This window comes from Cervus canadensis, chromosome 5 (genome assembly GCF_019320065.1).
Source record: "Cervus canadensis isolate Bull #8, Minnesota chromosome 5, ASM1932006v1, whole genome shotgun sequence".
NCBI classification, from domain to species: domain Eukaryota; kingdom Metazoa; phylum Chordata; class Mammalia; order Artiodactyla; family Cervidae; genus Cervus; species Cervus canadensis.
The window spans coordinates 37,248,627-37,536,984 of NC_057390.1; the positions used below are offsets into that span (position 1 = coordinate 37,248,627).

Here is a 288,358-nt window from a genome sequence, read left to right on the forward strand (position 1 = left end):
AGAGGCATTCCAAACCAGGGGGATAAAAAATTCTGAACAAAAGCTTCTAGGAAGCTTGTTCTCTCCTTGTTTCCCTCCTTTATTAAGTGCTGACTTTAAGTAGGAAGCAGGCCTTGTTGACAGAGTTTAGGGCTGATAGAGGGAAAAGACATCAAAGTAAATGGGAGACAAAACATACAGGGTCAATGACTAAAGAAAAGACCTCTCTTTCCCTTTTGTTCCTTTTTTTAAAAATTTAAAAATTTTTTAAAAATTACAGATGTATGTATCTGACAATGTACAAATATACATACAGAACAAGGTAAAAATAAATTTGGAAATTTGGAGGAGGGAATTTGAAAGTAAAAAAAAATGACAGAAGTCAGAGTTAGTCAACAGACTATATTCCTTAAGTCTTGTTGAAGTAGCTGAATGTGGGCCACAAATTTGGATCTGACTTCCCAGCAGCCAATGCAGCGAAGAATGCTTACCAGCTGCATAATTCAGTCTCCATAAGATTAAAACTAATGAGTTGCCAAGAAGTCTCATGGAGGAGGATGCAGCGTCATGACAATGCATTGTGGAATATACTCAGCAATGTCCTCAATAGCAAGCATCTCCCGTGGTCCTGAGGGGCTCTGTAGGGGATGATGGGAGTCTGTGGGGTTTGGAGACAATACGAAAGATAGAATATTAAACTCTGGCTGGAGCTAAACTTTCTACTAGGACCGAGCTGGGTTAGTCTGAGTCTCTACCTATACTATTCTGTAGTTGATACTCTGTTTCAAGTGCTGAGCTATGGTCCGCACTGGAGGTTAGATGGGATACTCACTCCTGCTTCCACTGAAGAGTGTGGGCTGATGCCAGGGACCTGGAGAAGCTGGTGCCATGGGAAAAATCAATGTGAGTTGTTCAGGGGAAAAGGCAGGAGACGCATTGAGAGAAGAGCATCAGTGGGGCACAGAGGTATGGAGAGCGCCCATAGGGAGTGATGGGCAGTTTGGCACTGGATAAGTATGAAATACGAGGCAAGGTAGGCAAAGGCCAGACTGTGCCAGCCCTCTGTGCTCTGCTAAGGAATGTGGCTTTGCCCTGTGGGAAGAGAATGAGGTGCCACTGAAGGGATTTCAGCAAGAGAGTTGTATCTCCTATCGCATTCATGCTGCACAATAAAGATACCCCAAACTCCGTGGCTTACTAACAATCACACATTCTTGCACACAGATCTGAGTCTACAAGGGGAGGGTGGCCTGGCTGCAGGGTGACTGTGTGGGGCCCAGACTGAAGCAACAGCAGCCACCCAAGGTTAGCTCTTTCCACCTAAACTGTGAAAGTACAGGCGGGTGAGTTCTCACCAGAGAAGCGATACACTCTCAGGGGCACCCCCTTTCTATTAGGAAAGCAAGTCCTGTGGCCAAGCACAAAATCATCAAGAGAGAGGAGAAGCTCTGCTGCCTTGGTGGGAGTTATTGCAAAGTCGCTGGGCAGAGATGGTATGAATTATACCTGGAGGTTGAGATGAGCAGTGATTCACCCTTCCTGAGGAGTGAAACAGCTTGACTTGACTGTTTTAGATAGTTTATTTGGGCAGTTGTGTGAACTCTAGAGAAGTGATGCTGGAGTCAGAAGAACCAGTGCAGACACTCAGGTGAGACCTAATGAGACTCTGGGTTGGGCAATAGTGAGCTATTATGGAATAGTTAATTCAAAAGGACAAATGAAGTAAAACCATCGGGACCTGATGACGCAGAGTCACTTAATGGCTGGTTTTAGATACCTCCATTTACTGTATACAGAGTCCCCTGCTAAGGTTTGCATATGAAACTGTTAGTTGGCTTTATAATATCAGTTTCCTTATTTCTTATTAACACAATTTTGATTTTACTTGTGACATTATTGTGCTTAACTTAGAAAAACATTATTGTGCTTACCTAGCTTCCCGTGAAGCTGGGAGGTGGTCAGATGGTAAGCCCTGACTATTAAGATATAAATGAGATTCACTGGGTCATGTTACCAAGAGAACTTTTGCCATCTACTTCTACCTCCTTCCTGCTTCAAATGTAGATGGATGGCCAGAGCTCTAGGTATAAACAGAACCCCACAGTTCAAACTCTTGTTGTTCAAGGGTCAACGGTACTAGAGGAGTCTGGGTGTTGGGGGATGTTAGCTGACATGAAGAGCCATCTGTGTTTGCTAACTGGCACTCATTGAAGTTAGGCTTCTACCTCCCAGAGAGCTAGGTCATGGTCTTCCTTGATTATCACATTTCAAAGGGATGGCTCTCAGGTCCCTGAGAAAGAATTTCTGGGTGGTAATACTAGTGATAAGCTGGGAGGTGATCTACAGTTCAAGAGAGCAGAGAAAGAATTTATGATGAAAAATCTTCTAAAGTAAGTGTTCTATGGAAAGGGAAGTCATGGACCTTCAGGATGGTCAGGAAGAAACCTGTCTGAAGTGTAGTTAAGTGGAGGGGAACTTAAAGGGCATCAAGGTCAAAGGGAGACACCACCATTCAGGCTGTCCAGGAAGTCAGGTCTCAGAAGTCACTGAGTGATCATCTCTTAACAGGTAGCAGCTTTATCAGGGGACATACACTGAGCAGTTGGTCAGGGGGTGGTCCTCTGATTTAGATCCTCATCCTACTGGACAGAGAGATTGCCTCTGCACCCTGGTTTTCTGAAGTCCCTTGGGGGCAACTCTCTGTGGTTTTCTGACCCTGTCTCCATCCTATGCCCCATGACATGCCCCACTCTTGGTCCTGGGCATGTCACTTCAGCCAGTATACACTGAAGTGACATGTCCAGGACCAAATGCATCCACTTCTTCAGGCAAAAACAAATGTTTTCCTCTCAGATGATTCCATGTGAATCATATGTGAGAGCAGAACTGAGGATAGGGGAAGAGACTCTTGTAGCCCAAAGACAGTACACAGGGACACAGGGTACCCCTTCCAGAAATTACCACTGTGAGGCTGCCAGGGTTAACACCATGACGGGCGGCCTGGACCTAAGTTTTAGCTTCCCCCGAAATGGTAAGATTCCCTACCCCCATCAGGTAACCTGGAGCCAGCCAATCAATATGCGCCCAGTAAGAACAAAGGGAGAGCTGAAAAGCCCGCGAAAGTCTGTACCGATAGAATTACTTTGCAAACATGTAACCAATCCGCTTAAGCCAGCTACTAACCGCTTTTGCATATCTTATAAACCTGTGTAACAAGCTTGAGCTCGGCGCTTTCTGACCCTGCACCACTGTGATGTTTGTGGCAGAAGGCCCTGGCTCGAGACAGTAATAAACTTCCCTTTTTGCGAGTTGCATTGTCTTGGAAGCCTTCTCTCTCTTCCCGCTCGGGGATTCGGACATCGGGCATAACAACCACCATAAAAGGCCGAGCAGTAATACAGGGCAGCCTTGACTGGCATTACAGCTTGGTTAAGGGGTCGTACTTAGAGAGGAGGTGACTGCTGACCTTAAAATCCAGGCCTCCCTGAGCAGTTCAGTTCAGTTCAGTCACTCAGTCGTGTCCGACTCTTTGTGACCCCATGGACTGCAGCACGCTAGGCCTCCCTGTCCATCACCAATTCCGGGAGTTTACCCAAACTCATGTTCATTAAGTTGGTGATGCTATCCACCCATCTCACCCTCTGTCATCCCCTTTTCCTCCCGCCTTCAATCTTTCCCAGCATCAGGGTCTTTTCCAATGAGTCAGTTCTTTGCATCAGGTGACCAAATATTGGAGTTTCAGCTTCAATATCAGTCCTTCCAATGAATACTCAGGACTGATTTCCTTTAGGATGGACTAGTTAGATCTCCTTGCAATCCAAGGGACTCTCAAGAGTCTTCTCCAACACCACATTTCAAAAGCATCAATTCTTTGGCGCTCAGCTTTCTTTATAGTCCAACTCTCACATCCATACATGACCACTGGAAAAATCATAGCTTTGACTGAATGGATGTTTGTTGGCAAAGCAATGTCTCTGCTTTTTAATATGCCATCTAGGTTGGTCATAAATTTTCTTCCAAGGAGTAAGCGTCTTTTAATTTTATGGCTGCAGCCATCATCTGCAGTGATTTTGGAGCCCCCCAAAATAAAGTCAGCCACTGTTTCCATTGCTTCCCCATCTATTTCCCATGAGGTGATGGGACCGGATGCCATGATCTTAGTTTTCTGAATGTTGAGCTTTAAGCCAACTTGTTCACTCTCCTCTTTCACTTTCATCAAGAGGCTCTTTAGTTCTTCTTCACTTTCTGCCATAAGGGTGATGTTATCTGCATATCTGAGGTTACTGATATTTCTCCCAGCAATCTTGATTCCAGCTTGTGCTTCCTCCAGCCCAGTGTTTCTCATGGTGTACTCTGCATGTAAGTTAAACAAGCAGGGTGACAATATACAGCCTGGATGTACTCCTTTTCCTATTTGGAACCAGTCTGTTGTTCCATGTCCAGTTCTAACTGTTGCTTCCTGACCTGCATACAGGTTTCTCAAGAGGCAGGTCAGGTGGCCTGGTATTCCCATCTCTTTCAGAATTTTCCACAGTTTATTGTGATCCACACAGTCAAAGGCTTTGGCATAATCAATAAAGCAGAAATAGATGTTTTTCTGGAACTCTATTGCTTTTTCAATGATCCAGCAGGTGTTGGCAATTTGATCTCTGGTTCCTTTTCCTTTTCTGAAACCAGCTTGAACATCTGGAAGTTCACGGTTCACATATTGTTGAAGCCTGGCTTGGAGAATTTTGAGCATTACTTTACTAGTGTGTGAGATGAGTGCAATTGTGTGGTAGTTTGAGCATTCTTTGACACTGCCTTTCTTTGGGATTGGAATGAAAATGACCCTTTCCAGTCCTGTGGCAACTGCTGAGTTTTCCAAATTTGCTGACATATTGAGTGCAGCACTTTCACAGCCTCATCTTTTAGGATTTGAAATAGCTCAACTGGAATTCCATCACTTCCACTAGCTTTGTTCATAGTGTTGCTTCCTAAGACCCAATTGACTTCACATTCCAAGATGTCTGGCTCTAGTTGAGTGATCACACCATCTGGGTGATCATCTGGGTCATGAAGATCTTTTTTGTACAGTTATTCTGTGTATGCTTGCCACCTCTTCTTAATATCTTCTGCTTCTGTTAGATCCATACCATTTCTGTCCTTTTTTGAGCCCATCTTTGCATGAAATGTTCCCTTGGTATCTTTAATTTTCTTGAAGAGATCTCTAATCTTTCCCGTTCTATTGTTTTCCTTTATTTCTTTGCACTGATCATTGAGGAAGGCTTTCTTATCTCTCCTTGCTATTCTTTGGAACTCAGCATTCAAATGGGTATATCTTTCCTTTTCTCCTTTGCTTTTGGCTTCTCTTGTTTTCACAGCTATTTTTAAGCCCTCCTCAGAGAGCCATTTTGCTTTTTTGTGTTCTTTTTTCTTGGGGATCATCTTGACCCCTGTCTCCTGTACAGTGTCACGAACCTCCATCCATAGTTCATCAGGCACTCTGTCTATCAGATCTAGTCCCTTAATATATTTCCCACTTCCACTGTATTACTGGAATCAAGTAAGAGATTTGATTATGAGAAGACTCTACACATGGACATCACCAGATGTTCAACTCCGAAATCAGATTGATTATATTCTTTGCGGTCAAAGATGGAAAAGCTCTATACAGTCAGTAAAAACAAGACCGGGAGCTGACTGTGGTTCAGATCATGAACTCCTTATTGTCAAATTCAGACTTAAATTGAAGAAAGTAGGGAAAACTAGTAGACCATTCAGCTATGACCTAAATCAAATCCCTCCCTAAGCAGGAGTTTTTATTTTTCCCTTAAGGCTTTGATGTTTTTCAAACAAAAATATAAAAGATCCAGAACCTCCCCTTAAGCTTCTTCACTAAGTAGTGGGTTTTTAGACAAGACAGAGGCCTGCTGTGGTGAGTGTGAGGGTGTGTGGTCCCTAAAGAGTACTGCCCAGAAGCCTCTTTTTCCCCTTCTTAGGGGGTTTTCTTACACGTTCCTTCCCCACAGCCCTCTGATGTCTTTGCCACCGACCTCTTCTTCCGTCCTCCAAATTATACTCAGACGGTTACCCTCATGTCGTCCTACCCATCTTTTCCTGAACCCCAATTTCTTCAAGTAGCTCTCATTTTGCTCACAGCTGTTTCCCCTCCCCGGTAACGAGCCTGGCAGGCAAGGGGCGGAGGGAGCAGTAACTTCGGTCACACGGTGGCGCCCGCGAGCCTCCCAAAGCCCGAGCGTCACGTCTGTCACACTTCTCCTCTCGCCCCGCCCGCGCCGGGGCGCAGGACGAGCCGCACCCCCGGCCTTCCCCGGCGGGACAGCGGAGAGCGTGCCTCGGCATCCCAGCAGGCAAGCGAACGGCTGCAGCTGCGTCCGGCCCGCGCGGGAGGTGCGGCCGGCTGCGGGCGGCCCTGGTTCCAGGCTCCTCCTCCTGCCGATCCAGCCTTTTCCCACCCAGCCTCCACCCCTCCTCGGCTCGGCGCTGCAAATCCTAGGCTTCCCTGGGAGCGGCGGCGGGAGCAGCGAAGGCTGTCGGAGGAGCGCAGCCGGCCGTCCGCACGGATCACCCGGGTAGCAGCGGCGACAGCGCTAGCTTAGCTCCGGAGGTGCCGCGGGGCCCAGCGCGCCCCTGCGAGGCTAGGAGGCGGGGGCTGCAGCTGAGCAAGGGGGAAGAAAGTGAGCGTGTGTGCGTTGTGTGCGTGCGAGAGTGTAGGGGGCGACAGGCTCGAATTAGGGCAGCAGAGAGGGCAGGGGAACCGGGGTGCGGCTCCCCAGTGTCTCCCCCAGCGGCACCCGCTTCCCGGCGCCCCTCACCATGGACCTGCGCGGAGTCGGGATGTGCCTTGGCCGCAGCGCGCGGGTGGCTGCCCGGCCCTGGGGGTGCGCCGGCGCGCGCGCGGAGATGGCGAGGTAGGATGGCCGTCCAGCGCGACCCCTGCCGCCCCAACCCAGCGGCCCCTGGGCGGTGCAGCTGACTCGCTGGAGCGCACAGGGGTGTGGGCGGAGGCGGCCCCGCAGCGCCCGCGTCTTCGGGAGTCGCTTTGCCTTTTCCACCCACTCGCACCTGCCACCGCGCGGATACCATGTCGAAAGCGGCTGGAGGCGCATCGGCGGCGGAAAGTTGTCCTCCAACCTCTGCCGGCCAGTCTGCGGCCGCCGCCGTGGAGGACCTGTCCAAAGTGTCGGACGAGGAGCTGCTGCAGTGGAGCAAGGAGGAGCTGATCCGCTGCCTGCGGCGCGCTGAGGCCGAGAAGGTGAGCGCGATGCTGGACCACAGCAACCTCATCCGGGAGGTCAACCGCCGCCTGCAGCTGCACCTCGGCGAGATTCGCGGGCTCAAGGTGAGCGCTGCGCTCGGCAGGGCGGGGAGCTGGGCACCCGGGGAGGTGGGGCCAGACCACTTTCCCTCCTCCCGTCAACAGGTAATGCTCCCCATTCTCCCTGTCTGCATCACCCGCTCCTCTTTCCGAGCCCTTTGGAAACTTTTCCAAACTTCGGAGACATTTGGTTCCCTCCTCTTCCCCATATGGGGCGCGCTAGCGTCGAGCTCGGTGGTCCTTCGTGGCCCCAGGAGCATGCTCCAGGGATGTCGGAAGGCTGGGAGGTCAGCGATAGGCAAGCGGAATTTTTAATTTCCCGGGAAACCTGGAAAATCGGTGCTTTGGGGAGCCGGGTTACAGCCAGGCAGGAAACAAAAACGAGCGAAGGGTTGAGTCCAGGGCGCCTTCGCTCTTGGGGATCAGGGGTACGATACGGTTGCTCTGGCGCCACGACTTCCCCATGGGGCATGAGGCGAAGAAAGGGACAGCGCTAGGGAGAGGGACTGACGGAGCGCCCAGGGTGAAGCCCGGCGCCATCCCTGGAGCTGGGCTATGTCTCATCTTGCAGAGATTTACCTCTGACTTCCCGTTCTGTTTTCTACCTGTTCCGATGCTTTCCTTCTCCTCGAGTTAGACTGGCATCATCTGGGGTTGCCCGACCGTACCATTTGCTCCCGATTTGATTATAAGTTCATCTAGCCTGGGGTGAAGGGCAGAGGGACTCAGTGCGAGAAGCACAGGGTTTTGAAATGGTACCTCAAGTGTCAGCCAATGATGCTTTTCCTTTCTTTGCTATTGGGGAAAGAAAAGAACAAAAGAAAAGCAAAACAGTAAAGCCCCCAATCCCCACTAAGTTTCTTTTCGCCTGGAAGCCTCTGAGTGTGCCTGCAGTGTGCCCGCCCCAGTGGCTGCCGCAGATGAGTGGTGGGGAACCGCCCTGCCCGTGTGTACCACAAACTTCCTTTCCTCACTGCTTGCGCTGGTGCCTCCTGGTATTCCTTCCTCTCATTGTTCTTCTTTTGTTTATAGGAAGCCAGACACAAACGAAATCTCTGAAGGAACCTGGGGAGCAAATCCCCGCAGGCACATGCTGTTCTTGTCCCCTTTCCACTCCCACCCCACTTCTCAGGCCCTAGATGCTAACCGAATTTCCTCAGCGGTCCAGTTCTAGGATTCTGGGGCAAAGGGGAGTGGGAAGGGCAGAAGGCAAGATGCTCACCTGGGTGCTGGGCCCACTCCGGGTGGAGTTGGCCCTGCCCTGAGGCTCCAGCTGACTGTCATATAGTGCCTAGAGTGGGTGCAGTTGGGGGAATCTCAGTTAGAAAAACCCTAAGGCTTAATCTCTCTTTTGGTTTGATTCATTCCTAATGGACTATTCATTAAGTACTAGACTCTTGGGGGATTAGAGGCAGGCCAGGGTAGTGGGGAGATCATCTCAGAGGTGGGTTTGCATCTACAGTAGAATCCTTATTTGGCCAGGTGGATGAGCTTGGGTAATTAATTTCACAGAGCTTCATTTTACTCATTAATAAAATGCAAATCATAGTAACCATTGCCTTGGGGGTTGTGACAATAAATTATAATGTAGGCAAAGGTTTAATTCTGGACTTGTCTACAAAAATGGTGGTTATTGTCATCAGGTGACGATGCATAAGTATGTATAGCCATGCATCTTCTGGATCAGTCCCAGTTTCCTAGGCAAAGCTGGACCCAAGTATAGTTCATCGTCCTCCAATTTAATCTTCTTCTATGGCTTGAACTATAATAGGACTTGAAAGAGTTTGTAATTAATTTCCTAGAGGTTTTGATAGTGTGGAGCATTGACATAAGTGCTTAGAAATACTTGAAAGTTCTTTTCGTTTGTGTGGACTGTGTGTAAGTCTATGTGTAAGTGGTGTGGGGAATGGGGGACCTGGTCTTGATTCCAGTAACCTCATTTAGAGGAATACCTATACGGCCAATTAAGAGCAGCTATTACACCCCAAGTAGTCTCCCTTGTGGCTGGAATTCGAGACCAGTCCACCAAGTTCAGAAATGACGGGAGCAGGTTACTATCTGACACAGCCTCTACTCCTCATCCCCATCATTCCTCCCCCCAGGGCTGTGGTAAAGCCCTGTCAAGGGGTCAGCCATCTTCCTTCCTTTCCTCATCTCAGCTCAGAGCTTCCATAGACACCATCCTGATCCATACATGTCATTGACTGAATAAGTAATAGTACATTTATTTTCATTTAATTGGAAGGAAGGGAATTTATTTTTTGCCCTCTGTTGGTTTGGGACTCTCAGCTGAAGACTATAAGTTTGGAGTAATTAAGGCCATAACACTTTGCTTCCTTTTTTTTAATGTCTCTTTCTGTGAGCTGCCTTTGAAATTGCATTTCAATATTTTGAAGGCTACTAGGTGGTACTGTGGCTGTGGACATGGGGAGATGGAAACATCATTCTCATCCTTTGAGGGGCCTATGACTCAGTCCAAGCACTCGCTTGGTGGTGCGGGGTGGAGCAGTAGAAAGTGAAAGGTTTTGGGCCCTGATGATTTGGGTAGCATAGGCAAATAGCTCACCTCTTTGAGCTTTTGTTTTTTTATCTGCTAAATGGGTATATTATTTCTGCATGAAGTTTGATGAAGATTAAATGATACACAGATGAAGAAACCCAGTGAGGTTCAATAGCTTTCTTAAGGTCACACAGATATGAAATGATCCAAGTAAGCTGATTTTTTTTCTTTTGACTGGTTGACATTCTCTGATGGGGATGCGTCTTCCTAAAAGGGGTTCGAGAAAGGAGATTCTGGTTAGGGTGCTGATGTTGAAAGGGATGAATTCCTGAGAACCACATTCCTGCTCTCTGAACATGTGCCAGCACTCACAGAGCTCTCTGGCCTAGAGTTTTGCCAGGGGAGGTTGGGGGCAACTGAATCTCTATGGATTTATCTGCAGCACATTAATTTTCCTCCTCGCTCTCCAACACACTAATTCCCCATCCTGCAATGATGGAAAAATAACGAAATAATTCTTTAACCTCAATTATAGTACTTGAGGTGTTTCCCTGATGGTGCAGTGGTAAAGAATCTACCTGCCAATGTAGAAGATGCAGGTTCAGTCGCTGAGTTGGGAAGATACCCTGGCAACCCACTCCAGTGTTCTTGCCTGGAAAATACCATGGACAGAGGAGTCTGGCGGGCTGCAGTTCATGGGGTCATAAGAAAGTCAGACAGGACCCAATGACTGAGCGCGCTCACACACACACGTAGTACTTGACAGTCCTATGTACGAAATTTGGGATGATGTGAATTTCAAGTGATTATACATTTAGTCTTTTTAAAAGCCTACTTTAGACAAATGGGTAACATCTAGTGGCCTGTTGCAATGTTAAAAAAACACTGTTTTGAAAAAGACAACCCAAGTCTTAAAGTGACAGATTTGGAAAAACTAGCTCACAAGGTTATTATCAAGCCCGTTGCTTAGCAATTCATTAGAAGGCAAAGGAAATAGCTAAAAATTGGAGAGTACATAATATTTGCAAGAGCCCAGGTGGTGCTAGTGGTAAAGAACCCACATGCCAATGCAGGAGACATAAGAGATGCAGGTTTGATACCTGGGTTGGGCAGATCCCCTGGAGGAGGGTATAGCAACCCACTCCAGTACTCTTGCCTGGAAAATCCCATGGACAGAGGAGCCTGGTAGGCTACAGTTCATGGGGTTGCAAAGAGTCGGGCATGACTGAAGCGACTTAGCATGCATGCAATGAAAAAAAGGAATAGTGAATAAATGAAAAAACGGGGATACTGATAAAACTGAATGAGGCAATACCAGTCCCTTCAACCTCAACTAGAATTCTGACACTTGAGCAACACAGGTTTGAATGGTTCAGGTCCATTTTTACAGGGATATTTTCACTAGTAAATACTGCAGGGGCTATGATGTGCCATTGGTTGAATCCATGATTGCGGATCTGGTGTGTATAGGGCCGACTATAGGTTGAATGGCTTTCAACTTGGCCAGATGTCAGCACCCCTAGCCCCCAGCTTGTTCAGGAGTCACATGTATATATTTCACACCATTTGGGAAGCAACCCATGGTGGCACAAGTCCTATTTACTTCCCAGTTCTGGAGGAAACAGGAATAGTTGTAGGATAGTCAAAAGGTAATATTTTCACATGGAGATTCAGATGAAGAAGAAGGTGACTCGAACTTTCTGTGAAATACCAGAATTAAGCTAAATGTGGAAGAATTTTTGAAGCTGAGAAAAGATTGATTTTGTTTAGCATTATTTTCTCAGAATATCCACAGCTTCTGATTTTCCATAAAGCACCCGTCTCAAGGGATAATTTATTCTCTTATTACTATAGGCTCCAACACAGCAGGAGCTAGCAGAAAACAATGAGAAGCCTTTTGTCAGTAGCTAGAGCTGTGTCTTGTTTGGATCACTTGCCTAGGGCTTTAAAGGGTTGGGCGCTCCATCAACACCTATTAAGCATTCACTGTGTGTAGTGCACCAAGTCAGATGAATCAAATATGCAAAGAAAGACATTGAAATGGATTCTTGCCCTCCAGAAGCCATCTACAATAGAAAAGAAAAAAAAATGATGCCCAATGAGTGCTCTAGGGAGTGTTTCTCACAGGCATTAAGCAGTGAGTAGAAATTTATCATTCATTCTTTCAGACCTGGTGCGCCTGCTTACCTGGTGCTCTTCTAGGGCTGGTGGAGTCTTAGAGCAAGCTCTCCTCTTAGGCGAATTCACAGACAGGACAAGGTCGTTTTTTCTAGTTGGAAAGGTAGGCCTAATCAGGGTTCCTAGTTAGCTGGTTCATAATTAGAGGGAGCTAAAGGACCCTTGTAGCCCAGTCGGTAAAGAATCTGCCTGCAGTGCAGGAATCCTGGGTTTGATCCCGGGTCGGGAAGATCCTCTGGAGAAGGAAATGGCAACCCACTCCAGTATTCTTGCCTGGGAAATCTCATGGACAGAAGAGCCTGGTGGGCTGCAGTCAATGGGGTTGCAAAGAGTCGGGCACGACTGGGCGACGAACACTTACTTACTTACTTACTTAAAGGTAGAAACGCAGGAGAAAGCCTCTCAGGCCTGGTCCAAGGGTTTCTTCATTTTCCCTGGCAAAGGGGAGGTGATGGAGGCAGGAGAGATGTCACCTGCAGGGAAAGTGTTTGAAGATCAGTTTGGCCAGGGAGAGCTTGAATTGGAATGAATGAGGGAAGCTAGGGGCTGGGGCAGATCAAGGCTGGGAGGCCTGGGGATGCTTTTGGAGACAGCAGGCCTGAGGTCAGAGGTGGCGCTGAGAAGCAGAAGAACTGGATGGGCATTAGAGAGAAGGAAACAGAGCCGTTGGTAAGGCCAGGAGTTAGAATCAAGTTGAAAACTAAGCTGCACTGATCCTCTTTCTCCACAGGCCTTGAGACTCACTCCTGCCTTAGGCCTTATGACTGCCGGGGGGTGCCAGGCATGGTTGGCAGATGTTTTATGGTTTACTTTCTAGTCAGTATCAAGGAAAGTGTTGGAATCAGTCTGAGTTTGAGAGAATCAGGTCCCCTCTCCGAGTGCCTCTAGTTCTGGGTTGTCTGACAGTCACAAGACCAGAGGTTTTCAGGCTTTGTGAAGCAAGGGAAATCTTAGGCAGCTGCCTAAGAGATGGTGCTGCAAGAAACAGCTACCCCTTTAACTATGTGTGAATGGAGACTAAATGGGGATTTCACAATTAATTCTGAATGCCTTGATTTCAGGTATCCACAGTGGGGGTGCTGTGTGTGGGATACACAGAGGTGAAAGGAATAGATGGGTCTCCATTCTCATGACTTTGGTCCTGTGAAGGAGACCTGACCAATAGTTACACTCAACCATATGTGATTAGAAGTTGTAAAAAGCCCAACAGAGGGAATGCTGAAGGGGTCCAGCACAGAAGAGGACTTCCTTTAGATTAGTGGTCCGGGATGGCTTCTATGGGGAAGTGTCATAAAGGCTGTGTAGAGGCTGGGAAGCATCTGAATGAAAGGGGGATGGGCTCGTCCCTTGGGCCTGAGACCAACCAGCATGGGTGGGGCTCAGCGCATGATGGGGAGGAATGGTCTCACTTTGTCCACTGCCTCCGTGGGTAGTAGCTGCCAGCATCTCCCTCTGCCTGGACTTACCATGTAGCCTGCTAGCTGGTCTTCCAGCTTTCACCTTATCCTGTCTCCCTCACTTCAAGTCACTCCCTCCTTCTACCCCCCAGCAAACTCTTTTCTGCACACAACACTGGTGATTCTTTATAGAACGAATCACATCATGTCAGTCCTCTAGCCTCAGCTCTTCAACAGTTCAGAATTTTCCTGTGGCTGCTGTGGCCCACATTCCCTAGCCCTGGCACCCACCCACTTGGACCTCGCCTCCCAGACCGCCTTCCTCACTCTGCCCCTCTTGCTCATTCCGCTTTAGGTCTGCTGACCTTGCTGCAGCTTGAGCCACACTTGTCTCAGGGCTTTTACACTGGACTTTCTCTCTTTCAACAAATGTTTGCTCCTTGATTTCACCCAGGTCTTTGCTCAGATGTTTTCCTTCTCTGCAGAGGTGCCTTCTCTTTATAGATAGTATTTTTTCACCTGCTTTAGTCTTTTTCCCAGCACTTTTTACTATATGACGTTACGTTCTGTAATTTTTGCTAGTCTTTCCCACCAAAATGAAAGCCATAGGAAGGTCGAGGTCCTTCAAGGTCAAGGTCCACAGTCAATGTCCTTGCTGTGCCCACTGATCTCTCCCTAGCACCTGGACTAAGACCTTGCACATAATAGATGTTTACTAAATATTCATGAAGGAATCACCATTCATGCTGGAGAAGTAGGGCAGTTAAGAGGACTGGGAGCCTTTTGAGACTTACAGGATTTTGCACTTTATCCTAAGGGTAGTGAGACCCTTTTAAGGGTTTGAAGCATGGAGGTGACAAGGTAAATTTCAGAGGTAGAGTTCAGGAGATGTGTTTGGCTTGCAAATGGGAGGTGAGGGAGAAGGAGGTGCCAGGCACAACTACAGATTTTTATGAAGAGAAACAGGATGGGTGGAGGTGGCGTGTGCTGAGAGGTGTGATTTGGGGTGGGGAGTCTGAATATAACACAAGAGCTTGAATTTCCATGAGATGTGTGGGAGACCTTTCAGGGCTGGGGGTGGCAATAAGGGGCTGGATGTGCAGGACTGAAGCACCACCAGAGGGCAATTATGCTGCTCCCTAGAGAGGGATGGGGCAGCGCATCCCATGTCACGGGCTGAACACCAAGGCTGTGTTTCTTATTTGCAGTGGTGAAAAGTCTGTTGCTTCAGAGCTTTTAAGTCTTTCACAGGTCACAAGCAGCCATCTTTCTTCCTTGAAGGTGAGGCAGGGACCCTTGTCTTTTTTCTTTTTTTTTTTGCCGATTTCCTGTTAATGAACTGGCTGCTCCCTGAAGACTGACTGGATGACCTTGGACAGGTGAAGCTTTTCGAGGTCCAGTTTCCCATTCTGTAAAAGACCCATGATAACCATTATCCCCTGAGGGTTTGGTGAGAAGTAGATGAGATAATGCAAGTAAAGCAGGGGGCAGGGAGCATAATCAATATCCATTATTTTTATTTTTACGGATAGCTAGGCATCTTTAGCTTCTGCTCACCTTCTCTCTTCCTCCCCTAACATCACAGAGAATTCACCCATTCCTGACTCCCAGCTCCCAGGAAGTGTGAGCCCGGTGCCCCGGCCCATACAAGATCATACCTCCCTTGAATGGCTGTGTGTCTCTTTTCAGGATATTAACCAGAAACTCCAGGAGGACAACCAGGAACTGAGGGACCTCTGCTGTTTCCTGGATGATGACCGGCAGAAGGGCAAGAGGGTGTCCCGGGAGTGGCAGAGACTGGGCCGGTACACGGCGGGGGTGATGCACAAGGAGGTGGCCTTATACCTGCAGAAGCTGAAGGAGCTGGAGGTGAAGCAGGAGGAGGTGGTGAAAGAGAACATGGAGCTCAAGGAGTTGTGTGTGCTGCTGGACGAGGAGAAGGGCACGGGCTGCGCGGGCAGCCGCTGCTCCATCGACAGCCAGGCCAGCCTGTGCCAGCTCTCCGCCGCCACGGCACCCTACGTGCGGGACGTGGGCGACGGCAGCAGCACTTCCAGCACGGGCAGCACTGACAGCCCGGACCACAAGCACCACGCGGGCGGCGGCAGCCCCGAGCACCTGCAGAAAGCCAGGCCGGAGGGCAGCCCGGAGCACGCCAAGCACGGGAGCGCCAGCCCGGAGCATCTGCAGAAAGCCAGGGCCTCCGGGACCCCAGATCACCCCAAAGCGCTCAAAGGCCCCAGCCCCGAGCACCACAAACCCTTGTGCAAGGGCAGTCCAGAACAGCAGAGGCACCCACACGCAGGGAACAGCCCGGAAACGCTGCCCAAGCACGTGCTGAGCGGGAGCCCCGAACACTTCCAGAAGCACAGGCCCGGGGGCAGCCCCGAGCACCCCAGGCACAGCGGAGGAAGCCCCGAGCATCTGCAGAAACACGCCCTTGGTGGGAGCCTGGAGCACCTCCCCAGGGTCAGGGGCACCAGCCCCGAGCACCTCAAACAGCATTTCGGGGGGAGCCCTGATCACAAACACGTGGGTGGAGGCGGCGGCAGCGGCAGCAGCAGCAGGGAGGGCACCCTCCGAAGGCAGGCCCAAGAGGATGTGTCAGCCCATCACCGGAATGTCTACAGTGGCATGAACGGTGGGTCAGTACGTGCTGCGGAACTGGGGCAACTCTGTAGACAGTTAAGGTGATGAAGGGCTTGCCAGCCACGTAAGAAAGTGTGGGTGCCAGCAGGCGCTGGCCTGGAGGTGGGTGGGGAAGGGCAGCATACTTTTGCCCCCAAATTATGATGCGTGTTACTCCCCCTCCATTTGTCCTAGTTTTATGCATTTATCAGGTAGCCTGGAGAATATTGGGGAGGAGGGGGCAGGGGAAGGAGAGGAATAATAATTCTGTGGGACCCTGAATAGTCAGGGTGAGATTTTGGTCACTGAAGATAAAAATAGAACCAATCTAAGATTGCTCTATCTTGAACATTTTCCTAGTTGTGTGTAGTTTCCTACAGGGCTCTGCTGAAACAGGTGACCAAAGGTTTCTGAATCCAGTTAACAGCTTATGTGCAGGAAGAAATAAGTATTTATTATGAGAAACAATAACACTAAAAAAGAACTAGGGCATCCTTAAATGGCTTGAAACTGGGTTGCCACTGCCTGTAAACATGCCTTACTTTACCTTGAGGATGTTTTGCATTGTGTTGGGGACTTCAACAGGAATCTGTGACTTTTCTTTCCATCTGGAGTGCATCAAATGATTTCCTTCCCAGTTCAGTCAAAACCCACCCAATCCTCTCATAAAAGTCCCTCAAAGGTATTCTGAGTAGCATACTCTTTTACATTGCGAGTCATCTTTCTGGTTGTTTAAATGTTCCCTTTAAAATGTACAGATGTGTTTGAACATTCCTTTGCTTTCCAAAGCATTAACAGCCACTACATTTGCTGAAGCAGCCCTAAACCTGACTCCAAACCTTTTGGAAGAGGTTTAATTTTCTGCATCTTGGTTCTGAAACCACTTTGAACGTGAGAGAAAATAGTTTTCTGTTTTTTTAAAAAAAAATTCTCACAGTTCTTTTATGTAACATGTGGCCGAGTTAGAACTAAAATGACTGGCTTTATGAAGTGGAGTTTTTGCATCCAAAAATTTTCAGTATCTGAGGTTTTTCACTTTATCTGAAAGCTGCCCCAGAGTCTGTGTGAAGTCAATTCTGAGCAGTGGTCGAGGCCACCAATTTTAGCAGTGACACAAAGAGGTAAAATTTCAATATTATACTTGGGGATTTACCTGTTGGATTTCATTTCATCCTAATCTTATAGTGCTGAAAATTGACTCCTGAAGCTTGGCTTCTAATACATCCAATATTTTAAGCACAGATTTGGAACTGGAAAGAGCAGGAAAGGGCAGATGCTGTTGCTTTCTCAGTTGTGTGTGCTGGGAGGTGGAAGCCAGAAGAAGCTAATTCACTGTTGTGTTGAGGCCACCGCCTGGCTGGTGGGGGCTTTTACTTTGCTGATTGCACCCTCGCTTTCGCTTGCTCTTGCTCGGGAGGTGGAGGAGCAGCCTGATGGCAGGGCAGCCTCAGCTCTGCAGTTCTCACAAGAGATGAAAGTCTCTTAAAAAGATATTTTAGTTGTGTTGCTATCAGAGGATGTATGTATCATCAGCTATGAAACTTGACTTCGGGGGTAATGGATTAACGGGAAGATAAAGTTGATGACTTTTCTATTTCTTGATTATTTTTTAACTAGCATGAATAGTAAATGTACACACTATTTTGAGGAAATTTTGTGTCTTGAACCAAAATAAAGATTACTTAAGGGCAGGTGGTTCACTTGCAAAACAATTATTCTTGCAAAAGGACTTATTTAAATAAAGAACATCTCTAAGTAATGTACGATTTAACTTACCAGAAGGGATTTTAGGTGCAATTTTTAAGCAATTTGTGCTAAGTAAGGTCTGTCTCTAGATTGAGAGGACATTACATCATGGAATCTTATTGCCTGAGTTCAGACTAATTTCACAGGAAAATTTTTTTTTTTAAATTTTTTAATTTAAAGATTTGATGTAACATAGATGTATTCTTTAGAATGAAACCATAGTTTCTTGTTTACTTCAAGTTTTCCCTTTCAAAAGTGACAAATCTTCTGCAGTTGATATCCTCACCAAAGTGTATTTGTAGTCTATTTGCATTGCATTTTTATTTCAGTAATTAATTGGAAAATGAAGAGGCACGATGAGATGTTTATGGATCATCAGCCTGGAAACTTGGGCACTGGTAGCTTGTGTTTAGCCTGCTGTTACAAATTAATTTTTTATATGGATGGTAAGACATGACTTTTCAAATTTTTAAATCCCCACACACTTTGGTTGAATTACTGGCTTATAAACAGATAGGAATCAGCAGCGAGGTAAATCCCAAATTGCAAATTTGCTGAGTCATTTACAGAGTCCTTCCGTGTGGGGTTGGAGTGATGGGTGTTTTGGATGAGCACTTAAATGTTTTTGCTTGAACACAAAGCAGGTGAAAATTGTGAGGGAATCATTTTGTGTGATTTGGGAGGTGTAGCAGCATTCCCGACTTACTGGTCTACTGGTAAGCCACCCCCAGTGGTGATGATTGTATCTCCAGACGACGGTCAGAGGTTCCTGGGGTAGCGAGACAGCAAGATTGCCCCTGGTTCAAAATCACTGCTTTCGAGCAGCGCTTTTTAGTTTGGCTGCAGGTTAAAATCACTGGACTGACTTTGTAAAAACACTGGTGCATGGACCCCACATTCTGATGAACATTGATTTTTTTCTGGCACTGTGCTGTGGGCACATTGTAAAAAAGAACCCTTCAGGTGATTCTAATAAGCAGACCAGGTGGAAGCCCCTAGTCAAGGTGCGTGGTTGTTGGATAAAATAGGTTGGTGTGAGTGAAGCTCTTAAACACCTAGGCAGCCTGGGAAGAAGGAAGTTCTTTCCTTTGCTGACCTCCAGAACTGAGAGGACTGATCGCAGCAGGTACTGAAAAATTGCACCCCTCACAACCCCAGCCCAAGGCTATCTTTGGGGGTGTGGGTTGAAAATTTGAGTTTTTGGTGGGTGGGATTATTAGGTTAATTTGGGGAAACTGACATATGAATCATTTAAGGCTACTTTTTAAAGCCTTCACGTCGAGATAAAGAAGCATGGGGGTTTCTAACTTATTTCCAGTGCATGTAGATCACATGGCATCTGCCATCCTAATGGCTTTTTCCCACAAGAGAACCCCACATTTCAGATCTCTCAGTTTATAGGTTTTACCTTGAGTTTTAAGATTGCTTCTAATTCTCTGTTGAGGTTACTAATGAGTAGATGAAAGATGCTGATAACACAAAAATGGCCTTGTCTGTTAGGAGTGAGATAACCTGTGTGTGGGAGAGCCCAGCACTGAGTCCAATAGTGGTACATTACAGCATGAGTGATCGCTCTCATCAATCTTTTATTTTTGCTTAGAAAAAGTCAGACCATCACTTATGAATGCATTTGGACAACAGAAATTGACTGTCTCTTGGGAGAAAAATGTCAGCAGTTACAGAAATACTACAGAACTGATTTTTAACTGAGGTTCTCTGAGTATATTTTCTATTGTGTGAGCTGACACAGAGACGGTTAAAGGCCTTGATAATAGTTTTTGATCTTCAAGCTTCAGTATGGTAATTTGGTAGCCTTATATACACTTTGATAGAACATCAATTTTAAGACTTTTTGAAAAATATAATCGATTATACTCTACCTGTTTATTCAAAGCCTGTTGCATTTATCATAAGAATAAATTTGATTTAATGACATAGAATGCTTAATATTGGAAATATAGTTTAAGATATTGCAAACTATCTGAGGGGCAAACTATTATTAGAAAACCTAAATGGCTTACAGAGGTAATTTCTGGTAGAATGTAAGGTTTTCAGCTGCACTGGCAATAATAGCACAAAGCTATAAACATTCTTGAAATCTTGGGGACCATTTTAATCTTCTAAGGAGATTATCTGTATCATCTATATGCTCTGTGTGTTTGTGTTTATATATATATATATTTCAGTAACTTTAATATTATGTTTAAATAATGCCAGCCATTCAGCTGATTGATTCTGCTTAGCAAACATCTTTAAATGCATTGGGGTTCAGTCACATAAGCTGTGAAGCTGAAGATGAATTACTTTCAGCTGATCATGGTTGTGCTCTTTAGACCTAGTTGAAATCAATTAAACATTTGTAGTTTGGGGTCCATTGCAACTTTTCAGAAGATACGCACAGTAGGAAAATACCCTTGAGTTAGTAATGCTTTCATCTTTTTAACTGAAATGATTCAGAAAAAGCCTAACTTACAACAAAATTACGGTGACTATTCCATTTCATCCGAGAAGTCATTTTCACAAGTGTCAAATGAATAAGACAGAGTGATTGCTATAAGGCTCTACATTTACTCATAGTAATGATAGATTATTCTGGAGACGTCAGTGTGGGGATCATATTAGTTAAGCTCCACTGCTCAAAAGTAAGAATGTGAAGCCAAACCTTGCAAAAACTGAAAGAAAAGTTTTGCTTGTGTAGCACCATTGGGCTAGTGTGTGATGAAGTCTCCTGGAGGAGGGCACGGGGACCCACTCCAGTATTCTTGCCTGGAGAATCTCATGGACTGAGGAGCCTGTGTGTCTCCAGAGGTGGCCACAGTCCACAGGGTCAAAGAGGCATGACTGAAGTGACTTAGCATGTACACATGTGCTGAAGTCTATGCCCCTAGACTCTGAAATGTCTCATTTTAGCCACTTCTGATATTTAGAAACTCTGAAGCTAGATAGAGCTGTGAGTCCCTATGTTAGATGGTTCTTCTTTATTTTTTTTTTTCCAATATCGACTTTTAATAGATTTTCAGTCACTCTAGTACCAGCATGGTGTCAGCAGTATTCCTTGCTGCCCTTACCTGGCCTGATTTTAACTCATTTCCTCACTGTTTCTAAATTCTTCTCTGCTCTAATGGTTGTCATACCTTGGGAAAATGGATAACCACACTGATTAGAAAGAACTGTGTTGATCTGGTCACTTACAAGAGTAAGTGACCTTGAAGTATCCTTTTGTGAGTAAAGTGCATGGACTTTAGTGAATGATCCATGTGTCATGCATTTATCAGTTATTTGGGCTGAAAAAGTTTGTTTTTGCTTGTTTTCTGGGTCTTGACTGTGTTTCAGATAATTGAAGTGTTTCTGTAATACAGGGGTCCCCCTACCTTTCAAAAATTTGCTCTACTGAAGACCTACCTTAGTACCTGTTTTTGCTAACCTAAAGAAATCTAAAGAGGATATTCAATTTTATGGAAAAGTGAAAAGCAAAAATAGCTTTCAGGGTTGGTTTGGCAGTGAGCCTCTGGAGAGGCAGTGGGTACCCCAAGTGGTGAGGGTGGCAGCGCCAAGCTCCTTCCCCGGGAAGCATACTCAGCATCAGGCCACCGTAGCTTTTCACTGTGTCTGTGAGCATCTGTGCTTTATCTCCATTTGCTTTGTGCATCTGTTAGCAAGATGTGTCTGAGGTAATTGCTGCTTCACTTTACGCTATTTCAGCTTACACACAGTTTCATAGGAGCACTCATTTTTCCTGATAGCAGGAGAACCTGTTAGCAACTCAGCAATTTTTGCTCCTTGGGTACTACAGAACAACCAGGTTGCTCTTAATACTACTTTAATGCATAGTGTTTATGACAAGCTTTGTGAACATTTGAAGAAAAACACTTATTTTGAACTCAATCCTGGGAAATATTAAAAGTTTCATTTTATGAAATGGGCTGATTCTTCAAGAGTTCTAAGAAATTTGTGATTCAACATCAAGAGTAGACCATGGGACACTTGAGAAATCAGATGTGTGAAATCTCAGCTCTAATTTCTGTCTCTAATCTGCAAAAGAGTGAGGTTCAAGTTACTGCTGCTCCTGACATAAATTGCCTTCTCTTTAAGAGTGCCATTTGAGAGTTTCCAATAGAAAGAGTGGCTGCTCTTTCAGAGAGGGGAGATCCTTGAGCAGCAGAGTGGCAGAAGAGGTGTTTAGAGAAAAGAGCAGAAGAATAGCAGCTTGATTCATTGTCCTTATAAAGGCAATACTGGTTTGTCTTCCTTAAGAAAAGACAGTGGCTAAGTCATTCACACCATTGAGTTGTTTACAGTTTTCATGTCGCAGAGAGTTAAATGTATTATAGTGCTAACATACTTGAATCATTATGGAAGTGTGCACAAAGTCTTGGGAGTTCATCTTGGCCCTGGTTTGAAATTAGGCACACATTCAATTATAAATAGATGAAAGTATGGGGAGTGATATTTTTTAGTTTTTTCCTTCTTCAGATCCTAGTTTTTTAGGCCTCCCGTGGGCTTTTCTATGAGACAGGATATGTAAAGGAGAAAGGCTGGGTTTGATGATTGCTCTAAGTTTATGTTTCAGTTATTTGCTTTTCTCTCTCATGTGCACAGTCTTGAGTGTTCTTCTATGCATTTTTCATCAAATATTAAATGTTTTGAATTTGAAAATACTGAATGACTCCTTCCATTTTCAGCTACATAAAAGAAAGTGACTACTTACATTTAAAAATCTCACAGACAAGATAATTATATCACCATTTTTGCTTGCTCTCATGGTTGAGGGATAGAATGTTTTGGTTACCTTTTGATGACCAACATTTTGAAGATGGTCTCTGATTCCTGAGTTGGTTTCTCTAGTCAGACATGTTCATTGCTATGTTAAACTCAGAATTTTGTCTTCTAGTCTTGATTATAAAGGAAACTGAAAGGCCCTCTCATCTTTTTTCCAATTATTGAGGGGGGCATCTTTTGGCTTTTAGGGGTGACCTTGATTTGGCTGATGTGCAGCTGCAGCTTCCTGAGTGTCCATAACTGCCTCTTATCTTAGAAATGTAAGTGTGAATTGCATTTGGGAGCATAAATACACGTGTTTGTACGTGTTTATTTGGTTAATCGAGAATGTCTATTTCACCGCTAAACAATTAGGACACTCTCTGATAACATTTGGAGCTGTAAGTTCAGTTCAGTTGCTCAGTCATGTCTGATTCTTTGCAGCCCCATGGACTGCAGCACACTACCAGGCTTCCCTGTCCATCACCAACTCCTGGAGCTTGCTCAAACTCATGTCCATCGAGTCCATTGAGCTCCGACTTGATGGAGATGTAAGGTCCTCTCCATTTCACGCACTTCTGATTGAGAAAATTGACTTTCAGAGATGTTCAGTGAGTTGTCCAAGGCCAATTGCCAGTTAGTAGAGAACTAGAATCCTGTGTACTCCAGGGCAAAGCATCACTTTTATAAAGATATTTAATCTTCCAGACTTTGAAGATGCTTGGTATAGGGGTAGTGTTAACAAAGATGCTAAATGGAATAGGAGACCAGTCTTCCTGTATTCCTGTTGGAAATTCCAGAAAACCAGAGAATTGCAATGATGAGTGAGACGGGGGGATGTCAGTAGACTTGGGCCTAGAGAAGTTACAGAGGAGACCTGGAGATGCAGGAGGGAAGCTGGGATCGGTTGCCCCTGATTCAGTTAGATGGGGTGAACTGTTCCCAGCTGGGTGAACAAGTCTTGAAATGCATCCCTAGTAGAAGGAATATTCCTGCTCTTTGCTTGAGAGACCAACAGCCTTCTTACTCTTCTTCCTCACACATGGACTCATCCCACCCCAGGACCACGTTCCTCCAGATCAGTAGTCTTGTGAAGATGGGCTGACGTTAGTCCTGTCCTCACACATCTGATTGTCTTCACAGCCAAAGGGCTTTGGAGAAGTGTCAGCTTCTGGACCACAAGAAACAGAAGGAAAGACCAGGAGCAAGGGGTTGCACCAGATGGCAACACCAACTGCTCTCAAGGAATTGTGTTTCTAATAACTCTGCTTACTGCAAACAAAACTAATTAAGCCCGTTTTTCTGATTTATGCTACTGTCGGCAGAAGTAAAGTACACTTTCATTACACTTTTGATGTCATTTAAAAGGTCAGAATATCTGAGTTGCAAATTTCTGTTCCAAGCAGCCGGGTCTGTTGAACTACTCTTGAGAATTCAAATTAACTATGCTTGTTAATTCAGCATCTCTTCAATTTTCCTAAACAGCAAGTGCCAGTTCACCTATTCACCTAAACAGTGTAATATAACCCTGAAAAACAAGTCACTTAGTCGTATCTGTAGGTGATGGATTCCAAGTGACTCAAAGGAAAGTGATGTAAGAGTCAACTTACAGGAAAGAAGGGGAGAGAGTGAAATTACTGGACAAAGGCTGAGTGAGCGGGGTGCCTTGAGGAATGTCAAAAGATCTACCTATTTGTGGTGCCCCTTGTTGCTAATAGGCAGCAGTCTTATGTGATTGGCCAGGTCAGCTGCCTCATTGTTATAGGACCCAACCAGAATTGACCTGGTTATGGAGCTATATGGCAGGGCAGGGGGACTGGCTGAATTTAGCCATTTATTGTGTATACAAGGCACTTTGGAACAGAATACATTTATGATTATGATCAATTAGAGGTCTAGAAATAAACATTATTCAGGTGGTTTGTCCTAAATAGCTTTCTCAGTGTAGTGATTTTCATGAGAAACTGTTAGGAATCAAGGAACAGGCTTGAAAATTGCTTGATTTTGTAGTGTCCCTTTAGCCCTTAAATGGAGAGCAATACTTAGTCCTTCTTACTCTTACACTATATGCCATATGGTTTTCACCCTAAACTACTTTTGACTTTTTCCTGTTGTAATCTCAGAATTGTCCACTTTGGGTTTTATTGGCCTAGAACATAAATCTGTGATGGAAACATTGTTCTTGCTAGAGTCTGAATAGCCATGTATACAGTAGGCATTTATTTAAAAAAGAGAGCTAGGTTACTACTATTATACCTATTGACAAAACATAACTAGTTATTTTTACATTTGTAGGTATAGGTGGAATTTCACATTTTAAAGGAATATGTAGATGAGTTCAATTGCACAGTCGTGTCTGACTCTTTGCAACCTCATGGACTGCAGCATGCCAGGCCTCTCTGTCCATCACCAATTCCCAGAGTTTACCCAAACTCATGTCCACTGAGTCGGTGATGCCATCCAACCATCTCATCCTCTGTTGTCCTCTTCTCCTCCCGCCTTCAATTTTTCCCAGCATCAGGGTCTTTTCAAATGAGTCAGTTCTTCAAATCAGGTAGCCAAAGTATTGGAGTTTCAGCTTCAACATCAGTCCTTCCAATGAATATTCAGGGCTGGATTTCCTTTAGGATGGACTGGTTGGATCTCTTTGCTGTCCAAGGGACTCTCAAGAGTCTTTTCCAATACCACAGTTCAAAACTGTCAATTCTTCAGCGCTCAGCTTTTTTTATAGTCCAACTCTCATATCCATACATGACTACTGGAAAAACCATATCTTTGACTAGATTGACCTTTTTTGGCAAAATAATGTCTCTGCTTTTTAATATGCTGTCTAGGTCGGTCATAACTCTTCTTCCAAGGAGCAAGCGTCTTTTAATTTCATGGCTGCAGTTAACATCTGCAGTGATTTTTGGAGCCTCCCAAAATAAAGTCTGTCACTGTTTCCACTGTTTCCCCATCTATTTGCCATGAGGTGATGGGACCAGATGACATGATCTTAGTTTTCTGAATGTTGAGCTTTACGCCAACTTTTTCACTCTCCTCTTTCACTTTCATCAAGAGGCTCTTTAGTTCTTCACTTTCTGCCAGAAGGGTGGTGTCATCTGCATATCTGAGGTTATTGCTATTTCTCCTGGCAATCTTGATTCCAGTTTGTGCTTTATCCAGTCCAGCATTTCTCATGATATACTCTGCATATAAGTTAAATAAGGGTGACGATATATAGCCTTGACGTACACCTTTCCCAATTTGGAACCAGTCTGTTGTTCCATGTCCAGTTCTAACTTGCTTCTTGGCCAGCATACAGATTTCTCAGGAGGCAGGTCAGGTGATCTGGTATTCCCATCTCTTTCAGAATTTTCTACAGTTTATTATGATCCACACAGTCAAAGGCTTTGGCATAATCAGTAAAGCAGAAACAGATTTTTTCTGGAACTCCCTTGCTTTTTCGATGATCCAGCAGATGTTGGCAATTTGATCTCTGGTTCCTCTTCCTTTTTAAAACCAGCTTGAACATCTGGAAGTTCATAGTTCATGTATTGCTGAAGCCTGGCTTGGAGAATTTTGAGCATTGCTTTACCAGCGTGTGAGATGAGTGCAATTGTGTGGTAGTTTGAGCATTCTTTGGGATTGGAATGAAAACTGACCTTTTCCAATCCTGTGGCCACTGCTGAGTTTTCCAAATTTGCTGGCATATTGAGTGCAGCACTTTCACAGCCTCATCTTTTAGAATTTGAAATAGCTCAACTGGAATTCCATTACTTCCACTAGCTTTGTTCATAGTGATGCTTCCTAAGGCCTACTTGACTTCACATTCCAGGATGTCTGGCTCTAGTTGAGTGATCACACCATCTGGGTGATCATCTGGGTCATGAAGATCTTTTTTGTACAGTTATTCTGTGTATGCTTGCCACCCCTTCTTAATATCTTCTGCTTCTGTTTGGCCCATACCATTTCTGTCCTTTATTGTGCCCATCTTTGCATGAAAGGTTCCCTTGGTATCTCTAAGTTTCTTGAAGAGATCCATACTCTATTAGCCTTTGCCCTGCTTTATTCTGTATACCTAGGCCAAATTTGCCTGTCACTCTGCATATCTCTTGACTTCCTACTTTTGCATTCCAGTCCTTTATAATGAAAAGGACATCTTTTTTGGGTGTTAGTTCTAGAAGGTCTTGTAGGTCTTCATAGAACGTTTCAACTTAAGCTTCTTCAGCATTACTGGTTGGATCATAGACTTGGATTACCATGATATTGAATGGTTTGCCTTAGAAATGAACAGAGATCATTCTGTTTTTTAGATTGCATCCAAGTACTGCATTTTGGACTCTTTCGTTGACTTTGATGGCTACTCCATTTCTTCTAAGGGATTTTTGCCCACAGTAGTAGATATAATGGTCATCTGAGTTAAATTCACCCATTCCAGCCCATTTTAGTTAGCTGATTCCTAAAATGTCAATGTTCAGTCTTGCCGTCTCCTGTTTGACCACTTCCAATTTGCCTTGATTCATGGACCTAACATTCCAGGTTCCTGTGCAACATTGCTCTTTAGAGCATTGGGCTTTACTTCCATTACCAGTCACATCCACAACTGGGTGTTGTTTTTGCTTTGGTTCCATGTCTTCATTCTTTCTGGAGTTATTTCTCCACTGATCTCCAGTAGCATATTGTGCACAACTGACCTGAGGAGTTCACCTTTCATTGTCCTATCTTTTTGCCTTTTCATACTGTTCATGAGGTTCTCAAGGCAAGAATACTGAAATGATTTGCCATTCCCTTCTCCAGTGGACCACGTTTTGTCAGAACTCTCCACTATGACCCGTCCATCTTGGATGGCCCTACATGGCATGGCATGTGGTTTCACTGAGTTAGACAAGGCTGTGGTCCATGTAATCAGATTGGTTAGTTTTCTGTGATTGTGGTTTTCAGTTTGTCTGCCCTCTGATGGAGAAGGATAAGAGGCTTATGGAAGCTTTCTGATGGGAGAGACTGACTGAGGGGGAAAGTGGGTCTTGTTCTGATGGGCAGGGCCACGTGCAGTATATCTTTAATGCAAATTTCTGTTATTTGATCTGAGGCCAAACTCTGGTGGAGGTAATGAAAATAATGGTGGGTTCAAAAGTTCCCATGCACACACTGGTACCCTCAGTGTCCCCAGCCCTGCAGCAGGCCACTGCCAGCCCACACTGCCACTGGAGACTCATGAGCACGTCTGGGTCAGTCTCCTGAAGGGTCGCTGCTCCTTTCTCCTGGGTCCTGGTGCACATAAGGTTCTGTTTGTGCCCTCCCAGAGTCTGTTTCCCCAGCCCTGTGTAAATTCTGAAGGGGTTCTATGATTCTATGGTGGGGTTAATGGTCACCTCCTCCAAGAGGGCTTATGCCATACCGAGATTTGCTTCACTCAGAGCCCCTGCCCCTGCAGCAGTCCTCTGCTGACCCGTGCCTCTCAGGAGACACTCAAACACAGTTCTGTCTCGGTCTCTGTGGGGTCTCTGGGTCTTGGTGTGCATAATGTTTGAGACCTGATTGTCTCTGGCAGGTATAGGGTTTGATTCTAAACGTGATTTTGCCCCTCCTGCTGTCTTGCTGTGGCTTCTCCTTGCCCTTGGACGTGGGGTATCTCCTCAAAGTCGCTCCAGCGCCAAGCAGCGGAAGACAAGCGCCAAGCTCCTGTGCCTACCATCTTGCTGGGGCTTCTCTACCCTTGGGTGTGGGGTATCTCCTCACAGTTGTTCCAGCACCACGTGGCTCCAGCCATCCTTAAATTGGCATATGGCACACTAGCTTTATAACTTAAGAATAATGAAGCAGTCTTATAAACTTCCTTTAAGTGGTATTTATTTAAAACGTATTTCAAAACAGTTAAAAATTATTACATTTTTTCATGGAGTTAAAGTGTGATACCCTAACTTCATAAAAGGAGACTTGGGTATACAACTGGCTTTGCCACTTTCAACGTTGCACTTTGCTGTATGACCTTTAGGACACCACCCACTTCAGTGGGCACAATAATTTATCTCTCAGACAAGGGGCTTGGAATACATTTTTTCTAAGTCAGTAGTCTCAGAATTTGGATGTTATAGATGTATAAAACCTGAGAAAAAACCAAGAATTGCCAACTTTCTATGTTTGTTAGGTAAGGGCTACCGTAAAACAATCATCTATTAACACCATCTGTCACACAGAAGATCATTTGAACATTTAGAAACAAAAGATACTATTTGCTAAAGTGTAGTTTTTTCCCCTCACATTGTACTGATACATCTCTACTAAACTTTTTTTGGAAATAGTAACAACATATAGCCTGGCTTTCAGATTCCAGGATGCAATGTGAAGTGCATGTCTAGTGCCCAGCATGTTTGTGGACTTTATTTTTATCTTAGTCATCATAGAAAATCTAGTTTCAACAGCTTGACATGTTGATAAACACAGAACCCACAATGTTGATTTCACTTAGGCAGAGTCTAGGTGAACTGATGGAAGCCAGAAACTACAGCCCATGTACCACTTCCAGCTTCTTGCTCCTCCTCTTATAAGGACGGGAAGACATCAACTTGAGGGCCTGACCAGCTTGGACTGGGGGCTCCTCTCTCTGCGTGTGAGCCCACCTGCCTTCTTCCAGAGTTTGTGTTGCTGGCTCTGGGCTCCTCACAGAGCAGTGAGGATGTTACCCTTGAGGGCTTCTGTGCTCAGGTGGAAGGTTCACTGTGTCTGGCACCGCCTGAAAACTGTGGCACTAAGTCCTGCCCTGCATCTCTGCGCCTTGTCAGGAACTTGTGGGGTTTGCAGCATTCACCCAGCAATGTCCAAACAGACCCAGTCCCCTTTGGCATGGCGACAGTAATGATTGAATACCTCATGGGTGAACAGGGAGCTCTAGAGGCTATAGAGGAGATGTCTTGGGGTTTGTAGCATCCCAAGATGTAAGATTTCTTCTCTTCGGGTGGCCTCAGATGGTAGGCTGCAAATGGGTTGGCCATGGGTGAAAAATGCATTCTGGGTCAAGATTCTTATTTCCCTGTTGCTTAGTGGGACAGTGCTCTGGAAAATCAGAGTGGAGGAATTTACTTTCTGCTCCTTTGTAGACCAGATTTTCTCAAATCTCTTTGCCACCTTTGTACCAAATGGGAGAGGATGGTTTAATCAACTCAAGATCGGAAGAGAATAAGCCAGTGGTGACGCAGTGTCACCATACTGTTCATGTTTTTGTTATGTCCCATCCAGCCAGATGTTGGTTACCTTTTCCTGGAACCTTCGGGTGAAAGAGGAGGCATTCTTTCCATTATTTAGCACTTTAACCGTATAACTTCACAGCTGGAGCTTGAACTACCTTGGAGGGAGACTCTTTGATGAAACTGAGTGGGTACCATGAACCGAAGGGAAAGGCAAAGTTCCATTGTAAAGCTTTCCTTGGCTTATCAGCCAGGCACATGTTCTAAGCAGTATCAGGGGTAACAGATTTATTACAACAAATTAAAGGCTAATCACAGCATGTCCTGAGATAAACAACATAGCCAAACAAACATAAATGACAGTTGGGAGAAGCACGAGCTGGTAAAAGACTCAAGGGTGTGGGTGGTAGCAGAAAACCAAAGTCTGCTCATGTTTCACTTGCTTTTAAGTATCTCCACTGTCTCATGTGTAGATGGGAGATGATTGAAAATGACACATTTGTGAAAGTGAAAGGTGAAGTTGCTCCCTAGTGTTGGACTCTTTGTAACCCCATGTGCTGTAGCCTGCCAGGTTCCTCCATCCTTGGGATTTTCCAGGCAAGAATACTGGCGAGGTTTCTGTTTCCTTCTCCATGGGATCTTCTCTACTTAGGGATCGAACCTGGGTCTCCCACACTATAGGCAGACTCCTTACTGTCTGAGGACATGGGTATAAACACATCTATTCAACAAGTGTTTGTATGCTCCGTGTGGGTGCAGCCTGGTGATACATCCTCTATGGGGCGGAGCAGAAGAGTGAGCCACAGGCCCTTCATACTAGGAATTAGCTTCCCACCTTGTCCGTGGGAGGAGGTGTGTGATTATGAGCCAGGTGGACAGAGGGAACTCTCTGTGCTGTGGGCTTCTGTGAGCCTGAGCGAGGGTTCACATTCTGTCACATCAGTGCTGGCCGCTCAGGGAGCCCTGTTGTCGGGCTGGGTCTTGGGAGGAGTCGAATTTGGATTCACTGGTTGAGGATGTCTGGAAGAGACAATGTGAACCAGAAATGCGCAAATAGTATTAAGGACCCACGAGGGTGGGAGCAGGTCTATGCTGGATGTCTTCGTTAGGTTGTGGCAGGTGATGCTGCAAAGTGGGTAGAGGCTAGATTACAAGAGGGTATTGCTTTCCAATATTGTTTCCTAGTAGACATTAACTTCTCATACTAGGAGGAAGGTAAAATATTTTCCATTGTTGGGACCTTTTGATTAAATGAAATGGACCAGAAAAGCTAGTTCATTAGCATTAAAAAAAAATCCCTTGTTAGGATTTTATAACTCAGCTTAATTTCTTTGTTTCTTTTCTTTAGGATTCCTGAAGGAAAAAAATTTTACAGTGATCAGTGCTTGAGGGCTTTATGTACCCAAATTTATGCTACCATTTAATCCTGTTCCATTAGTTTTTCTAGCAAAGGCTATGCTGAGTTACAGTTCTTTTTTAGTGTGCAAGTTTTACAATGAGGGTCATCAGCTAAGAAAACCCATCTTCTGACTAGTATCTTTTCAGTCAGTAATAATGATGTGATAAGGTTTTGGGGAAAATATAGCCTCATTCTCCAGAAGGCAGACATACACTGCTAGGTGCAAATCAATAAATTAATTCTGTTAAAACAATAAAGTGAGAAAAATATTCTTGGAACTTGTTGACCTTTGGGTTGATGTAATGTAAAATTAACCTAATTTAGCCTTTATGTTTCATTCATTCTGATGTCGCTCAGATATGGGCCAAATTTACTGTTTTGACCTCAGTTTAGCCCTTGTTGCTGCATATTCAGTCTCGGATGGTTTTTAAAGTGTTCCACCGAGCCCTGGCAGGGGTGGGAGGAGCCAGACTCTGCCACCGGCTGCAGGTGACCACAGGCGCCCTTCACCTGGAGCAGCCCTGCATTAACTGGCTTGTTCACACTTCTGCTTAAGCTTCTGTGGAACAAAGGTGACTTTTACAAAGTTTGAAAACCCATGATCTAACCCAGAGAGGCCAAAAGAAGCAACATTTGGATGCACGAGCTGGGTTTCTGGACCAGAGAATAGATGGTCCCAGATAACACCATTTCTTGATTCTTCTTGTCACTGAGGGTGTGAACTTGGTCTCAGCTGTGATGATAGGCATGTTATGAAAACACACATTCAGGTTAATTTATAGGCCTGGGGACTGTCTTTTTCAGAGGTAGATGTTTAAATTAGTGCATCTTCAAAAACCTTCACCTTCAGGGTCTCCTCTTTTAGTCTCTACCATCTGTTCTTTATTTTGTGATGCCCTCTGGGGCTGGAGAAGAAACAAAATGTAAATTCTTTGAAGGAAACCAAGCTTTTGTTAACCTCTACCTGGAGCTGCTGAGGTGTGTGCTGGTCATTTTGAGTGATTACCATAGTAGTGACAAACTTTTCTAGAGAAATTTAACTTAATGTTTATCCTTGAATCAACCAACAAATAACTTTATTCTGTTGGAGCCTCCCCTCTTTCTCTCTGTTCTGTGGAACTACTTGGGCAGAATTCATGTTTTCTTAGCTTAATTAGATAAATGTGATCTTTATTGTTACATCAGTGGGTTGCCATTTGAAAAGGTCGTGTTTGAGTTTTAGGGTCATTAAATGACCCATTGACTCAATTCTGAGTTCTGATCAGAAGATTTATTTATTTAAAAGCCAGCTTTTATTCAGGATACTAAATTATATTAGCTCAGAAAGAAAAGATAAATTGGTAATTTTATCTATAAAATGAGGCTTTGTTCTAGATCTCTGCCCTTTCTCTTGTACACACATACTCTCTCTCACAAACATATGCCTAATCTTATACCACTACCAAGGTATTAAAACTCACTAAGGATACAGTTCATTGGAGCAGACCATTTTGAAGCAGTGGTGTTTTTTTTTTTTAATAGCAACACAGGAGCCTCTCCTTTCCTGTAGTCAGGGCCTCTGGAATCCTGGGTTCATATAAATCAAAAAGAGACTGGATTAATGAATGGAAGCTTAGAATTTATTGGGCCTATGGTGAACCACTTTCCATGGGGTCTAGAAGTGTCTTGAACCCAGCTTGAGCCAGAGAAACTTTCACAGTGACTTGACAGACTTCAGTATAATTTCCAGTTTCTACCTCATTCTCCTCTTCCAGGCTCACCCAGTACATGGGATTAAAGGGAGGCACGGGAGGAGAGAGCATTATCAGGAGAGCTGGCAGTGAGGATGTTCCTCCTGTCTCCTTGTAAACTCTTGGCATGTTCTGGTCTCCAGAATCCTTTCATAAATACCAAAGAAACCAGAACTTCCTTCTGTACCCCATATGGAATCTCAGACATCCCTCGGTTTTAATGCTCTGCTGCAATGAACTGTATCCTTAGTGATAGATAGGAGGCAGTAGGCATTCTTCACCATCACAAGAACTTCCTGTGCGTGTGTGCCTGGGGTCTAAATCAGGCAGAAAGGAAAGGAAGGAAGGAATCCTTTGGCCATGGTGTCAGTGTCTGGCCATTCTGAGCCATATTTCTCTGAGCAGATGGAAGAATGGTGGCAGATTTGAGTTTGCTGTCAGAGTTCATATTCAAGTTGTCTTTCGTATTTGGTCTTGATGTGATAATTTCTATCGTAGCTTCCTTCTACAGATGGCTGTGGTACAGTGACTTCAGAGAAAGTAAACAGAATGCTAATTTGTTGAATGCAACCTATTTGAAAGTAAACATTCTTGTGGATTCTCATGTGCCTTCTTTTCTCTGCTTCTTATAAAGAAAATTAAGCAAAATCCTAGTCACAAAAAGATTAATTTAGGCCTGGGTGATATTTGGTAAAACTTAGAGATACAAATGGGCTTCCCTGGTGGCTCAGCTGGTAAAGAATCTGCCTGCATTGTGGGAGACCTGGGTACGAATAGAGTGTTTTTTTTTCCCCCCAGAAGTCAATGTTGACTCGTATACAAAATTTCCTATTTCATAGTTTAAATGAAAGTGGCCTTTTTTTTTTTGGTTGTCTATTTAATACTTTCATTTTTGGCAAAGGTTTTATTCTGTATTGGGCTGTAATGAACTAGCTGTACTGCTAGGTCACCATCAGAGATGGAAACTTGGGAGAATTTGTCATTTCTGTTTTGGAGACTTAATAATTCACATCAGTTTAAGACCTAAGTGAATTTAGACTGGGTCGTGGTTTTGTCTTTGTGGCGATGCCAAAATACACTTTAAAGGAAGATGGGACACATCACCTATTGAAATGGTTATTTATTCCTCTATTTACGGGTGCTTTCGCTCACGGAGTCATGTCCAACTCTTTGTGACCCCATGGACTGTAGCTGCCAGGCTCTGCTCTCCATGGGATTTCCTAGACAAGAAGACTGGAGAGGGTTGCCATTTCCTTCTCCAGGGGATCTTCTTTTATGTTTTACTGAGCTTACTACTAGGTACTTGGCTTCCCTGGTAAGTCAACTGGTAAAGAATCCTCCTGCAATGCAGGAGACTCCGGTTCAACACCTAGGTTGGGAAGATCTCCTGGAGAAAGGGATAGGCTCCCCACTCCAGTATTCTTGGGCTTCCCTGGTGGCTCAGCTGGTAATGAATCTGCCTGCAATGTGGGAGACCTGGGTTCTATCCCTGGGTTGGGAAGGTCCCCTGGAGGAGGCTATGGCAACCCATTCCAGTATTCTTGCCTGGAGAATCCTCGTGGACAGAGGAGCCTGGAGGGCTGCAGTCCATGGCGTTACAAAGAGTTGGGCATGACTGAGAGACTAAGCACAATACACAACCCAGCCCTAGGTACTAGGCTCAGTGCTCCCTTTTATTCTCCAGCTGAACTTTTATTTCTCCATCTCTGCTTTATAGACTGTGGATCTCAGGTTGGCTGCTTGAACTCACATTTGTGACTTCCAAACTTAGTGGTCCTTGAATTTTAACATCAACCCCATGGCTTTGGGTGTTAGAATGTGGACCTTAAAATCATTTGGAGATTTAAAACTAAAGCACATCCTAGAGTGCTTTTTAGGAATATTTGGGGGAGTGTCTCAGACTTATCTAGAGCTGTTTCTTTCTTAGTGTTGTCTAATGAGAAACAGCTGTGAAAGCTGGTGTGGTGCAGAGTGGAGATGGCAGGGTGGTCTGACCCACTCACTGACCATGTGCTTGTTGAAAGAGGCCTGTGCCACTGTAGCTTCTACATTCTACACGAGGAGTTGCAAACTAATGATCTAAGGACCAGATCCAGTCACAGTCATGTTTCATTTGGCCCACACAGTTTTCTAGCAGTTGGAAAAGTTGCGTACAAATCTAAATTTCTGTCTTCTCTTGATAAGTGGGAGGGTCTTCTGTCACTGGTCAGGCACCCCCACATGGTCAGCAGATGCAGTAGTGGCTGCCTCTTTAATGCAGGTGTTCTAGTTTTCCATTGCTGGGTAACAGACCATTCAGCACCTAGAATTCTAAAACAGCAACCCTTTCATCACACTCATGGATCCCGTGGGTCAGAAATTTGTACAATTTGGAGTGGAGATGGTTTGTTTTTCTTCTACAGTGTCTGAGTCCTCAGCTCCGGGGACTTAAATTTTGGAGGCTGAAATCATCTGGAGGTATTGTTGCTCACATGTCACTCTTGGGTTGGGATATCTTGGGGTTGCATGGGCACCCTCCAAATCTGCGTGCGGCTCCCAGTCTTTCCATGTGGTCTTTGTCTGTGTCTTCTGTGACTTGGCAACCTCAGGATAGTCAGGCTTGCTACCTGGCAGCTCAGCGAGCCAAGAGCAAGAGTTCCAGCAGAACCAGGCAAAAGACACCTGGCCTTTATGGGTCTATCCTCTGAGGTCATACTGTGTCACTTTCCTTGCCCTCTATTATGGATTGAGTCTCCAGCCCACCAAGTTGTAAAGAGAGATCATACCCCTCCTCTCATTGGGCTAAGTGTTGAGGAATTTGCAACTTTGTTTTAAAACTGCCCAAGGAGGCAAAACACATCTCCCTATTACCAATACATGCAATACATATTGATACTTTACTCTTTTCTACCATCTGACTGCCCCAGAGGGCCTCCGGTAAGGAATTACTGCTCTTCCTTTGTACTTCCAAATGTAGATGAACCCTAAATTCTGGTTAGTTTCTTTTGTCAACGGTCATAATGATAAATCTGAGTGTGTCATTTGGGGAAAGGAGTGGAATGCAAAGTGGACTCACATGGTAAAGTCCTTTTGAGAAGCTTTGTGTGATTTTTAACTGGGAAGATAATCCACTGAGGTGTAATCTGTGCTTGTATTGGCCATGTCCTATATCTGCACTTGCAGAAATGTGTTGTCTTACCCATGTATTCATTTCCATATTTCTTGTTCTTGGCCGTGTGCATTTCCTTCTTTTGGGGAAGATGGGCCAAGCCATTTGTTTATTATTTTTAAAATATCCTGTGGGTGTTACCACTGTTGTTGTAAATAATGAAGTTCTTGTTTGTTGGTGCTGCACTAGTAGGAATATTAGAAATAAAGCAACCACAGGTTTAAAAAATTAAGAAAAAACTATCTAAAACTAGTGCTGTTGTCTCGTTTTTCATTTTTAACAACTTCTCTTCTTCCAGTGAAGGTATCATCATTGTCCTGGTTGGAATACTGGATATTATCCAGTCCTTTCCTTGCCCATCACCCTAGGCTGTCAAATTTATTTAACCTTCTCTATATTCCTTCTCTCGATCCCCTGTACTTACTGTTGCTCCCTTGGCTCAGCCTCTCATCACTGGTACTTCTGGTAATTGGCCACCTCCCTGTATGTTCTCATCTCTAATATCTCCCATTCCAAACTGTCCTGTTTTACAGTGATCTTCCTAAATTATCAGATCACTTTAATTCTCTGCTACTAATAGTAGCATCTCTATGCCTCTGGATAAAACTCAGCCTTCTTTCAAAATGGCACAGAATATCTTAAGAGAATGAACTGCGTATGGCTCTTAGACCTCAATCCAGACTGCTCTTACCCCCTCCAGGACATTCACACCATAAGTTACTCTGGTCATAACTGGCCACTTGCTCCCAAGTACTTCCCGGGTACACCTGGCCATATTCTAAACTGGAAGCCTTTGCTGGTGTTCTGTCATTTCCATTCTGTCCCAACTCAATTTTTGGTTTCTGTGACATTCCAGAGTATTTTTCCAGTATAATAATGTGTTTACCACCTGCTTTCACATTCCAGTTTACATTTCTTGAAGTCAGAAACTATCTTTTGTCTCTGTATATCAATCCCTGGCATATGTAGGGCTGTTGGTAAATGTTGATGGAATGGTTGACTGGTTGAAGCCCGCCAGTGATTCCATTCCAAAATTACTCTTGTGGAAGGGCAAACTTATGATGGGGGAGAGAATCCTGTTCCAAGTTATTCTTTGGGAGGGGGAAGGTATCCTTCTCTGTGCTCTTCACACTGAAAGGGAATGTATACAAATGTATATTTGGGAGGGGAAGGGGGCAAGATCTTTTTCTGAAAACTATATATTCTGATAATGTGCATGTGTACAGTCATGTCTGTGACCCTGTGGACTGTAGCCCACCCAGCTCCTCTGTCCATGGGATTCTCCAGGCAAGAAATAAGGAAATGAATACATGGGTAAGATAATACATTTATACAAGTGCAGATACAGGACACAGCCAATACAAGCACAGATTACACCTCAGTGGATTATCTTCCCAGTTAAAAGATGGGAAGCATAGAGATGCTACTGTCCCAGCATAGAGATACTACTGTCAGTAGCAGAGAATTAACATGATCTGATAGTTTAGGAAGATCACTATAAAACAGAGGACAGTTTGGAATGGGAGATATTAGAAATGAAAAGGACATATACAGGTAGGTGGCCGATTACCAAGAGTGTATTGCTATGCCCTCCTCCAGGGATCTTCCTGATCTAGGGATCAAACCCTCATCTCTCATGTCTTCTGCTTTGGCAGGCAGATTCTTTACCCCTAATGGCACTTGGGAAGCCTGTATTGTGATAATATATTTGTGTATATTACAAAAGAAAGTGTTAAATCTAGTCTTTCCTGATAAATGTCAAGAACAACCTTCCTTTGTGTGTACCTGCATTTGTGACTCATTTCTTAGTCCCCTCAGTGAGCAACTCAGATTTTCACAATAATTCTCTTGGAAGCACCGAGGTACAGTGGGTAGGATGTGAACTTAGAGCCTGGCACTCTGCAAATTCTGGTTTTAGTCTTTCCTGAACTACACGTCCTAGAGGACAGCTTTCCTCATAGAGCCTCACCATATTTATAAAATGTAAGTAGCAGGTAAGAGTGGAAGTTGACAAATGTTAGGTCCCTTCTTTCCTTTCTCCAGAAGGGAAATAATTGCACACCTAAATATTTTGTTTGATAATCGGAGAGCCATTTCCTTCACGTCTTAGCTCCTTATTTTGTCACTTTAATTGCAGCAACTTAGAAGCAAGTAAACCTCAGATTGCAAGTTAATTGTCACTAATGATGTGTATAGAGGATATACCATCACAGGATCAAGGGAACGAAAGGTGAAGAGCTCTCAACTGACCATTCAGTCCTGGGCAGGGTTCTGTACTGTTATGTCAGCTGACAGCTTTACAAAGATTCTCTGTGGTCACTCTTGTTTTATAAAAGAAGAAAGAAGCACTTGACATGCTCTGAGTGTCTAGAATTTCAGTTTCAAGCTAACTGCTTAGACCTGGTCCTTTGTTGACTGTTTCTATGGTCTTAGGTCAGTATTTCATGTGGAGCTGTATTTCATTCCCACTTCTTGTAGACAGAAACTCAGAAGGGCTTCGATGGCAAGGCAGTGCAGGAGCAGCTGAGATTCACAGTCTTGTCTTATGAAGAGTTTAGATCTGGCTGTAATTTGCAGCTGGCTCTTTGTGTTGCCAAGAGCCGAGGCTAAAATTACCCAGGTTTCAACCAAAAGCAGTTCTTCTAGGAACTGCTTTTTTTTCTAGGCGGTTGAAGGAGAGGGGAGATTGATGACTTGTGACTGAATACCCAGACTCTAGGATCTAGGCCAAACAGGGATTGAGCTTCCTCTTAAAATTTTTATTATTATGTACTCTAGGAACCCCTTGGAAGGAGACTAATGCACTTTTAATGACTGGATATTAGGTGTATTTATTTCAAGTGTAAAAAAGTTGCTGTTGAAGTGATTTTCTTTATCCCTTGCCTCAACTCAGGCATAGAAAGAACAAAGTCTAATAACTGAAAATAGAACCACCCCAAATAGTCTCTTCTTATAAATGTGAGCCAATCACATTTACGTGGCCCAGTTTGGGTAGAGGAAGCCTTACTAGTGCATAGGAATTTGGGGGAGAGGGTGCACAATCAGCAGCAGGGTGTGGTACCAGATGTGTCCAGTAAAGTTGGACAGGCATTGGGGACTCAGCTTGACTGATAGTAGGTGGTGATTTGAACGTTCTCCAGAGACAAGTCTACACAGGTAAACACAGTTTCCTAGGGACGAAATTGATGTTACTGTATATAGAATATATTATACATGTCTGGACTTTTGAGGCCGGATGGGATTTTATTTCTTAGCTTCTCCACTTGCTACTTGTATGACCTTTGGTAAGTGATGTAACCTTTTTGAACCTAGTTTTCTCATTCACAGGAAGAAGGTGGTAAAACTACCCTACAGGGATGTTGTGAATAGTAAGAAAATCAACATATTTAAAGCATTTAGATTGAACCTTCACATACTAAGTACTGCATAAATGTCTAAGATGGGTTAGGATTTTCCACTGATGGCCCTATTGGCTTGGAGACTAAGTGAAAGTTAGTGGTATCAGAGGTGGAAACTTTACCTGGAGGCTAATTCCCCAGGGGGTGAATTTTCTTTCATCTCGCTTGCCAAATTCCTAGTATCTAAGATGAGCTAAAGATTGTACAAGTAAAGAAAAATGGGAATGAAGAGTATGTGTAAATCATGGTTAACAATGGATTTTGCTTCCTGGCAGACCTGAATTCAAACTCGGGCATTTGAATCTGGAGTCTGGACTTTTAACCTCAAAGTAAAATATGATATACCTCCTCCCCATCCTCAATAATAATGACTTCATTGTTTTTGTAAAAATTTCATATAATGAAAAAATTTAAGCAACCCAGAAAAATTATAAAAAAGGGAAAAAAAGCCAAAGTTGTATCATCCAGCTAAAAACATCCTTCAAATTTGTGAACCTTCTACACAGCTCCCCATGCATATTATAGATGATAGGTAGACAGAAATTGTTTTATAAACTGAGATAAATCTATCCCCCCACCTTGTTTTGACGATTACTGTAGAGAAATATAAGGCCAACTTGACTTTCCTTTTCATGAATGTGACTTTTTCTGCCTAGGTTTTTCAGTAAACTTCCCCTGAGCATGTCTTGATGATGCTTCAGAATTGTTTTTCCTGGGGTGGAGGATACCCTATTGATGCTTTTAAATTTTAATTATTATTCTATTATATCATTGAAATATTAAACTTTTTTATTGTAACATAATGTAGAGAAAATGGAATGAAACTAAATTGTACAGTTGTAAGAATTGTTTATAAGCCAAATTTTCAGGGAACCACCACCTGGGTGAAGACCCAAATCTTCACTGCCTCCGCAAAACTGCTATTATCCCTTCCCAATCATGACCCCTTCTTTCCCTTGGGGGGACCCTAACCTGACTTTGAGAGTCATTGTTTCCTTGCTTTTCTTGTAGTCTTACCCTCAGCATTCATTTCCTGAAATGGTCTAGTTTAGTTTACTTGCACTGCCTGGATTTATTAATTACAAATGATGTTAAATATCACTGAGTGTTTTTTGTTTTGCCACTTGTATATTTTCTCTGGTGAACATCTGTTTAGATATTTTACTCATTTTAAAATGGATCATTTGTTTTACTGAACTTTTAAGTTCTTTTTTTTTTTTTTGGATACAAGTCCTTTATCAAATATGTGTTTTACAATTATTTTCTTCCAGTCTGTGGAGTGTCTTTTGTAGAGCAGAATGTTTTAGTTTTAATGACATCTACCAATTTTTTTTCTTAATGGATCATGTTTTGGTGGTATATGTAAAAAATCATAGTCAAATCCAAGGTCACCTAGATTTTTCTTTGTTATTTTTTGAGTGTTTTATGTTTTACATTTAGGTCTGTGATCCACTTTGACTTTTTGTGAAAGATGTAAGGTCTGTCAATTTTTGTGTGTGTATGGACAGCACCAGTTTTATTGGATTACCTTTGTTTCTGTGTCAAAGATCAATTGATTGTATTTATGTGGGTCTGTTTCTGAGCTCTTTTCTGTTTCATTGATGTGTATCCTTTTGCTAATTCTGCACTGTTGATTTCTATAGCTTTGTGATTATAGAAATTGGGTTGTGCATGTCCTCAAAATTTGTTCTCCAGCACTGTGGTGATTATTTGGGGACTTTTATTTCAGGGACTCTAACTTTAGAATCAGTTTGTTGATATTCACAAAATATTTTCTGGGATTTTGATTGGGATTCCATTGAATCTATAGATCAGATTGGGAAAACTGATGTCTTGCCAACAGTAAGTTTTCCAGTCTGTGAACATAGCTGTCCGTTTGTTATAAATGGTATTGTTTTTTAAGTTTCACATTTCAGTTATCCATTTATGATATACAGGAAGGCAGTAGACTTTTATGTATTAACCTTCTATCCTGTAACCTTACCATACTGGCTTATTAGTTAGATCCAGGAGGTATTCCCCTCCATCACCTCCCCACCTCTTGGCATTTTCTGCATAGAAAATCATGTCATCTGTGAGCAAAGATAATGTTATTTCTTCCTTCCCAATTTGTATATTATTTCCTTATTGTACTCGCTGGACTTTCAGTGTGATGTTGAATAGGAATGGTGAGGTAGGTCTTTCTTGCCTTGTCCTAGATCTTAGGGGCAAAGGATCCAGTATGAACTTGGCTGTTGGCTTTTTGTAGATGTTTGAGATCAAACTAGGGACGTTTTCGTCTATTCCTGGTTTAAGAGTGTTGGGTTTTTGTTAAATGCTGTTTCTATATTGATATAATCATAATTTTCCTCTTTAGCATATATTCTTTTTGAACTTTTTTAAATTGAAAAAAATTTTAATGATCTCACTTATATGTGGAATTTGCTCACTTTTTAAAAAACTCCATCTTATGTTTGCAGATTCATGAGTCTTCTGCAGTTGGCTGTGCTTTGTGTATTTTTGTTGCTGTACTCTGACCTGCAGGCTAGGCAGCTGCCTGTTTTTATAACTTGCGAGCTGAGATGGTGTCAAAATTTCTAAATGATATTTTAAAAGGTCTAAAGAAAAATAATATCTTGTGGTGTGACAGTTATGACATACAGATTTTATTGTCCATAAATAAAGTTTGATTGAAACATGGCAGTTGATTTGTGTGTGTAGTGTCTTTGGCTGCCTTTGTGTTTCCATGGCAGAGTTGAGTAATTGCAACAGAGATCACAGGTTCTCAAAGTAGAAAGTGTTTACTATCTAGCACTTTACAGAAATCTTTGCTGATCCCTGTTGGGTAGTAGTCTACTGCATGAATATTCCACAAAATGTGAATCTTTTCTCCTGCTGATGGGCTTACAGATGTTGCTGGATTCTGACAATTATGAAAAAAGTCATCTCTTTTGAACAGCTCTATACATGTATACTGGTTCATGTAAACATGTGTACCATGGCTAGGATTATACTTAGCCATGAGTGAGTCATGGAGTGTGTCTGTCTTCAGCTTTCCTAGATGATACCACTTGTTCCAGAGTGGACATTTCTAGTTAGATTCTCACCGACAGTGGATGAAATGCTCACCAATAATGGCTATTTGTATGACTTAAATTTTATCAGTCTGATAGGTGAAACTAGAATACAAGTGTTCATTTGTTCCTTCCCGATCACCAATGATGCCCATTATACTTGGGGGGGGGGTATTTTTCTGCATTTAATTCTTTTCTGTTCTTTCAAAACACCAATTATATGTGTTGTGTTTTCCCCCACCTTCCTTTTAAGATGACTTACTCCATCCTGTCCATCTTGTTTTTAATTGTAGTTTTAGTTGTATTCATTCCATCTGTTTTTCTTTGTAATGTTTTTTGTCTCAGCAATATTTCCATTTCTCTCTTTCCTTTTTAAATCTGGACTTTGTCATCTTATTTCTTTGAAACTTGTTTCTTTTTTTAATTGAGCTTTTTACTTTATTGAAATGTTTTTATTTTTGGCTGCACATTTGTTGGATTATCGAAAAAGCAAGAGAGTTCCAGAAAAATATCTACTTTTGCTTTATTGACTATGCCAAAGCCTTTGATTGTGTGGATCACAATAAACTATGGAAAATTCTTCGAGACGGGAATACCAGACCACCTGACCTGCCTCTTGAGAAATCAGGTCAGGAAGCAACAGTGAGAACTGGACATGGAACAACAGACTGGTTCCAAATTGGTAAAGGAGTACTTCAAGGCTGTATGTTCTCACCCTGCTTATTAAACTTATATGCTGAGTGCATCATGAGAAATGCTGGGCTGGATGAAGCACAAGCCGGAATCATGATTGCCAGGAGAAATAATAGTAACCTCATATATGCAGATGACACCACCCTTATGGAAGAAAGTGAAGAAAATCTAAAGAGCCTCTTGATGAAAGTGAAAGAGGAGAGTGAAAAGTTGGCTTAAAGCTCAACATTCAGAAAACTAAGATCATGGCATCTGGTCCCATCGCTTTGTTGCAGGAAGGGGCCGAAAGTGGGCTCTTGTCTAACACTTGGAAATGAATTGTCCAAGGAGATGCATGTGCTGACAAAGCAAGAGATTTTATTGGGCAAGGGCACCTAGGTGGAGAGCACTAGGGTAGGGGAACCCAGGAGAACAGCTCTGTCATATGGCTTGCAGTCTCGGGTTTTATGGTGATGGGATTAGTTTCCGGGTTGTCTTTAGCCAATCATTCGGACTCAGAGTCCTTCCTGGTGGTGCACGCTTTGTTCAGACAAGATGGATGCCAGAGAGAAGGATTCTGGGAGGTGGTCAGACATATGGTGTCTCCTTTTGACCTTTCCCGAACTCTTCTGGTTGGTTGTGGCTTATTCCGCGTCCCTTAGCAGGACCTCCTGTTGTAAAACAACTCATGCAAATGGTTACTATGGTGCCTGGCCAGGGTGGGCGGTTTCAGTCAGTGTGCTTCCCCAAACACCTTCATGGTAAATAGATGGGGAAACAGTGACAGACTTTATTTTTGGGGGCTCCAAAATTGCTGCAGATGGTGACTGCAGCCATGAAATTAAAGGATGCTTGCTCCTTGGAAGAAAAGTTATGACCAACCTAGACAGCATATTAAAAAGCAGAGACACTACTTTGCTAGCAAAAGTCCATCTAGTCAAGGCTATGGTTTTTCCAGTGGTCATGTATGGATGTGAGAGTTGGACTATAAAGAAAGCTATGTGCCAAAGAATTGATGGTTTTGAAATGTGGTGTTGGAGAAGACTCTTGAGAGTCCCTTGGACAGCAAGGAGATCCAACCAGTCCATCCTAAAGGAAATCAGTCCTAAATATTAATTGGAAGGACTGATGTTGAAGCTGAAATTCCAATACTTTGGCCACCTGATGTGAAGCACTGACTCATTAGAAAAGACCCTGATGCTGGGAAAGATTGAAAGCGGGAGGAGAAGGGGACAACAGAGGATGAGATGGTTGGATGGCATCACTGACTCAATGGACATGAGTTTGAGTAAACTCTGGCATTTGATGATGGACAGGGAGGCCTGGCGTGCTGCAGTCTGTGGGGTCACAAAGCGTTGGACACGGCTGGGCGACTGAACTGAACTGCACTGGGTCTTCACTGTGGCACATAGCTCTTTCCTGAGGAAAGTGGAGGCTTCTCTAGTGTGACACATGGGCTTAGTTGCCCTAAGTCATGTGAGATCTTAGTTCCCCGACCAGGGATTGAATCCCCATCCTCTGCATTGGAAGGCAGATTCTTAACCACTGGACCACCAGAAAAGTCCCTTAAATGAGCCTTTTTATCTAAAATTTCCCCGCAGACATTGGAAACTATTAGCTTGAAATTTTTATCTGTTTCATTGTTTTTCTTTTTATGTTCTTCATCTTTGCTCATGGGGTAAGGGGAATGTGAACTGGGACAATCTTTGGTTGTAGTTTTGGTTTTTGCTTCAGAAGTCCTCTCATTAAATAGGCTATTTTTTTTCCCTTTGGGGTAGTCTTCCCTTAGAGTTGAGCTTTTAACAGGTGATGTGACTCATGGCAATACCAGCGAAGTAAGAGACTCTGTGATCTCCTGACCTGACTGCTTTTCCTCTGAAAATCTCCCTCCTCTAAGGTTAGGTCAGAGGTAACATATTTAAAAACCGCAACAACAAAAAAACAGGTTTCTCTTTTAGCTGTATCTCCTATTATACTCTTGCTTGTTCTATGTCTTTACTGCCCTTACTTTCCTATAACCATCCCAAGTTCCCAACTCCCCCCGCCCCTTTCCCCAGATTTAAAACTCTGCATCTGGTTGCCTTAGTCATTGGATAGGCCTCCTCTGCCTTTAGGCCTCATCTGACTTGAACTTTTAGGAAAACCTACTTCCACTGATGTATGAGGAAGTATGGGTGGTAACATTACCTCTGTGGTTGAGATGTGCTCCATAGTTCCCATTGTGGAGTTGTCACTTCTTGTTCCAAAGAGGTTTCTTCTTTATTTAATTTTTTGGTTGGTTTTGGAGGAGGAGAATCCTTTTACTTAGCCTTTTTTTTTTTTTTTTTTTTTTTTACTGGCAGTTATATCTTTTTGGTGCTTTAAAATACATGAATGTTTGGTATTAAACAAAGTAAGTGGATAATGAATTTTCACTTTTGTATCCTCATATGTTGATGCTATGTCAAGAGAGCCAGCATTTGTAAGGTATTGGTGTTTTCTTCCCAAAGGCATAAACATCTAGCATGGACGGGAAAAAGAACTATGTGGAATAAAAGCAAAATGCTCAAAATAATGATTTTTTTCTGAAAACTTAATGTAAATTAATTATCCAAGGATTATGTTTATTGAACATGAAACTCATGGCAAATATCTGAATATACATCTCTAAATGTGATTTGCCAACCTTTTTGGTTAGTTATAATTATCTTTCTTAATTAGGTTTGCCTGATTATTGGTTTCTCAAAATATGTGCATATTTTAAGGATCATAGGGAAGTCAATTTATGAAAAAGCATCATTAAATCCGTTTTACAGACTCTGAGTTGTTCCTGCTGAGCTTTGAGGACATATGGCATCTTGTCTGATACAACATCTTGTGTGAAAAATCTTGCTTAGGAACCAAAACAAAAGCAGCAAAAAAGAAGAATAAACCTCAATGTAAAATTTTTCTCAGTCAAAATGCTCCTTAAGTAATTTCAGGAAATACATTGTACATTGTAACTTTGGGTACAGTGCTAAATATCTTTGTGAGGAAGAAGAATTTGAAAACAAAAATGGAAACTATAGTCTTAATATAGTGATCTAAACTATTTTAAAGCAAAACTATGCTTGCTAAAGAAGCTAGGTTACCTAACTGCTTTTTTAAAATTAAAAACAACTTTTATTATAAAAGCAAAGATGTACATTGTAGAAAATAGAAAATATAAGAAAGTAAACACCATCTTCCTACCACCAGAGATTACCATAAATTTCTATAAATTTTTTTATATCCATTTCCACACACATGCTTTTTTAAGCAAAATGATCATACTCTACATGCTATTTTATAATCTGCTTTTATTCCAGCTAGTGCTCACTAGTGTTTCATGTCAGTAAATTTGCATTTTATGTATTACCTGGTCCATATTCAAAATTGAATGATCATCCCCAAAATATCTTTTAGAACTTGTTAGTCTAGCCTAGATTCTATTCCAAGTCACTCTTTGCATCTAGTTGTTTTGTCCCTTTATGGTGCTTTCATCTAGTGCTGCTGCTGCTGCTAAGTCACTTCAGTTGTGTCCGACTGTGTGACCCCATAGACGGCAGCCCACCAGACTCCGCTGTCCCTGGGATTCTCCAGGCAAGAACACTGGAGTGGGTTGCCATTTCCTTCTCCAGTGCATGAAAGTGAAAAGTAGAAGTGAAGTTGCTCAGTTGTGTCCGACTCTTAGCGACCCCATGGACTGCAGCCCACCAGGCTCCTCCGTCCATGGGATTTTCCAGGCAAGAGTACTGGAGTGGGTTGCCATTGCCTCCTCCGTCCATCTAGCAGAGTCCTCACCTTCTTCCTGTGTTGTGACTTGCTGAAGAGACTGGGTCAGAAGGAACTGGGCAAGCTGTCTTGTTCTCATAGATTTTTAATATTAGAATTTTTGGAGATAGCATTTAACTTCTTGAATTATTAGAAATTTACTCCTTAGAAGGTGTTGGGAGGACCAGAGGTAGGAGTGGAGGGAACGTGTAAATATATTACTGAGCTCAGAAAACACTTTTATCTGTAAGGGTGTGCTAATTACTTATTATCTACATACTTAGTTTATGAGATGCCTCCCAAACTGTGAGGCCCTGACTTTTCCATTTTTTAGTATATTAAGTAAGATAGTACTTTGCCAACAAAGGTCTGTCTAGTCAAGGCTATGGTTTTTCCAGTAGTCACGTATGGATGTGAGAGTTGAACTATAAAGAAAGCTGAGTGCTGAAGAATTGATGCTTTTGAACTGTGGTGTTAGAGAAGACTTTTGAGAGTCCCTTGGACTGCAAGGAGATCAAACCAGTCAATCCTAAAGGAAATGAATCCTGAATATTCATTGGAAGGACTGATGTTGAAGCTGAAGCTCCAATACTTTGGCCACCTGATACGAAGAGCTGACTCATTGGAAAAGACCCTGATGCTGGGAAAGATTGAGGGCAGGAGGAGAAGGGGATAACAGAGGATGAGATGGTTGGATGGCATCACCAACGCAATGGACATGAGTTTGGGTAGACTCTGGCAGTTGGTGATGGACAGGGAGGCCTGTCGTGCTGTGGTTCATGGAGTCGTAAAGAGTCAGACACGACTGAGCGACTGAACTGAAGTAGGATAGTCATGAGCACCAATGTACTAAGGAGGTTGGTAGTGATGCAGGGGTACCATTGTTGAATTTTGTTTAGACTGTAATATGCCTTCACACTGACTTTATTTTATGTGTGTGCGTCTATACACACACACATACATTTTCTTCTGGGCCCTTAGGTCCCGTGCCAGAAGCAGTAGTATAGTGTACCTACAGTGTGCCATGCCTTGTGTTAGACCTTAAGGAGGTGAAGATGAGTAAGGTTAAGATAAACAACACAGTCTTTTCCCTCAGGGATCTCTGTAGAATAATTGTGGAGAAAAAAGATGTACCAGTATATGGAGAAATAACTAAATGCAGTGTTAGAGGGTGTGTCAACAACAAACAAGATGGCATTAAAAATACTCCATGACCCCTATACCCCTGAACCTAACAGGATACTATGAATCAACTATAGTTAAAATACTCTGTGATCTTGTATTTAAAATCCTCTCTTGAGGCATCATTTGCATATAATAAAATGTATCCATTTAAAATAGCTTCTTTTTCCTGACCACTCCCTCCTTCATCCTGCTGCAAAAACAGCTTAGTCTTCTGCCTTCTCATCTTCCTCTTGCCCTTCCAGCTATTTGGTATTTTTGTGCCTTTGCTTCGTTCCTTTGTCTGGAATGCCCCCATCCCCGGCTTGCTTTGCAAGTTTTACTCCACTTTAGCCTCACACCTGGCTGTTCATCCCACTTTGTGCTCTCAGAGATCCGTATGTATAACACCATTTACTAAAGAAAGTGTAAGCTTAGTTTTCTTCCATTCCACTTGAACAATATCGTTGTTTTGCCACCTACAAGCAGACATTTTCCTTTTTTCTGTTTCATCCATTCTGTAAATATTTTTCTAATGTTCATTATGTGTCAGAATTAATCCTAGACTGTGAGATAGATACAAACGAGAATAGGAATTTGTCCCTTTCTTTATGAGACTGAAATATAGTAGGAGTTAGTATCAGAAACAATAGACTATAATAACTGTAATAGACATGAGTGTGGTGGTTTATGGGAGCAAGGTGTAGGGAGCCATTGACTATGTGGGAAAGAGGTAGAGCTTCACTGAAGTTTCTAAAGATGTAAAGATTCTGACATTTGCTAAGGAAGGCCAGTGGAATATAGGAAAGAGTTAAGTATAAAAGCATGGCATACTTGGGGAAGCCTGAGATGTCAGTGTTCTGGGAAGATCTTTGCTTGTCACTTTAAGCACAAATATTCTAATTCCTTTTTGATTTTGTTTTCTATTTAATCTAAAATTCCATTGCTCCACTATTATATTTTTTTCCCTTAAAAGACTGCTAAATCAGATACCTTCCACATGCTGAATAAATATTTTAGGGATTTTGTTTTTTATGAAACCAAACTTGTAGAATATAAAGACAAAACACTAAACTATTGACATATCAGAGAATAAGATGTGATTATTTATAGCAAGCCAGGAATCTATCACTAAGCTTCTGAAAACAGCTTACCTTTTATAATAATGACTCTAAAGAAAGACAAATGTACTTTCAAAGAATAAACTAGACACAAAGAACGACACAGAGGGGGTAGTACTTTGTTTTCCAGAAACTCACTCACTTATTGCAGACAGTTTAGCAGGTCAGACATTTCTGAGAAGGCGGCTTGTACTTTGTCATTTCTTCTCGGTAGCTAAGTGGCATTCCAGAAGATCCCTCTTCAGCAACGTCAGTGCACTTAGTGATAGGACCAACCACAAATGGATTGTCTAAAAGCTAAGTATGACTGGTTCACCTAACAAAATAGCAATAAAGGTTGGTCTCCATCAATAACCTCTTCTGTCTCCTGGCTACCAAAAATAACATATAATAAATTTCCCCATGGATCTAGAAGGAAAGAGATACTCAGGTGGCCAAGGATGTAGGGTCTCTTGACTGAGTCTAGTATGGTTTCTCCATTCCCACCAAAGCCTTCGTCACCCCTGTCTTCACCACCCTCCCACCCCTGGTCCACTGGATCAGAGTACGTCTCTGTCGCTTTTCAAAACAGATTCCTGTTTTATGAAAACATGCAAGTTTAAGATCCCAATTCTTTTTTCTGTGGTTCTTTGCTTTTCTGACTCCATTTCCTGGTACACAAATAACAAGTGCTCACTTATGAATAAGAGATGAACCACAAGTCATTTCTTTAAAATGTCTTGGATAGATTTGGGCTCATAGACGGCTACTCAGATAGAATCAGCCTGTGTGCAAGGCTTTTTAAACTATCAACCTCATGAAGTTGTATACCACCTATGCACATACAGTGTAGTAGATGTGCACTTAACTTTCACTTTTCCTACTTAACACAATGAGTATTTTCATTTTTGCAATAAAGCATACTGACCAGTGCCATTCCAGCTAGAAGAATACTCACTCTGGTACACTCATCAGTTTCTCCCACTAGTTGAACTGTTTGCTTACCAGGAGTTAGTTGTATGTATTCCCAAACCTGTTTATTGTCCATTACATTTGCTGTGATCCTAAAATTTGGTTAAAATACTGTGTAGATAGATGAACTGTAACAGTAAACTGAGAGTTATTTTTCTATGAAAAGTAAATCAAGTGCTATGGAAAGATTCAGTAAAGGTAAGTTGTTTAATGAAAATTGCTGTCAAATTTGAATTGGGCAAGAAAGTGGTAAAATATTTGAAAAACAGAATCATAAAAATTGAGCAAGTTTTTGCTAGATAACATATTTCTCACTCTACTTTTAAATGTTTAAGTGTGAATTTCTCACTGCACTTGAAAGAAGAGAGCAAAACTAGAACATCTAGGTGATGCATTTTGCATTGGCTTTTGTGAGCAGGACAGTACAGTCTGAGAAAAGGTCTTTGCATATATTTATCCTTGTTAAAATGACTCCCAACTTTTGAAATTAATGAAATAACCCCCATCAGGCCATATCTTAGGCAAAAGACTTGGGAATTATTTGAAATGCAAGCCCCCCCCATACACCTTTTTATGTGCAGTCATGCATAGAGGGGTATTCTCTGTTAGAGCCACTGGGCTGGAACTCTTCTCTATTACAGGGGAATGAATTTCTGGACCTAGGCAGGGAAGAAGATGTGCAGCCTATCAGAAAGCCCATCAAGGATAATTGAACCATGGAGAGTTAATGTCTTTGTAAATCTGTTTTCTTGGCACATAATATTCAGGGGCATATCAGACATATTTGCCCACCCGTTGATAATAAATGTATCCAAAGTCCCCAGTAGGAGATGTGACTGGGAGGTAAAGAGAGAATGTAGCCAATATATTTGACTTTATACATCCAAATGAGCTTTCTTCTTCAAAATAATGACAGTAGGAGGGCCAACAATTATTCAAAAGATGCTGTCTCTACTCAAGTCATTTTTGGAACTCATTTGAAATTGCTGTTGAAGACAGTTTGCAGGCTTCATGGGAATACCAGCTGAATTATTTCAAGTCATGCTGTGCCGTGCTGTCACTTCAGTCCCGTCTGACTCTTTGAATGCCTATGGACTATAGCCCTCCAGGCTCCTCTGTCCATGGAATTCTCCAGGCAAGAATACTGGAGTGGATTATTTAAAGTCATACCTGATTTTAAACCAGTGATAAGTTTACCCGTCTTCATTTATCATCTTGGATCCAAATAGCTACTTACCTTGGTTTTCCATTGCTAGGATATGCATTTCAGATCTTAAAAGACAACCCAGAAGGAGAATTTCAGAAAAGCATAGAGCGATGGTGGCATCACTGAAATAAATATAAACTATTGAAGAAGGTGAATGCTTTGAAAAGGAGACTGTTAATTTGGGTATATAAATTATTTGTTAAAAATCAAATTGGTTGTATTTCTCTAGAGTGGGAATTGGCAAACTTTTTCTGTAAAGAGTAAGAGTAAATAGTTTAGACATTGCAGGTCATGAATCTCTGTCACAGATATTCAACTCTGTGCAGAAGTAGTCATGCACAACATGTAAATGAATGGGCATGGTTCTGTTCCCCTAAAACTTTGTTTACAAACACAGGTAGGAGGTTCTGGCCCGCTGAGCCATGGTTTGTCAACCATTGCTCTCACAGTGTCCTGAAAAGTGGATGAACCTCAATAGTTCTATCTTGGTATCATCCCCTGAAAATAGGAATTGATATCATTGCTCCCATCTTTGATATAATAATTATCATTTTAAAGGACAGTTCATTACATCAAAGGTGAAAAAAATTACTATAAATTAAAATCTGATATTCTTAGCAAGTAGCCTTGGCAGAAGTCTAAAGGGCTGAAGGGGAGTTTACTTCTGTACCTCATCCACTGTATTCTTCTGACTGTCAGTGTTGCTGCCCCAAAGTCTGACCATACAGTCATCTGGAATGGCTTCATCAGAGATTTGTTGGAGCCGTGATGAGATGGATCTTTCCATAGCCCTAAAGAATCCTCTAGAATCTGCCTCAACAGTCTAATGGTGTTTTTTGTTTTCCTCTCCTTCCCTCCTACCCAGCTTCTTTCCTCTCCCCTACTACTTACCTTACCTTTTCACCTCCTTTTATATCTTTAAGATAATATAACCTATATCATAAAATTCCCCCATTCAAAGTGTACACTTCCATGACGTCTAGTATATTCAGTTGTACAGCCATGACTGAGACTTGGGAACATTTTAGTTTTCCCCAAGAGAATCTGTATTTACCCCAAGGCTTTCCAGGTAATGCCAGTGATTAAGAATCCACCCACCAGTGCAGGAGACACAGGAGATGTGGGTTCGATCCTTGGGTCTGGAAGATTCCCCTGGAGGAGGGCATGGAAATCCACTCCAGTGTTCTTGCCTGGAGAACCCTGTGGACAGAGGAGCATAGCAGGCTCTGGTCCATGCGGTCAGACACGACTGAGTGATTGAGCACGCACGCACACACCATGTGCGTTAGTAGTCCATTTCTCCCCTCCCCCCCAACCCCAAAGAAATCACTGATATATTTTGCTTCTATAGATTGGCCTATAATGGATTTTATGGAATCATATAATTATTTTGTGACTGCGTTCCCTGGACATAATGTTTTCACAGTTTGTCTTTTAGCATCTATCTGTATATTGTTGCTTTTTAGTGTCAGATAATATGCATTATTGTATGCATAGTCCACATGTTTTGATCCCTCCATCTGATGATGGACATTTAGGTTTTCTTATCTTGGCTGTTTTAAAGCTACTGTGGATGATTGTATGAAAGTTTTTTTTTGTGGACATATATCTTCCTATTCCTTGAATAAATACCTAGGAGTGGGATTCTGGGTTACATGGCAACCATATGATGTATGCTTAGCATTTTGAGGAACTTCCAGCTGTTTTTCAAAGGGGTTGAACCATTCTGTATTCCCACTAACAATATATGAGAGTTCCAATTCTCTCCATCCTTACCAACGCTGGTGGTTGTCTTTATTATTATTATTATCCTAGTTGATATGAAGTAGCGTCACGGTTTTTTGAGCATCTTTCCATGTGCTTGACCATTTGTATGTCATCTTTGGGGAAATGTCTGTTCAACTCTTTTGCCCATTTTAAAGCTGTTTTTCTTTTTCTTTTCTTTTTTTTTTAAGTTGTAAATCTTCTTTATATGTTCTAGATACAGGTCCTTTATCAAGTATACATATCAGATTTACAAATATTTTTCCCCATTCTATAGGTCATTTTGTCCTCAGTATTGTCCTCTGAAGCGTGTGTGTGTGTGTGTTAGTTGCTTAGTCGTGTCCGACTCTTTGCAACCCCATGGACTGTAGCCCACCAGGCTCCTTTGTCCATGGAATTCTCCAGGCAAGAATACTGGAGTGGGTTGCCATTTCCTTCTCCACCTTTGAAGCATAAAAGCTGTTAATTTTGCTGAAGTCCAATTTATTTTGTTGCTTGTACTTCTAGGGTCATGTCTAAGAAACCACTGCTTAGCGCAAGCTCATGAAAGTTTTACACCCATATTTTTCCTAGGGGTCTTATAGTTTTAGCTCTTATATTTGGGTCTAAGACCATTTTGTGTTTTTCTTTGTGCATGGGGTGAGGTAGGAAGTACGGATTCATTGCTTTGCGTGTGGATGTTCCGTTACTCTAGCATCAGTTTTGAAAAGACTATTCCCCATTGAATGGACTTGGGACCTCTGTCAAAAATAAACCCTTATATTTATGAAAGTTCTCTTCATTTGGTCTATAGGTCTATCCTTATGCCAGTACCATACTGTCTTGATTACAGCAGCTGTGTAGTAAGTTTGAAATCAGGAAATGTGAATCATCCAACTTTTTTTTTTTCATGATTATTTTGGATATTCTGAGTCCTTTGAATTTCTCTATGAATTTTGATATCAGTTTCTTAATTTTTTCAAAAATAAGCAGCTCAAAAAAAAAATTAAAAAATATTTATTTGGCTGTGCCAGGTCTTAGTTCCCATATGGAGGATCTTTAGTTGCAACGTGTGAAGTCTTATTTGCAGCATGTAGAATCTAGATCCCTGACCAGGGATTGAACCCAGGCCCCCTGTACTGGGAGCTCAGATTGTTAACCACTCAAAAGTCCTGCAACTGACATTTAGATAGGGATTACAGCGAGTTAGGAAACCAACTTGGGGAATATGGTCAGCTTAACAGTATCAGGTCTTCTGATTCATTAACATTGGATGTCTTTCTGTTTATTTAGATTTTCTTTAATGTCTTTCAATCATGTTTTGGAGTTTTCAGTGTATAGGTTTTACACTTCTGTTATTAAATCTGTTTATATGTGCTTTATTCTTTTTGATGGCCTTGTCAATAGAATTGGTTTTTCTTTATTTTTGTTCGATTATTGCTATTGTATAGAGATGGAGTTGATTTCTATATCCTGCAGTCGTACTGAATTCATTTATTAGTTCTGATAGTTTAATGGATTCTTTAGAATTTTCTGTATTTAACATCATATCTGCAAATTAGACATTAAAAAAAAATATTTGACTCAGTTAACATCTTTTTTTCTTGTTCCTCTCTGTTTCAGACCTTTTAACACCATAGGTAAGTCTTCTTTCCAGCCTCTGTACCCTCTGCTCTCAGCAGAAAATCTCCTAGGATGACAAAAAGGAAGAGAGCTAAATAATACTGTATATTATATGTGGGAAATCTCAAGCAATTCTGTATTATCAGTCCTTAACTGCAAGTCAGGGACAAGCTGAAAAAAAGAAATTTCTGTCTTTCATAGGTGGTTTGTTAAAAAAAAGTTCAAGGTCAGAAAAGTAGTGAACTTTTTTTAAAAGAAATTATTACTATTTTTATTAATAGTGAGCTGATTTTGATTTTGTTTTTGGCCATAACCAGACAGGGTGCCGGAGAAGGCAATGGCAACCCACTCCAGTACTCTTGCCTGGAAAATCCCATGGACAGAGGAGCCTAGTAGGCTGCAGTCCATGGGGTCGCTAAGAGTCGGACATGACTGAGCAACTTCACTTTGACTTCTCACTTTCATGCATTGGAGAAGGCAATGGCAACCCACTCCAGTGTTCTTGCCTGGAGAATCCCAGGGACAGGGAGCTTGGTGGGCTACCATCTATGGGGTCGCACAGAGTCGGACACGACTGAAGTGACTTAGCAGCAGCAGCAGACAGGGTGCTTGCTTAGCTTATTTTCTTAGAGCAGTGGGCCAGTGAAGTCAGGATCATTAATTTGATCACTGTCTTAGCCAGTCTTGTAAATACATACCATCCTCTGTCATGAGGGGCTGGTGAAAAGGTAACTTGAGCTTACAAGGTCATGGGCACTAGTGGATATGGAACTCAACATGTTTCTTCTAACCGGAAGAGAGTTGGTTATGTTCTCTTGGTTTATGAGGGATATGCAGGGTTGGGGCATATGTCCTAGGCAAATTATGCCTTGAACAACTCCATGGAGTGCAATTCTCAGAGACTATAAAATGCACAGTGATACTCAGTGGTCCTGTGATAGGACCAATATATATTCTCTGAACTGGAAACCTTGCAGATTTGCTGGTAGAGGATTTAGAGTTTTGAATATTCATTTATATTTGCTAACTCTTCTTTGATTCCTGGTTCTTAGGTTTCCTTCAGCCCACTCCTGCTATATTTTGGCTGTTATTGTTTTGATTTTTTTCAGCAAACCTTAAAAAGAGTTGTTAAAGATAAACAGGCACCTCATTGAACCTTTTCTCCTTGATATAGTCAACATAATTAAAAAAAATTAAAAATGAGTTTTTTCTTCTACATGAGGGAATATATGCCTGGTTACCTGAATTTTATATGTATGTACATATGTGTCAAAAACTAAAGTATAAGACTTTCCTCTAGAATGACAATATATTGAAGTGGATGGATTTTTAGAAACTATTTGATCCAACCTCGAGTTCTCATACATCATCCATATCACTGTCCATGGTTTATTGGCTGTTCTCCACGTGAAGAATTTTAGTTCCTGAGACTTCATTTTTTAAGCATATTTAAAAAATCATTTATTTTTATTTTTGGCTGTGCTGAGTCTTTGTTGCTGTGCGCCGGCTTCCTCTTATTGCAGCGAGCAGGGGCTACTCCCTGGTTGCAGTGTGCGGGCTTCTCACTGGGATAGCGCCTCTTGTTGCGGAGCACAGGCTCTGGGCGTGACGGCTTCAGTAGTTGCAGCAGGTGAGCTCAATAGTTGCTGTTTGCGGCTCCAGAGCACAGGCTTGGTGGTTGTGGTGTGCAGGCTTAGTTGCCCTGCAGCATGTGGGATCCTCCCTGACCAGGGATTGAACCTGTGTCCTCTGCATTGGCAGGCGGATTCTTAATCACTGGTCTGCCAGGGAAGTGCCTTCATTTTGTTCTGAAACCACCTATAATCAATTTTGGACAAATTTTTGTGTCAAAAAAGCTCTTTTTGTTGAATTGAAATCTGCCCCTTGTTATCTTCCACCCATTATTTTATCTTTGGTTCTACTCTTGTTTCAAGGCTTTATAGAATAAGTCTCATACTTTTTCTACGTAAAAATTTTCTGTTATATAGACGTTTATCACATCGCCACCTAAATCTTCTCTGCTGGTCAGACAACCTGGAGAGTATTCCTAATATATTTTCCAGATATTCCACTCTCCTGAGGAATTCAAGTCTCCTTTTAAAACAAGTCACGTAGAACTAAAAACTGCTGTTTTCTAGGTGTGATATTATTGTGAGGCACAATGGAATTTTCACCTCTCAAGTTAGGGCACAAGCATTGAACCATGGTAGATTCTGGAGTCAAAACAGACTTGAGTTGCCATTCCACGCCTACCACTAACTAGCTCTGTGGGGAAGTTACTTAATTTCCTCATCTATAAAATGAGGTTGGTGAGTGCATAAAGTTCCTCTAGACTATGGATTTCTTGAGAGTAAGAACTGTATTCATTTTGCTTTGTTTACCATCAGTTACCCAGCTCTGTTACCATCAGCTAGGTGAGGTCTAGCGCGGAAAGATGCAAAAGCTAACAAAAAACCATTCAGTCACTGAAAGCACTTAATTATAGCTAAGGTAGTAGCAGTGACATTGCTGTGTTTTCATATGGCTGCAGCAATCTGAGTATCTGCATAGAATCCCCCTTTATTATTAGCCCTGTACTTTGAGTTTTCTGAAATTGAAGAATTCATGGCTTTCTGTTTCCAGTGTAAAAATGCAGTGGTTTGATATGAGTCCTATTTCATTTCTTACTGTTTTCTTTTCATTTATTTATTTTAAAAAAACCTTCATTCTGTAATCAAGATATCCTGTTTCTATAACCTTTCTATACGACTGAGAATGTTAATCAAGGTCTCAGATTTTATCATAGCAAACGTATGTTGCTTGGCAACAGAAAGAAAGATATGTTTTCAGACTTTAAAAATAGTTCAGGGTTTTATTTTTCATTTTTTTATTAAAATGATTTCATTATTTGGGGAAAAATAGCCTAGAGGTAGAAGAAAACAGCATGGCAGCAATATTTTTCTTGCATTTGTCTTCTAAGAAATATTTTAAGTAGAAATTAGTTTTTGTCCATTTGAGCTTTATAGATACTCTGGCCGGAACACAGGCTCACAATCTGTAGATTTGCCCAGGCTATCCATTACGTATGAAGGAATATTCTTTTTTTTTTTTTTTTCGTTGTTTCCTTCCAAAAAATTATAGCCCACAGGCCTTTTTTCTCCAGGAAACCTTTCTGAAACAAACCCTAACCATTGTCTGACACATTGAGACCTACTCCATCTTCTTGGTGTATTTAATTATTGTATGTTTATAATAACTATATATAAGCTTAACCTCTCTCTCCTGTCAGAATTCAAGGCCCCTGAAGGGCTTTTTCAGAACCCGCCGTGGGCTTGTTATGACGTTTGTTGATGGTCTGAGTGCCCTTTTCAAAGTGAGCTTACCTGTTTCAAAAAGTGTGACTCAGTAGTTTGGACACCAGTGTTCTCCCCACAGAATTTTTCATCCTGTTGTGAGCTTTCACTATGACTTGTAAAGTAAATCTGTACTATTTCAGAGTCAGAGAAGTGACTGAGTTGCTGAGAGATTAAGAGATGCTTTTTTAAAGGACACAGCACAGAGCAGAGCTGAGGACTAAAGGTCTCCTGTTGAGCATCAAGGAATAACTATGTAACTAAGAACTTCCTTTGGGAAGCCAGCCAGACTGATATGCTTTCTGACTGCTACTTCCAAGCTCTGTGATAGGGTTTCTTAACTTATCTGTGCCCTAGTTTCCTTATCTATAAACTGAGGCTAATAATAGTACCCACCTTTTTATAAGGTGCTTCTCAGAATTAAGTGAGACAACACACTGCCTGACAACACACTTATATACTATAAGTGTACAGTATGTTTGTCTTTATTATTTGATACGTGTCTAAAGGCAGTAACAGAAGTCTACACATTCTTTCCCCTTCCTTCTGTTTCTTTAATTCCACTTGATGTGGCCTCATTAAGATTCAGAATCAAGTTGAGAGAAGATATGTTTTCATCAACCTTCTAAACTTTGTATTCATTGGATGATAATATATTTAAATAATGAGCTTTCAGGATAAGGCTCTCCCATTGCACAACTGAAATAAAAAGATACCTGGATGCTGCTGATGGTTCTGAAGACCCTGGACTTCTTCCTGGTTAGAAATCTCTCTCTCTCATCCAATGAAGGATTTTCCTATACTGTTTATCCTAGTCCAGGATTGCTGTGACGCAGTTACTTTCGTCAGCTGAACTAGGACCTACATACCTCTCTTTGGAAGTTTTGTTTTCTTGGCAGGAATTTATCTAAAGCTTCACTTGTCATTGCATATCCAGTGGTGTTTTTTTTTTTTTTTTTTCTGTTCTAGTGTTAGCTTATAAGAGGCTTAATCCTACATGATTAAGGCATACTTCTGTCTCTGAATATCTATTTTGTTTCTCATCCATTTCATTTCCTCCTTTTGCTTGGTTGAATGTTTTAGACATGTGTGATGATTCCCTCATTTTTAATAGAGGACCTTAAAGGAGCATTATTTAGGTACAGTTGTGAACATTGTAGCTAGTAATTGTGGCCAGAGCTTTGAGTGAGTGATTGCCAGTCATTTTAGACCTTAGTTCTGCAAAATTCTGTAAGACTTGAGTATTGGTGGCAGTAACATGGAAGTCTACACATTTTCTCCCTCCCTCCTTCTATTTCTTTAATTCCACTGGAGTATAGGGGAGAGGAGAGGAAAGTTAGAGAAAAAGCAGCATACTGCTAGTATGTTAGACCTCTGATTTTTGCTGTTTTTGTCTGGTTGCTAAGTCATGTCTGACTCTTTTGCAACCCCTATGGACTATAGCCTGCCAAGGTCCTCTGTCCATGGGATTTTCCAGGCAAGAATACTGGAGTGGGTTGCCATTTCCTTCTCCAAGGGGTCTTCCCAATCCAGGGATCAAACCTGCATCTCTTGCGTTGGCAGGTGGATTCTGAGTTTTGCTGTAGGTAATCATAAACTCGCTCATTCTTAAAGGTAGGAGAACCATGTTGAAGATGATGCAGCAGTTACAAACAGCTAAATCTTTGTCTTGGTCTTTTTTTCCTAAATGAAACATGAAAGTGATCAATTTTTTGAAACAATATGGTACAAATTAGGCTTAAATAGCCTACACTGTCTGTGTTTTATCTGAGGCAAAAATGAATCAGTCCCAGCAAATGGGTTTTCACCAGGGAATCAATGACTTTCACTTTGAGCTGACTTTGCTTTAGCAGCAGGATGTATCTGAATTTTGATTCTGATATTACACTAGGAAAATTTTTTCTTTTTGTCAGAGAATTTTAGTGAAGTTGATACAGATATTGATGTTGTCAGTAAAATTATGCTTGAATTTTTAAAAAACTACTGGACAGTGTAATTATCAGAATCAACAAGTGAAATTTTATCAAGGTATTAGGCAACATTATATGCATGCTCAGTTGTGTCCATCTCTTTGCAACCCCATGGACCAAAGCCCACCAGGCTCCTCTGCCTATTGAAGTCTCCTGACAAGAATACTGGACTGGGTCATCATTTCCTACTCCAGGGGTTCTTCCCTACTCGGGGATTGAACCCATGTCTTCTGATTGAACCCATGTCTCCTGAGTCTCCTGCATTGACAGGCAGATGTTTTACCACTGTGCCACCTGGGAAGCCCCAGTGTTGAGCCCAGCATATTCAACATTCTACTTTCTGCATCTCATGTTTCATTTTTTGTGTTTCAGTCCTTTTCTTGAGTCTGCATGAAATTTGTACAATTACTTAGACTAATTGAACTGAACCCTTCCCTGCTTATGATATTAGGAAGTCATGACTGATAATTTAGCAACATAGACTTACTCTAGGGATAGATACCGAGGGCAGATGATGTAATTCGTGGACACAGGCAGTAAAAGTACAAGCAGTTGTAATTTTTCTGGGCTCCCTGTTCTCTTAATTAGTCATTGAAAACCTCATAAAAGAAGTAATGACTCACTCCTTTTTATAGGCAATCCCAGGAGTTCATATTTATTTTTTCTGCTGTTAGCAATACTACTGCTAAATGGCTTAATCTAGGTTATTTTCCAGTGGTTCCAAGTCTGATATTGGAAGCAAGATTTTAAAAGCATAGACAGAACACTCTTCTTCAGCTTTTCCCATGGCTGACACCTTGTTATTCAGATCTCAGCTCATGCATGACCTCTTCTGAGAGTCTTTCCCTGACCACCCTGTTCTCTTAGATTTTTTTAAAAAACGGTAATCCCAATTTGAAAGTTTCCTTGTGTGTGTGTGTGTGTGTGTATCTCCATTTGAAAATTTCATATAGTTAGATACATGGCTATTTAAGTTAGTTATCTTTCATCATCAAAAAATGAGCTCCATGAATGGAAGGATCTCAGCTGTAACTCAGCGCTTGGTTCTTGGTCCTCACCTTGGTTTGGCCTTCTGAAAGGGTTAGTGCTTGGTAGAGGGCTGCTGGAGGAGATAGAAGAACAAGCATGAATTGTTTCTGGTTCTGATTCTTTTGCTACTAAAAGTTGGTGTATGTGCTTAAGTGAGTTGTAAAGCACAATCCAGACAAGCCCTGGCTACCTGTGCATTACATCTCAGCATGGCTGTAAGAAACGTGGTAAGCCTGGCATACATGGTTTGGTATCTTTCCCCTATATGAAAGGGCAACATGCCTGCCAAAGTTGAGATTTAGGAGCAAATGAGAGGTGGAAAAAAATTAGGCCTATGAATACTACTTTATATTTTAGAAATTCAGGCTTTGTAGGGTCTGACGGTATGATGTCCTGGCTACTCATTTGCTTAGCTTGGCACTAGAGTCTTTTCTGGAAAAATAAGAATATTTCAACTGCCTTCTTGGTAAAATCCTTATGCTAGCCACAGTCTCCCAAACTTGAGGTGGCAGGAAGAGCAAGTCAGGTAACAGGATTAAGGTATCTGAGCTCTGATGCCCCCCCCCACCCCCCAGTTGAACAGGGTCTCTTAAACAAGTCCATGAAAGAGCTAGAGTGACTCTGACTCAGTTCACCATGATGAAGCCTATGGGTTCATTCTGAATCTCAGTGACTCCATTTCATGAAAAAGAGACACAGTCTAAAGGGAACTAGCATCATGGGAAAGACAGGAGACCTCCAAATACCTGGATTGTCCATGTTTTCATGACTGTAGGTTTTGGTTGGCCGTGTGGAGTTTGCCATGGCGGTATGTTTCCACTGTGGACCAAGGTTTTTTTTTAATGGAGTGCCTAGAACCTTAGGGGGTTCATAGTTCTAGAGAGTTCTGCTGTGTAATCCCCTCAGTCCCCTAATACTTGATGCTTCATATGTTAGTGTGCTTTTTTTTTTTTGGTTTGGAATAAAAGTTCTTGGTTTCATCAGAGATATTTATGCTTTTCACTTCCTCACTTCATATTCTTTTCTCATCCCATTCCAGTAGCTTTTCACTGCCCACCGCTTCACTGAGGTGACTCTGTCCGAGTTGCCTCCACCCTGGTGATCCCAGAGGGCTGCAGCTGCTCAGCAGCAATGGACAAGGAGGGCCATTTCTCCTTGTATTAATAATACTCTTAACTCTAGACTCTCGTGACTTCGTATTCCCTTTGCCTACTTCTCCGGCTGTTCTTTCTCTTAGACCTTCCTCCCGTCTCTGTTTGACCTCTCAGTGTTGAAGGGCCCCAGGGTGCTCTCCTGTGTACTCCCCCCCCCCTTTCCTATCTGCATATTTAAATCATTTCATCTGGTCCGAGGGCTTTAAATGCTAACTTAGTACAGAGGACTCTCAAATCTGTGCCTGTATCCATCACTTTACTGAAGAATATCAGACTCTTCTCTCTAAATCCCTCTTCGGCATTATCACTAGGGTGTCTGATTGGTATTTAAATCTTGCCCCAGAGCGCGCTCAGGATTTCTTCCTTGTAGCTGCTTCTCCTGTGGAATTGTTGATCTTAGAAAATGGCACCCAAAATTGCTCATACCAGAAATGTCTTACTTGTATTCAATTTTTTGCATTTCCTCATCTTCCACATCCAGTCTGTTGACTCTCTCTCCCTATGTCTGTACATAATAAAATTTTGTGGAGATATATATATATATATATAAAACTATAATATATATGCGAATGTGTGTAAGGGTATATAGATTTGTGTTTGTTGTCTGTTTCCCCAACAGGATATCAGTTGGCAATCACAGAACTCAATTATTTGTTGGGAAAAGAATGCATGATTATACTCAAAGGGATTTGTGATTTAGAAAGGCATTAAAAATGACTGATGTTAGCAAAACAATTGATTTGTGGTTTGGGATTAGTCTTTTGTGCCCCTGTGTGGCCAGTGCCTTTGTGTTGTGTACATATAAATATCTCAAATGGGCATGTGAAAGAAGAACTTCTATGTGAGCTAAAAGGTGAAGGCCAAGAACTCACAGCCCGTCCAGCTCCTGGTAAGCCTAACTGCTGGTTGGTTGGTGTAGATTGATAGTGTTCTTCTGGGCAGGTGAGGAAACTGAGGCTCTAACGAGTTAAATAAACTGGCAGATTGCATGGCCGGTGACTGAGGGACCAGAATTGGAACCCTGTCCTTGTCACGACAGAGCCTGTTGTGTAATGACAAAACTACACAGCTTTCCTGTCTCATCCTTTGAAAAGCGACAGAATTCATGCTTGACATTTGTGTTGAGGAGGCCTGGCATGCTCTTAAAGCAGAAGTCAGTCAGCTTTTACTATCAGCCAGATAGTAAGTATTTAGGCTGGGTTTCTGGGCCAAAAGGTCTCCCTTAGTACTACTCAACTGCTATTATAGTGCCAATGAAACCGTAGACAATCTGTAATAATGTGGCTGTGTTCCAGTAAAACTTTATTATGGACACTGAAATTTGAATTTTATGTAATTTTCGCATGTCACAAAATATGTTCTAAAAACTTTCTTTTTAACCATTTAAAAATATAAAACTCATTCGTAACTTGTAGACCATGTACAGATGGGCAATGGCCTGGATTTAGCATAGGGCCCACAGTTTGCAGACCCCTTCTCTATTGGAGTTCTCCTATGCTGTGTTTGTGAGTCTGAGAACGGCTTTCATGTGTTTATTGAACTCTCTCTTCTCTTGAATGACTCTTGTGCTCATGGGCAAGTGTGTCGGTGATGGTGGGTCATGTCCTTTACTATGGAGCTTAGTCCTTTTCCTCCTCATCGCTGGGTTCTTCACTCCTGGTAGTCATCTCCATCTGCCATCTATCATGGTTTTTAGGTATGTGCTAGCTTTGTTTTCGTCGTCTCATTAGGCTTCTGGAGAGTGAGGTCTGTCTTCTTTTGTCTTGTGGGCTTTGCAGCTCTTGACATGACATCTTGTCCTGAGTTAGGACTTCAGTAAACAGCTGTGGAATTACACTTCCAGCTTACCACCGCCTCCCCTACCTCCCGTCCCAACACCGCAGGCTTCCTTAGCCTTTCCTGTCTAACTATTGCTCTTATCCCTTCAGAATGTCTTGGCTACAATTATTTTTCTGATTTTTTAAAAAATTCACCCTCCGTGGATTTTGATTTTCCCTTGTGTTTCATGCTTTTTCTCATCTTGATTCATTTTGTAGCTCCTTAGTCTTTTTCTCATATTTGCCTGTTACATGTCAGTCCTTCATTATTCATCATCTACCTTTTTCTCCTCTCTGGGTTCCATTTCCCTTTCAAATATGCATGTTTTTCCAGAGCCAGCTTAGACCTTTCTTAAAGAGATTCAGAGTTCATCTAATCTTTTTAATCCTTCGATTATGTATTCATTTTCCTTCACCTGAGTGTTTACACATTCTTTTCTTGTCCTGCCTATTTGCTGACTTAGGGGAGATGCTATGTTCTAATTATTTGTTGAATAATAATTAGCATATTATGTAAGTTGAACAGTTCTATCATGTCTGCTGATAGAAACAGCTTAGTAGATGTTCCCAAATACTTATAAGCCTGAGTGTAAATAACTTGATCTCAGGTTGTGAAAAACAGTTTACTAAAATCAGAAACAAAACAGATGTAAGGTTTCAGGGTCATTAATTTACACTAAATGTCCATGGAGACCTATGAACAAGCTAAAAATACTGAAATACCATCTTCTCTAGTGTGCAAAGTGATAGAGAAAAAGCATGAAGCTAAATATTAGTTTATTACTCCTAATCTGCAAGCTTCACTAAATGGAAATGTGGATAATCTTGTCACTTAGACTAGTTGATTAAGTAGGCACTGAAAGTTTTCTGCATTGCTTCTTCCCTTAATGTCTTCAGGTCCACTTACTGCAGAGTCAACCAGAGCTTTGAGTAACCATTAGTAGATGTACTTTGAAAAATATAAGACTGTAGAAGGCTTGTTTTGATACTGTTTTTTACACATAAGTGAAAAAGGTAAATTAGAGAAAAGACAGGACTTACCAATGAGAGAGGGCCTCGCAGGTGGCATTAGTGGTAAAGAAACGGCTGCCAGTGCAGGAGACGTAAGAGACACAGGTTTGATCCCTGGGTCGAGAAGATCCCCTGGGGGGGAGGGCATGGCAACTCACTCCAGTATTCTTTCCTGGAGAATTCCATGGGCAGAGGAGCCTGGTAGGCTACAAAAATATCTCTATTGATGAAGAGAAAACATTATTTTTGGCTAAGAGGTATAAGAAGTCCTTGTGGAGGAAGTGTGTCTGGACCTCCTTTGAAAAGAAGTGCCTGAGAAGTAGGAGGACGTTTCTGTCCGAGGGAGAGCCACAGGCAAGAACCAAATGGGAAGAGCCAAAGGCTTGAATAAGAAGCAGCAAGTTCAGTTTGTTGAGGGCTCAAGGAATGATACTGAAAGTACAGATGTGACCAGATATGGAGGTGGAAGAATACTGGGGGTAACAACAATAATAGCAGAATACCTTTCTTCCAGGGTCACTGTGAGCGCCGGGAATACTGAAGGAAAGCCTCATACAGTCCTGATGCCCTGTGTGTGCTACGAGTTACCAGCTGGTGTTAAGCGGGCAGTCGGAAGCTGTTCCCTGTGTTTGAGCAGAGAAGTGACACGATCGTGTGCCTGATGGAATGGAGTGGGGAGGGCTCTGGGAGGGACCTGTAGCTGGGAGACCAGGAGGGCCAGCACAGTGTGACCTGTGTTTTCTGTAACCCGTTTCCAGACTTGGCCTCTCCCTTGAGTTGGAGTCTGGTGAAGATGGTAAGGAGAGAGGAGGTGAGGAGGGTCTCTGTGGAGGGAAGAGGAAGAGCAATGAATGGAAGGATAGAGGAGGTGTGAGCCTGCACACTTCTTGGCATTTTATGAGAAATTTATTTTTTTAGCTCTCCTCCCACACTTTGCACGTTCCATTTCAGAATCTTAAAAATACTCTGCATAGTATCAGGATGAGGGGTGATGACTTGGGGCAGATGAGATAAAAATCAGTATCCTGGGCTACCTAGTGAAAGAGGTTTGAGAATCCAGGTCTCCCTAGTAAGTTCTTTTCTCTCCATAGGTGGCTGCTTCAGAATTTCAGCCTCACATTTGTGCAGATTTGTCAGGCTCCTTCTGTCCATATCACCCTTACTCGTTCTTATGCCCAAGAGTGTGAGTAATGCAGAGTCTTTCACGGAAGTTACAAAGCAGTCCCCTCCCCTTAGGAATATTGATTCCATCTGTCTTGTCCAGTTTTCCTAGCACTTATTTACATGGCTCATCAAAATGTATATTTTAACTGGCTGCTAATCTGTGCAAACTGCTGCTTTGATACAAAGGGCCATTTCTACATAGTGCTTAATTCAGCATTTTTGTTCTATTAGGCCTCTCCCTGGAGTAGACCTAGCCTCACTAGGTGAGCTGACCCAGACCTTGCCAGTCTGGAGAGTCACTTGCTCAGATGTGGTTGTGCACCCTGGCAAAGCTGGATGTCCTCTTTAGATTCCCGTCATGACTTAGCATGCAGCATCTATCATTAGCTCTTCAAGCTTATTTTCATTACAGTTAGAATGATCATTCAGATAACAGGCAAGCCTAGCTCATTTGGCTAGGAAGCTTGGATGCAGGAGGCAGAAAGCAGGTGTCTGCAGGTGTTTCTGGGATATTGTTTTTGCTGCCATAATGGAGATTCAGCAGACGGGTACATAAAGTAATTCAAGAGAAAGAACAAAAAAAAAACTCATATAAGACTCTTGATAAGTAATAGCAGTAATCCCAAATGTGTATCAAGCACCTTGTTAGGCAATTTATGTGAATGTCTCATCCCTATTTTAAAGACAAAGGGACTGGAAGAACAAGGGAAAAGGAATGTGTTTGGAAGGTTAAGAAATTTTGTGTGAGTCTACTTATTTGGGTGCAGTGCAGCTAGGATTCACAGTTGTCTCGTTATTGGTTTGCTGGAGCTCTCAACTGTGATGCTCTACTACCTCTAACCACTGGATGATAATATTAAAACAGATTTGCTGTGACAAATGAGTACTAAAGTATTGTTTCTTTTGTAAATGAAAACAGTGTAGGTTAGGTGCCTACTCCAGGCATAGAGATGGATGGTGGGTCTTGTGCCACCTGCTGTGGTACGTGAGATAGTGATTGTTGCATCCTCATGTAACCTTAAAAAGTAGATATAATTATCTCCATTTTCCAGAGTTAAAAGCAGATATTTGAAGAAATAAAGTGATTTTCTCAAGTTCACCCACAGCCAATTCATGGCCAGGTTGGGCTTTGAATACAGGGCTGCCTGCCTGTCCTGTTTATTTCTGCTCTTTCCACTGGGCCGCTCTGCCAGGAGGTAGTAGGTTGATGTCACATCAGTACCCAGCACTCAACTTTTTCTTTTTTAAAATACAAATGTATAATATAGCCTTTTCTTAAAAATAGGCCTTGTTATCTATGACATTTCTGGTGCAGTCTGTGTAGCCCGTAATTGAACATTGTGCAAACATGTTGAGAATATGAAAAAAACTTTGAAAATTACTTAGAGGCTTTGTTTTTATAGGGATACTTGGTTAATTGGAGTGACCAAATTATGCAGTTCGTTTGCATAATCAGAGACTTGTTTTTGCTTCAAAGAACTGATCACTTACTAAGTTCTGGGCAAGCATTTTTGGGCAAGAGTGATTAACTTGTACTATTTTGAATCATGGGTCAGTCTAAACAAAACCAGTCATTTTCACAGAGGATTGATTCAGTTGATAACTATCATGTACACATGTAGCCTTACATGTGAAGCGGATGTTTGCTAAAGGTTATTTAACTACTTTATATCTTTTCACGTTATGTTTCCCTGTGAGATGGACATCATATCCATATACTTGGTACTAATCTAAAAGCAAAATGGATCCTTATACTTAAGAATCCCCTTGGCAGCTGGAAAAAAATGCAAAGTAGCTTCAACAGAGAGACAGATTTCCTCTCTAAGGTGTGCTGAAATTTAAAATCCTGAAGAGAGAAGGGTGTGCTTTTTGAGGTTCTCTGAGTAGACATTTCACTGTCTTTTTATTGAGCCAACTTTCAGGGTCACTGTATGACTGTGGAGTAGGCACAGAAAGTCTGTTTGGGTCAGAAAAGAGATAATTAAATGTCCTCGTGTGCAAGGTACATGTCATGCTATTCTTTGTTTGAAAGTGGACAAGAGGGATAGAGAATTCTGGATGATGAAGCCCAAAAGAGAAATGCCATGAAGTGATAGGCTTATGAAGCCAGGCTGACTAATGGCTTGTATTGGCTGACAGATGACTCAGTGTAGGTTTTATCTGGTGTGTGACAGCTCCCTCTTCAAAGTAACTTTGTAGGAAGCTACTTGTTACTGGGAGAGAGCCAAACACTTTCCACCAAGTAGGTTGGGATCTGGAGCCTTGTAAAATTCACTTATTTGTAATTTATTTCTCAAATTACTTATTTGAGAAATAAATCATTTTTATCATGTAGATTTGTTAAAAAATTTTGGGGGAAAGAAATTTGGGGGGATAAACTTTGTTTGACTAAGGATTTTCTTAAACAGTTACTGAGTTGGAATCTTCAGACCAAGATAAAGACACTTTCCAGGTTTGGATTGTCTGGCCTTGTTCAGCAAGCACGTTATCCTGACCCTTCAGTGAGAGTGGTAATATGATGGGATGATTAGTTTAAGAATTTCCTTGGAAATTCTCTGTAATCATACTTTTAAAGACTCCCTTAACTTTAGATATTTTTATTAGTTTGTCATTTTATATATTTATCTGTTTCATGGTAAGATTTTAGTGGAATTGCTTGATTTTTTTTTAAAACCAAGATTTGCATACTCTTAAAATCTACATGCCATTAAAGTTCAAAGTTTTAAGGTATAACTCATATACCATACAATTTGCCCCCTTAAAGTGTACTATTCATTGGTTTTAAGTAAATTCATAGAATTATGAAACTATTATTAATACTAATCCTAGATCTCGTTCTTTTTATCACTCCAGACAGAAACATTAGCAGTTGCTCCCCCTTCTTTGCTCCTTCAATCTCAAGGAACCACTTACATGCTTTCTGTCTCTATGAATTTGCCTCTTCTGGACATTTCATACAAATAGAGTCATATCACATGTGATCTTTTGTGTCTGCATCTTTCATTGGGTTGGTCAAAAAGTTCATTTGGATTTTTCTGTAAGAAGTTATGGAATACTAGTGCAATATTTAGTAAAATGTTTTTCAGTTCAGTTCAGTCGCTCAGTCGTGTCTGACTCTTTGCGACCTCATGAATCACAGCACGCCAGGCCTCCCTGTCTATCACCAACTCCCAGAGTTTACTCAAACTCATGTCCATCGAGTCAGTGATGCCATCCAGCCATCTCATCCTCTGTCGTCCCCTTCTCCTCCTGCCCCCAGTCCCTCCCAGCATCAGGGTCTTTTCCAATGAATCAACTCTTCGAATGAGGTAGCCAAAGTACTGGAGTTTCAACTTCAGCATCAGTCCGTCCAATGAACACCTAGGACTGATCTCCTTTAGGATGGGCTGGTTGGATCTCCTTGCAGTCCAAGGGACTCTAAAGAGTCTTCTCCAACACCACAGTTCAAAAGCATCAATTTTTCAGCGCTCAGCTTTCTTCACAGTCCAACTCTCACATCCATACATGACCACTGGAAAAACCATAGCCTTGACTAGACGGACCTTTGTTGGCAAATTAATGTCTCTGATTTTTAATATGCTATCTAGGTTGGTCATAACTTTCCTTCCAAGGAGTAAACGTCTTTTAATTTCATGGCAGCAGTCACCATCTGCAGTGATTTTGGAGCCCCAAAAAATAAAGTCTGACCCTGTTTCTACTGTCTCCCCATCTATTTCCCATGAGGTGATGGGACCAGATGCCATGATCTTTGTTTTCTGAATGTTAAGCTTTAAGCCAACTTTTTCACTCTCCTCTTGCACTTTCATCAAGAGGCTCTTTAGTTCCTCTTCACTTTCTGTCGTAAGGGTGGTGTCATCTGCATATCTGAGGTTATTGATATTTCTCCCGGCAATCTTGATTCCAGCTTGTGCTTCATCCAGTCCAGCATTTCTCATAGGGTTCATTAATATTGTAGCATGTATCAGTACTTTAGTCCTTTTAAAGGCTGAATAATAGTCCATTGTATGGATGTACCACATTTTATTTATCTGCTCATCTATTGATAGGTATTTGAATTATTTCAATTTTTTGACTAGTGAATAACGCTGCTATGACTATTTGTACACAGGTGTTTGTGTGGATATATGTTTTGAATTCTCTTGAGAGTAGAATGGCTCCAATCATATGGTGACTGTGTGTTACTGTTTGAACAACTGCCAAACCATTTTCCAAAGTGGCTGTACTAGTTTACATTCCTACTGGCAATATGTGAGGGTTCCTATCTCCTCCACATCTTTGCCACCAGTTGTTATTGTCTGTTCTTTGGATCATTGCCATCCTAATAGGTATAAATGCTGTATCTTGAAGTTTTGATTTGTATTTCCCTATAGACTGGTAAGCATCTTTTCATGTCTTACTGGCCTTTTTCTTATATTGCTTGGATAAATACTTTGCCCATTTTAGAAATTGAGTTGTCTTTTTATTAGGATTGCAAGGTTTTTATTTAATCCAGATACAAGGTGCTTATCACCATGATTTGCAAATTTTTTTCTCATTCTAGGGTCTGTTTTTCATTTTTTCGATAGTGTCATTTGAAGCACAACAAAATTTTAATATTGATGAAATCAAGTTTGCCTATTTTTGCTCTTGCTTTTGGTGTCATGGCTAAGAAACAACTTTCTAATCCCTGGTCATGAGGATTTATGCATATGCTTCTAAGACATTTGTTAGTTTTGCCTTTTACTTTTAGGTCTTTGATCCATTTTGAGTTAGTTTTTATATATGATACGAGCTAGAATTTTAATATCATTCTTTTGAACGTGGATATACAGTTATCTCAGAACCATTTGTTGAAAAGACTATTCTCCATTGAAATATCATGGCATCTTTGTTAAAAATCAGTTGACTGTGAATTTATTTCCAGACTCTTTTATTCCACTGACCTATGTGTTCTTATGCCACTACCATGCTGTCGTAATTACTGTAGCTTGTAGTAAATCTTGCATGTGAAGTGTAAGTCTTCCAACTTTTTTTTTTCCAAGATTATTTTGTTTGGTCTGGGGCCCTGGAATTGCTTTGGGTATTTGAGTTTGGGAATTTCTGCAAAAAAGCAAGCTGGGATTTTAATAGGTATTGTATTTGGGGAGTATTTTTGTTTGGGGATCATCTGAACATCTTAACAATTTTAAGTGTTCACATCAGTGAACTGGGATATCCTTCCATTTGTTTAGGCCTTCTTTAATTTTTGCAACAGTTTTGTAGTTTTCAGTGTACATATTTTGCACTTCTTCTGTAAAATTTATTCCCAAGTGTTGTACTCTTTTGATGCCTTTGTAAATTGTTTTCTTAATTTCATATTGGGTTGTTCTTTGCTGGTGTATAGAAATACAGTTGATTTTTGTATCTTGAAAGCTTTCTGAACTCATTAATTAGCTCGATTAGTTTATTTGTGGATGCTATGTACAAGATCATGCCATCTGCAGAAAGAGAGTTTTTTATTTCCACCCTCCCCCCCAAATAGGTGCTTTTTATTTTACTTTCTTGCCTAATTTCCATACCTAAAACCTACTGTTTGTGACCCCTTGGACTGTAGCCCACCAGACTTCTCTGTCCATGGAATTTTCCAGGCAAGAATACTGGAGTGGGTTGCCATTTCCTGCTCCAATGATCTTGAATAGAAGTAGTGAAAAGGGGACATCCTTATTTTGTTCCTGACCTTAGTAGGAAAATTTCAGTCTTTAATTATTAAGTATGATGATAGCTGTGGGTATTTCATAGACACCTTTTATCAGCTTGAAAAAATTTCCTTTTATTCCTAGTTTGTTGAGCCATTTTATTATGAAAAGGTATTGGATTTTTATCACATGTGATTTTGTTCTTTATAAATATGGTCTATTACATTGTTTTTTTTTTTTCTTTTTCCATGTGTTGAACCAACTGTGCATTCCTGAGATAACTCTTACTTGGTCATGGGTAGAATTTAAATTCAACTTGATTTGCAGGCTTCTGTCTTGAGAGGAAAAGGTTTTTATGTTGTGATGCCTTCTATATTTTTTAAGCTAAATTAATGAAATTTATATCATGAGAGACGATGGAGGAGTGTGACCGGAATTGGCATTTAAAGGCAGATCACAGTGTCAGCATTGGGGATCCATTAGAGGATCTTCGCTTCATTTGGTTTTGGACATTCACAGCGAGTTGCTGGAAGGACAGACTTTCCTGAAGGTGAGGAGAGTGGGGAACAGTGCTGTTGCCAAGAGACCTTTCCCTAGTATGTCAGCGTGTTTTCCTCTTCTAATTTGCAGCTCCCTTTGACATCTTAAATGGTGACCTTTGAAGAAAGGACAACTTTTTAAAAAAGAAATTCCTAGAAAGAAGAGTCAGCATAAAGTAATAAAGGAGAACACATAAGAGGAGGAGGGAATTTGGAACATGAGAATATAGTCAAATTTGATTTCAACATTATAGTTTTCAATGCATAGATTTCTTTCATTGAGTTTTTTTTTTTTAAGCTAAAAATGTAGCTTTTGTTGTATTTGTTTCTGCTCTGTTTTATATTCAAAGGTTAATGGTTTTAGGGCCTTTCTCTTCTGACTTCATGGTTGAAAATATTTATTGTGAGAAAGAACAATCCATTCCAGTCATCCTTGCATCCTTGTGTGAAGGATTTGAAGGAGTTGTGATTAGAATAATCTTAACTATTGTTCTTATAAAAATTCACCGGAGCTCCATTTTATAATTTTATTATGGGGATTCAGATATGCTACAGGCTAAATGATATCCTCTCAAAACATGATTATGCCATGGTACAGGTTCTGCCTAGGAACCATGACTGACTAGGGTGTGTGACTCTGATTGTCTAATGTGGGGGAATTTGAAGGTGACCAGAACATAGTGAATTTCTAGAACTTGTCCTATTTTGTCATAATCTCTTGTTTGGATTGGCATTGAGACTCTCTGACACTGGGTTGCAATGAAAATACGTTGCTTGGGAGACTAACAATAACCTACTGATATCTAGTGACAGTGAATGCTGAGAAGTTTAAACTTTATTTTAATATTTATCTGGGAACTATAGACTTGGACTGTGACAGGTAGCATTTTTTATTTTTTTTTGTCCCTGGGAGGAAGAGGAAAGAAACTTGGAAGATATATTTTTCTTCCGCAATTCTGCCTTGCATGGTTCACACACCCGGTGTGTCCCTCTGCATTCTTAAAGCAGTTGGAGTGTTGTCCTGGTTTTTCTCATTGAGAGTATTTTAGCTTTTAATGCAGTAGGAGCCCACAGAAAGAATTAATAGGATCCTTGAAGCCACCTTGTTTATATCCTTGAAATGTTTTGTTTGGATATTTCCAGACTGTCTTGTTTTGATGGGGACTGATAAGTGTCTTCTTTTCTACTTTGATAAAAATGTGAAATGGAAAAGACTAGACCGTTTAAAATATAAACAAAGTAAAGGCGTCATAGAGGATGTGAAGGACACAGAAGAGAGATGTTTTTTCCCTTCTCATACAGTTCTGTGGAATGTGGCCCTGTTTAATCCTCTCCAAGAAAGGACAGAATGCATTGATGGAACAAACAAGTGGGGAGTCTGAGGATATTGGAATTGGGACCCATGTTTTGCTGGTACCTGAAACTACCTAGAGAGGGAAAGGAGAGTGCTTCAGAAACACCCCGCGCACTTGCCGGGGAGCAGGGAGACATGTCAGGTATACTCATACTTTACCTGCTCAGGGGAAAATTACAGCAACTTTATCTTTCTCTCTCCTGGATTGTGTGAGAGAGTGACAGGGGATATAAGTGATATTACTCAGATGGCTGTTTCTAGATGTCTCTATTTCTGGAAGTCAGAATATATCACTGTGATAAATGCTGTTGCTGTCTAAATATTCCGCAGAAGCATTGGCTCAAGAGGGAGAATGTCCTGCCAGCTGGCAGGAAGGACGATGGATCTAGGGTGAAGAGTCCATTCTGGGCCTGGCTGGCTCTGGAAGGGGCTTCCTTGCTAGGGTCTTTAGCCTTGGTGACTTCTGGTTTGGGGACAGCCCTAGTTTCCTGATTAGGAGCTGGGGTGTGGTGGTACATTCGGGAGATCCCCATGCTGCTTGGTCCATGATGTCAGGCTTGCTCTTGGGAAGACAGGAAAGCAGATGACACAGGCCCTGGGTGCCTGTCTGCCTGCCTTCCGGTGCTGGCTTCTCTGCCTTGTGGCTGGCCTCTCTCTCGAGGCTTCGGTTTCTGCTCGAAGGCCCTGGCTTCTCAGGGCTCTTGTGGCGGTGCACTCAGTCCTGCCTACCACACTCGTCCCTTCTGGGCGCGTAATTGCTTAAAGTGATAGGTGGTCCGAGCTGCTGGATGTGTCGTGTGTCCCTGCAGTGTTTCTGTTTTTATTTTTATTTATTTAATAGACTTTATTTTTTAGAGAAGTTTTAGGGTCACTGAAAAATTGAATAGAAGGTACAGAGATTTCCCCGATATTCTCAAGGTGTTTCTATTTTAACAAGTGCCTTCTGGCAATGCAGAGGCTTATCACAAAAGTGGGAGTTTCAGGCAGGTAGCATTTCAGCAAAAGAAAAAAGCTAGGGAGGAATCGTTGTAAATAATAGTAGTAATTACTAACTTTGTCAAGCACTTGTACACGGTGAGGGTAAGCTCAATGCCACATGCCTGAGTTAATTGTCATGACAACACTCTGATCTGGGTTCTTTTAGGACCCCCAAGATGAGGAAGCTTGAAGAGGGCAGGTCACTGGTCCAAGATAGCAGAGATACTGACTGTGGCATGCTCAGTTGTTCATTCATGTCCTACTCTTTGCGACACCATGAACTGTATCTCACCAGGCCCCTCTGTCCCTGGGATTCTCCAGACAAGAATACTGGAGTGTGTTACCTGCTCCAGAGGATCTTCCTGACCCAGGGCTCAAACTTGCATCTCCTGCATTGGCAGGTGGGTTCTTTACCACTGAGCCATCTGGGAAGCTCCATGATATTGACTGGCAAAAATCAAAACTGATAATCAGAGAATTGAACCTTAAAACCCACACTCACAGCTGTTGTAGTTGACCTGAAGATCATATCATGTGGGTATCTGTGTCAGGGCTCTGAAAAAAACAGGTGGAACTCCTTGACAAAGGTTCAGGCAGGGGTTGTCACCTTCAGTGAAGTGTCAGATGCCAGCCCACGGTGCCATGGGAGGGAGTTGTTGGGAGAATGAAAACCAGGACCTCGCTCTCTGCCCTCTGTCCAGTGTCCTACAAGGCTGCTCAGTGACACCCCAGGCGGAAGCCAGAGGCTGGGAGAAGCCACTGCTGTAATCCATGTGGACCAGGCCCACAGGAACAAGCGCACAAGGGGAAGACGTGGCTATCAACATGAGAGGGGCCCCCAGGTGTGAGTGCACCGGAAGTAGGGGTGTGTACCCACTGCCAAACCACAGCCTGGCTGGGAGAGAACCCCAATCTTTTCTCTTTTCTGACTCCCATCTCTTGCCAAGTCTTATCATCTGAGCCCAATGCTCAAAGGCAGAGAAGCTGGGGTGAGGCTGCTTTCTGGGGCACAGAGCAGGGTGGAGAAGGGGAGAGTGAATCCAGACAAGGACCCAGGGAATGTCTTTGCTCATAGCCCATCCGTGAGCCCGTCCCTGAAACCAACCTCAGAAGACACCCTGTGGCAGCTTGGAGGTCACTGGGTCGTTGGTCAGCAGCTGTATTTAAGTCAGTTACCCTTGTACATGTGGCATCTTTCACTCGACCTCGTTACATATTAGTTTTTCTCTGTGCCCTTAGGAAGAAGCTTGCATCAATTTACTTTGCCTTCTGAGTGAAAAATACCAGTATACTTGCAGAGGGCTAGTCTCCCCTCTCTGGATGTCTGTGGTGTTTGCAAATTCTCGACCTTGAGTGGCGGTGGGATGTAGTTATCCCTCTGTGTCTATGCCTGGGCCCTGGGGCATTTGTGTCCTTCAGATGCCCCTTCCTCTGATAAACTTTCCGAAGGTTCAGCGTTTTCCGTGTCTCATTAAAATTTAATTTGCTGTAACACTGCCAAGCCCAGCCATAGCTTTATTTAAATGGCTTCGTCACCTGATTCTTTGCATCAGCTCTGCTTTTGAGGATCTTGAGGCAGTAAATGCCATCAGCCAGCAGCCATGAAGGGCAGGCAGGGCCCTTCCCTGTCCATGAAATCTGTGTGTTCACAGAGTTCACTTCCCTACCGTGTGCAGTCAAGGGGCTATTGGGGAGTACAATAGATGGCAAGGGCCTTGTGGGATCGAAGAAGCATCTAGAAACAAATATTAACTCTTTAACGGGCTTGGTACTTGTTACATTTGGGGGGAGTCTGCTCAAAAATTACGATTTTAAGTTAGGATGCTCTCCTGATATTTAGCCACAGAAATGTCCCCTAGATCCTATCTGAAATTGGTATGGAGGCTGCAGTGGGGTTTTACAGTTATTTCCATGCACCCATGCTTATGCATGAGTACTCTGAAAAGTGTTCTTAGTTTGAAGTTAGAAGACATGCAGACTTTCTATTAGGCCCATTGTTGAGAAAGATATTGCACTGTGTGTCAAGAACAAGATGATAAACGTATCAAGATATCTTCCTTGGATAAATGTGAAGAAAAGCTCTCCTCGGGCTACTGGCAGGGCAGTTGAATGAGGAAGAAACCAGGATGGAGGCCAGGGCCAGGACATTGAGGCTGAGGACAGATAATTCCAGGTCTCCTTAGAAGTAGTGAGTAGGGATTTCTTTCCTGGGTTTTAAGAAGTGACTATATTAGAGGAAGGATTGTAACGTGATTCAAATTGTATGCTGCTTTTAAAAATATTGATGCATCCAGGAAAACTGAGGTGTTTGGTTAATTTCAGCAATCAGTTCTCTGCTCATTGACTATTTGTTGTGTCCAGACATGGTCTGTTGAGCCAGAACAAACAGAAATGTTAGGAGTACATTTGAAGTATTTTGGGCACAGTGCTCTTATTGTGAAAGTCTCGCCTTTCTTTTTGCCAGATTTCCATTGTGCCTACCTGACCTCCCTTCTCTTCTGTTTTGCTTTCTATTCTGCTTCCTGTTTATTCTCTTTCCACTCTAGTGTAATTCTCCCCCACCCCGTTTTTGTTTTGCTGTTGTCTTGTTTTGTTTTTCTTTTTGGATGGTTTTGGTCCAATACTCTCCCTCATCTGATATTATCAGTGCTGTGTACCTTGTCAGTTCCTCCCCCAGGCTCATATCCTGGGTCCTTTAAGTAACGCCAAGATACATTGATAGTCCTGTAGACTTTGGGGAAAGGAGGGCATGGGTGCATTTGACTTGACCGGAAGTAGTTCTGCCTTGACATGGCTCTGTTTCCTCCTCGTGGTTATCTAAGGCCTTGTGAGCCCACGTCAGCCCATTGCCTGCTGCATATTGGGTGCTTGGTGAATGTGTGAAAAAGTGGCTACTTTCTCTGGAAAAGGTGGGCAGTAAGAGTGAAAGATAAAGGAAAATGGTGGAGAAAGAGTATTGCTCTTGGATTTGCCTCTGTGTATGGTGGTTTTGCCGTTTCCGCTGCCGTTTAGTCTCAGGCTCTGTTTCCTTCACAGCTGCTCCTTTCCAGTGGGTTCTACCGTTTCTTTTCCCGTCTCTGTTCTTCACGTTGTTTACCCTGAGCTGCACCTTCCTCCTGGCTTAGCCTCCCGTGGGCTGCGTCGCTGCCGGAGGCCCTGTGCTTTCCCTCCACGGCCAGCTTGGCGCCGGCTCCCTGCTTCCTCTGCCTGCGCGGCCCCCGCCTGCTGTCCTGTCCTTGCCATTGAGACGCCGCCACTTCCCCCCCTTCTACAGCGCCTCTACGGCTTCTTCATTCTGCCTTCCTGAATGACACAGGTCTTTCTAGGATGGGGAGCTTGGGCTTCCTCACACCAGATGAGCACGGGGTGGTGGTGGGGGGACCCTAAGGGAGTGGAATGTCCACTGCAGGAGAGAGAGAGACCATTCTTTCTCCTGACACGTCGTCTGTGCCATTCACTGTGACCCATTTTAAAATTTTCTGTGAGATTCATTTTACCATAGTCTCACCGGCCAAATCACATCATATTTCTTGAGTATTTACCTAGGACGGGCAGTGCAGAGTTACTGAAGAGCGCACCCAGCTGACTTCCACAGAGCTGATCATCTAATGGGAGAATGTTAAATGTTATTCTAATGATGTGAAGTTGCAGCTGTGCAGAGGCAAGATACACAAATGAAAAAATACATTAGGATCAGGGTGCCCTGTGTACTTGTAAAAGCTTTTTATTAAAGTATGATATACATATCGGAGAAGACATACTATAAGTATATGGCTTGGTGGATTCTCACAACCTCAACATTCCTGTGTTGCCAGCACCAGATCAAGAAACTGATCAGCTTGCAGATCTTAAAACTGATCAAGAACTTACCAGCACCCAGAAGTGCCCCCCTCACATCTTCTTCAAGTGCTGCTCCCTGTTGGAGGATGAACTCTGATGGCAGTCTGTAAAACTGTGGGTTGGTTTACTTGTTGTTCAGTCACCAAGTTGTATCTGACTCTTTGCAACCTGATGAACTGCAGCACACCAGGCCTCCCTGTGCCTCACCATCTCCCAGAGTTTGCCCAAGTTCATGTCCACTGAATTGATGTTGCCATCCAACCATCTCATCCTCTGTCACCCCCTTCTCCTCTTGCCCTCAGTCTTTCCCAGCATTGGGGTCTTTTTCAGTGAGTCAGGTCTTTTTCAATGAGTCGGCTCTTTGCATCAGTGGCCAAAGTATTGGAGCTTCAGCTTCAGTATCAGTCCTTCCAATGAATATTCAGGGTTGATTTCCTTTAGGATTGACTGGTTTGATCTCTTTGGAGTCCAAGGGACTCTCAAGAGTCTTCAACACCACAGTTTGAAAGCATCAATTCTTTAGTGCTCTGCCTTTATGGTTCAACTCTCACATTCGTACATGACTACTGGAAAGACCATAGCCTTGACTATATGGACTGTTGTTGGCAAAGTGATGCCTTTGGGTTGGTTTAGAGAATGGATCAAATATGAAGCCAGGGAAGGCCTCCTTGAGGAAGTGTGCTTGAACTGAGAGCTGAAGGGTGAGAATGACAAGAATTCAGGTGACGACTGGGAAAAGTTTCCAGGTGGGTTCTCTTGTAGCAAAAGGGAGTGGGAAGCATTTGAGGAGCTGAAAGAAGACTGGCATGAGATGTGCAGAAAGAGGCAGGTGCAGAGTGAGTCTGGAGAGGAAGGTAAGACTGAATTTGCTGGGTCTTGTGAACCATCATGTGAGGTTGTGTCTCATCCTAAAAGCAGTAGAGTTGGAGAGAGGAGGGTATCAGATATCTTTTTATGAAGAGATGGCTCTGGATATAGGGTGAAGTTTGGATTGGAGAAGAGCCAGGGTGCATAAAGGGAGATGGTTAGAAGCTTGTTTCAGTATTCTAATCCAGAGAGGAAGTGGCTTGGTTAAGGGCAGCAGTTATGCAGAGAAGTGGGTGGATTTGAGAGATGTTTCAGAGCAAGGATTGACACGACTTGTTGATGGTAAGCTTTAGGGACTGGAAGAGGAAGGTGTCAAGCATGACTTCTAGGTTTATGGTTGGAAAAGTGGCAGAAGGGTGATGTCAGTCACTGACGCCATCTGCCAGCTCTACTGAAGTGGCTGTGAAGAATGCAGATTTGGGAAAGGGTTGGCAAAACCAAGGACAGGTGTGGTTAGTTTTGCGTTCATCTAAGCGGTTGCTGCCTGTGATGGCTTTAAGTCATAGATTGACATATGTGGGTATTAATAGAATGTGTTACATTTCCTCTTCTATCTCCTAACTTATTCCTCTGTACTCCTGAGGAAGAGATACACAAACACGCATACATGGACAACCACACACAGCTATCCATGTGTACCAAATATGTGTGTATATGTAGATGTATGTGAAGAATCTGCCTGCAATGCAGGAGACCCCAGTTCCATTCCTGGGTCAGGAAGAGCCCCTGGAAAAGGGATAGGCTATCCACTCCAGAGTCCTTGAGCTTCCCTGATGTCTCAGATGATAAAGAATCTGCCTGCAATGCGGGAAACTTGGGTTCAGTCCCTGGGTTGAGAAGATCTCCTGTAAGAGGCCACGGCAACCCATTCCAGTATTACTGCCTGGAGGATGCCCATGGATGGGGAGCCTGGTGGGCTGCCGTCTATGGGGTTGTAAAGAGTCGGACACGACTCAGCGACTGAGCACAGCGCAGCACATAGATGTGTGTATGTTAATATGTAGTTTGTATTTTCCCTTTTAGCAGGCAGGAGTTAGCTAGATTAAGTATTCGGAGGAATGATGAGGTCTGTTGAATTTGATGAATATGAAAGGACAAATCTTACTTTCTATTTGCAGCTCATAAAGCACTCTTCAGCGAGCTCACAGAGGGCCCAGCGTCGCTTTGATGACACTCTATGGGATTTATTGATGCTGTGTCCCCGTACCTATGGTGGTGGTGGGAGCAGTGATACCAAGAATAAAAATATGTATATGCCAATCCTGATCTCCCAATTGATACCCCCACCTTTCTTTCTTGTTTTCTATATCTTTGACTCAATTCCTGTTTTGTACAGTTTTTTTAGATTACACATATAAGTGAGATTATATATATTTGTCTTTTCTATCTGACTTACTTCCCTCAGTATATATATAAAAGATAACTAATAAGAACCTACTGTAGAGCGCAGGGATCTCTGTTCAGTGCTCTGTAATGACATGGGAATGGAGTCTAGAAGAGAGCGGATATTTGTACATGTCTAGCTAATTCACTTTGCTCTACAGCACAAACTAACACAACACACGCCAATAAAAAAGTCATTTAAAGATGGATAAAAATGTGAATCTTGCCCTGGAACAATTGAATAGAGGTGATTAAGGCATTTTTTCCATGTCTATTGTTTATGATAGTACCATATAATTTAATTAATAGTAAAAACCAAATATTGTACCAAGCATTGTGCTAGACACTGTAAATAGATGAGCAACACTGACTCAGTTCCCAATCGTGTATAAATTTCTTTATGCTGTGCTGGTTGTTGGGTTTCCATGGTGACCTAAAACAAGCATGGCATCTCTGCTCTTAATGGTACTTGCAGGCTCGTGATGTATCCCATAAGGGAGAAATACATGGTTTATGAGAGCTTATAAATAGGGATTGGATCTAGCTAGCGACATCGGCAAAGCCTTCCCTAGGGAGGGTGATGATTAAGGTGCAAGAAGAATAGTATTATTTGGGTAGGAGAAGGAGCTGAGAAAAGCATATCTAATAGGGCCGTTTGAAGAGGCAAGACAGAAAGCCAGCTAGGTAATGTGTGAATAAGCCCCAGATTCTAGGGGCTTAACTTTAAAGAGGCTTGCTTCCTCCTTTCCCTATGTAAATGATATACCTTGGTGAGGAGATTCCTATTCTTCCTAGGCCCTAGGGGATCCCAGCTGATGGTGGTTTCCCCTTCGAGAGCATTGCTGGCTGGTTCAAAATGAGAAGACAACACATGGAGTCCCCATGCCTTGCTTTTCTTAATTCCCATCCAGAAGTAACCTACTTCCACTCACAGCCCATTAGCCAGGCTGATTGCATGACCCCACCTAACTGCTGGAAACTGGGAGACAGAGATAACATGTTCTGGAGTAATGATTATGGATATGTCAAAGGAGTAAAGCATATCAGTGGCCATGAAAATGATATGTCAGAATGACTTGGTGGTTAATAAAAAGTGGGTAGTAAAGGAGAGGAAGGAGTTAGGGAGAAAAGAGGTAACCTTTAGCACCTGGGTGGATGTGGAGTTAAGGTACAATTCATAAGGTTAAGGGAATGATAGAGGCTTTTGAGAGGAAGAGGGTAAGTCTGGCTGAGATCATATTTAGTCTGGGGTATTAGGTTGGAGAAGATGCCCACAGACAGTTGGAAATGCAGGGCTTAGACCTTGCAAGAGAAGGGAGGGTTGGAGATGGCATTTTAAGTGTAAGTACAAATACGGAGCCATGGGTGAAACTACTGGAGGGAAGGAAGGTAGTGAGAACTGTGTCTTATTTCTCTTTTTGGATTAGTGTATTTAGACTTTTTACATTTTTTATTAGAGTATAATTCCTTTACATTGTTGTGTCAGTTTCTGCCTACAATGAAGTGAATCAGCTATATGTATGCATATACCCCCTCCCTCTTAGACCTCCCCACCCATCCCACCCCTCTAGGTCATCACAGAGCACTGAGCTCAGCTCTCTGTGCTATATAGCCTGTCACCACTAGCTTTCTCTTTTACACGTGGTTGTGTATATATGTCAATCCAAACCTCCCAATTCATCCCACTTTCCTCTTTCCACTTTGTGTCCACATGTCTGTTCTCCATGTCTGCATCTTTATTCCTGCCCTGCAAATAGGTTCATCACCATTTTTCTAGATTCCACATATGTGCATTAATGTACGATATTTATTTTTCTTTCTGACACACTTCACTCTGTATTATAGACTCTAGGTCATCTTGGAGAGCACTTTCCTGCAGCCAATACCAGGAGAATAGTACATGGAGTTATGGTAGCCAGTGAGGGAACTTTCAGAAGGAAGAAGCAACCAGCACTGTCAAATGCTGTAGATATTTGAGAACATGGAAAACAAAGCCACTCATCAGGTCCAGGGAATTGAGAACATCATTGATGATCAGCTAGAAGGAGAAAGAAATGATGGAACTCTGGGTCATTATTGAAGTCATGGGTTCAGGGATTTTTTTTTTTTTGAGGGGAGAGTAAATTCTGGATATGATGATAAGCATAGAATAGAAATGATATGGAGAAAGAGAAAATGAAAATACAGGAAGAATATAGGAAAATACAGGAAGAATTTAGAAAAGACCAGAGCAGAGTACAAAGTTAGCCTTGGTAACAAGGTGGGAGGGGGCATTTCTTTCTTAGAGCTAAAAGCAGTAGATGGGAGGGGCATTTGAAAATACAGAGAAGCATTTGAGGTGATGAAAGGGTTGATAGAAAAGATGAGAAGATTTACATAGCCCATGTAGATTCAAGGTTCTTAAAGGCTTCCTGTTCATGATCCTGGAAAATACAGTAAATTTCTTGGTGGGATCAAATATTCAAATTAGCTCTTTACAAAGATCAGAATTCCAAAATACCTTGATTACAGGCTGAAATACTGAGGACTCTATGAAAGGGCTATTATTGTGAAATTAAAAATAAGAGTAAGTGTTGCATTTTGAAAAATTGTGCATGTTATTGTGCTATGTTTTTATGGGAACATAGAACCAACCTGCTGACTATAAGGGATTACAGATCTTTTAAAGCAGAGTCAAGGTAGCTTGTAGGGCTGTGTCTGAGATTAATTAATGAGACTATCTTTCAGATGTCAGGCACCTTATTACTATTTATTAAGTGAGCACAATGTGTCCTTGGTGGCCTATTGATCAGTGTTATCACTTTAAAACCTGTCAGTCAGACTAGCTGTGAATTGCCTAAAGAAAATTCAATTATAAAGTAGTTGACTAAAATAACTCATGCATAAGCAGGGAATGAGTTATACCCATCAGAATTCATTTGCAGCATTAAGTTGGATTTTTTTTTTTTTAGAGGGTTAGGTCTGCAGTGTTCACTTTAAAAATTCAAAGTGGGGCAAGCCATTTTTATCCTAATTTAAGAGCCACACAGGTGACTCAGGTATTGTCTGGATTAGAGTCTCTTGCCCAGCCAGATGAATAGGTCTCCTGCTGAGTGCCTAAGTTGTGTGTACTGTAAGCTGTAAGCTTACACGGGACTGGTAAGCTCCCTGTGACTTCAGAAGTTGTGAAGAGAGTGAACAGTCTGCAGACTCATCTGAAAACATTAAAAAGGAAACACAAACAAAAAAGAACAGGTACCGGTTGTAAAGTGTTGCTGGATAAATGCCATTTATTTTTCATTTTGTGCTTGAGAGTTTTAAAAATAACTGGTAGTAACTTCAGACAGATTCAACTTGTCAAAATATTTGAGAAAGAAAAGGAGAGAGGTCACTCACACAGGGAACCTTGACCTGAAGTCCACATAGTACCACCCTTCCAATACCATGAATGCAAAATAACTCAAATGGTCCATGACCTTAGAAGTTACCATATTATAGACTTCAGTTTGCTTTTAATCAGACGTTTAACATGTACCCTCCCTGAACAAGGTCTTGTTACATTCTCAAAGCACAAAGCACAAACTTAAGTAAGATTCAACCCTTGACTTCAGAGAATTTAATAGTATTGTATTATCATATGTGTGTATATGTGTTGGGGAGGTGGCAGAAATAATCATGCAGCCCAGACTGTGATGGGTGACAAAAATGAGACCCAGAGTACTGTGGAAGTTCAAAAATGGAAGGTAGTGTTTTCAGTCAGGGAATCAGGAAAGTTTTTAATGAAGGAAGTAGTGTTTAGAATGGACCCTAAGTAAAAAATAAACCCAATTATGGTGGTTTAGTGAAAGAGAAAGATGGGGAAATGGGGTAAGGTTACAATGAAGATCATAAGGCAGTGGAAGGGAAACAGGAGGTGGGCAAAGGTGAGGGGTCTGCAACCACACAGTCAGGCAGAAGTGAGGGGTAGGGGTAGAGAAGTTACATAAACAATATCTAGGAGGAAGGTAGGTTTGGGCATATTTTGGAGGCTCTTAGATGCCTGAATGAGGAGTTGTTAATTTTTTAAGTTGGGGAGTGGAAGAAACTATATTTTTAAAGGCTAATGAGATATGTATCCAGGTATGCATAAGAAGGGTTAGAGGCAGAGAGATGAGTTTGGAAGTTATTTTGATGATCTAAACGAACAGTTGCAAAGATCTAAAGGATAGTTGATCTTTGAATTGGTATGAAGGAGAAAAAACAAAGATGCTCTTGATGTCAAATTTTTGTGCGTTAGCTACTAAGGGAGGGAAAGAAACAGGGATGGAAGATGGTAATAAGATGTTGACATCCTTTTCATCAACAAGAGTGGGAAAATCAGAACTGTTCTTTAATGGGGTCAGCTAGCATAACAGGTTTGGATTTCTACTTCTTAAATCATTGATGTATTAGAATTTATCAGAGACGTTCTTCCTCGAGATGTCAGCTTGGGAGCCATGGACATGGCATTGAAAGAGTGAATCAGTTTCTGAGGAGGGAATGTGCGGATGTAGAAGAAAGTAGAAGGCTGGGTCTAGGAGCACCCCTGCAGTGAAAAAGTGAGGAGGGAAGCAGGGCTGTGGGAGGAGATGGGGAGGAATGGCCAGGGAGGGAGAAGAATGAAACCAATGGAAGAAAGTGTGCAGTAGGAGGGTACAAGAAAAATGAAGAATGAAAAATGTCTGTGGATGTAACCACTAGGATCTCACTGAAAGTCAGGATGCAAGAAATTCAGGGGTGAGTGGGTGGTGGGGAGATAAAGGCAGTGTGTTGAGTGTGGCTCCCCTTCCCCGTGTCATGCTCTGCCATCAGCCATGGCCTGGCCTGGCTTTAACCTGTGTCCTTCTTCATAGAGAATTGTGCCAAACAAAGGTGGCTGTGGGTTGGGGCTGTTTGGCATCCTGGTACAGACTCTTCCATCTAGAATTTTGGGAGAATAAGGTCATAGTTTAAAAGAGAAAATGAGATATAGGACAGGAGAGACCTGAATATGGTTGTGACAAAGAGGGAATCAGTAGAAAAATGCTGTTGAATTATGAGAGAAAGGAACTCATAAAGTCGCACAAGTCAAGAGGGAAAGAGATCAAGTCTGGGTTTGGCTTGGCAAGAAGAGGGGACATTTTTCCCTGAGATATGAGGGGGAAGGTAAATATAGAGAGTGATTTTGAAACAGATGGAAAGAAATTTGGAGCACTTTAAGTTGGATTTCTGTAGTCTTCGCCTTAAAATGTGAAATAAAGTCCTCAGTGTAAATAGGTGGGTAAGATGTGAGCTGAGGCCCTTTGGTAAAGTCTAGGATAATTGCTGAGTGTTGGGTGATTCCGCATCAATGTGAGATGAATAAAATAATTAGGCAACCTTGAGGACCAAGTAAGGTTGGATGTCATGTATTTATAGTGACCTAGATTATGGCTTTTTCCTTCAACTGAGGGCTATGCAGAGCTTACTAGTACTGAGGATGAACAGAGCAGGAAAGTTGGTGAAGAATAAAGACCTGGGATCCAGGGGTAGTAGGGGTACCTTATTGATACTATTTTGTTCCCTTTTTTTAAAAAGGAAATTTATATTTATTTACAAGTATAATTATTCATACATTGATAAGGAAGAGCAGAATATGAAAAAGAATATATATATATTCTTTTTCATTGTAGGTTATTGCAAAATTTTGTCACAGAGAGTTGGACACAACTGAGTGACTTTCAATTCACTTCACAAAATATTGAGTATAGTTCCCTGTGTTATACAGTAGGTCCTTGCTGATTATTTTATACATATTATATTTATTTTATAGCAGTGTGTATATGTTAATCCCGAAATCCTAATTTATCCCTCTTCCCTTACCTTTCCCCCTTGGTAACCACGAGTTTGTTTTTTATGTCTGTGGATCTATTTTGTAAGTTCATTTGCATCATTTTTTTTTTAGATTCCATAGATAAGCAATATCTGATATTTGTCTTTCTCTGGCTAGTTCACTTAGTAATTTAACATTTAGGTCCATCTATGATGTCGCAAATAACATTATTTCATTCTTTTTCAGGACTGAATAATATTCCATTGTGTATGTATATACACACACACAATGTGCATACACACACCATGTCTTCTTTATCCATTCATCCATTCATCTGTCAATGGACGTATATGTTGCTTACATGTCTTCAGTTCAGTTCAGTCACTCAGTCGTATCCGACTCTTTGCAACCCCATGAACTGCAGCATGCCAGGCCTCCCTGTCCATCACCAACTCCCGGAGTCCACCCAAACCCATGTCTATCGCGTCAGTGATGCCATCCAACCATCTCATCCTCTGATGTCCCCTTCTCCTCCTGCCCTCAATCTTTCCCAGCATCAGGGTCTTTTCAAATGAGTCAGCTCTTCGCATCAGGTGGCCAAAGGATTGGAGTTTCAACTTTTCAGCATCAGTCCGTCCAATGAACACCCAGGACTGATCTCCTTTAGGATGGACTGGTTTGATCTCTTTGCAGTCCAAGGACTTTCAAGAGTCTTCTCCAACACCACAGGTCAAAAGCATCAATTCTTTGGTGCTCAGCTTTTTATAGTCCAACTCTCACATCCATACATGACCACTGGAAAAACCATAGCCTTGACTAGACAGACCTTTGTTGGCAAAGTAATGTCCCTGCTTTTTAATATGCTATCTAGGTTGGTCATAACTTTCCTTCCAAGGAGTAAGCATCTTTTAATTTCATGGCTGCAATCGCCATCTGCAGTGATTTTGGAGCCCAGAAAAATAAAGTCAGCCACTGTTTCCACTGTTTCCCCATCTATTTGCCATGAAGTGATGGGACTGAATGCCATGATCTTAGTTTTCTGAATGTTGAGCTTTAAGCCAACTTTTTCACTTTTCTTTTTCACTTTCATCAAGAGGCTCTTTAGTTCTTCTTCACTTTCTGCCATAAGGGTGTTTTCATCTGCATATCTGAGGTTATTGATATTTCTCCCAGCAATCTTGATTCTAGCTTGTGCTTCTTTCAGCCCAGCATTTCTCATGATGTACTCTGCACATAAGTTAAATAAGCAGGGTGACAATATACAGCCTTGACGTACTCCTTTTCCTATTTGGAACCAGTCTGTTGTTCCATGTCTTGGCTGTTGTGAATAGTGCTGCAGTGAACATTGGGGTACATTAATACTGTCTGGGACATGGCTCACTTTTTGTAGACAGGATCATATGCACTGACTGCTTTTTTCTTCCCCACTCCTAGAGGCTGACATATCAAAATTAATGTCATGAAATGGTAAAGAACAAAGGAGACAAGAGGGAAAGCGATGGCCACAGAGCCAGTGGGCCCTGGTCCCCCCGGCACCACTTCCTGGCCCTGGTCTTCTAGGCCTCCCGCTTCTAGTTCAGGCCCATCCAGTCCCTGAGCACCCTGAGCAGGATGGGAATGTGCACGCTGGGAGCTTCCAGTCGGCTGGTGGGCAGAGGTGGATTTAGTTTTGCTTCTGTACTGCCATGTCTGATATGGATGTGGTGGATTCTGGCCCTTGGGTGTCCACAGAGTTGTAGCCCTCCCTTGAGCCCCTTGGTATATGCAGTCTGGGCAACTGTTGCTATTTCCTTCTAGTGCTCCTCTCTGGGTTTGGGATCACCTGGAACTCTACCTGCATGGCTGGCCCTCTATTGCCTTAAGGGACTGAAAACCACAAAGCACCTTTGTCCTTTGCCACATTGGGCCTCTTCAGATACACTGCTGATGGCCCAGGTCAGGTCTGATTTCTCCTTGTCTCCTCAGACACTGAATGCTGAACTCCCATAGCTCATCTTGGGGGACAGTCTTGATAGCTGGAACATCTCCATTGGACCCCAGTGGACCTGCTTCCTTATGAGTCTGTTCTGTGGAGACCTCAGGACTCCCTTGGCCAAACCTACTCAAATGTTCATATTGAGTTGGGAAATGTGAGGTGGTGGGTTAGCAAGCAAACTAGCATTTAAGACAGGAGCAGAAGGTGAAGTAAACCAGAGAGTCGTAAAACATTAAGACTGACGGTGAGCAGAGAAATACCAATTTGAAAATCAGCCTGCATCTTGACATCTGGAAAGATAGTATGGAACAACAACAGCAGGGCAAAATGGACAGGGCAGCAGGCAAGAGATGATCAGGAATGTGTGCCCTTGCCAAAACACCATTTGGTCTCCTGCTGGAGAGCAGACTTTCTGGAGCTTGGCTTTCCTAGGGATTTCAGCTTGAATCAGCCTGGGGGCACTGGTGAAAGATAAAGGTTGATTCTAACAAAGAATCACAAGAATCTTTCCTTTGATCACTGCTCTTTCCAGAAGATATTTGCCCCTGCCCATAATGGGAGATGTCATGCCTGAAATAAAACATTAGTGGAACTTTTTATTCAAACATGGGCTTTCACAAACATGATAATATTTGTCCAGTTTTCCTTGAGCTGCTCTAGGTGATGATAACTTACCTGCCGGCAGAAGTAGCCGTGTGCCGTGGTTCTGAAGTTTAGCATAATGAGCAGGTCGGAGCTGTGTTAGTAATCATGTCACGTTCATGACCTGGGTGTCCTCTCCACAAGGTGCTGCTGCTGGGAATTTTGTGCGTGAGGGTGCCTGGAGTTAGCGTAAAATCACTGGCTCTGGAAGTATAGTAACCGTTGCTGTTGTTTAATCGCTAAGTCATGTCTGACTCTTTTGCGACCCCATGGACCATAGCCCTGCAGGCTCCTCTGTCCATGAGATTTCCCAGGCAGAAATACTAGAGTGGGTTGTTATTTCCTTCTCCAGGGAATCTTCCTGACCCAGAGATTGTATCTGGGTCTCCTGCCTTGGCAGGTGGATTCTTTACTGCTGAGCCATCAGGGAAGCATACCTGGCAGGTAATTACTTTAGTATAAGGAAAATATTGATTGGGTGTATAAAACAGTGTCATTTAAAAAATATTCCTAGTGATTCAATTTGTTGGCTAAACATCCTATTTAGCCTGAATAGTCTCTGTATTATTCCAGGGCATTTAACCTTTGATTATTAGATTCTTATAGATCTTTGCAAAAAGCAAAAAAAAATTTAAATGCACCTTGCCTTTGGAAAATCATTTCATACAATTTTGTTTAGTTTTTAGTTTTCATCTCTTAAAAACAAATCTGCTTTAGGAATGAAGTTGACACAGCCCTGAATAGTCCTGAGTCAGTACCCTGGGTTTGCATCTTAGATCAGCCCTGTCCTTGAGTGATCCAGGGAAATATGCAAAGCCTCTTGGAAATGCCATTTCCTCATCTCTCCAATGAGGATAATGAAACCTCCTTCATCAGGGAGATTGTGAAGAAACCTGTGGTCGCACTTTGAAAACCACAGGGCTGTATAAACATGTGGTGCTATTCTTGGGCTAGAACTGAGACACTGAGCCTTGCAGAGGGAAATAGGGCAGTGAGATTGGTAATTTATAAGCCCGGGTGTTCCATCCTCTTTCCTTCCTTTGCGGATGCTGTGTGCATATCCTCCTGCATCCAAAGTGACTCAGGCATAGCTCTGCTGCCATTCCGAATGTTCATACATCACTTAACCAAATTCATATGCTAAAACTTTCCACATTTAAGCTAGTCTGAAATTCTGCATGCATTCATTACAGCACAGTAGGATCACTTTGGTTGTATTCACACAATCTATGCCTCATTTTAGGGCTTCCCTGGTGGCTCAGTGGTAAAGAACCTGCCTGCCAGTGCAGGAGACATAAGAGATGTGGGTTTGATCCTTGAGTTGGGAAGATCCCCTGGAGGAGGACATGGCAACCCACGCCAGTATTCTTGCCTGGAGAACCCATGGACAGAGGAGCCTGGTGGGCTACAGTCAATGGAGTCACAAAGAGTTGGACACAACTGAAGCAATGCCTCATTTTACTTAGTCCCGACATTTACTGAGTGAGCATCAAAGACCTGTTAAGTATAGCCTGGCCCCAGCTCTCGAAGACTTTCCATCTGGTGAAATGAGAACGAGCTACCTGTACATTTGCTATTTGAAAGGTAGAAATAGTGCTAGTGATGGGGCAAGTTTGTGTTGTAGGTGAAATGAAGTTTTGGAGCACCCTTCACATATCCTTTAATGATGCCCTTGACTCATGTACTGAACCTCTCAGTTGCTCAGAGATTCAAACCAAGCCACATGCTGACTCTTCACTCCTTAACCCCATCTTAGCATCTACTGTCCTAGCTACTCTGGCACCTACTTTCCTGGCAACTAGAAAAGAGCAAATGAAAGCAGTTAACCATACATTCATTTAGTATGTACTCAATGAACATTTGCCATATACTGTGTTAGAGAATTTTAGAGTATTTTGAAGCTAAGAAGAGACAACTTCATGAACCATTTTTCTCTAGTGGTGAAATTTCCATGATCAGGAGTGGGAATGTAGAGGAAATTTGAGAGGGTCAGTGGAGATATGGGCTAGTCTATAGCTGTACAAGGGCTTCCCTTATTGTTCAGCTGGTAAAGAATCCACCTGCAAAGTGGGAGACCTGGGTTCAATCCCTGGGTTGGGAAGATCCCTTGGAGAAGGGACAGGCTACCCACTCTAGTATTCTGGCCTGGAGAACTCCATGAAGTATAGTCTATTTGGTCACAAAGAGTTGGACACGACTGAGCAACTTTCACTTATAGCTGTATAATAACCCATCTTAAAATTGAATTTTTTAGTCTTTTTTCATTGTTTTTTAACTTCACTGATTTGTTGAAAATCTACTGAATTATGACATATGTCTAAAGTCAGTATAATTTTAGTTTTACTATTTTTAATATTAAAAAATTTTTTTTCCACTTTTAATTTTTTACCACTGAGGTGTAATTAATATACATTATTAATTAGTTTCAGGTATACAGCATAGAGATTTGGTGTTTGTGTGTATACTAACTGATCACAGTAAGTCTGGTATCACCATAATATTAATACTTACAGAATTTCTTTTCTTGAGAAATTTCAACATATACTTTCTTAGCAACTTTCACATATGGAATATACTGTTATTAAGGCAGTCGCTATGCTGTATGTTACATCCCCATGACTTATTTTGCAGTTGAAAGTTTGTATCTTTTGATCCTTTTCAGGCATTTCACTTGCTCCCCTAGCCCTAGCCCCTGGTAACCATTGATTCATTCTCTGTATCTAGGAGTTTGGGGTTTGTTTTTTTATTTTTTAGATCGCACACATACATGAGATCATACAGTATTTTGTCTTTCACTGCCTGACTTATTTCCCTTAGCATAATATCCTCAAGGTTTATCCATGTTGTTGCAGATGACAAGATTTCATTCTCTTGTACTTAAGTCTTGAGTGAGGTTTGGATAACTGTAGGGTGGTTTTTTCAGGGCCAACTTAATAATGGTTTTGTATTTTTTTTTTAAATTGATATGAACAGGAATACATCAGATATTTTGGGTCTTTATCTCAAATAGAATGGTAGGCTTTGCTCACAGACTTGTTTCACTTTTTTCTGTAACTAATTGCTGGAAATGTCTCAGTCTAATACAAAAAAGACTTTCACCCAGATTTCCTTAGTTTCTAAGGGTTTTTCTGAATGAGAAGGCTGGGTTTGGGCAATTAGGTGCTGCTGGATAAAGTGGTATAACTCAGGTACCCCCAGGTAATCAAGGTTGTCTTCACCTCACTGGGAGATACTCATTCCCAGTGGCGGCCATCAGTAAGCAATCCACACATTGTTAGGGGTTCATTAAAGTCTCTGTGGTAACTGGTATGTAGTGGCGCTTGCGCTTATGAGAAACTGCGGCAGAGTCGGACCTCGTGTTCAGAGGAGGGTTGAGACAGGGCTTTGCTGTCTCTTGCTTCCAGTCCAGTCATCACAGGCAAGCTCCAAGGTGCAGAGGATGTCCATGTGATGCCAGCACAACAGCTTACAAATAGAAAGTTTAAGGACTCAGCCACATGTCTCTAAACAGGGCATTTGGTTTGCCCACTTCTCCCCTGACTGGATCATTCCACTACTTTGGCAAAATATAACTACAGCTTCAATTATAATGCTTGAGAAATAAGAGGCGCCTCAGAGAACATTTCTTTTTCAAGACCACTTAAAGCATTTGATTAACAAAGAGACCAGCAGGGACCAAATGAATACGTAGTTGCAGAACAGAACTAGAAATACTGTGAGCAGACAAAGCAAGTGAAAGTACTTAATTAGAGTGTAAAACTTGACCTTTCCTGGGCACTATCACATCTCATAGAAACGCAGCCTAATCCAGAGGCATAGAGTTTCCGTAGAGAGCCCCGCAGACTTAGATTGCTCAGTCCGGGTGCATAAGGGGAGTTGACCATCCCGGGGCTCTTCATCTTCACTGCTGAGCACACTCAGAGAGCTCCTGGATAGTATTAATCTCTAAGTTTTAGTAAGAAGTAAATTCTCCTTTAATACTTGAATGAATGTTTGGAGACAAGCAGAGTAATTTACTTTTGAGGTTTTGTTTCCTTTGGGAAAGTATTCTATGTAATTGAATCATACACCACCTTGAAGTTTGCAGAGTCCCTGTTCCCTTCTTCCCTCTCTGACTGCCTTGTTAGGTGAGTGGAGTGATGCTCGCGGTTAATTCCTGGCTCCATGAAGCCCTGGCTGGGAAAATCCCAAGTGCGTTCCTGTGTGTATAGAAGTCATGTTTGTTGGCGAGAGACGGAGTGGGACCGTGTAGACACCTGAGCAGTGCGGGGCATGGCTCTTGGGAACTGTGAACTAGTTCATTTTCCTTTTACAGTGGGGCACATATGATTTAGAAGGGACTCCTTCTCAGCCTCTTTTCCTGATTTTATCTCCCTCAATTTACAAACTGAAACATTCAACTGCCCCGGGTTTCAATTCTTAACCCCCTTCCCTTTTCCATTCTCCTTATTCTGTAGATGATTTTATCCCATTTTGTGTCACTCATACAGCCTTTATGTCATTTCTCTGCTTTTAACTTTCAAATTTTATCTACAACCTGAACCTCTTTTCCAGAATTCCAGATTGTTGTATTCTTGTATCTTGTATTTGATATTTCTTCTTGAATATCCAGTAGGTTTTCAAACTTGTTGAAAACCAAATGTCTAATATCCTCATCCCCCAAAATCTGCTCCTTGGGTTGCCTGGCCCGTTCTCATAGAGAGTAACACCATCTTCACCATCTTTTCTGTTTCCCAGACCGGGAACCCATGTGTCACCTTTGACTGTCTCACATCCTGTCTTTCTCTGAAGTTTCATGTCCAAACTACCAGCAAATCCTATTGACTCTGCTTTCAAAGCATACCCAGAATTCATCCACTTTCCCTACCTACCCCCCCTGTCATCCTGGTCTGAGCCACTGTGGTTTCTCTCTGAGAGTTTTGCAGTAGCTTCATAACTGGTCTCCCTACATGTACCCTTGCTCCCCATGGTCTGTTCTTCACACTGCAGCCAGAGTGAGATTGTCATTCTATTCTCAACCCTCTGATTGCTTCCCTTCGTACAGTCTGAAAGCAAAAGTCCTTAAAGGACTCAGAAGGCAGGCCCTCTGTGATCTTGCCCCCACCTTTCTCTCTGATCTCACCTCCCAACACACCTCACCTCACTTACTCCCCTCCAGGCCACCCTTGCAACCCTGCTCTTCAGCCACACCCAGTATGCTTTTGCCTTGGGACCTCTGCGTGTACTGTTCCCTTTTACCTTTAGGCGCTTTGTACGGTTCTGTTCAGTTCAGCTCAGTCGTGTCCGACTCTTTGTGACCCCATGGACTGCAGCACGCCAGGCCCCCCTGTCCATCCCCAACTCCCAGAGTTTACTCAAACTCATGTCCATCGAGTCAGTGATGCCATCCAACCATCTCATCCTCTGTCATCCCCTTCTCCTCCTGCCTTCAATCTTCCCCAGCATCAGGGTCTTTTCAAATGAGTCAGTTCTTCGCATCAGGTGACCAAAGTATTAGAGTTTCAGCTTCAGCATCAGTCCTTCTAATGAACACCCAGGACTGATCTCCTTTAGGATGGACTAGTTGGATATCCTTGCATGATTTAGACCCTTGATTTAAATCTCAGGTAAAATGTCACCTGTGTAAGGAGGCTTTCCTCTATTTGCCTGTAACACTATGGCCTCATTCTGGTGTTAACCTCCTCCCCTTCTACCTTCCTTTATTCTTCTCCTTAGTACACACCACTGTGTGAACTTAATCTACCAGAATGCCAAGGGGAGGAGAGGGGAGGCATTGCTCATGGATACTGCTGGCACTCCTAAGTCTTACTTGAGGAGTAGGAAAAGGGAAGAGGAGAAAAGAAGGGGCATCAGAAGGTAAGGACAAGCTATAGAAAGAACAGCTGTCCTTCTGATACCAGTTTGCCAGCAGTGTCAAAGTTGCCTGTAGTTAAATCAGCTTTCTAGATTGATCCCTTCTGTGAAGACAGCTCTACTAACACAGCTACCAAAGAAGGTTAACCTTAATATATATGAGATGAGTTGAAGAAAGCCTTGAAGTGTATGATTTAGGGTTCATGACTCTGTGTTTTCACTGAGGGTCTTGCTTGGCCTCATCTGCCTCCTGAATCCTGTTGTTCAGTTTTCTTTCCCTTTTCTTCACTGTCGCTGCTGTTGTCGCTACTTATAGCCTGACCCTTAGTAAGTTGTCCAAATGAGGATGCTTAAGATATGTTAGCAGTTAATTAAGACTTCCCTGTTGTTATATGAAGATAGGATAAAAAGACCCTTGACATTAAATGGATGGAATATGGTTTGCTTTAAATAAAAAGTGACTATTTGAGAACAAGGTCTTTAAAGATTTTTCTATTTATGAATCTCCTTGTGCTTGCACACATGAAGATGGCCTTAACTTTAAAAAAAAATATATATACAGTGTAGAGATAGTGTAATATGTAATTATGGACAATGAAATACATTCATGGGGGCTTGGTTTGTGATATTTCCAACTGAGAAGTAAAAGCTGTTCTGAAGTGGAACAGTTTTTGCTAACCCTAAAAATAGAGATGAACTTCTCCTCCTCCACCCCCCAGACCCATTTTCCTGCCAGTTTACACCATCCCTAGTGAAGGCTACAGAACAGGAGTCAAGTCAGCTCCCTGAGCAGATCTCTGTAACAACCAGTACTGCTATTTCTGATCTTTTTTCCCTAAACAAGAAGATGCAGACTTGTAAAAAGATTGATTAAACCTGTTGGGAATGATAGTGTTTCAAGTGCTCATGGCCTTTTTACATATGGTACACACCTAAATCATTTGAATGATGTTTTGATCCACCCAGCTTTTTATCCTTTCTCAAAAAGCTAATTGGTGTGTTCATCACAGCGCACAGACCCTTGTGTTCACTCCGACTGGGACCAGATGGGAAGGATGTGGCATGCCAGCATGGCTTGGTGTGCTAACATCCAGAGGGAACCCGGGGGGTGGGGTGGGGAGGGTCTTTGGGGTAGGTTTATTGAGTGCTCACAGCCCTCATGGAGCATAAATCTGGCTGTGTTTTACATGGTTAACCTCAGAAGACGACCAAATAGACTCATATTTCAACTAGAAACACTGGGGAGTGGGATTCACTGTAATTCAGGACTATTTTGAACTTCAGTCAGAATTACACTTAACTGTAATTAGTCAAAAATCTAACTATCAGGATTTAGAAATATTTAGACTTTCTCCTCAAACATAATTTAGAGAAACAGGCTAAATGGTAGTGGAATTAGAGCCATTGGTGTTTGGTGTGAAGTTTGGTAGGCTCAGAAGGGTTATGTCAACAAGTTTTCCTAAAAGTAAATTTCAAGGATAAATCTCATAGACTGTCTATGTTGACTCTTCTGTATGATGGTTAAATGATGCCCTTGAAACTTTATATACAAATTAAAGGAGATGTTAGATCCAATTATGCTCCATGTTAACGTATTCATTATTTTTTAGAAGATTTACATGAGCTCTCCAGGTTAAGATTAAGTTAAATTTTGAATTTTCTGAGGCTTTCACATATATATCAGTCATGATTTTCCATTATTCTGTGGGATATTGAAAACAAGGATCTACTGTTCAGAAGCAGATCCAGGTTTCATGGGACCTGAAGCACAAAATTTTGGAGGCTCTCTTAAAGGAAAAACAATAGATTAAGTACGAATGGACTATTTAGAATGAGAAAAATCCCAACAAATTAAAAAAGCCTGACAAATAACACCATTATCATAAATATCCAGAAAAATTATGTAATATTGTATTTGCTTCTACCATTTGATTTTCGAAGAACATTTTTGGCTGCATGGTCTTTGATCCACTTCATACAGCAATGGATTTTGTGATATTTTCTACAAAGAGCTTAGATAATTATCTTGCCTTTATTAGCATTGATTGGACTTTGTTTTTTATCATTAGTTTAGAAAAATTTTAGATTTTATTAGTAATGTCATATGTTTTTTAGCACTATTGTCAAATTTGGGAAACTCCAGTTTCTTTCACAGAAAATATCTTTCTCTAAGATTTAGAAGACTTTTCCATATAGACTGATTTCTGGCTTTGAACATGTATTTCAACCTTTGTTTTCTCCTTCCACACCTCATTTCTTTTTGGTGCTAGGCGACGCAGACCACATTTATTTTGCAGTCCCTGGCCCTGCATCTTTGGGTCATGATGCAGGGGGAATTGGGACTGTGTATGGCAGGAGCGTCCCTGAAAATAATTTTCCACCAGGACCCCTAGTAATAATTTACTTTACATGGAAGCACATAAATGTATCTTCCTAAATCCCAACTAATGTCCTCCCAACTCAACTTCTTCTTAGCTGGATCCCAACCTGCCCATGGATGTTACCACACTGCCTGGCAGGGTGTTTGTTTGACAGGGTGTGTGTGAAGCAGGAAAATTTGGAGTAGAAGGAAGCAATCTCAATGGTGGTGGTAACAGATCTCACTTTTACAAAATTTACAAAAATCCAAATCTGTTATGAACACATTGCTGGAGCTCCTCCCAAGTCCTTGGAAGAGGCCCATGTAAGTGAGAATCCTAAAGATTAAGCTTCATTATCATCACAGTAAATTTGTCTCTGCTAATATGTATTGAGGATTCATCAAATCCATCACCAAGAGTGCTCCCTAGAGGAAGAGTATGGCACTTTGCCTCACCAGCAGTGCCAATCCCCAGGGTCACATTCAGTCCTCCTAATTTAAGCATGTGAATTTAAAATCTCCTTGTATTTAATTGATGGTGTCTCATTCTTCCCATTAGTGCCACCCACCCCCTTGCTAAAAAAGTACTGGGAAAGAAGCTGTTGTTTCTTTTTAAAGTGAGGGTATGTATATGTATGTGTGAAGCTGAATCACCTTTTTAAGTCAGGCTGACTCGGGCATAAGACGGAGTTAACACCCATTCATTCCCTTGGGTTATCTCAGATGATCCATTACCAGAAATAGCACTATTAGATTTTTTTTTCCTTCCACATTAGCTTTGCTGGTGATTTTTATTTTATACTCAGCTTGAAGTGTGCATATCTGTCAGTTGGACTTCTGTTAGGAGCCTTGTCTGCTAAATGATTTCTTACAGTAATGGCATTGTCAGGCTAAGTGAGTGTCAGATTCATTTTGTGCAGAAATAGCCTGTCAAGGATACCCAACCTGTTTTCATTCTACTGCAGGAATTAAGATCTTGGCGGGTGAATGTATACATGTGTTTGTGTCAGCTGGGATTGGCTAATTTGCCCCTTTCCATTACCGTAATTAGTGGTAGGATCCAGAAAGGTTTGATTTCTTGAAAATTGACAAGATTTCAAAAATTGTGGAGGAATTAGCATTGTTTTTGTAAGTAGTATTCATATAATTTCATAATTTGATAGCAATGAACAATATCTTAAAATAAATTTTTCTATTATTAATAATTCATTAGATATATCAGTTCAGTACAGTCACTCAGTCATGTCTGACTCTTTGCAAACCCATGGATTGCAGCATGACAGGCTTCCCTGTCCATCACCAACTCCCGGAACTTGCTCAAACTCAAGTTCATCAAGTTGGTGATGCCATCCAACCATCTTGTCCTCTGTCGTCCCCTTCTCCTCCTGCCTTCAATCTTTCCCAGCATCAGGGTCTTTTCCAATGAGTCAGTTCTTCGCATCAGGTGGCCAAAGGATTGGAGTTTCAGCTTCAGCGTCAGTCCTTCCAATGAATATTCAGGACTGATTACTACTTTAATCTTATTACTTTAAGATTTAAGATTATTGCTTTAATGTTATTACTTTAAGATTGACTGGTTTGATCTCCTTGCAGTCCAAGCCACTCTCAAGAGTCTTCTCCAACACCACAGTTCAAAAGCATCTATTCTTCGGCACTCAGCTTTCTTTATAGTCCAACTCTCACATCCATACATGACTAGTGGAAAAACCTTAGCTTTGACTAGATGGACCTTTGTTGGCAAAATAATGTCTCTGCTTTTTAATATGCTGTCTAGTGTGGTCATAGCTTTCCTTCCAAGGAGCAAGCATCTTTTAATTTCATGGCTGCAATCACCATCTGCAGTGATTTTGGAGCTGAAGAAAATAGTCTGTCACTGTTTCCATTGTTTCCCCATCTATTTGCCATGAAATGATGGGACCAGATGCCATGATCTTAGTTTTTTGAATGTTGAGTTTTAAGCCAGCTTTTTCACTCTCCTTTTTCACTTTCATCAAAAGGCTGTTTAGTTCCTCTTCACTTTATGCCATAAGGGTGGTATCATCTGTGTATCTGAGGTTATTGATATTTCTCCTGGAAATCTTGATCCCAGCTTGTGCTTCATCCAGCCTAGCATTTCACATGATGTACTCTGCATATAAGTTAAATAAGCAGTGTGACAACATACAGCCTTGATGCACTCCTTTCCCAATCTGCAACCAGTCTGTTGTTCCATGTTTGGTTCTAGGTAATTGAATAGAATATTGCTACCAGTCTGATTTCCAAAGAGAATGTGATCATAAAATACTAAAGAGCAAGAAAAGCTTTGAACGCAATAGTATCCTACCATTTCCATTTAAAAACTTGGGATGAAAAGTGTTCTATACTTTGTGGATATCTGCAATATTATGTCAATTACTGTGTACCTAGGAGTATAGTTGAGTTTCTACTTAAATCAAGAACTGTTAAACCTAGGTGTTATTTTTGTAGTTATTTTTACACGTTCAGATTAATTGTAGCAACCTCCCATTTTAATTTTTTTGTTGTTGCTATTTTAATATACATTGACTATTGTAATGGCTCTGAAAGATTGGCTTTGCATTGTGTTTGGATGGAGGTTGGAAGATTTAGAAGCATTTAGAAGCAGAAATCAGCACTAAAGATAAAGGTGATTAATTTAGGAATACAAGGCAGGCAGGGGCCACATGCTTCTCAAACAGTCTTAAGCTGTACACCATGGGGAAACTACTGATTTATTATTGGTTCAAGTTGGTTTGGGGATGAACTAATACTTCTCAAGTGCTTGTTCTATTTTATATACTCTGCTAATTGATAATTGCTGTAATATTTCTTTGAATCCTCACAACCCTATGAATTAGAATTTATTATCTCTATTTTCCAGTTGAGGAACTAGGCTTAAGGAGTTATAATAAATCACTCAAGACCCAACAGCTAATAAGTGGCAGGGCTGCAGTTGAATCCAGGTCTGTCTGACTCCAGTGTTTAATCTGTTGCTAGTGTACTATATCGCCTCTTCTGTAGGATTTACTAATCTGGAGTTTTGAGGCTAGAATCAGATTTGGGTCAGATGTGGGTCAATTTTGAGGAGCTGTGGATTTTGAGCAGAAACTGGTCTTCAGTAAAGACAAGAATAATATGAGTAGTGGATTACAGTTGGACAGAGCACAATGGGAGGGTAGGTAGATCCTTTGTGTGCTTAGGCAAGCACAAGATTGGACTAGGCAGCAAAGCTCTAGTGGAGAGGAGCAGACAGATATCACTGGTTAGGCTGGCAGGGCTCAGATGCCAAGAAGGCAGCAATGCTAACTAGAAGTGGGAGGCATTTTCCGTGAGCCAGAGCTTCTTCCCTATTTGATGGAGCATCTTTCTTTTGGGTTCACAGACACTACACAGCAGGTGTCAGAATTATGCAGGTGAGATTCAGGGCAGAGATGGTCGGGTTGCCTTATAAAGAGGCAAGCAAGTAATAGTAAATCCTTCAGTCTTTTTTTTTCCCCTCCCTGTCAAGCTGCTCCTGATGCATTATTCTGCCACAGAGTTTCAGACCACTGTGGTCTCCACTGCTGAACAGGTCTCTGTGTCTGATGGCGGACGAGGCGCAGAGACATGGGGAGGCATTCCCTCCATCTGGGGACGGTGAGAAGCCCCAGACCAGGAAGCTTCAAACAGAGCATAAAGATGGCATGCTCAGGGGCAGAAACAGATCTAGGCTCTTTCTGTCAGTGGCAGGCTGTCCCCGGCCAGGTCCCTGCTGTCGTTGACAAATGATGGCATTGATGACATGGAGGGAAAGGTACAAGCCAAGTTATGCACCACTTGGATTTGTGAACTTCCAGTCTTCTTCCAGCTTCTGCCTGAACCTGGTGGGAAGCTAAGAGGACTGGGTGAGGTGGGGTTTCATTTCTAAATATGTTAGTCAAGCTGAATATGTGTGTGTGTGTGTGACTAATATGGTGATCCTGGACTTTGGACACAGTTTAATATGATGAGTAGACCACTTGTTTTTTCTCTCCTCACCTTCTCCACCCAAGTGAAAGTGAAGTTGCTCAGTCGTGTCTGACTCTTCACAACCCCATGGACTGTAGCCTACCATGATCCTCCACCCATGGGATTTTCCAGGCAAGAATATTGAAGTGGGTTGTCATTTCCTTCTCCAGGGGATCTTCCCAACCCAGGGATCAAACCCGGGTCTCCCACATTATAGGCAGACGCTTTACCATCTGAGCCACCAGGGAAGTCCTACTATCAAACACCAGTAAAGTTATTAAATGGTATTAATACCTAAGGCTAAAGAAAATGGGATAGGTGCATTAGTGGATAGTAGACTTGAATAAAGTTTAGCAAGATCAAATGCAGAAAGAGGAGTGGTAACCAACTTAGCAAAACAGACGAAGCTACCACTTAACATCTTACAGAGGGGTATACTGCCCAGAAGCAAGTAGATTCATCTTATAGAACCTAATGGTCTTAGAGGTAGTGGGTACTACAGATGGTGGCAATGTGATAGATCTGAAAACTGCCAAAATACTCTTGTTTAGAAGGTTCATAAGGTTGGACTGAAAGAAACTATGCAAATTAAAAAAAAAAAAACAGTGAGGGCATTAATATAAATGTCTTGATACCTGTTAGAACAAGCAGAAAAATCCCAGTTGAGGGGAAAAATTTGAACAAAATAACTAATAAACTTAGTCATATTGACAGAGAATATTAAAATGAACAACTAAAAAATGTCTTTTTTATATTTCTTCATATACCTTATTATTACATTTTTCCCAAATGAACATGGGATGTTTACCAAAATGAAAGCAGTTTTCTCATTACATTGAAGTCATTGATATCCATGGGCTTCCTGGTTGTTTAGTGGTAAAGAATCCTCCTGCCCACACAGGAAATGTAGGTTCAATTCCTGGTTCAGGAAGATCTCCTAGAAAGGGAAATGGCAACCCATTCCAGTATTCTTGCCTGGGAAATCCGATGGACAGAGGAGCCCAGCGGGCTACAGTCCATGGGATCACAGAGTCAGACACAACTTAGCAACTAAACAACAACATTGAAATCCACAAGTCCAAATGCTTATCAGAAACAAGACAACACAGTCACTTATGCTACTCCCAATGTTACCAAACAGAGTTAACTTAATTACACTTTTAGCCTCTCTCAGAAGTAGAATTTTGGACCAGGATCTGCCTGATTACTAGTGAGGTAACCTGCCTGGTAGATGCTTATCATCCCCTACAGGACAATGATATTGCCACAACCAGTCCCCTTTGTAGTAATATAACTTCTCCCCCCACTTCCTTCTGCCTGTAAAATACAGTTTGTACAGTTCTTCTGAATGCCTTTTATTCTGCTAGAGGGGATGCTGCCCGATTCATGAATCATTGAATGAAGCCAATAATATCCTTACAATTGGCTGATTTGAATTTTGTTATTTAACAGCATATTAGCCAGAAATAGTAGAATTATGCTAAAATTTCAAAGAAAGGTGTAACTAGAAAGTATCCATATAATTTTGACAATAGGCAATAATATTTCAGCTTTTGGAATAAGCTTACCAGGTGCAATGATCTCCAGCCAAAGTAGGCCAGGAATATACTTGTTGAATATGTTGAATTTATTACTTATTGTAGCGAGAGAGAATATACATCATGAGGAACTACAGGATATCTCAGTTAGATGGTATTTTAAAAGATTTATTGTAGAATTTAGGTTTGTATTACATGATTTTATGGAAAGTTTAAGGAAGTATGTGTTTGCTCTGCATCAGACATTGTCAGAAGACAGGGCTAATTCTATTATTGGGTATCTCAATAAATCTTCCCTCAGAGGCAAGATTAGACTGAAGCCAGAGTTGTAATCGGTAAAGAAGCTACAGTTTCATCTTTGCCAGTATAGAGGACTCTTTGGTAGTTTGTGGGTTGACAATATTCATGTCCTGTCTCTTTCCAGACTTGGTTACAGAGTAGCCTTGTTTTGATCCAGCATGGGCACTGGGTATTCTTTTCCAGTATTCATGTTCAGTGGAATTATTGTTTAACAGGAGAACACCAAGGCCTGTAGGCAGTGACTAGACCAGCTTGTAGCAACACAACTGTCTAGCTGATGGACTTGGCAAGTACCTAGATGTTTCTCTCTTTCTTGGGGAATTGCATTGAAACTACATCAGTTTGGATGAAAGTGATATGTTTACCATATTGAGCTTTTCAATCCATGGACAAAGATATATCAGTCCAATTATTTAACTCTTCTTAATTTTTCTCAGTTTTTTTCTTTTTCTGTTTTTCTATGGAGAAGTCGCATTCATATTTTATTAGATGTGCTCCTGGATATTTGATTTTTTTTTATTCTATTGTAAGTGGTTTCATTTAAAGTTTTTATTAAATCTTTATTGATATGTTCATTGCTATGTGTATAAATAAAATTGAGATCTTACATATCTCATACGAAGCTGTAAGTTTGGGGATCATCGGTCCCTCTGTATGTGACATGGTCCTGTGATACTTGCTTCACCAACCTCTCCTATCTTTCTCATAGAACTGAGGTTCTTTTTTGACAAATTAGCTGGGAAGCTCTGTACTTGGGAATATCATGTATATAGCAGGGGGCAAAGATAAATTACAGGCGAAAACAAGGAGATTCAGTGAACTGCACGTAGAACTCCAGAGGCAGGAGAGCAGAAAATTAGTGTCTTGAGAAACAGCCTGACTCCTGGATGGAAAGATTTCCAGATCCTTACATTTGAGAGTCTCTTCAGAAAAAGAAGAAACATCTTCTCTCTGATTGATTCCTCTTCAGTGAAGCTACCAGGCAACATGCCAAGCCTGTATATGTCAAGCTCCCACTGAGATTTTTAGTGCTTTAACTTGTAAATATGAATATGCAAGCAAAGGTCACAAGCATTAGAGGAAACTTTCAATAAGGAAGAAACACTAATATGAACAAACTGAAAAAAAAAAGTATAAAAATGGAGACAAGAAAAAGTCAAAATAGCCACAGTTAATATTCTTAGAGATTTTGGATGATAGTTTATTTATGAATTAACATGATGCTATGATAAAGGAAGAATTTGGGAACAAACAAGAAGTCTTATAAATAAAAACATAGCTGAAATAAATTTGAAGGAAAATTTGGAAAATAATTCTCCTAAAAAGTAAATAAAAAGTAAACATGGAAAATAGGAGATGAAAGATAAGAAAAGTAGATCACCCTGTGAGGTTCAAATCAATATGAATTCTACAGAGATCAACAAAAAGGATAGGAAATGAACATAGAAGCAAAACAAAAACAAAAGCAAAAAAAGACATGTTTTTGAATAAATCGAAATTCTGAAAGACATGTATTTCTGAAAGGTACATTGAATGCCTTAGTACATGGAGTAAAACCTAGACCACTGTAGAATTCTACAATGTGGGATGGGGGTGGGTGGGGGGCAGAGAAAGAAATACAAAGGAATTAGAGTCAGACTTTATAATAATAACACCAGCTAGGTTCTAGAAAACAAAGGAACAACGCCTTTGAAATTGAGGGGGCGTTACCTTCAACTTAATATTTCATGCCCAAGCAAATGATCAAACAATTGTGAAGTAAAATAATGATATTTTCAGGGATAAAAGTGTTTTTAAAATGTACCTTCCATATAACCTTTCTGGAAAAGTCATTAGAAGATACACTCCAACAAAATGAGTAAATAAATCAAGAAAGAGGAGGACATGGGTTCCATAAAAAAGACAATGCAACACTGAAAGGAAAAGGGAGTCCTAGGATGACAGCTGTGGAGTAGATCTGGGTGTGAGGAGTAAGAGGACTTGGAGGTGACTCCAGGAGAGGACCCCGGGAGAAAAACGAGTTACTAGGCTATCTGATGTTGGTTCACTGTGGGGAAAAATTTTTTGTCAGACATATGGCAATCTGCTGGCAAATATTAAAGGTGAATGAATTGAAAACTCTGCAAATGGGAAAACTCCTTTTTATTTTTTAAATATTGAAGGCCATTATTATCTCTAGGGAAAAACACAAAATTGGTTAAAGCAAGCATAATAATGGGGCTTCCCTGGTAGCTCAGTAAAGAATCTCCCTGCAACGCAGGAGACCAGGGTTTGATCCTTGGGTCGGGAAGATCCCCTGGAGAAGGAAATGACAACCCACTCCAGTATTCTTTCCTGGAGAATTCCTGTGGACAGAGGAGCTTGGCAGGCTACTCTCCATGGGGTCGCAAAGAGTTGGACACAAGCAAGTGACTAACACTTTCACTTAGTTAAACATAATCATGGTAGACAGTATTAAAAGCTTTAACTTCTTTGCTTAGGCTTATCAACCAAACCAGATAAGTCTAAAATAGTGTACCTCTGTAAGGTCTTCCCCAATGGCTCAGTGGTAGAGAATCCACTTGCAATGCAGGAGACACAGGAAACCTGGGTTTGATCTCAGTGGAAAGATTCCCCTGGAGGCAAGCATGGTAACCCATTCCGGTACCCTTAACCTGGAGAATCCCCATGGACTGAGGAACCTGGCAAGCTACAGCCTATAGGGTTGCAAACAGTTGACATGACTGAAGTGACTAAGCACGTGCACACACACACACCCCCCTCTCTGCAAATTGCCCCTAACTCGTTATTTATTTATTTATTTATTTTTAAATTTTTATTTATTTATTTTTCATTTATTTTTATTAGTTGGAGGCTAATTACTTTATAATATCGTAGTGGTTTTTGTCATACACTGACATGAATCAGCCATGGATTTACATGTGTTCCCCATCCCGATCCCACCTCCCACCTCCCTCTCTACCCGATCCCTCTGGGTCTTCCCAGTGCACCAGGCCCGAGCACTTGTCTCATGCATCCAACCTGGGCTGGTGATCTGTTTCACCCTAGATAATATACATGTTTCGATGCTGTTCTCTTGAAACATCCCACCCTCGCCTTCTCCACAGAGTCCAAAAGTCTGTTCTTACATCTGTGTCTCTTTTTCTGTTTTGCATATAGGGTTATTGTTACCATCTTTCTAAATTCCATAGATATGCATTAGTATACTGTATTGGTCTTTATCTTTCTGGCTTACTTCACTCTGTATGATGGGCTTAAGTTTTATCCATCTCATTAGAACTGATTCAAATGAATTCTTTTTAATGGCTGAGTAATATTCCATGGTGTATATGTACCACAGCTTTCTTATCCATTTGTCTGCTGATGGGCATCTAGATTGCTTCCATGTCCTGGCTATTATAAACAGTGCTGCGATGAACATTGGGGTGCACGTGTCTCTTTCAGATCTGGTTTCCTCGGTGTGTATGCCCAGGAGTGGGATTGCTGGGTCATATGAAATTGCCCCTAACTCTTAAAGATAACTTGGGAAAGATGTGCTATTTTCTTTCTTCATGTCCTCTTCTCTCCTAGTCATAATTATTTGCTATATGGTTTGATATGTCCCATGTGTGTGTTGTACCATTTTGCTTAACTTGTGTATTAGGCAGAGTTTTAGAGAAAAAACAGAACCAAAGAGCATATATACGTGATACACACAGAGAGAAAGAGGAAAACAGATTTATTTTAAGGGACAGCTGGGGAGGGGTGGTAAATCTGAAGTTTATGGGGCTGGGTAGCATATCAGAAATCTGGCTAAAGGTTAATGAGTCCAAATCTGTAGGGCAGGCCAGCAGGCTAGAAACTCGGGTAGAGTTTTTTGCTGTAGTCTTGAGGCAGACTTACTTACTTTTTAGGGAAACCGTATTTTTGTTCTTAGGGCCTTTGACTGATTGGGTCCACATTATGGAGGGTAATCTGCTTTACTTAAGATCTATCGATTGTAAATATTAGTCACATTCACAAATCCCTTCACAGACACATCTAGACTAGTGTTTGGTCAAACATCTGGGTGCCATGTCTCAGCCAAGTTGACCCATGAAGTTAACCATCAATATCTGTTAAGTGTAACCTATATCTCAGCCTGTTTGGGCTGCCTTAACAAAATGCCATAGACTGGCTTAGACAACTCGAATCTCTTTCTTACATTTCTGGAGCCCGTGGTCAGTGGTGTACCAGCAGGGCCAGGTGTCTGGTAAGCTCTCTCCCTGGGTTGCTGATGGTACCTCCAGTGACACTTTGATTCCTTTACAGTAGCTCAGCTTAAACAAGGAAGCTGGGTCCTGGTGTCAAGTTGACAGTTCTTTGATAAACCTTCCCCTAGTCTTTCCCAGTGGGGAATTTCTACTTGTACCTTTGAGGTCTGCACCCTATAATAATTAGGAAGTGGGAAAGGAGGTAAAATTTAAAAATAATCTTGTATGACCCCTCATGTTCAGGGCGTGGTTCAACCTTTTAAAACAGATGGTTGGTTGTTTTTCTCCTGAAAACTCTGGGAGCAGAACCCCAAAATGTCCCTCATTTTCTTCTTTGTTAAGATGTTCTTTCTTTCTGTCCAGCTAGAATCTCTCCTACTTTAAATTAAGCCCATCTCCTTCTTGCACCCCAGACGTTTGGATTTGAGAAGAATTTTTAGCAATTGTTTAACCAGTCTCCCCATTTGACACCAGAGACATGGAAGCACAAGAAAATTCACTGGTTATTTAAAGTCATAGGCAGTACTCAGGCTTTGCCTTGCTGTAAGATGATTGCTTCAGATATTACATTTCAGTGTTTTCTGGAAGAAATCCTTGACAGAATTCATATCTTTAGCAGTTCTCTCATTTATTCTCTCAGATAACATGTTTTAGCCCTTTCTGTGTGCAAGATACTGCTCAGCATAAGGAAGGCAAGCATGAGTAAGATAAGGCTCTAGATGTGGCCTTGGAGCCTTCTAAGGGGCTACTTCTTAATATTTTCTTCTTAGGAAACACCATAATGTAGAGAAAGCAGCATTATCTCTGCTGGGTTTCTAAGAGGGGGTGACTCTTGCTCTGAGTTTAGGAAGGTGAATTGGAGTAGCTCAGACAGAGGGAAGGACATGCCTGACAGAGACATGTTACATGTATCACTAGTTGTGTGTTTGTGTTAGCTGCTCAGTCGTGTCCAACTCTTTGCAACCCCATGGACTGTAGCCAGCCAGGCTCCTCTGTCCATAGAATTCTCCAGGCAAGAATACTGGAGTGGATTGCCATTCCTTTCTCCATTATCATCAGTTAATTATTTTCTAAAAAATGTGTTCAGTTGTATGAATATAGCACAACTTGTTTATATATGATTGTGTTGATGGGCATTTGCGACTATTTTAAATTATGCCTTGTGTGTGTACCCATACATTTTCATTTGTTCTGGTTAATACTTAGAAGTGGAAATACAGGTCATAGGGTAGGTATATGTTGACCTTTGTTTAAAAAAAAATGCTAGATTATTTCTGAAAGTCATTGCACTCTTATCGTCAAGTACATGAGAGTTCTAGTTACTTCACATACTCAAACAGTATTCAGGCTTTTAAATTGTAGCCATTCCGGGAGGTATATAATGGTACCTTGTGGTTTTCATTTGCATTCTTCTCATGCACACTTGCACTCATCTCACATGCTAGTAAAGTAATGCTCAAAATTCTCCAAGCCAGGCCTCAGCAATACGTGAACCGTGATGTTCAAGCTGGTTTTAGAACCAGATGTTCAAGCTGGTTTTAGAAAAGGCAGAGGAACCAGAGATCAAATTGCCAACATCTGCTGGATCATTGAAAAAGCAAGAGAGTTCCAGAAAAACATCTATTTCTGCTTTATTAACTATGCCAAAGCCTTCGACTGTGTGGATCACAATAAACTGTGGAAAATTCTGAAAGAGATGGGAATACCAGACCACCTGACCTGCCTCTTAAGAAACCAGTATGCAGGTCAGGAAGCAACAGATAGAACTGGACATGGAACAACAGACTGGTTCCAAATAGGAAAAGGAGTACATCAAGGCTGTATATTGTTACCCTGCTTATTTAACTTATATGTATCATGAGAAATGCTGGGCTGGAAGAAGCACAAGCTGGAATCAAGATTGCTGGGAGAAGTATCAATAACCTCAGATACGCAGATGACACCACCCTTATGGCGGAAAGTGAAGAACTACTAAAGAGCCTCTTGATGAAAGTGAAAGAGGAGAGTGAAAAAGTTGGCCTAAAGCTCAACATTCAGAAAACTAAGATCATGGCATTTGGTCCCATAACTTCATGGCAAATAGATGAGGAAACAGTGGAAACAGTGGCTGACTTTATTTTTTTGGGCTCCAAAATCACTGCAAACGGTGATTGCAGCCATGAAATTAAAAGACACTTACTCCTTGGAAGGAAAGTTATGACCAACCTAGATAGCATATTAAAAAGCAGAGACATTACTTTGTCAACAAAGGTCTGTCTAGTCAAGGCTATGGTTTTTCCAGTAGTCTTGTATGGATGTGAGAGTTGGACTATAAAGAAAGCTTAGTGCCGAAGAATTGATACTTTTGACCTGTGGTGTTGGAGAAGACTCTTGAGAGGCCCTTGGACAACAAGGAGATCTAACCAGTCCATCCAAAAGGAAATCAGTCCTGGGTGTCCATTGGAAGGACTGATGTTGAAGCTGAAACTCCAATACTTTGGCCACCTGATGCAAAGAACCAACTCATTGGAAAAGACCCTAATGCTGGGAAAGGTTGAGGGCAGGAGGAGAAAGGGATGACAGAGGATGAGATGGTTGGATGGCATCACTGACTCAATGAACAGGAGTTTGGGTCAACTCTGGGAGATAGTGATGGACAGGGAGGCCTGGCGTGCTGCGGTCCATGGGTTCGCAAAGAGTCAGACATGACTGAACTGAACTGATAAGTAATAAGTACTTTTTGATGTGTGTGTTGGCTGTTTGTATTTCTTTTTAATGAAGTGTGCAATTATTCTGGGTTTCTTAAGTTGGATTGTTCATCTTTTTGATTAAATTGTTGGTGTTCTCTATATATTTGCAATCAAGTCATTTGTCAGATAAGCATGTTTGATATTACACATTGTGAATAGTTTTTCCGTCTTTAGCTTAATATTTCATTTTCTAGATGAACAGAAGTCTTTAATTTTGATGAAGTCCAGTGTATCCGTTCAAAAAATTTGAGTTTGTACTTGCTGCCCTTTCTAATAAAGTGTTGCCTATCCATTGTTATCCTCTGTGCTAACTTTCTTTTAACTAGAACTTTTATCACTTTAGGTTTTACCTTTTTAGATCTATTATTCCTTTAACGTCTTTTTTTTGTTGTTGTTGTTACAAATACAAGGAATTGAAGGTTCTTCCCACTCCATAAGAATATCCTGATTCCAGCCCAATTTGTTGAGACAGAGTATTCTTTCTCCATTGACTGTCTTACACTGGTACCTTTGTTAAAGATCCTTTGATCATATACGCATGGAACTTTTTGTGGATCCGTTATATTTGTCTAAAAGACCGTCTTGATAACTGTGGCTTTTTAGAAAGTCTTGATATCAGATATCCTAAGTCCTTGTTCTTAAGATTATTTCCATCAATTGAGATCAAATATATATCGGAGTCAACTTTTTACTTTCCAAGATTAAAAAAAAAAAAACAACCATCAGGTGGAATTTCAATTTGGGTTGTATTGAATTTATATATCTTAATTATAATGGAGACTTTTAATTTATCCTCTGTTTATTTAGGTTTGTTTCATCTCTTAGTATTTTTTTTTTCAGAATAGCAGCCTTGCATTTCTTCTTAAAAATGTATTCCTAAAGATTTTATTTTTTATTGAATTGCTCCATTTTTTTTGCTTGTATATAGAAATCAGTTGATATTTTATATTTATCCTGTGACAGTATTAGATTCTCCTATTGTAGTAGTTGTTTAGTAAAATATTTAGGATTATCTGTGTAAAGGAAAAGAATCATGTCATCTACAAATAAAAACATTTTTATTTCATTTTACAATATATATTGCTTATTTTTATTGCCTTAATAGACATGTGCAAGCATGCTCAGTCGTGCCTGACTCTTCGCGACCCTAAGAACTCAAATAATATGTTGAATAGAAGTGATGAGAGTCCTTTTTGAGCTTAGAAAAGGAAAGCATTTGATGTTTCGTATTGGTATCTGTCACTTTTTGTTTAATGTGATTGAGTTTTTCTTCCAGGTGCACCATTTTGAGTTAATTTTTGTGAAGAGTCTAAGATCTAGATTCATTTTTCTTCTTTTGAATTTGAATGTCCAGTTGTTCCTGTCACTTTTTTGTAGATGTCCTTTGTAATGTTGTGCCCTTCTGTTCCAGTTTCCCGAGTTTTCATCATGTACAGGTGTTCTGTCAAATATGTTTTCTATGTCTCTTGTTACAATATGGCTTCTTTTTATTCATTTAGAGTGAATTACATTGATTTTTTGGTATCATAGTTATGCTGGTTTTATTGAATAAATATTGATAATTTTGTATTTATCCAATGTGTCTATTTCATCTAAGTTTCTAAAGTTTCTATTACATAGTTGCTATATGTGTAGGATCTATAGTAATATACCATCTTTCCTTTATGATGTTTGCAATTTGTGTTTTTCTTTTTTTTAAATCAGCATTGTTAGGGGTTTATTAATTGTCCTAATTTTTAAATTAATTACCTTTACCTTTGTTAAATTTTTACTGGTGTTTGTGTTTACTCTATTAAGTTTTATCTTTATCATTTCTTATTTCTAATTGTTTTGGATCTAACATTTCTTTCACTTTTGTCTAGCTCCTTTTAAAAAAGAAACTTAGATAACTGATCTTAAGCCTTTTTATCTTTTTTAAGTATTTAAATCTCTGCATTTCCCTCTAAGCACTTTGTCCGCATCCCATATATTTTGATATATTGTTTTTGTTACTCATCAATTTCAAATTCCCTTCTGATTTGTTCTTAAATAAAAAAGTTACTAATAAGTGATTACCTTTTAAATACTTAGGTATTTATATATAGTATCTTGATTTCCAATATAATTCTATTGTTTTTGTATATCATACTCTATAATATGATTTTTATTGCTCTTTCTTGAGTAACCCATTTGTAATTGAGAAGAATGTGAATTCTGACATTCCTGGATGTAGCCATTTCTAAGTGTTCATTAGTTGATAGTGTTGAGCAGATCTCCTAAGTCCTTACTAATCTTTTAGTGTTATGGGATGACCTTTCCTTAGGGTGTGGTACTTTTCCAAAGTGGAGCCATTTTGTGGTCTTAATTGAAGGTTAAGGTGTGTGGTGAGGTCTCCCCACTCTGGCTACAGCTGAGCTCCAGTGTTTCTTCGCGTTAGTGTAACACCTGGAATATTCATTTATTTTGGCCTTCCAGGGTCTCCCTGTTCACTTGTACAACCCAGCCCTTGATCAGGGACCTATAGGAGATCTACAGACTTTGTTAGGTTTCCCTTCTCTCAAAGATTTTCCACTGCCTATTGTTGAGTGTCTGAAAACGGTTGTTAATATTCCATCCAACTTTTTAGTTGTTTATGCCAGGAAGGCAAGGCCAGTCCCAATCACTGTGTCAGGACTAGAAGTAGAAGTAACATTCTCTGTCGGATGCATGTTAAACTCAAATGACTGATTCTCTGTCTTCTTGCATCCTTTGTCTACCAGATACGTTAATACGTCAGGCTAAGCCTTTCAGACCCAGTATGTATGTGGGTCTTCATTCTTGGCTCCAATCTGCTATTTCTCTTTTATTTTCTCACCTTTACCCTTTTTGAATTCTTTTCCTTTTCACTGTTTGCCTGATTTTAAGAAATGGGACCTTGTAGCCCCAGCACGCAACATTCTGTGCATATAGATGTGAACTACTTTGGGGAGTGTGACATTTTCTTCCCAATTTGGAGCAGGGCTTTAGGCCTCTTAAGTTCCTTCTCTGTTATCTTCAGGTTTTTCCTTTTCCCCAAGAACTGCCACGAATCATGGAAGAGGCTCTCTGGGGAAGCCTTAGGACCTGTCTCCTTGTTTTCAGCGTTGGTGACAGCCTCACCTCTGAATACAATGCTTGGGAGCTGATTGACAATTCCCTCCCCACTGCTGAAAGGGATCACTGATGCTATAGTCATTATTTGTCACAGAGGAATGGGTGGACTGAGGAAGACAGAGGGCTTTATATTAGTGTGATGCATAGTTTTATATCTGGTCACAATTCTAGCATTTTTATTTGAAGCAAACTCAACATGACTTACAGGGTTTATCTTCACTAACTGCCTCTCCATCCCTAAAATTTCCTTTTGTTGTTTTCTTCCCCTTTTAAAATCAAAATAATCAGATGCTTATAGATTTCACAAAGCAAGAAACCAAGAATGAATTATGATGAAAATTGCTGCCAGTTTTTAAGCTCTTCTTATAAACACAAACCAGTTTAATGTTTTTGACTGGTACTTTTCAATAAATAATGAAATTATTAGGAAATAAGTTAGAATTGGTTATGTCTGTATGCATATTTTAGCCTCAAAGAATGTTTTAATTAGACACTTTTGATGTATTACACATAATTATGTTTACCTTTAATTTGGCATGAAAGTGACATTTTGAGAACTAAGTTCAGTGGTGTATTTTAGAGCGCACCACTAGAGAAATACGTTTCATCTCCTGGGGCCCTGTTTCTGCTTCTCCCTACCATTGCTGAATTCAAATCAATATTAAAAAAAAAAAATTGGTGGTGATGAAATTATAGATTCTGAAACCAGAGCACCACAATTAACACCATTTTCCTAATCAATGAGCCTTGCAAATTTGTAGTTCGGTGTCTGTATTAATAGTTCAGATGACTTGAGGAGGGGGGCATGGCATTTGCTCTCTAGTGAAAAAGTAATGATTATTTCTAAAGGTCAGTGTGCAGAGAACCTTATGCCCCATATATGGTGACCCTTTAGTTTCTGAGGGATTCACTGACATGACAGTGAGTGACTCAACAGTGTTAGCAGAGATGGGAGGGGACTGGGGAGTCTGGGGAGGCAGACCAGGGTGCCCGGTTACAGTACAGGCAGAGTTGCATAAGCTGACATCAGCATGTCCAGTGAAAGTATATAGATTCACAAGTCAGTAGGCATCAGGACCCATGATTTATGATTATTGGCTGAATTCAGTCTCACATTATCACTCCTTGTCTCTCTTTCTGCATAGATTTTTTTTCATGTATTTATTCTTTTTACCTGTACATATTACTGTTTACTGTTCATTGTGACAGACATTGAGGATAAGCATGACAATAAATTGTCAAGTAAATAGACTAGGCAGCATGCGTTCATGTATGCTAAGTTGCTTCAGCTGTGTCTGACTCTGTGTGACCCCCAAGGACTGTAGCCCACCAGGCTCCTCTGTCCATGGGATTCTCCCAGCATAGTATAGCTATTCTGATATAATTGTGTGAGCCCTGGGAGACGCAGGTAACTCAGACTTTTTAAGGTGTTTTAAGCAGAGGGAGCAGCCTGAGAGACAATGGCATGCTTGGGAAGCTGCTTCATTTGCTTAGAATATAGAGTCTAAAACAGTTAAGGCAGAAGTCACAGTAGGGGACAGTGAGAGATGGAGCTGGAGAGAGAGACACACACCAGATCTTAAAGGGCCCTCTCAGTTGTTCCTCCATCATCTTTCACATGGATCAAGTTGAAGAGCTCATTCTGGCCCTTAGGGTCTCAGTCAGACCCTATCCCAGAGGAGTTGGGGTAGTGATGGTCCTGGTTCTGACTCAAACCATCTTTTCCTGCTGTGGTCTGGTTCTCCGCACTGTACTACTGCGGGTCACATCCGTCTCCATTTCCCTCCTCTTTTCTTACATCAGTGCTGACATTCAAGTTGTAGTGAGTTCTCAGCCTCTCTGTCTATAGTCACTCAGAGATCAGTCTTCAACTTAATCCATTATCTGTCATTCTAGCTGTTTTGGTTCTAAATTATTAACTACATCATTTATGTAAATGCTGAAGGTGTAACTTTTTGCCAATACTAACATGACATCTCTATTTTTTCAGTGTGCTTTTTTCCTGGTTTTGCTAGAAGGGGGCCTTAGGAAGATTCATCATTTGTGGTGCCCAGGGCAAGAGAATAGCTTTTTCCATTTCCCGTGTTTATGATTCGACATGCCTGACTCTTTGCCTCTTAGCAATGGCGAATGAGAGCAATGAATTCTCTTTGTGTTTATGGCGAAATTTTGCTCTTTAACTCTTCCAGGCTTACTCAGCTTGAGTTTGAACTCGATAGTTAGCGTCACTAATGGTGATTGTTTAACTATCCAGAAGACAAACAGGAAAAGGAAATAGTGTACGTAATTCTGAAATCATATAATTAACCTTTGGTCTCTAGATCACTGACTTTTTAAAAATATATTTTTGAATGAAGGATAACTGCTTTATAATGTTACATTGGTTTCTGCCATACACCAACATGAATCAGCCATAGGTATACATATGTTCCATCCCACCTGAACCTCCCTCCCACCTCCCACCACATCCCACACCTCTAGGTTGTCACAGCCTAGAGGACCAGGTTGAGCTCCTGTGGATCACTGACTTTTAACTGTCTTTTTCAGTGTTTCAAGTTTATAGCACCAATACATATTTACCTTGAATTTAGCAAATGTCTCCTAAGAAAATTACATTTGGCATCTTTTACATATTCATATAGAAAGTTGTTTCCCTGGTATACCCTGTGAAATACTAGTTCTTAGGGATGTTCATTGGTGCTGGTCAAAAAACTGGTGCTTTTGTCAAACAAGTGTGGAAAATCTTAAAGCTGTGGTTAAATGAGGATAACCAGGCTTCTTTACTGAAATTCTTCTGGAGCTTTTAATATGTTAATGTGCCTTGTGAATTTCCAAGGCAAAAAAAAAAAAAAATGTGGCATGTTGCCCAGATTCATTTGATCATGTAACTCTATTTGGGGGATGGGAGATGATTTACAGAAACTGTGTTGTGTGGGTTGTGTGGTAGTCCTTATTAGTACAGCCAGTGATAAATTGGGAAACTCTGATCTTGGGAAAATTAAATGTATTTCAGAGACAAGTATCAAAGAATACAAATAGAACAGTGAGAGAATTAAGAGAATCTTGATTTCTTAATCTTCGAGTAGAGGCTCAACAACAAAATATACGTACATGGATCCAGCCATACTGTGGCTCATCTCTTCACTTACTAGTCATTTAAGTGCTGGTGAAGCCTCCAGTGTGAGACAGGCACTGTACTGGGCCTTAGTGATAGGGTGTTAGTGAGAGAGAGGTTGGAAGAACACATCCATAGACCATGGAACGCTTCAGAAGATAATGAAAAGAGCCAGTAGTGATGGCTGTGGAGTCATGGACTGTGGCTCTGAGAGGGAATATGATGGTGGGGGCTACCCTGGCTAGGGCGCTTAGAGAAGGCCTCCCTGGGTAGGTGGTGTTTAAACTGAAACTTAAAAGATGAAAAGATGCTATTTCTGTGAAAATTTGGGAGATCAGAGGGACAGTAAGCACAAAGGTTCTGAAGTAAGAAAGGACATTTGAGGAGCCATCAGAGCCCAGTGTGTTTGGAGCTTTGCAGGATAATGGGGGCTTCCCAGGTGGTGCTAATGGTAAAGAACCCACCTACAATGCAGGAGACTTAAGAGACACAAGTTTGATCCCTTGATTGGGGAGATCCCCTGGAGGAGGGCATGGCAACCCACTCCAGCATTCTTGCCTGGAGAATCCTATGGACAGAGGAGCCCAGCAGGCTATAGTCCATAGGGTTGCACAGACTCGGACACAACTGAAGCAACTGACAGGTGTACATGTGAGACATGAAATTAGTCTGGCCTGCTTTTAATGTTGTAGGTCACTTGTAACTGCCTCAAACCTAGGCAAATAATGAAAAACATTCCGTGTGATCTGTTCTGGGTTACCAGGGGTCTACAGGACTGCACAGTTCCTTTGGACATGGCATTTATACCTGTCTCTTCCAAAGGGGCCACAAAGGCATTGTGGATTTTGGTCCCTGGCTTAGCACCATCCCAGCCCATCCCATCATGGCTAACATTGATGAGATCATTTATAAAAAGAAGCTAAAAATGAAGTAATGTGCATACCCATGTAGGTGTAAATTTCTGGATATTTTAAAGTGAAATAATCCTGTGAAGCCCAGATGGAGGAATGTAACATACTCAACCTTGTCATGTCATGGCACATACAGAAAATGAGAGCCTTGTACAGTACAGTGGAGTGAATGGACCAGGCTGGAGAAGCACAGATTCAGGACTCTGGCCCCTTGGGCACTGGATGGCTGCTCCCGTCGGTGAGGGGATCAGTGTCTGTGGCCTATTAATGACCTACTTGCTGCCTACTAGCTGTCCCAGTTGGAATGTTCTATGCTGGAGGACTGTGTGAAAGAAAAGCCAAAGGCATACCATAAATGGGACTTACAAGTCAGTTTTCCAGCTCATGGTGTTTGCTTTTCATTCTGTAGGAATGGTTACAATAGAGTTATCTAGTCAGTGATATTCTTAGTTTGGAAGTGGCCTCTTAAAATTAATTTATCTTCTTGTTCATAGTAACCAGATAACTCTTTTCAGAACTGTTCTTGTTGAGTTGCTAAGTTGTGTCCGGTCCGACTCTTTGTGACTCCATGGACTGCAGCATGCCAGGCTTCCCTGTCCTTCACTATCTCCTGGAGTTTGCTCAGACTTATGTCCATTGAGTCAGTGATGCCATCCAACCATCTCATCCTCTGTAGCCACTTTCTCCTCCTGCCCTCAGTCTTTCCCAGCATCAGGATCTTTTCTAGTGAGTTGGCTTTTCACATCAGGTGGCCAAAGGATTGGAGCTTCATCTTCAGCTTCAGCACTTCCAATGAATATTTGGGGTTGATTTCCTTTAGTATTGACTGGTTAGATCTCCTTGCAGTCCAAGGGACTCTCAAGAGTCTCCAGCACCACAATTTGAAAGTATCAATTCTTTGGCACTCAGCCTTCTTTATGGTCCAACTCTGACATCTGTACATGACTACTGGAAAAATTTCAGAATTGAGGATTTGCATCGTTTTCAGTCACTTGGTCTGTAATCATATAGAGACTGACTGGCAATGACAGATAAAACCCTTACCTAAGCAGCATCAGAATTTGGGGACTGATGAATGAAAAGAGGATAGTGTTTCCAGGTTGCTGAGCTGGAGGGGAGAACTTCTAGAAATCTCACACTTAAGATTCTAAGTTTTCAAAGACACAGCAAACAAACTTATGGTTACCAAAGAAGAAAAGGTGGGGGAGGGATGAGGTGGTGGGAGAGAGAAATTAGGAGGTTGGAATAACAAATAAAATAAACAGTAAGGCCCTACTGTATGGTACAGGGAACTATAGCCAGTATCCTGTGATAACCTATAATATAAAAGAATCTGAAAACCTATAATGTAACTGAATCACTTTTCTGTATGTAGAAACTAACACAACATTGTAAATCAACTACAATCCAGTATTCTTGCCTGGAGATTTCAGTGGCAGAGGAGCCTGGTGGGCTATAGTCCATGGGGTTGCACAGAGTAAGACATGACTAAGCGACCAACACTTTCACTTTCAAATCAACTATACCTCTATAGACAAAAGAAGACCCTAAGTCTAATATGAGATTTGCTGCTTTGAAGAGAGCTTTAGCTGTGAGGAAGTACTTGGTTCCCAAGGCCAGTACCTCCCATTGCTGTTGCTGCTGCTGCTAAGTCGCTTCAGTCGTGTCTGATTCTATGTGACCCCATAGACGGTAGCCCACCAGGCTCCCCCATCCCTGGGATTCTCCAGGCAAGAACACTGGAGTGGGTTGCCATTTCCTTCTCCAGTGCATGAAAGTGAAAAGTGAAAGTGAAGTCGCTCAGTCGTGTCCGACTCTTAGCGACCCCATGGACTGCAGCCACCAGGCTCCTCTGTCCATGGGATTTTCCAGGCAAGAGTACTGGAGTGGGGTGCCATTGCCTTCTCTAACCTCCCATTGCTAGGTACCCAGAATTCTCAGAATGGTTTGGTGCTGTTAATAGTAGTAAAAATTCCAGCAGTGATTTTGGTAGTCATGAAGACTAAACATGTGATAGCAGAAACTTGAGTCATTGAACTATATGCATTACCTGATAAAGAGTATTTGTTTATAACGTCCAGATTGCTGAAGGAATAAGCCCCAGATATTACATTTTTTTCTGCCCAGATCTTTTTCATTGACCAGTTGTTTTTCTTTCTTTTTTTTTTAATAAGTAAAACACCTACCTAAATTTCACCCTCTAAAAATAGTCTCACAGCTTCAAATAAAGAAGTTAATTTGACAAGCATGTTAGTTCAGTTGTGTCCGACTCTGCTGTGACTCCTTGGACCACCAGGCTCCTCTGTCCATAGAATTCTCCAGGCAAGAATACTGGAGTGGGTTGGTCATTCCCTTCTCCAGGGCATCTTCCAGACCCAGGGATCAAACCCAAGTCTCCTGCATTGCAGATTCTTTACTGTCTGGGCCACCAGGGAAGCCCATGTGTTTATTATTTATTTTTCCCTCACACTTGTTTTTAAGAGCATTACATCATTATTTCTGAACTTTATCCTAAATTTTGTTTTCTTTTATGTGGTAAGACCTAAGTCAAGGTTTCCTTTGTGTTTATTAATCTGTCATCTTCCAGGATGGGTAGGTTTCTTTACAAAGGGCCAGACTTTGCTTATGGGCTGTGCTGTAAGTCTAACTGATTAATAGCATGCTGTTCACTCTTCTGTCGTTGTGATCTGGAAACTCAGCCTACACGTGATTAGTGGGAAGGAGGTTGACCTCTTTCTGAAAGGATGCAACTGAAGTCCATCCTAAGGGTCCTCAGAGGGTGGCAGTCGGAGTGGATAGTGGTACCTGGCTCCACTAAAGAGAAGTGACCCCTCTCTCTGAGGAGGGGAACTCTGCTGCTACTCTTGTTCCAGATCTTCTCTGTCCAAATTAAGGTCTGTGTAGTGACTTCTTCCCAGGAGCTTTAGCATCACTATCTAATGTCAGGAAACTCTTTGGGGGATGGAATGAGAAGACTGTGCCTGGGGGATCCCTCTCCCGCCCACACCTAGTAGCTTCTAGCTTCAGGCACAGGCCTGGTGAGAGGGGGAGGTGCCAAGCCCCTTAGGTGGCTGCCCACGTGCTGTGAGCCTGAGGGTTTCTGGGTCAGGATTCTGCAAATTTAGCTGACAGGTTTTCTACCACTTCCCAATTAAGTCAGTAAAGTGTTGACATCTTTCTTACATATATGATAAGGAGACGGGAGGCAAGCAGCCCTGAAAATGAAAAAAGAAGTCAGTTTTTAAAATGTGAAATCTACAGGAAGCAATTTTCCTTTCTTCTATGTGAAAATAACATCAGGAACTTGAGCACACTGACAGAATCTCATGGGTGTAGCTCTCATTGCCTCTTTTTGTTCTCTTCCTTAATATTTCCCGCTTACTAGAAGCTTCTAAATGTGTCTCACAGCCATGCGTGTGCCTCCTTGGCTACCGTCATAGCACCTGCATAAAAGGTGTGTCCCGTATTTTAGAAAATGACCTATTGCTAAACTGCCAGGATGCTATAAAAGCTGTTTATCATACCTAATGAGGAGTCCCTGGAATGTGGTAGTTTTCTTCTTTCCCATTTCTGTAAATAGCAAATGAAAACAAGGAATAGAGACTCTTTTTTTTATTACTGAAGTATAGTTGATTTACACTGTTGTGTTAATTTAGGTATACAATATAGTGATTTATGGGTTATTAATAAATATTGAGTATACTTGTGCTATACAGTAGGTCCTTGTTATCTATTTTATATATCCTAGTGTGTATCTATTCATCCTAAACTCCTTATTTATCCCTCTCTCACCTTTCTCCCTTGGTAACTACAGATATCTTTTCTGTGTCTGTGGATCTCTTTCTGCTTTGTATATAAGTTCATTTATATCATTGATTTTTTTCTTTTTTTTAGATTCCATATATAAGCGATATCATAAGATATTTTTCTTTCTCTGTCTGGCTTACTTCGCTTAGCAGGATAAATCTCTAGGTGCAAGGAATGGAGACTACTGAAGCACACCCAAGCCTGTCAGAGGAGAAAGCAGCATCACCAGACATCTATTGTTACTCTATGGAGGCATCAAGTGGTCCCCACCTGCTGTTTTCTCCTAAGCAAAGTGGCTTCTAGAGCAGAGATGGGAATGCTAGTGGATTTTGACATTGAATGAGCATTAAGCAGGCATTATACTCAGTGCTTTTCACTGAATTTATGACTTGTTTTGTAAAAAATCATAGGAGAGAGCACCTGGATTATATGTCTTGGATGCGAGGGAGGAAACACTTTGCCTTGGGAAGGAATTTTCCATTTCCCTTGGGAAGGATTCAACCATCTCTAATAATGGAAAGAGGAAAGAACAGCTTAAACAATTTACATAGAAAATTAATAACACAATAATTATCCATTTACTTATTTAAAATGGACTGGAAAATCCAACTTTTTTCATGAAAGATTATTTCATTGCATGTACTAAAATAGAATAATGCTGTACCAAAAGCTGTAAAAATGATATAAGACTTTTGAAAAGGTATTAATATATAAAATATTTATTATGGAGGCTCAGTAGTGTTTGCATTTAATCATTTTTATTGTATATCAGGGGTTAGTCACTTCATTCTGAATTCTGAAAAATGAACATGAGATGTTTTGCAAGCACTGCTTTTTCTGGAGTGCATTCTCAGCGGGATTTACTGAGGAAATACTTATTTGTTGAGAGGTGGGGGCATGTATCTGTAAGCACATTACAAATGCTTCCCACAATGGCACTAAAATGATCGGGGGAATGAGAAGCAAGCCAAGCCACATTGCTTCATTGAATTGAATTCTTATCAGTGTGTTAAGTGGAGTATGGATGAGTTCGGGAAACATATTCAGGACAACAGAGAGGCAATGCCTTTCTTCTAGCTCTGTGTTTAGAAAACCACATCCTTCTCTTAGCTTTTTTGGACTCCAGTCTTTGTACTTGTCTGTGTTTTCCCTTATGTGACCTTTATGTGACCTATGTACATTTTTCTGTTTCCAAAGCATGTGTGTGTGGTTGTTCAAGTTTTAGGGCCAAGGGTTATGGCATTTGTGATGTAGCTATGTAATGAGGGAGAGTTAATCAACTAAATGCTTATATATTTCAAATGGAATCACAGTGCAGGGCCAGGGAAAGTGGTTTCTCATTGGTAGGTTTTCTGTGTTACACTGAGGTCCCCAAGGACCAAGGGTATGCCCCATTCTTAGTCAATTCCAATAGTGTAGATGGTGGGAAATATTTTCTCACTAAATTCAGGTGAGTGTCAGAGCTTGCCTCCTGAGAGGCTTTTGGGGCCTTAGGTGTTAGTACATTGAGTTGGTTACAGAGTTGCATTCTCCCCCGGCCATTTGGCCAAACTGGGTGGCACTTGGCAGACAGAGCTTGGCACCAACTATTGGCAATGTTTAGGGTTGTTTATTAAAAAAAAAAAAGAAGTCTGTGAAATGGCAGTACCTTTCAACCTGTTCCAAGTTTAAATCTCTATGACCTGCACTCTGGGAAAGGTTTAGCTATGATTCCCAGGCTGTGCTATTCCATACAGGGCTGCAGAAATTTACAAGGTCACGCTCCAAACCCTGGAGCCATCTTGCACAGCCATGGAACCTTCCTGGGGTTGATGTTATGTTGAAACATGATGATTCCTTGTTTGTGGATGCATTTGCTAAATGGCAACCTGTGCTCTTTGGGGATAATTGGGGATAATTTGGGGATAATTGGAATCAAGCAGGATAATTCTCCTGCTTGAGAAATGGTAGCAGGAGAGACAATATGCAAGACTGAAGTAATATCCAGTGCTCTGTGTTCTATACAGAGGTAATTTCAGACGTGAGGGTTCTGGTGTGTGAAGTCCCAGTCAGATGCCTGCACAGATAGGAAACATCATGGAATTTCAGATCTTGGAGTCTCCTAAATGCAGGAGAGCCTTCATTTCAACCACGTGATAGTCTGCATTGTGGAGAAAAAGTAATATTGTTCCACAGTTGGTTAGAGGCACATGTTAATACTGCCAGTAAATAGTTAGATCCTTACTTCTGTTTCTGCCCAGCTGAATATCTTAATTCAGAAAAGTTTGAGAAATATCTTTTTAATATGTAAGTGTGTGTGCTTAGTCGCTCAATCATGTCTGACCTTGTGACCCCATGGACTGTTGCCTGTCAGGCCCCTCTGTCCATGGGAATTCTCCAGGCAAGAAGAGTGGAGTGGGTTGCCATGTCCTCCTCTAGGTCTTTTAATATATGTGATATCAAATCCTAAGGATTTAATGAGTTTAAGGTATCTTTGGAGCCTACTACACCTTTTCCACTTTTAGATTTTCTTCCACTCTTTCTAGGACAACTGAAGTCCGAGCAGTCACTTGAATGGTTCATGGTGACATCACCAATCTAAAGAGTAGAGAACAATTGGAAATTAGGAGCAGCAGCTAATTTAATTGCAAATAAAGCTCTGTAAGGTTAGAAATTTGTGGGCTCACTAATAAAGAGTATTTAGCTGCATACATCAGTTCTGTTTACTTTTGTGGCCTTGGAACTGCTGTGAATTTATTAGCTAGGCAGATTGCAAAGGTCTAGATGGGGAGAGGCCTGGGAGAGGATTGCAGAGCAGAGTGGACAGAGCAGCTGGGTAAAGGGTAAGGACCAGATCAAAGGTACTGATCCTTCCTCAGCTCTGTCATTCAGATTACCATTGTGGACACACACAGTAGCAAATCCAGTCACATTGTAGCAAATGCCAGGGGACGGGGTTGGGGAGGGGGGAGTTGGGGAGCGGTGCTTAGCCATGTGTTAGCCTGGCAGGTCTGAATACAGCTTTCTGCACCTGTAGTTCTCATGCATTATTTATCGCGACACCTCTGCGCTCACTCCACTTACACTGCACTCCATCGGGAAGAGACAAGGGTGCACAGGAAATCCTCAGCTCTTGGCCTAGTGCACTTAGAGAAGATGGCCTGCCAATTTGGTAACTGTGATAACTGCAGCAGGATTCTTGGGTAGCTTGTTTTCAGGGCATCTTTAATGGGCGGGAAGGATGTAAGGAGGCTATTAGCCTTGGCTGTGCTGAGCTTAGAGTGCTGTCAGCCATCCACTGCACGGATGCCCCCTACTGATTTCTTCCTTGATTAGTCTTTCCTAATGTCCTTGCCTGGGTGCATCAGTGCTGCAGTCTAGAATTAAGATTCGTAATGTCTGCCTGGGATCCCAAGGCTGTTCTCTATTTTGGAGCCCAGATGCCTTTTGTTTCCTTGCTTTGCCACTGGAAACACATTTCCTTGGCAAGTGGGCTGGTTGTTGGATGAGCAGCATGAACACGAGAAAGAAAATGCTGGGAGTGGAGGGTGGTCAGTTACAGTCTGTCTGACTCGGAAGAGGAGATTCCAGCTGCTGTGGAGATGGGAAAGAATGGTGGCTGGTGAACACTTGTCCTGATTCAAGACACTGAGCAGGGTGAGGAACGGCTCGTTGTAAGCAAAAAGACAGACGAAATTAGCTCCCTGAAGTAATATTAGCTGCTAATCCCTGCTGTTATCCTCATGAAATCAGCTTTCATCCCCACCCCATTGCATTTTACAGCTGGATTAAGGTGTTTGATGCGGGGCTGGGAAATGGGTTTTTGCTAACTAAAGACCTACAGCAGTTCACTTAAAGTCCGAGTACAAGGGGGACCCATTTCTTAGATGTCCCAGGTGTAATAAGGGCAAAATCGGGACTTGAAGAGTGAACTTTGCCAGCTTGGGAAAAACTGAACGAGATGAGCAGCTGGCCAGGAGACTTGACCTTTGGCACATTCAATAAGCCCTATTCCGGGGAATAAGGGAGTATAGTATCTGGAGAGAATGGTGGCAGGTAAGAGGCGCCTGGGTGACATAAAGGGGTATCCTAGTGGTGGCCCTGAGAGCTGCCAGCATTCAGAGACAGACAGTTCATGTGGATCCAGGCAGACCAGACCCCTCCAAGGTGACTGATATTCACAGAAAGGATACTATGGGCCCTGGACCTGAAGGAGCCAGCTGCTGGACAAGTTATCAAGACACAGAATGAGATATTAGTGGGGGGGAAGGACAGGACGTGGTTCTGTGGGGAAGAGATGGGTGGAGTTTGGAGTTTGACTTTTGTGTCAAACCATAAGACTCTTGAAGTTAAATACCACATGTTATACAAAGTAGGTTCTAAATAAATATTTGTTGAACAGGTAAACATAGAAAGCACTTTTTCTTGATACTGAAAATAGATTCAGGTGGTGTATCTATCAGACTCATTTGAAAAGACTCTGATGCTGGGAAAGATTGAAGGAGGGAGAAGAAGGGGGACAGAGGATGAGATGGTTGGATGGCATCACTGACTCACTGCACATGAGTTTGGGTAAACTCTGGGAGTTGGTGATGGACATGGAGGCCTGGCGTGCTGCAGTCCATGGGGTCTCAAAGAGTTGGACATTACTGAGCGACTGAACTGACTGATCAGTCAAGTAAGTCAAGTAATTGTATTATCATTCCAAGTATAATACAATGATGGATCTGTCAGTGAGTTGACTTAGAGTTCCCCAGCAATCCCTTCTCCCCCTCCCCCTATTATAATGTCAGATTTAGTCACCTTGGATTGAGGCTGAGCCTGATCAGGGGAAGAGAGCTCCCTAGAACATGATCAGTGTGTCTTAGTTAGGTGGAAGAGACTGTAAATGCAGAAAACATGGGTCACTCTAGCATAGTACTGCCTGAATTTTCAAGGATGGAATAACTTTCTGTTTGTAAACTCAGTTACAGTCTCTTTTTTTTTTTCCCCAGAGGATTTAAGGAAGCATTCCAAAGTAGTTACAGATAACCTGATATAAAAATAGGTGGCAGTATGGGGCACTCTAGTTACGTGGGCTGGCCTACTCTTGTCATCTCGAATCTGGGATGATGATTTCTCCTAGTGCAATTGCATTTGTGTTGGTTGCCTTAGAAAGACAGTGAATCTTACATTAAGAGTTTATGTTTTGAGTCACATTTAATCACATAAATTTTTTTCTACAAACTGTAAATTTTAGTCTAGATTATCATCTAAGTTGGAGAAGGCAATGGCAACCTACTCCAGTACTCTTGCCTGGAAAATCCCATGGACGGAGGATCCTGGTAGGCTGCAGTCCATGGGGTCGCTAACAGTCGGGCACAACTGAGCGACTTCACTTTCACTTTTCACTTTCATGTATTGGAGAAGGAAATGGCAACCGACTCCAGTGTTCTTGCCTAGAGAATCCCAGGGACAGAGGAGCCTAGTGGGCTGCCATCTATGGGGTTGCACAGAGTCAGACGTGACTGAAGCGACTTAGCAGCAGTAGCAGCAGCAGCATCATGGAAGTAATACAGGTTTTGAAACCCTGGCTTTATCTTATAAGCAGCAATGAATGGAAACAGTAATATTCAACTCCCCCCACCAACTGTTTTTTAATCTGTTCAAGTTGCATAAAGTAAGTTTTTGTGCCAGAAAATGTAAAAGAAGTCAACCTCTACACTTTGGATACTGCTTTTACTGAAATAATAAAGTGCCATGAAAGTATTTATGAGGCAAATCAAATTACTCAGTGGTCGTTAAATGTGTGTATTTGTGTGTGAGTGTGTGTGCTGAGTTCTGTCATGGGATGAATTAGTGGCGGGACTTCCTCTGAGTGTGGCCTTCCTACCACCCAAGAAAGAATCCCCTAAGGTGCCATTAAATATAGCTTCTTTGGCCCTACTTTTCAAGCCGAATTTCTTGAGGCATTATTCTAAAACATGGGATATCAGGCTGAGTGAGTTTTTGGACAAGATGTGATTAACACCAAGTGAATAGAAAGTAAGAAAGGGAAAGGCCGTTAGAGATGGTGTTTGGGGTGTTGGGAAAAACTTTGTAGGCAATGTGGAATTTGAAATTTTTTTTAGGTTCTGAGACAAGAGATAGACATTTTCTGCACAAAGAATGTCTTAAACTAAAGATAGAGTTTAAAAGACCATAAATAGAGCTACACCATTGGTTGAAGACTTTGTTTTCCCTAGGGCAGTAGATACCTAGATAGTCATGATGAAGCGAAATATAATGAAGGACTTCAGAGAACTGAGAAACACTGAGAGACAGAAATGAGACTGGTTGTAAAACCACCGAGAATAACATGTGATGCTTTGGCCCACATAAGTATCCTTCCTACATCCCACCTCCAGATGGGCATGGCGTTCAGAAATTTGGACCAGAAAAACTAACCACATGATTACAGGAGGAAAGCTGTTTGGAAGAAATGTATTTGCTTTTGTACTATTTGCTAAGGACAATAAAATCTAAATAGAGGTGAATGTGTTCAGATAATATTTTCTGAATACAAAGATATCTTTGTTTCCTCTGTTTTCTGCCATAAACCTAATATTAAACTAATGTCATAATTGCAACATAAAGCTAATTTTTACAAATATCTCTGTTAGAGTCACCGTGAGCATGTGTGTTATATTTATTAGTGTGTACTATGTCAGCTCTTCTAAGTTTTTTATACCCTTCTCTACAGCCAGCCTGGTATCAGAATTGAGAAAGAGGGTTTTAGTAAATTGCATTTCCCTCTTTTTCCTTTATTTGATGCTCATATGAATCCTGTGAGGCAGATGAAATTGACAAGACTTTGTTGGTGCATTTAAGCTGATAACCTGAGTGGGGGAGAAGCTAAGATTTGTGCTCTGTGTCTTGCAGAGCTAGAGATAGGAGCCAGGCCAGCGCCTTTCCTGTCCACTTGTCATGCCCGCTTTGAATGGACTTGCTGGTTTTCTTTCTATTCTCTCCTTGATGCAGGTGTAAAGCTTATAGACGGCTGGAAATAACTACTTGTTTTCTAGTCATAGATATCTTATAAAATCCAGAGACAATATGCTTTCAACTTTTGTCATAGGATTATGTTTATCATCTAAAAGAAAACATAATAGGAAATACTGGGCATTTATAGTCTTTTTCTAAATATTTGCTACATATTGACTTATTTCATCCTTATATTAACCCTGTGAAGTAAGAACTATTTCTATGGCTATCTTAGAGATAAAGAAACAGAGACCCAAAATTGATAAGTACTTGATTAAAATTGAACAGGGAAGATGAAAAGAAAAGAAAAACAAAGTTTCTTTGGGGCTCTCCAAGCAAGATGACTCAGTGTCTGTCATTCTTCTTGTGTGACTGTAGTGTACTGTCTTCTGAGATGTTGATTATAGTACGTAACTCATAGGGCATGCTGACAGTTGCAAACTGGACACTCTAGTGGATTTAGAGAGTTCTGATTGAATATATTTCTGATAATTGGAGTTTCAAAGAAATCCTTCACTTTTTAGTTTAGTCATTTCCACATGCAAGGCATTTGGGACTTACATAGGACTGTAAACCCTAGGTTTCTCCAAAGCTTACTGTAGCATTTTTGAATGTATGTTGTAGGGCTGAAGATAAAGAATGAGGTTGAAACTTCCAAGGGAATAATTTCTTTCCCATTTAAAATAAAATGTCAACCATTTGAAAGTGATATTACTATTCAGTATCTTATTAGTAGACATGACTTTCTTCATTATTTTTATTTTACCATCTCTTAGTTCTTTTAATCTGGACTTAGACCCATTAAGATAAATGTTTTGCTGGTTTGTTTTCTTCTTAAAAAATTTTTTTTGGAGTATAGTTGATTTATAATGTTGTGTTAGTTTCAGGTAGACAGCAAAATGACTCAGTTACACATATACTTTTTTAGATTATTTTCCCATGTAGGACATCACAGAGCTTTGAGTAGAGTTCTATGTGCTTTACAGTAGATCCTTACTAGTTATCTATTTTATATATAGTAGTGCCTCTTGATAAACCAGTATGCAGGTCAGGAAGCAACAGTTAGAATTGGACATGGAACAACAGACTGGTTCCAAATAGGAAAAGGAGTACGTCAAGGCTGTATATTGTCACCCTGCTTATTCAACTTCTATGCAGAGTACATCATGAGAAATGCTGGACTGGAAGAAGCACAAGCTGGAATCAAGATTGCCGGGAGAAATATCAATAACCTCAGATTGCAGATGACACCACCCTTATGGCAGAAAGTGAAGAGGAACTAAAAAGCCTCTTGATGAAAGTGAAAGAGGAGAGTGAAAGTTGGCTTAAAGCTCAACATTCAGAAAACTAAGATCATGGCATCTGGTCCCATCACCTCATGGGAAATAGATGGGGAGACAGTGGAAACAGGGTCAGACTTTATTTTGGGGGGCTCCAAAATCACTGCAGATGGTGACTGCAGCCATGAAATTAAAAGATGCTTACTCCTTGGGAAGAAAGTTATGACCAACTTAGATAGCATGTTAAAAAGCAGAGACATTAATTTGCCAACAAAGGTCGTCTGGTCAAGGCTATGGTTTTTCCAGTGGTCGTGTATGGATGTGAGAGTTGGACTGTGAAGAAAGCTGAGCGCCGAAGAATTGATGCTTTTGAACTGTGGTATTGAAGACTCTTGAGAGTTCCTTGGACTGCAAGGAGATCCAACCAGTCCATCCTGAAGAGATCAGTCCTGGGTGTTCATTGGAAGGACGGATACTGAAGTTGAAACTCCAATACTTTGGCCACCTCATGTGAAGAGTTGACTCTTTGGCAAAGACCCTGATGCTGGGAGGGATTGAGGGCAGGTGGAGAAGGGGACGACAGAGGATGAGATGGCTGGATGGCATCACTAACTCGATGGACATGAGTTTGAGTAAACTCCGGGAGTTTGTGATGGACAGGGAGGCCTGGCGTGCTGTGATTCATGGGGTCGCAAAGAGTCAGACACGACTGAGCGACTGAAATGAACTGAACTGAGTGTGTACAAATCAATCTCAGTCTCCCAGTTTATCCCTAACCCCCCCCCCCCCATATCCCCTGGTAACTATAAGTTTACTTTCTATGTCTGTATCTTTATTTCTGTTTTGTAGATAAGTTCATCTGTAGTCTTTATTTGTTTAGATTCAACATATAAGTGATGCTAAGTTGCTTCAGTTGTGTCTGACTCTTTGCAACCCCATGGACTGTATGTAGCCTGCCAGGCTCCTCTGTCCATGGGATTCTCCAGGCAAGAATACTGGAGTGGGTTGCCGTATCCTCCTGCAGGGGATCTTCCTGACCCAGGGATCGAACCCACTTCTCTTGTGTCTCCTGCACTGGCAGATGAGTTCTTTACCACTAGTGCCACCTGGGAAACCCACTTATAAGCAATATCATATTTGTCTTTCTGTCTGACTTCACTCAGTATGACAGTCTCTAGGTCTATCCATGTTGCTCCAAAAGCTGCAAATGGCATTGTTTTGTTCTTTTTGTGGCTGAGTGATATTCCAGTGTGTGTGTGTGTGTGTGTGTGTGTATACACTAAATATTATTTATTCATTAATCTGTGAATGGACATTCAGTTTGTTTCCATGTCTTGGCTATGGTGAATAGTGCTGCTGTGAACACGAGGGGTGCATGTATCTTTTCGAATTAAGAGTTTTGTCTGGAAATATGCTCAGTAGTGGGATTGCTGGGTTATATGGTAACTCCATTTTTAGAATTTTTAAGGAATATCCATACTGTTCTCCAGAGTAGCTGTACCAATGTACACTCCCACCAACAGTGTAGGAAGGTTCCCTTTTCTCCACACCCTGATTTTTTTCCAAAATGATCAAATGGCTAAATTTTATTGAAACCATCTATGTGTTATATGCTGCAGTGAGTAAGCACTATGATACAAAAGAGATTTGAAACATCACACCCATCATCAGGGAACATAGATTTCTCTTGCATCCATCACCTTCTTCCTTCACTCTTCGTAGTATGAACTCTGTCCCAATTTCCATGATCTTTCTGAATATTTTTTTACATTTTATCTTTCTCCGCATTAGCTACTTACAAAATTATACCGTCCTCTTAAATTGTACTAGTTTCTTAGCTTGTTATATACCCATCTCTTATCACACAAATCTGGTCTGTTCTTCCATTTATCACTTTTCAGTGGCTATCCAATGCCCTGGTCAAAGGGCATTGTGAAGATAGGAAGAGGTTCTTCATCTCCTGACCTCTGCCCACCTTCCTGGCCTCTCCCCCACTTCCCTGGCACTACTGTTGTCCCCTTATGTCTGTCTGCATTGTCTTTGCATTAGGACACACTGTCCTTGCCCTTTGTTTATGTGCTACTACTGTGAAGGCATCTCCAGCTTCCTCCTCAACCTAAAAAGAATCCTTCTCTGTGTTTTCATATCCCCTTATTGATCTTTTACAAAACGATCTCCCTACATTGCAGTTCCTTACTTGTCTGTCCCCTGTGCTGGACTCAGAAAAAGCTGCCTAAGGTCTGTGATTATGTCCTCTCTGTCCTTTATGGCACCCATGCCCGTGCACCTATGTAATGTTTAAATGAAAGAATATGCGTACTGTCATAGTTCAAACTCAAATAGTTCTAAAGATATAATGCTGGACTAAGAACCCAGAGGACATCAACTGTTATTTTCTACTCTGATGCACCCTCAGTTCTTGGCTGGAGACCTGAACCAGAGTCCATGCCTAATCAGTATTTGTTGCATGAAGAAATGGATAAAGATCAGCAAGGACTGTCATGAGCAGGGCATGATTTGAACACTGAATCTGAAAGAATAAGTAGGCTTTGCTTGAAAGGTACCAGCCAGTAAAGGCATTCTAAAGTTGGTAATTACTAGGAGCAAAAGATTAGGGAGAAAGAGGAGTTTGCCTTTATGGGAGCCTGATCATCTTCTCTTTCTGAATGGTTGCTCTGTTTACAGTGCAGATGAGAAACTACCAGGTCCTTTCTTTCTTTCTTTCTTTTTTTTTGATTGATTGATTGCAGGAAGAAAATTCCAATACCCGTAAAAGTTTTTGAACTGTCTTTGGTGAATGCAAGGAGCAGTTATTTGATAAGTATTAAGTATAGTTTAGACTCTTATGTTCTGGCATTGTTAATGGACAAGTAATAAGTTGGTTGATGTATGTCCTAGCGCAGGCTGGTTGGAAGCCAAGAGTCTGCAAGGGCATTTTTGGGAACTGATGCTAAGAGTTGAGGAAGTTCATCATATCAAGGAAAGCCAGGAGAAGCTGTGAAAGAGATAAAGATTAGAACAAAAAGAGGAAGAAGTAGATGTTGGATCTCTTTGTCCTACTGATTTTCATCAGATGAAAGCAGGAGTTACATGAGTTATTTCAATTAGGTAGCAATTGTGATGGTTCCCTGCATTGCTGTGAATTGGGCTGTTGTAAGTGCATTCTCATTGGGAAATGTGACATGTTATCTGCAGTCCCATTCCATTTCATGACCAGTGCCACTGACAGGAAGGTTCACCTTACATTTTGTGGTTTTTATTGAAGATAGCACCTATTATTTGGGCTTTCTGGACTTAAGGGGAGATTCACAGAAGTGACATTTCAAATAAATAATGTTTTGAAACACTGTCATGCTCACACTAAACAATTGCACTGCAGATGGATTCTAAATAGAATTTTAATTCTAAGGAACATGATATGCATGCAGGTTTGACTTTTATGCAGTGGCATTGATAATTTCCTCTAGGACTGGTGCATTTATGTGAGAATTCACTGGGCCAAATAGACATAATTATGAGGTGAAATAACACTCTGATTTTATTTGCATCTGTGCTGGTGGAAGCATAGGAAATTCAAGTTATGGGGAGAACTGTTGGGCCACTTGAAATAATACTGTGAGGAACGTGAAACTGAGAAATTTTGAAATAGCAAATGTATGAAAAAATGATTTGCCTGATACTTAGTTTTATTCATGGGGGAATCTGGGAGACAGAAATGTGTCTCAAATATTAAAAAAATTTTTTTCTTTTTTTTTTAATTTTTGGTTGCAGTATGCAAGCTCTTCATTGTGGTGTGTGGGCTTCTATCAAGTTGTGGTGTGGGGCTCAGTAGTTGGCGTGTGAGGACTTAGTTGCTCCATGGCATGTGGGATCTTAGTTCCTTAACCCCAGGGATCGAACCCATGTCTCCTGCATTGAAAGGTGGATTCTTAACCACTGGACCACCAGGAAAGTCCTTATCTCAAATATTTTAAAGAAAATGTCTAACTTTAGTAAACTTTCTTTAAAATGTTTAATTTTAAATGTTTAGAAATTTTAAAATGTTTTAATAATCAATGGAAGATTATCCTTAGGATTATTAGAAAAATTTTTAATGACTGTATGATTAGAATATAATGCTATTGACACAGTGTGACTTTAAGGAATGGGGGGCAAATATATAAATTTGTTAGTAATAGTTAACATTTACTAGACAGTTGACTGTGTAGCAGATACAGGTGTTAACTTGATTTTCCAATAAGTATGTCTGGTAGGTATTGGGTTGGCCAAAAAGTTTATTCAGGTCTTATTGAACTTTTTGGTCAACCCAATATTATTATCATCCCCATTTTATTGAAGCACAGAGAGCCCAAGTAACCTACCCTAGTAAGTTACTCACAGCTAGTAAGTAGTGAAATTGGGACTTGAGGTTGGGTAGTCTCTAGTTCCTATACTTTTAAAAGCTAAAACATACTGCCCTGTGTTTGCAGTTAGGGGAGTTCTCTTTGTAGTATATGACCTCTGCATCCAAATGCATTCAAAAGGCAAGAGAACAGCCAGTAGATAACGACACTGAGAATTTCTATAATTTGTGTATGTGCCCCAAAGGCAAGAAGATCAGGATTGCTAAAGTATTATGATAAGGAGGCCATTAGGTTCTGGTCACTGATGCCTTGGTCACTTAGGTGAGCTAACCAAAACCTCAGTCAGAGTGAATACACTTGAATACAAGAAAATGAAACTTAAGGACACCCAGTCACAAACAGCCAATGAGACTTTTTCAAATAAGGCAACCACCAACCACTTACGCTATAAATAAACTGCAGTTGATCCTTCCTAGATAGGGGTTTTGTATCCTCAGATTCAACCATGATAGAAAAAAAAAAAAAATCCAGAAAGTTCCAAGAAGCAGAGCTTGAATTTTTTGCACCTTTTTACATAGCATTTACATTGTTTTAGGTAATGTAATCTAGAGGTGATTTAAAGTATGCAGGAAGATGTGTATAGGTCATATGCAAATACTCTACATTATTTCATATAAGAGACTCAGGCATCTATGGATTTTGGTATCTGCAGGGGAACCAGTCCCCTGTATATACTGAGGGAAGCTATAAATTCTTTGCTTTCACATTTTCACTATGAAAAATTTGCCCCCAGTTACTCTTGGTGGAACTTCAGCCACTTTTGGTTTAGTACTTCCCAGTGCCAATAAATGCTTTCTTATAGGCTTTTCAAAATTTTAATGTGCCTTAGTTTACCTTTTAACAGGTTTCAACAATGACCTAAATTTCTTTACTTGAAGAATTCAGCAAATTGCATCTCAGCATTCACTGATTAAAGTCATGGTCTCAGTTTTAATTGATTGGCTGGTTTATATGCTTAAAATTTGATATTGATATTTACAAGTGGGCACATTGGCTTTTGATTAACTGCTGAATTTAATTCTGTGTAGAGTGCTTTTGATTCTGTAATCAGCATTGCTGATTTAATAATCAAGTACTCTTGTTTCCTGGATAATAATATTCAGAACCAAAAATGACAATTTGAAGATTGACACATTTCTTTTCAGTTGAACTATAAAATTGTTCCAAGAAGAGATTCCCTCCTTTCTCATGCTCTTTGTTCCTTCTTTCAGTTTCTTCACAAAAATTGTATTAAATCTTTAGGTGCCATACTGTGCTCAATGATGTGGTTACAATGATAAACACAAACAGGATGGTCTTAGCCTCTTCTTCTGTACCACAAATTTTGAGACTTGAGCATAGAAGAGCTTCTGTCTTTCTTAGTAGCAGTTTTTGTGTTGGATTGAAAATGTTTTATAGAAATATTCAAATTTTAACTTATTGCATAACCATAGTGAAAGTAATAACTCAGAATTGCTTTACTTACTGTCTTTATTGCATGTAGTTACTCACTGTCATGGCCTGTCTTAACTTGGGCTGCCGTAACAAAAATATCACCGATTAGGTACCTTAACGATGGAATTTTATTTCTCACACTTCTAGAGACTGGAAGTCTAAGATTCAGGGTCCCAGCATGATTTCCTCTTCCTAGTTGTTGTATCCTTACATGGTAGAGAAGATAGACCATCTCTCTTGTGTTTTTCTTAAAAAAGCACTAATCCCATTCATGAGGGCTCCACCCTTATGACCTGATTACCTTTCAAAAGCTCCACCTCCAGATACCATCACATGGGGTGATGATTAGGGCTTCACTGTAGGGATTTGAGGACATGTTTAGTCCATAGCATGGACTGTTTCTAGCCGGAGATCTGCCAGGTATCAAGTAAACAATTTGATAGTTGGTCAGGCAAGAGATGGAGGAGAAAATGGCAACCCACTCCAGTATTCTTGCTGGTATAATCCCATGGACAGAGGAGCCTGGTGGTCTACAGTCCATGGGATCAACAAAGTCCATTTGTCCAACAAAGAGTTGGACAAAACTGAGCATGCACCCACACAGGCAATAGATGTTTATTGAACACCTACTATGTGCCAGGCCTGGGCTAGGTGCTGAGTTACAGCACTGAGCGAGATGCAACACCTGTCCTTCTGGACAAGATGATCTAGTAGGTTACTGCCAGATTCAATGTGATTTTTGTCCAAAGTGGTTTACATTCTTCTCTTTCCCAGCCCTCGTTATCTTGGAAAGGCATTTTGCCTTATTTAGGTTGATTGAAAATTCAGAATGAGTGATTTTACTTGATTCAAAATTTATGTGACTTTCTTAATAATTTAGATTTTTAAGCTGGAGATAAAGTTAAACATTTAAAGAATTTCTAGAACTTCAGCCCAAGACAAAGATGTTTAGGCAGTCACCTTCATAATTTACTTCTAGGGTCTTAACTAGTTGAAATTGGAGTCTTTTTAAATAGTTTATTGTAAATGTTTTAAAATTCATTTTTCTTTCTTTTCTTGCATATGACCACTTAAAGTGATTGCCTGCTTTTAGGTATGCAAAACAAGAAAAATAGCAAATAATGAAATTTATCATTATGAAATGTATTAGTTCCATAATAAGAAATTATCATTTGTGCATTAAAAAAACTGGGCTTAAGTCCAGTGTGAATCAGGACAGCTTTCAGTCAAGCCCCACACTGGTCTCTCTCATTTGCAGGAGTGACCTTGGTACCTTGCACAATGATAAGAGGTGGTGTAGAAATTTAATGAACTAATATCTGTTGAACAAATAGCCCTTTTTCTTCTACTGAGTGACACTGATGAGTGGAGACTTTGGGTTTGCTCTTCTTTATTGATGTCTGCATGTAGAAGTGATAATACTTAGCCTACTATTGATTGTTTTGTGACAGTTATTATTCTTAGAGGATTCTATAAAATATTGTTATCTTCATCTTACAGGTGAGGAAACAGAGTCAGTTAATGGTAGTGTACCTAGTAATTGGCAATACCACAATTAGAATGAATGTTTCCGTGACTTCAAGGCCCACACTTTGTCCATATTTGTGCTGTTTTACTTAGCAAGGAAAGATGGGGAATCCAGTGATGGCTTAAGTGGAAATAGCAGGGTGCACACAGAGCCCAAGGGCATCCCAGCACTGACCTGCAGTGAAGCAAAGTTGATAGAAGAGCCTGTAATGGTTGTTATGTAGTTTTGCTCCTTCCAATATCAAGATGTTCCTCCCTGCTTCCGGCTTTGCTGCAGAAGATGTAATATACCTTAGACTAAAGAAAACCTGATATAAAATGATTTGACATATAGAAACTTTGGTTTATTAAAAAAAAGTCTTTTCCAAATACATCTGTTATGTACAGAGAGGTGGCTATGACTCATATATAGGACTGACTTCTTGAGGTTTTTGAATAGTGGCTATTGGCAGTGGAGGTAAGCTTGGTGTGAGTAACAGTGCAGGGAAGAAAGGCCTTTCTGAACACAGCCTTCATGACATTATTGTCAGTAGCAAACACTGAAATGTCTTTAGGAAGTACATTATATGTGAGTCACTCCCATTCTGAAGTTCATTCAGTCTGAGAGCATTCTGTTTTTCCTCTCTTAGCGTGACTAGATATTTAAAGAGGTGACCTGGTGGTTTGACAGCAGCCTAAGCCATCGTGGGCAAATCTTGACATTTCCTCAAACTAGTCATGGAGAAGCTGGTGTAGTTCATTGCTTTCAGACATTTTTTCAAATGAGACCCTTTTTCAAGACTTTATATTTTGGAGATGTTTTAGACTTAGAACAAAATTGAAAGGTACAAAGTTTTCCAACATACCCACTACCCAACACGTGCATAGCCTCCCCCACTATCAATATCCCTCATCAGAGTGGTACATTGGATACAACTGATGAACCTACAATGATAGATCCTAATCACTCAAAATCCATAGTTTACCTTGGGGTCCATTCTTGGTGTTGTACATTCTGTGGGTTTGGACAAAAGTATAATAGCAGATATCCTTCATCTGAATATCATATAGGTTACTTTTCTGCCCTGAACATTCTCTACGCTCTGCCTATTCATCCACCCACTCCTCTTCTGGCAACCACTGATCTTTTTACTATCTCCATCGTTTTGCCTTTTCCAAAATGTCATAGAGATGGAACCATACAGTATGTAGTCTTTTCAGATTGGCTTCTTTCACTTAATACTATAGATTTAAGATTCTTCCATGTCTTTTCATGGTATGATAGTTCATTTCTTCTTAACACTGAGTAAATACTTCATTGTTTGGATGTACCACAATTTAGTCATCCATTCTAGTGAAGAAGAATATCTGAGCTGCTTCCACTAGAGAGAGATTTAATTGATGTTCATTAAAATGTTTCTGTTCTGAAGCTCACTCTTTGAGCTATATTGTTGTTGTTTAGTCACATAGTCATGCAACCCCATGGCTCCTCTGTCCATGGAAATTTCCAGTCTAGAATACTGGATCAGGTTGCCATTTTCTTCCCAACCCAGAGATCAAACCCCGGATTCTTTACCACTGTGCTACCTGCAAGCTGTCTGTATATCTGCACGCTATCTATATCTCTGTAGAAAGAACTCCTCCTTGCTCCTGCCTAACCTATTTTGGACTAAATTGGAGGGCAGTGTTGGGGGAGCTCTCATCAATAGATCCATGTAAGGGTTCTGGGTTCAGCCAGTGTCACTTTAGACTAGGATTTATTTACAACATTTGGAACTGTGAGGATCCACTTAACATGGGAGTTAACAAGATTGTACTTTCTTTTGGGCTCAGAAAGATGTGGCTTCAAATCTTGACTGCTATCTGCTAGTTATTTGAACATTAGTAAGTACTGGAGAGATGAATTTCCTGAACTTCACTTTCCCTCAACTGGAAAATTGACCCTAATCATGTGGATATCTTTTTATAAAGCTCTGTCACTGTTGATACTACTATTCATTGAAAGCAAAGAAGGAGGGTTCAGCCAGAATGGTGATTATTTGTGAGTGAGAGGAAACTTGTATTTTAGATGTCCACTGATTCCAGGCCTTTGACAGGTCTCCAGTTACACTGAATCTGTGCATCATGTACTGTATAGTCCAAGTTTCTTTGGCTTTGGAGTCCTAGCCTTGCAACTTACAGGCTGTTGCCTGGAGAGAGAGAAGGCTGTTCCTTTGGGGGAAATGAGGGGATTCTTCTCTTTGGAAACCAGAATTCCCTTTTGCATGTGGCTAAGAGAGGTGAATTCCCGTTTCCAAAGTTCCAGACTCTGAAAGTGACCTTGAGACTGCCTCTTCTAGAAATAATGGGAAAATATTATTATTAATAAGATAAGTCTGCTGTATTGAGAGTTGTTGAAATTTATTTTGGTTATACGGGAATCTGGGCATTCTTTCTGTGGGAAAAATTAGAAAAAAAAACATAGTATATGAATTTATATAGCAAAACTTTTTCATAAGATAACTACAGAATAAACTTTTTAGATTTTATTTCTTGTCTGAAGACAGAATAAAGAAAATAAGTAGCTTATGATGTGAATCCTTATAATGGTTAAATTTCTTGAAATCAAAACCAGCTCTTGAATCTGGTAGGCAACTCTCTGCAGATGTAGTCGTTTTGTAAGAATGTTTTATGAGCTCCTGCTTACAACACATTAAGTGAGACCATCAGCTTAATGATCGTAAAAGCTTCACAGACCCTATTTGGTATCACAAGCTCAGTTTGTAAAATGTTTGATGGTAGAGTGATAACTTATCTAATAGCACTGTATAAAATAGTTCTCAGAAAGTAATGGTGATGCTCATGGGCGAGGTGACAAGATTGTTTATAACATTTGATTAATAGTAAAAGGGATTTTGAAAATCAATTTTGGGGCAGTTTGATTAGGGCAGCAGAAATGAATCTACTTGATATTGGTTTGTCTTTTGATGGTCACATTTATTCCACAGCTTTAGGAAGGAATTTGAACAAATAAAGAAGCCATCATGTACTCCATTGTGAAAAGTTGTCACTGACTTTGACCATTGTGCTAGCTGAGGAAAGGAAAGGATGTTAACTAGGAAACTGAATGCTTCTGAGAAGGTGCTGGGGTTTTGACAATGGGGTTTGAAGCTGAATTCATCACAGCACAGTTGGCTAAATATAAGTCTAGCTCCATGCCTAAACTTTATGGCTGCTACTTGAGTTTTTGTTTGTTTGCTTCTTCGGTTTTTTTTTTTTTGTCCATACCATGCAATATTCGGGATCTTAATTCCCTAACCAGGGGTTGAACTGGCTTCACCTGCAGTGGAAGCATGGAGTCTTAGCTACTGGACCACCAGGGAAGTCCTGCTTCTTGAGTTTTTATAATTTAATATGCACTTTGCCTAACAGAGAAAATGGGTTTTCTTTCTTGTATGTTTGCATAAGGCCATGGAGAGTCATACTGGTCACATCATGAATCTCAGTGTAGCCCATATGACATATGAAGAACCAGGGACTTAAAGAAATGATGTATTCCTGATCCCATCCAATTGTGGGAAGGCTGGAGTTATTTGCTGTCTCTGGTTCCAACCACTGTTTAACCTATGTACTTGTAATCTCAGGGGAGACAGAGACATGCCTTCGATGAAATGCCACGGCCATGTTCACTGATGCAACTGATTGTTGGGCAGAGGTTTGCTTATTTGGACAAAGTGAGAGGCAAGTCTGGAGAGGAGGATTTCCCCTAAATACAAGTGGACCATGGACCAGCTTAAGATGCTGTGGAGGTTAGCATATATTCTTGATGGAATCTACCTTTCTATTCTGTCAACTGCAGCTACCAGAAGCAACAAGAAGTCCCACGGTTCATGGGAGGACACAACAGGAATCTCAGAACAATTCTGTTTAGATAAAATGGACTTCCTTTATTCTAATTCATAATAAGGTCCTTACAAAATTGGACCACGATAATGATTTTATATTAAGAACCAAATCAATCCAACTAGACCAATCAAGCAAATAAACAAAAAATTGATCAACTTCGCTTTACTTTATTGGATTATCTGAGCACATTCTTAACTGATTTCATGTTCCCTGGGTTCTCTGACTGATTATTAGTAGTCTGTTTTAAGTTTGTATTAAATATATGGCTATATCTGAGAATTATATATGGCAAGGTTGTACGGAAAATTGCATGTGCTTTTCAGGCAGAAACAATTAATCCTATCAAAATTTTCACTGCAGGTTTATAGATGTGCATAGGCAGAAAGCAAAGACTGTTGAATCCCTATTCCTCTCACAGCTTGAGCCATTTGTCTGTCTCTTAAATTCATACCTTCCAGGAACTCTTGATCCTTGCAATGCTGGCAACTTTTAATTTAGGGAGTGAATGTCGAATATGACCTTTTCTACCCAGATTTCCTATAAGTTCAGTGGCAGTGTCCTTAAGCATTTCTGTGGATATGTTATTCTTATTTCATTCTTATATATGTTATTCTTAAATGTTGATATTTTGACTTGAAATACAGAAGGGAGAGAATAATTTTGATTTGTATTTTGTTCTAGCATTTCTTCAGAATTCTTGGTCCTCTCTAGTGATAAGGCTCAGGGGAAGAGACAGAGGAAGAGAATATAAGCTTTAACATCTCATAGCCGTCTTTAACTGTTGCCCATTTTCCTCCTGCCCTCATCACATTGTAGCAGTCACACCATCCTTCAGGTCCCAGTGCCTTTTTCCATTTGACACTTTCCATCAATATTTAAACACAGGATTTTGGCCATTGCTGGCTTCTAGCAATTTTGATAAGAGCTGTTTACAGATTGCTTCTGGAAGCTTAAGCTAATGATCTGTTATTATTGTGGTTTGGTTCATTTTGATGACTTTTTAATAAAGTGAAGGTAACTAACACTTAATGAGAATCTAGTTATCTGTCAGGTACCTTACCAAGAGCTTTACAATAATTCCAAAAATGGAGCAGTGGAAATTCTCTTTTGCAGATGTCAGACCAGCTCTACAGGCTGAATGACTTGCTCAGGGTCTCACAGCTAGTGGAGGGCAGAGCAGGGATTCAAGCATCTGCAGCATTCTAATACCTTATTTCTCAAGGGTAGTACCGAGACTAGCAACAGGAGTGTCATCTTAGGCCAGAATTGCTGAACCAAAATCCTACACTTTAAGGTGATCCATAAGTGACTTGAATGCACATTAATGGTGGAAAGGCACTGCTATACACAGAAGTCTGTTAAACCAGAGACTGTTATAGATAGGAGGATGGGGGGCACTTGCTTCCTGGTGGCACTGTTGAGGTGTGACATTGGACATTTGCTTTTCTAACTGTGCCTAAAGCAGGAAGTAGGAGCAAAAGAAGAGATGTGCTGTGTTAATGGTGACCTACAAAGTAATTTTTGAAGTGTAGAGACACCAGCCTCACTGTCACGATCACTAGAAAGCATCTATTGAAACCTTTTTCTTTAAATGGCAGCTCTCAGTTGATGGATTGATTTAGAATGCCTCTATTATGAGACATTTATTGGGAGAAAATTGAAGCCTAAATCAGAATTTCTTGTACTGTGTTTGAGTAGCTGGAGACAGTGCTAAGCCAGCAAGAAAATCATTTTTAATTAAATGTTTATTACAGTTACTGCAGTGGTTTGGGTTTGAATTTATAATATAATGGGGTTGTATTTTGATGTAGGTACAGTTTATGATGCATTGGGTCCTTTGTGTAATCATTGTGTACCATGCAAAATGCCTCTATTATAGGGTTTTGAAGAAGAACTTTAGTGCGTTCCGTGATTATGAAGATTTATGATTATTCCATCTTTGCTTTTATGACCCTGTAGGTTATATTTGTGACAGCTGTGATCCCAAATCGTTGGTCAGAAATAAACATCCAATTACTGTATAGTCTCAGAGGGAAAGCATGATCTGCTTTATGAGAGTCCACTTTATAAAGCAAGTTTAAGGATTTTAACTTGGCAAAAAGGAAATACTATCTGCACAGCAGTTTGATTTTAACGTCATTTATTTGGTATTTATTGAGTGTCTTCTCTGTGCTAATTACATTCATCTCTAATGATGAAAATCTGACAATATTCACTAGCCCTGAAGCTGATTTAATATCATGTTTCTGGAGTTTCACATGAAGAGAATTGACTTGGTGGTCTAGTTCTTGATCCTGAAATACAAGAGCATAACTGAGTTTGTAGAGTTCTTCATGCTTCCAGACGGCTTCATATACGCCATTTTGTCTAACCCTCCATGGCTCAGGGTTTAACATGCTCATTTGATCAAAGAATTAATGAGTCAGATGGTCTCACTGGCTTTTGTGTCCTCAGAGTCTTATTATGAGCAGAGATGAGTAATTGTCATACTATCATCTGCCCATTCATGGCTATTGTTGTTTGTACCATTCAGTTGACAGCTAGTCACGTTCTTTTTTGTGGTAACTTTGCTTTCTGTTTTTATCTTAATAGTCACTTAAATCATATTTATCTTCTTATGCATTTCAGTTTTACTTTCCTAACTACTCTGTGCAAATCTCACGTGTGTTATACATGTCTTTATATTCCTTATATTACCTGGTACATCACAGGCCCTTGATAAATGTTGTTGAATCTGGAGTGGGAATAAGGAGAACTAATATCCTGATTTGCATCCTGCCTGCATTTGTTTCATTTCTTAGACAGTGTTTTTTCTCTAGGTCTGTTAAGGTTAGGACTGCTGTCTTTTTTAGACTCTCACTTTAAGCCATGTCTTTGCCCAGCAGACCACAATGCAACAAAGAGGATTTGGAGCCCAATGTACTTGGTTTTGCCAAATACCCACTGCTCTGATAAATCATCTATCAGCTAAGCTAACTTTGGGGAATTATCTGTGGAATTTAATTCTATTTGCTGGCCCCATCTGGTTACCGTGGATACTTGCCCTGGCAGAAGGTTGTCCTCCTGGCCCTGGTACATGATGTTGCCTGTGGCAACAAATAGCTAGCTGGGTGGTGAAGGAACAGGGATAGGATGTGAGTACCAGGTATTCACAGGGAGGGCGGGGACTTTGCTTGGACCGCTGAGGCTATGGGGGACCTTATAGTCAGGGTTGGGCCTGTGGAGGGAGCCAGCATGTGGTGTCAGGAGATGGGGCTGCTGCAGGCAGTAGTCAGCATTGAAAAGGGCAACAGGTTTTGGCTCAGCCACCTTGAGATGAGGATTCTGATAATCTGCAGAGATCCAGGTGAGCAGGCAGTTGAGATTGGATCTGATACTGAGTAGAGTAGAGTAGTTCAGGAGGCAAGGGTGATCTTGAATGAGCTTGGGCTCTTAGCTGTGGAAGGAGGGGAAAGGCAGAGCCTTAGGATAGTGAGGAGAGGAGGTTGGGCTGAGCCACAGCTTCCTAACAATGGATTCTGTGGTCAGAGTTGCAGTTAGAAACTGGGAGGTGCTCTGAAGAAAGAGTGCAGCTCTAGAGTAGGACAGTTCTGAATCTTATTCCTGTTTTTCCATATAGTAATCCTGCTGTCTCCAGAAATTACTTAGCTGTCTCATCTGTAAAATACAGAGGATGGGTTCGTATGTGTTTTCCACCCAATGACCTGCATAGTGCTGCCTTCTGGAAAAGCATCCTGTGTTCATATAGTTTGGGAAATGTTGCGTGGTTTGTCTTTCCTCAACATTGACGAGATTTACAATATTCATTGTTATCTTCCAGTAGCCGGTGGTGACCTGCGATGATTTTTATTTAGCCCAGTGGTTCCCAGACTGATGGACTGTGGCGTGTCTTCTCCCAAAGAAGTGTTGACTTGGTGAGGGAGTTTCAAGCTTGACCAAGACTGTGCTCAGCGATCTCCCAGATGCCTGCCAGTGGAGGGTACCCCAAGTACATCCATCATTCCTTTAAGAGGCCACGGATACATGAATGGCCCATCCGGTTGAGGAGCCACAACTGGTCCTTTCCTTTCTACTTTAACTTGGCGTTCCTTCCCTCTTGAAAGTTATAGTGGAGACTCACTGCTCTTTGGAATTTCCTGACCCCCAGCATGGGAGCACTGGTCCCTGATTCCCAATCAGGATTTAGAGGAAGGGGTGTGGAGGGTGCCTGCAATTGTTCCTCCTTCCTTTCCCAGAGCCTTGATGTTGGGCGTCAAGTCAGCCTCCCTGATGCCGTGTCTCTTCCTCTCAGCCCCTTTGGCTTCATCAGTTACAGGCTGCTGGAAGACGAACAACACCGCCGACCCCCCGCAACCGGGGGCATTATGTCAGTCACTTGGAACGTGTTTTCCTTTTTCCCAACAACTGGTTTACAAATAAACTTTTGGAATTCTGCCCACCCACCCCACCTCCCATTGGGTTGGCTGAGGTAACTTCTTAAATGCAATCTGTTTAAACATTTTGTAATCAAGAGTAGGAAAAATACTAATTGTTTTATCAGGCTGCATTTTGCATAAATAACTTTTTTCCCAGAAGTCTTTTGGGAATGGGGGAAATTTCATTAAAAAACTTGGTGGAAGTAAAAGTGACTATTTTTGAAGTGACTGAATCTAGCTATGGAAATGACTTTGAGACTGACAATATTTACCACATAGAAAGTATTTATGCAGCTTATACTATGTGTCTGTCATTGTCCCTGACACCATGGAATATCAACCAAGCTTCTGCCTTCAAGGGACTGAAACAACTGGGGAGGTAGAACCACTGTTCTCGTGGATACATGAGAATGGAATCCAGTGTTATTCTGTGCAGCATTACATCGAGTTAAGGCAAAGTGTGGTATGAATTCAGAGATGGGAGTGACTGTGACAGACTAACTTAGTCAAGGGAATCTCTGCTGAGATGAAGGACTTGAGGGCCAACTATTGAAAGACAGGTGGGAAAGGTAGATCTTACAAAGAAAAGGGACCATATTTAGATGGGCAAAAGCATATGTAAATCACACCTCCTCCAAGGAAAGGCTTCTTAAGCCCCGTTGTGTGCGAGGCAGTGTTTTGTATCAGGGGGTGCTCATGGGAACTTCCCCTTTGTGGTGGCAAGTGGACGTGCAGGACCTGAGAGAATGAATGTGTCCACCTCAGACAGGAAGAATCCCATCCCAGCTGCCCTGCTTAACTGTAAGTTGGAACTTTGCCAGCTTGGCGGCAACGCATAGAACTTCCATTTATGACAGAAAGAGTCAGTTCAGTGGGGGACTTGGTGTTGGCAGACCTGGGACCGGATACAGTTGGTGATAGGAGAGCACAATGTTAATAATAAATAGTAATATATTCCTGAGACATATTTGTTGTAAAACTTAGATATTTGGATTAGTTGACAGCAAAGGAGATTATACATTTCAAATAAAATGTTGCTGTTTCCTTTTGGAATCATTCCAAGAACTGCCCCAGTGCCACATTTGGTTTGGATGGCATTTAACTATTAATCTTTGCTGGGATGCTTATATGATCATACAGACACTTATATGGTTCTCCTACAACATGTTCTTCGTTATTAGGGACAAGGACAGTCTGATCCCATCTGGAATTTTTCCTGTGCATAGATAGATGACTCTAGTGATTTACCTGAGTTTTATTTTTGGTATTATTGACAGGCTGTTGATGAAGTTAACTGACTGGTTCTATTGAAGCTTTGAACTGGCTTGCAGTTACAGACACAGTCTTAGTACTTACAAAAGGTCACTAATCTTCACTAGATCACTGTCACCCTGTCTGTCAAATAGTTATGATATTATTGTGAAAATAAAGCATAGTGTCCAGAATGCACATAGTATGGGAATGTTCTGTTAAATATATTCTATTAGGATATTTTTTTTCCATACAGACACATGGTTGACTGCCCATAAAATGTTTGTTGAATAAGTATGTGGTTAAGGATTTCCACTTCTGTTTCAGGCAATTATTCAAAAAGTAGCAAAATGTCACTTTTCTATGATAAACAGACATCATTGACATTCAATAAATTGAGAGTACTAATGGTAGTTGTCAAAAGGTTTTTAAAATAATATCTTTTGTGTACATCTTACCTGTGGCTGGAAAAACATTCCTAAGCCACAGTTGTAATTTTTCTTCTATTTTGTGTTCAAGTGGACTTTCTATTCAGAGGGCAAATTTTAGCTTCACGTATTGGAGAATTAACTCAGGCTATCTCACATTCTAAGAGATGTGTGTAGTAAATGGAAGATGGTAAAGTGGAAGCTTTTTCTTTTGTTACTAAAAGCCTGTATTTCCCATAGCTAAGCCAATTCAGCAAAGACTTGGAGGCACCAATTATTCAAGATTTTCCTTTCGAGCTGCAAACTTTAATTAAAATATATAGTTGCTGTGGTTTCCGAGGCCTCTCTTTGATCTATTTATCTGTAAAGATATTTTTACAACAGAAATTCCACATTAATTGGAAGTTTACCTTCCCTATTAAGGGGCATACCTGCAGAAGCAGATTGCAGTCCAGAGAGCCTGAGCTGGCTTTGCTGGATGTAGCATTTCCCCCAAATCTTCTTTCCAAATGGAACATTATGCCATTTTTTCATAAATATTAATGTATGAACTAAGGCTTTCTCTCTTGATTTGCCAGACTGAGTGAGAAATTAAACACAGCCAGGCAACTCGGTTTATCTATCCTCAGACTGTCTCTTCCCTCATTAAGAGGAAATTTTACCTAAAATATTGGAGTTGTCTTCATAATTGGAAAAGAATTTTTCAGAAGGGACTTGAAGAGGGTGTTTGTTTCAGAAGTCCTACAGAGCAGTGTGAGTGAAGTTCATGAACAGCCTTGGAAATTTAAAATTTTTTTAATGATTTTTTAGGTCGTTCATGGGTCTGCTTGGCTATGGTGTCATCTCCAAGTCCCACTTTCTCTCTCTGCATCTCCTTCATCCTCAAGTCCCATGGTCTTTAAATTGTGAAGATGGGGGATTGTCTTTGACCACTTTACTCTTTCTTTGACCAACCAGATAATAACAAAACTTATAAAATCCAATCCATCTTCTATATTCCTGTGATGAAAGCAGATGACTGCTTATGCACATCATCTACTAAAATGCTTTCCTCTGGCGTTTTTGTATAGTCAGTCCAGAGTGCTAGAGCCAGTTTAATCTGCCTTATCTGTACCTACCAATACATCACCTTCTAGAGAGATGTATGGAGTTTTAGAGTTGGAAGGGGTCACATGAACCTAACCACCAGATACAGATTTGGTGCCTAATACTTTTCTTTTTAATTGTACTGAATTATTTTATTTTTAATATTTATTTATTTTATTTGGTAGTATCAGGTTTTAGTTGCAGCACATGGGGTCTTTGTTGCATCATGTGGGATCTTTCGTTGTGGTGAATGGACTCTCATTCTGCACCCAGGATTCAGTAGATGTGGCCTTTGTTGCTCTACATCATGAAGGATCTTAGTTCCCCGACCAGGGATTGAACCCATGTCTCCTGCATTGCAAGGCAGTTTCTTAACCACTTAATCAGGGAAGTCTCTATATTTTCTAATTAAAAATAAATAAATAAATACTTTGCTCATCTCTACCACAGAGCCTCTGCATGCACTGCCCCTTTTGTCTAGAATGCTCATCTTCTAAACCATGGCTCTCAGTCATTATTTCTTAATTTAAATGCCCATTCTTTAGAGGGGCCTTCTCTAACTCTCCAGCCACTCTTTCATCACCCTTAGCACATTTCAAATGATTTTATTTTCTTGCTTATCAGTTGTTTGTTCTCCATTATAACTCCATGTCTGAAACATTGAACCATTTGCTGTATAAAAAAAAATATGCTTTTTTGGCCTAAATGCAGTGTTCATTAACAGCCAGAGGGTCACTAGTCACTTAAAGACTAATCAAATGAGGTGTGTGCACATTTAGTTAGTGCTGCTCCCAAACATAGGCATTCCCTTTCCTTTGAATCTTCTTACCCATTTGTATTCAGCTGGTTTTCACTCCCATTTCACAGATTCTCTTTGCTGATGTTCAGTGTTTGATGCAGTGGTCAGGCTGCGCTCAGCGGAAGGTGTGACTTACCAGGGTTCACGTGTATGGCTGAGACAAAGTAGACAGAGAGCAAGGCTGAAGAGCCTGTGAAAGGCATGTGCATAGGAGACAGCACACATGTGGAGCACAGTGCCGTCTGCCATCGAGGATCTGGAAGGAGGAGGGCCAGGCAAGCAGCCTGCCCCACTCCAGCGGTGCTGGTGGTGGGCCCAGGGCCACACTGAACACTAGAAGGGCGGCGAGTGTTAATAGCGGGGGCTTACCCTGTGCCAGGCACTGTCCTAGGTGCCTCCACCCAGTAACTCACTCGGTACGTACATCATGGGTGGATGATTGTTACTGATCCACTTTGCAAATGAGGAAACAGAGTTTGATAACTCTCACAAGGCTGCAGAGAAGGTGGTTGAGTGAGGATGCAAACTCAGGCAGTCTGGTTCCATGCTCTTCACCACTAATCTATACCAGATCCCAGATGAATGTCTTTGGGGGCTGCACAGACAGCAACAGGAAAATAAAGTTCAAATCAGTTGTTATTTAGATGAAGACAATTTATCTCTTTATAAATCAGTTCATTAAAATGGACATTATGGAAAGACATATACATTTGTAAATTTAAGAGGCATTCATCATTTTCTATGGATTTGAATTTACATGGGCCGTGGACCTACCGTTTTATTCTATCTTAATGTTCCCGAGTACTTCTTATGGACAGACAGCAAATTAAAAACGCTTTATCTTGTCCCATTCCTGGGTCAAATGTGATGATTTAAGAAGCTTTTTCTCAATAAATCTGCTAAGCTAATAGCCACAAACAGAAGCCCCGGTTGGTTTGTTGGTGCTAATGGCAGAAAGCTGAGCTGTCCATAGAGGAGAGAAGGATGTATTTATAAACAGTTGCATTAGTGGATCCCGCCCCCCCCTTCTTGCATTGTTGTAAATTCTTGCATAGCTTTATTCTCAAGGAGAAATATTAGACTATAATTATCTTTTCATGATGATGATACCCACCCCCAGAGCAGTGTACTCCCAGAGGAGTAGGAATAGAATAATGTTAATTATTAATTGTAGGAATACACAGGCAAGAGGTATCTCTTTGACCAGTCTCCTACCACCTAGCACGCCCTAAGATATCTCTTTATAATGGAATTTTCCCAAGGGTGTAAAAACATCATTTAATTATTATTGTTTTAATTAGAATCCTTCACTCAACCCATCTGAGACCAGGTAGACCTTTTTTCTTAATGTGTTTTAAAGGGAAATGTTATTATTGTGATCTGATTTCGCATCTGCTTCTTTCATTCACTGCTACACTTCTTCCTTAAAGTCACCTGCTTGAACTTTCTTTCAACTCACATACACTTGAACTTTATAGAGACGTTTTTAATTCTTAAAATACTCAAAGGTCATTTTCATGTTGAAGAGGCATGCACCTTAGTTTAACATCTATTAGAAGTTAAATATTGGTGCCAAACTTGGGTTATAAAGAAAAAAAAAAGCACAGTCCCTTCCCTAAGGAACGTGGACTTCATAGTTTATTTTAGGATTTCACACTCTGTATTATTTCTTCTTTTACTTTTTGACTCATGCATTTCTTTTATTTATAACTTAAGGTTTTCCCTAGATAGAGACCGCACTGAGAAGAGTTAACACAAGTGAAAACATAAAGATTTTCAATTCCATCTGCTTTGAAAGTTAAAGAAGCCCTCGTATATTTTGTGATGGTGATTAAAAATCATTGATTCAATGATGTTATTTTTATAATACAACACATAACATTTCTAGGATAATACATTATCAATCTGGGAATTAGTGTAAACAGAATTTAGTAAATTCATTGCAGGGCTAAAATGAAGTTAAAATATGCTTTCCATTGTTGTATGTATAATTTCAGGCTGTACAGAGCTTGAGACATCATTGTTTGGTGATTACAGTTACTTTAGGTGTACAAGTTCTTTGTACCTGCTCTTATTTCTCATGACTCATTAAGTAATGATACATACTTTGAGTGTCTATAGGATTTTGAGGCCAAGCATGATTACTTTAGAAATACTGTGTTGAGATATTCGCCTTGGGGGAATAACCAACTTCTGTCCAGATGTCTACGAGGTGATGTATATCAGATTTCCTTTTGCTCTCACCAGGAAGAATGGTAAACAGCATCGGTAGCTGTGACATTAAATTAAGCAAAGTGGGTAACATTTCATTGGGTTCCCCAGCAGTTCAGAAGTGAATCCAGGAAAGCAGCTGCTGCGAAAACAGCTCAGATTAGACATCAGTAAGCCAGAAGAAACTGCTCTTTGCCTTTGTCCAGAATTTTCTTCTAAGCCTGTTGTCATTGTTGTTCAGTTGCTCAGTCATGTCCAACTCTTTCAAACCTCATGGACTGCAGCATGCCAGGCTTCCCTGTCCTTCACCATTTCCCAGAGCTTACTCAAACTCATGTCCATTGAGTCAGTGATGCCATCCAACCATCTTGTCCTCTGTCATCCCCTTCTCCTCCTGCCTTCAGTCTTTCCCAGTATCAGGGTCTTTCCTAATGAATCAGTTCTTCACATCAAGTGGTCAAAGTACTGGAGCTTCAGCTTCAGCAGCAGTCCTTCCACCAAATATTCTGGGCTGATTTCCTTTAGGACTGATTGGTTTGTAGGTTTCTGAATTGTAAGAAGTTTGTAAAATTGTTCAAAGAGCATGTTGTAAAAGGTATCTGTGTTCATTAAGCCCATTAATGACTTGACAGTCTTCTCTGGTGCCTCTGATGGTAAAGAATCTGCCTGCAATGCTGGAGACCCGGGTTTGATCCCTGAGTTGGGAAGATCCCCTGGAGGAGGACATGGCAACCCACTCCAGTATACTTGCCGGGGAAATCCCATGGACAGAGGAGAGGAACCTGGCGGGCTATAGTCCATGGGGTCACAGAGTTGCACATGACTGAGCAACTTAAGCTCAGCAGCACCTAATGATTTGGCAAATCCAAGCACTTAGCCAGGGGTGGTTTGGTGGTTTTTGAGCTAGAAACTTGATAGCTTTACTTTGGCATCTGGTCCCATCACCTCATGGGAAATAGATGGGGAGACAGTGGAAACAGTGTCAGACTTCGTTTTTTTGGGCTCCAAAATCACTGCAGATGGTGACTGCAGCCATGAAATTAAAAGACGCTTACTCCTTGGAAGGAAAGTTATGAAACAACCTAGATAGCATATTAAAAAGCAGAGACATTACTTTGCCAACAAAGGTCTGTCTGGTCAAGGCTATGGTTTTTCCAGTGGTCATGTATGGATGTGAGAGTTGGACTGTGAAGAAAGCTGAGCACCGAAAAATTGATGCTTTTGAATTGTGGTGTTGGAGAAGACTCTTGAGAGTCCCTTGGACTCCAAGGAGATCCAACCAGTCCATGCTAAAGGAGATCAGTCCTAGGTGTTCATTGGAAGGACTGATGCTGAAGCTGAAACCCCAATACTTTGGCCACCTTATGTGAAGAGTTGACTCATTGGAAAAGACCCTGATGCTGGGAGGGATTGGGGGCAGGAGGAGAAGGGGACAACAGAGGATGAGATGGCTGGATGGCATCACCAACTCGATGGGCATGGGTTTGGGTAGACTCCGGGAGTTGGTGATGGACAGGGAGGCCTGGCATGCTGCGATTCATGGGGTTGCAAAGAGTGGGACACGACTGAGCAACTGAACTGAACTTACTTTGGCTGACTCTGGCTTACTTGAAGGTCAGTTCAGTTCAATTGCTCAGTTGTGTCTGACTCTTTGAGACCCCATGGACTGTAGCCTGCCAGGCTTCCCTGCCCATCACCAACTCCCGGAGCTTGCTCAAATTCATGTCCATCAAGTCAGTTCTTTGCAGGAGGTGGCCAAAGGACTGAAGTTTCAGCTTCAACATCAGTACTTCCAGTGAATATTCAGGACTGATTTACTTTAGGATTGACTGGTTTGATCTCCTTGCAGTCCAAGGGACTCTCAAGAGTCTTCTTCAACACTACAGTTCAAAAGCATCAATTCTTTGGCACTCCACTTTCTTTATGGTCCAACTCTCACATCCATACATGACCACTGGGAAAACCATAGCTTTGACTAGATGGACCTTTGTTGGCAGAGTAATATTTAATTTAACTTTTTAATATGCTGTCTAGGTTGATCATAGCTTTTCTTCCAAGGAGCAAGCCTGTTTTAATTTCATGACTGCAGTCACCATCTGCAGTAATTTTGGAGCCCCCCAAAATAAAGTCTGACACTGCCATCTATTTGCCATGAAGTGTTTGGGACGGATGCCATGATGTTAGCTTTCTGAATGTTGAGGTTTTTTTTTTTTTTTTTTCATTTTTATTTGTTTTTATTAGTTGGAGGCTACTTACTTTACAGTATTGTAGTGGTTTTTGCCATACATTGACATGAATCAGCCATGGGTTTACATGTCTTCCCCATCCTGATACCCCTCCCACCACCCTCCCCATCCGATCCCTCTGGGTCTTCACAGTGTACCAGCCCTAGCACTTGTCTCTTGCATCCAACCTGGGCTGGTGATCTGTTTCACCCTTGATAGTATACTTGTTTCAATGTTATTCTCTCAGAACATCCCACTCTCACCTTCTCCCACAGAGTCCCAAAGTCTGTTCTGTACATCAGTCTCTCTTTTTCTGTTTTGCATATAGGGTTATCATTACCATCTTTTAAAATTCCATATATATGCATTAGTATGCTGTATTGGTCTTTATCTTTCTGGCTTACTTCACTCTGTATAATGGGCTCCAGTTTCATCCATCTCATTAGAACTGATTCAAATGAATTCTTTTTAATGGCTGAGTAATATTCCATAGTGTATATGTACCACAGCTTCCTTATCCATTCATCTGCTGATAGGCATCTAGGTTGCTTCCATGTCTTGGCTATTATAAACAGTGCTGCAATGAACATTGGGGTGCACGTGTCTCTTTCGGATCTGGTTTCCTCAGTGTGTATGCCCAGGAGTGGGATTGCTAGGTCATGTGGCAGTTCTATTTCCAGTTTTTTAAGGAATCTCCACACTGTTCTCCGTAATGGCTGTAGCAGTTTGCATTCCCACCAATAGTGTAAGAGGGTTCCCTTTTCTCCACACCCTCTGCAGCATTTATTGCTTGTAGACTTTTGGATAGCAGCCATCCTGACTGGAGTGTAATGGTACCTCATTGTGGTTTTGATTTGCATTTCTCTGATAATGAGTGATGTTGAGCATCTTTTCATGTGTTTGGTAGCCATCTATATGTCTTTGGAGAAATGTCTGTTTAGTTCTTTGGCCCATTTTTTGATTGGGTCGCTTATTTTTCTGGAATTGAGCTGCAGGAGTTGCTTGTAAATTTTTGAGATTAATCCTTTGTCTGTTGCTTCGTTTGCTATTATTTTCTCCCATTCTGAGGGCTGTCTTTTCATCTTGCTTATAGTTTCCTTTGTTGTTCAAAAGCTTTTAAGTTTCATTAGGTCCCATTTGTTTATTTTTGCTTTTATTTCCAATATTCTGGGAGGTGGGTCATAGAGGATCCTGCTGTGATTTATGTCGGAGAGTGTTTTGCCCATGTTCTCCTCTGGGAGTTTTATAGTTTCTGGTCTTACATTTAGATCTTTAATCCATTTTCAGTTTATTTTTGTGTATGGTGTTAGAAAGTGTTCTAGTTTCATTCTTTTACAGGTGGTTGGTCAGTTTTCCCAGCACCACTTGTTAAAGAGGTTGTCTTTTTTCCACTGTATATCCTTGCCTCCTTTGTCGAAGATAAGGTGTCCATAGGTTTGTGGATTTATCTCTGGGCTTTCTATTCTTTCTATTCCATTGATCTATATTTCTGTCTTTGTGCCAGTACCATACTGTCTTGATGACTGTGGCTTTACAGTAGGGCCTGAAATCAGGCAGGTTGATTCCTCCAGTTCCATTCTTCTTTCTCAAGATTGCTTTGGCTATTCGAGGTTTTTTGTATTTCCATACAAATTGTGAAATTATTTGTGAAAAATACTATTGGTAGCTTGATAGGGATTGCATTGAATCTATAGATTGCTTTGGGTGGTATAGCCATTTTCAGAATATTGATTCTTCCAATCCATGGACACAGTATATTCTCCATCTGTTTGTGTCCTCTTTGATTTCTTTACTCAGTGTTCTATAGTTTTCTATGTATAGGCCTTTTGTTTCTTTAGGTAGATATACTCCTAAGTATTTTATTCTTTTTGTTGCAGTGGTGAATGGTATTGTTTCCTTAATTTCTCTTTATGCTTTCTCATTGTTAGCGGATATTTCTAAGGAATTTCTGTGTGTTAATTTTATATCCTGCAACTAAATGTTGAGTATTAAGCCAACTTTTTCACTCTCCTCTTTCAATTTCATCAAGAGGCTCTTTATTTCTTCTTCACTTTCTGCCATAAGTGTGGTGTCATCTGCGTGTCTGAGGTTACTGATATTTCTCCTGGAAATGTTGATTCCAGTTTGTGCTTCATCCAGTCCAGTATTTCTCATGATCTTGCAGTCAGGATTAAATGCATTATTGCATGTGAAAAATGCCTTTGCCCCTTTAATGAAGTGCTTGATAAATGATAAGGCAAATTAAAATTATTAGCTATTATGAGTATCATCTGATATACTTGCTTGACCAAACTGATTAGTCTGTTGTTTGTTGCCTGGTAATTGCTTAGTGAGACAAGATGATTGAATCTTTGGGAATGGAGAAAGATACAGAGTTTTCTTAAAACTTGCCCTTCCCTCCTGCACTATGATCAGGTGTCTCTGAAATCAAAGGGCATGAAAACCATCGTGAACATATCCAGGGTGCCCTGTGTTGGCTGTATTTAATAAGACTTCTGAGATTTGTTGTTGTTTAGTCACTCAGTTTGCAACCCCATGGACTGCAACACACCAGGCTTCCCTTTCCTTCACCATCTCTTGGAGGTTGCTCAAACTTATGTCCATTGAGTCACTGATGGCATCCAACCATCTCATCCTCTGTCATTCTCTTTGATAGCTTACTGTGAACAATGTCAGATTGGTGATCTCTGAAGAAGAAGATTTGGCTTTGGGACCAGGGACCAGGCTTGATCACTCAAGAGCTTTTGTGTAGCAGAGTTTTATTACAGTGAAAAGGGACAAAGAAAGCTTCTGACATCGATATCAGAAGGGGGAAGGAGAGTGGCCCCCTCTCTAGTCTTAGAAAAAGGAGTTATATACTTTTTCAATTGGTTATTACAATAAATCAAAAGAATGTCTCAAGGTTGTAAAGATCTTACTAGACCCGTTCCCACAATTTACATTTTAAGATAACAGGATTAGAACTTAACAATAGAAAGAACAGGATTAGTCAGAAGTTTTTCAGGAAGGAGAAACTGCCCTCAAGCAGAATGTATTGTTGTTATAAAATCCTTACTAAGAAATGTAGGGGGAAAAAAAGTTTGTCCTTTCCTCCTTGAACTTGCCAGAACCCTATCCCCTCCTTGAGAGCCTCAGACACCTTTCTCCTTCTGGGAGACCCTGGACTTCTTATCAAACTGCCTAGGAATTGACTCTCTCACCTTCTCCTCCTGCCTTCAATCTTTCCCAGCAAGAGGGTCTTTTCTGATGTGACCAACACATTGAACTGATGCCACTGTAATGTACCAGTCTCCCTTCCCCAATGGTACCCTGCTCCAAATAGTACAAAATCACATCTCCTTTTGTTGATTCACTGACATCGTGGGTCTTGTCTCTGCTCCTCCAACTTCATCTCCCCTCACTTCTCTCAGATCACTACAGTCTTTCTTTTTGTTGAGCGCCTCTGGCTCATCCCCTTCTTGGGAACTTTACAAATTTTATTCTTGCTATTTGGAAAGTTTGTTCCGAGAAACTTTACATTCAAGCTTCAGTTTGGATGCCTCAGGTCTTCTCTGATGATCTAGATCTCAGCTAAAGTTATGGCGAGTGTACAGGGGAGCAGTGTGCTTACTTATATGTTGGTGTTTGCTTGTCCATCTGTCTTCCATACTAGAGTGTTCCTTGAGCAGAAGAGCCCTTTTTGTTTTCAGTAGAGTGAATATAGCACACGAGAGTGTAGCACATAGTAATTACTTAATAAATGTATCTTAACTGAGTCCAAAGTGCTTGTTAATACAACTAAAATAGCTAACAACAAAGAAAAAAGTTCCACAGTATTTGGTCTTTCCAATATTATCTAAACTATTTGGCTACAATAGTTTAGATAGATCAGATAATGGCTACATTATCTGATAGACTCATCCATTATCTATCTATATCACTTTGTGTATGGATAGATAATGCTAAAACATTGTGAAAACTTTGCTTTTCTTATGTAAGGCAATTATTTCTTAATTGTCACTCTCTGAGTTTGTTTTGCCCACTGCTTTTCATAGCCAATGCAGAGATTATATATAGGCAGAATTGAACAAAATTTTTATGAATTCTTAATTGATGAAATTCAAACTAATGATGCTTTGCTGTACAATGCCATAAAATATTTTATTTTGCAGAAAAGTATGACAATAAAAAGCTATTGTATATAGGCTTTTAAAAACATCTAAATATATATAAAAATCAAAATAATTATCCAAAGAAAAAATTTTTATATAGGCTTACTGTCTTTTGAAAATCTGTTTTCTTATAGATTTGCTTCCTTGTTCATTCATTAACAGTGCTGACAAGATGCACTTACAAGGGGGCCACATACATTGAAGGAAATTGGTACATTTCTTAAAATGACATGAATTATCCTCCAGCATTGGGAAAAGGCAGTCATTTTTCCCTGGGAAATAACAACAGCAGCAGCAGCAACATAGCAGTGGAAAGTAAGGCACATTTTAACCCGGGGTAACTGTTAAAATGATACACTAAACAGCTATTTAGAGTTTGAAATATTTTCCATGGAGTCACCCGTCCTTTAGGCCAGCTCAGTGCTATTTATCTAGTTTCTCCTTCATAGGGTTGATGCTATCAAAGAGCAAAGTCAAAGGGAAAGCAATTTGAGGGCACACAAACTTCCTCTAAGCCAGACATCAGTTTAGATTGCTTGTTATTGGTGATCTTCTGGTGGAAATTTGACTGGATTTTGAGTTAAATGCTTCAAACTGTTCTGGGAACACCAAACTTAGAGAAGCAACCAGAGCAGCTGGGAACCGAATGATGAGGACATTCATTCATTTCTTCAACCAAAAGTTATGGGGCACCTTCACTCATAGAGCTGTGTGAGTCATAGGACAACTTGGAATGTAACTACAAGGCCAAGGACTTGCCATATAGAGCCTCTCGTTTCTAGAGAGAAATGGAAGCTGAAACAACCAGGTGCTAATTCCCAAGGAATAGGTACGGGTGGATGTTGGCAAATAGGCAACAAAATGCCATTCTTTCTCAGTTTACAAACACTCTCATTTGGAAAGAGGAGAAACTTGAAAAATGTCCGGTGATTATTTTCTGAAACAAAGCTAAGACATAGGCCCTGAATTTCTTTTCTGTTTTCTAAATTGGTTTATGTGCACATCATTGGATTTCCATATTCATTTAACTGTTTACTCTTTTATAGAAAATAATTAGTGAAACAAACTCTGGATTGTTTCCAAAAACATATCCCTTGCATGGCACTCTCAGGAGATAGCACTTGTGATTTTTCCTGTCAAAGCATTCTCGGGAAAAGCCTTCATTTCCAGCCTTCATTCTAATTAAAATAAACAGGACAGCACATTGCTCTGTTCTCTTTTCCTTTGAAATGACAGGTTTTTCTCTTCATGAAGAAACATAACCTGTTTCGACATGGACCACTGCTCTCTGCCCTCCTCAGGCTGCTCTCTGACAGCTCAGAGCACCTCACAAAGGGCCCAGCTGGCCCCTGCCCCATGCCCCACAGCTGTGATTGCTCTCCTGCCTTCCCCCTCACACACCCCTCCGTCGCAGGGATGGGCTGGGAGGGGAATGTCCAGGTGAAGTTCAAATTCCTTCCAGTGGCATTTCTAGCCAAAAAGGGGAACCTTATCAATTTAAGCAAATTTCCATCTGGAAATACTGTGTTCCAAGATACTAGTGGCAGAAATGCTTCATATTGGCGCATTTTCCATGACTCTTTTTATATTTGTCTCTCTGTCTATTCCTCCTACTCTCCCTCACCTTGACTTTCCTTCTTGCCCTTTTTCCTTCTCCATGCACCACCCTCCCCAATACAGAACAATTTTTTTTTTTGAGCCTGATGAAAACACATTTTAGATTTTCTTACCAAAATGGCCCACCAATGATTAGATCTGACATAATTTGAGAACCTCCCCAGTGTTTCCCCCAAAGTTTAGTGTTCTATAGAATGTTCTTCATGTTCAGTGGCACAACCGAATTGATATTGGCTCCATTCAAATACGAACTGTCTTCCCTGGTGTGATTGAAACGTGTAGACTTGTCCTATGAAACAGTGACCTTTCAGGACACTATCTGTGTAATTGGTTTATTGATTTGTTCAATAAATTTTTATGGTGCCAGACACCATTCTAAGCATGTGGCGTGCATCACCCAACACAGCAAAGATCCCTGCCTCCTGGAATTGACATTCTGATGAGGAGAGATGGGGCTTATAGAGTAAACGTAGCATGTGAATAAGACAGTTTATATGATAGAAGGTGATAACGTATTTTGAAGAAAAATAAGGAAATAGAACAAGCTACCAGAGATTGGGAAGATGTGGGGTGGAGGTGGGGGCAGTGAGGAAATTAGCCAAGCATCTCCCTGGGGGACCAGCAGCCCAGAAGCTGGACAACAAAAGCAAGTGTCCCTGGGATGTTTGGGAATAGAAAGGAAGCCTGGGGGAGGTGACTTGCCGGGCATCCTGCTGGGCTTTTTAAGGACTTTGACTTTAAGAGTATATATTTATTTATTTTTGGCTGCACTGAGTCTTAGTTGCTGTGCACAGTTACGGAGAGCAGGGGTGCTACTCTTTAATTGTGTGTGGGCTTCTCATTGCAGTGGCTTCTCATTTTGAAGGAGGAGCTGTAGGGCAAGTGGGCTCACTAGTTGTAGCTACTGGGCTCCAGTGCACAGGCTTAGTTGCCCTGTGGCACGTCCGGGATCTTTCTGGACGAGGGATTGACACTGTGTCCCCTGCTATGGCAGGCGGATTCTCAACCACTGGACCACCAGAGGAGCCCCAGGACTTTGACTTTTATGTGGAACAAAACGGTGAGCTCCTGTGGCGTTTAAAAGAATGACGTGATGGGACATCATTTTAGGAAGAAAACCCTGGCTGCTGTGGGTTTGAGATAGATCTTGCATGATAGTAGATCCAGGAAAGGAAGTAGGGATAGAAGAGAGGACACCTGTTAGGAGACTATTAGTAGGTTGGGTTTTCAGGATATTTTGGCAGCAGGGTCAACAAAATTTCCTGATGGGAGGGAAGCAGGATGTGTGAGAGGATGTAGCCAAGTGGAATGCTAAGGCTTTTGTCACAAAGGAAACCCAATAGTCAAAGGATTAAAGTCTAGGTCTAAGTGTAAATAGCCAAAGAGAACACAAGGTTTTTTAAAAATGTAAGTAGTGGAGAAAGGTGATGAGATAAACAGGTCCCAGTTTCAAGCTGCTGTCCCTTCCCCCTTCACAGCTAGACCCCAGAAGGGACTCTGCAGCAGAGCCTGTGCACACCCTTCCCTGATGGGGAGAATTCTCTTCCCCTTGCCATTTGCATAGTTGACTTATTTGCAGCTTGTCTTCCCCAGAGAACTCTTCCCAGGCCAGGCTTCCTCATGCAGCCCTACTTGTGCTCATCTCTCTTCCCAAGATCTCTGTCTTGCTGCCTTTGTTTCTCATGTTGCCTTCACAAAAGAGTGTATTTGCTTTCCGTTGTCTGTCTTCCCCTCTGAAATGTGCTATCATGAACTCACAAGCTTATTGCTCTTGCTATTGCTTGCTGCTTTATCTGCATCTAGAAGAGTGTCTGGTACACAGCAGATAATCACTATTGATGACGACCAAGAATTGATGTTACAGGAAATCAACAAGTGTGTCTTAAATCCCTGCAGGGAACATCAGCAGTTACTGTGTAGGGTTTAAGGGAATGTTTTAATGTAGCATATTTGGGCAAGAAATGTGAAAATAAATAACATAAAAATCACTGCAAATGGGGACAGCAGCCATGAAATTAAAAGACACTTGCTGCTTGGAAGCAAAGCAGAGATATCATTTGCTGACCATGGTCTGTATAGTCAAAGCTATAGTTTTTTCAGTAGTCATGTATAGATGTGAAAGTTGGACCATAAAGAAGGCTGAGTGCCAAAGAATTGATGCTTTCTTTTGAACTGTGGTGCTGGAGAAGACTCTTGAGAGTCCCTTGAACAGCAAGGAGATCAAATCAGTCAATCCTAAAGGAAATCAACCCTGAATATTCATTGGAAGGACTGAGCTGAAGCTCCAATACTTTGGTCATCTGATGCAAAAAGCCAACTCATTGGAAAAGACCCTGATGCTGGGAAAAATTGAGGGCAGGAGGTGATTGAGGCAACAGAGGATGAGACGGTTAGGTAGCATCACTGAATCAATGGACATGAATTTGAGCAAATTCTGGGAGATAGTGGAGGACAGAGGAGCCTGGCAAGCTGTGGTCTGTGGGATCTCAAAGTGTCGGACACAACTTAGCGACTGAACAACAGCAACAACATAAACTATGTAAAGAAAAATCCCAGGACACTCAATATATGATTTCTTGGCAAATGATAAGGAAAATTGAAAGGCACTTACGGAGGGAGAAGAATTTAAAATTGTACAATTATTGACCTTCAGAGGTAGAGACTAGCCAAGCAGCATACACAGGTAGAAATCTTTTCTGCATCTCATTATAAAGCTGTTTTTTATAACATGTATAGAGGAATAAGGATTATAGACTAGACTGAGAAAGATTGTTTGGCAGGGAAGATGTGGGCAGAGACCCAGAGCAAAGAGAAGTTGGGGTCAGTGAAAAACAGTGAACGGGTTTCCACATGGGAGGATTGGAATAGAAAATAACCATCTCATATTTCTTTCAGATTGCCACCTAGAGAAAGGTCTGACAAGAGTAGAATTAGCTTCGTAGATGATGAACCAGAGCAAGACCTGACATCATTTTTTTAACCTACTGAGGACAATTAAAGATCCCATTAAAAATAAAAAATTCTATCTCTGCCAATAAAGCAGTCTGAGTTAAATATCCAGGCAAATCCTAAAATGCTGATGCCAACAAGATTTTTTTTTTTTAATAAGAAAAGCATCAAATTATAGTGAGAAATGGTAATCACTTATACTTCTGGAGCTAATATTAATTCTTAAGTAGGAGGCTGAACTTTGCTTGCCTGAGGAAGAAAGAGTAACACTTTTAGAACCATAATAATTTTTAAAATATATAGTTCTGAAGACTTTCCCTCAGGAATATGTAAAAGCCTGTGGATGGTGGGATTAATTTGGAACTAATTCAAGGAGTGTCTTTAGAGTTTGGAGTTTATTAAAGAGATTGCCTACGGATTTGAAATCATCTGGCCGTTAGACTTTCTCTGGCTGAGGGAGACTAACTTAGCCTCAGAAATGCTAAGGCCTGTCTTAGCAGCAAAAGTCTTCCAGATGACTTTCCTCCTGCACATCCTTCCAAATGCTGTAATGTGTTTTAGAATGGACCATTACCAAATTTAATTTTTTGCCCTGAAATCTTAAAGACCAGATGGCACTTCGTCTAATCAAAACCACTTAGAAGTTTGACAAACCTTAGCCAGTTGCAAATATCAACAGTAAACCTTTTAGGTACAATGAGCAGAGGAACTCATGGCTGATTTCATGGATGGGAGTCCTCCAGGGAGAGAAACATCACTTTAGAAACCAAAGGGGAAATTAGAGGGTTTAATATTTTGACCAGGGTATTTTCAAACTAGCAGAGAAAAAAAAAGTCAAGCTACTTTATATGACTGAATGCATTTCAGGTAAATTGAAGTGAAATCAAGTCCAGGATGTTGTCCAAGGAGAATATCAAGTTATTTTAAAGGTAAAAGTCCATCCAGAATATCTAAAATCAGGAAAAAATAAAAGAAGTTAGAATTTAATGATCTGTGTGAGAAGCTTGACACTTCAGTGATTAGAAGATCCGCAGTGGGAATCCCTGTGATGCCCCAGGAATGAAACAAAATCTTTTGAATGTATGTAGCTAATCCCCAGTGTCAGAGGCCAAATTCACTAGCTTCTGGACTTTATTCTCTCATCTGCCAAATGAGTCGGGATTAGGGATAGGTTAGATTAGGGAATCGCTTAGGTATATTTCAATTTTAAAAGTGGAATCAATTAGAAGATGTTTATTAGTGGAATTCTTATGACTGTTTCTTAGACTTGTTTTATTGCAAGAGATACTGTGAACTCATGTTCCATATAGGTTCAAAAAAGAGAGTGAGATACATGGAGAGAATGGTTTCTGCCTTGAAAATGTGATCAAGATTTGCCCAAAAAATCCTGAGAATGTCATTAGAATTTCACAGTGGTATTGTTTGTTTCACCTAGCTTTTCTAATGTGTAGATGTCTGTAGATTTCCCAGGGTGGAAATAGAAAATGCTCTTGGCGGAAGTAAAAAGCAAATCTCACCATTTGCATATCTGTGATTTGACATTGGTTCTTCAGATCCATGAGACTGGGACGTAACTGGCTTCTCCTCTGTCTGCTCCCAGTATATCCCCTTCTCTTCTTTCATGTAAATTCCTTCTCTCTCCCTCATTTATAGCAGGATCATTCTTGTCCATCCTGTGACTTCACTGGCTTCTGTCTGATCTCTGAAGCTCTTGTTGATCCATTAGTGAGGTTTCTTCAGAAGAACCACAGACAATATTGATCTTTGCGTACTCCTGTTTCACATGATTCAGCTCAGAATAGCATATTACCTTATTGCTTTATTTTTTCCCCTCCTTATCTCCCCTCAACTCTTTATACACTCCTTGAAGATAGCATCCTTCTTTAATATGTTGGACATCTATGTATAGCCTCATATTTGGCTATTTTCTGCAGGGAATCTTGCTGCTCCTTTGGAACCTCATCCTCACAGTTCTGAAAGCCAAAAATGACACCCAAAATCTGTTTTAACAGCTGTCAGCCACTGGTATAAATGTAGCGATCAGTTCAAATGATAGCATGTTCTAATGTAGTTGTGTGTGTGCATGCACATGCATGTATGTATCATTTTATAATAAAAACACTTATTTCTGTCATATACTTCTCCTGGGAGTACAGCTGTACTCCACACTCCCTGGGTGTAATGAAAGACCAGCTTGGCTTAGAGTTGACACCACTCTGGAAGGTCCTTGAGAAAGGAAGGGAAAGGAAGCAGCAGCCTGCGGAAGGGACTGTCGCAGACATGGTCAAATATATTCCAGCACACAAAGGGCTCTTTTTTGTTCTTAAAAGATTTTATCTTTCTTTTCTAATGATCAACTAGGACTAGGATGTGGATTGTGATGTATTTTTTGAAGTGGAGTTTCTTACACTTTATCCTTTTATGTTTTATTAAAATGTTTACATATTTTCTGTACCATTATTGGTTATGTACTAGTAGTCAGGCTTGGCTAGCCTATGGTGCAGTAACAAATCTTGAAGTTGTAAAGGTTTAACAAAACAAATATTTGTTTTTCTGTCATGTCACAATTGAAAGATTAAATGGTTCCTCAATAGCTCTTCATATAGGGACTCAGGGATTCAGTGATGATCTTCTAGTATATTCCAGAAAAAAAGGGTGCCTGCTCTACTCCCATGTAAAACCAGTATATAATCAGTTTCTTGATGAACTAAACAGTGAACAGTGTGAATTCTTGTATTTATTTATGCAGATCAGCTATTCTTCCTGTCCCCTCTTCCTCCATACACACACACACACACACACACACACACACACACACACACACACACACACACACACACACACACACACACACACACACACACACACACACACACACACACGAGGAGTCTTTCCATTGATTGTATCCGTTCATTGTTAAGTAATAATTGCAACAGAAACTGAACCTGGAAGAACAGGACCTTCTGGAACACAGCACATGGGCATGTAATCTTAAAATGGAGTCTGCATTCTGAGAAACTTAAGACTTCCAATAACTGGCCTTCTCTCCATCCCAACCCCAGGAGTGCCTTGACAGACATCAGCGACACAATAAATACTTGTGTGGAACAAATGAATTCGAAACTTTCCTTAACTCTGCCTTTACTGTAGAACTAACTTGTTTCATTACGTTGCCTGTCTGAAAATATTCCCTATCATTTCCTGTCCCTGCCCATATTTGCAGTGAATGCTTTGAAACAAATATTTGGAATTCATCTGTTGTAACTTGACAGTAAAAATTGCAGTTAAGGAATGTTTTCCAAATTCAGGAATTTCCCATTTTTTGGAATTGACATGATATGCCTTTCATAATGTAAGTAGAAACTTAATGGAGTCATCAAACATGTAAACTACAAAGATTTAAAGAAGAGAAATAGATTAAAGTGACTGAAGATAGTTATTGAGTTAGTAGCATTTCAACTGTTACCTAAATCACTCTGTATAGCTCCTTTCAGTACCCTAGCCTTAAGGATAGTGCAGTAAGTACAATAAAGATAGGGTATAAATTGTGAACAAAGTATAAAAGGATTGTATCTGTTCATGGTTTACATAGACTGTTTCTGAGCACCTTTTCACTTCAATGGCATTTATTAAGTTTTTTTTTTTTTTTTAAGAGAGGGGAGCTTGTAGAACTGTGTAAATCAGGGAATCTGTTATACATTCACATTTTGATGATCAGCAAATCACTTATTCATTTGCTAGAGTAAAACATATTCATGAAATCAGTAAGTTTGTTATTCATTTATACCACACTTTTTCCCCTCTTGAAGCCTATAAGGCAAACACATAACATTTCATTGAGCTAAAAAAGAATGAGAACATATTTCTAGCAAATGTCACCAGTTTCCTCTACCTTGTGTTTCTTCTGTCTTGTTGAGAAATGCTCAAGGCAAGTCATCACCATTGGTGTGAGATCAGTGGATGGTTCTATTAATGTTAGTGATGGGGACTTCTGCAAACATTCATGAAAACAGACAGGCTATAAGCCAGTTAGGGGTGAGTTTAATTTTTATGTTGTGAATTAAGTACTGAAGTTTCTTATGTGTTTTAAGAAAATAAAATGTTATTTTGTTGCTTTGGAGGTCACAAAATGGAACTGGGCTCATATAACCAATTTTCATATAAAAATTATAGAGTTTCCATGACGAATTTCAGGTCAAGGTATTCATTTGCACACATAGTCATCCTAAGTGCAGACTATCAGGGGCTTCAAATGCTGTCCTCTTAAATCCACTACCAACTTGGCCTTGCCTCTTACTCTTTTGTATTTTTGAGGCTGAAGAACATGTACTGAGGATCTGTTGCTTCAATATTAATTGTGTAAATGTGCTCTGAAGGGATTCTTTGGTCAGGTACATTTCACTGTACCTGAAGTATGTTTGCTCTTGGCTAAGGAATGAATTCCAGCTATGTTGCAGTATGATGCTATGCTCTGGATTGTTTTTGGTTTAATGAAGAAGCATTGCTGTCAAATGGTTGCTCAGAATGAAACTCCACCTTGTTCCACATGTGGACCACATTTTCACAATGTAAAGCTATAAAATCTAGAGTTTCACAGACACTAACATGATTCTGAGCTGTCAGCACACACCTGAGCTTGTTGAAGAAAGGAAAACAACAAATTTCAAGTCTGCCCTGATTTATCTAAATAGGGAAAAACTTGAGCCAAAATTGAGACTAGCTTTATTACTTAGCCGTTTTGTAGCTGTTCTCTAGATTCGGTCATAGGTATCTATGGATTTGTGAGAAGAACAAACCATTCCTCTTAATATTTGAAAAGTTTATTGAGAAAATGAAGGCAGCTGGGTATTCAAAATATTATATTTTCAGTTTTTTAAAAGACCTTGTAATTTAGCTTGGTTATAATGAATGTTACAAGAAGGCTTATGTATGGGAAAGCTCAAAATGCACAAAATAAGTAGAAAAGTGGCAATAACTATCTTCAAAATGTCTAATGTTCTGAAGGCTGCATGGTGTACAGACCCCTACAATCTTACCACCTATGTATTTCTCTGATTCTCCTTAACATTGTGCAGTTGTTCAAACCACTTAAGAGTTTTAATGGCTTCTGTTATAGCTTTTCTGGGGAGAGATCTTTTTTTCTAAATATCAGACTAAGTAGTCACTACCTGATTTAAATAAATGGAGCCAGAAGTAGCCTGACAGTGTACCAAACAAGACCTGTGTGTATAATGTGAGTTCTTTCTTTTCAATTTTAGAATCAACCTTGTCCTATGTTAGGCAGCTGGAGGCAAGAGTAAGACAGCTGGAGGAAGAAAATCGCATGCTGCCCCAGGTGGGTGACTTCTAGAAGCTCACAGCTAGTCAGTGTCATTTGAGTTATAGTATTTTATTTGGAATTTAAAGTCTCAATTACATTTTCTCCTTTAAATGATAGACATCATTTTGTCAATAGTCATTCATCAATGTACAGCATGACTGCTTTTCATAATGAATCATCATATTGTCCAGATTCTTAAGCATGATACTAAAGGGTACATATGTCTAAAATAAGAATGTCATACCATTTTGTAAGGAAGAAGAAAGAGAAAACAAGGGTAGAAAGTGCTTTGATGGTCCTGCTCACATCTGTCGTGCATGTTGTTGTTGAACATAGGAAAGGGACTTTATTTCGGTGGAAGATGTGCTAATGTGTGAGCTAGGGAGAGCTATAGGTAGTTTGAAGATTTCATGTTTTAACTAAATGAGTACTTCCTAAAATTTTTTGTGATATAATTGAACACTTTGAGTGCAACAAAGAAATGACAGTAATTGATAGTTTTTACCTTGGGGCTTAATTTCTTTTCCTGGATGAATATAAAATGGTACCTTTTGTGGGATTTAAGGCCTTGCCATGTATTTTACTTAAAAATGTATTTTACTTTTTTCCACGGGCTGTTTATCTTGGAATGATGTTGGTTGAGGTCATGGTTCTTGGGAAATGTTTTGTTGAAGAGTTGAACAAATCTGCTAATTCTGACTTGGTCTCCTTGACAGACAGGTAAACAGTAATGTATTTTAATATTTCATAAAAAAGAATTTTCTCAACATTTAGTCACTAGTGTTCTTTCTACATTCTGGTGACTCTTTCTATTCCATCAGTGACTAAGAGAAAATTAAACCTCTAACAGTAAACAATTTAAATGTCAAGACAAAGAGTGTTTATAAGTCAGGAGAAGATATATAAACATTAATACAAAGAATTAACCAAAGACTTTGGAAAGCTGTTTTAGGTCTTTTAAACCTTGTTTTTAAACTAGTTTTGCTCACTGATGATGGTTTAGACTGTCAGGTACTGCATGTAGGAATGTCTCTTTCTTTCTTTTATTGGTCAGTCATTGGAGATTAAATGAAATGAGTCTATTTCTCACCCTTCTCAAACTGTACATATGTCAATGCTCATGATGACAGAAAGGCTTATTTGCATTATGAAATAAAATACTACTGGTAGAGTTTTTTCTCGTGTTCTTTTATACTTTGTATTTTTAAAATTTCTTTGCCATTTTCCTTTTTATATTGGATCAGGGTATGACTGTGCTAATACATTCACTGACAACATCTAACTTCTCTGTTCCAAGAAACCTAAAAAATGTGATTAGCTTATCTTATACATGTTATGCTGTCTCTGAGGCAACTGGGAATGTAAGCGACAAAAAGAGAGGGAAAAAAGAGGTGTGTTTCTTGCTTCTGCTCTGAGTGGGAATTGAAATTTACACCAAGTATTGGGTATATGCATGTGTGCTGTCTTATTGAAAAAGAGGTACAAACAAATGGGAAAATAATTATAAAATTGATTTTTAAAAATCTGTGAAAGTGAGTTTTAGAGGTCTTGAAGGGGGATCAGAAGAATCCTCAACTATACCTGATATGCACATGTGTATTTAAATATTTGCGTAGTTAAGAATAGATGCTATTACTTATTTTTTACAAATTCATATGATTTTAAGTGCATTGCTGTTTTTCATCAAAGAAGATTGCTGTTGGTTTTGGGTTTGGTTTTCTCTACAAGAAAGGGCTAAGAACCCCATATTTTATTGAACCTAGGATGTTATTAATGTGGGAGGCACCATTATCATATGTACTTTTCAGAAAGAAAAAAGATGTTGTCAATTATTGTCAGATTCTTGCTGATTTCAGTGATGGATGTTAAGAAGGAAAAATAATTTTTAGAATTCAGCTTTTTCTGTGTCTAAAGTACTTTAATGCAGAGAAGATTTATTTGCAATACTCTCTTGGACTTATGCAATGAATACAATCTGACTCAGTTCAAAAGTATCAAAAATATTATTCATTTTAAAATTCTGTACTTGAGAGTGTTGCCTTCATTTATAGCTAAGATAGGTATGATAGAATCACCATTTGCAACTACTTGTATAAATACTGAAATGAAGTGAAATTGGTGAGCAAAAAATGAACAAAAAAAACTGAAAACATGGACAGTAGATCAGATCTGAGGATGGAATATAGTAAATGGACCTCAGAGCAGTGGGAATCATGTCAGCTGAATCCTTGTAGAAGTCTTAGACTTGGACTAAATAACACAGACATATGTAACTTATTCTTAGATGTTTAATCATGAAATTTCCCTTCAGAAACAATTTCTGACTGCATGATGTGAGCTGATTTGCAAGGTCAGTTCAATGTGACAAGCTGACATCCCTGTATAAATTAGTATCAGTATCTGAACACTTGATTTTCAATTATAAGAACTTGCTCACTGTGCCTTGATTAGAATGTATTATTTTTTTAATTCCCAAGTTTGTAAAAAAAAAAAAAGTCCACTTGTCTTTGGATAAGCAGGAATAAGAATATAGTGGACAATTGGAATTCCAAGTGTATCAGATACCTTTTGTGGCTGTAGCAAGGTTCCTTGCTGTTGGTTGAGTATTTAGACTAAATTACATAAAACCTTTCCTGGATGAAGGAATCTCCTTAATGCCTACTTTTATTCTTTATATAAAATTGTATATAATGAACAGAAAGTCACAACTTTGCCCTAGAAATACAACTAACCAGGATGAGTGTCATAAATGCTTGTGGATTTTTCTCGGAGTAGTTGCAAAGGCTTCCATTTCCTAATATGTAAATGACAAGGTTTCTCCTAGCTCTTACATTTCATAGACCTAAGTGTAATTAAAGCTTGGGTCCAGTGTTCCACCCATGCAAAGTTACCAGGTCCCGGAATGAAGGATTTTTTATAAAATAGAAAAATGTAGTGAAGACTCAGTTTGGTTCTGTCTGGTGGTGAAGAGGAGCTCACAGGAGGCGTGGATGAAATGTCAGTACGGCTGCTGTGGAGGTCATCACTAGTAAGCACAGAATCCTTTGCTGTGCCACAGCCTTTGCAGTATCCTCCGAGGACAACTAAGCTGCACTGGAAGTCCGGCTTGTTAACACAGTATTTCAAAGGTGTCCTAAAGTAAGAACAGTCTCATTAATTTCAGAAAATGCATTATTATTATTTGCTAGGTATTATTTGAAAAGAAAATGCTTTTTTATACTGTTATTAAAATTTTGTGAGGAAGACAACATGAGGTCTACCCTCAATAGATTTTTCAGTGTATAATACAGTCTTGTTACCTATTGGCACAACATTGTACTTTAGATCTTCAGAACTTACCTTGCGTATTGAAAATTTTACACATGTAGATTTAGTGACTTTTCATCTCTCCCTCCCCCTCTCCCAACTCCTGGCGACTACCATTCTATTTTTTGCTCCTGTGAGTCTGACTGTGTTAGATACCTCATCATGTAAGTGAAATCATGTGATGTTGGTCCTTTTGTGACTGGCTTCTTTCTCCTGCCGTAATATTACCATTTGATCCAGCAATCCCACTTCCAGACAATTTACCCAAAATAGTTGAAATTAGGATCTCAAAGAGATATTAGCACTCTTATGTCTATTGCAGCACTGTTAACAATAGCCAAGATATGGAAGCAACTTTAAATATCCATCAGCAGGTGAAAAGATAATGAAAATGTGGTATAAACATACAATAGATCTTTATTCAGCCTTTTAAAAAAGAAGGAAATCCTGCCATACAAGACAACATGGGTAAACCTTGAAAATGCATTTCTGAAAGTTGGCATAAATGGTCATTAAAAATAACGTGGACCTGGGATATTCTTCCTTGAACACATAAACTAACAACATTTTTTACAAATTATGTTTAAAAATGTTTCAAATGATTGCATCTACCTTCTTATAATACATATAATGATAAAACTGCTCAGACTGGTCTATCAACTCCACTATGTATATACTTAATATGGTGAAAGTTGCTTAGCCATGTCTGACTCTTTGCAACCCCATGGACTATACAGTCCATGGAATTCTCCAGGCCAGAATACTGGAGTGGGTAGCCTATCCCTCCTTCAGGGATTCTTCCTGACCCAGGAATCGAACCGGGGACTCCTGCGTTGCAGACAGAGTCTTTACCAACTGAGCTATCAGGGAAGCCCACTTAATATGATATGAACCCTAAATGAAAATTGTGTGTTACTTAAATAAATGTAGCTGCTGTCTATGAAATTACATTAACTTTCAAATCCAATAAGGTAGATTTACCCACAAGGTCATACATAGCCATTTGTAACTAAAGGACCCAAGATGGTATAAAGTTGTAGTTATATAAAATTTATTATTACTATTATTATTTTGGCTGCACTGGGTGTTCATTGCCCCATAGCATGTAGGATTTTAGTTCCCGAACAGGGATCAAACTTGCATTCCCTGCATTGGAAAGCAGATTCTTAACCACTGGGCCACCAGAGAAGTCCCAGGAATTTTATATGAAATTTAAAAGGAACATACCTATTTCATGTATATTTACACATAAACACAGCTTGCTCTGGATAAAGTTATAAATTTTCAAGTCTGACTAGAACCTTAGTTTTGTATCAGATTGGACAACCCCCTCCTTTAGAAAAGGCATGTAAGGTTCACAGAGTCTGGGAGTATAGTGCCTGGTCAGACAGCTAATTACAGACTGACTCAGGCCAAGAAGTAGGCCTGTTCAGCTTTCTCTCTAGTGTACACACAGTACTGCCTTTAATCATTTCATACCATTAACTTAATTCACTGGAATTAAGCTGCTATATCTATTTTTGTCCTACTGTCAAATTCTTTTTTTAAACATTTATCTTAAAAAAAAAAATAAGAAAAGGGCTTCCCTCGTAGCTCAGTCGGTAAAGAATCTGCCTGCAATGCAGGAGACCCACGTTTGATTCCTGGGTCGGGAAAAACCCCTGGAGAAGGAAATGGCAACCCACTCCAGTGTTCTTGCCGGGAGAATTCCACGGACAGAGGAGCCTGGTGGGCTACCATCCATGAGGTCACAAGAGTCGGACACAATTTAGCGACTAAACCACCATCATCTTAAGAATTAACATTAGATCTGAGTAGCCATCTAAGATTTGTTAGTCCTTTATTCCTGCTTTCAGGGAAATACTGTTCTTCAGGCTGCAGTATCCATCATAAATGAAAGAAAAACGTGTTTTAGAGTCTTCTCCTTCCTGACACATTTCCAAAATACCTCAGAATCATAAAATTGTATTATACAAACACACCGACTCATATCTGTATACTTAGAAATTGTTATTTCACAGCATGTGGTCCGAGACGGTCATTCGTTCAGATGACTGGGAGGCAGGTGAGCAGGGAAATTAGTAGATACAGTAGTGGTTTTTGAGGCATATCCCAGTGACATTTGATATTTTAGCCTAAATGCAAAACCCTTGCCTGGATCTCTTTATTCATTCCATTGTCCTCTTCTTGATGGTCACAAAGATTTTTTTAATCCAGACCTAACCAATAGCGTTTATGTGCTATGTCTGAGATGCAGTCTGTTCACCAGGAGAAAATATCTTAAAGTGGATGATGATTACTTATCTGATGATTTTATTATAAATACTATCCTTTAAAGACATCAGTTAGCTTTCAGATACAACCATGAGGTAAAAACTAATATTTTTAAAGCTATTTTCACCCATGGAAATGAAAAATCCCCCTCTCAGGTAATTTGTGTTGAGTTTGAATCTTGCATCATGGAGAGGGCTAGAGACAAGAAACAAGCAGTTTGCTGAAAAGTCAATTAAGTACATTTATTACAAGTCTTACTGGGAAATCTGTTTTTTCTTCTAATGCTCTGGCACCAGCATCTGCTAGGAAAGCATTGTATGTCCTCTGTGCCCCAGAAACCCTCTCCAGAACAAACCACCCACCTCTTGAGACCAACATTTTACAGCCAGTTTCCAGAATCAGTGTTAGTGCCTAGTGTCCTGTGCCTGCCCTGTGGGTTCAGCTGTGTGTTTGAAAGGCACTGGCAACTTGGATCGCCACTGAGTGGGCCCTTTCAGCAAGTGTTTCTATTTCTGTTGCGCTAGCGCACATGCAAGAGGCTAATTTTAGGAATGGAAATGAAAAATCTCCCTCTCATGTAATTTGGTTGCAATGTGGCCTCAAAACAGTGTGGTCTTTCAGTGTTCTGGGCAAGGGGCAGGGTCGTTTCTAGAACTGTTTCTGAACAAAAGAAAGAAGCTGTCACTGTCCCCAGAAGTGCTGAGGAGGGTACGCTGGAGCTGAGGAAATCGGGCTCCTCACTTCCATGGCAACACACCCCAGGTCCAGCATCACATCTCAGAAAGGCCCCCTCACCTGTGTGTTTATGCAGACTGCCAGGTGCTGGGCAGAGATGAGGCTGGGGGTGCTTCTCTCTGACGTGTAGATTTGCCTCCTGTATTCCTCCTGTTTTGCTGTGGAGCTATTTATTGATTGTGTCACTCTGCTTCCCACATTTTTCTGACTTTATGTTTTGCAAATCATTTTTGCCTTATCAGGTCATAAATATATTTGGCTTTTCTTGAGCTGTAATTGCTCTAGAAGGAAAATTCAGTAACAGTTGCACAAAAGGAGACACACAGTGATGCTTTCTAAGAGGCTTCAAGTGAGTGGTGGTATCCTGTTGTTATTCGCATGTGACACTCCTGAGGAGTAACTTGTGTAAAAAGATTGTTTTCATGAAGAGCAGCTCTACTTATGTTGCATAACCTGAGTAGAATCGGGATGCTACTGATAGGAGAGTTTAGTTAAATCTGTTAAGGGTTGGTTGCTGCTAGTCGTATTTGGGGAGAAAATAGACCTCCACCAGAGAAACAGTCCTTGTGGAATATGATTTTCTCTAAATCACCATGATTTATATAATTAAGCACAAGGAAAAAAGCTTTTATGTATAGTTCAATAGAGTTTTCAAAGGACAGATGGGTGCTACACAAGTGGTGTGGGTGTATTGGAATAAAAGAGATAAATAGATATGGAAAGTAAATTAATGGAGGAAAGTCATGATGGAGAATCTAAATACATGGAGACTAGGTTAAGGGAAAATCGAAAATCTGTCAGAAAATATAAAAAAGTAAAGCTCATAGGAAAAATGTCTATGGCAACATGGACTCTCTCTAAGAGGGTATTTATAGCTTTCCTCAGTGACCCCCTTCATGCTTAAGAATTCTTGTTTGAGAATCTGCTTCATGATGAGAAATCTTATTTCTAATGAGAGAAAATCGATGAAGTAGAAATGCAATAGGAAACGCAGCTATACTACTTATTAAACTTATTAATATAATTATTGATTTTAAAAGGTACTCAATTATTAGTGCTGTTGTGTCAGTAATTCATATTCAACAATGTTGTCTTTTTATAGCTATACTGGTATGTTAGTAATTCAATCACAAAGGCATTTTTTAAAAAGGTTTTTCATTTGTCATCACCATAAAAATAGTTGCAGTTTTGTTACCTGTCTGTGACAGAATTTGTCACCAAAAATGATGGGACGCTCTGAGCACAAAGTTTTGCTGTATAGTAATATCAACTAGAGTCAAAGAATGAGAAGCAATGTGGAAGAATATTGGGTAAAATTTGAGATGGAACTATAAGAGAAATTAACGATGCCTTGTGCTATAGTAATGGCTCTTTACTCATTTTTTTTAAAATCCAGAGTTGAGTCAAAACATTTTTATAGGGTAGAGATGGAACAGTCTTCCCTTTTCTTGCTCCTTTCTAAGGGTAAGAAAACAGTCTTATCGAAAGTTGTGGAGGGCCTGCCCTGGTGGTACAGTGGCTAAGACTCAGTGCTCCCAATGCAGGGTGTCCAGGTTCAATCCCTGGTCTGGGAACTAGATCCCGCATGCCACAACTTGAGATTCCATGTGCCACAAAGACCTGGCTCAGCCAAATAAATAAACATTAAAAAAAATGTGGTGGGAAATGTTGTATCATATTTGACTTGGGGATTAAATTAAGTAAGTTAAATACTACTGAAATATGGATATAAAATAAGTTATGACACCATGGTTAGTTGACACCTGTGAAGGTGCTGAGACCCCCATTGGAGCACAGCCTCATTCTCATCTCTGTTTGCTGCTGGAGATCATGACCTCTCTGACTGATGGAGGAGAGGCATCTGAACCATGTTCTATCCTCCTCTTATCTCTGGTTCCACCCTTTCCTACAGTGGAGTTTAGGCATTTTTTCACTTATGAATCTAAATGTTCAGTTTGTTTCTTTGCTGTAGCTTGAGGAAGTGTGTGGGCTTCCCAGGTGGTACAGTGGTAAAGAATCTGCCTGCCATTTCAGGAGATCCAAGAGATACGGGTTTGATTCCCAGGTCTGGAAGGACCCCTGGAGGAGGGAAGGGCAACCCCCTCCAGTATCTTGCCAGGATAATCCCATGGGCAGAGGAGCCTGGCGGGCTGTAGTCAATGGGGCCGCAGAGTTGAACACTACTGAGCACACACACATGCTATTGCCGCTGAGGAAAATGTGTAACTTAGAATAAAAATTAAAATTGGTGTGTCTTAATAATTGGCAGTTACCTATATCTTCAGAGTGTAAAGTAGACAAACATAAATGTAATATAGGCAATATCTATTTCCTAAGTATAAATACAATATAAATAATAAATGTAATATAGGCAAATAATTATATTCTTTCACAAAGGAAGACAGTCTGTCAATATATTTCCAAGTGAGTTGAGATTTTCCTAAATTATATTTTAAAAGCTATCATTGTGTGAAAAATAAGCAAAACATAACTAAGTTGCTTTTAAAAGCTGAGACATAGTCAGCCATGACTTTGGACGCTTTTAGTAAACAAGTAATTAGTGGAGTCACTGTGAATATGCTAGACCAAGCACCGACTAGGAATTACAGGAATTAGGACTTGACCTAATGAGCTGTTGGACCAGGACGGAACCCTGACCTCTGTGAACCTTTTGTCTGATTAAAAAGCAAGATTGAATCAGTTATGTATATATACACATATATCCCCTCCCTCTTGGACCTCCCTCCCACTGCCTTCCCCTGCCCCTAATCTCACCCTCTAGGTCACCACAGAGCACTGAGCTGAATTCCCTGTGCTATTCAGCAGGTTCTCACTAATTATCTATTTTACGCATGGTATTGTATATAAGTCAGTCCCTATTACCCAATTTATCCCCCATGTCCACATGTCATTCTGTACATCTGCATCTCTACTCATACCTTGCAAATAGGTTCATATGTACCATTTTTCTAGATTCCACATATATGTGTTAATATACAATATTTGTTTTTCTCTTTCTGACATCAGTCTGTATGAGAATTACAGATGGACAGTGTCTAGGTCCATCCACGTCTCTGCAAATGACCCAATTTCATTCCTTTTTATGGCTGAGTTAATATTGCATTGTGTATAGGAACCACATCTTTGTCCACTCATCTGTTGATGGACACTTAGACTGCTTCCATGAACTGGCTATTGTATATAGTGCTGCAATGAACATTGGGGTGCATGTGTCTTTTTGAATTTTGATTTTCTCAGTATAAGGACTCTCCAGACTGCTCTCCATAGTTGGTATATCAATCTACATTCCCACCAGTGGTGTGAGAGGGTTTTCTTTTCTCCACGTCCTCTCCAGCATTTACTGTTTGTAATTTTGTCGTTGTTAGTGCACCGAGTTGTTGTTCTGCGCGGGTTTCCTCTAGTTGCAGTGAGCAGGGGCTCCGCTTTGTTGTGGTGTGCAGGCTTCCTGTCGCGGTGGCTTCTCTCGTTGGAGCCGGGCTCTGGGGCACTCAGGCGTCAGTAGTTGCGGCTCCTGGCCTCTGGAGTGCTGGCCCAGTAGCCGTGAGGCACTGGGCTTAGTTACTCCAGGGCATGTGGGATCCTCCTGGGCCAGGGATTGCACCAGTGTCCCCTGCATTTGCAAAGCAGATTCCTAACCAGTGGACCACCAGGGAAGCCCTATATTTTGCAGATTTTTTAAAAAAATATATTGAGTTTCATGAACTATCTGCATGTTTTGGAGATTAATCCCTTGTCAGTTGCTTTGTTTGCAAATATTTTCTCCCATTGTGAAGGTTGTCTTTTCATTGTGTTTATGGCTTCCTTTGCTGTGCAAAGGCTTTTAAGTTTCATTAAGTCCCATTTGTTTATTTTTGTTCTTATTTTCATTACTCTAGGAGGTAGGTCAAAACAGATCTTGCTATGATTTATGTCAAAGAATGGTCTTCCTGTGTTTTCCTCTAAGAGTTTTATAGCATCCTGATGGAACACTGGAAATCCATGACTTTTTATCCAGAGAAAGTTTGTGTGTCTGTGTAATGTATGCACAAAAGAGGTGTGCCCCTTTTAATTCTGATAGAAAGTTCCCTAAAACTACAACTTGACACTGGATTGGATCTTTTATTTACAGGTGTGCATTGTGGGTTATTCTACCTCATTGTGTTGTAATGTTAATGAAATTTCATCAGATAGCTATTAAATTTAAGTTAACATACAGTCTTGTGTATAAAACTTTGAGGTTCATATCACATCAAGTATGCATATAATGGGGCTCACATTCGAGTCTGGGCCATGTCAGCTTATGTCTATTTTGAGAGATAATGTGCAGTCCCCTTAATGTGTATTTTTATTCTTTATATAAAATTATATGTAATAAACATAAAGGCACTCATTTTCCCTAATAGTATACATATTTAAAAAGAGCCAAGATGAAAGTAATGATTGCTTATGGATTTCTCTCCGGTCAGATACAAAAGCCTCTGTTCACTGGAAAGTTTAGTTCCTTTCAGCCTTGAACATTCCGAACCCAAGGACAAATAAAAGTGTGTGTGTGTCTTAAAACCATGCAAAACTACTAAGCCCCAGAATGAAGGGGTCTGTAGTCCAGAACAGATAGAGAAATGTAGTGACGACTGAGTTGGTTCTATCCAGTGATAATGAGGAGCCCATGTGAAATATGGATGGGTATCACTCATCACCTGGTGAGCACAGGCTTTTTGTTCTCCCATGCTTTCTGTGGTACCCCTCAAGCATCACTGAGCTGTGCTCTACATCCAGTTTGTGAATACAACATTTCAAAGAGAGCCCCAAAGTATGAACAGCCTTATTACTTTTTGAAAATGCAGTATTATCTATGAGGTAGTATCATTTGAGAAGAAATGTGTTTTTAAAGTTAATACCAATGATAGTTAAAGATCACCAGAACTTAGGATATTCGCTCTTGAGCAGAAAAACTAATGTAAACATTTTTTTAAAAATCATATTTAAAATATTTCAAAAGATTTTATATAATAAATGGAGAATATTTCACACAATTTTTAAAATTATGATGAAAGAGAACACCAGTGTAGGAAATGTTAGAAAATCAACTTTTATTACTTACCTCTAATTTATGCCAAAACAATGTGTATCCTTTATTCTAAAATGTAACATACTTTTCAGGAATTCGATTCTGAGAGAAGCCAAATTAAAGTACTGTGGAAAAGAGATGACAAAGATATGAGGTATCAGACAGTCTTTTGCAGTGTGGCCGGACTGAGGAAAATAATGCAAGAGGACCTGCAAGTGCATCAAAGGCAGATATACTGGGATCTACAGAAGGAAGAAAATGTTCTTTCAAAGGAAACTGATTTTTCTTGTAGATGACTGTAGACTAAAGCATCTGAAACAGCAGCCAGCAAGAAGTGAACCAGGCCTTTCTTTGGATATGGTAGATGACGCAGAGATTGAAAGAATGCTGGTAGGAGGTACACTGTGAGATCAGTGTTGCTTTTACAGTTCCCATGGAACACTTATATACTGTCTTTTGGATTGTGTGCCATGGAATCTGTATAAACTGGTAATGTGTTGATGTATGAAGTTAATTAAAGCATATGTAGAGAAGCAATATGAAGAAAAAGTGTATGAAATACACTACAGGCTTCCCCTTAATTGTTTTATGACCTAGGGGTCTGTAGGGGCTGGATTTAGGGTTTATTTAAAATTTAATCTAGAAATTCTACAATGCAGTTTCTGTATTGCTAAGCAGTGGAGTACTTTGAAAAGCAACCCGTATACCCGTGTAAATGTGGTGTTCCTTTGAACGTCATGGTAGACTGTTTGCTGAGGCCAGGCCAGCACAAGTTGGGTGGGTGGATGGGGTCTGTGCTCAGCCCTTGGGGGCCTGCCTTTGGGAGCTGCTCCCCCCTCAAGTGTATAGGTTTCCCTATCCTCCTAAGTTTGGTCCTGACTTGGGCTGTTGACCGGCTGCTACAGTGATGTCCTGGCCCTTTCCCAGGGCTCCTGTGATCAGGGCTCCGGGCATTCTCTGGTCTGAGAAAATCCCCCAATTCCTATTTGTCATCCACCTTGTTTCAGGCCCAAAGCCCATAGAAAAAGTATTTCTTACCACAAGATTTTAGTGTTAAACCCAGCACTGGAGGTGGGAAGGAAGAGGTATGATTAGTGAAAGGACAGTCTACTTAAAGACTTCCTCCCTTTTGAAAGTATTTCTTTATCCTTGATTTAAGTGTCTCTTCCCTGGTGTAATTCTTTCCTTTGGGAGAACATCTTATACCCTAACTTTTCGATACCTCATACAAATCCACTCATCTCAGATACTTGTGATTTCAGGAGTGCTTTAGCCAAGGCACACAGATCATCAAGTCCTCTTTATGAGTTTTTTTCCTCTTTCAGATTTTTGTAACTGCCGTAATATAGTTTAGTGGAGTAGAAGCAAGTTTCGAATTATTGTTTTTTAAAACAGAGAAAAATAAAACATAAGGAGACAGGTAACCTTGCTTAAAAACTCTTGGACTAATTAGTATTTTGGTAGTTTTATTCATCCAGCTATTGCTCTTAGAAAAAAGATTGGATATAGAAATGTAAGGATCACAGAAGAAATATAAATCTGACTTAAATGTAGTAGAGCAAATAAAGAAATTTGATACTGTCTTTTTTTTTTTTTTTACCTAAAATGCCTCCCATTTGCAACAGAAACAACATGTGAAGCAAAAGTTCTAATGTTTGACAGATAGCAAATAACTAATAAACCCACGACCAGATGGGAGCCATCCTGGGCTTACATAAAAGCTGGCTCTAAAAAAGGCTTTTTAATCATCAAAATATTTCGGCTGTTTTTTACATTCAGGGCAGGTATGTCTTAATGTTAAAAAGAGGGATTTTTTAATTTTTAATTTAAACACTTTCATGTTCTAAGAAATTTATTAAAAATAACCCTAGCTACAGAAGTATCATAAAAGAAAAACATAAAATACACACTCAGAAATAAATTACAACTCCAGTAAGTTTGATCACAAATAAATTGTGTGGGAATGATGGGTCTTTATTGTTTTGGGTGCCAGGCATGTATTGAGCGCCAGAAGGTAACAGAAGCTGCAGATAGAATCTGGATGCTTGCTTTCTGACAGAGTTTTAGACAGAGGGGGATTTAGCGATTTTGCATTCTGAAATTTGTTATCTTGTTTGGGACAAATTCTGTTTACTTTTCAGCCCTTGTTCTCATCCCACTCCTGTTATAATGCACAGATTCTTCACCAGCAAAACTCACATGTCTTTGCTGATAATTTATGCAAATGGTAGGTAGTGATGGCAGCTCATGTTCATTGTCAATTAAAAAGGATGTTGGAGAGGTCCGTTGAAGACTGGACCCTCTACTAAATGGCCACTTGTCAAGAAGGTGGCTCATGTAGCCTCCCAGCTTTCATTTTATTAGAGAAGATTCTCTTGGTGAGGGAACCAGCTATATTGAGCCTTTGACACTTGAGAACAAGATCAAAATGGGCCTGAGAGCAGGTAAGGACAGCTTCCCTTCCAATGTTTTTCACTTAAAATAAGTGCCCTGCTCAGGATCTGGGTATTGACAAGGTCCTTCAGAGTCAGTCACCAGAATACGATAAGACATCTCTCAGTTCTAGGGGGTTTCTCAGGGCTTCAGGGCTATAAGTGATGCCAGAGTAATTTGTGAATCATACTTCAACTGGTCTTTAAACCAGGAAAATATATTTAATTTTGTTATCTCATTGCTTTTAAAAAAATATTTTATTGTCTTACTCAGTCAGTTCAGTTGCTCAGTTGTGTCTGACTTTTTGCGACCCCATGAACTGTAGCACACCAGGCCTCTCTGTCCATCAACAACTCCCGGAGCTCTCCCAAACTCATGTCTATTGAGTCAGTGATGCCATGCAACCATCTCATCCCCTGTCGTCCCCTTCTCCTCCTGCCCTCAGTCTTACCCAAGATCAGGGTCTTTTCAGATGAGTCAGCTCTTCGCATCAGGTGGCCAAAGTATTGGAGTTTAGCTTCAGCATCAGTCTTTCCAATGAATATTCAGGACTGATTTCCTTTAGGGTTGACTGGTTGCAGCTCAAGGGACTCTCAAGAGTCTTCTCCAACAGCACAGGTCAAAAGCATCAATTCTTCGGCACTCAGCTTTTTTTATAGTCCAACTCTCACATCCTTACATGACTACTGAAAAATCCATAGCTTTGACTAGATGGACCTTTGTCAGCAAAGTAATGTCTCTGCTTTTTAATATGCTGTCTAGGTTAGTCAAAACTTTCCTTCCAAGGAGTTAATTTCATGGCTGCAATCACCATCTACAGTGATTTTGGAGCCCCCCAAAATAAAGTCTGCCACTGTTTCCCCATCTATTTCCCATGAAGTGACGGAACCAGATGCCATGATCTTAGTTTTCTGAATGTTGAGCTTTAAGCCAACTTTTTCATTCTCTCACTTTCATCAAGAGACTCTTTAGTTCTTCTTCACTTTCTGCCATAAGGGTGGTGTCATCTGCATATCTGAGGTTATTGATATTTCTCCTGGCAATTTTGATTCCAGCTTGTGCTTCCTCCAGCCCAGCGTTTCTCATGATGTACTCTGCATATAAGTTAAATAAGCAGGGTGACAACATACAGCCTTGATGTACTCCTTTTCCTATTTGGAACCAGTCTGTTGTTCCATGGATGGTTCTAACTGTTGCTTCCTGACTTGCGTATAGGTTTCTCAAGAGGCAGGTCAGGTGGTCTTGTATTCCCATCTCTTTCAGAATTTTCCACAGTTTGTGGTGATTAACAAAGTCAAAGGCTTTGGCGTAGTCAATAAAGCAGAAATAGATGTTTTTCTGGAACTCTTTTGCTTTTTTGATGATCCAGTGGATATTGGCAATTTGCTCTCTGGTTCCTCTAAAACCAGCTTGAACATCTGGAAGTGCATGGTTCAAGTATTCCTGAAGCCTGGCTTGGAGAATTTTGAGCATTACTTTATTAGCATGTGAGATGAGTGCAATTGTGTGATAGTTTGAGCATTCTTTGGCATTTCCTTTCTTTGGGATTAGAATGAAAACTGACCTTTTCCAGTCCTGTGGCCACTGCTGAGTTTTCCAAATTTGCTGGCATACTGAGTGCAGCACTTTCACAGCATTATCTTTTAGGATTTGAAATAGCTCAACTGGAATTCCATTACTTCCACTAGCTTTGTTTGTAGTGATGCTTCCTAAGGCCCACTTGACTTCACATTCCAGGATGTCTGGCTCTAGGTGAGTGATCACACCATCATATCTAGGTTGTGAAGATCTTTTTTTGTATAGTTCTTCTGTATATTCTTGCCACCTCTTCTTAATATCTTCTGCTTCTTTCAGGGCTATACCGTTTCTGTCCTTTATTGTACCCATCTCTGCATGAAATGTTCCCTTGGTATCTCTAATTTTCTTTAAGAGATCTCTAGTGTTTCCCATTCTATTGTTTTCCTCTATTTCTTTGCATTGATCACTGAAGAAGGCTTTCTTATCCCTCCTCGCTATTCTTTGTGGAAAGTATGCTTTTTATGTCTTTTTTATGGTAATTCTGTTTGAAGGCATCAATCCTACTAGTTTTAAGTTTCTGTTTGTTCAGAATCTTAAGTTTTCAGAGCCCACGGAGATATCCCATTGTAAGTTATGAAAAAGATAGTGTCTAATTCTTTTATTTGAATATGTCCTTCTTTTAAATAATGTGGTAATAGCCTAAAATGAACCTTTCTTTCTTTGAGAAACAGCTTGGCCCACAGTATGATGAGTGACTTAGAAGAGTCTGTGACCCTTGCAGCTGGGTCCCCCTCAGGGTGCAGGCAATGCGCAGGATGTAATAGTTTTCTCCCATTCCACCCAGGAGGCTCGTTTAGGTCATAGGCACTAAACCACAACGCAAGTAACAGTTGAGGTCCTGAGGACTGGACCAACATTGAGTCCATCTTGGTACTGGTTCCCATTCTGACCTTGGTCTCTGTGATTATCCCTATTGCAGGTGAGTATATGTTCACTAATGGGCAGAGACAAGCTTTGTGTGCAGATTTTCAGGTACTGCTACTAGCATAGTATTCTTCCCATTTTGCTGAAACTTGTCCTGTGGCAAGTATGTTTCTCTTGAAACAAGATAGCTACGAAAACACCCTAACCAGCAACGTCTCTGCCACCATCCAAGACAAACCTCTGGTGTGGTACCACTGAGGTGTGAATTGGGAATTAGCTAAGAAACCCAGTTAATTTTCTAGTCCATCTGCTTTGCTATTCACTGAGAGTTTTCAGCACTCCAATAATGATTTTCTCAGCATGGGAAGGTCTCATCCTTTTATCAGTCTTAAGGACATTTCTAGCCTCTAGATAAATGAGTACTCAGGAAAAAAACATACTTGTTCACTTATATCACTTATCTTCTGGTTCAGTTATAGTCTGTCCTTAACTGCTTACCTCCTTCTCCAGAAGCTTCCCAGACTATTCCAGTTGGCAGTGACCTTGTTATCTTCTATACCAGGGGTTGGTGATTTTTAAGTAAAGGGGCAGATAGTAAACATTTTCAAATTTGTAAGCCGTACAGTATGTTTCAGCATTACATGTCTGTCATTGTAGAACCAAAACAGCTGACAACAAATGCAGACTATCTAAATGAATAGGTTTGGCTGTTTTCTAAAAAGACTTTGTTTATAGCATAGGTAAAAGGGGCTGGAATTAACTCAGTCAGGAGTAGTTTGCTGGCTCCTGTCCTACACTAAAAACATTTCTGTGTCAGTTGGGTTATCTGTTAATACCTTTTTTAAAATTGGTCTCTCATAGAAGATATTCTAGAGAAGGTATTAGCTACCTACTCCAGTATTCTTGCCTAGAGAACTCCATGGACAGAGGAGCCTGGCAGGCTACAGTCCATGGGGTCACAAAGAGTCAGACACGACTTAGTGACTAACATTTTCAGTGTTACATAAATTTTCATCTGTGCATAAAGAATTTATTGTATGCAAATAGTTTTCTCAATAAGTTTTATTTTTTCATTGGTTGAAGTTTCTTTGTCTCACCATCTCCAACCATGTTATCAGTATCTGGGATTTGAAAAGTGATTGAACTAAAGGAGTAGTTGAGCAAAAGTAAAGGTATCGTTTCCTAACAAACGACTTAGCTTTGGAAGAATTTTGTTGATCAAGGTGCTTGCATTTGACTTGAAAAGGCAAGTCCTGCCTTACAAGGACGGTTGTGATGCTAACAGGAATATGTGTGTTTCTGAAACACATACATACGGTGACTGAATCTGCACTTAGTGAATGAGTGATTATATTGGTTTTGTGTCCTGGCTATTCTTGCCTGCCTTCAGGAGATGGCTGGGAAGATAACGTGGGGCAGGCTTGTCTTTAATAGATACCATTTGGTTGGTGGCTTGGAAAGAATGTGAATTTCTATAAAGTCCTTCACAGACAAGCAAAATTTTAAATCCATGTTTATCAATAAATGAGGAAAACCACTTCTTGCTTGGGAGGAGGTCAGAAATCAGTTAATCTCCCTTTCCCTTTAGTGAGAACATTTCATGAAAGAATGAAAATATAGGGAGATCGCTGACAGGAATGAAGTGAATTGTATGTTTTCAGGTCCTTTATATTAATCTTCTCTCTCATCATCTTTGTCAAATATGTGGCTTTCACTATGGTCTGTGTGTGCTTAGAAAGGAAAGGAAAGAAAGGCCTTCAGTTGGCCATTTATGCTTGGAAAATTCCACAGACAGAGGAGTCTGATGGGCCACAGTTAGTTCATGGGGTCATAAAGAATCAGACATGACTGAGCAACCAAACCCGTGCATGCACGCATGCACACACACACACACACACACAATCGCGTGCACACACACACACACATACACACACCTACACAATCTCTTCCTTCAGAGGGGATCTGGAAGGTGCTTTGGAAACAAAAGAGGAATACAAAGGCTAGATCAGGAAATGAGAAATGAGTGAGAGAAACAGGGGAATCTTCACTTGTCTTTGTCACCAGGAGTGATTGACATCAGAAGAGTGGAGAGGAAGAAGAGAGCTTAAAAAGAGCTAAGTGCATGCGCAAGGCTTAGATGGTGACTGATGGCAACCTAGCCATTAGCAAGCCTTTCTCTGTATTGCTTGTTGTTTTCAGAGTACCTTGCAATCAGCTTTTTAGTCCCCTGTCTCAGTCACCACATGAAGCTAACTGACAGGCGCCTCTCTGCTTTAGCATTGAGGACAAGTGACCTGCTGAGGGTCAGGCAATGAGTTGCTTATGGAAGTCATTAGTCCCTGGGTCATCTCTCTTGGATTAGCAAAATTCTCTCTCTCTCTTTCATTTTTAAAGACAACTCTAACCTTGGAAAACTTATCTACTCATTGACCTGATTGTTTTCCAGGATAATACTACTACAGAAATTCTAACTTTAATCTTTTTTTAAATTTGCCTTTCTTAAAGCTTTATAATGTCACTTTTCAGAACTTTTCAGAAAAAATTTAGCTGTGCATTTTAAAGTTTAGCCAGCTCCTTTGTTTAGGTAATGATCTCATAATTCTGGCCCTTTTATTTCTCTTGAATTCTTCACCTAGAGACTTCAGGAGAGGTTTCGGGAGAAATAAAAATTTTTAACCAGGCAGACTTGGTTTGTGGCATTAGCTGTTGTCAAAAAAATCTGTATGGAAGGGTAAGGTAAAACTGCTTTATATTTCAATTATTCCGTCTTTTCTTCCCAGAAGCTCATATAGGCTAGACAAAAGCAGTAACCTCAGTTTTTGGAAGGAGAGATGCTGACATTTGTTGTTAAATTGGTTCAGTGATAGTCACTCAATAACGAGTGATCACTGGGCTTTCTCTGCTTTTCTTAGTATAACCAAAACAACCCCTAACAAATAGGGAATGGAATTTCTGTAGATCATGGGAGGCTGATGACTTGTATTGGCAACTCAGTCAGTGTTTTACCTCTCAAGTATTTTTTTAAGCATCCCTCATATACAGATACTGTTTCAGACAGTGGGGATACAGCCCTGAATAAAATAGTCATGCAGCTTACATTTTAATAGGTGGATTATTGTTTGAAAGCTGTAGATACATAGTAATGGGACGTGATGATAACTGTAAAGAAAACAAAAGCAGGGTAAAAAATTGAATGGTGACTGGAGTAAGGGGTATTTTACGTGGAGTTAGAAGAAACCTCTCTAGGATGTGACATCTGAAGAGGCCTGAAAGAAGGAAAGGCTTATGACTGGAAAAGAGGATTTCAGTAAGTGAGAACAGCAAGGACAAGAGACGTAGGTAGGATTGAGATAGGTGTGTTTGAGGAAACAGGAGCTACAAGACTAGAATGGCTGGAACAGAATGCTTGGAACAGAAAGTAACAAGACATGAAGTGAAGTCTGAGACAGGGGACAGACCCTGTGGGTTCTATTGACCAAGGTCAAGTGGGTGGATTCTGGGTCTTAGTTAATGAAAAACCATTGGAGGGATTGGGTGAGGGTATGGTGTCATCTGTTTACGTTTCCCAAAGGTCTCTGTGAATGCTGGGTGGAGACTGGAATGAAAATGGTAGAGGCAGGGGGAGGGGACTTAGGGACACTCATTAGGGAGCTGTTTTGGAGGGTGGAGGACTGATGGTAGCTTGAAGTAGGGGTGGAAATGGTGAGGAGGCGTGGGATTCACAACACTGTATCTTTAAGTAAAGCTGATGGAGCTTCGTGACAGATTGGATGTGGACCTAGAGGAAAGAAACTGCATGGGTTCGGCACCGACCACCCCAGGAGGAGCTGTTTACAGAGACTGCGCAGCGAATGGTGGCCGAGGGGAAAATCAAGGATGACCCTTGGATTATGATCTAAGCAGCTGTATGTATGACTGGTGACGCTTCTTACTGAGATGGGGAAGCATGGAAGGAGCAGGTGAGGGGTTTCAGGGGAATCAAGTTCTTCGGGCTGTGGGAAAGGTGAGCTGTTGGACACAGACGAGGTATCACATGTAGAGTCAGATACATGGAACTTGGGAAAGGTCAGTGCTGAATATAAAAATTTGAAAGAATACACGACTATGGGACTGAATAAGCAATTTTTGTGAATGCATGTTTAGGGGGAAAAAAAAGTGGTTTGTGGACTGTGCCCTGGGACATGGCACGAGTTAGAGGTAGGGGAGAGGGGAGTAAATTGTTTATGTTAGAAAGTAGTGCAGAAATAAACATATTTGTAAAATCACTTATTTTCTTCCTTCCCTAGTAAGAGCTGTTTGTGAAAATTGAGCTCAAGTCCCCGTGATGCTTCCTTTTGAGCTCTAATGGTGCTGTCACTGATGGGAGATCTCAGTTCTCCCCACTGGTGATATTACTGCCATGTGTAGCAGAGGCTATGGGGCCTCGGTTCATTTGGGCCCCTCTCGTTTTTATAAACCTTTCGCACTCAGATCATTGTGAATTGCTCCGAGGTAGCGTTTTCCACAGCTGGCACAGCTGAACTGCAGTCTGACAGGCAGTGTCCTTATTTGTGTTATGAATGCCTGTCCTAGGGTGGTAACCGCCCTTGGATGAAGCTGACTCTTTGAACTTCTCTGTTGACCTCTCTCGTATCTTGACCTCCCATTTTGTGTGGGACCCTTGTGGACTGCAAGACTCTTTGAAAAAACTGGAGATCCTTCCGTTTGCCAAGGCCCAACCAGCAAACACCACCTCACAAGGATTTGTCTTAAATTTCTGTTTACTCCCTGGGGCTCTAGCTCTTCCACTGGGCTCTGAATTGCTGAGGTATTTAACACAATCATTACTCAGCTCTGCTCTGCAAGCCAAATGCAGTGTTAATTAGCATTACTTTTTTGATTTTGCATCTGCACAGTCATTTGTGTTCTAGGCCTTGAACTCTCACTCCCCCTCATGCTTTCCTTGTTCCCCACCCCCACCACCTTTTTTATAAGCTCAAGACTTAAAAATATTCAGATATGTTTATCTCAACAACAGTGTTGTACACTTACTACTTAATGTCAACCTGATTGGAAACCCATTTAGATATCATCTTTATTTTTTCTTTTGCCCTAGAAATTTCAATCTTTCTCAACAGGGAGGTGTATGGTTAATACAGAACAAGAATTAAGCACGTAAACTCTTTACTTTACAGAATGATGTAAATCTAATTGTCCACATTTCCTACCTATTGTTGAATAGCTTTTTTTTTTGCTATGCCTTTGTTGTTATTCTTTGTTGTTGCTCTGGCTGCAGAGATAGAGGGTGTTCGCTGTTCTGGCCCTTTCAAGATACTTATTCTTTTCTTCCTGGGGTTTGCCCTCTCCTTGTAAAAAGGCATCCTGCTAACCTATGTAATTTCTTTCATTTATTATTATTATTTTCGGAAACTGCATTTAAATATCTGCAGGTTTCACCTGGCGTCATAGATATTTCAGAATTATTTTCTTTTCCAAGAATGTATTTTCATTATGGCATGAAGTTCAAGTCATTTACAATTTAAATATTTTGCAAGCTCCTATTTTACTTGTCAGAAGTAAACCATTTTGGGGAGTATTTGTGAGAAAGATGCTTTTGTGCTTTATACTGTTAATTCCCTCTTTGATGTTGATTTTAAAATCTGATGAAAGGGTTAGATATATTACTTCCCTTGGCATTTCCTATCCTGGTTAATGACATGACCAGTTAGCTGGTCCCCATCCTGGAGTCCTCTTTCAGCCTCCCTCAGCCTCCCTACCTACATTCAAATAAATATTAAAGCTCATAAGTTCCTTCCCTTTAATCCATCAATATCATCCTTTTTATTCTTTCAGCTGTTGTCCAGTGTAAGTGATGAGTAATCATTGTTCATTTGAACTTCTTTGTTAATCTCATAATCGGACTTCATCCCAGACTAGCTTGTCTTCACACCAGCTAGTCTGGTAGCTCAGCTGATAAAGAGCACACCTACAATGCAGGAGACCCCAGTTCAGACCCTGGGTCAGGAAGATCCCCTGGAGAAGGGATACACTACCCGCTCCAGTATTCATGGGCTTCCCTGGGTGGCTCAGACAGTAAAGAGTCAGCCTGCAATGCGGGAGACCTGGCTTCGATCCCTGGATTGGGAAGATCCTCTGAAGGAGGGCCCAGCAACCCACTCCAGTATTCTTGCCTGGAGAATCCCATGAACAGAGGAACCTGGCGGGCTATAGTCCATGGGGTTGCAAAGAGTCGGATGTGACTGAGCGATTAAGTACAAGTCTTGTCCCACCCAGATCAAGCGCCACATTATTCCCAGAACAATCTACCAAACCACATCAGGTCTTGTCATGCAGCTCATGCCTCATCATAGAATAAATTTCAAATCCTTTATATGTTACAGAAGGTTCTTCATCATCTCACCTCTTGCCGTTCATGTCAGCCTCATTTCTTGCTACCCTGTCCCTAATGTTCTAGCCTCACATTCTTCTGAACAACTTCCTGTTTCCCTGAATGTGACAACTGCTTAAAATTTCAGGTTGTCTGAATTGGAGCTCCTCACCACCTCAGCTGTGACGTCACAGACCTCAGTCTTAGACACTGTCTGGCATGATAAATGAGTCCTACGTGTATGCAGGCTAAGTCGCTTCAGTCATGTCCGACTCTGTGTGACCCTATGGTCCACAGCTTGCCAGGCTCCTCTGTCCATAGGATTCTCCAGGCAAGAATACTGGATTGGGTTGCTGTGCCCTCCTCCAGGGGATCTCACTGACCCAGGGATGGAACCCATGTCTCTTATGTCTAGCCTGCATTGGCAGGTGAGTTCTTTACCAATGATGCCACCTGGTCAATGAATGAATAGTACCTTCTTGAATCCTTAGCTGGGAACTTGTGAATACTTATAGATTGACTGGCCTATACTTAATGAAGCTGAGAATAATACCTCTTTTGATAATAACTTTTTTTATATTCACCATTTGGTGTTTGTCATTATACAATGATTTTGATGGAAATCACCATATACTTTGGATGCCTCCATAATGTCTTATTTCTACTTTTGGTTTGCTAACCATTCCTAGTAATCTTTTCAGTTACTTTTTTCCCCCTTTAACATATTTGAGCTTGCTGCAGCTTTAGAAATAGAAGGAAGTGATTCAAGATTTTCAGAATAAATTAAGTTTGCTCTGGCTAATAAGAAAAAAATAATAGAAATTTAGTCTATATTTAAATTCTGATGAATCAGAAAAAAAGAATGGAAATTTAGTCTGAGTTTAAATTCTGTAGACATCACAGAAATGTCAGTTTTCTTTGTTTCAGACCATTTTAGCACTCTAGAAGTATGCTTTAATGACTCAATAAATAGTTGAGTACCTACTAACTACAGAGTACACAAACACACAATTAAAACATTTACACAACTACTTCTGAGATGATAGAGGAAAAACCACTGTCCTGCACATAGATTTTTATTATCCATTAATATATTAAGTTTATTGAGCAGCGTCTATGTGGAGATAGGGTACTGGTTATTATTATTATGATTATAGAGATAATAAAAGTCAAGTGCAGTGACCTTAAGGAGCTCCAAGATACGTGAAATATTACTATCAAACGGGACAGGGCTATGAACAACAGTCTTATCAGCTCACCTTGCAGTGAGCGGTCAGGGTAATTACACCCTCTGTCAAACCATGAAAGTAGAGTCCCCATGATCACGACTTGTTCATCAGAGCCAGGATGGAAGCAAGCTTTTTCAACACCTGTTCAAGAATAAAAGAAAGAATATGAATAAATATGAAGGAACCAGAATCAGGAGAGTGACATCCAGGATCACACCAGTATGAAATAAGAAAAGCATGGGATGCAGAAAACTATCACGGGAACTGCAAATCCAGAGAGCAGAAAGCTAGAATAGGAAATAGACTACTCTCTCAATAACTGTGTTGAGCTGGAATCCTATTGTATTTCATTTATACCATGACTCACGTAGCACTCCAAAGTGAGTTGCTAATAATTCTCAACAAATTCATTAGATGACTTCATCAAATTTCAAGTCTCAAAATCTTTGGGTTATTACAGCTGCAAGCTTTATGTAACTGTTGTGGCCGCAATTCTGGGTCTGGAGTGGACAAAGTCCTTGGGCCCACAGCTGATGTTCATCTGGTATGTACCAGTTCTTCTGCATCAGTTATTAACATGCTTCTATTCTGACCTCCTCAAGCCCATGGGTCAGTCCTGATGCTCCCTAGGATCTAAAGGATCTCCTTGCAGCCCAGGAGCTAAAGGATGAGTACCTGGAACAGAAGACCTTCAGGGCCCCAAGCCAAAAAGAAAAAACAAAGTCACTACAAAGTGTAAATTACTGAGAACAAGCGGCAGGCCAACAGTTCATGTCTTAATGGATATTATCATATAGTAGAAGCTCATATGAGCTACTCTTAATAATCTTTTAATTGACAGCACTTAGGAGAGTCCTAACACGTAGCAGGGGCTTAGTAATTGAGAGCTGTTATGATTCAGAGGCACCCTCCAGGAGTCTTCTTCCTATTGAGGAGACAAACATGTTAACAGACTTAGCTACATCCGGAGAGAGTGGTCTGTGTTCTAGTCCAGTGATCTCTGATTCCTCTCTGCCTATCACAGCATGCTCTCATCTGCCCTGGGATGTCGTTTCATGTGTCAGAGCCCTCATTTCTATTTGTGGGCAGTTTTATTCTTTCTTGGTGTGACTACTTAAGGGCAGAATCTTTACCTTTTGTTTCGCTAAGGAAGATACATTTTCTCCCATAATGTTCACAAAGCACCTCTGCCAGTTTTACTCTCTGTGGGATTGGTGTCTCTGTTTTCAAGGTGCTGCAGCGTATTGTCTCTCTCCACTCTGACAGTTCCTTGTCCTCTGGACTGCTGCCCTGAGCCTGCCCATTCTGTGTGCTATTTCTGCTAGTGTTATTACAGTAGGATGTATCAGGTATTTTTAATACTATGCCTTTTGTTAGAGTAATTTGCTTTTGAGGGGGGGGAGGTGGAAATAAAGATGTCTTTATACTTAGATCACTTGAGGTCTTAAGCTCAGAGAATTTCCTTTAAAATCATCACAGGCTCCATCACAATCTTGTGGGCAACTTGTCTTCACATGCAAAATACAGAGATTCACTAGGTTCACTACATTCAAATTTCTCAGCCTGAGACTATTGACACGTGGGGCTGGATAATTCTGTTGTAGTGGGCTGTCCCTGTCCTGAGCATTGTCAGATATTCAGCAGCATCCTTGTCCTCTACCGACTAGATTCCCATAGAAACTGCCCAGTTTTGACAACTAAAAATATCTGTAGGCCTCTTTGCCAAATATCTCCTGCTGGGGGCCAAATCACCTGAGGTTGAGAACTGCTCTAAATAATAAACATGTGAAAGTAGATTGACAAACAAGTTATAAAATGTGTTGACAAGCAAAGATAAAACATTTGTGATAATGACAGCAATTACTTAGCACTTACTGTGGGCCAGGCATTGTTGTAAAGCTCTTTTCATGTAAGTAACCAAACCTGTAGACTGACGCTCCATTGTAGCATTACTATCCACATTTTATAGACTAGGAAACTGAGGCACAGAGAGATCATGCCACTGCTAAGTATCAGATTAAGACTCTGAACCTAAGCATTGTGATCCTATAGTCAACAATACAAACTTACTGCGCTTTTCTTTCAACAGAAATTTCTTGGAATCGAAATGTACTTGGCATCATATGGGATATTATCTTTGGTAGGTGCTTAGTAAATACATGTGAAATGAAAAAATGAATATCTGTAAATCTAGGAAATTATCTAATATTTTAAGGTAGTATTGAATAGATTCTTTAATTTAAATAAGAAGTACTTTTCTGTGAATACAGTCAACTACTATCTATTAGACCAAAGCAGAGGGTCTCTTAGCATTTCTAAGTCTATTCTCAGGAATCTGTTGGAAAAGACTTGTCAAAGTGACCTTTAAAATCTCTTCTTATCTGAGCCTTTTTTTGTGTGCTGTTGCAGTAATGCAATATGTCAGAATGAAGACTGATCAAACTGAGCAAAATATTATTTCCAAAGCATCTGCTCTTGCCATATAATAAGGAAAAAGATAATTCATCCTCACTCTTAAACTAGGCATGCATTCTCATGAGGTATGAAGCGCACAGTCTGATAGTTTGACCTAGCTTCAGGATTTATAAAAAATTAAACATCTTTAACTAACAGGAAACCACTTTAGCCGATCAATCTTCAGGCTTTCATAGTTGGCTTTCTATAATAGGTAAGGGGGCTGGACTCTAATGTTTGTTACAAATGCATTACATCTGATTTATATCAAAGTGGGAAGCATGTATTTATGATAAAATATAAAAACATAATATTCTCCTATTCTTGTTAAAGACTTTTAAAAAATGTACTTCTATGAGGCAAAAGACTGGAAGCTTCTAGAGTGTCAGTTAAATATAATTTTATTAAAACTAGTAAAATATAACCATAAAATAGCAAGAAGATAATCACAAAAGCTTTATCTTGCTAGTTCTCTTAAATCTCACATCATGAATTGCAATAATTTTCTTCCAGGACCATAAGTAAAAAGTGTTCTGGGACAGTAAGTATTTTCTTTGTGTTTAGATGATCTTTTAAAAATTTGAATGGTTTTATATTTTTTCCTAAATTTCAAAGGTCAGTTATTTTAAGGACAATAATAGAAAGTATCCCAGATACCATGTCATAAAAAAAGGGTAGTAGGGACTTCCCTGGTGGCCCAGTAGTTGGGACTCCGTGCTTCCAATGTAGGGGGGTGTGGGTTCAATCCCTGGTTGCGGAACTAGGATCATTCATGCATAGTTACCATATCTTTTGTATACATTCATCTATCAGTCAGCACTAAGGTTGCTTCTGTATCCTGGCTATTGTAAATAATGCTGCTATGAACATTGGGGGGTATCCTTTTGAATTAATGTTGTTGTTTTCTTAAGATATATATTCAGGAGTGGAATTGCTGGGTCCTATGGTAGTTCTCCTTTTAGTTTTTTAAAGAACCTCCATACCATTTTCCATAGTGAATTCATCAATTTACATTCCTAGCAACAGTGCACAAAGGTTCCCTTTTCTCCACATTCTCACCAGTGTTTGTTAGTTGTAGTCTTTTTGATGATAGCCTTTCTAACGGATGTGAGCAGGATGACCTCTTTGTGGTTTTGATTTGCATTTCTCTGATAACTAGTGATGTTGAGCATCTTTTCATATGCCTGTTCACCAACTGTGTGTCTTTGGAGAAATGTCTATTTAGTCTTCTGTCCATTTCTTAATCAGGTTTTTTTTGGATACTGAGTATTATGAGCTTTTATATATGAGCTTTTAAAACTCATATGTATATATATGAGTTTTATATATATGTATATATGTGAGTTATATATATATATATGAATTTTAAATATTTTGAATATTAACTCCTATTGGGCATATAATTTGCAAATGTTTTTTTCCCATTATGTGTCTTTTCATTTTGTCAGTGGGTTCCTTTGTTGTACAAAAGTTTTTAAGTTTAATTAGGTCCCATTTGTTTATGTTTGTTTTTGTTTCCTTTGCCTTAGGAGACAGATCCAAAAAAACCATTGCTGCTTTATGTCAAAGAGTGTTCTGCCCATGTTTTCATCTAATGTTATGGTGTCTGATCTTACATGTAGGTTTTAATCCATTTTGAGTTTATTTTTGTATATGGTGTAAGTAAATGTTCTAATTTCATTGTTTCACATGTAGCTGTTCAGTTTTTTTCAGCACCATTTATTGAAGAGACTATCTTTTCCCCATTGTATATTATCAACTCCTTTGTCATAGATTGACCATAAGTGTGTGGGTTTACTTCTGGGCCCTCTATTCTGTTCCATTGATCTAAGTGTCTATTTTTGTGCCAGTATTATACTGTTTTGATTACTGTGGCTTTGTAGTATAGTCTGAATTCAAGGCACATGATAGCTCCAGCATTGTTCTGTTTTGTCAAGATTTCTTTGGCTATTAAGTCTTTTGTGGTTCCATATAAATTTTAGGGTTATTTGTTCTAGTTCTGTGAAAAATGTCACAGATATTTTGATAGGGATTGCATTAGGACTGCAGATTCCTTTGAATAGTATGGACATTTTAACAATATTATTTTTTTTTCCAATTCACGAACACAGGATATATTTCCATTTATTTGTATCATCCTCAATTTCCTTCATCAGAGTGTTATAATTTTCAGAATACAGGTCTTTTACCTCCTTGGTTAAGTTTACCCCTGGGTAGTTTATTCTTTTTGATGCAGTTTTAAATGTGATTGTTTTCTTGCTTTCTCTTTCTGATAGTTCATTATTAGTGCATAGACAAGCAACAGATCTGTGTATAAATCCTGTATCCTGCAGCTTCACTTAACTTACTGGTGAGCTTTCGTAGTTTTTTGGTGATGTGTAGAATTTTCTCTGTATAGTATCATGCCATCTGTAAACAGTGACACTTTTATTTCTTTCTTTTCAATTAGTATTTTTATTTCTTTTTCTTGTCTGATTGCTATAACTAAGACTTCCAACACCATGTTGAATAAAACTGGAAAGAGGGGACATCCTTATCTTGTTGCTCAGCTTAGGGGAAATGCTTTTAGCTTTTCACCCATTGAGTATGATGTCAGCTATGTCATCATAGCTGACACATTTAGGCTATGTGTTTTTTTTTGTTTGTTTGTCTGTTTTGGGTGGTAATTTTAGCTTATGTTGAGGTGTGCTTTGTTTCCTGATCTAGGGTATTTGTTTATAATAGTAGAATTTGTGACTTTTATAATGAATACTTACCACATATTAAGTGATCTGTAATTTACTTCTTATATGTCTGGATGTGCAGCATTCCTTTGCTATTAACAAAAGAGCAATGTTAAATAACATGCAAAATGCTAAATAAATGCTAAATAGAATACTAAATACTAAATACTTTTCAGGTTAACTCTATATAAAGTAGCTGATGAGTACACAGATTTCAATAGCAGGGTCATTCATGCATGCTTTTTAGGAAAAAAATGAATTTGAATTTTTGGAAAACTGAAGAAAACAAAGCAAAATAGAATTCCTTAGAAAACAGGAAATGACTTTGTTAAGGTGTTTGGGAATTGTTCTCCAAATTCCTGGATAGAATTTGGGTGTCCCCACTTCAGGTTCTGAATTTGCCAAAAATCACTCCAGCCAGAATTAGTGATGATTTATATTCTATGAATCTGTCTTCAAAAAATAGCATGATTGACAACTGTAGAACTAGCAGAAAACCTTCATTATATTTTACTTGAAGGTCAAAAATGATGGCCAGTCCAGAATACATTTTTCCAAGACCTGATTTAAAACAAGAAAGTTGCTGAAATGAGTAGAAAGTCAATAATCCTGATTCTAAAAGAGTACCTTTTCCTTTAAAATGATATCTTCAAGTAGTTTATTCATTTGTGAAAATCTGGCCCGTATCAGCTCAGTTCAGTTCAGTTACTCAGTCCTGTCCAATTCTTTGCAACCCCACGGACTGCAGCACTCCAGGCCACCCTGTCCATCACCAACTCCCAGAGTTTACTCAAACTCATGTCCATTGACTTGGTGATGACATCCAACCATCTCATCCTCTATCATCCCCTTTACCTCCTGCCTTCAATCTTTCCCAGCATCAGGGTCTTTTCAAATGAGTCAGTTTTTCGCATGAGGTCACCAAAGTATTGGAGATTCAGCTTCAACATCAGTTCTTCCAATGAATATTCAGGACTGATCTCCTTTAGGACGGACTGGCTGGATCTCCTTGCCGTCAGTCCAAGGGACTCTCAAGAGTCTTCTCCAACACCATAGTTCAAAGGCATCAATTCTTTGGCACTCAGCTTTCTTTATATAGTCCAACTCTCACATCCATACATGACTACTGGAGAAACCATAGCCTTGACTAGACGGACCTTTGTTGGCAAAATAATGTCTCTGGTTTTTAACATGCTGCCTAGGTTAGTCCTAACTTTTCTTCCAAGTAACAAGCGTGTTTTAATTTAATGACTGCAATCACCATATGCAGTGATTTTGGAGCCCCTCAAAATAAAGTCTGTCACTGTTTTCACTGTTTACCCATCTATTTCCCATGACGTGATGGGACCAGATGCCATGATCTTAGTTTTCTCAACGTTGAGTTTTAAGCCAACTTTTTCACTCTCCTTTTTCACTTTCATCAAGAGGCTCTTTAGTTCTTTTTCACTTTCTGCCATAAGGGTGATATTATCTGCATATCTCAGCTTATTGTTATTTCTCCCGGCAATCTTGATTCCAGCTTGTGCTTCATCAAGCCCAGCGTTTCACATGATGTACTCTGCATATAAGTTAAATAAGCAGGGTGATAGTATACAGCCTTGACATGCTCCTTCTCCTATTTGGAACCAATCTGATGTTCCATGTCCAGTTCTAACTGTTGCTTCTTGACCTGCATAAAAATTTCTCAGGAGACAAGTCAGGCGGTCTTGTATTCCCATCTCTTTCAGAATTTTCCACAGTTTGTGGTGATCCACAAAGTCAAAGGCTTTAGCATAGTCAATAAGGCAGAAATAGATGTTTTTCTGGAACTCTATTGCTTTTTTGATAATCCAGTGGATATTGGCAATTTGATCTCTGGTTCCTCTGCCTTTTCTAAAACCAGCTTGAATATCTGGAAGTTCATGGTTCGTGTACTGTTGAAGCCTGGCTTGGAGAATTTTGAGCATTACTTTACTAGCATGTGAGATGAGTGCAATTGTGTGATAGTTTGAGCATTCTTTAGCATTTCCTTTCTTTGGAATTGGTATGAAAACTGACCTTTTCCAGTCCTGTGACCACTGCTGAGTTTTCCAAATTTGCTGGCATATTGAGTGCAGCACTTTCACAGCGTCATCTTTCAGGATTTGAAATAGCTCAACTGGAATTCCATCACCTCCACTAGCTTTGTTTGTAGTGATACTTCCTAAGGCCCACTTGACTTCACATTCCAGGATGTCTGGCTCTAGGTGAGTGATCATACCATCGTGATCATCTGGGTTGTGAAGATCTTTTTTGTATAGTTCTTCTGTGTATTCTTGTCGCCTCTTCTTAATATCTTCTGCTTCTGTTAGATCCATACCATTTCTGTCCTTTATTGTGCCCATCTTTGCATGAAATATTCCCTTGGGGGTATCTAATTTTCTTGAAGAGATCTCTAGTCTTTCCCATTTTATCGTTTTTCTCTATTTCTTTGCACTGATCACTGAGGAAGGCTTTCTTATCCCTACTTGCTGTTATTTGGAACTCTGCATTCAAATGGGTATATGTTTCCTTTTCTCCTTTGCTTTTCACTTCTCTTCTTTTCACAGCTATTTTTAAGGCCTCCTCAGAAAGCCATTTTTCTTTTTTTGCATTTCTTTTTCTTGGGGATGGTCTTGATTCCTGTCTCCTATACAATATCATGAACCTCCATCCATAGTTCTTCAGGCAATCTATCCAATGTAATCCCTTGAATCTATTTCTCACTTCTACTGTATAATCATAACGGATTTAATTTAGGTCATACCTGAATGGTCTAGTGGTTTTCCCTACTTTCTTCAATTTAAGTCTGAATTTGGCAATAAGGAGTTCATGATCTGAGCCACAGTCAGCTCCTGGTTTTGTTTTTGCTGACTATATAGAGCTTCTCCATCTTTGGCTGCAAAGAATATAATCAATCTGATTTCGGTAATGACCATCTGGTGATGTCCATATGTAGAGTCTTCTTTTGTGTTGGAAGAGGGTGTTTGCTATGACGAGTGTGTTCTCTTGGCAAAACTCAATTGGCCTTTGCCCTGCTTTGTTCTGTACTCCAAGGCCAAATTTGCTTGTTATTCCAGGTATTCCTTGATTTCCTGCTTTTGCATTCCATTCCCCTGTAATGAAAAGGGCATCTTTTTTGGGTGTTAATTCTAGAAGGTCTTGTAGGTCTTCATAGAATCATTCAACTAAAGCTTCTTCAGCATTACTGGTCGGGGCATAAACTTGGATTATCGTGATACTGAGTGGTTTGCCTTGAAAATTAATGGAGATCATTCTGTCATTTTTGAGGTTGCATCCAAGTACTGCATTTTGGACTCTTGTTGACTGCTATGGCTACTCCATTTCTTCTAAGGGATTCTTGTCCACAGTAGTAGATATAATGGTCATCTGAGTTAAATTTACCCATTCCAGTCCATTTTAGTTCTGTGACTCCTGAAATGTTGATGTTCACTCTTGCCATCTCCTGTTTGACCACTTCCAATTTGCCTTGCTTCATGGACTTAACATTCCAGGTTCCTATGCAATATTGCTCTTTGCAGCATTGGACTTTGCTTCTATTACCAGTCACATCCACAACTGGGTATTGTTTTTGCTTTGGCTCCATCTCTTTATTCTTTCTGGAGTTATTTCTCCACTGATCTCCAGTACCATATTGGGCACTTACCAACTGGGGAGTTCCTCTTTCAGTGTCCTATCATTTTGCCTTTTCATACAGTTCATGGAGTTCTCAAGGCATGAATACATATATTGCCCCCTTTTATGAGATTAATCCTCTACAATCTGTTTTGAGTATGTTTAAAAAGAACCTTTTACAAGATGCTGAAAAATTTGCTATTGCATGTTGTCTCAACTTTCTGAAAATGAAAATAAATGACTGCTTCTTCTAGTAGGCTTCTAACTGGTCATAGATATTACCTTAGTTTTCATGGTTATTGTAATAAGTTTTGTTACAGTGGAGAGGCATTGGGATTTAATCTCACTCCACATTAAATACAAATGAAAGAAATTTTTATGTTTTATTTGGTTGTTGGATACAAAAAACATGAAATCTGTGAGATGTGTAAGTCTTGGAGAGAACCAATTTTAGAATATAGAGCTCATTTGTGTAAAAAAAAAACCAAAAACCTGCATTCATTGCTAATTATAATCCCAGAACAAAACTGTGCAGATTCACAGGGGGGGTGACTTTTCAGCCATGCACCATATTATAAATTGTTGGATATAACTCTTTATGATGGATATAGACACTGACATATGAGATGATTACTGAGAGAGCAAAGTTTAAATTAGTGTTGCTTTGAGGAAATGATCATTGTGGTTCAACTGCAAATATATGATTTTCTCTGCTATATGTGAAGAGTATGTGTGACTTTCTTACTTAATAGGTAACTCATACTTATTTTGTAGACTCAGAAAAAATTTTTGTGAGTACCAAATGCTGGTCGACATTGCTCCCTTTCTGATTTCACTTCAGACCATGGTATATTTTCTTTATTGTTCGGCCTCCAAAAGTCTGAGAAAAGTAAAAATTAGACCAGTGCTGTTTACCATAAAGCAAATAACAGATTAATGAGAACTAAAAAATTATTTTCTCATTTTCAGTCTCCTAAAATTAACTTAAATGTTTGGACACTGGAATTTTTAGACTATATTTGCAGGTTTTCTATATTTCAAAAATTGTTTATTATTCTTTAGGATGTAGCATTCTTAGAAGGTCTTAGTGAAAGTTGGCAGGGAAAGGAAATTATGGACAAATGAGTTCATTTTGTTTCTGTTCATTTTAATAAAATTACAGTTTGGTCATGGAAAAAACCTGAAATTTAGGGATGAAAACTCTTTGTATTTTCTTTTTATGTCAGTTATGTGATAGCTCTAGTTACAACCAGTACAGAAACTTGGGAAATGACTGATTAATAGAAATCTTGATAATTATGTATATGCCCCATGTAAAATAGTTTATTGCAGTAGTGATCTCTAAGTTCATTATATACTCCTCGGTGTATAGAAATTTTGCTGAGAATTTAATGCAGTGTCGGTTTTTCTGAGTATTGAATATATCTACCCAACTTGTGTTTCTTAACATAAGGTCTGAGTGCTCCCAACTGCATTTTAATAATTTCTAAGTTATGAAGTTATCACTTTAAATACTTAGAAGACCTTATGTTAATTCTCTATTTCTCACAAATAAAACCAACAAAATTAAGTTGCATAAATAGCTTCCTCTTTTTTTTTTTTTGGTAGAATTTTGGCATTATCATCTATCTCTTTTTGATAGCTTGAGAATTAGTTATACCTCTGCCCAAAACTTTAAAAAAAAAATCAATATTAGCTCTTACATACAGGACTTCATGAGTTTTTTAATGTTCTCCCTTGTTAGAGGTGCATGTTACAGCTTGCCATTGTGGTCATTGTGGTTCATTTCATTAAGCTTCTTGTTCTATCTGCTTTCTTGAGACTTGGGAAACAGCATTTTTCTGAGTGATTGTACTATATTGTTCCAAATATAAGGCCACCCAGAATAGAAGGCAACCTCCAACTAGAAACAGCTCAAATATGGAGAAAGGCTGGGGGCCCAGAGCCCGGCGGGTCTTGCAGTGGTGGCAAGGGTGCCGAGGAATAGGACGATGCCTGCCCACTCTCCCGGTGAGTGAAGATGAGTCAGCTGCTGATTTGCTTGTGCGTAACCAGATGGATTCTGTTGCTAGAGGAAAAGTTATACTGGGGGGAGAGAACAAGTCTGCACACATGAAATAAAGTCACTGTGTGTCCAGATCCAGGGAGGGAAGGAGGGAATTGAGTCTTTTATCTTCTCAACAGTCACCTTCAGTGCTTTTCCCCCTGAACCTGGAGGTGAAAGTTGAATAACCCCAAACACTGAAGAACGAGAAGGGTACCTGCACCTTTTTTTTGAAAAGGGGTTTAAAGTCAGTGACCATGAAAATGAACTGTTAGACACCAACAGAAGTGTCAAGACCAGCTCAGAAAATTATTCCTTGCCCTTTCAAACTTACTGCTGACCCAAGAGGTGGTATGTACACTGTGTGTGGTCATGTGTAGCTTGAAAACAAGCAACCCCAAAGCTGGGACTCGCATTTCCAATTTCAGTAAGATTTTTTTCTTTTTAAATTCCCTGTCTCCTGAGTCAGCCAAGATACAATTTAAATAAGCAGGCTAAATCTTATTGAAATAAACTCCAAGGGACTCTTCTAAAATATTTTTTGTGCTAGTATTTTACCCAGTAGCATATTTTAAAAAGTACTTCAGTGAAAATATATTATTCAACTGAGAATGTGTATTGATGGAGCCCAGAGCCTAGAAAAAGCCCAGATAAAACTCTACCAATAAGCAGTAGAAATCTAAAATTTCATTTTATAGTAACTAAATGAGATGTGACAGAAAGAATGAGGTGCTTGTTTCTGTTATAATCAAGAAAACTATTTAGCATCTATTAGTATACAACTTAACCCGCATTCAGTAACATTTGCAGCTTCACAAAAACTACATGAAATATGGACCTTTACCTTTCTAGTGATGATTAAGTCCATGACTTGCAAAGCAAATTTGAAGTAGAGCTTGAATCCCTGAATAAGTTGCCTACCACCGCCTTTTCCCCTTTCCCCCGCCCATGTAGCTTCCATTGTAACTTTTATGATGATGGTGGTGAAACTTCTTTAATAAAAGGGTATGCCTTTCTGAATAGGCAGGACTGTCCTTAAGTCTAAACAATGCTAAATTGCCCAAAGGATGTGGTTTAGGGAAGCTACTTATCATTGATTTCAGAAATTCTCTTAAACCAAATTACCCTGAAAGATAGAGGTCCTGTGCCCAAGGGCATAGAAGCTAGAATTGGATATGCCTACCACATTTTGCCAGGTCTGGGATTTGAAACAGGCTGGGCAGAAAAGGAAGAATTTGAAGGGAGTTTGTTCCAGAGGGGGAAGGATCTTGCCTGACAAGTAGATTACCATTCAGAGCAAACAGCACTGCAGTTGTGGAGCCCAAATGAGACGTGGATGTGAACTCTGTATAATCTCAGAAACCTTTTCCAAAGAGTTCCTAAGGGTGGTACTGGTAAGGAAAGAGAATAGTAGAGAACCAGAACTTTTCAGGGAAGAACTTCCTTTAGAACTCATTTGTTTTGGAAATATTTGATTTCTACAAAGGAAGAGAATGTCCAAATTTGTGGTTGGATGGAGGGCATGTGCCTGTTATTAATCATCTTTAAACTTCATATAGTTTACTTTCTATTATTTGTTTTAGGTACTCTGTGTCTGATTTGATTCAAATTACAACAAAACAAACCTTATATTTTTTTCCCAGAGGGGGTTGGGGCTGTGATAATTGTATGTCCTGCGTCATCACCTGCTATTAATTTCATCATTAATTGCAGTGGCAGGCAGAAGCTGGAAGGTCACCCAAATGCCATAATCCATGGCTTCCTCTCCCTGTTGGCTACTAAGGGTGGGGGCAGGACCTGACCTGGTTGCATAGGAAAGAACATGGCCTCAGTTGGCTTATGAGATGGCAAGGACAGCCTTCAGGGACATATAGATAGAAAGGACAGTGACGAGGGAAGGGAGAAGATAGTCCCAATTCATTATAAATAATAATCTCTGTAAAAATCAATAGCAAGAGTTGTTAGCGTGGTTTGTGTAAAACCCACACCTGTAACTATTGCTGTGCTCAGCTCCTCCCACCCATCCCTAAGATGCACAACTTAGAAGCGCTCCTGAAGATGCTAGAAAATTAATGTCCCAGATCACTGTTGTTTCTTCCTACCGAGAATCCACATATGATGCACCTTCCATGGCTCCTTCTCAGGGGATTAGATTCATAGGATCAAGTTAAAGGGAACAGTTGTTAATCTAGTAGGTGTGAAAAAATCTGCAGATTTGTTGATGGATAGAAATTAAAATCTCTCAGACCCTAAAAACAGGAAAATTCCCACTAGACTGTTTTTGCTAGGAGGGTAGGTCACTGCTATTCTTTTTCTTTCCTGATTCATTAGTATTTTTCCCAAGGAACCCTGGAAAAAGTGACATTTTTACTTTTTCCCATTTCCTGTATGGGCGACTGTGACTTTGCAGATCAAATTAATAATGCCAAGGTTCTGACTTCTCAGCAATTCAGTTGAAAAGTCACTAAACTACAAACATGTAATGTGCAATCTGTTTTTTCATTTTTTAAAAATTCATAAAATAAGAGAATTCTTGAAGAAAATGTTGCATGTGGTTAAATCTCTTTGGGAAATGTTCCGCCATAGGTAAGGGACACCATTTCTCCAATGTGATGTATCTGCATTTTCTGAGACATATGGAATATGGCATTTGTCATGCTGAGTGAGCATGTTTAACTCAAATGTGGAGTAACTCACAAATTCCCTACTCTTGAGTATCTTTAAGTTTCAAAAATCATTCTTAAAATGTTCTTAATGGGCATTCCTTAGGGGGCATTGCTCTCTTCAGTAAATCAGAACTGACATCTGGAAATGCATAGAGATGGCTCTTGGTTACTTTTTTTTTTTTTTTTCTGGTCAAGCAGCAAGTGTATTCCAATTAACAAGTTGATAGCATCTTATGACAGGCTAGAAAAAAAGGCTAATTCTCATTTGGCATATTGAATATTGAATGACATCTCTTCAGTTATAAACGACTTTTGTTTTAATAACAAAGTTGTTGATTTTCTACTAAGGGTTCTTTTAGGTTGTCATCAGGGGCTGATGGGAGTAACAGTTCACCCAACTCTCCAGCTAGCTTCAGTGGACATACCACACCTTCTCAGCAGCCTGAACCTGTGGTACACTCTCTTAAGGTAACCAACTGTGTACAACCATTTCTTCAGTACTTCAGTTGTGTTGTGGCTTGTTCACTATAGTCTGGTAATCCTCACGGTCTCGTTTTAACCATAGATACTTTATTTTTTGACCCCTATGGTATAATTTTGTTTTTAATCTTAAGTTTTGAAGAATGATTTTAATTTTGTAAACTAATAGTGGGTTTGAGTACTTATGGTTGAATTGAATCTCTGATTTTATCATTTTGTTTTGAGTAATGTGATTCATATCTACCTGCATTGAAGTTGAAGTCTGATGTGCATGTATGTGTAAAATATTGTTACAGGTATTTTCTGTGCAATGTTTGTAGCATGGACGTCTTCAAATACAGGAACTTAATAGCCAAAATAAGGAAGGATACCATATTTTTCTTTTTGTAAGTGAAGTACGTTGTGCAACTTACTAAAAAAAGTTTTCAAATAAACAAAAACCTACTCTGGTCACCACTAAATAGAAATTAAGTCTTCAAACTCTAGTTAATGCCTCTTTATAGACTATTAGGAAATAGACATCTGGTCTTATTCATAAAGATATTTTATTTTTGGCTTATAATTAAGATTATGCAATAACTTAACGAAAGATGTGGCTTAAATTTATCATTTATTTTTCTTTACCAGTAATGAGCTTTCCAATAAGTAAAATTAATAATATGCAATATAAATATTTACCTCTCTAAGAAGAAACTGCAGGCAATAAAAATCGTATTAAAAACTGAGACAATTCCTTGAAATTTCATCAGCTCCAAAGTATAAAACACTGTCCTCCAAATTATCTCTAATTCCTAACATGTCGCACAGAGTCAGACATGACTGAAGCGACTTAGCGTGCATGCATGCATTGGAGAAGGAAATGGCAACCCACTCCAATATTCTTGCCTGGAGAATCCTAGGGACAGAGGAGCCTGCTGGGCTACTGTCTATGGGGTCGCACAGACCTGTCCTGCTTTTGCCACATGGATTTCACAACTTTTCTAAATTTGTTTTGGTTTCAGAATGATTTATCCACAGGCTGATGAGGCACTCCTATGCCACACTTTCCTTGGCATGCGAAAAAGCAAAGACGTAGATGAGAACTTCAAAATATTTACTTGACTTGAGGATGATTGTTTTAGCAGTTGATTTAGCTCCCTCATTACATTTTGCTGTAACTTAGATGAAATGAGTGTGCTTCTCCCAAGCACTTACAGATTGCAGACAAGGGGAGGTGGTAGAACTATGCTGGGGGCCAGTGGCAATGAACGTGGTGTTTCCTGTCTCGATTGGGAAACCTCACAAAATGAACAACTGAGAGGAATTTGTGGGAAGGCACACCAGAATGAGGGGCCCTCCCTGCCTTTTGTCTGACAGCTGCTGGTTTATCAACTGGCTTGCTCTTAGCAACAGCACTTGGATACTGTTTAGTATGAACAGCATGCTAAACAAGCTGTTACTTGAGCATAAATCAGACACTAGCATCTGAAAGCACTTTAGAAATGGAAAAATGGAGTGGCTTCAAGCCTGTGGTATTGGTATCTACACATACTCCAGAAATGACACAATGCCCTGCTTTCCAAACTGAAACCTGTTTCAGCCCATTGCCTTATTCAATGACACGTGCAGTTGGAATCAGATCGGTGTAGTGGGTCACACTGCCATCTTTCCCTAAATTCTCAACACAGCTGTGGTAGTATGGCCTAAAAGGAAGGGGACGGCAAGGAAGAGCTCTTCAGTTTTCTCCAAATTCATTTTCTAATTTTCATATAAAATTTTATCTTGAGGAAGATATTATGTTATAATCAGAACACATTAAGTGTCCCCACTTGGCTGATGGGTAATGCTGAGCAACTGAAGCACCTTGATTGGGTAACTGGAGGCTCTTGAATATAGAATGCATTTGTTTCCATGAGTTGAGACAGAAATATGTGCAAACATAGCCTCTGGGAAACGCATCTTTGGAATATCTCAACATTAAGAAAAAGTAGCCTCTTGACATGTTTTGTTTTTAAAAGCTACAAATCTAGAGCTGATTTATATCATAAGATTTTTCTGTTCTGAAAGTAGTAGTTGAAACAGTGGCTCAGTTTCTTATCTTCTTGTAAAGTTTTAAAAATTTCTAAACTTTAATAAACTCCATGGTCATAGTTTTGGGGAAAGAGTTGTAAATCAATGTGAGGAATTAGTCCACTTGAAATATGCCACATTTTTCTTGCTTTAAAATTCATAACTATTAATTGGAGCTTCACTTCATTTAGTAGAAATTAACTGATTTGAAGTACAGTTCTCTCAGGTGCATAGTAAATCGAATTTGTGGGCAAATGAGCTTGTTCCAAGGAGTGCTTTAAGTTTTCTATGAATATTCATTAAGCATCATCAATAATTTCCTCTAAGTATAAAAAGAATGTGAACTGACTCTGTAGGGTTCTGCTTCAGGCTTTTAAGTGTGAATTCTCAGATGACACCTTTAGGTGTGGCCATCAGCATTGACCGTGGCAATAGAACCAAGGGGTTTAGCAGTGTTACAGTTCATTGTGGATTATACAAGAGCTTTTAGGAGAAACATTTTTTTAATACTACATCAGTGATTTGATTTAGAAGCTGATGTAGAGAAAAATAACAAATAGCACTCAAGGCCAAAGTGTTGTCTTCTTTTGTACTATATAGAGTATTGACATGAAATTTTTAAAGACATTTTGAACAGAATCTTATTCTCAATTCATTTAGGAATAATTTAGAGAGATAGAATCTAAAATTGTTTAAAAGCATCTCATTCTCAGATGAAAAATGAAAAATACTTAGTGTTGCTCACATATTTTCATGACTGGAGAGCCATTGCTTCTCTTTGCTTTTGTCAAAGAGCTGTCTCCACAGTCCTGTCCTAGGCACCAGGAACACATCAAGGCAAGAACTCTGAGATCAGTAACATTCATGTTAAAAGTTCTTATGGGTTCTGACAAGTTTCACCTGTCACTATTATCCTTTTTAGTCATTTTTTCTATAGGCCGTGTCTACATATCATTTGGACTGTTGAGTAATATAATTAATTACATGCCAGTCTTTACAATGGAGCAAGATTTATTGACTATCTCCAAATGGTTGACAGTCAGCTTTATCTTAATGACCAAATTAACTAAATGTATCTAATTATTTTGGACATAAATGAATTCAATTGACTATTAGTGATGCAGTAGATTGCTCTTAATGGCCATTTGATAATCAAGTAGAATTGACTCCAGATAGCTTTCAGAACAATCAACTCTTTTAAAAGATTTTGCCATATATTAACCTACTCTGATATGCAGACATGGAAAAAAAACTAAGGTTTTTTTTTTCTTTTTACAAAGTGGAGCTCCTTGATGATTTTTATTCATAACTAACAAACTTTTTTTTTTCCATGTGAAATTTGCTTTTCTTTTTCAACAAATCCAGGTCTTGGATGTTCAGGAAACTATAGATCGTCAACAGGGTAAAGAGTATGAACATGACCTTAGTGAGACAGAAAAAGCTATAGTCAGAGAAATGTGCAATGTAAGTTTAATGTGCTTTATTGTGTATTCTGTGTTGAAAGCCTCATCATAGCTTAGATTTTGCTTCATGAATACCTACTTTTTAAAATGCCGGCCAAATGCCTTTATATTTTTATGTGAAAGTAAAACCAACCTTCCCTTGATTTTCTTTAATAAATGTTATTGCAGTATTTTTTAACACAATAATCATGTAAAATATGCAGGTGAGCAAGAATCAGCCAATTCTGTGTTCCAGAATGAACTGTGAAAGTTTAATTTCCTAAAATGTTACTAGTTTTGATAAAATAAATCAGTTTCCATTTCATAATTGTCCTTAAAGAGCAGTGTTTAAAAACCTATGATAAGCAAAGAAAACGCAGCCTCCTGCAGATTATTTGTAACAATACTTGGGGAAAAAAAATCACCATCTTAATATTGGGTTGGCCATAAAGTTTGTTCTGTTTTTTCCCATAGAAACTGGAACGAACTTCTTACCCAACCCAATAGGTATTATTTGCTAAGTTCTTCATTCATATGATGTGTGCTTCATGTCATGCCCAGCAGTATCTCAAAATAGTAAGCGATAGATATGAACTTAAGAGATGGCCACACAGAAATGTACCTATGAAATCACAGAAATACAGTGGGGGAAAAAAAAAAAGACATGCTATTTTCACAATGCTTAGCCTATGTAATCATTATTGGGGTTTGGGTTTGATTAATCTTAATTGTTGAGTCATATGCTTTGGATATATCATTTAATCAATTTGTGGAACTTATTTAAAAACTAAGTAGAATATGATGGGGAAGACATTTGTTAAAAGCAAAAATTCATGGTCAGTTATCTTAAGCTTTGATTTGAATTGGTATTCCATTGTGCTTTTATCGTTTGTTCATTAAGATATCAAAATTGCTTAGAAATACCCTTCAGCTTTAGGCTATTAGGACCAGGTATCTCATTTACCTACCTCCCCAAAGCATTCCTAGAATCCAGGAAATGTTAAATAAGCCCCATGGGCATGTAGCACTCTTGCCCCAGCACATACAGCCTCTTGCTTGCTTGTGTTGTCATTTTTCTTTCTTACATATCTGTTGTCTCTTTTCAAATGGTCATTGGTTCTAGATGTCATGATTTCCTAAATGCATTATGATTGATTTGCATGATGAAATGCATCATGTCATGATTTCCTAAATGTAGCTTTTTGTCTGTTCTTAAGCTTTTCAATTTGAACACCTCCCTCAGATAAATTTTAAAGTTCAAACATTAGGAATTGTAAAACTGGAAGGGACCATAGGAGGTTATACCTTCAGTGGTTCTCAGCCATATTGAGGCTCCTTCATAATTCAGAAGTCTGAGTTTTGCACCAGATCTTGGGCAGTCAGGGTAGGAACTCTCATTTCATACTTGAAGAAACTAAGATTCTGAAATTAAGTTACTTGCCCCAATTTGTCCTCTAATGAATAGGGAAGTCAGGCATATACCCAGATTTTCTCTGAGGACCAGTTCTTTCCACTTTCCCAACTGTAGTGAATCTAGGCACTTCCATTTTCTTTCTGAAGAATGAAAATCACTGTATCTTACAGAGGAAACCATCTCTATTGTGCTTAATGCCAGAATTTGTCTAAATAAACACAGGCCTGTTTCTTGTCTCTTTTTTTGATGAAATATTTTTAGATATTAGAAAATTTATTTCTTAGAGAAGGGACCCACTAATGAATTGGATCTTGATTAGTTTTGCATTGATCTTGATTTGCCTGTATTTCCAAAAATCTTTCAAAAGGACACACACAGTGGTAATTATTGTTGCCTTCAGAAATCCAAGAGCTTTTGACTTTGGAAAGTTCTCTAGGGCATCTTTTCTGTTTTCACCTTTGGTCACCGAAATTTGAGAAACAAAAAAAGTAAGTTAGTTCAAATCTGATTGTTAGCACTGTTATATTTGGAAACTATATAAAAGCCATAAGAAAAAGAAGTGCTGATTTAAAATATTTGTGTCACCATTGTAAGTTATATCCACATCAAGAATGCATAGCAAATATTGGAGAATAAACAAAAATACAGTTTGTGGGACAGTTTCAAAACTTCTAAATAATAATGTACATAAGATTATGAAACCTATTTGAGGAATTATGGGTTTTTACAATAATGTTACAGAAATGTAAAGCTTTCTCATAATGTGAGATCAGTTAACACACCCAGATTTATATCCGTCTCTGGTATTCTTTCTGGAAATAGGTTGTTAACATCTAGATAGTCTTTTCATTTTATAGATGTTAACAACCTTTCTTCACAGCACCATCATTTTGATTAGTAAGCATGTAGTGCTTCTAGTCTCTTCCCAGCTCTACCACAAAGATATACTGTCCTCTAAGAAACAGTATATTATTTATCTGTTTGTAGTAATGGTTTTATCTTAGGTTTTTCTGTTTGGCCCTTGTCAGTTCCCTGAGAACAGCTGAGACATTTGATGGGCCGCCATCTCAGTGACCATCTCAGACACCCACTGTTCGGCTCTCTTACTTATTTAACAAGTCACTACTCTGTGCCTGTCTTAATGTCTTTGGCTTATTCCAAAGTTCTGTCTTCTCTGAGTTTCCTTTCACCATGTAATTTCAGGGGTAAGGCCCATTACATTCTACATTTGAATACTTGAAGAGGGAGTTGTGTACAAGACTTAGGAGTTGTCATCATCTAATGCCTTTTGTTCCTGATTATTTGAATCTATCCTTTGCTTCTAAACAAGATGTGAAAGCATTCTGGGTAGATGTAATACCATTTAAGGGCTAGAAAGGGAAAGTCCATGGTGTTCCTTGGCTTCCTGATTCATAATGTGTCCCTCTTCAGTCAATGTATTGAGGAAGGACATTTTCCTCACTCCCTTGGGTACAGCCTGGACTGTTCACTGCTAGATATGTCCAGTTGTGTCTGACTCTTTACAACCCCATGGACTGTAGCTAGCCAGGCTTCTCTGTCCATGGGATTTCCCAGGCACACATATTAGAATGGGTGGCCATTTCTTTCTTCAGGGGATCTTCCTGACCCAGAGATCAAACCCAGGCCTCCTGAATTACAGGTGGATTTTGTACCATCTAAGCTACTAGGAAATTCCTTCCCAAATATTTAAGGACTGTAACTACAGTCCCTTCAAATATGTCCCTTTCAAATATGACAGGACATCTCTACCACAGAGTAGTGTCTGCTAACACACAGAGATGAATAGTTCCATAGGTTTCACAATGAAGGTAGACAGACCCCCTACATGCTTATGTGTTACTATGACTAGAAATCTGCTTCCCTGGAATATCTGCTCTTTTAAAACAGAAAACAAAGAAGTATTGATGAACTAGCTGGTTTGTGTTCATGTTAGAGCAGTGTAAATTTACGTGGAAGTAATCAATCTGATCATAATCCTAATAGGGAAACACTGAGAGAGTTATGACTGTTACTATGTGGTTTCTTAATGTAGTATATTGGTATGTCATTGTTGGATTCCGTGGTTTTACGTATTAATCTCACCCTTTGCTATTGTCCCTTTAAAATAGCCTAATTTTTAACATATTGTTTTTAGTGACTCTTGAATTTATTTTTATCTTTTCCCTGCATCTGAATGCTTTCTATTGTGGTAATCTGAGATATATTATTGGGTAGCTAAGATTTATGATAACTAAGGCCCCCCATTCTACAGGGAAAACAAGGGAAATCTACTAGTGACCCTAAGGCTACTAGCTCAGGACTTTAAACCACTACAGACAGTGAAGGAGTTTTTGTTCTTAGTTATTTAACATTTTGGTATTCCTCATTTTAGATGTATAATATAGGAACCAGGATGATTTTGCTCATATATTCTTAACTACACATTAGAATCATGTTGACAGCTTTAAAAAAAAATAGATGACCCTACCTGTTTAAGAGTAATTCCTAGTGGACACCCAGAGTTGAGGACCAGTCTCATAACCAGTGTAAGTTGGCATATCATTCTGTAATTTTGACCCTGATTGCTAAAAAAGCATAGCACTCCTGTCTGTTGAGCAGTTCTCATGATTTACAAACTTGCATCACATTTCATTTTATTTTTGAGCTCATTCGTGTGAATATTTTGTCTTTTGTCTTATATTCCTCTTTGTCCTCATAGATTTCCCCCCTTAAAAAAAAACAAACCATACACACCCCTGTATGGAACAGGACAATTAAGATGCTTACTCTTTTTCTTCTTTTTCTTAAGGTTGTATGGAGGAAACTTGGAGATGCTGCAGGTTCGTGTCCTGGAATTAGGCAACATTTGTCTGGAAACCAGTACAAGGGACCCATGTGAGACGCACTCTCTTTCAAACATGACATCACCACTGCAAGAGAGATAAGAGAGGAAAGAGTGGATTTCCACAAACCTGGAGTAATTGTACATTGCACATATTTTCCCTCGAAAAACTTTAGTATGGCTGAAGTTGTATTTTTTGTCTCTCACTTTGATGTTCACTACAGTCCATCTTAAACAAGGTAGCTTTGAAAATCACCATTTTGGTACCAATATTTTCATTAGAACTAAAATGTTTTTGACTCTTCAGATCTAAAATTGTAATGGGGAAACCTGCATGATTGGAAGAGTCCAGTAGAGCCTCAGTGGTTTTGATAGAATCAAATCATAGCATATCATGGTGGGAGTGTTCTACCATGTTGTTGAAGATAACAAGTGGTTTCCAGCTTCCCAAGTTGGAGAGTTGGTAACCTATTATATTTTAGTCAATAAAATACTAGTTCCTGATGCATAATTAATTTGGATGCAAGATAAGGTTAGGTTTCTTGGATTTTGTTTTGACTTTTGAGGTACTAAAATACCACATCAGTTTTCCTTACCAGCTAGAAGGGTAGCAGGACTTTGTCGAGTGCATTATCAGAGTGCCATTTACTTAAATTAATCAAATAAATATATCTTTTCTTTCATCTTAATGTATTATTCATGAAGACACATCTTGGGGACATATCAACCTCCATCTTCAGTGTATTCATTAATGTTAATATTAACAATTTCAATTAAAGAACAAGCAAACAATTTTTCTAAGTGTTTCCAGCTGTGAGATGTCAATTTCTACAATTTAGTTTCTAGACATGCTGTTATATTTAATAAACTTTCTGTAAACTTTAAAATATTGCACTGCATTTATGAAAAAAGCTTTCTTAGCCTACAGCAGCTATCTTAACGTTTTATGAAACTGACGCATGTCCTTCATTATTGAAGCTAAAAGCTCTCGTTCAGATTGCTTGAGATTTGAAAAGAGGTGTGCTAGCTTTAGTTTTTCCTTATTTTTGGTATATATATATATATATAAAATAATAGACTGTGTGTATCGGAAATGCTATGATAGGTATTTTGTGTTTATTCAAATGCAATGATAGTTTCTTGTATGAATGTGCAAGAGGCCTCTGACCGAATGCTAACTTTATATTGTAATATAAAAGTAGGAATGCAGTGATTCCTAGTTTTCTTCTAAATTACTCAGATTTGATTCATAGCAGATATTCTGTTGCTTTTGTTTTTAAATGGGCTCATTACACATGTATTAATTGTCATTGGTGAAGGAACTGTTATACTTTTTTGAATGTTATTGTGATGAAAAGGCAGTCCTGTTCTCAGAAAATATTTATGAATTAATTTGCTATAGAATTATCTTTCTAATTATTGTAATTGGGTTACCATTTAAGCTTTTCTTTTAAAATGTTATATATTTTAAGAATATTATTACTCTATAAAGGAAAATTGCTTACTATATTTACACCTTTTCTTGAAAAGCTTTCATCCTTAAATTGTTGTATTCCTACACTCTGAAGACATTTTAAAAAAGTTTTGTGCCTGCAGTAGAGCCTGCAGAAGCTAATACAAGGAACACTTGTCTTTTGACAAAATACTTGTGTAAATTTTGATACTGTATTAAAACTATTTTTTTAAAGTTCTAAAGTTAAAATTGAGTATCAAGTATATGTGTTCATCTTAGCAATGGTAATAAATTATTTAATCCCAGTGTTTTTTTCCTTCAAAATGTTTTCCCTAAATTGATATTTCTCATAGTTGCTAAGTATCATATTGCTCCTGTATGACAGTAATTATAATAATATAAAACAAAGGCATGTTTAAATATGCTCTTAATGAGGGATTTAATATTTAGAGATTCCTTAATTCACTATTTTTTTAGTATAATGTAGTTAAAAAGTTTAGAATGATATTTAAGAATATTTAAAAATTAGGTATCTTTTAGTTTTAATTCATATAGATTAATATTAAACCTCAATTATTTATTATTAAAATATTAGTAGTCAGAAGGATATAAACTAGAAGGGAAGTATTAAAGAAATGGACAACTTGGTGTCTCTAAGAGACTTCTGCATTTTTGAGGAAAGAATGACAAGATGCAAGTCAGAGGACAGACATACTTCTTGGAAATCACTGTGGAATAAGGCTTCTTACACTTAGCATTAGTCCCCACTTTAAATGGCATAGTAGATGGACAGCTCAGGGTCTGAATCTTGCTACTGCCCAACATTTTTATCAGTAAAACTGAGTGATACCCTTCTTTTATGTGACCAGATTATTTATCTCATTTTCCCTGGGAAAAAAGGTTAATTTACATATCTTGGTAGGTTACCTTTACCAGCCCTGAAGCTGTCGGTCTATCAGAATCTAAGCTTTTTAAATTCATGCTTTATAAGTTTCTAGCACATGCTAACTGCACAAAAGAATATTTAGCTCGTATGTGGCATCCAGCAAAATACTGACAATCTTATTCTTTAATTCAATGAACTTTTCAAGAATGTCTACCACTATCACGTGAGTTAGCATATTTTGGTTCCTTCCTCAGGATGTGGCTGTTCAGGAAATACGTGGAACCGTAGTATCTTGGGTACCAGGAAGAGCTTCCTTTATCCTTGAGACCTAGATAAGTTTCCCTGAAATACCCATTTTGTGATCTTGAGGAAGTGCTGCGTTTCCTCGTGACTTCTCATTTCCAGAGTTTTCACTCCATGGCAAGCTTTCTGTTGACTCATCCTCCTTCACAGCAAAGACAAACTGATTCTGTTAGAAATCCTATCACCCATTCTCGGAAAGGATCTGCCTACTTCAAGCTGGCTTATCAAGGTAAATTCTCAACAAGCTCAAGATATACTTCTATGAGGAATTCATATATTTCATTCTCAAAGAAAAATTTTTCCATCTCATTATACAATTAAAGGACAATATATCAGACTGAACCGTATGACATTACCAATATTTGACCATCTTTGAATTATAAAAACAGCAATTTCATATGGTACGACTTTATATGATTAGTAGATTTTTTGTGGGATTAAATGCAGTACAAGTTAGTGTCAGCATGTTGAGCTGGAGCAGTATGCTTTACTAAGTGCAGCATTGAATAAAAGGCCTTTGGCTTAGTGAGGCTGACTTTGGGGCAGCAAGTTGAGCATGTGACTATTATTAGCTTTGTGCATTTGAATAAATAACTTAACCTCATTGAGCCTTGCTATCCTGATAGGCCGAATGGAGATAACATCTGAGTTACTCTAAGCTTTTCAGTAGTCTTCCTAGTTCCAAAGTTCAATGATCTTGACAGTTCACAAGAAACAATGGTGAGTCCTTTAAGATCCTGGAGCCTAGACCTGTGAGCAATTTATACCATTAGGCTGGGGGAAGGGCCCACATCAGCACTGAAGGGACAATCTACCACATAGAGATTCTAGCTGCACATACGTACTTCCAGGTTCTGTCCTTTACATCTCATTCAGCCTACTACAGGCCCTGTCATGACCAATCATAGACTGTGATTTTGGAAATGCAGATAAAGGGTGTTTGTCTGATTCTCACATAGGAAGAGTATGTTTGTGTTATGCCCCATGTCCGAATCCCCGAGCGGGAAGAGAGAAGGCTTCCAAGACAATGCAACTCGCAAAAAAAGGGAAGTTTATTGCTGACTCGAGTCAGGGCTCACTGCCGCAACCAACGCAGTGGTGCAGGGTCAGAAAGCGCTGAGCCTGAGCTGTTACCCAATTTATAAGGCGGTGCATAAGCAATTGGTAGCTGGCTTAAGCAGATTGGTTACATGTTTGCAAAGTAATCTTATTGGCTCAAACCTTTGCAGGCTTTTTTCAAACTTGGGCGTTTGCGGGCTTTTCAGCTTTCCCCTGATAGGTTCCCTTTTCCTTACTGGGCTCATATTGATTGGCTGGCTCCAGGTGGCCTGATAATCATGTTACCCTGGAAAACCAGGCCTACTCTTAATCTAGGCTGCCTGTCATGGTGCAGCCTCACAGTTTGAAAAACAATTTACACAACCATTTAATTCTTTATTTTTCATGCCACCACAGAAATGTCTGAGAACACTTTCACTTCAAAATGGCGGAATGAGTACATACTACAGCTTCTCCCTCTTGCCTTGATCCCTAAAAATGGTGGAAAAGATACTTACTAAACTCATAATTCCAGTAGAACATGAAAAAAATAGTGTACTCTGTAGACCCTCAATTATGATGAATTCTTGAAAGAAGGGAAACAAAACATTATCTTATTGAAGAATAGATCCAAAATTCAAAATACATGATGGAGGGTATTGTTTAAGAAGGAGTCATGGCTCCAAGGATGTTAAACAAGGAAGAGTTTGATACACCCACGGTATGGGATCCTGGGATAATTGGCAGTAGTCAGGCTTTTTGACTCCTGCATATAACCTCTCCCTCCCTCGCTCAGGCAGAGAACAAAAGAGATAATTACTCCCAGGCCAGAACAGAGGAGAAACATGACTGAATCAGACACAGTGCAGTTTTCGGATTGGTAACACCCAGTAGAAAAGGGACCCTCTGTGTTCAGATCCTTAGCTAATGATACATCTTGCCTAAAAGTTTGTCCCACCACTCCTTTGCACTTAAAGAGGCTAAATTATCTCCCACACCCAGCATCCTTACCTCTTCTTCAGTCAAGTAGTAGAATAAACATAGCAGGCTAATATGGAAATTTCAATACTAAGATGAGTATACAACCAAACACCACCCAACATTTCTCTCACTTTCTTACATTTCCTTCTTCCTTCTCTTTCCTAGTTGTTTAGTTGCCCTATTTTATGAGTTTAAGTGTTAAAGGTACCACAAAACCATTTGGAAGCAAGGAGCAATCATAAGTGAAGCATAGTCTCATTTCACTGAAATTTCAGAATGTCTCTGTAAAACACAAGAGCCTCTCATTTTGTGGAAGTGTTTCTCAGTTTTGACACCCAAGTTATAATTCCATTTGATCCTATTACCAAGAAGGCTTTCATTTTCTATTCTAGGACCTTTAGTTTTCTAGATCCTGTTCTAAAGTGACAGCATACAATATATACCACTGTAATTGCCATGGTAACAGGATTCATATGCTAATCAGGAATGCAGTTATAAAGAAGCACAAAGGGTCTGAAATTGGCCTTTGATTCTATGGGCCATTTTTGTGTATGGGTCAACCTGCATGGGCTTAATATAGCATTATACAAAATCTGTTTTCCCTTTTCAAAAATCTGGGTTAGGTGAGAATGAGTTTCTGACAATCCAGATAACAGTCCCTAGGGAGGGCTTTGTTCTGTCTTTTTTAACCATCATCATTCACCAGGTTCAGTCTAGCCCTACCACTCAACAGTGACCATACTGACTGGCTATCCAAGATTCATTTTTCTCTTTTTCCTAAGATAGTTCTCCTTTGCTTTAGAAAGACACCGCCCAAGAGAATGAGGAGAAGCTGTTTCCAATTCTATTGCTGAACCTTGATTATTCTAAAGCCTAGACTCAGAGTTCATCTTGGTACTCTCATCCTAGTTGCCAGTAATTGGTTTACGAAGCCCAGCATCAGCCCATCAGTACACAACATTCCTATGGCCCAATTGTGGCAACATGATCTAACAGGGTTCATCTAAATTTTACTGGGGAAGAAGTTTTTTTTTTTTGGATGTATAAGGAAGAGTTGTCTGTTGCATGAAACCATACTGACTGTCATTGAGAAGTCATCCTGAGGAGAAAGCACGCATACAAGGGAGGTTAGGGCCAAGAGAACTGTGAAGAAGGGAGCTGAAACATGGATTATACCTTGTCTGGAGTCTACCCTAATTCTGGACTCTTAGAGATTCAAATTTCCTTACTGTTTTTGATTTGGGATTCTGTTACTAATATTGTACACTTTAAATGCTATGAATTGAATACCTGGTCTCCTGATGTGGAAAATTGCAGGATAAATATTCTACGATGATGGCTTAGTTGTATTGGGAAGAACAAGGAGTGTGTTCAAACAACTGATTCCTCTAACTGCTGTCATAGAAAAGAGATTCTATGTTATCTTTATGTGGTAGAATAAAAATTAGCAGAAGGGAGGTCAACATGATGGAGTAAGATGATGGGGAACTTATCTCTTCCCACAAACACATCAAAAATACATCTACATGTGGAATAATTTCTTATGAAAAACTAGAAACGGGCAGAAGGTTTCCTATAAAATCAATGCTGTAAGAAAGATACAGACATATTTGGGTAGGATGGGAAGAAAAGCACTGAGCCAGGATTGGTCCACCTGGGAGGGGACCAAGAGGAAAAGGGAGACTGCACATGTGAACACTCACCCTGGAGAGTGAGTGGCTCAAGGCACAGACTGGGTATCCCAGTCCTGGGGTCCTATGTGTAGCAGACAAGCCCATTTGACTGATTAGAAAAGCATTAGGACAGATAAAAAGACTAGAGAAGTCTGGACTCTACTCCTGAGGAGTGTACAGGTGCTGGTTTGCCCTCAGGCATGGCAGAGAGAGATCCCCAGTCCAAGCCAAGTGAATGCTCTGGCCCTGTCCACCGCATGCCATAGTCTAACGCTAGATCTAAGGTGGTTGCAACAGGGGAAAAGATGCACCATGTGCTACATCTGAGCAGAGCCCCAGATGCCTACACAGGCAGAGCACTGGACCTCCGTGAGCATACCAACTCTACTTCAGCAGTGCCCTCCTTTGGTACAAAGGCCCCAGTGAGGGGAGAAGGAAAAACACACAATTGAAGGGAATGGAGCTAGCTTGAGCCAAACCTTCAGGTATTCTATTCCAGCAACTTGAAAGAAGAACCCCCGACCTGACAGGGCAGTGATGGCCACTGAGCAGGGAGCAAGTCCTGCCTCATACCCCTATCAGACTCTAGCTCCTCTATCAGCAGCTGAACCTCCTACCAAAGTGATAGCTGCCAGCACCCCCTGAGGAAAGACATGACTGGCACCCACATCAAAGGGGTTGAACACATGCTGTTTACACAGGTACATTCCCACATAAGAACACCCCTTCAAGAACAAAATAGGTAACTGTTTCACCTAAATTCACAGAGACACAGAAAGTTAAATAGAACGAAAGTATGAACTACTCTCAATTGAAAGACCAAGAGAAAACTTCTGAAAAAATAATGAAACAGAGTGTAATCTACCAGACAGATAATTCAAAAATATTGGTAGTAATAAGGCTGACTGAATTAGGGGAGAAAATTGATGTAAACAAAGTTAATTTCTCATGAAGAATCAGAAATTATAAAGAAGTAGCACAAAAAAATAGATAAATATTTGAGATAAAAGCACACTAAAAACAGCAAATAGCTGACTAAATGTCACAGAAGATTGCATAAATTATCTGGAAGATAGACTAATGAAAAGCATCCAATCAGAACCACAGACAAATAAAAATATGTGAGTATAACATATGAAATCTCTGGGATACTATCAAAGGTGCCAATATAGGGGTTACAGGAAGAAAGAAAAAAAAGATTTCGAGAAACTGTTTGAAGGAATTATGGCTGAAAACTTTCCAAACCTAAGGAAGGAAAGAAATATTCGGACAGGAAGCACAGAGGGTCCCAAACAAGATGAGCCCAGACAGATTGACACTAAGGCATGTCATAATTAAAATGGCAAAAGTTAAAGATAAAAACACAGAACAATACAAAAAAGATCTTCATGACCCAAATAACTACGATGTTGTGATCACTCACCTAGAGCCAGACATCCTGGAATGCGAAGTCAAGTGAGCCTTACGAAGCATCACTGTGATCAAAGCTAGTGGACGTGATGGAATTCCAGTTGAGCTATTTCAAATCCTAAAAGATGATGCTGTCAAAGTGCTGCACTCAATATGCCAGCAAATCTGGAAAACTTAGCAGTGGCCACAGGACTGGAAAAGGTCAGTTTTCATTGCAATCCCAAAGAAAGGCAATGCCAAAGAATGTTCAAACTACTGCACAATTGCACTCATCTCACACGCTAGCAAAGTAATGCTCAAAATTCTCCAAGCCAGGCTTCATTTAGAAAAGGCAGAGGGACCAGAGATCAAATTGCCAACATCCACTAGATCATCGAAAAAGCAAGAGAATTCCAGAAAAACATCTGCTTCTGCTTTATTGACTATACCAAAGGCTTTCTATGGATCAAACTGTGGAAAATTCTGAAAGAGGTGGGAACACCAGACCACCTGACCTACCTCCTGAGAAATCTGTATGCAGGTCAGGAAGCAACTGTTAGAAACTGGACATGAACAACAGACTGGTTCCAAATAGGGAAAGGAGTATGTCACGGCTATATACTGTCACCCTGCTTATTTAACTTATATGCAGAGTGTATCGTGAGAAACACTGGGTTTGATGAAGCACAAGCTGGAATCAAGATTGCTGGGAGAAATATCAATAATCTTAGATATGCAGATGACACAACCCTTATGGCAGAAAGTGAAGAAGAACTAAAGAGCCTCTTGATGAAAATGAAAGAGGAGAGTGAAAAAGTTGGTTTAAAGCTCAACATTCAGAAAACTAAGATCATGGCATCTGGTCCCATCACTTCATGGCAAATAGATGGGAAAATAATGGAAACAGTGACAGACTTTATATTCTTGGGCTCCAAAATCACTGCAGATGGTGACTGCAGCGATGAAATTAAAAGACGCTTGCTCCTTGGAAGAAAAGCTATGACCAACCTAGATAGCATATTAAAAAAGCAGAGATATTACTTTGCCAAAAATGGTTCATCTAGTCAAAGGTATGGTTTTTCCGGTCGTCATGTATGGATGTGAGAGTTGGACTATAAAGAAAGCTGAGTGTTGAAGAATTGATGCTTTTGAACCGTGGTGTTGGAGAAAACTCTTGAGAGACCCTTGGACTGCAAGAAGATCCAACCAGTCAATCCTAAAGGAAATCAGCCTTGAATATTCATTGGAAGGACATGTTGAAGCTGAAGCTCCAATCCTTTGGCCACCTGATGAGAGGAACCGGCTCATTGGAAAAGACCATGATGCTGGGAAAGATTGAAGGTGGGAGGAGAAGGGGAAGGCAAAGGTTGAGATGGTTGGATGGCATCACCAACGCAATGCACATGAGTTTGAACAAGCTCCAGGAGTTGGTGATGGACAGGGAAGCCTGGCGTGCTGCAGTCCATGGGGTCGCAAAGAGTCGGACACAACTGAGTGACTGAACTGAACTGAAAGACAAAAAGAGAATAAAAGCAGCAGGAGAAAAAGTTTTTCAAGGGAATTCCCATAAGGTTGTCAGCTGGTTTTCTAAGGAAACTTTACAGGCCAGAAGGGACTGGCGTGATATATTCAAAGTCCTGAAATAGAAAAAGCTGCAACCCGGGGTACTCTACCCAGGAAGATTATTAAATATTTAGAATAGAAGGAGAGAGAAAGAACTTCTCAGTTCAGTTGCTCAGTCATGTCTGACTCTTTGCGACCCCATGGACTGCAGCAGGAGACAAACAAAATCTAAAGGAATTTGCCTATACTAAACCTACCCTAAAAGGAATACTGAAGTATCTTCTCTAAATAGAAAAGAATCAAGAGTGTTCAGAACAGGGAAAATCTCAATATGAAAGACAAATATATAGTAAGGATTGAAGATCATTTAAATAAGCAAGTATGTTGATTAAAAGACAAAGATTTGTAAAAGCAACTATAACAATGATACAGTTAAGGGATAAGCTTAAGGTAGAAAATATAAAATTAGAAAGAAATGGGGAAGGAAAGTAAAAATTGTAGATCTTTTGGAATGAATTTGAACTTAAATGAATATCAATTTAAATCAAGTAGATATAATTATAGGTCAACAATAAGAACCTCCTAGTAACCACAAATCAAAAACCTACAACAGACACAAAAAATAAAAAGGAAACCAATCATGCTACAAAATATAATCAAACCGCAAAAGAAACAAAAAAATATGAACAGAGAAGGACTACAAAAATAACCAGAAAACAATGATTAAAATGGCAATAAGTACATCCTATCCATAATTATGATAAATATCAACAAACTAAATGATCCAATCAAAAGACATAGTAGCAGGTTAGATTTTAAAAAACAAAATAAAATAAGAACCTGCAATATGCACACTTCAGTGCAAAAGACATACACACACAAAGTGAGAGGCTGGGAAAAAGAAAGTTTCTATGGAAACTCCCAAGAAAGCAGAGATAGCAATAGTCATATCAGACAAAATAGACTTTAAAATCAGGATGATAATGAAGGACAAATAAGGCTGTTATATATTGATAGAATAATGCAGTAAGAGGATATTATAATATCCACTAACATAGGTGCCCCTATATTTGGTGCATTTAAGTATATAAAGTAAATACTAACAGACTTCAAGGGAGAAACTGACGGTAGTGCAATAATAGTAGGAAATTTTAACTGTTGCACTGACATCAACAGACAGCTCATCCAGATGGAAAAATCAAGACAAGAGTGGTATTAAATGACACAATTGATGAGTTGGATTTAATTGACTTCTACAGGGTAATACATCCAAACACAGCATAATACACATCCAAGTGCACATGGAACATTCTCCAGGAAAGGCACATACTAGGGCATAAAACAGTGCTCAACAAATTGAATAGGATAGAAATTATATCAAGCACTATTTCTTGCCTTAATAGTACAAAATTAGAACTCAACTACAGAAGCAAAAATGAGAAAAGGACAAACATGTGGACACTAAAGAGCATGCTACTAAAAAACCAATGTTTCTGGGACAAAAACAGAAATACATGTCAATGGAACAAAATAAGAAGTCCAGAGATAAACCCATACACCTATTGTCAACTAATCTATGACAAAGGAGGCAAGAATATACAATGGAGAAAAGACAGTCTCTTCAATAAGTGATGGTGGCAAAACTGGACAGCTACATGTAAAAGTATAAAATTAGGATACTTCCTAACACTGTACACAAAAATAAACTCAAAATGGATTAAATACCTAAATATAAGGTCAGATATTATAAAACTCTTAGAGGAAAACATAAGCATAACACTCTAATATAAATAGTAGCAACATCTTTTTTGATCCACCTCAAAGAGCAATAAAAATAGAAAAAGACAAATGGACCTAACTAAGCTTAAAAGCCTTTGCATAGCAAAGGAAACCATAAACAAAATGACAGGCCTCAGAATGGGAGAAAATATTTGCAAACAAAGCAATTGACAAGGGACTAATCTCCAAAATATACAAACAGCTCATGTAGTTCAATATCAAAAAACAAACAACATAATCAGAAAATGGATGGAAGATCTAAATAGATAACTTTTCCAAAGAAGACATATAGATGGCCAAAAAATATATGAAAATATGTTCAACATCACTAATTAGAGAAATGCAAATCAAATGAGGCACACCTCACAGAGAGGTATCACATTTTTTACAGGCAACAACAAATAATCTTAAAATTCACATGGAACCACAGAAGACCTCAAATTGTCACAGTGTCTTCAGAAAAAAGAAGAAAAGCTGGAGTTATAACCCTCCCAGACAATAGACAACGAAACTACAGTAATCAAAACAGCATACTGCTGACACAAAAACAGACAAATAGGTCAATGGACCAGAATAGACTTCAGAAATAAGCCCCCAAACATGAAGTCAATTAATCTATGACAAACTGGCCAGAATATACAATGGAGAAAAGACAGTTTCTTCAAAAAGTGGTGCTTGGAAAACTGGACAGTCATTTGTAGAACAAGCAGATTAGAACAAGCAATTTCCTCATGCCATATACAAAAATAAATTCAAAATGGTTTAAAGACCTAACTGTGCATCACTGTAGAACCCTCATCCTATGGAGCAAGCAGTCAAACTGCAATCTGGGTATCCTAGTCCTAGGGGCCTGTGTGGAGGAGACAAATCCTGTTGGCTGCTGGGAGAACCACTGACACAGACAGCAGGGCTAGAGAAGCCCAAATGCTGCTCATGAGGAGTGCATGTGTGCTGGCTTGCCAACCATCAGGGTGGAGAAAGTCTTGTACTATGGGCTGCCACCTCGCTGCTGTACTCCCCCGTCCAAACAGGGCAAACACCCTGGCTCCACTCACTCTGTACCAAAGTTATCATGGCCCTGGGTAGAGACTTAGACTAGGTAGACAGACCCAGATGAGTGTCTGGTGTGTAATCTGCATGGAGCAGTGGCGGCCGCTGTCAGCACATGCTAGAGGCGATGTCATAGGAGTGCACCGCAGCTCAGATCTGGAAGACTGGCAGACGAGCTCTGGGAAAGGACTCAGAACCTAGCTATGCAGAGACACCTGGGGGACTTAGGTGTGGTCCAGGCAGGCAGTGGCAGCCATGTGCTGCAGGAGCATGCAGGGGTTCATCTCCCGATGACACCACCCTGACCCTGCCCATTCCACACCAAAACTTAGCACTTGATCTGGGGCAGGCAGGTCTTGAGAGAATGCTGCCACAGAGGCAGCCCAGATATTGGGCAACATTGCAGCCACCTGAGAATGCCATACCGTCAGTCCCAGATTATTCCACAACATAACTGTGGACTAGATCTGGTATGAACACAGATGGGAAAGGATGTGACCTTGGCCTGCTTCTAAGCAGAGATGTAGACATCTATACAGGCAGTGCATGTGGGAATCACCACATGGGAATCACTTTAGCAATCACCTCCTTTGGGGCAGGACATGCCCTCAAGGGCATGAAGCCTGATCAAAGATGACCCTCAGGGCTTCTACTCCAACAACTGGGAAGCAGAACCCACTACCAACAGGGCAGTGACATACACAGAGCAGAGAGCAAGTTCTACATGACATCTTGCACAGGTTTTACATTCTCCAACACCAACTGCACCTCCTATCAGATAAAGGCCAGCACACCCTGAGCAAAGACATGACTGGTGTCTATACCAAAACCAGCCCTTGTACCAAAGACTTTGGACAGACACACTCTGTACAAGGTTGCTCCAACATAGAAACAAACCCTCAAGGCCACAGTAAAGTGAAATGAAAAGGCAGAGGAATTATACCCAACTAAAGGAACAAATAAAGGAATACCTGGGGCTTCCCAGATGACACTAGTGGTAAAGAATCTGCCTGCCAATGCAGGAGAGTAAGAGTTAGGGGTTCAACCCCTGGGTTGGGAAAATCCCCTGGAGTAGGTAATGGATGCCCACTTGTGTTCTTGCCTGGAAAATTCCATGGACAGAGAAGCTTGGTGGGCTATAGTCCCTGGGTCCCCAAGAACTGGACATGACCAAGTGACTGAGCACAAAGAAACAAGAGAAATCCCTGAAAGAGTAATAAACAGAGCTTACCAGTCCACCACACTCTGTGATCAAAAGGGCGGTAATAAAAATGCTAACTGAATTAAGAAAATTATCAATAGAAATGCAGACACAGTAAAAAGGAATGGGAAGTATAAAGATAAAACAATCAAGAATAGAAAATTCAACAGCTGAAATAAAAGGCCATCAGGAAGCAAAGACCAGTCAATTAAATGACAACAAAGAATGCTTACGTGATCTGGGAAATAGAATAATGGAAATCACCCAATCAGAATACAGAGAGAGAGACCAAAAAAGTATACCATACAAGATCTTTGGGGTAATATAAAGCATGTTCAGTTCAGTTCAGTTCAGTCGCTCAGTTGTGCCTGACTCTTTGCGACCCCATGGACTGCAGCACTCCAGGCCTCCCTGCCCATCACCAACTCCCGGAGTTTACTCAAACTCATGTCCATTGAGTTGGTGATGCCATCCAACTGCATAACAAGTGTTTCAGGAGGAGAAGAGAGAAAAGGGCATTCAAAATGTTATTTGAAGAAATTATGGCTGGAAACTTCCCAAATCTAAAGAAAGAAATATCCAGGTACAGGAAATACGAGTGTCCCAATAAAGATGAACCCAAACAGTCATATTAATATAATTAATGGTAAAAGTTTAAAAATAGGACTCTAAAAGCAGCAAGAGGAAAAGTGATACACAAGGAAAATTCCCTTAAGGCTCTCCAGCTTATTTCTCTACAGAAAACTTTACAGGCCAGAAGGGAGTGGCATGATATAGTTAAAGTCCTACAAGGGAAAAAACTACAATCCAGGATACTCTTTCCTGGATTAGAATAGAAGAAGAGATAAAGGACTTCTGAAACAAGTGAAAACTAAAAGAATTCAGCATACTAAACCTACCTTAAAAGGAGAACAGAAAGATATTTTTTAAATAGAAAACAAAACACAAAAATCTAAAGGAAAGAGAAAAATCCCAAAACAAAAGGCAAATATATTGAAAGAATTGAAAATCATTTAAATAATCCAGTACATAGATTAAGAACAGCCCAAAATTGTAAACATGCTTATAACTGCAATAAAAAGTAAAAGGATATGCATTAAGATATAAAACAGAACACGAAAATCACTAAATGTGGGTGAGGAGTATACAAAATTATAGCTCTTTTGGAATGTCTTTTAAATTTAATGACTCGGGTTAAAGCAAATAGATATAGTTATGTGTCAAATTCTTAAATTCCATGATAACCACAAATCAAAAACATAAAATAGATTTATTAAAAAACAAAAAGAAAGGAACTCATACTACAAAGAAAATCAAACCATAAAAGGAAAAAAACAGAACAACAAAAACAACTAGAAAACAAGGACAGAAATGGCAATAAGTACATGCCTAAGAATAATTACTTTAAATAACAAAAAACAAAATAATCTGATGAAAAGACAAAGTGGCAAAATCTTCCAAACAGAATTCCAAGACCAAATGGCTTCACAGGCAAATTCTATCAAACACTTAAAGAAGAGATAACATCCATCCTTCTCAAATGCTTCCAAAATATTCCAGAGGAAGGAACACTCCTAAGCTCATTCTATGAGGCCACCATCATCCTGATATCAAAAACAAAAAAGATATCCCCTCTAAAAAAATTTGGGGCATTATCATTGATGAACATAAACACAAAAATCCTTAACAAAATACCAGCAAACAGAATCCAACAACATATTAAAAAGATCACACATCATGATCAAATGGATTTATCTCAGTGATGAAAGGATTCTCCTTTATACCTAAACTAATCAATGTGATATACCATGTTAACAAATTAAAAATAAAAAACATATATAATCTCATCTCAATCAGTCAGTTCAGTTACTCAGTCATGTTTGACTTTTTGAAGCCCCATGGGCTGCAGCATGACAGGCTTCTCTATCCATCACCATGTACCAGAGCTTGTTTAAACTCATGTCCATTGAGTAGGTGTTGCCATGCAACCTCATCCTCTGTCGTCCCCTTCTTCTCCTGCCTTCAATCTTTCCCAGCATCATGGTATTTTCCAATGAGTCAGTTCTTCACATCAGGTGGCCAAACGATTGGAGTTAAAGCTTCAGCACAGTCTTCCAATGAATATGCAGGACTGATTTTCCTTTAGGATTGATTGGTTGGATCTCACTGCAGTCCAAGGGATTCTCAAGAGTCTTCTCCAGCACCACAGTTTAAAAGCATCATTCTTCGGTGCTCAGCTTTCTTTACAGTCCAAAACTCACATCTGTATGTGACAACTGGAAAAAGCATAACTTTGACTAGACAGAACTTTTTTGGCAAAGTAATGTCTCTGCTTTTTAATATGCTGTCTAGGTTGGTCATAGCTTTTCTTCCAAGGAGCAAGCATCTTTTAATTTCATGGCTGCAGTCACCATCTGCAGTGATTTTGGAGCCCAAGAAAATAAAGTCTGTCACCGTTTCCATTGTTTCCCCATCTATTTATCATGGAGTGATGGGATGAGATGCCATGATCATCATTTTTTGAATGTTGAGTTTTAAGACAGCTTTCTCACTCTCCTCTTTCACTTTCATCAAGAGGCTGTTTAATTTCTCTTCAGTTTCTGCCATAAGGGTGGCATCATCTGGGTATCTGAGGTTATTGATATTTCTCCCAGCAATCTTGATCCCAGTTTGTGCTTCATCCAGCCCAGCATTTTGCATGATGTACTCTACATGTAAGTTAAATAAGCAGGGTGACAATATACAGCCTTGATGTACTCCTTTCCCGATTTGGAACTAGTCTGTTGTTCCGTGTCCAGTTCTAACTGTTGCTTCCTGACCTACATACAGATTTCTCAGGAGGTAGGTCAGGTGGTCTGGTATTCCCATCTCTTGAAGAATTTTTCACAGTTTATTGTGATCCACACAGTCAAAGGCTTTGGCATAGTCAATGAAGCAGAAGTAGATGCTTTTCTGGAACTCTCTTGCTTTTTCAATGATCCAGCAGATGTTGGCAATTTGCTCTCTGGTTCCTCTGTCTTTTCTAAATCCAGCTTGAACAGCAGGAAGTTCATGCATCGCATACTGGTGAAGCTTGGCTTGAAGAATTTTGAGCATTACTTTGCTAGCATGTGAGATGAGTGCAATTGTGAGGTAGGTTGAAATTTCTTTGGCATTGCCTTTCTTTGAGATTGGAATAAAAACTGACCTTTTTCAGTCCTGTGGCCACTGCTGAGTTGTTCCAAATTTGCTGACATATTGAGTGTAGCACTTTCACAGCATCATCTTTTAGGGTTTGAAATAGCTCAAGTGGAATTCCATCACCTCTACTAGCTTTGTTCGTAGTGATGCTTCCTAAGGCCCACTTGACTTTGCATTCCAGTATGTCTGACTCTAGGTTAGTGATCACACCATCGTAGTTATCTGGGTCATGAAGATATTTTCTGTATATTCTTGCCACCTCTTCTTAATACCTTCTGCTTCTGTCAGGTCCATACCATTTCTGTACTTTATTGTGCCCATCTTTACATGAAATATTCCCTTGGTATCTCTAATTTTCTTGACGAGATCTCTAGTCTTTCCCATTGTATTATTTTCCTCTATTTCTTTGCCCTGATCACTGAGGAAGCCTTTCTTATCTCTCCTTGGTATTCTCTGGAACTTTCTATTCAAATTGGTATATCTTTCCTTTCTCCTTTGCCTTTAGCTTCTCTTCTTTCAAAAGAAAAAAAAAAAAGAAAAAAAAGCTTTTCACAAAATTCAAGTTCATTTAGGCTAAAAACTCTCCAATGAGTGAGTATAGGGAGAAACTACCTCTACATAATAGAGTCTGTATATGACAAACCCACAGCAAACAACATTCTCACTGATGTAAAACAGAAAACATTTCCTCTAAGATCAGGAATAAAATAAGAACTTCTGCTCTCACCACTATTATTCAACATAATTATGGAAGTTCTAGCCATGTCAATCAGAGAAGAAAAAGAAATAAAATGAATCCAAATTAAAAAGAAGATGTAAAACTGTCACTGTTTCAGATGATATGGTACTATACATAGAAAATCCTAAAGATGCCACCAGAAAACTACTAGAGCTCAATGAATTTGGTAAAGTTGCAGGATATAAAATTAATGCACAGAAATCTCTTGCATTTCCATACAATAACAGTCACAACACTGAAAGAAAAATTAAAGAAACAATCCCATTTATCATTGCAACAAAAAGAATAAAATACCTAGGAATAAACCTACCTAAGGAGGCAAAGGACCTGTACTCAGAAGACTATACAACACTGATGAAAGACATCAAAGATGAAAGAAACAGATGGAGATATGTGCAATGTTCTTGGATAGAAAGAATCAATACTGTGAAAATGACTATACTACCCAAAGCAATCTATAGATTCAGTACAATCCCTATCAAATTACCAACGGCTTTTTCACAGAATTAGAACAAAAAATTACAATTTGTATGAAAACCCAAAAGATAAAGCAATCTTGAGAGAGAAGAACAGAGCTGGGGGAATCAGGCTTCCTGGCTTCAGACTATACTACAAAGCTACAGTAATCAACTCAGTATGGTATTGACACAAAAAAGAAACACATATCCTTAGAACAGGATAGAAAGCCCAGAGATAAATCCACATACCTATGCTCAATTAATCTGTGATGAAGAAGACAAGAAATACAATGGAGAAAAGACCATCTCTTTAGCAAGTGGTGCTGGGAAAACTGAGCAGCTACATGTTAAAGAATGAAATTAGAACACTCCCTAACACAATATACAAAAATAAACTCAAAATGGATTAGAAACCTAAATGTAAGGCCAAATACTATAAAACTTGGAGGAACATAGGCAGAATCCTCCTTGACATAAATCACAGCAAGATCTTTTTTAACCACCTCCTACTATGCTAAAGTCTTTGACTGTGTGGATCACAACAAACTATGGAAAAATTCTGAAAGAGGTGAGAGTACCAGAACACCTTATCTATCTCCAGAGAAACCTGTATGTGGGTCAAGAAGCAACAGTTAGAACCAGACAGGGAACAACTGACTGGTAGAAAATTGGGAAAGGAGCATGACAAGGCTATACATTGCTATTCTGCTTATTTAACTTATATGCAGAATATATCATGTGAAATGCTAGGCTGGGTGAATCATAAGCTGGAATCAAGATTGCTGGGAGAAATAACAACCTCAGATTTGCAGGTGATACCACTCTAATGCCAGAAAGCGAAGGGGAACTAAAGAGCCTCTTGATGAGGGTGGAAAAGGAGAATGGAAAATCTGGCTTGAAATTTAATATTCAAAAAACTAAGATCTTGGCATCCAGTCCCATTACTTGATGGCAAATAGAAGGGAAAAAAAGTGGAAACAGTGACAGGTTTTCTTTTCCTGAGCTCCAAAATCACTGCAGACTGTGAGTGCAGCCATGAAATTGAAAGACATTTGCTCCTTAAGAGGAAAGATATGATAAATCTAGACAGTGTACTAAAAAGCAGAGACATCACTTTTCTGACAAAGGTCCATATAGTCAAAGCTATGGTTTTTCTAGTAGTCATGTATGGATGTGATAGTCAGGCTGTAAAGAAGGCTGAGCACTGAAGAAGTGATGCTTTCATACTGTGGTTCTAGAAAAGACTCTTTAGAGTCTGTTGGACTGGAAGGAGATCAAACCAGTCAAACAAATCTGAATATTCATTGGAAGGACTGATGTTGAAGCTCTAATACTTTGGCCTGATGCAAAGAGCTGACTCATTGGAAAAGACCCTGATGCTGGGAAAGACTGAAGGCAAAACAAGAAGGAGGTGGCAGAAGGTGAGCTGGTTAGCTAGCATCACCGATTTGATCAACATGAATTTGAGCAAACTCTAGGAGATAGTGGAAGACAGAGGAACCTGGCATGCTGCAGTCCATGGAGTCCAAAGAGTTGGACACTTTAGAGACTGAACAGCAACAGAGTAAAAAAAATAAAAGCAAAAATAAACACAATGGGACTCAAAAGCTTTTGTACAGCAAAGGAAACCATAAACAAGATGAAAAGACAACCCTCAGAATGACAGAAAATATTTGCAAATAAAGCAACTCACAAGGAATTAGTCTCCAAAATATATTAAAAGCACATTCAGCTCAATATCACAAAAAGAAACAACCCAATAAAAAAATGAGTGTAAGACTTAAATAGATATTTCTCCAAAGAAGACATACAAATGGCTAAAAAGCACATGAAAGGATGCTCAACATAATTAATTATTATAGAAATGAAGATTAAAGCTACAGTGTCGCTTTAATGCGACACTCACCTCACACCAGTCGGAATGGCCATGATCAAAAAATCTACAAACAATAAATGCTGTAGAGGTTGTGGAAAAAAGGGAACCCTCTTGTACTGTTGGGGGGAATGTAAGTAAGATGATACAGCCATTATGGAGAACAGTACGGAGGATTTTTAAGAAACTAAAAATAGAACTAACATATGATGTAGCAACACCAGTACTGGGCATATACCTTGAGAAAATCTTAATTCAAAGAGACATGCACCCCAATGTTCATTGCAGCATTATTTACAATAGCCATGACATGAAAGCAACCTAAATGTCCAGTGACGAATGGATAATGAAATTGTGGTACACATATACAATGGAATATTACTCAGCCATAACAAGAAAAGAAATCAGGTCATTTGTGGAAGACCTAGAATCTGTTACACAGAGAGAAGTCAGAAAGATAAAAACACATATATGTGGCTACACGAAAACAGTACAGATAAACCTATTTGTAGGAACAGAGATGCAGACATAAAGAGTGGATGTTTGGACATAGGGTTGATGGCTAGAGGGATGAACTGGAAGATTAAGACTGACATAAAACACTGTAGGCTGTCAGGCTCCTCTGTCCATGGAATTCTCCAGGCAAGAATAATGGAGTGGGTAGCCTTTCTCTTCTCTGGGAGATCTTGCCCCAGGGATCAAACCTGGGTCTCCCATATTGCAGGCAAATTTTTTACCATCTGAGATACCAGTGAAGCTCATAAATACATGTGCGTGCCTGTGTGCTAAGTCACTTCAGTCGTGTCTGACTCTTTGCAACCCTATGGACTATAGTCGGCCCAGCTCCTCTGTCCATGTGATTCTTTAGGCAAGAATATTTGCGTGGGTTGACATGCCCTTCTCCAGGGACTCCTTCCAATCCAGGGATTGAACTTGCATTTCTTATGTCTCCTGCATTGGCAAGAATGTTCTTTACTGCCACCTGGGAAGTCCCATAAATACACTGCTGCTGCTGCTGCTAAGTTGCCTCAGTCGTGTCCAACTCTGTGCGACTCCATACATGATAGCCCATCAGGCTCCACCTTCCCTGGGATTCTCCAGGCAAGAACACTGGAGTGCGTTGCCATTTCTTTCTCCAATGCATGAAAATGAAAAGTGAAAGTGAAGTCGCTCAGTTGTGTCCGACTCTTAGCGACCCCATGGACTGCAGCCTACCAGGCTCCTCCATCCATGGGATTTTCCAGGCCAGAGTACTGGAGTGGGGTGCCATTGCCTCCTCCTCTCCAATGCACTACCATGTATAAAATAGACATTGGGAACTGACAATAAAGGGCAAGGAGTTCAGCTCAGTGTTCTGTGATGACTGACATGGGTGGGGTGGTGGGAGGTGGGAGCGAGGTCCACAAGGGAAGGGATATATGTATACTTAGAGCTGATTCACTTCATTGTACAGTAGAAAGTAGCACAACACTGTAAAGCAACTATACCTCAATTAAAAGAAACAAAAACAGTTTGCAATATATTGCCTGCAAGAGATCCACTTCAGGGCAAAATACAGAATACAGTGATGTGATGGAAAAAGATATTACTTGCATAGGGAAATGATGAGAATGTGGGAGTAGCAATATTCATATCAAACAAAATAAACTTTAAAACACAGCTATAGAGAAAGATAAAGAAAGGCATTATATAATGATAAAGGTATCAATTCAGTAAGAATATTACACTTATTAATGTCTATGCATCAAATAGAGGGGCAACTAAAGTAAATATTGTAAAGTGGATATTAACAAATGGATCAGTTCAGTTCAGTTCAGTCGCTCAGTTGTGTCTGACTCTGCGATCCCATGGACTGCAGGACACCAGGATTCCCTGTCCATCACCAACTCCTGGAGCTTGCTCACACTCATATCCATCAAGTCAGTGATGCCATCTAACTATCTCATTCTCTGCTGTTCTCCTCCTGCCTTCAGTCTTTCCCAGCATCAGGGTCTTTCCCAATGAATCAGTTCTTTGTATCACATGGCCAAAGGATTAAACTTTCAGCTTCAGCATCAGTCCTTCCAATAAATATTCAGGGCTGATTTCCTTTAGGATTGACTGGTTGGATCTCCTTGCAGTCCAAGGGACTCTCAGGAGTCTTCTCCAACACCACAGGTCAAAAGCATCAATTCTTCAGCACTCAGCTTTCTTTATAGTCCAACTCTCACATCCATACATAACTCCTAGAAAAACCATAGCTTTAACCACACCTCTTTTGGCAAAATAATGTCTCCTCTTTTTTTTTTTTTGTCTCTGCTTTTTAGCATGCTGTCTAGGTTGGTCATAGCTTCTCTTCCAAGGAGCAAGTGTCTTTTAATTTCATGGCTGTAGTTACCATCTGCAGTGATTTTGGAGCCCAAGAAATAAAGTCTGTCACTGTTTCCATTGTTTACCCAGCTGTTTGCCATGAAGTGATGGGACCAGGTGCCATGATGTTAGTTTCCTGAATGTGGAGTTTTAAGCCAGTTTTTTCACTCTTTTCTTTCACTTTCATCAAGAGGCTCTTTAGTTCTTCTTGGCTTTCTGCCATAAGAGTGGTATCATCTGTGTATCTGAGGTTACTGATATTTCTCCCAGCAATCTTGATTCCAGCTTGTGCTTCATTCAAACCAGCATTTCACATGATATGCCATGCATATAAGTTAAATAAGCAGGATGATAATATACAGCCTTGACATACTCCTTTCCCAATTTGGAACCAGTCTGTTGTTCCATGTCCAGTTCTAAATGTTGCTTCTTGAACTGCATACAGATTTCTCAGGAGGCAAGTCAGGTGGTCTGGTATTACCATCTCTTTAAGAATTTTCTATAGTCTGTTGTGATCCACACATTCAAAGACTTTGGTGTAGTCAATAAAGCAGAAGGAGAATCTTGTTTTCTAGTCAATAAAGCAGAAATAGAATCACAAAATCTATGGGATGCAGCAAAACAGCTATAAGAGGTTCACAGAAATACAGTTGTTCCTGAAGAAAAGAAAAAAATCTTAACAACCTAATCTATCACCTAAAAGAATTAGAGAAATAAGAAAAAACAAGCCCAAAGTCAGAAGAAGGAAGGATATAAAGATCAGAGAGAAAATGAATAACACAAAGATCAAAAAACAAGAGCAATGATCAATACAACCAAGAGCTGGCTTTTTGAAGAGATTAAGAAAAAAGATCAACAGACCCCTAGTCAGGCTCACCAGGAAGAAAATCAAGACCCAAAAATCAAAGTAAGTATTTAAAGAAGAGAAATAACAACTCATACAATAGAAATACCCTTAAAGTCCTATCAGAATACTATCAACTGTTAAATGTCAACAAACTGGACAACCTAGAAGCAAAGGACAAGATTCTAGAAATATACAGCTTGCCAAGACCAAGAAAAGAATAAATAGATGGTCTGAACAGATGAAACTCTAGAAGCAAAATAAACTCTCTAAACACACACACACACACACACACACACACACACACACACACACACACACACACACACACAAAAAACACCACCCAGGAATAAATAGTCCAGGGCCAGAGTGCTTCACTAGGGAATTCTAGTAAGTATACAAAGAACTTGCAACTATCCTTCTCAAACTGTTCCAAAAAACTGAAGAAGAGGGAACACTCACAAATTTATCCTATGGTACCACCATCATCCTGATACCAAAACTAGACAAAGAAACTATGAAAAAGAAAATGACAGTCCAGTATCTTTGATTAATACAGATGCAAAAATCTTAAAATATTAGAAAAATGAATTCAACAATACATAAGAAGTATCTACCATGATCAAGTTGGATTCATTCCAGTGTCACAAGAATGAATCCACATATGCAAATAAATGTAATACATCACATTCACAAAAGGAAAGAAAAAAATACCTGATAATCTCACTAAATGCAGAAAAAAATTTGACAAAATTCAACATCTTTTCAAATAATAAAAAAATCTCACCAGTGTAGTTATACAGGGAACAAATCTCAACATAATACAGGTCATTTTTGAGAAACTCAGCCAATATCATACTTAAAGGTTAAAAACTGGAAAAAAAAAAAATCCCTGCTAAATTTAGAAAAAACATGAAAAGGATGCCTATTCTCATCACTTCACTTTATACAGTATTGGAACTCTTTGCCACAGCAATAAGACAATAAAATAAATAAAAGTTATCCAGATTGATAAGGAAGAAGTAAAAGTGTCTCTCTTTGCAGATGACACAGAACCACAAAGTCACCACCCAAAAACTATTAGAATAAATTCTGCAAGGTAGTAGAAAACAGGATTAATATATAGAAATCTGTTATGTTTCTTTACACTAATGAAATATCAGGTGGGTAAAGTTTGAAAAATCCCATTTTAAATTACATTTATGAAAATAAAATATCTAGTAACAAAATTCACTAAGGATGTGAAAGATCTATACTCTAACTATCGGAAAACATTGATAAAGAACATTGATAATGTAAATAAATGGAAAGATATCCTACATTTTGGATTAGAATAATTAATATTATTAAAGTAGCACTCATCTTACATACTAGCAAAGTAATGCTCAAAATTCTCCAAGCAAAGCTTCAACAGTACACGAACTGTGAACTTCCAGACATTCAAGCTGGATTTAGAAAAGGCAGAGGAACCAGAGATCAAATTGCAAACATTCATAGGATCATTGAAAAAGCAGGAGAGTTCCAGAAAAACATCTACTTCTGCTTTATTGACTATGCCAATGCCACTGACTGTGTAGATCACAGCAAACTGTGGAAAATTCTGAAAGAGATGGGAATACCAGACCACCTGACCTGCCTCCTGAGAAATCTATATGCATGTCAAGAAGCAACACTTAGAATTGGACATGGAACAACAGACTGGTTCCAAATCAGGAAAGGAGTACGTCAAGGCTGTATATTGTCACCCTGCTTATTTAACTTATATGCAGAGCACATCATGCAAAATGCTGGGCTGAAAGAAGCACAAGCTGGAATCAAGATTGCTGGGAGAAATATCAGTAACCTTGGATATGCAGATGACAGCACTCTTATGGCAGAAAGCCAAGAAGAACTAAAGAGCCTCTTGATGAACATGAATGAAAAGAGTGAAAAAACTGGCTTAAAACTCCACATTCAGGAAACTAACATCATGGCACCTGGTCCCATCACTTCATGGCAAACAGCCGGGTAAACAATGGAAACAGTGACAGACTTTATTTCTTGGGCTCCAAAATCACTGCAGATGGTGACTACAGCCATGAAATTAAAAGACATTTGCTCCTTGGAAGAGAAGCTATGACCAATCTAGATAGCATGCTAAAATGCAGAGACATTACTTTGCCAAAAGAGGTGTGGTTAAAGCTATGGTTTTTCTAGGAGTTATGTATGGATGTGAGAGTTGGACTATAAAGAAAGCTGAGTGCTGAAGAATTGATGCTTTTGACCTGTGGTGTTGGAGAAGACTCCTGAGAGTCCCTTGGACTGCAAGGAGATCCAACCAGTCAATCCTAAAGGAAATCAGCCCTGAATATTTATTGGAAGGACTGATGCTGAAGCTGAAAGTTTAATCCTTTGGCCATGTGATACAAAGAACTGATTCATTGGGAAAGACCCTAATGCTGGGAAAGACTGAAGGCAGGAGAAGAAGGGAACAACAGAGAATGAGATAGTTAGATGGCATCACCGACTTGATGGATTTGAGTGTGAGCAAGCTCCAGGAGTTGGTGATGGACAGGGAATCCTGGTGTCCTGCAGTCCATGAGGTCTCAAAGAGTTGGACATGACTGAGCAACTGAACTGACTGACTGAGCGATCCTACTGGAAGCAATCTACAGATTTAATGCAATACCTATCAAAATATCAATGACACTTTTTACTCAGAACTAGAACAAATAATTCCAATATTCATATGGGAGCACCAAATAGTGAGAATGGTCAAAGCAATTACAAGAAAAAAAGAAAGCTAGATGTGTATCCCTTCCAGACTTCATGTTATACTACAATGGTACATAACCAAAAATAGTGTGATACTGGCACAAAAACAGACATGTAGACCTAGGAACAGAATACAGAGCCCAGACATAAACCTGTGTACCCATGGTCAATTGATCTATGACAGTGGAAGCAAGAATATACAATGAAGAAATGAAGAGAAGACAGTTTGGTCAGCAAATATTGATTTGAGAGCTGAGCAGCTACATGTAAATCAATGAACACTCCCTTTACCATACATACAAATAAACTCAAAATGGTTTAAAGTCCTATCAGATATGACATAATAAAACTCCTGGAAGAGAACATAGGTAAAACATTCTTTCATAAAAATCCCAGTAATATTTTCTTAGATCAGTCTCTTGAATACTGGAGCAGTTTGCCATTTCCTCTTCCAGGGGATCATCCTGTCCAGGGGATTATACCCATATCTCTGTGTCTCCTGCATTGGCAGGTAGATTCCTTACCACTGAGCCACCTGGGAGGTCAACCCGAAACTCTTCCAAAAAATTTTAAGGGCTCATTCCACAAAGCCACCATCGTGGTGATACCAAAGCAGACAAAGATATACCACCACATCCCTCCCACCAAATTACAGGTCAATACCACTGACGAGCATAGACACACAAAATACGAGCATAGACACAACAAAATACTAGCAAACAGAATCAAACAACACATTAAAAGGATCATCCACCATGATCAAGTAGGATTAATTTCAGGGATGCAAGGATTTATCAATATCTGCAGATAAATTAGTGTGATATACCACAATACAACATCAACAAACTGAAGAATAAAAAATGCACGATCATTTCAATAGATGCAGAAAAAGTTTTTGACAAAATTCAACATCTATTTATGATTTAAAAAAAAAAAAAAGCTCTCCAGAAAGTGGGTGTAGAGGGAACCTACTTCAACATAGTAAAGTCCATATATGAGAAACCCACAGCAAACATCATTCTCAATGGTGAAAAACAGAAAGTATTTACTCTAAAATCAGGAACAAGACAAAAATACCCACTATTGCTACTATTAGTCAACAGAAAGTTCTAGCCAAGGCAATCAGAGAAGAAAAATAAATAAATCCAAATTGAAAAAGAAGAAGTAAAACTGTTACTGTCTCAGATGGCATGATACTATGCATAGAAAACCCTAAAGATGCCACCAGAAAAACTACTAGAGCTCATCAATGAATTTAGTGAAGTTGCAGGATAAAAAGTTAATGCAAAGAAATTTCTTGCATTCCTATACACTAACAATGAAAGATCAGAAACAGAAATCAAAGAATAAACCATGTTTACCATTGAGTCAAAAAGAATTAAAAAACCTAAGGATAAACCCTCCTAAGGAAACAAAAGAATTACACTCAGAAAACTGTAAGATACTGATGAATTAAATAAAAGATGACACAAGCAAGTGGAGAGATGTGCCATGTTCCTGGATTGTAAGAATCAATGTTTTGAAAATGATTACACTATGCAAAGCAATCTACAGATTCAATGTAAACCCTACCAAATTACCAATGGTATTTTTTCACAGGACTAGAACAAAAATTACAATTTGTATAGAAACACAAAAGACAAAGCAATCTTGAGAAAGAAGAACGGAGTTGGAGAAATCAGGCTCCCTGACTTTAGGCTATTCTACAAAGCTACAGTAATCAAGACAGGGTGGTATAGCACAAAAACAGAAATTTAGACCAATGGAACAGGATAGAAAGCCCAGAGATAAACCCATGCTTCTGTGATGATCTAATCCATAACAAAGGAGACAAGAATGTACAGTGGAGAAAATACAGTCTCTTCAGTAAGTTGTGCTAGGAAAACTGGACAGCCACATGTAAAAGAATAAAATTAGAACACTCCCTAATAGCATACACAAAAATAAATTCAAAATGGATTAAAGACCTAGATGTAAGGTCAGATACTATAAAGCTGTTAGAGGAAAACATAGGCTGAACACTCTTAGACATAAATCTCAGCAAGATTTTTTTTTATTCACCTCCTAGGCTAATGAAAATAAAAACAAAGATAAACAAATGAGACCTAATTAAACTTAAGGTTTTGCAAGACAAAGGGAACCATTAACAAAACAAAAAGACAACCTACAGAATGGGAGAAAATATTGGGGAATGAAGCAATTGACAAGGGATTAATCTTCAAAATATACAAACAGCTTATGCAGTTAAAGGTCAAGATAGCAAGCAACCCAGTCAAAAAAATGGGTGGAAGATCTAAGTAGACATTTTTCTAAAGAAGACAGACAGATGCCCAACAGGCACATGAAAAGATGCTCAACACCACTAATTATTAGAGAAATGCAAAAATCAAACAGAAAAAACCTATGATGAGGTATCATCTCACACCAGTCAGAATGTCCATGATCAAAAAGTCTGCAAACAATAAGTGCTGGAGAGGCTGTGGAGAAAAGGGAACCCTCCTACACTGAGGATAGTAATGTAAACTGGTGCAGATACTATGGAGAATGGTATGGAGGTTTTCTAAAAACCTAAAAAATAGAGCAACCATGTGATCCAGCAATCCCATGTCTCAGCATATATCCAGAGAAAACCATAATTTCAAAAGATATGTGCACCCCAATATTCATTGCAGCACTGTTTACAATAGCCCAGACACAGATGCAACCTAAATGTCCATCCACAGAGGAATGCATAAAGAAGATGTGGTACATGTATACAATGGAATATTATTCAGCCATGAAAAGGAATGCATTATTTAGGTCATTTGCAGAGATGTGGATGGACCTAGAGTCTGTCACACAGAGTCAAGTCAGAGAAAGACAAATATCATATGATATTGCATATATGTGGAATCTAAAATGGGGGTAAAAACAAACCTTTACAAAACAGAAATAGAATTACCGATGTAAGGAAGAAAACAACACCAGTGAGTAAGGTGGAGGAAGGGATAAATTTGGAGATTAAGGTTGACATGTATACACCACTATATGTAAAATGTAACTAATGAGGACCTACAGTGTAGCAGAAGGAATTCTAGTCAATACTCTGTAATGGCCTATATGGGGAAAGAATGCAAAAAAAAGTAGGTATATGTATATGTACTACTGATTCACTTTGCTGCACACTCGAAATTAACACAATATTTTAAGTCTACTATACTCTAATAAAAATGTTAAAGTCTACAAATAATAAATAATAAGGAGGGTGTAAACAAAGAAAACCTTCATACATTGTTGGTTATAATGTAACTTCATGCAGCTACTATGGAAAATAGTATGGAGGTTCCCTTAAAAAACTAAAAATAGAGCTGCCATATGATCCAGTGATCTCACTCCTGTGTATAGATCTGGGAAAAAGTGAAAACTTTAATTGAAAAAGATACATACACCCTAATGTTTATAACAGCACTATTTACAATATCCATGCCATAGAAACATGGCAAGTGTCCATTAACAGGCTTAAGAAGAAATTATATATTAATACACAATGGAATATTACTCAATCATTGAAAAGAGTAAAATATTTCCATTTTCAGCAGTATCAATAAACATAGAGAATATTATGCTTAGTAAAACAGAGAAATGCAAACACTACATATACTGGTATGTGGAATAGTGAATATAGTATAAATGAGTCTATATGCAAAAACAGACTCACTGACAAAGAAAACAAACTTATGGTCACCAAAAAGGTGATGGACAGATTAGAAGTATGGGATGAAGTGATACAAGTTACTATAGATACAACATGTAAGCAACCAAAAATTTACTGTATAGCACAGGGAATTACATCTGATATTTTGTAATAACCTATAATAGAACATACTCTGAAATAAAATGAAATCACTACACTGTACACATGAAATTCATGCAATATTGTAATTCAACCATAATTCAAAAAAGAAAAAATAAACCAATCATAAAATGTGTAGATCTGAATAGACATTTTTCTAAAGAATACATACAGATGGCTAACAGGCACAGGAAAAAATGCTCAACATCACTAATTATTTTAGAGAAATGCAAATAAAGACAAGGAGCTATCATCTCACACCTATCAGAATGACCATCTTCAAAAAGTTTATAAATATCAAATGTTGGTGAAGATGTGGGAAAATGAGAACTCTTGCACACTGTTGGGAAGAATGTGAATTGGTGCAGTCATTATTGAAAACAACATGGAAGTTTCTCAAGAAACTAAAAATTGAGCTACCATCTGATCTAGCAATCTCCTCCTCAGTATATTTCCAGAAAATATGAAAACATTAATTTGGAAAGATACTTGTACCCTAAAGTTCATAACTGGATTATTTACAATAGCCAAGACATGTAAGAAACACAAACACCATATATACATATACACATATACACATATACATGTGTATATATACATACACAATATACATATACATACACATATATACATACACAATGGAATATTCAGTTCAGTTCAGTCGCTCAGTCGTGTCTGACTCTTTGCGACCCCATGAATCGCAGCATGCCAGGCCTCCCTGTCCATCACCAACTCCCGGAGTTTACTCAAACTCATGCCCATCAAGTTGGTGATGCCATCCAGCCATCTCATCCTTGTCATCCCCTTCTCCTCCTGCACTCAATCCCTCCCAGCATCAGGGTCTTTTCCAATGAATCAACTCTTCACATGAGGTGGCCAAAGTATTGGAGTTTCAACTTCAGCATCCGTCCTTCCAGTGAACACCCAGGACTGATCTCCTAACTGGTTGGATCTCCTTGCAGTCCAAGGGACTCTCAAGAGTCTTCTCCAACACCACAGTTCAAAAGCATCAATTTTTCAGTGCTTAGCTTTCTTCACAGTCCAACTCTCACATCCATACATGACCACTGGATAAACCATAGCCTTGACTAGATGGACCTTTGTTGGCAAAGTAATGTCTCTGCTTTTTACTATGCTATCTATTTTGGTCATAACTTTCCTTCCAAGGAGTAAGCATCTTTTAATTTCATGGCTGCAATCACAATCTGCAGTGATTTTGGAACCCCCAAAAATAAAGTCTGACACTGTTTCCACTGTCTCCCCATCTATTTCCCATAAAGTGATGGGACCAGATGCCATGATCTTAGTTTTCTAAATGTTGAGCTTTAAGCCAACTTTTTCACTCTCCTCTTTCACTTTCATCAAGAGGCTTTTTAGTTCCTCTTCACTTTCTGCCATAAGGGTGGTGTCATCTGCATATCTGAGGTTATCGACATTTCTCCCGGCAATCTTGATTCCAGCTTGTGCTTCTTCCAGCCCAGCGTTTCTCATGATGTACTCTGCATATAAGTTAAACAAGCAGGGTGACAATATACAGCCTTGGCGTACTCCTCTTCCTACTTGGAACCAGTCTGCTGTTCCATGCCCAGTTCTAACTGTTGCTTCCTGACCTGCATACAGGTTTCTTTAAGCGGCAGGTCAGGTGGTCTGGTATTCCCATCTCTTTCAGAATTTTCCACAGCTTATTGTGATCCACACAGTCGAAGGCTTTGGCGTAGTCAATAAAGCAGAAATAGATGTTTTTCTGGAACTCTCTTGCTTTTTCGATGATCCAGCGGATGTTGGCAATTTGATCTCTGGTTCCTCTGCCTTTTCTAAAACCAGCTTGAACATCTGGAAGTTCACGGTTCACATATTGCTGAAGCCTGGCTTGGAGAATTTTGAGCATTACTTTACTAGCGTGTGAGATGAGTGCAATGGAATATTACTCAACCATGAAAGAGAATGAAATACTGCCATTTACAGCAACATGAATGGACCTAGATAATATTATGCTTAATGAAATAAATCAGAGAGTGAAAAATTCTGTATGATATCACTTATGTGTGGAATCTCAAAGATACAAATGAGTGTATATGTAAAAACAAAAAGACTCAAATATAGAAAACAAACTTATGGCTATGAAACAGGAAAGAAAGTAGGGAGGAATTATATAGGGGTATGGGATTAACAAACTACTGTATATAAAATGGATAAGCAACAAAGATTTACTCTATAGCACAAGGTATTACAGTCATTATCTTGTAATAACATATAATAGACTATAATCTGCAAAAATACTAAATCACTATGCTGTATGACCGAAAGTGTCAACTATACCATAATTTTTAAAAAATCGCCAGTGGGGCTTCATGGCCTTCCTGTTTCCTTTTGCTTGTTTATTTTCATCTGTTATGTCACGCCTCTCCCAACTCCTCCATCTGACAATCCATCTGGGAAAAAAAATAAAACAGTGCTGAGGCAGAGTCTCAATGGTAAAGGAAGACTGTAGAAATGCAGTGGGAAGAGTGAGAAGCAGTATTTCAGACCCAGCTATGCTAGGAGCTGAGAAGAGAGGGGGCAAGGAAATGTATCAGTGGAGGATGGGAGAGGGCCACTGGGAGGAAAATAAAGGAATCCTAGGAGTTTCAGAATTTCCAAGAATAAAAGGGGACCAGAGATGTTAATAAAACTCTGGACTTGGAGATTGCCCATTTTTCCAAATTATAAAATATTTCAAATATTTAGTGAAAAGAGAATGTTTTAACAAATGGTGACATTTTGCTAATCGTTGATTCACTCTTAACAGAGAATATTTTTTACAGAGTCTCTTTTGAATTTCCTTTTGTATTTATCTCCTTCTCCCCATTCTAAAGGTAAAATGTGTTCCAGGGTTTTTATGTGTCCTTTCCACTCATACTTTTATAACATAAATATGTTCATATGTATAGAAAATTATTCTTATGTTTTATGCATTTACATAAATGTTATCCTGCAAATTCTTCATTCAATACTTGAGATACGTATATATTAATTCATGAGGATCTAATTAATATTTTTAAATTGCTGCATAATTTTTCATCATAAGAATATGCCACAATTTATTTTGACCCAAAGTTAGATTATTTTAGATTATAATAACCAAATAATCTATAGTAGCAAAATAAACAAAGCTCAGTGAAAACCTTTGTGCATTTCTCTTTGTGCCCCTGTGCCAGAGTTCTAGAATATACATTTAGAAATGGAATGATTTGTTTGAAGGATATGAATGTCTTCAATTATAATATATTACCAGATTGTCCCCTGGAATGATTGTGTCTATGTACCAGTAGAACATTCAAGAGATCTATTTACCTACGTACTTAGCATTTGGTACATAGGATCTTGGTACAACAGGTTTTGTTGATCCGATAAGTATAAAATAGTATCTCATTGTGATTTTAGTCTGCTTTACCCCACTGTTAGTGAGATTAACCATAATAATATTTATTGTCATTTGGTTTTCCTCCTGAAGTCCACATACTTAACCATTTGTCTTCTAGGTTGCTTTTTAAATTTTAGGGCTTTATATATTTTGTTTAGTATGCCTGAGTGCTTTATGTACTGCACATATCTTTCCCAATTTTTTTCATTACTTCTTGTTTGTTAGTTGCTCATTTGGCCAACTCTTTGTGGCCTCAGTCCTCTGTCCATGGAATTCTGCGGGCAAGAATATTAGAGTTGGTAGCCATTTCATTCTCCAGGCGATCTTCCCAACCTAAAATATTTATGTAGGAAAAATTTTAGTGTTCCCTTATGATTTCTGCTTTTTGCGCACTTTGAGAAGGGCTTCTTAAGGAGATTGGCCAAAATGGTGGAGTACAAAGACTTAGCTCACCTCCTTTCACAGGGACATCAAAATCACATATTTGCAGAACAACCATCAATAAAAAAGATCAGAAGCTACCAGAAAAGATCTTCAGTAAATAAAGATACCACAGTGAGGTGATTGGAGAGGTGGAATCAGGACATAGTCAAGTGCCAAATCTCCCTGGAGGGCAACCCACAAAATGGGAGAATATCTACAATTGCTAAGTTCTCCCAAAGGACCGAGAGACTTGAATCCCACATGAGGCTCCCCAGACTGGTGGTCCTGCACTGTGAAGATGAGACCCCAGAGTATTTGACTTTGAAGGCAAGTTGGGTTTAATTTTAGGAGGGCTACAGGAAATAGAATCTTCACTCTTAAAGGGTACAGACAGAATCTCACATACTCTGGAACCCAGGGAAGAGGCAGTAATTTGATAGGAACTTAGGTCAGATCTGGGCTTCCCAAATGATGCTAGTGGTAAAGAATTCACTTACCAATGCAGGAGACACCAAGAGATGTGAATTCGATCCCTGGGTTGGGAAGATCCCCTGAGGTAGAAAATAGCAGCCTATTCCAGCATTCTTACCTGGAAAATTCTATGGACAGAGGAGTCTGGTGGGCTACAGTCCATGGGGCCACAGACAGTTGGATATGATTGAGCAGCTGAGCACACACACATGGGTCAGACCTACTTACTTATCTTGGAGAGTCTCCTGATGAGGCAGGAGGCAACTGCAGCTCACCCTGGGGACATAGACACTGGTGTCAACTATTTTGGGAAGCTCGTTCTATTATGTGGACACAGGTGCTGGCGAGTACCATTTTAGAATACTCCCTCTAGCTTATTAGCTCCAGAACTCAGCCCCGCCCTGAACCAACAGCCCACTGCTGCTAGTTCCAGGATGCCTCAGGCCAAACACCTAACTGAGCATGGACAAAGCCCCATCTACCAGCAGACAGGCTGCCTTAAGTCTCCCTGAGCCTAAAGTCACCCCTGGAAACATTCCTGTTCTTCCAAGGACTCAGGGCACAGCCACACATACCACTGCATAGGTGCTAGACCATAAACTTCCAGGGTGCTCCAACCAGACACTCTGGGACCCACCTCCACCTACCAGTGCACAGGTACCAGCCCCAGAATGCCTGGGTCCTGGCCTTGTACCCCAGCAAGCCTGCTCTAGCCTCAGGCCCAGATTTACCCATCAGTGAGTAGACAACAGTTGCAAGAAAACTATAGTGCTTTAGTCTGTGGGTTGAACATGCTCATGAGCAGGCCAGAATCTTCCTGTGACCTGCTGGGCTCTGGTCCCATAAACCAGCAGACCAACATAAGCTTCAAGACTGATTCCAACTGTTTTGTGAATCAGCCCCACCAAACTAGTGATTTGACACCAACTCTGACCCATGGGCTCTGCAACCAAGCCCCAGGACCTGGTTCTAATGCCAGTATGCTGGCAGTAACCGCACGGCTGGTTTCATCCACCAGAATATGAAAACAGCCCCTGGGTATCCTGGACTCTGTCTTTAACCACAAGTAACTTAGCATTGGTGTGCTGCAGTCCATGGAGTCGCAAAGAATTGGACACGACTGAACAACTGAACTGAACTGGACTGACGGAACCTAGCACTAGCCCCGGAACACTAGGATTCCGCAGTCAGCTGCCTGTTGATTGATTCCCACCAACCAGCAATTGGTAGCCTTCCTACAAGCTAGGACCTGGCACCCAAGTAGACTGGAAGCCAGCCAGGCCTATCAGACTGCCCGCATAATTTTTCATAATAGACAGAACCACACAACACTCACAGGGGGAACCCCTAGAGCATATAACTTTGGGGATGAGGGTAGTGTGCTTCTGGGACCCATACGATGCCTCCTAAAAAAGCCGCTTCTCCAAGGTTGCGACAAAACCGATATACAAGATAAAGAGAAACAAAAAGAGGAATTTAGGCAAAATGAGGTGACAGAGGAGCATGTTCCAAAAGAAGGAACAATATGAAGCTCCAAAAGAAGAATGAAGTGGAGATAGGCAATCGACCCAAGAGAGTTCAGGGTAGTGACTGTAAAGATGATCAAAGAACTCAAGAGCAAAATGGGTGCATAGGGATAGAAATGAAAAGTACATGAGAAGGAGTCAACAATAGACTAAATGATACAGAGCAATGGTCACTGAGCTGGAGGAAAGTAGTGGCAATCACCAACACTGAACAGAAGAAAAAGAAGGGAAAATGAATGCATGCAGTTTAGAAGACCTTTGGGACAATGCCTACTACACTAATATTTGTATTACAGAAATCCTAGAAGGAAAAGAGAGAGAGAAGAAATCTGAGAACATAATTGAAGACATAATGATTAATAAGTTTCCTTACGTGGCAAAGGAAACAGACCAATCCAGGAAACACAGAGAATTCCAATGAGGAACCCACCAAAACTTACTGTAATTAAAACAGCAAAAATTAGAGATAAAGAGGATATGAAAATCAGCAAGAGGAAAGCAACACATTACGTACAAGGGGACTCCCATTAAGGCTATCAACTGACTTTTCAGCAGAAACTGCAAGCCAGAAGAAAATGGCATGATATATTGATAGAGATCAATGAGACAAACCTACAATCAAAAATATTCTACCTGGCTAGTCTCTCAGACTTGACTGAGAGATCAAACACTTTACAAACAAGTAAAAACTAAAAGAGTGTTAATACCATCTAAACAGCTTTACAGGAAATGTTGAAGAAACTTCTTTAAGAGAAAAAGGAAAGCATGCAATGAGAAACAGTGAGAAAATTATGAAAGGAAAAAGTTCATTGGCAAAGGTAAACATATCGTAAAGTTAGGTAATCACCTATGCATGAAGCTAGTAGAAAGGTTAACAGACAAAATAGTAAAATCATCTATATCCACAATAAGCTCTTAAGGAACACACAAAACAATTAGATGTAAAATATGATCTCTGAATCAGTAATCATGAGGGGAGGAGAGATCAATAACTTAAAAGTCATATTCATACACACACATATATATTGCTATATTTATAGACCTCATGGTAACTGAAAACCAATAATCTATAACAAATCACACACACACAAACTGAAAGGAATCCAAACATAAAGATCCAATTGCAAAAGAAGGAACCTATTAAAAAAGATATAAAAAAACAAACTCAAAACAATTAGTAAAATGGCAAGAAGACCACACATATCAATAATTACTTTAACTGTAAATGGATTAAAGGCTCCAATTGAAAGAGAGTGGTTAAATGGATACAAAAACAAGACCCATATATATGCTGCCAACAACAGACTCAAAGTCAGATTCCCTGGAGATTCCCAGTTCCTTTGCTGGATTCTCAGGTTGGGAAGTCTGATGTGGGGCCTAAAACCTTCACAACAGTGTGTGCAAATTTCCTTGGTATTATTGTTCTCCAGTTTGTCAGTTGCCCAAGCACTGATATGGGATTTGATTTTATTGTGACTGAGCCTCACCTACTGTCTCACTGCAGCTTCTCCTTTGTCCCTGGATGTGGGCTATCTTGTTTTGGTGAGTTACAACATCCTCTGTCAATGGTTGTTCAACAGCTAGTTGTGATTTTGGTGTCCTCATGGGAGAAGAGACCACTCTACACGTGGACATCACTGGCTGGTCAACCAAAATTAGACTGATATTTTTTTCAGCCAAAGATGGAGAAGTTCTATACAGTTAGCAAAAACAAGACCTGGAGCTGACTGTGGCTGAGATCATCAGCTCCTTATAGCAAAATCCAGGGTTAAATTGAAGAAAGTCCGGAAAACCACTAGACCATTCAGGTATGACCTAAATCACATCCCTTATGATTATATAGTGGTTATGATTATACAGTGAGGGTGATGAACAGATTCAAGGGATTAGATCTGGTAGACAGAGTGCCTGAAGAACTATGGATAGAGGTTCATAGTATTGTACAGGAAGCAGTGACCAAAATCACTGTAAAGAAAAAGAAGTGCAAGAAGGCAAAGCAGTTGTCTGAGAAGACTTGACAAATAGTTGAGAAAAGAAGAGAAGTGAAAGGCAAAGGAGAAAGGAAAAGATATACCCAACTGAATGTAGAGTTCAAGAGATTAGAAAGGAGAGATAATAAATCCTTCTTAAGTGCACAATTCAAAGAAAGAGAGGAAAACAACAGTGAGGGAAAGACTAGAGATCTCTTCAAGAAAACTAGAGATATCAAGGGAACACTCCGTTCAACGATGGGCACAGTAAAGGATAGAAATGGCAAGGCCATAACAGAAGCAGAAGATATTAAGAAGAGGTGGCAAAAATACACAGAAAAACTATATAAAAAATGTCTTAATGACCCGGATAACCACAACAGCTTGGAACTCACCTAGAGCCAGACATCTACAAGTGTGAAGTCAAGTGGGCCCTAGGAAGCATTGTACTTGTATGTGTGAAAGTTGCTCAGTAGTGTCTAACTCTTTGCGACCCTATGTACTGCATGTTTATGGAATTCTCTACGCCTAAATACTGGAGTGGGTAGGCTTTCCCTTCTCAAGGGGATCTTCCCAACCCAGGGATCAAACCCAGGTCTCTCACGTCACAGGTGGATTCTTTACCAGCTGAGCCACCAGGGAAGTCCAAAGAAGCATTTCTATGAAGAAAGCTAGTGGAAGTGATGGAATTCCAGCTGAGCTATTTCAAATCCTAAAAGATGATGCTGTGAAAGTGCTGCACTCAACAAGTCAACAAATTTGGAAAACTCAGCAGTGGTCACAGGACTGGAAAAGATCAGTTTTCATTCCAATCCCAAAGAAAGGCAATGCTAAAGAATGTTCAAACTACCATACAGTTGCATTCATCTCACATGCTATCAAGTTCATGCTGAAAATTCTTCAAGCTAGGCTTCAACAGTATGTGAACCAAGAATTTCCAGATGTACAGGCTAGACTTAGAAAAAGCAGAGGATCATAGAAAAGCAAGGGGATTCCAGAAAAATATCTACTCTGCTTCAATGACTATGCTAAAGACTTTGACTGTGTGGATCACAACAAACTGGAAAATTCTCAAAGAGATGGGAATAGCAGAACGCGCTTCCTGTCTCCTGCGACATCTGTATGCAGGACAAGAAGCAACAGTTAGAACTGGACATGGAACAACAGACTGATTCCACTTTGGGAAATGAGTACGTCAAGGCTGTATATTGTCACCCTGCTCATTTAACTTACATGCAGAATACATCATGTGAAATGCCAGGCTGGATGAATCTGAAAGCTGAAATTAAGATTGCTGGGAGAAATATAAACAACTTCAGATATGCAAATGATACCACTAATGGCAGAAAGTTGAAGAGGAACCAGGAGATTCTTTATAAGAGTGAAAATCTTGCTTAAAACTCAACATTCAAAAAACTAAGATCATGGCATCTGGTCCCATCACTTCATGATGAGTAGTTGTGGTAAAAGTGGAAACAGTGACAGACTTTATTTTCTTGGGCTCCAAAATCACTGTCGATGGTGACTGTAGCCACGAAATTAAAAGACACTTGCTCCTTGGAAGAAAAGCTATAACAAACATAGACAGTGTATTGAAAAGCAGAGACATCATTTTGCTGACAGAAGTCCATATTAGTCAAAGCTATGATTTTCCAATAGTCATGTATGGATGTTAGAGTTGGACCATAAAGATGGCTCAGTGCTGAAGTATTGATGCTTTCCTATCATGATGCTGTAGAAGACTCTTGAGAGTCCCCTGGATAGATAGCAATAAGATCAAACCAGTGAAACCTAAAGGACATCAACCCTGAATATTCACTGGAAGGACTGATGCTGAAGCTCCAATACTTTGGCCACCTTACCTGAAGAGCTGACTTTTTGGAAAAGACCCTGATGCTGGGAAAGATTGCAGGCAGAGGTAGAAGGGGGCGACAGAGGATGAGATGAGTGCATGGTATCACCACCTCAATGGACATAACTTTGAGCACACTGCGGGATATAGTGAAGGAAAGGGAAGCCTTTCATGCTGCAGTCCGTGGGGTCACAAAGAGTTGCATATGACTTAGGGACTGAACAAGAACCACAGCAGACTCACATCAGATCTAAAGACAAACAGAATGAAAGTGAGAAGATAAAAGGAGGTATTTCACGAGGTATCTCTTCTTAGAAATAAAAATAAAGCCATGATAAGAATACTTATATCAGACAAAACAGACTTTAAAATATTGTCACAAATAACAATGAACGACATTACGTAGTGATCGAGGGATCAACTCAAGAAGATACAACAACTGTAAATATATAATGCACCCAACATAAGAGCACCTAAATACAGAAAGCAAATAGTAACAGATTATTGACTGGAGGATTTTTGCAGAAGCTACTGCCTGTGGCCAGCAATTTGTTACATAAGTGAGTATTGAAATGTCTCTAGTCAATAATGTTTGGATAACAAAGAAGGTATTAATATGTCTCCAGTTAATAAAATGTTAATAGACATAAAGGAAGAAATTGACAGTAACATAATTGTAGGGGACACCCTACTTACATCATCTATAGATCATCTAGACAGAAAATCAATAAGGAACTGTCCTTCAATGACACATGAGACCAGATGGGCTTCAATATACATAGACAGAATATTCTATCCAACACCAGAAGAATATACATTCTATTCAAAAGCACATGGAATAGTCCCCAGGATAGATATCATGCTAGGTCACAAAAGAAAACAATCAACTTAAGAAAATTGAAAGCATATCAAGCAACTTTTCTGACCACAATGCTATGAAACTAGAAATCAACGATAAGAAAAAAGCTACAAAATAAAGTAGAGACTAAATAGTATGTTCTTAAACAACTAATGAATCTCTGAAGAAATCAAGAAAGAAGTATAAAAAATACTTAGAGAGATCTGGTAATGAAAACAGAACAATCCAAAATCTATGAGACACAGCAAAATAGTTCTAAGTAGGTGGTTGATAGTTATGCGAGTTTACCTCAGGAAACAAGGATATCTCAAACAAACAACCTAACTTTACATCTAAAGGAGCTGGAAAAAGAAGAACAAACAAAATCTAAAGTTAATAGAAGGAAAGAAATCATAAAGATCAGAAATAAATGAATCAGTGACTAAAAAAAAAAAAATAAAAAGATCAATGAAACTAAAAGGTGGTTCTGTGAAAAGATAAACAAAAACTGATCAATCTTCAGCCAGATTCATCAAGAAAAAATTAGAGAAGGCTCAAATCAATAAGATTAAAAAATGAGAAAGGAGAAGTCAAAACTAATACCACAGAAATACAGATCATAAGAGACTATTACAAACAAATATATGTAAATAAATGGACAGTTTAGAAGAAATGGACAAATTCTAAGAAATGAACAATCTTTCAATACTACCAGGAAGAAATAGAAAATATGAACAGATTAATGGCCAATAATGAAATTTAATCAGTAGTAAAAAGTCTCCCAACAAGCAAAGTCTAGGACTAGATGGTTTCACAGATGATTCCTATCAAACATTTAAAGAGTTAACACCTAACTTTCACAAATTATTCTAAAAATTTGCATAGGTAGGAACTCATCCAAATTCATTTGCCAAGGTCAGTATCATCTTCATACCAAAACCAGAAAATGATATCACAAAGAAGAAAATTATAAGCCGATATAGCTAATGGAGATAGATGCAAAAATCTTCAACACAGTATCAGCAAATCAAATCCAACAGTATGTTAAATTGATCATACCCCATGATTAAGTGGGATCTACCAGGGATGCAAGGGTTTTCAATATTCACAAAAAATCAAAGTGATACACCACATCAACAAATTGAAGAACAAAAACCATATGATCACTTTAATAGATGCAGAAAAAGCTGTAGATAAAATTTAACATTTCCTGGATAAAAATTTTTCCTGGATAAAAATTCTCCAGGAAATGGGCATAAAGGAACCACTTCTCAACATGATAAAGACTTTATCTGACAAATCCTCTGCAAACATCATACTCAATGGTGAAAAGCTGAAAGTGTTTCCTATAAGATAGAGACAAGACCATGATGTTCACTCTTGTAACATTTACTCAACTTTGTACTGGTCATCCGTCCTAGTCACAGCAATAAGAAATAAAAATAATTCCAAATTGGAAAAGAAGAAATAAAGCTGTCTCTGTTTGTAGAAGACATAATATTATACATAGAAAATTCTAAAGGTGCTAACAGAAAACTACTGAAGATCATCAATAAATTAAATTTACAGAATATGAAATACACAGAAACCTGTTGAATTTCTATACACTAGCAATGAACTGTCAGAAAAATTAAAGAAACAATTTTCTTTATAATTGCATTAAGAGCAATAAAATAATTGGAATAAACACACCTAAGGAGGCAAAATACCTGTACTCCAAAAACTATAAGACACTGATGAAAAAAAAAAAAATCGAAGATGACACAGATGGAAAGATATAGCATTTTCATGGATTAGAAGAATTACATTGTCAATACTATTTGCATTTTTCACAGAACTAGAATAATTTTAAAATTTGTGTGGAAACATAAGATCTCTGGCAGTCAATAAAATCTTGTGAAAGAAGAACAGAGATGGAGGAAATATGCTCTTTAACTTTAGACTATATTACACACTTACAGTAATTAAAACAGTATTATACAGGCATAAAATAGACACATAGCTCAATGGAACAGAATAGAGAGCCAGAAATAAACCCATTCACTTATGGCCAATTAATCTATGACAAAGGTGATAAGAATATACAGTGGTGAAATGACAGTCTCTTTAATAAGTGGTGCTGGGAAAATCAAATAGCTGCAAGGAAAAGAATGAAATATCTTCTAACACTCTACCAAAAAATAAACTCAAAATGGATTAAAGAACTAAATTTAAGACCCAAAACTGAGAAGAATAGGCGGGATACTCTTCCACATAAATTGTAGCAATATTTTGTCTGTTTCCTAAGGCAAAGGAAACAAAAACACATAAGGGACTTATGGACAGCAAAGGAAACCACTGGCAAAGTGAAAAGACAATCTACTGAATGGAAGAAGATATTTGTAAATGATATAACTGATAATGGATTAATATCCAGGATATACAAAGAGTACATAGAACTCAACAACTAACAAAACAAAACAAGCAGATTCAAAAACAGGCAGAAAATGTGAATAGACATTTCTCAAAAAAATAGGCACATGAAATGATGCTCAGCAGCATTAATCAGAGAAATGCAAATTAAAACTACAAAGACATCACATCACACTGGTCAGAATGGCCACCATCAAAAAGAACACAAATAAATGTTGGCAAGGATATGGAGCAGAGCGAACCTTCCTACATTGTCGTTGGGAATGTATACTGGCATAGCCACTGTTGAAAACAGTATGGAGGTTTCTAAAAAATTTAAAAATATAACTAACATCTGGTCCAGCAATTCCAAACCTAGGTATGTATCTGAAAAAAACACTAGCTTGAAAAGATACATGCACGCCTATGTTCATAGCAGCATTGTTTACAATCAACAATTTATGGGAGTATCCTAAGTGTTCATTGGTGGATAAATGGATAAAGAATGGATACACACATGATGGAATACTACACAGTCATAAGAAAGAATAAAAATTTTGCCATTTGCATCAACATGGATGAACTTGGAAGTTTATAATGCCAAGTGAAATAAGTCAGAAATGGAATCTAATAAATAAAAAGTAACTAAAGAGTACAACACAAAGAAAACAGATCTAGAGAATAAAACTAGTGGCTGTAAGTGGGAAGAGGGGAGGGAGAAGGGCAAGAGAACAATGGGGCATGAATGCACAAATTATTACGCATAAAATAAGCTACAAGAAAATATTGTACAATACAGGGGATATATCCAATATTTTATAACTATAAATGGAATATAACCTTTAATTGTGAATATCTATGCTGTACCCTATGCTGCATACTATGTTGTACACTATGTACTATGTTGCACATTGGAAAAGACCCTGATGCTGGGAAAGATGAAGGCAAAAGGAGAAGAGGGCAGAAGAGGGTGAAATGGTTAGATGGCATCACTGACTCAGCGGACATGAATTTGAGTAAACTGCAGAAGATAGTGAAGAACAGGGAAGCCTGGATACTGCAGTGCATGGGGTTGCAGAGTCAGACATGAACAACAAAATGTTATACACTTGAAACTTATTTAATACTGTATATCAACTATCCCTCCAAAAAGCCTTCTTACCCTGAAACTACTATAAAGATAATCTATTTATTCTAAGCATTTAAAAAATTGTATTATTTACATGTGCATCTAACCAGTTATAATTTTTATGTTTTATAAGATAGGAATCAAGTTTTTTTCTCTATTATATTCCAGAATCAATTAGTGAATAGTCCATCCTTCTGCACCTATTTTTAGTTTCACTTGTTTAAGTTTATAAATATATACAAGTGTGTATGCACACCCATGCATCTGTGTTTTTAGATCTCTTCTGGTTCACTGATTTTTTTTATGCCAATATTTCATTGTTGGTTTGAATGCTGGTTCCTGCACAAGGAGGGAAAGAAAAGATGGAAGAAAGAGGCAGGCCACTCTAGATTGGTAGGTGCTATTTCACAGTTACGGAAATTAACGAGGCTTGTTTTGCACAGTCGCAAGATGAGAAGATCTCTGCACCAACCTGCCTTAACCTTAAAAGTTCATAAAGAGGCCATAATGAGATTCAGTCAAGTATACTGTCCAGATGGTCTTGACATATTTCTCTCTCAAGGCCATGGCTTTGAAAATAGCTCCCACTGTGGATACAGCGAGCAGAACATTCATTTGAAGGACAGGGGAGGCTGTGAGGAGTTTCTCCAGTTGCCTGGGTCCAACTTATGGGTCAAGCGGCAGTCATGTCCTATGGAAGACCTTCTCCAATGTGCCTCATAACTAGCTTTTACAATCTTATAGACACCCTGAGAGGTCAGCAAGGACTTCCACTGGCATGAAGATGGCTCTTTGGTGGCTGGCTGCAGTAGAGGCAGATACCACAGTAGCAACAGAAGTGAATGCAAGATAAACCACATACGAAGATCAGTTCAGTTCAGTCGCTCAGTCATGTCCGACTGTTTGAGACCCCATGAACCACAGCATGCCAGGCCTCCCTGTCCATCACCAACTCCCGGAGTCCACCTAAACACATGTCCATTGTCGGTGATGTCATCCAACCATCTCATCCTCTGTCGTCCCCTTCTCCTCCTGTTTCCCAGCATCAGGGTCTTTTCAAATGAGTCAGCTCTTCACATCAGGTGGCCAAAGTACTGAAGTTTCAGCTTCAACATCAGTCCTTCCAATGAACGCCCAGGACTGATTTCCTTTAGGATGGACTGGTTTGATCTCCTTGCAGTCCAAGGACTCTCAAGAGTCTTCTCCAACACCACAGTTCAAAAACATCAATTTGTCAGCGCTCAGCCGTCTTTATAGTCCAACTCACATCCATACATGCCCACTGGAAAAACCATAGCCTTGACTAGAGGGACCGTTGTTGACAAAGTGGTGTCTCTGCTTTTTAATATGCTGTCTAGATTGGTCATAACTTTCCTTCCCAGGAGTAAGCGTCTTTTAATTTCATGACTGCAATCACCATCTGCAGTGATTTTGGAGCCCCCCCCAAATAAAGTCACCCACTGTTTCCACTTTTTACCCATCTATTTGCCATGGAGTGATGGGACTGGATGCCATGATCTTAGTTTTCTCAATGTTGAGCTTTAAGCCAACTTTTCACTCTCCTCTTTCACTTTCATCAAGAGGCCCTATAGTTCTTCTTCACCAATACCTAAAAGAAGTAACACACTTTTTTTTTCCCACCAAGAGCCAAACCACTAATTTATTAAGTCCCTTGGACTGGGGATTGGATCAGTTAGGGTGTTCACTTAAGTCTTTATAAAGAAGGCTGAGTGTGGAAGAACTGATGCTTTTGAATTTTGATGCTGGAGAATATTCTTGAGAGTTCCTTGGATTGCAAGGAGATCAAATCAGTCCATCCTAAAAGAAGTCAACCCTAAATATTCACTGGAAGGACTGATACTGAAACTGAAGCTCCAATACTTTGGCCACCTGATGTGAAGAGCCAACTCATTGGAAAAGACCCTGATGGTGGGAAAGATTGAAGGCAGGAGGAGAAGGGGATGACAGAGGATGAGGCGGTTGGATGGCATCACTGACTCAATGGACATGAGTGTGAGCATACTTAGGGAGATAGTGATGGACAGGGAAGCCTGGCATGCTTCAGTGCATGGGGTTGCAAAGAGTGACATGACTTAGTGACTAAACAACAACACAACACCTCATGACCTTTAAAAGGTGATCCCAATCACCATCTAGTTGAGGAGGGTATTTGTACATGGTACCCAGCTTCTCTAGTCCCCAGTGATGGCAGGCTGGGATAGGCCAGACACAGTGTCCACACAAACTAAGGTACATTTAGAACCTTTACTCAGAGGGACTGGTCTGCCTAATATAATCTGCCAATCACTTGCATGTTGAGAACCTTGGGGGACAACCTCAGACTCCTCTGATAGTTGCCTTGGCTGTTGTTTAGAACACACAGAACAAGCTATCATTGCATTAACCAAGTCACTGCATTGGGTTGGCCAAAAAGTTCATGCAGGGTTTTCCATATGATGTGAAAATAAAACTCAAATGAATCTTTTGGCCGGCCCAATACTTCAGAGGAAATCTGGCATTCTCGGCAATATGCCATCCACCCAGGTACTGCTGTGGGTGTTTTTTCTATGCGCCCATTCTGCCGCATCTACTGAAGGGTCATCCTTTCTGTCAAACACCACAGCATCTTCCTGTAGACTCATTTTCACAAAGATTCCACCTCTTGACATCCCAACCTGTTTTATCACCAGCACTCATACCATGATCAACTGCAACTTTTACTCTTCTAGCTTTGCAAAACAGCACATAAATGTCTCCAATTTATCCACTTTGCCCATCTTATCTGCCAGCTCTGAACTGCCAGAGTAGTGGACACCCACACATTTTTCTCTAATCACAGCCCTCCTTCCAAATTTCTAATCCAAATTTCTGCCTCTGGTTGGGTGTCAGTGACCACAGAACTGCCCACAGCAGAGCCCAGCCTAAAGTGCAGACATATGGTTTTCTTTGCTGAAATGCACTCCACCTTGTTCCTTGAAGAAGCACATTAGTCCAGCCAGCATCTTCAGGGAGTCGCTATACACACAACAATCCACAAGCATCTAAAGAACACAGAGGCCAAAGACCAACTTGGGATTTTCTCTGTGGTCACCCTTTTTACCAAGGCCCATTTCTCCCATCTCCTAACTGGTTTGCCAACTGTTGGTTCACAAATTGTTTCCTGTACATGGAAGTCATGGAGAGACGGAAGAAAGAGGCAGACCACTCCAGACTAGGAGGTGGTAGATTCAATAAACAAGAGAACTTACATATGAGGCTTGTCTTGCGAGACCACCAAGCCAGTCAATCTCTATGCCCACTGCCACATTTTGAGTTTACATAGAGGCCTTAATCGGTGTTCAATCGTGTATTAGGACCAGGTGATTTTTTTAAAAATTAATTTATTTTTTGTTGAAGGATAATTGCTTTACAGAATTTTGCTGTTTTCTGTTAAACCTCAACACAAATCAGCCATAGGTATACATATATCCCCTCCCTTTAGAAACTCCCTCCCATCTCCCTCCCCATCCCTCTAGGTTGATCCATAGCCCCTGTTTTGAGTTTCCTGAGCCATACAGCAAATATCTGTTGGCTATCTATTTTACATATGATAATGTAAGTTTCCATGTTACTCTTTTCATACATTTCATCTTTTCCTTCCCTGTCCCCATGTCTATAAGTCTATTCTTTATGTCTGTATCTCCACTGTTGCCCTGTAAATAAATTCTTCAGTATCATTTTTTCTAGATTCCATATATATGCATTAGAATATAGTATTTATTTTTCTCTTTCTGACTCACTTCACTCTGAATAATAGATTCTAGGTTCATCCACATCATTAGAACTGACTCAAATGTGTTCCTTTTTATGGCTGAGTAATATTCCATTGTATATATGTACTACAACTTCTTTATCCATTCATCTGTTGATGGACATCTAGGTTGCTTCCATGTTCTAGCTTTTGTAAATAGTGCTGCAATGAACAATGGGATGCATGTTTCTCTTTCAATTTTGTTTTCCCCAGGGTATATGCCTAGGAATGGGATTGCTGGGTCATATGGTGGTTTTATTCCTGGTTTTTTAAGGATTCTCCATAAAGAAAGTTAAGCACTGAATAATTCATGCTTTTGAACTGTGGTGTTGGAGAAGAATCTTGAGAGTCCCTTGGACTGCAAGAAGATCCAGCCAGTCCATCCTAAAGGAGATCAGTCCTGGGTGTTCATTGGTAGGACTGATGTTGAAGCTGAAACTCTAATACTTGGACCACCTGATGGGAAGAGCTGACTTATTTGAAAAGACCCTGATTCTGGGAAAGATTGAGGGCAGGAAAAGGGGATAACAGAGGATTAGATGGCTGGATAGCATCACTGACTCAATGGACATGAGTTTGAGTAAACTCTGGGAGTTGGTGATGGACAGGGAGGCCTGGCTACAGTTCATGGGATCGGAAAGAGTCAGACACGAATGAGCGACTTAACTGAACTGAACTGAGTCTCATATAATGAAGTATTGATGTTTTTCGCCCCCCTGTCTTTTGTTTAGTGTGTTTAAACTTACCACTTTTGACCTTCTATAGACTGTCAGGAGGTCCAGAGTGATGTTGAGAAGTTCAGTCATATAAACAGTATTAATCTCCATGACAAGCATCTTTGAATTTATATTTTTTCCTCAGTCCTTATTTTCCATTCCTGATTTATTTATTTCCAATAACCATTCCAGTGTCATCTTTTCATAAGCTCATTAACTATTTTTTGAAAGAACCAGAGGATATATTCAGGAACTTAAAAATGTAACCATCAAGCTGTCCTTATCAAATGTCAACCAAAGCCACAGGAACAGCATTAAGGAAATTCTAAATCAACTATCATAAAAGCAAAACAAAAATAAAACAACACTGCCATGAACTAAGGGGTTTTATATCTTTTTCACATTTACTATGCGAATAAACATTTCATCTAAGTTTGGATTAAATAAATTGTATTTTAATACAGTAATTTGCATTTATGGTGAAACAAAGATTTAGTTATTGAGTTAAAATCAATACAGTTAATTTGCCTACATGATGACACAGAGATTTAGTTACTGAATTCTCTCTTCATTTAGCACACAAAGTCAAACATGGTTCTCATTCTTTTCTGAGATGGTATAACTATTCTCAAAATGTTAGCATGAGGCTTTTATAAAGAAGACATCTTTGCAGACAATATACGTTGACTTTTCTCTCCTCAGGACTCTCTTCAACTCAGAGCAGGACCTTAATTTCTTTCATCTTGAGCAAGGTTCCTTAGCTCCCCAAGGGAATATTGGAGCCAAGTTGGAGCCAAGGTCTTATGGATAATGAACACATCTTTTTCTACATTACAACTCAAAATTGGCATTTATATTGGGTGAATGAAATATTCAACTCACAGAGGAAGAAGACAACTTTAAAAAAGATTTAAAAATGAAAAATTCACATTTGTTCAATTTGCTTTTTAAAATTCTAGGCAGAAGAGAAGGAAGAATCAGCAAATTTTTTTTCCCATGTGTACTTCTCGTCTGTATTCTTTGCCCTGACATTATTCAGGAAATACTTGTTGCCATTTGGTGTCTTAAGTGAGCGAGAACACACACTGAGAGAATCAGTTAGTTCCTTTTCCTTCAGATGAACAGGTGGATTAATGCACACATTTTCTCTCCTGAATTTATTGCTCTGATGACCTGAACCATTTGCTGAGGCCTCACTTAGCAAATTTGAGCAGCAGAGCTGATGACTGGGGCTTGAACCATTTGTTGTGTTTTGCTGATTTTGTTCAAAGAGTCTGATATTCTGAACATTGTTCAATTGATCATAGCTATAAGGATGGAACCTAAGAGGAAGAAGGACTGTGACAACCATGTATCCTGTATAACTGGTACTTACTTAGCCCCTTTCTTGCTTCTGTCTTCTCTTTTAAGCAAAGTGATCGGAGTTGAAAATATAAAGAAGGTCCAGAAGGCTAAAAACTAACAAGTATATTTGTAAGGACTTTTTCAGCAGTAAGTCTGGCTTATCTGCCTTAGGTTAATTCACTAACTCTACTTAGAGGCAATAAAGCATTGTTTCCTTTAAAAACATTACAAACATGTCACTAATTCACTAATTAATCTTGACCCTCTGGGTTTGTTCATTCATTCATTTACAATCCAACATGTATTTGAATCTATGCGCCACTAACAAGGTTAGATGCTCAGGATACAGCCGTGAGGACAGCACAGTCACTCATACAGTTCAGGGAACATGGATTTTGCACAAGTAATTGCCTGTCAGTTGAGTAATATGAAGCAGAAGTACAAGGTGCTGTGAAAACTTACTACAAAAATGTTTCAGGTCACGTTTCTCAGAAGGACTCTTGTATTTGAGAAGCAGTCTCTGGAGAAATGGGGGAAATATGAACAGAAGGGGGATGGGTACCCTAGCCTGATGCTGCAAGGGTGTCAACAGTCCCGAGTCAAGGCAAGTAAGCTGGGCTGTCATCCTGCCATGCCATCTGTCACTCGCAAAGGACTGGATGCAGAATAAGGGTGTGCGCATGGTGGTGTGAATGGAAAACCCAGATACTTTCAGCTTTCTGCACAAGTGGCTCTGGTACCCTGAGGACAGTAGGTCACAACAGACTGATGGAGCTCATTGGAGGCAAAATTGCATAAAAAGCTGGGAGCAGGGCAGACAGAAATTTATTGATTATTTGCATCTAACACTGAATATACCCCACCATATCATAGCTGCTATTTCTGACTCCAGTTCTAATGCTCTTTGAACTACTTTTTTTCCCTCTGCTAGTATGTTTTCTAAAGTTTTTTGTTGAAAGGTGGATATGAGATACTAAATAAAAGGCCTTTAGTAATACTGTGGTAAGGGGTGGTGGGGAGGGGAAGCATTCTATAATGCTAACAAGTCCTATAGTTAGATCTCAGTCTCATAGAGAGCCTACATCCCTGGACTGTGAATTTTACCAGTACTTCTCAATATTCTTCTTCCCCTACATGAGACAGGATGGGCTGCAGTTGCGTGTTTCCCTTCCCTCATATAGGTTGGATTCTGATAAAACCCCAGCAAATTAGGCTCTGGTAAAATAGTTTTACCTGAGGATAGGCCTTAAAATCAGAATTCTCTAGCATATTTTCAAAGGGTTTCGTTTTTTTGTCCTCTGCTGGAATCATGAAGAGAATTTTTTCTGATATTCACTGTGAGGATCTGTATGGCTCCTGGAGGTAAAACTTACATAAATGTTGGGGTACCCCATGAGTGGGGCCCCTGGAGTTTTAAACTCTCAAACTTTCCCACAGTGAGCCTCCAGCAATCCATCAATTACAGGGAAAGTTTTCCTACACTGTACTAGTTCCTGTGGAAGTTATGCTTACGGGTTTCCTCTCCAGTGTACTTGCCTCTCTGTGTACTTGCCTGTCTCCCCAATTTGAGGGGCAGTGGGGGGGGGTGCTGTGACATCATTTCTGTGATGGAGGTAAGAAGGGTTGTTGATTTTGCAGTTTTTTATACATTAGAGTGGAGTGATGACTTCTAAGTTTCTTAAATCCTAGACAGGAAAGCAGAAGTCCAAACTCCACTTTTTAAAAAATGAGAGTTCTTTATCTTTCTAAGTCCACTCTTTGGCTTTGTGTTCTCCAAGTTATGACATCTCCATCTTTCTGATTGCTTAAACCAAACACTTAGAGCCATCTTCAACTCCTCTCACTCTCTAACCCATCAGCAAATCCCATGGCATTACCTTTAAAACATATCTATTATCCAGGCCCCCTTAATGGATCAAAGCGTTGTTATGGCAAACGGGTTTGCATAACTCGATGAAGCTATGAGCCATGCTGTGCATGGCCACCTATGGTGGACAGGTCATAGGGAAGAGTTCTGACAAAACATGGTCAACTGGAGAAGGAAATGGCAACCCACCCCAGTATTCTTGCTTGGAGAACCCTATGGACTGTATGAAAAGGCAAAAAGATATGACACCAGAAGATGAGCACTTCTCCTAGGTCAGAAGGCATCCAATATGTTACTGGGGAAGTGAAAGTGAAAGTCTCTCAGTCATGTCTGACTGTTTGCGACCCCATGGACTATGTACAGTCCATGGAATTCTCCAGGCCAGAATACTGGAGTGGGTAGCCTTTCCCTTCTCCAGAGGATCTTCCAACCCAGGGATTGAACCCAGGTCTCCTGAATTGCAGGCAGATTCTTTACCAGCTGAGCCACAAGGGAAGCCCAAGAATACTGGTGTGGGTAGCCTATTCCTTCTCCAGCAGATCTTCCTGGCCCAGGAATCGAACTGGGGTCTCCTACATTGCAGGCAGATCCTTTACCAGCTGAGCTACATGGGGAAGCATGGCAGGCAATTACAAATAGCTCCAGAAAGAATGAAAGGCTGGGCCAAAGCAGAAACAATGCTCAGTTATGGATACGTCTGGTGGTGAAAATAAAGTTGATACTCTATAGAAAAATACTGCATAGGAACCTGGAAAGTTAGGTCCATGAATCAAGGCAAATTGGACATGGTCAAGCAGGATATGGCAAGAGTGAACATCAATATCTTAGGAATCAGTGAACTAAAATGGATGGGAATGGGTGAATTTAATTCAGATGACCATTATACCTACTACAATGGGCAAGAATCCCTTAGAAGAAATGGAATAGTCCTCAGAGTCAACAAGAGAGTCCAAAATGCAGTACGTGGGAACAATCTCAAAAACAACAGAGTAACCTCAGTTCGTTTCCAAGGCAAACCAGTCAACATCACAGTAATCCAAGCCTATGTCCCAACCACTGATGCCAAAGAAGCTGAAGTTGAATGGTTTTATGAAGGCCTACAAGACCTTCTAGAACTAACACCAAAAAAAAAGATGTTCTTTTCATCATAGGGGATTGGAATGTGAAAGTAGGAAGTCAAGAAAATACCCAGAATAACAGACAAGTTTGGCCTTGAATTGCAAAATGAAGCAGGGCAAAGGCTAACAAGAGTTTTGTCAAGAGAACATGCTGGTCATAACAAAGACCCTTTTCCAACAACCCAAGAGATGACTCTATACATGGACATCACCAGATGGTCAATACTGAAATCAGATTGATTATATTCTTTGCAGCAAAAGATGTAGAAGCTCTACAGAGACCTGGAGGTGATTGTGGCTCAGATCATGAGCTCATAATCACAAAATTCAGGCTTAAATTGAAGAAAGTAGGGAAAACCACTAGGTCATTTAAGTATGACCTAAATAAAATCCCTTATACAGTGTGGTGATGAGTAGATTCAAGGGATTAGATCTGGTAGACAGAATGCCTGAAGAGCTATGGATGGAGGTTCTTAACACTGTACAGGAGGCAGTGACCAAAACCATCCCATAGAAAAGGAATTGCAAGAAGGCAAAGTGGTTGCCTGAGAAGGCTTTACAAATAGCTGAGGAAAGAAGAGAAGCAAAAAGCAAGGGAGAAAGGGAAAGATATACCCAACTGAATGGAGACTTCTAGAGAGTAGCAAGGAGAGATAAGAAAGCCTTCCTAAGTGAACAATGTAAAAAAACATAGGAAAACAACAGAATGGAAAAGACTAGTAATTTCTTCAAGAAAATTAGAGATATCAAGGGAATATTTCATGCAAGCATGGGCATGACAAAGGACTGAAAATGATAAGGACAAAACAGAAGCAGAAGAGATTAGGAAGGGGTGGCTAGAATACACAGAAGAACTATACAAGAAAGGTCTTAATGACTTGTATAACCATGGTGGTGTGGGCACTCACCTAAAGTCAAACATCTTGGAGTGTGAAGTCAAGGGAGCTGTAGGAAGCATTGCTATGAAAAAAACTAGTGGAGGTGATGAAATTCCAGTTAAGTTACTTCAGATCCTAAAAGATGATATGTTAAAATGATGTACTCTATATGCCAGCAAATTTGGAAAATGCAGCAGTGGCCACATGACTGGAAAAGGTTGGTTTTTGTTCCTATCCCAAAGAAAGGAAATACCAAAGAATGTTCAAACTACCGTACAATTGCACTCATTTTACATGCTAGCAAGGTAACGCTCAAAATCCTTCAAGACAGGCTTCAACAGTACATGAACTGAGGACTTCCAGATGTACAAGCTGGATTTTAAAAAGGCAGAGGATTTACATGTATTCATGGCTGATTCATGTCAATGTATGACAAAAACCACTACAATATTGTAAAAAAAAAAAAATAAGGTAGAGGAACCAGAGATCAAACTGCCAGCATCCTTTGGATCATAGAAAAAGAAGGGGAATTCCCAAAAAACATCTACTTCTGCTTCATTGCCTACACTAAAGTGTTTGACTGTATGGATCACAACAAACTGTGGAAAATTCTTAAAGAGATCAGAATAACAGACCACTTCACCTATCTCCTGAGCAGCCTGTATACAGGTCAAGAAGCAACAGGTAGAACAGGATATGCAACAATGGACTGGTTCAAAATTGGGAAAAAAGCATGTCAAGGCTATGTATTGTCACCCTGCTTATTTAACTTATATGCTGAGTACATCATGTGAAATGCGGTGCTGGATGAATCACAAGCTGGAATCAAGATGACTGGTAGAAATATCAACAACCTCAGATATGCTGATGACACCATTCTTATGGCTCAAAGCAAAGAGGAACTAAAGCGTCTCTTGATAAAAGTGAAAGAGTAGAGTGAAAAAGCTGGCTTGAAACTCATCATCCAAAAAATTAAAATCATGGCATCCAGTCCCATCACTTCATGGCAAATAGAAGGGGAAAAAGTGGAAGCAGTGACAGATTTTCTTTACTTGGGCTCCAAAATCACTTCAGACAGTGAAGATTAAAAGATGCTTGCTCCTTGGAAGGACAGCTGTGACAAACCTAGACAGCATATTAAAAAGCTGAGACATTACTTTGTTGACAAAGAGTCAAAGCAATGGTTTTTCAAGTAGTCATGTACTCATGTGAGGGGTGGACCATAAGAGAGGCTGAGAGCTGAAGAACTGATGCTTTTGAACTGTGGTGCCAGATAAGACTCTTGTGGGTCCTTTGGACAGCAAGGAGATCAAACCAGCCAATCTGAAAGGAAATCAACCTTGAATATTCATTGGAATGACTGATCCTGAAGCTGAAGCTCCAATACTTTGGCCACCTGATGCAAAGAGCTGACTCACTGGAAGAGATCCTGATGCTGGGAAAGAAGGAAGGCAAAAGCAGATGGGGGCAGCAGAGGATGAAATGTTTAGGTAGCATCACCAACTTAGCAGACATGTATTTCAACAAATTCTGGGATATAGTGGGGACAGAGGAGCCTGCCATGCTGCAGTCCATGGGGTTGCAAAGAGACACGACTTAGCGACTGAACAATAGCAACAATTATTCAACCACTTCTCACCACTTTTTGTCACCTACACAGCTATTTTTCTGATCTCTGCTGCCATGCCCTCTTATCTGAATAACTGTAACACCTTCCTATTTGATCTTTCTTCTAGCCTTGGCCTTACTCTCTGCAGCCTAATCACAATAGAACAGCTACAACTTAAGTTAGATTATGGGGCTCCCTACGTAAAAACCTTCCAAAGGCTTTCCCTGCTACTTAGAGTAAAATCACAAGTACTTGCAGAGACTTATAAGTCTCCCTATTATCTTATCTTTTCTCCTATTACTCTTCCTTTCACTCACTCCATTAGAGGCACACTGGCCTTCCTGCTATTCCTTGAATGCATGAGATATAATTCCACTTTATATTAGTTGCACTGCCTCTCTCTGTCTCATTCTCTTTTCCCAGATGTCTGTAGCTAACCTCTTCAACTCCTCTAAATCCTTCCTCAAAGACATCTCAGTGAGGTCTCCCCTACAACCTTAGATAAGATTGCAACCCTGCACCGAGTCTTGGTCCCTCTTTCTGTGCTCTGTTATCTTCTTTTTCCTTAGCACTAACTACTTTTTCTACATATTGCCATAGCATTTATTTTTTTATTAGGGTGTTTGTAAACTACAAGCTCATGGAGTCAGTGGCCTTTTTCCATTCATGGATGTGTTCTAATTGCCCAGAACAGTACTTGGCATGTAGTAGGTGCCCAGTGGATACTGTTTCAAGATGAATAAAATGATCATTAGGGTTTTCAAATAGATTTTTTAAAATCTCAGCTGCAAAATAACAGTTAAAAGTTGTTTAATGTAGCAGACAAAGGAGTGAGGTCTAAAAAAATCAGTGGGGCTGAGATAAGATAAAACTTCTCTGGTGTCCAAAAGCAAAGAAACTAACCTGATTAACAACAACAGAATCAAAACCCTATGAAAACAAAAACCATCAACAACAAGGGACAACAAAAATTTCCCCCTGTGCTGCTAAAGTTTGTTTTCCCACAATTGTTGATTTACATTGTAAACTCTTCTGCAGAAAGGGATTTCCATGGCAATATGTTCAATTTCTAGTTTTGGTTAATCCGTAAAAATATCAGAAATATCCCCCAAACCTCAGAGTAACATAAAAAATTAATGAGATATAATTTTTATACACAAGATACATATGTTATTATTATAAATAAGAAAGTAGTCCATATGAAGCCACACATTATTCTCATTTTAGAATTAAGCAATTTAAAGTACAATTATTAAGTACTAATGCTTTGAAAAATACACAGCTGTCTAATATTTTGTAATCAGAATTTGAAATTAAATTCCCAAAGCACACTGACACTTTATATTCAAGTGTTAACTTATTATTGTCAGTTCTGATATTCTACAGAAAGGTTTCAATCCCGAGTGAAAGATCAATGGCATCCAGTAGGGATTCTGTTTAATTACCATTTCTTTCATGGTCTAAAGGGGCTTTTCTGACAGGAGAAGCAACTGACATGTTATTTTGACAGTTATTTGAATAACAATAAATAGTAAAAGGCTCTTAAAGCAATACATTAATGGTTTTGGAGAATTAATCTGTTGAAAAAAATGCGTTTTGTATAGCTTTAGTAGAATTCAATGGGGCCACTACAAAAAAAGGGGAATTATTCGAAGATAGAAAAATGATTTTATTTTTAAAGTAATGCTTTTGCTGGCTGATCACTTTGGGGATCCCATCTCTTCACATTCCAGTCTTCTCACACAATGAACCATTTCTTTTTTCACTGGCAAGTCAAACGTTTTCATGTTTTCAATTACTTCTGCAAAGTTTTCCACACAATAAGAACTATCATTATATATAATAATTATATAATTACACTAGTATATAATTATTATAATAATGTAATAATTATTATATATAGTAGGAGTTATTATTAATTTCTAGGGTATGTGTGTGTGTTTTGGAGCTATTCTTCCTAATGCTGTCATCTCTCTAGCCTCATTTAGACTGACAACTCTAAAAATTGTTTTGAAAGTCCCTAGTAGATCACATCAATTACATGATGACAGATGCCATTCTGCTCTGCTCAGTCTCTCAGTCTGACTCCTAGTGACCTTATGGACTATAGCTTGCCAGGCTCTTGTGTCCATGGAATTTTCCAGGTAGGAATTCTGGAGTGGGTTGCCATTTCCTCCTCCATGGGATCTTCCTGACCCAGGGATTGATTCTGGGTCTCCTGTGGCTCCTGCGTTGACAGGCCAATTTTTACTGCTGAGCCACTGGAGAAGCCCCTGACAGATCACACTGCTACTCAAACCTGACACCCAATGTACCAAAACTGCATGAGGTTTAGGACTAAATCCCGTATATTAGGTGGAATTTTCTTCTCTCTTTTGTAGGTGTGCAGTTTTTCTACTACACAAAAGCAGCTTGCACTGAATTTTAACTCCTCCTAAGGGTTTACTCTTTCTACTATTCTCACCTTAGCTTTCAGGACCATAAGATTAGAGTGGATGGCAGCTCGAGTACCAGCCAAAGGTGAGCAGCAGACACCACACTATGCTTGAGACTTGGTTAATGCGTCAAGCTTGCTGTGACTGGTTCCTTTTTCCCTTAGAAATTATGTTCTTAACCTGAGTCGACCAGCCCTGACTGGGTCTGAATGAACTGCAGAAGTTATATGAGCCTAGTGAATTTGTACAAACATTTTGTGGGTATGTGAATTTAACTAGAGGTATTTCAAAATCCCCCAAAGGTTAATAATTGTAACAAATTAACTTTCTGTCATCTCATGAAAATATCTCTAATTTGCCCATCCCATGAGTTTTGCTGACATGCTGAGGAATATCTTAATTCTACAATTTTTGGTTCAAACTAGAATAATTTTCCACTCCTACCCCCAACCCTAGTACCATATTGATACCAAGTACTTGGTAGTTGGGGTTCCCTGGTGGCTAAGTGTTAAAGAATCTGTCTGCCAGTGCAAGAGGCATGGGTTTGATCCCTGGTCTGGGAAGATCCCCTGGAGAAGGAAATGGCAACCCACTCCAGTATTCTTGCCTGGGAAATCTCATGGAAGAGGAGCCTGGTAGGCTACAGTCCATGGAGTCACAAAGAGTCGGACACAACTGAGCAATTGAACAACAACAATTTGGTAGGTAGATAGTTACAGCATGAGGCAATATCTAACAATATTTTAGGAGAACTACTTGAAAATAGGCAAAGCTGGACTCAAGTCCCAACTCTATCATTTTCTAACAAGTTTTGACAAGTTACACAGAACATCTAAGCCTGTTATAAACCGGATATAGGGTTCTTGTGAAGAATATGGAAAATACATGGAAAAGAATACGCTTGGGATGCAGGGTAGAGTTCATGCTTCAGAATAAAAGTAAGTACTTAAAAATATGTTGGGGTTTCCTTGGTGCACACTAGTAAAAGAATCCGCCTGCCAATGCAAGAGACATGGATTCGATCTCTGGTCTGGGAAGATCCAACATGCTGCGGGGTTACTAAACCCATGTGCCACAACTATTGAGCCTGTGCTCTAGAGCCCAGGAGCCACAACTACTAAGCTCACACGCCACACCAGCTGAAGCCTGTGCACCCTAGAGCCCGTGCTCCACAGCAGGAGAAGCTACTGCAGTGAGAAGCCTGTGCACTGCAACTAGAAAGTAGCCCCCCTCACTGTAACTAGAGAAAACGCCTGTATGTAGCAATGAAAACCCAGCATAGCTAAAGAGAGAAATAAACAAAAATTACATATATAAAAACCACGTCAATAGACTGATTGAGTAACTCCTTTTAGCTCTTCCCTGTGTTTTACATATCCTCAATAACACTCAAAAAGCAGAGAGGAAATAACAGCCAAAGACTAGATCCGGATACAAAAAATGAACCTACAAAGCTTTCCCGTCCTCCCACATCAAGCAAAAAAAAAAAAAAAAGACACTCTGAGAACTAAGCACTAGATCTTTAGAAACACCTATTCAGGCTTTGTCTGCCTTTAACAAATTCAGATTGCACTTCTTTATACTTCACCACTTTGCATGTGTAAAACACTACTAATACTAGATTGCAAACCCATTTAGGGCAAATATAGAGTTTTACTCATCTGTTTTTGCAATCAAGCACATTGTTTTATATTAAGATTGAAGCAATACTTACTGGGTTGATGCTATGGGAAGCACAGATAGGTATTAAATATTAATAAGTGTTAAAGCATTTCTAGAACAAAAGTGAATGAGATCATTTTGGTGGGTAATAGTCACTGCCTTTTAAAGACAGGCTTCTCTTTAAATGTCAGCGTTGTCGGGGAGCCCAGGTGTCTCTGTGTTTAAGAGACTTGGAAGGAGATGAAGCTTTCCAGCCGGGTGGTCCTGGCTTCCAGATTCAACTGTGTAACGGGCAGCTCTTCGGGCCAAGCACTAAATGTCCTTGTGCTGGTGCCAGCGGCAGGTGTCTCACCCTAGCCACAGAATTCCACCGCACCCTCAGTTCTGGGAAAACTTAACTGCAGATCGTTGGCTCAGAGTAAAATGACGTCTTGTGATTAAGGAGGAAAATTATTTTCCAATGGGAATGAACTGGGAGACTTTCCCTGTCTGATTCCACCTGACTGATTCCACCAGCAGGCTGTGTAGGACTGCACCCCTCCAAGTTGATTCTTTGTTACCATCAACTTCTTTCTTTCTAGCTTAAGGCTTTGTCTGTCTTAGCTCTCTTTAGGACAAACCTACCAATGAGCTCAATCCTGGTTCCTAAATGAGGGGAAATACATCAAACCTGTCCTACTTGGGCCTAGCCCTAACCACTTGAGTCATGAGACTCCACAGTAGTCAGATGCAGAGTTTCAGGGTACAGGGGTATGCCTCTGGGCCTGTTCCATTGTCATCGTTCATTCGCTAAGTCATGTCTGACTCTGTGACCCCATGCACGCATCCGAATCCCCTGTCCTTCACTATCTCCCAGAGTTACTATTCCATAGAGCCATACTTTTGCTTAGATTTCCCACCTTTGTTACCATGTTTCCCTCTAGAACCAAACGCCATGATTCATGATTGGATTCTAGTTTAATACTTTGTCTAAAATAGGTTTTTATTGTAATATATTTTGATATTACATTGTAGACATTTTGAGCATGTTGGACTGGATTTGCACTAGGGCTATAAATCAGACTAAACTCCAGATTCTGTTTGTTCAGGAGGTTGAAGAATAAGGATTTTCCAGTTTTCTTCTGTTTTAGTAAATTTACCTACTATATATGGGTTTGATTCTGTTTGAAGAGATTGACTAAAGATTTTTACAAGGTAACATATAATGGAACATGATAATACTACATGGTTCAGTTTAGTTCAAATAGTTGGATGGGTTTTTTTTTTTTTTTTTCATACAAATGATTACAGGCAACTCCCTTCTGTCTCTTCTTGTTGTTTGGCCTCTACCTGCATCACAGATACATAACATCCAATTGTCAGGATGCTTCCTATCTCTGCTCAGGCAGGTCTCATACTATGGTCCTATGATATCACAGAAGGTACACCTATGACTTGAAAAATAAGTCTTAGAATGCAAAGAAATAGATATATTTTATACAGAGAGTTGCCTTCTTTTCAGAGAGCAAGCACCCAGTGTTCCTTATAAATTTTTGATTTTTTGGTTAAACATTACAAGAAGAGGTAAAAACTTTTGCATTAGCAGAGGGGTCCACTTGTACTTCCATTGCTAGCATAAATGGAAAGGCTGAATCCCCCAGAGATGATAAAAAAGTATAAATATGGCAAATGACCACAGGAGGGTCAGAGTGGTACTCTCTGGAAAGCCACTGGTTGGGGGGAGCACGGCAGAGTGGGGCCGGAGCTGAGCCCCAGTGCTGGCCATCTGCCCCTGCTGATGGTCCTCTTGGCAGCAAACGAGGCATCGAGGGGCTGAGGGGCTCGAGGGACTTGGTGAACAACGATGCCATGCTCTGCTGATTCCAGTGCCCGAGATCAAAAGGTAGAGTGGACCACAGCCCTTTACGTAGGCCTTCCAGCCTGGCTTAGAGTCTGTATAGAGATTCTCAGGGATTTCCTGGTGGAATATCATTGCTCTCAGTATGAGATAAGAATTAGAACTAACAAAGCAAAAGGCATTTTTAGTCATGAAGTCACTAATTTTATCCTGGTTCTTCTGGGAACCCACCTGTAGCAGGAAAGGCTCTTGCCTAAAGTCAGTGGTTCTTAAGTAAGTGGTCATGTGCAGAAGAATCACCTGAATACTTTTTCAAAATGGGCCTCATTTCCAGAAATTCTGATTGGTACTAATGTTTCATGGCCCACAATAATGTATTTTGATATCAGTACCTTGAATAATTCTGACCTGACAGGGTAGAACCAGTTTGGAAAACACTGAAAAAGCAAAACCTAAATGCATATGGGTTTGGTGGACTCATTTCACATGGGTTGGGTAGCCTTTCTGGAAGAAAACACATTTGTTTTTCAGGTACAAATAATGGAGGACACAGCCGTGAGACTCCCAAGAAGCCCTCTGCAAACTGTTTTCAGACTCTTAGCATAAGCACATGACTGTGACTTGGTTGGTAATGTCATGGCTGTAAGTTGGAAGAATGCAATTTAACGTCATGGCCATAAGTTGGAGGAATGCAATTATAGTATGTTGTGTATTTTCCGGTACTGATCTGTTTTCCTGGTGAGCTCTCTGTCACTGAGTATGGAAAAGTGGCCCAAACTAGGAGTCAGGAGACTCACAACCAGGTTTTTCAAATATGTGTGATACTGAGCAAATCATTTCACTTTTCATTTCCTAATTTTCTCATATGCAAAATTTAAATGCTGGTATAATTTTAAGGTTCTTTTAAACCCTGTGTCATATGTGTGTAAGTGTGTGTACTTTTTTCAAATTTATTTTTATTGGAGTGTAGTTACTTTACAATGCTATATTAGTTTCTGCTGTATAGCAAAGTGAATCACTTTGATTTTTGTGATTTCCTTACCCCTTAGGTCACCACAGAACACTGAGTAGAGTTCCTCTGCTATGTTCTCATTTATTATCTATTTTATACAAGTAGCATATGTATGTAATTCCATATCTTCCAATTCTTCCCACTCCTCCCCTTTCCCTCATGGTATTCACATGTTGGTTCTCTACCTCTGTGTCTCCATTTCCGCTTTGCAAATAAGACCATATCTACCATTTTTTCAGATTCTACATATATGCGTTAAAATACAACTTTTTTTTTTCCTTCTGACTTACTTCCGTCTGTATGACAGTCCCTAGGTCCATCCACCTCTCTTCAAATGACCCAGTCTCATTCCTTTTTATGGCTGAGAAATATTCCATTGTATATATGTACCACATCTTCTTTCTCCATTCCTTTGTTGATGTGTATCTTCTTTTAATGAACTTTTCTGTGTACCTAAAAGGAAAAGTGAAGGCACTAAATATTTCTACATTATTGTCCTGTCATTCTTATCATCATCATCATTTTCTTCCTCCCCAAAGAAACTTGACTTTTAACCATAGAAAGGCTTAATGGCTATTTAAATAACCCCTCTAAATTCAATAGCTTCCTCTATACAATGAGTATAATGGCAACTATCAAGTAGAGTTGTTTTGAGACTTGAATGAGATAATGCTTCTAAATAATTTAGTGCAATCCTTAGCATATGGCAAGTCCTCAATAAATACAATTTTTGTGTGTATACCAGAGGTTCTGAACCTTTGCTGTGTAGCAGAATCTCCTGGGAAGTTTGTAATACATTGTGATGTCTGTGCTCCACCTGAGACTAATTATTTCAGTGCTTCTGAGGATGAAGTCAGGACATAGGCCTATTTTGAAAGCTTCCCAGGCAATCCTGTGTGTGATAATGGTTGAGAATCTCTGGTATTTGCCAGCATAATATAGAAATCAGAGAGGAGATGATTCTTCTGGCCTCTTTATGTACATATGACTATTAGACACAGCTGATACAGATATCCCCCTCCATGCAGAAGAGAGGCATTTGGTACTCATTACAGTGCTAGTCCTTAACTAGTCCCTGACAGGAGCCCTAGAGGTCAAGGCTGTTATTTGATAGCAAGAAAACAAGACACGCTGGAAAGTCTACTTTAGCCTGTAAAGCCCAACATACTGTTCTGAATTTTATGATCTCTGGTTTTGAGAGGATTTTTCACAATCCTTCTGGTCCAATTACTATTAAAACACACAACACAACAAAAAATAATCTATGAAGGCTGTGAGAGTTATATAAGAAAGGTGACATTTTCTGAGTGTGAGGGAAGATGAGTCAGGGCCTCTTGGGGGGTCAGTGTGGTTTTTCACTTTTCGTTGATCCTCTGGTCCAACTTAGAGCGCAGAACAAGCCCAGCAATGTTGATCTGATTTGAAGGAGTTTCCCTGAAGTGAGGGCCAGGAGGGGCCACTTTGGCAGCCCTAGATCTGCAGCAAGCTCTGCTTCCAGGCTCAGACCTCTAGTGCTGAGTTCCTAACAGATTTTTAAGCTTGGGCTTGTCTGAATGGATAAGGTAAATGCCAGCTTTCTCGAGAAGCTTTCTAAAACTTGGAGGCTATTCTTGTATGTTAAAGAGGATCCTGAAGCTCTGACATGAATTCAAATAAATGAAATTACACCTTTTGACTTTCTAAGACAACTGCCTACACCCTGTACTCTGATGGGCTCTGACCTTCCTCCATCAACAGAGGAGGCTCCTCAGTTGAAGGAATATTTCTTTCAGCAGCTCCAAATTTATGCATTCCATCCTTATCAGGGGCTGGAATTTGAAGGCTATAAAGTACAGAGTGGAGACGACAACAGTCCTTACAGACACAGAGAGCGTTGAGATGGGTGCTGGAGAGTGGATGGGCAGTGAGGGGAGAGTAAGTGCCTCACAGGGCCGGTGGAGGAGGATGGTGGTGGGAAACCGTAAAGCTGCCCCAGTGACTAGTACATGTGATTGTTTTGCCTTCCCAGAGCCCTTCCCCTCTTCTGGCTTCCCAAATCGAACAGTGCAAGCGGACCTGTCCCCGCTCCTGACTTGGCGAAGCAGTGAGGGGTCTGGAGGTACAAATGTAACTCAAGGAAGGTCTATCAGAGTGGTTTTGGGGATTGATACCAAAACAGTGAAACCCAGATGCTGATGGTAACCCTCTGTCACCACAGGGAGAGAGGATGCCTTAAAAGCCAACAAACATGGGACTCAAGAGGAGAGAGGGGAGGAGAGACCTGGGGACTCCTCTGTGCCTGGAGCTGGCCCTGCCTTGTTCTTCCCAACAACATGAGCCAGCCAGTTCCCCTTTTAGCCCAACCAAAGTGAATAGAGTTTCTGTCACAGAAAGTTCCAGTACAATCCATTTCACAATTTTGACAAGAATTGGCCCTCCACAGGGCAGTAACAATAGAACTTTGTCCTCAGAGTTATCTTGAGAAGGCTGCCTCTCCTAACAGAAAAGTCCTGAAGCCTACAGTTCACCCAGAACTATCCGCTTCGTAGGCATTTTGCTATGGTCTGTTTCTCACATTTGTCCTGCCCCTGGTGGACTGAAAGCTCCTCGGTTGTATTCCAGATTTAGACTCAGAACACCTCAGCTCAGGGCCTGACAGAGGCTGCTTCCTACTCCCTCTCATTCTTTCAGAAGAGGCAGTTTCTTCATTTAGATGCTGCTCTATGTGTAGAAGGTGAAAGAGAGGAGAGTCAGGACCGGTCAGAACATGTACTGATGAGAAGCCCTCCCTGGCCTGTCCTCTTTCTTTCGTCTTCACAGGAACCCAGTGCTGACACTGCGTGGATCCAGGAACTAAAATAATCCACTAGGGTCATTTCTTGGGGGGTGGGGGGATGGAAGAGAGAGCTCTTTAGGAGATATATTATAGATAATTGTGCTTGGAGCTAGAGAGAGCTAACTGGATACTTTCTGCCTTTGCCCTCTGGCCCTGCTCCATCAGAACAATGGAGAGCCTTCCCTGAACCTCTCTCATTTTATGTGTCCAATTCCTATAAACAGCCAAAGAAATCCTACTTTTAAAGGGCTCAGGTGATTAGGTTAGGCTGGTCTGGGTAATCTCCCCTTTGATTAATTCAAAGTCAACTGATTAAAAACTTTAATTATATCCGAAAGATCCCTTTGCCATGGAATATAACATAATCAGAGGCTTAACTTGAAGGAACAAAAATCATGGGGATCATTTTAGAATTCTGCCTACTACACTAATTAAATAATGATTGCTATTTTAATTAAGTAGAAATCACAGAGATTTTGTTGCTGACATACATATGCACAGAAAATAAACTTCACTAAGACTAAAGGCTCTAAAATAAATAAAATAAATCATAATGTAAATAGATAAATGAACTTTAAAAATTTCCAAAGCAGTAATAAATGTAACAAATAGTGACAGACACTTATACTTAGTATATAATTTCAGAAATCTCAGAAATACTACTGTTTATATATTAATTATTTGCACAGTGTATCAGGCTACAAAAAGTCATTTGAAATAAGACTTCATTATTCTAAGTTTTGAGGCAGCTATATTTCTAAAGCATAGTTATTTACTTCTAATTGAATAACATGCTTTGTGACTTTAATACTATCTACTTGTCCCTTTCAATTTCCTCTATAAATTGCACCAACTGTTGTAAACTATAAAACCATATGTTACCTTAAGATGATGGAAGATATTTTTAATATATTTGTTCTGTGAAAATGGTGAAATGCCATTAAATTCTTATGTAAAAATTCTCACCTGAACTTATTTCATGCCAGAACAAGTCACTACTACTTCATCAGGATACACAGTCAATTTATTGAATGCTTATTAATTTCATAAAAGATGATCTATTCTATATCTAGACTTATAAGGTAAAAACAATTGATATTAAGCAAGCTTTTAATAAGCTAATATTCCTCTTGTATTTATATGCAACCTCAAAATTACAATTCAAATTTGTATTAACCATACCTAATAAAATTATCCACTGTGGAAATAGGTATGTAATTTCTATGATTATAAAAAAAGGAATTCTGGAGGCAATGAGCTATAATATAGTGAAAAATGAAATTTAATGTTAGCTGCCATTATACTAAAGTGAAAAATGAAAAAGAAACTATAAATAGACATGCTGGTTTTGCAAAATAATGCATTTTCATGTCCTTACCTCAGTTATATATTCTAATTTCTTTTGCTTGATATTTGGTCTCTCTTTATGCCATATATATATATAAATACTACTTAACTATCTCAATCAAAAAAGGAAAATAATTTGAAAAAACTTAATAGTCACTCATAAAAATTTCTTACCAAAATAGACATAATTTTTTTAGTGTAATAAAATCTAAAAACATTTACAAAAACTGACCTTTTGCAGTCCCATGGCTGCTGCTGAGTTTTCCAAATTTGCTGGCATATTGAGTGCAGCACTTTCACAGCATCATCTTTTAGGATTTGAAATAGCTCAACTGAAATTTCCATCACTTCAAATATGCAGATGACACCACCCTTATGGCAGAAAGTGAACAAGAACTAAAGAGCCTCTTGATGAAAGTGAAAGAGGAGAGTGAAAAGTTGGCTTAAAGCTCAACATTTAGAAAACTAATATCATGGCATCTGGTCCCATCACTTCATGGCAAGTAGATAGGGAAACAGTGTAAACAGTGCTGACTTCATTTTCTTGGGTGATTTTGGAAAATCACTGTAGATGGTGATTGCAGCCATGAAATTAAAAGACGCTTACTCCTTGGAAGGAAAGTTATGACCAAAATAGATAGCATATTAAAAAGCAGAGACATTATTTGCCAACAAAGTTCCGTCTAGTCAAGGCTATGGTTTTTCCAGTGGTCATGTATGGATGTTAGAGTTGGACTGTGAAAAAAGCTGAGCACTGAAGAATTGATGCTTTTGAACTGTGGTGTTGGAGAAGACTCTTGAGAGTCCCTTGGACTGCAAGGAGATCTAACCAGTCCATCCTAAAGGAGATCAGTCCTGGGTGTTCATTGGAAGGACTGATGTTGAAGCTGAAACTCCAATATTTTGGCCACCTGATGTGAAGAGCTGACTCATTGGAAAAGACCGTGATGCTGGGAAAGATTGAGGGCAGGAGGAGAAGGGGACGACAGAGGATAAGATGGTTGGATGGCATCACTGACTCAGTGGACATGGGTTTGGGTAGACTCCGACAGTTGGTGATGGATAGGGAGGCCTGGTGTGCTGTCGCAAAGGGGTCGTAAAGAGTCGGACACAACTGAGCGACTGAACTGAACTTCTTTTTTATCTTGAACAGTACTTCAAGACTACTATGAAAAAAATCATTTTAAATGAAAACTCAGACATTAAAAGAAAAAAAAATGCTGTATTTTGACTCAATATAGAGCATTAGATACTAAGTTGCAATGTACCTTAATACCAACAAGTAGTATTGAAGTATTTTTTCCAACATTTTTAAGCTTCCAAATCACAGAAGCTTCAGTTTGGAAATTATCTTAATGTTTTTACAAATATCTGTAACTTAGCTGCCATTTATTTAATTTTAGCACTCACTATTAAAAAGTGAATTAAATGTTCATATTTTCAAAATATCTGTGTATAGGGATGTAGAGTAGAGCAAATTCTCTTTTATATATAAAAATGAAAGGTAGTTTCAAGTTTCTGTTTTAAGAACAAGATAAATATGCTCTCTACATATCCATTTATTCAGTCTTTACTCACTTTTCCCCCAAGACTTAAGATATAATCAAATATTAATATTTTTAAAATGCATTTATGGATGATGCACACATAAGCACAATATAAATAAATTTTCTACATGTTTTTATAAAGTTTACACAATATTTGTGCTCACTCCAAAATTTTGATATTCTCACCCTGAATCGTGTTATTTTTGTCATATTTCTTATCTTCATTTTCTTTAATATATTTGCTCTAATAGCATGTGCTTTAATGTAATTCTGACAGGAAGTTCATGTTCAGTAAAACTTTTAGGTGTCATAATCTTTGAACAATTTATTAAACAGATACTTATCCATGTATTAAGCATAGATAATTATCTTCTAAAAGTCCTTAAAAGAAAAGAAGTAATGAATACAATGTAACTTATATATAGTATAATAAAATAAATGTATGCACACATATATGCATGTATACACACATATGTGCATCTATACACACATGCCAATGTGTTTGAACCAATTGGATTTTAAAATGTATACTTATAAAATGTTGAGAATTTAAAATGTAAATATAATAAATCTTACACTTTAAAAGATCTTAAAGGAAAGCACCATTGAATATTCATTAGAAGGACTATGTTTAAGCGACAATACTTTGGCCACCTGATGCCAAGAGCCGTCTCATTGGAAAAGATCCTAATGCTGGGAAAGACTGAGCATAGGAAGAGAAGGGGGTGACAGAGGATGAGATAATTGCATAATGTCACTGACTCAGTGGACGTGAGTTTGAGCAAACTCCAGAAGATAGTGAAAATAGGGAAGCTAGGTGTGCTGCAGTCCGTGGGGTCGCATAGTCAGACAAGACTTGGAGACTAAACAACAACAACATAATAAATCTATTTAAACAACTTTTCATATATTTCTTAATGTCTGTACATTTTCTAAGCAGATTTTCTAATCATTATCCCATAAATTATATTTACAGGAAGTAAATAACTTTGTTTTTCTAAATGACTAGGCAGTTCTCAGAAAATAGGAAAAATAAAGCCTACATAAACAATCAATGAATATCTTCTAACCTATAATGAATGCAAAGCTTAATTTTTTTAAGAATAAAGTTTTACTTTTAATAATAAAAGTTACAGTGGATGCAAAATTGAAAATTGTATGAAACAATTAGAATATTTGGTTGTGAGCAACTAGATCAGCATTGAGTAATTTGAGCTTGGAATGAAATGACTGGGGAATACATGCTATCTCACAGAATTGCAAGAACAGCTGAGTAGGCAGAATCACAACCAGGAGGCAGAGGAGATCACAGAAGATGGAGCTCTGAGACAAGCTTATGTATTGCTGTCACCAGATAACAAAGTTCCAACAGCTTTATATGCCTTTTTATCTCAGTTCGAGACTCAAAATTTCAATAGATCAAGACTTCTATGGTAGAAAGGTGGGCCCCCGGCCAAACCACTTAGAATGTGAAGGGGGAAGAGGCGGGTATAGGAAGGAGATGGAAATTAAGAGAGGGAAAGTACATGATATGATCATAGATTAAAAATATCAGTGATAGCCTTGAAATGATAAACAGACTCAAGAAAAAAATTGGCAATAACAAATGGGGATTTATTTAGTTGAGCCAAAAAGAAGTAGGATGTTTTTTTAAATAGCATTTCATGTGCAAAGAACCTGGAAGAATTAACAATCATGCAGTCACTATAAGCCCCAAGTCTTCCATGATTGCAAGAATATTCAAAATGCAAACAGTATGATAAGCTGTATTAAAAATGGTAAATTGTTCAAATTACTGGAAATAATTCCTGTTTTGACTAAATTGTACATGGAATAATAATATGCTCAGTTCCTGACGCAATATTTTAAGAGAGGCTTTCATGTGATAGATTGCATTCACATAAAGTTAACAGAACAGGGAGTATTAACATCAAGTGAGATTAACTGAAAGGACTAGGAAGAATGGCCATATGGATGAACTTTGAAAGAGTTGATATCCATCTACAAGACCTGTAAGTGTGCCATGAGGAAGAAGGATTACTTATTTCCTGTTGATCAAGAGAATAGAATTGTGATTTAAAAAACGTTCCAAGAACAAATACTACAGTTGATTATAAGAATGATTTCTCTAAAACTTGGGCTGCTCCTTACAGAAATGTCCTGTTCTGTGATGTAATTAATCATAAGTTGGAAGATCCTCTATAGATAGACTGTCTTATTGGTGAGACTACTTTGAGTATTTTGAGTAGGTGAGAGGATATAAATCCCAAGGATCTTTTAACTCTAAAATTTTCCAAATTAAGTGATGTATTGCCTAAAGGTAAAGATAAATTTCTTGATATTTTCACACAGAGCAGAGCCAAATGCTATACACTTCCATTTCATTTTATCATCTATATAATTTGGTCTATTAATATATATATATTGAATGTTTTATGTGGGGTGGTACTAACAATCAAAAGAACACATAATCCAGTTTTTCTGTCCTCAGTAACATTCAGTATATAGTTGGCAGGGAAAGGGCAGGAAAGATTTTATAACTAGATCTTTAGACAGAAAGTGCACAATGCTCACTTGGCTACAAGTGATAAAAATATAAAAATGGATAGTGTGAATAGATGGCAATCTGTTCTGTTTAAACGAGCTCCAGATACTTGCCTCTTCTATATTGTGTGTGTCAGAATGCGTCAGTAGACTTTGCTCGTGTTGTCCATGACTCACTGGGGAATAAGAAGGTCTTTCTTTAAAGAGATGGGAAATTGTATCAGATTTTTCAATATCTTTAATTCCTCATTATTGATTTCCACTGTATAATGAGAGGCTCTGATTTTGTTATATCATATCATATTGCTCACATAAGTGGATATGTATTAAATTCCCCTGGTAGCTCAGCTGGTAAAGAATCGACCTGCAGTGCTCGCTTCGGCAGCACATATACTAAAATTGGAACAATACAGAGAAGATTAGCATGGCCCCTGTGCAAGGATGACATGCAAATTCGTGAAGTGTTCCATATTTTTATTCAATGCAATCCCTATCAAGCTACCAATGGTATTCTTCACAGAACTAGAACAAATAATTTCACAATTTGTATGGAAATACAAAAATCCTCGAATAGACAAAGCAATCTCAAGGAAGAAGAATGGAACTGGAGGAATCAACCTGCCTGACTTCAGGCTCTACTACAAAGCCATAGTTATCAAGACAGTATGGTACTGGCACAAAGACAGGAATATAGATCAATGGAACAGAATAGAAAGCCCAGAGATAAATCCACGAACCTATGGACACCTTAGCTTTGACAAAGGATGTGAGAATATACAATGGAAGAAAGACAACCTCTTTAACAAGTGGTGCTGGGAAAACTGGTCAACCACGTGTAAAAGAATGAAACTAGAACACTTTCTAACACCATACACAAAAATAAACTCAAAATGGATTAAAGATCTAAATGTAAGACCAGAAACTATAAAACTCCCAGAGGAGAACATGGGCAAAACACTCTCCGACATAAATCATAGCAGGATCCTCTATGACCCACCTCCCAGAATATTGGAAATAAAAGCAACAATAAACAAATGGGACCCAGTTAAACTTAAAAGCTTTTGCACAACAAAGGAAACTATAAGCAAGGTGAAAAGACAGCCCTCAGATTGGGAGAAAATAATAGCAAATGAAGAAACAGACAAAGGATTAATCTCAAAAATATGCAAGCAAACCCTGAAGCTCAATGCCAGAAAAATAAATGACCCAATCAAAAAATGGGCCAAAGAACTAAACAGACATTTCTCCAAAGAAGACATACAGATGGTTAACAAACACATGAAAAGATGCTCAACATCACTCATTATCAGAGAAATGCAAATCAAAACCACAATGAGGTACCATTACACGCCAGTCAGGATGGCTGCTATCCAAAAGTCTACAAGCACTAAATGCTGCAGAGGGTGTGGAGAAAAGGGAACCCTCTAACACTGTTGGTGGGAATGCAAACTAGTACAGCCACTGTGGAGAACAGTGTGGAGATTCCTTAAAAAACTGGAAATAGAACTGCCGTATGACCCAGCAATCCCACTTCTGGGCATACACACCGAGGAAACCAGATCTGAAAGAAACACATGTACCTCAATGTTCATCGCAGCACTGTTTATAATAGCCAGGACATGGAGGCAACCTAGATGCCCATCAGCAGATGAATGGATAAGAAAGCTATGATACATATATACAATGGAATATTACTCAGCCATTAAAAAGAATATATTTGAATCAGTTCTAGTGAGATGGATGAAACTGGAGCCCATTATACAGAGTGAAGTAAGCCAGAAAGATAAACACCAATACAGTATACTAATGCATATATATGGAATTTAGAAAGATGGTAACAATAACCCTATATGCAAAACAGAAAAAGAGACACAGATGTATAGAACAGACTTTTGGACTCTATGGGAGAAAGCGAGGGTGGGATGATCTGAGAGAACAGCGTCGAAACATGTATATTATCAAGTGTGGAATAGATCACCAGTCCAGGTTGGATGCATGAGACAAGTGGTCGGGGCTGGTGCACTGGGATGACCCAGAGGGATGGGATGGGGAGGGAGGTGGGAGCGGGGTTCAGGATGGGGAACACATGTAAATCCATGGCTGATTCATGTCAATGTATGGCAAAAACCACAATATTGTAAAGTAATTAGCCTCCAACTAAAAAAAATAAATGAAAAACAAAACAAAACAAAACAGAATCCGCCTGCAGTGCGGGAGACCTGGGTTCAATCCTTGGGTTGGGAAGATCCCTGAAGAAGGGATAGGCTACCCACTCCAGTATTCTGGTCTGGAGAATTCCATGGACTGTATAGTCCATGGGGTGACAAAGTGCTGGACATGACTGAACAACTTTCACTCACTCATATTAAATTTAGTGCTCAGTCTCCTTTGTGTGTGGAATTAGATATATTAATTAAAGAAAAGTTTTGATGTCAGGTGTGATTTGTGTGATGATAGAGAGTTCTCTGTGTGTCATATTTGTTATTTTTCTCTTGATGTTTACTTGAATAGTATTTTTCCTATAGTATGTGCTTTAATACCACTTTGACAAGGAGTTTATGTGCAGTGACGTTTTAAATATCATAATATCTGAAAAATTAAACAAATATCTCTTCATGTTACTGAGCAGATAAAACTATTTTTAAAGAACTTTAGAAAACCAATAATAAGCAAAGTAAATTACTCTCTCATAAGCAGTAATAGTTTTGTAGGCTGGAATTTTTTTTTTCCAGAATAAATACATTTCTCAGTAACCAACCCATGCACTAAACAGCAAAAACATAGACCAATGATAGCACTGAGGAGATTCATATGTGAAAAAAATTTATATCCAGATTAAACTGTAATAATCACAGCATTAGATAGTGGTATGAGCATGCTCTGGAAACTTTTCTTTCCAATGACCTAAGAATTTGTGAGGGGCTTTTGCACTTTATGTTATTTCATCATGAAATGCCAAATTTCACAAAATTTCTGTAGATTTTTACCTGGATTGTTTCTTTTTGCCATGTAAGTATTTTAAGTCCTGTGGTATGTAAACCCCCTCTCATTAATCTAAGCATTCACAAAATCTATCTGCATTTCATTACCTATTATATTTTTATCCTTAGCTCTTAGAAGAACATCCATGTATAAAAACTGTTTTACAATTGTTGAATAAAACAAAAACCATATACTCTTTATGACTAAGTAAAGTGACCCAGTGTTTCATACTTTTTTAAGATAAAAATGTTTTTGAAAAATAAAATAAAATAATTACATGAATTCAAGAAGATGAGTCCTTCTCGTGACCAGGAAGATCAAGAGCAAGAAATATTTCAAAGCAAAGCAATTAAACGAAAATCATGAAAGAAATGGTGAGACATGTGACTAATATGCCAAATGAACTAAAATGCATGTATAAAATCAGAATACATAGAAGAAAATGAAGAAGAGCCAATATTTATAATGATACAGAAGAAAAATTTCTTCTATCTGAATAAAGACTTGAGCTTTCATACTGAAGGGGTTTATCGAGTTACAGGCTGGATTGATGAGAAAATGTGCATTGCCTGAACACATCTTGGTAACAATTCTGAAACTTCTTAGTTCCTTGCTTAAATTTTGATAGATTTGGTCAAAGAAAAGAAAAAAGAGTTGAAATGAAGATAAGGTGAATAATATAATCAATAATCTTAATTTAACATATACATGTAAGATTTTTATCATTTAAAGAGAAAATATACACTCTTTGTTGTATACACCTAAAACTTAAAAAAATGACTGTATTAAACATAAAGCACATATTTATAAAGTTCAAATGTATAAAATTTTATTAGCAACATAGTATAGTTGTGAATAAATATATTTCAAAATTATGAATAAAATGTAACCAACACAATTAATTATTTAGAAAGACACTACACAACTACTTTTGCAACAAAGGGAAAGTCAAAAGAAAAATTGAAAACTATAAGAAAATGAAAAAAAAAGAGAGAACATGTAGTAACTAAATCTATATGTTGCAAATTATGTTTAGATAACAAAATTATAGGTTTAAATATCTCAATTACTAAAGAAGGGAAAAATTCCTTCAGTTAACTTACATAGCAAAATTACCTTTAATATAAAAATCTGAAAAAATTAAGGTCACAAAAGGACACTCATTTATAACCTTAATTAGAAATACAGTTATAACAGTTTGAAATAAATTATTAGCAAACAGAATCTGGTAATATAAGAAAGAATTAATATAGTGGCACCAAAAATTGATATAATTTATGCCAAAAGAAAAAAAAACAATATTGAAACATGTCAAAAGGACAAGTAAAACCTAGCGTCCATTCTTGACTAAAAATCTAAATAAATTAAAAGAGGGGAAAACACTTCCCAATTTATTTTCTAGAACCACTAACAGGCTGACACCAAACTAGAAGCTATAAGAAAAAACAGTATAGACAAATATCCCTTGAGAGCATAAATGTAAGTATCCTTAAAAATGTTAAATGAACATTTGATTCTCAGGACAGACCTAGATATAGTATTTTTTTATATTGCCAGATAGCAGATTAAATCTTACAGTATAAAAAATTATACTACTTCTGGACTAAGTGAGGCCAATTCTGAGAATCAAAGATTTATTTAACATTTTACCATATAAACTGAATCAAGGTGAATGAACATATATTGATAATTATTTCCTTTATGCACACACACAAAAAAACACTTTATAAAATTCAGTACACATTCATGCAAACCAAGAATAGAAACTTCTTCAAGCTTAAAAGATCATCTAAGTAAAACCCTAAATTTTAATAGCAAAATATTGAATGCATCCTATACAATGTCTTAAACAAGATAAAGATATCAACACTTGCCACTGCTTTCAACATTGTTGCAGGGATCCTAAACAGTGCAGTAAAGTGCGCACACACAAACACACACATACACACACAAGAGCAAGTAAAAGATATGTCAAATGTCAATTTGGAGAAGAAGAAGTAAATTTTCTTTTCTTATTTGCTTGTAGTAATAAGTTTATAAGTTTGCGTAAGTTCAAAATGTTAAGGAATCTACAGAAAAAGAAACTACTAGAACTATTTGTTAAGCTTGTTGAATAAAATAGCAATGTTTAAAATCATTCTTCAAAAACTGAATGTATCTCCACATACTATCAAAAAAGTTGCAAAATAAAAGTTACATTATTTTAAAAACTTCAAAAACATAAAATATTGATATTCAAGGATACAGGTAACAAAATATGGGCAAGAAAACTTCTACACAAACATTTTCAGCGATTTTATTTGTAATAGCCAGAAACAGGAATCAAGATGAAGGCACAACAGGTTGCTGGATAATGCACTTGAATACCAGTTAGCAATATAAATTAATGAACCAGTGGTACATGCAGTAATATAAATGTTGCTCAAAACACTGTGTGGAGTGAAAAAAGGCTAGGTACAAAGGGGGATATGTGATTTCAATGGACATCTTTAGGAAATACAAAGTAATCTAAAGTGTCAGAAGTCAGATATATAATTGCCTGCACAAAGGGCAGGATTGCCTGTAGAGGCATGAAGACATTTTCAAGGCCCCCAGAAAAATTCTACACATTGCCTGTGGTGGTTTTATGTCTGTGTATATCTGTCAACCTGGCAGGCTCCTCTGTCCATGGGATTCTCCAAGCAAGGATGCTGAAATGAGTCACCACGCCCTCCTCCAGGGGATCTCCTCAATACAGGACTCCAACTTGTTTCTCTTACATTGCATCTCTTACGTCTCCTGCATTGGCAGGAGGGTTCTTTACCATTAGTGCCGCCAGGGAAGCCCTGTATACCTTATACATGGGGAGAATTTACTATACACAAATTAAACTTTAATAA

At 39.8% G+C, this 288,358-nt stretch overlaps 1 protein-coding gene and 1 non-coding gene across 5 annotated transcripts; both read left to right on the forward strand.

Annotated features, from left to right (window-relative positions):
• The first annotated feature begins 6,257 nt into the window (after positions 1-6,257).
• CCDC85A (coiled-coil domain containing 85A) lies at positions 6,258-214,405 on the forward strand. Of its 4 annotated transcripts, XM_043468613.1 has the most exons (7): positions 6,258-7,324; positions 15,065-16,016; positions 166,966-167,042; positions 201,567-201,701; positions 204,750-204,869; positions 208,296-208,394; positions 212,596-214,405. In XM_043468613.1, exons 1-7 carry the CDS (start codon positions 7,067-7,069, stop codon positions 212,683-212,685), a joined length of 1,731 nt encoding a protein of 576 aa, XP_043324548.1. In that variant the 5' UTR covers positions 6,258-7,066; the 3' UTR covers positions 212,686-214,405. The 4 variants fall into 4 exon arrangements, with proteins under 4 accessions (XP_043324548.1, XP_043324545.1, XP_043324547.1 ...); XM_043468610.1 differs by lacking the exon at positions 208,296-208,394 and having other exon boundaries at positions 6,260-7,324; XM_043468611.1 differs by lacking the exons at positions 201,567-201,701; positions 204,750-204,869; positions 208,296-208,394 and having other exon boundaries at positions 6,268-7,324.
• Positions 214,406-282,866: 68,461 nt separating this feature from the next.
• On the forward strand, positions 282,867-282,973 carry LOC122442711. Its single transcript, XR_006269707.1, has one exon. It is a non-coding gene; the product is annotated as a U6 spliceosomal RNA (small nuclear RNA).
• The last annotated feature ends 5,385 nt before the right edge of the window (positions 282,974-288,358 follow it).

What these genes read in the sequence shown, in the direction of transcription:
- CCDC85A (XM_043468613.1), top strand. Translation starts at nt 7,067, where the DNA reads ATGTCGAAAGCGGCTGGAGGCGCATCGGCGGCGGAAAGTTGTCCTCCA. An exon ending in GCGAGATTCGCGGGCTCAAG is followed by an intron (nt 7,325 to 15,064) that starts GTGAGCGCTGCG and finishes GTCTCTTTTCAG; the next exon opens with GATATTAACCAGAAACTCCA. An exon ending in CTGTGGTACACTCTCTTAAG is followed by an intron (nt 204,870 to 208,295) that starts GTAACCAACTGT and finishes CAACAAATCCAG; the next exon opens with GTCTTGGATGTTCAGGAAAC.